Genomic DNA, 288,358 nt, shown 5'->3' on the forward strand with positions numbered 1-288,358 from the left:
TGACTTCATATTTGATCGCAGAAATTACAATTGTGTTTCTCTCTCATTTCACTGGGTTTGAGCGAACTGTTTTGGGTTGACTTTGACTCTTCTAGAAGGGTGAATTGGACTACTATTGATCGAGTTGCTTTTAGGACATTTTGATGTTGATTTGACCAACATTTACTTTTTGGTTAGGGCTATAGTTGACTGTTGTTGACTGCTGATTTTGACAGGGTTGTTTTATCTATGTATTGGGCAAGTGAAATTGATCTGTGTATTCTCTCTCTCTGCTGAAGTATTGAAGAATAATAAGAAGATTTGATCAAAGAGTTTTCCCCACATTGGGGTTTTCCCTGGCATCCGCCAAATCTTGTGTCCTTTTGTCTTGGCTTGTCTTCTATAGATGTTTTTATGTTCTATCGGCATTTACTGTCAATGTATTTACGTTGATGTGATTGCTACTTTTGGAAATTGTCATTGGGCTGATAAGGAACATTGAAGTAAATTGTGCTAAAGCATAGAACATACCATTGTTATCTAAAATTAACACCAATATCGATGACCACATTTTATTTAAAATTTTTGTTGAGATGAGTGACCTGTAACTTTATGAAATCCAATGATGGTAGAACATTAGGGATTTCCACTATATATGTGTTAGTCATAGGAGGGGTTGAAGGAGCCACATTAAAAGATTGTTTTAAGCTCCTCCGTAAAGGACATATATTTGGAAGTCGAAGCCACCTTGGAAGTAACCATCCATCCATGCATTCATACCCTCAAAATGAGGGTTGAATATTTGCCTATGTTCTACATAGATATATGATTTCGGTCTTTTTTGTCTGTTTGTTTGTCAAATGATTTGTGTTTATCCAAGCTTGCCCTGTGGCTTGAGAAATCGTGACCGAGGGGCATCTAAGACGTCAAAATCACCCGGGGATTGCACTTGACCTGGGCCAAACCAGCCCTAAGTTAACCGGATTTTACTGTGTCTCCTCCCCCTAGCATGGGCGCAACAACCTCCGTAAGGTTTGACCCTGGGTCACCTTGCTAACGAGGCCCATCATCAACTGGTTGTGCTAGTAGGACTTGACAAAACGATTTTAGTCCTTAAATGATCATAACTTCTAGCATTTTTTTTGATTAAAAAGGGTTGAAGGGAACAAACTACTTTTCAAATAAAGCAATATTGGTTCTCACAAAATCTTCATGGGAAGGTTTAGATTTGTGAAGAGCATTGTAAATTATATTATTTAGAGAAGAAATTTTGTGTGGGTTAGGATAAATAATGAAAGTAATAATAATTTTCAAGGAACCTTAATATCAATGATAAAAAATTGCAAATAAGAGTGAAGTTAGTGGAAATAATATTGAGTAAAACCTATTATATTATATTATATTATATAATATAATATGTTTTATCTAATACTTTCCCTACCGTGAATATCATCTTCAATATAATGTAATATGAGTAATCAATATTTGTTGTCACCCTCAGATATATATAATACATTTTTTAGAAACATAAAAATCAATAATTTTGAAACATGGAAAAATAATTATTAGATAAAGGTTACATTCAGTAGCATTCAATGTATTATCCAAATGAAGCATATTGAGAAAAACAAAAACGATAATATTCTTTTCAAAAAAGAAGAGAAATGTACTTGTGTTTATAATGTACATGATTTAAACATGTATTATAAGTGTACTTGTGTTTATTATACACATAATTTAAACAACACACATCATGTAAAATAGAAAATGGAATTAATAATGTATTTGTTTAATTAACTTGTATAATATAATTATAATAAGTGTTTTTCACCATCTCTATTATGAAATAGAAATGTGCAAAACATATATATTTTAAAGTTGTTAATGGAATTAAGAATTTATTTGTTTAATTAACTTGTATAATATAATTATAATAAATGTTTTTCACTATCTTTATTATGAAATAGAAATGTGCAAAATATATATATTTTAAAATAGTTGATAAATATAATTTTTTAAAAATAGTTAATAAATATAAATTTAAAATAGATTATTATTTTTTTAAAATTAAAAATTATTAAAAAATTAACAAAATAATTTTAATTAAACGAAGTCTTTTGGTAGAAATTACATGAGAGAATTTTTTGGTCGATACGTTTCGAACCAACATATTAATATTTTAATAAATTAATAAACTAATATCATTATTTAAATATTATTTTTCATAAACTAATATCATTATTTAAATATTATTTTTCAAGAACTTGTAATATTTGGTTCCAACATATTAATATTTTAATAAATTAATAAACTAATATCATTATTTAAATATTATTTTTCAAGAACTAGTAATATTTGGTTTTAATAGATTAATTTAAATATTATTTTTCAAAAACTAGTTGTTTAATATAGCCATTACCTATCAATATTTTTAATAAATTAATGAAATATTATCATTATTTAAATATTTTTTCAGAAACTAGCCGTTTAATATAGTTGTTAAATATTAATATTTTAATAAATTAATAAACTAGTATCATTATTTAAATATTATTTTTTCAAGAACTAGTAATATTTGATTTTAATAAGGGAAATCTACGAGGGAGAGGTCTGCAACTTGAACGCAGATCGAAGTTGACACTAGGGTTTTGCATTAGGGTTCCATGGCGGGACGCGCAGGGGGGAGCGCCGCTCCCTCCTACAGTTAGGTAGTCACAGAAGGAGGCAAGGAAGCAGGAGGGAAGCATTTCAAAAAACCGTCGGGAAAGATTTCAGAAGCAAGAGGCAAGGAGACAGTTGGAAGAAACGAATCCCAGGATTAGGAAGGGAATCAACAGGAAACAAGTAAAGAAAAGGAGAAGGGAGGCGGCAGCGGAAAAACAACTTCCACAAGAACTACGGGAGTTTGCAAACCCAAATCGAGCATCATTCCCCAGGTCATATTGAGTGATCCTGCGATTCAAGCGCACAGGGACCATATGAAAGAACATGCGATCATCTGCAAGTTCATGGGGTTATGGCCAACGGAGAGGGCTTTATACATCTGGATTAGGAGCCATTGGAAGCCAAAGGGAGAAATACATTTACATCTGGGTTCTAAGGGCTTCTTCACAGTGGTGTTTGCGAGCCTAGAGGACAAAGATAGAGTGTTTGAAGGGGGACCTTACTTTTACGCTGCGGCAGGACAATGAATTTTGTTCCGGAACGTGAAACATTAACTTCCGTACCGGTTTGGATCAGACTATACTCATTACCTCTGGACTACTAGCAACCAGAGTCCTTGAAAACCATAGGCAACAAGCTGGGGTACTTTCTGAAAATTTCGGAGGCAACTCTCAAAGGTAAATATACTTCCTTCGCTCGAATATGTGTGGAAATGGATCTATCTGGAGCTCTTCCGGAAGCCATAATCTTAGAGGTATATGATGAAGAATGGGTGCAAATGGTGGACTATGAGCACATACCATTCAGATGCCGCAAATGTCATGAACATGGCCATCTATTCAGACATTGCCCTATAAACAACTTGGAAAGCAAGGGGAAAACCTTTGTGGACAATGATCATGAGGGTTTTACCAAGGTGGGGGGCAAAGGGAAAGGGGGTAAACGATCACACATGAAAACAAGCGAAGACAAATAAACAAAACACAACAGTTTTAAGATCCTAAAGGAAGTGGAGGAGAGCGTGGAGACAACCCAGGTCAAGGAGAACGTCCTTAAAGAGCAGGATATGGAAGCTGAAATGGAGGATATCCCAGCGAAAAACTAGCATACAAAGGAGCTACAAAGCTGCATGGAGATCAGCAAGGACCATGATATGACTCCAAGTGAGGGAGGTACGGAGGACCACGAATTGCAGGAGATTCTATACAGGAAAAATCTAGATCTCGAGCAATTTCTGGAACAAGGAAAGAACAAAGGAGTGGACTCATTGCCAAAAGAAGATTATGATCGAATCCAACAACTCTATCTATGGACGGTACAATTGAAGGGAGCTGGTGTCAAAAGAAACCATGAAAGCCAAGAGCAGAGTGGAGTAAAAATGATGGAGAATCCAAAGACACCATCTTCAAAAAACCCCGGGAGGAAAAGAGGAAGGAAAAGACAGAGTGAACTGCTAAATGAATGTGGGAAACAACTGATTAACTCAGGTAAGATGAAAGATCTTACCAACTATTCTTTTACCAACCTTTCTTAATGAAGCTTACAACCTGGAATATTAGAGGTTTAGGTAGTAGAAGGAAACAGAGAAATCTCAGTAATAGAATAAAAGAAGAAAAACCAGACATGGTCTTTATTCAAGAGACAAAATGTTCAATGGAAAAAATAAGAGAAATTCATAACAAATGGTTAATCAAGTATGATTATTTAGAAGTTAAAGCTAATAACTCTGCAGGTGGGATTCTCACGCTGTGGAATCCACAGAATCTGGGAATCCTGGATGCTGAAGCGTCCAGGAACTATCTTTCTGTGGTTTGTAGTCCCGTAGGTGACCAGGAGACTTACATGATAACTAATGTATATGGCCCTCAACAGCAAGCAGATAAACTCAAGCTTCTTACCTCCTTGGAAGGTCTCAGAGCACGTTATCCCAATATACCCTGGATACTTGCAGGTGATTTCAATATGATAAGATCTCTCTCGGAAAAAAAGGAGGCACTAGATAGCTTGGCAGAGACTCTGAAGCCTTCCAAGATTTCCTCTTGAACATGGGACTAGTGGACACCGAGACTATAAATGGAACCTTCACTTGGAACAACAAAAGAGGAGGAGTTTCCCAAGTGGCGTCAAAACTGGATAGGTTTATCGTTTCTGAGGATCTCCTCCTTACAGGATCAACCATCACAACGTCCATTCTGCCCTTTGGTGGCTCGGATCATTGGCCAGTTCAGCTAGAAGCTTCCTTTATGGGCACTCCGAGAAATAGGCCTTTCAGATTCGAAAATGCCTGGCTCTCTCACCCCAAATTCACCAGTAACATTGCCAAATGGTGGAAGGAGGATTTGAATATTCAGGGTACTAAGATGTACATGCTCCAGCAGAGACTGAAACACATTAAATCCAAACTTAAGGATTGGAACAAAAAGGAATTTGGTGATATCATCAAGGCTAGAATGAGTACTGAGCAGAAACTCCAGGAAATCAATCAGATCAACATCACAGAGGGCTTCAATGAGGAAAGGCAAAAACTAACTGACTCTTTGCAGGAAGAATGGGAGGAGCGTTGCTTACAAGAGGAAACATTTTGGAGACAAATCCAGAATTCAATGGATAAAAGAGGGAGAAAGGGACACCAAGTTCTTCCACAAATCCACTATGGCCCACAGGGCACATAACAGAATCACAAAGCTAAAGGATTCTCAAGGTATTGAGCTTGTCGCTCACAAGGACATGGAATCAATCCTAGTACAACACTTCTCTAACATTGCAAAGGAGCCATTGGAAGACAGATCTAGGTTCATTGATAAGTTCACCCAACACATTCCCAAGTTAGTCACCAACGAGGACAACCACAATCTAAACAGGCCAGTCTCGGAAGAGGAGGTCAGTGAGGTGATCAAGGAAATGCAAAGTGGAAAAGCACTAGGCCCAGATGGTTTCAATGTTGATTTCTTCAAAGCCTACTAGGATACAGTCAAACAGGACATCCTCGAGGTTGTGGAAGATTCAAGACAACACAAAAAGGTTTTGAAAGCACTAAATGCGACCTTTATAGCTTTAATCCCCAAAAAGGAAAATGTTATGACCTTGGATGGGTTTAGGCCCATCACCTTATGTAATGTGGTGTATAAAATCATCTCCAAAGTGATAGCCAACAGACTCAAGCCACTGCTACGTTCTCTCATCTCATAAGAGCAAACAGGCTATGTGGAAGGAAGATGGATTCTAAACAACATCATCCAAGCACATGAGGTGGTACACTCTCCAAAAAGCAACAAGCAAGCAGGTATGATCATTCAATTGGACCTTGCAAAAGCCTATGACAAACTCAACTGGTCTTACATTAGAGCCATTCTAAAAGCTTATGGCTTTGACCAAAACTGGATAAGATGGGTTATGGCACTAGTCACCTCGACCAGTTTCTCCATTCTGCTTAATGGAGCTCCCTCTAATACTTTTACTCCTTCCAGAGGGCTCAGACAAGGCGACCCGCTCTCCCCCTTCCTCTTTGTCCTCATGATGGAAGGGCTTGGTAGGGCAATCAAATTGGCAAATGTTGAAGGTAGAATTCAGGGGATCAAGCTCACCCTGGATGGAGAGGCTAACACTCATCAACAATTTGTGGATGATACTATGCTGCAGGGTATACCCACAGTTAGGGAAGCAAAGGCAATCAAAGATATCTTAAACGATTTCACTATGGCAGCAGGCACAGAGGTAAGCCAAAACAAGTCTAAAGTTTTCTTCTTTAACACTAATATTGCTATACAGAGAAATATCACCAGGATTCTTGGTTTTCAAAGGGACCAGTTGCCTTCCAAATATCTTGGCATTCCTCTTACAGACAAACCTCTGTGTAAGCAAATATGGGAACCTATTTTAAACAAACTTCAGGACAAAATCAACAATTGGACTTGCAGAGCTTTAAACTTTGCAGGGCGACTTGTGCTCACTCAAGCGGTATTGCAGGCCATTCCCATTTTCATGTTTGCAGCTATCCCTGCTCCTCAAGGGATTAAGCAGCAAATAAGAAGCATTCAAAGAAACTTTCTGTGGGGCAGAGGGGAAGAGAAAAATAAGTGGGCTCTAGTTGCCTGGGACAAGCTCTGCAAGCCCAAAAGCCATGGTGGTTTGGGGCTGCATGATCCGGAAACGCTGAGTCAAGCTTCGGGAGCAAAGCTCTGGTGGCAATGGATCAAGGAGCCGAGAGCCCCCTGGGCCAAGCTTTGGACACAAAAGTACGCCAAGCACTGGCAGGAATAGGATCACATTAGAATGACAGGACAAATCAGGGGCTCACACATATGGAACCTTGCGTGGGAGAACAAAGGTATTGTTCAGCAACACTGTTTTTGGGAAATTCGAGCAGGGGACCGGGCTCGTTTCTGGGAGGACAGCTGGCAACAGGAACCCATCCTAAACAGGAATGAACTGGCAGCCCTCAAGAGAGACACAGATAGCAAAGGTCTTTTATTAGTAAAAGATTTCTGGGATCTGGGGATGGATAAGGAAAAATGGAGGAAATGGAAGGACCTAAGTTACAATGAAGAGAGCCCTCTGAAGGCCATGGCAGAAGTTCTTGCCATGGACTTAGAGCAAAGAAGGATTCTGGTTTCCTCCTCACCTGACCAATTAAGATGGGGAAAGAATAATGAAGGCAACTATAACCTCAAAAAGGCAAAACATGCAATCACAGGATTTAACTTTGTAAATGCTGAGAAAATCTGGCAGGAGTTGTGGCAAACTCCTCATTGGATGAAAATAAAATTATTTATTTGGCTAGTTCATCAAAGGAAAATCCTAACTTGTGAAAACCTTCTTAAGAAAGGTTTCATTGGCCCCTCTAGATGTCACCTTTGTGGCTCTCATGAGGAAACGATTGAACACCTTCTAAATCTTTGCTCCTTTTCTGCGAAAATTTGGGATTGGGTGGCCTCAAGCTTCAAGCAGACCGACAGGGACAGGCTTAGCATATCCAACACTTTAACAAAATGCTTGTAGCAGGCTTTGTCATTTGGAATATTTGGAAAGAACGCAATATGCAGATCTTCAAAAATAAAGCCAGAGAGCCCTTGCTTATAATCAATCAGATTTTAAAACAGCTCAAGGAAACAGTGAGGAGCATTCTGAGAACAACTCCCTCGAATCCTCCTCTGCCTCATGAGGAACACATTATTATTAATTTGGGTCTTCAATCCATCAACCCTCAAGGAATAAAGAAGGAAGTGAGAGCAATAAACTCTAGGGATAGGGGTTGGCAGCCCCCTCCACAGGGCTTCTTCAAAGTAAATATTGATGGAGCTTCTAAGGGCAATCCCGGGGAAGCTGGCTTCAGGGGTTGCCATCAGGGATCCTGAGGGGCACACAAAATACATTTTCCATGGCCACCTGGAAAAGGGTACCAATAACATGGCTGAACTTTTGGCTTTAGATCAATGTTTGGAGATCCTGGTGGAGGCAAATTTACAGAATGTTATCATTGAAGCAGATTCGGAATTGGTCATCAAAGCAGCCAAGAAGATTCAAAATGGAACCTCGCCAGACAAAGTGTCAAAGCACTGGAAGCTGCTGCAGGTTTTTCACCGTATCCACTCACACTTACAAATCCTTAAAACAATAAGATTTGTTCATGTTAGAAGGAAAGCAAATATGCTTGCAGATAGGTTGGCCAACGAAGGAGTGGCCAATAAGGACAGGGACTCTTGGCATCCATGGGAGTTGCTTCCTGCCGGAAAGCTGCGGGAGGATTGTTTCACGCTGGCAAATGCAGATTGGGATTCATGGATGGACAGTGTTGATCCAGAGGACAGGGGTGAGGATGACATCGCCTAATTCGTCTTCGTTTTCTGATCATGGTTACTCTTCATAACTTACATGGCTTTCGGATGACGGATGAAGGTTTCGAGTCAGGCAATAACACAAATTGGACTGCCGGTGTACAGTTGGCTCAACGGGTTTCTGTTGGCGACTCCAGGAGGATGGCTTGGAAAGGCCGGGCTTAGAAAGGCCGGTGGGATCGGACAGATGGTCTTCATTTGGCGATACCACGAACGCAAAACCACAAGTGGTATATCGCGCGGGCTTTGAATGGTATCTGGTTTAGTGGAAGAAGCATGCGATTCCACTTAGGGGGTTACACGTGGCGTCGGGATGAGAGAGGAAACCGCTCTCATCGCGCGGTTAACCTCCGTGCATCTCGGACGTGTGATATCTCCGTGGGGCGTTGGATCGGGCTGCTTCTTTCTATAGTTGGGATTAGTCGTGTGGGTTGCTCAAGGTTCCGGACCGATGGGCCACAGTGGGACCCTCTGTGGGCTCGGCTCTCCGCAAAACCAGATCCCACTTCCTTGAATGGTTTTCGCGTGGCACTATGTTGGTTTCTGGTTTTTTGGTTAATGCAAGCGATTCCAGTCAGGGGGTGACGCGTGGCAATGAGGGTAGAGAGGAAACCGCTCTCATCGCGCGCTAATCCCCGAGCATCTTGGCCATGCGATATCCGCGCTTGCCATTGGATCGGAACCTTGTCTTCAACGACGGGGATTGATCGAGCTAGTTGCTTGCTGACTGTTGGTTTGGGTTGTCGGTCTGTTGCGCATGGGTCTCGTACCCGTTTGCTCAATGGACTCTCCTTTTTGTTGTTGTTGAGTCATTCTGGGGGTTTCTTTGGCTTGGTTGTTTCGGTCCTGTAAGCTTCCTTGCCGCCCCTACTGTCTGGGGCACTCTGTATATTATGTAATTTACTTTGATTAATAGAAGGTTTGTCTCTTACTTATCAAAAAAGAAAATATTTGATTTTAATAAATTAATTTAAATATTATTTTTCAAAAGCTAGCCATTACCTATTAATATTTTTAATAAATTAATGAAATAATATCATTATTTAAATTTTTTTTTTTTTTTTTTTAAAACTAGCCGTTTAATATAGCCTTTACTTAATAATATTTGTTTTTAATATATTAATAAATTAATATTATAATTTAAACGTTATTGTTCAAATATAGCCGTCACTTGAAATTATGCCCCTAACATTGCTCTCTATTTAAGCCTTTGCCATGGTCTGCCTCTTCCTCTGGTCCTGATGATGAACCACACTTGTTGGTTCGAAACGGGTTAGCCAAAAAATTCTCTCATGTGATTTGTACCGAAAGACTTCATTTAATTCATTATGAATCACAAAAACTTGAATACAAAAAATAATTTTAAATTATAAAAATTAAATTTATAGAAAATATTTATATTTAATGATAAAATAAAATTAATGAAATATTATATGAATCATGATATTTAAAATTTAAATCTCCTCTAAATCAAACCAAAAAAATTAAATAAAATTCTTATTATTATTTTTAATATATTTATAATTTTATAAAAATAAATACATAGCATATATAAAAATAATCTGCTTCGTATTAGAAAGAAAGAAAGAAAGAAATTATTTTAACGTCCACGAGGCTAAAGATAGCCTATGGGACAGATTGCTTTTTCATCTGCTTCATGTATTCGTCCCTTTTTTTGTGAAGCTTCACAATAAATGCTCCCGTCTTCTCGACAAACCCCTCGTTAAGTAGATTATCCCAAGAGCTAGCTGCCAGCGTATCTGCATAATTTTCCCTGTTGTCTTTGAAGGCCTCACATTCTAAAATGAAATGTTTTTCTGTTTCCACTTTTCTGGAAGAACAAAAAATGCATACCCTTTCCTCCCACACTTCCTTTGGCCTTTTCCAGCGCCCTGTTTCACTACGGACTTGATGAGAATTAGTCCTTAACTGAGCAATAAGAATTTTGGCTCTCCAAGAGATATTGGCCTCTATGTATGCTTTTGGTTGATGATTATGAGTGGGATTAAACACTTCAATATAGTAATTTTTCTTTCTCCCTAGCTCCTTCTCCCAAGTACGTTTTTGGAACTTTTCCATAACAAAAGCTTTTATCTCTTTGCTGTTTATGGGGCACGCGTTCAAGCAAATATCCCATTTACTAAACCATTTGTTATTTTGTTGCATCCAAGTTTTTTTGCTCTTGCACAATCTATCATTAAATACAACCTTAGGCCATCTACCCTCTTCCATTTGCTCAATTTTTTTTAAATAACTTATGACTCGCACCATAGCGATTGCTTCAATAGGAGCAGCCCCTGTTTCACTTAACAAGATATCATAAGGCACTGCACTTTTAATCTTGAATTTGTTTGTAATCAAACGCTTCTGAATTTTGTCAATTTGTCTCCACTGCATGTCGGAAGCACTGCTAGCCCACAGTTCACAACCATATAGAATCACTGGAATCACTAGAAGCCCAAAAAGAGTTTGAGTGGTCTTCCAGTCCCATAACTCTACCTCTCTACACCTATTTTGAAAAGCATAAAATGCTTTCCAACCCCCCAAAGTTCTTTTCTTTCTACAACCATTCCAGCTTAGATTTTTGTTGAAGTCAACTCCGAGGTATTTGTATTCCGCAACTTCTTCCAGAATGTTGCCTTCAAAGTAGAACTTATGTTGGTTATGTTTTCTTTTCTTAGAGAAGACCACTACTTTCGTTTTGCTGATATTGACTTGCATCCACACACTTCTACAAAAATGCTCAAGGGATAGTAAGAGCTCTTGCAAACCAAGCGCCGATTTAGCAATCAGAATAAGGTCATCTGCATACAAAAGAAGCCTTATAACAAACTTGCACAAATAGATACCATCACCCCCTTGCGAAATTAACCACTCCTCAAGCTTGTCGATATATAAACCAAAAAGGGTAGGAGATAGTGGGCAACCTTGCTTGACCCCGATATCGCTTCTAAAACTTTCAGAAATGCCTGCCGAAGTTCTAATTTTGACTTTCACCTCTTCATACAGCATATGCACAGCTGCTCTCAAATGTTTAGGAACCCCAAGTTCCTCCATTCTTTGCCAAATTTTATCCCTAGGAACCGAGTCAAACGCTTTTCTGAAATCAACAAAGCAACAAAAGACTTCTTCCTTATTCTCCCAAACTTTTTCAATGATGTGCCTTAAAGTTATGCAATGATCAACTGTTGAATTCTTAGGTCTAAAACCTGCTTGCCCTTTAGCACGCTTATTTCTTTCTTCTGCCGACTTACTAATTTTGTTTTCTAGCATGCTTCCAAATAGCTTTGCAAACAAAGGGTTTATCATGATGGTCCTATAATTGGAGGGATTATTGATGTCACCGCTCTTGAAAAGAGGTATTGCAAGACTAGTTGTCCAATCTGTGGGGAGCCCTTGTTGTATGATGTTGTTGAAGATTTTTGTAATGTGAGGTGCAAGGATCTTTGAGCCCCACTTTAGATATTCTGCTTGGAGTTCAGCTAAGTCTTTTGCTTTTCCAACACCCAACTTTTTGATACCCATCTCTACCTCTTGTACCGTGAAGAGTTTAGTATCCGTGTTGACTAAGGGGGGAGGGTCAACCTTGGGAACCTGCTCATAGAGTTGTCTTGCATAGTCAAACCATTTAGAAGCTGTAATATTATTTCCAATTTGTATTTTTTTCGGTTGGAGCTCCTTCCAAAATAATTTGGGATTATTTTTGCCAAGGAAGATTAGTTCTTCCCTCCTTGAAACCATGAAATCAACGTTTTTCTTGCTTAGTAAATGCTTGTAAGATTTGAGCTTTATGTTGTCCTTGTTTGACTCTTTCTAGATTCTCCTTGCCTTTTTGCATTCCTCGTCAAACCAAGCATTAAACGGAAAGCAATTTGTTTCAGACTTCTTAATTTTTGTTCTTTTGCACTTTGCAAGTGCGCATTGAATTAAATGTGTTAATTCATGACTATGAAGGCTGTGAATTGTAATTTTCTCCTTCTCAAAGAGCCTCTTTAACGTCATTTTGAAGGTATTACAATTTTCTGGGGTCAAAAGAATTTTGCGCTGTGGGAGATTTTGTTGGACATGCTGAATTTTTGACTCTAATTGTTTCTTTCCAATCCAAGAGAAACATAAATAAATTGGCTTGTTATCTGATTTCAAATCCCACAGCTGATCTCCAACCAGAACTTCGTCCATTTTCTCACACAAACCATGCGAGGAAATTACATAATCTACCACACTTGCTCCATTGTAAGTATTGCAAGTGAAATTACCGGACTTCGCCCATCTAGTCAAGCCATTACAAATGACTAAATCAAAGACCCCACATGGAGTAAGCAATTGTTCACCAAAGAGATTGCAGTCCTTGTCCTCTGAAATTCTTTCCCACTGATGATTGCTTTCTTCTGTAAGCCAAATAGGGTCACAATCATCTTTACAACAAAGAATGCTAGCTTGCTCACTTGCAGTCCTAGCATTGAAATCACCCACTATAAGGACTTCACCTAGCTGAGAATATGTTGCAATATCTGCTTTTAAAGCTGCAAATGGGTCTTTGTGGTCAAGCCCTCTACCTTTGTAGATTTTTGAGACTTGTGGCGCAAAATAGCATGCTGCAATTCTGATGTGGTTTGCATTTTCTGATATTTTGAACCAAATGAATTGCTTATTTGAGTCTTCTTTTTCTAACTGAATGAGACGACCTTCTTTCTCCCTTACTAGAACCATGATACCCCCGTGCCCTTTGCCATTCCCTGCTGCCTTGTTCCACACTGCCATCTTCCAGTATCCTTCAAACAAAGGTGTCTTGCACCCTTCATGCTCATGTGTTTCAATGAGGCAAATTATGTCTCTATTTTCCGCAATAGGCCCTAACCCAGGTCCTCGTCTCGATGGGTAACCTCTGCAGTTCCAACAAACTAATCTCAAGGAAACCTGGGTATGACTTGATTGCTATTTATTTTGACGTGCAAGACTCACATTTGAGTCTTTGTCCCTGTTTTCCCGTACTGACCTTGCTTTCTGATTTCCTGTTGAAGAGTTTGTTGCCTCTTCTTTATTACCATCTTGCTGCTCTGTTTTGGAAGGAGGTCCAAATTGCGCTATCACAGCTTTGCCTTTATAAATCCATGCTCTCTTTCCTTCATCTCTTGCTGCCCTAACCTTTAAAATTTCCTCTCTTCTTTCCTCCTGTTGTTTGACAGTTAAATCTTTTTCTAGGAAAAAACGATAACCCCTCAAGAGATGCTTCTTGCTTAGAATAATATATTTATCACGTGAGCTAGGCATAATGACTTTTATGGGCCTGGCTCTCTCCCTGTTAAACTTACCCACCCTCCATGCTTGGTATATTTGTCCTTGCCATAGCAACTTGTCTTTCAAGAAGTCTTTTGCAAGGTCAAGAGTACATTCATTTTTCCCATAGTCTTTCACCCCTTTAATAATTATGTTTGCTGCCCTATTTTGTTTTTCCTTACCTTCACTATCTTGCATGTTGTCAACCTTATTAGCAGAATTACTAATAACTTGAGCCCAAGTTTTGGAAACTTTGGTGGAATCTTCTTTCATTTCTTCTCTTGCGTTCTAGTCATGGTTGTTTATTTGGACAATCATTTTCCCTTTATCCTGGGATGATTTCACATTCACCACCTCTGTACTTTCCACTACAGATTTCTTTACATTTTGCACATCCGCCTTCATGCATTGCCATTCTGTCTTCCCTATCAGGAGAGCTTGATGTAGCAATGCCACTTGTTCCTCTAAAATTTTATTGCTTTCTGCTAACGCCTTGTTCTCAGCCGTTATTATATGAATTTTATGATCTCTTTCCTGCCCTTTAGCTTCTAAAACCTCCAACCTTTGTTTTGCATTTAACAATTCTTTCACATAAAGATCAGATGACCATGTGAGAGGTGTGGATGTGGGACTATATAAGGCAAAATCATCAATGGTTTTTCCTTTGGGCTTCTTGTTGCCACGTGCTTGTGGAGGAGACTTGCTTGGGTGCTTTTTGCGAGGGAGTTTCTTCCTTGTTTGCTCCCATTTTAGACGAGCTATTCTTCGTTTTAGAATGCCCCGATATTGTTTGGCATTGACCCAAACCCACTTCCCAACTTTGGCGGATGATGCAATTCTCACTTGTCCTAAATCATTTGTCTCCACATGTTCTGAAATTTCTGGTTCTTTTGTCATGTTTGAATGCATTTGTTGTTGCTTGCTTGCTGCTCAATACTTCCGTTGCGTAAAAAACTCCCTGCTTTCACACTGCTCACTGTTTGCTGCTCGCTGCTCTTACTGCTGCCCAAATTGCTCTGCTCACTGTTCACTGCTCATACTGCTCACTGTTCGCTGTTCGCTGCTCTCACTGCTGCCCAAATTGCTCTGTTTAATGGGAAAAGCTTTTCTCTGTCAATTCTTTCTGTCACGCCCTTCCACCATACTTACTTACGCTCCCACTCCTCAAGTTGCAACAGCCTGACGCCGGCTTTATCAGAATCGCAAACTTTCTGTTCGCAATCAACCCTCGTGAGCTTCAAGTTCACAAAAAAAAAAGAATAACTGATGCAGGAGCATCAAGACCGTTTTTCCATTTGTAAATATGTGATTAGAGGGGGTGTGACAATTTTTAATATTTCATTAATTAATTTGTTATTTTTAATAAAATAGGAGAAAGTGAGGATTTTGTAAATATTCTTTTAATTAAAAGGAATATGAGAGAAAATAGAGTTAGATAGAAATTCTAGGAAGTGGAAATAGTATGTACGGGACTCACCTAAAATCTATTTAAATTAGATTTAGTTTCAATATTTTAGGGATAAAATCTAGATTGTAGGCGTGTTGAGATATTTGAGGACTTTGTTGAGTGATTAAAAGGATTTGAACCTAAATTGGTTCAATTCAATTTGTATAAATTTATGAGCCTCAAAGGCAAGGAAAAGAGGAGGAGAGGAGGAGAGCGTGAAGGAGTGAGTGTGAGCCTCAAAGGCAAGGAAAAGAGGAGGAGAGCGTGAAGGAGTGAGTGTGAGGTTCTCCTTGGGAGCTTTCGGCAGTTGTAAAAGGCCATCAGTATCGAATATCTGGCCAAAGATAAGTTGTAAGTAGTGTCCTTTTGTTTTATGTAAATAATGTTTGAGAGGTATATGTATATTATTGATTTAATGAGTAGACTTATTCAAGGCAAAACTGATGTGTGTTCATAATGAAATCCGCTGCCCTTGTATAGTGGTAAACTGCTTTGAGTTACAGTTATGCAGTGGTTCTAATTTTCTCGATGCGCCTTTGCTATATGGGTGATTATTGAATACGCATTAACCTTTGGGTTCAATGCGCAGTTGCTGTGCGGGTAAATTATGGATTTTCCTTTGATATATATGTCAACTCTGTGGCTGACAGGGTTTAGATTGTAATCCTTTTATATGGCGGATCTCGTGTCTTTTTCAACACGCAATTAATGGTAATTGTTAACTGTTATATGTGATTTCTGAGTGTCATATCATTGTTGAATGGCGTTGAGTGCAAGTGAAGAGGCGATTTGAGGCCGAGTTTTGGAATTTGGGAACGGTTTGATATAACTTGTAACATATATGGACCGTGGAGCAGTTGCTAGCCGAATAGCGAAAGCACGAAAGTATTAACAGTTGCATATGAGATCATCGGGTTAGTTGATGAAAGTCTTTGTTTGAATGTGTCGCTGTAGCTTATTCAAACTTCACCATATATTGTTTAAAGACGAGAGCAGACGTCTCTGTTGTCTGCGTATTGTGTGCACAACCATTGAAAATTCCTTAATTATATACTTGCTGTGTGTTGTGCAATCGTATTGGCGTTATTTGTTTGAGAAATTGCGTATAGATATATACAGACAGGCCGTAGACTTACGGAGCTGCTGTTGCCGAATATATAGCCGGTGTTGAGCAAGCGTGGAATTGATTTCCAGGCACACTGTTTAAAGTGTGGACGCAGTTTGAAAAGGCCGCATTACAAAACCTTATATGCAGGCGTATGGGGAAAAGGTGTATGTACATGTTGTAGGCCGTATCTACGGGCTGTAGGCTATGTGGGGTATATTCTATGTACTCCATATGTTGTTTCGGTTATGAAAGGACTCGTGGTGTAACCAGGGCCGAGAATGAATTACAAACCATAACTGTTATATATTTATGTATAGCCTCAGTTGCTGTGTGACATAAGTTGGACATAAATCATATGAGTTAGATTTGATATGCATGCCTGCGGCCACGGTAATTTACATTGTGTTATTTGCCAATTGAAATCTGGATTTAATATGCATATATATGCCTGCGTCCACAGTAAGATTATGTTTTGTTGATTGATATTTGAACTCTGATTAAAGGCGAACAGTAAGGCGCACTTCTTGATTGAATCCAGCGAATTGTTTATGGAACTAATGAGTGAGTTATGAATTGGATAATGGTTTTTATAAATTATCTTTAAGTGTACACTGGCGTGTGTTGAATGCATGATTTGTATGCATGGATGTGGTCAGAGATCCTGGTAGTTGTGGCCTGGGAGAGGCCTGGGTCATCAATAACTACCGAATCTATCAGACCCGGCAAAATGCGAACCCTATATAATTACCAACGCGTCAAATGTCAGGTAAACGTATCAAACCCCTGTAAGCTTTCAACACCGCAACGAAGGCTCGAAAGCCTTCAGCCAAATTACAGTATACCCACCAGACCAGACCACGCACTTCGTTTGACAGGTTTCCTGAACTGATTGCCGTCCCTGCTTGCCGTTCCTGAACTGATTGCCGTCCTCCCTGATTACCCCTTTTCTTGCTTCTGATGAAATGAGAACGCGTATTCCCTGATATATTTGTATTCTTTGTTGATTTCCAAAGAAACGAAAGTCCCAAAGCTGAAGCTTTCGCTCTTGGACTGCCCTCCTAAATCCCTTCGATGATACATAGTCAACTTTCTTGACTTTCTTGACATGGCATAAAGATTAATATCTCTCACGGATTTTAACATCATCAATATATAACAACTTAATTTCTAAAAATAAATAATCATTATCAATATATAACAACTTAATTTTTAAAAAAAGTAACATTATTAGTACATAAGAACTTAATTCAAAACATAAATAAATAGCAGCCAAATTTAATCAAGGTCCTCATCAAGATGGCTGAAAGATCAATATCTACCTACCCATTTAAAACTACCAATAGATAACAACTAAATAAAATAAAAACAAATTATTTAGCAATTTAATCAGGGTCATAGCACAAAGATTTGAAAGGTGCAGTTCCGCGTATGATTGCAACAATAAAAACAGATTACTTGTCAAATATAATCAGGGCCATAGCATAAAGATTTAAAAGGTGCAGAGACGCGTATGATTGCAACGGTTAGCCGCTTGTTTTGAAAAAATACGAAAATAATGATTAACAGAGATTTTATTTTACAGACAGGACGGACAAGTAGACAAGAAATGGTTCCCAGACCGAATGGTTTAGAATCTTTATCGATTGACAGCTGTACAGAACTAAACCAAGGTCGGGGTAACTAGGTAAGAGATGGTTACAGACCGAATGGTTAAGTCTCTTTATCGAATGACAGCTGTAGAGTGCCTGAGCTTTGTAAAATAACTGGCCCTTTAAGTGTTGTTCACACAAGTATCATTAAAGGAACTTCTTGTGAATATAGCCGGGGCCTCATTTTGTGGATTCGAATGAATGATTTTAATGACCTTCAACCGTGTAATGGACTAAGAGAATAATAATCTTAATTTATTTTTATATTTTTTTTATGTTTGGAATTTTTGTTATGAGTTTTGATAAGAAAATTAAGAATCTAATTGATTTTATTTTCATTAAATAAATAGTGCATGTTGTAAATTTTTAGATTGTTTTCATATTGATTGAGGATATTTTTATAGGCTGCACACTTCGTGACAATGTGTCACTCAGTCTGCACTACACTTTTATGACAGAAAATGTAAGTTTTCTTCCTAAATTTTTTTGGTAATCTTTCACCTACCAGTCTCACATCTAACCTGGTGTGACCTTATCCTTTGGTGCATGTGGTCAACCTTTAGATTGTCACATCTAAGGTGATGTGACCTTATTCTTTGGTGCATCTGGTCAACCTTTACATTGTCACATCTAACCTGATGTGACCTTATCCTTTGGTGCATGTGGTCAACCTTTAGATTGTTTTCATACTGATTGCATATATCTTCATAGGCTACACACTCCATGACAAAGTGCCATTCTGTCTCCACTATACTTTTATAGCAAAAAATTAAGAGTTTTCTGTTCCTAAACTTCCTTGAGAATCTTCTACCTACTTTGATAACATCTAAAATGATGTGACCTTATCCTCAACTATTTGAGTTTAGTCCAAGTGGGGTTAAGTACTTGCCTGTAACAATCACAACACACTCCATTACAAAGTAACATTCCGTATCCACAAAAAAAAAAATACAAATTCTCCCTTCATAAACTTCTTTTCTCACATCTAAGGTGATGTGACCTTATCGTAAGCCCATAAACTTAACACAGAATATCCACATGCTTTTTAAACTTTGGTCGGCGACTTTAGTTCAGGTGGGGTTCAGAACTTGGCTGCCGCCATCACAGCTCGTGCCGGGAAGCATCGTGGCAAGATGCGTGATCCGTTCCCCAGCCTGCCAACATTTTGGCGTCGCTGTCCTTTTAATTTATTTATTCTGATTATGGTCTCTGTTTTTTTATGATAATATCCTACCGTTTCTGTACTAACTGCGCCAGGAGTGCTCCAATGGAACTGTCGCTCAGTATTTGGATACCATAGCGTCCTGGAGTAGAAAATCGGTAGAAATCTGTAGAATAACGGTAATTGGGACAAGGGGCACCTATAATCAGTAAAAAAATACGTTGGAAATTTGGAAGGGCTTCCTCATCATTGCGATGCGAGGGACAGCGGATACAGTGGGCATCGTCTCTCAGCTCACGGGACTAAACGCCCTCGAACTAATCTCTATGATCGGGAAAGCGGCGGACAGTGCACGGACGCATAAAAGCAAGTGCGACAAGTTTGCCCAGTGGCTGACTTTAGTAGAGAGCACTGTGAGACCGCTACTGATGGATCCAGCGTTGATGGAAATTGGTGGAGCCAGAGACACTCTAGAGCAGCTGGAAGGTGCGTTGAGAAGGGCATGGGTTCTCGTGGATAGTTGCAAGGATAGAAGTTGTCTGTATTTGCTGCCGCTGGGATGTATTTTTGCAAGGCAATTGAAGCAATCGAAAGCAGAAATTGCGGACATGCTCATTCTCATTCCGATCGCCGCCATCCCAAGACATAACGCGATCACCTGCACAACCAAGGTTATCATATTCTCCGGTCCTTTTATGCTGTTTTATTTTGCGTGTCATGGTATTAATTTGATTATATATCTTGTGTTATCTATTCATTAATGCGTACGACAATATATTTTACTATTAGATTTTGTAATTGTTTAAATCTAACTACTCAACGAATCCAACCAGCAATTGTTTAAATCTAACTAGTCAACGAATCCAACCAGCAACGATAGCATTAACGAATGGATAACCCAGAATATATTAGTTGCCTTTCGTATGTGTTTCGTATCAACCTGAGTACTTCTTTTTATTTCTGCAGCGGCATTGATGTCCCACTGAATCTTTTTTATTTCGACAGTTTGATATTCTTCTCATGGTCTTTTTATTTTGACAGTTTGATATTCCTCGTCATGGTATTAATTTGGAACAGAATCTCCACCTTTCTATTTTGTGTGTGATAGTATTAATTTGATTCCCTCTCTTTCCTATCAGCCTCAGTACTTTTTAATTTGATTCCCTCCCTTTCGTATCAGCCTCTGTACTTTTTAATTTGATTCCCTCTCTTTCCAACGTTTTGTACTGCTTCATATACAACAATACAGCCGCAGAGGTAGACAGCTCTATTCATTATCATTCCCTTGGCTGTTTGAGACAATCAATGGAGTTTATCGATGGTTATTACCATGACTACCAATCGATATGAGCAGCACAGAAAAACTGCTTTTGAATTTCTTGCGGGGTTATCAGAGCACAGTAGCACGAGGGGTTTGAATCCGAACAGGGACTAAGAATAGCAGGAGAGGTACGCCAATACTCTGCAACGGCACGCCAATATTCGGTGATAGAATACTCTGCAGCGGCACGCCAATACAGAGACTGCGCGAGAACAGCAGCACAGAAAAACTGCTTTTGAATTTCTGCGGCGTGCTTGCGGGCTTATCAGAGCATTCGTCTTCCCTTGTGTGATGTATCTAAATTTGAACTTCCAAAGAGCTAGGTACTGCCGGGAAAGTCGTTCTTGTGGAAAAATAAACCGTGAAAAAGCGTAAGGCTCCGTATATTTCGTTTCTTGCTTGTAAATCCGAGAGAGCTAGGGCTCAAGACAAAATTTCTGGTGTATTTGAACCTACCATTTAACGGCATATTGTTTATGATGGTGAAATTGCTGGTGTATTTCAACCTATCATTAACGGCATAGAGTCGAGGTATTGCAGCAGAGTACACGTTGATCCCTCCACGACCTATCACAGATTTGAAATTTCAAGGGTAAAGGGTAACAGTTTCTTCGTCGTTGTTGTTGTTTAGATTCTTAAAAAGTCATCGCAGCTGGTTTTCAGACAAGTCTTAGGTTTTTTTTGTTACATCTTCAAATGGAAAACAAATCGATAGTAAATGTTAGAAATGGTAAAGAAATCCCAGGTTTTGTGGAAACAAATCATTTGGGTCAAGTCAAAATTGGGTCATCAAACAAAACATGAAAGTGGATTTGGGTAAATGCAAAGCAATATAGTGGTTCGACGTAGGATTGTTCGCCTTAAATGGGAACAAAGAAGAAGAAAATGGTTTTAGAGAAAGCCTTAAATGGGAACAAAGAAGAAGAAAATCGTTCAATAAATAAGAGCTAAAAAATAAAGAAGAATCAACCATTTATAATCTCACATCTACACCTCTTTCTTGGTCATCAGATTTCTATGTCAAAGAACTAACAAAGGCTAGGACAAGATTGAAGATTTTGGAAACCAAAGAACAAGAAAGGGACTGCAAAATTTCAAAGATCACAGCTGCAAATTGATATTTAGTGAAAGGTAATAGAATTTTAAAAGAACATGTAACAATGTTAGAAGAGGCTCTAGAGACAGGAAAACAAGAATGGCAAAGCTTGAAGACAGTGTGACAAACCATGAAATAATAAATAGCAACAGACAAGGATGTGATAATTTCGAAAGCAACTCGTGTAGATACACAAGTATCTCAGCAAACAGAGCTTTCGAAAGAGAAGGCAAAAAAGAATAATAGGAAAGACGGTCCAAAAGAAATCAAAGCTAAAGTTGAAGACGCTAATGGTTACATAAGGACAGAGGAAGAAGAAGATGCAAGTGCTCATAGAGCACATGAAAGAGAACACAAAGAAAGAAAGGACAGGGAAACAAACTTTCTTATCAGTGAAATAAGAGATTATGGGAAAAATGAAAATATTCTCAATTTGACAAGAGACTTTCTGAAAGAGAAACTACATTGGAAAGGGCAAATTTGCCAAGAAAAGAGGGTGGGGAAGATATGTGAAGAGAGGCCTCGACCCATAAAAGTCACCATGGCAAGCGTGCAAGACAAACACCAACTTTTGGGCAAAAAGAAACTCTTGAAAGGCTCACACTTCTTCCTAGATGAAGATTTAACCAACAAACAACAAGAGGAGAGAAGGGAAGAAGTGGAGAAAATTAGAGCAGCAGGAAATGAAGGAAAAATGGCATGGTTGTACATTGGTAAAGCAGTTATTGCAGTGTTTGGGCCTACGGGAAAAACAGGGTAGCAAACTGGCAGTAAAGAAAAAATAGAGAATTCGATAATAGGGAGGAAAACAAGATCAACATAGATGAAAAGGGCTAAAGACCCAAATATGAGTCTTATGTGCCAAACTTCGTAGTAGTCAAATCCTACCCAAGTCTACCTAAGTTTAGTTCGTTGGAATTGTAGACGTTACCCTTGGAGGAGGGGACTTGGGTTAGGGCCTATTGCAGAAGGTAGAGACACAATTTGTCTCATAGAAACTCGTGAACATGATGGTTGCAAAACTCCCATGTTTGACAGTGATTTGAAGTTAACAAATTGGAACAAGGTAGCAGAAAATAACAAAGGGTATGGGGGCATACTAGTTTTAGTGAAAGAAAAGGAAGGCCATCACTTTTAGTTAATTAAAAAGATGCAAATAAATAATATTTATGGTTCAAATTATTGGAGAATGAGAATCACATAAGAATTCTAGCATGCTATTTTGCCCCTCAAGTCTAAAAAACTTACAAAAATAGCAGGCTAGACAACAAGGATGCGTATGTAGCTGTAAAGCAAGATATCGTCTCGTACGCTCAGCAGGGTGAAGTTGTTTTAGTGGGAGATTTTAATGCTAGAACAAAAAATCATCAAGCTAGTATTCTTTGTTGCAAAGAGGATCACAATCCTATTTGGCTCATTGAAGAGGAGAATCCCCAATGTGTGAGGTGTTCAGAAGAAGACAAAGTTAGCAATCATTGTGGAGAGGAGTTGCTTACACTGTGAGGGGCTTTCAACTTAATTATTTGCAATGGTATAGATAGATGGAAAAGGTCTGGGAACTTCACTTGCAACACATACAATGGGTGAGTGTCGTTGACTATGTGATGTGTTTAGAGAAAGTTAAGATTGGAGAGCATATTTGGGAATTAAAACCACACCATAACCCAATTTATATAAAGTTATCATGGTTAGAAGAAATGCAACACAGAAGGAAAAGCCAATGTTCTCGGCAATCACTATCAAGTGGCAAAATTCTTCTAACACAAGAAAATTTTACTATCTTCAAGACAATGTTAGAGAGATTAATTCAGAAGGAGAAAACTGGTTTCAAAGCCTTCAATAGTCATGAGTTAACAAATATAATTCAAAGTGCACTTGAGAAGTGCAAAAGAGAAAAAAATAGGAAATCAGAATCAAATTGTTTTCCTACAAATGTTTGGTTTGATGAGAAATGCAAAATGGCAAGGAGAACCTTGAAAAAGGCAGGCAAGGAGAAGATGAATGTAACATTATATAAGCAGATATTAAAAAAGAAAAAAGATGAGTTCATGAAAACAAGGCGAGAAGAGTTAATATATCTAAGCAAGAATAACCCAAAGCTTTTCTAGCAGGTACTTCAACCAAGGAAGAAGCAAATTGAAAATAATATTACAGCCAATCAATGGTTTGAATATGGAAGACAACTTTATGAGAAAGAATCAGAGGCGAAGTGTTAAAATTGGCAACTAGGGCCAAACTCCACATGGGGCATACTATTTATGATAGCTTATATTTTTCTTGGATTCCTCTCTCTGAGAGGTGTAGGATTGACATAAATATCATCCGATTTAGACATGTAAAAATGAAGTTATGAATTTATTTTGATTATAGACAAATTGTCAAAGTCGGCCAGCGAACTTATGTAGGTTCAAAAGCCCAACAGTCATGTTTATTTATCCTCGACATTTGCTATAAATACATGATGCCTTAGCCTCATTTGGGCACACTCATCCTCACACATCTCTCTCTCTCCTCATTGATTGGGTATGCATTTCTGGTCAGCATTCTCACTCACACGTGCGAAGGAAGGGAGGACGAAATTTTGTTTTTTGGGCATTGACTGCATTGACCGAATTCTCAGACAATTTGACCATGTGTTGACCAACATTGTTGACTCCTTCGACTGTGTTTTTGTGAGGGTTATCTCTGTTTGGGCAAGCCACATTTCTGGGCACATAAATCAAGGCCAAACGTTGACTTTGACCAGCGTTGATTGCAGCTAGGGCTGACCACAGGTTCGTTGTTTGACCAGATTTCACTGGGCTGTTTTTGGATTGTTTTGAGGGTTGATTCATCTTACTATTTGGAGGTCGAAGTTGACTGAAGTTGACCAAATTTTTGAGAGTCAAATCTGTCGTATTGACTAGCGTTGACTTTTCTGGTTAGGGCTCTTTTGCTGCTGTTATAAATTATCAGATTTGTAAATTGTACTCTCTCTCTGCTGAACTATTGAAGACTATAAGAAGAATTTATTAAGGGTTTCCGCACATCTTGTGTCCTCTTGTCTTGACTTGTCTTTCACTGTTTTTGTTTATGTTCTATCTGCATTTTGTTATCATGTTGATGTGATTGCTAATCTGAATATTGATATTGGGCTAATATAGAAATTGATGCAAAATTGCTCTAAAGCATAGAACATACCATTGTTGCCTAAAATTAACATGGTATCAGAGCTGAGGGGAAGACAAAGCCAAAACAAGAGTGAAACAACAATCACCAAAGGCAGTTGGACAAGGAGAAAAGACGCTATGGGTTCCTCATCCTACTTCCTGGCTGAAGACAAGCTCCATGATAAATCTGACTATCATGGATGGAAGATGTCTCTTGATTTGACCTTGGAAGAAAAAGAAGTGATGGATTATGTGCACGGTAGAATCCCTAAGTCTCCTTCAAATGCACCAGCTGCTGCGACGACTAAGCACAATAGGGTTGAAGTCAAAGCGAAGAAGATTATCAGGGATTCCATTGACAAATATCTGGTGGCCTATATCTCTGAGTTGAAGACCTCCAAGGAGATCTATGACAAGTTGGTCGGCATCTTCAAGGTTAGTAATGCTAATTAAATTCTATTTCTCAAGAATAAGTTGAAGGATATTAAGAAGGGCAAGGATGAAGATATTCAATCCTATTTCTTGAGGATTACTAAGATCAAGAATGATCTACTCTCGATTGGAGAAGTCATTCCTGACAGGAAACTTACTCTCACCATGCTTGGATGACTCCCACTTGAGTGTATGTATTTAGAACCACTATACTCAACAATGATCGAATTCCAGGATTTGAAGAATTAATGTCGAGATGCATTCAAGAAGAAACAAGAATGGTGGAACAAGAAATGCCTTCTAATAGAAGCAACCCCACTGCATTCTCCCCTCATGCCAAGAGGAAGAACAATGCAGGTTCAAAGAATCAAAGTCAAGGAAGACCGAGATTCAAAAATGGAAGGAAGGGAAGATGCTTTATTTGCAATAAGTTTGGCCACTATGCAAGGGAGTGTCCAAATAGAAGGGACACATCGCATGATGATGATCACAATCATTCCAGGGGTAACTTCAACAACAACGATGAAAGGAATGGCAGGTCCAATGATAGAGGAAAAAGGAATGCGGGACATCAAGGAAATGATCGACCAGAAAATGATTGACCCTCCAAGAAATCAAGGAACTCCAGGTATGAAGAATCCAATGTTGTTAACAATAAGCAAAAATAGTACTATCTTATATCGGCCCTCTCCACCGCCTTTCCTCTGGACACTTTGGGAAAATGGCTGATTGATAGTGGTGCCTCAGGCACTTCACCAGATACAAGGAAACCCTCTCTAAGTCGATAGAAAAGGAGACAAACTTGGAGATGATGCCACCAATCCCGTGAAGGGATAGGGAATGTTACCTTTCAATTGAGTCAAGGTAACACTATTCATTCGCAAGAAGTAGTATATGTACCCGAGCTCAAGAAGAACCTGGTGTCCATTTCGGTAATGGAAGACAAAGGATTCAACGTGGCTTTTATCGATGGAAAGGTATGTGTTTGGAAAAGAAATTTTAAGATGATTTTACAATTGGGTTTAGGGTTGTCACTTTATATCAAGTTGGAGGAATTCCATTGGGAGCCATGTCTTGCGACACATCTCTACAATTTGAACTATGGCAATGGAGGTCCACCCATCTTCATTATAAAGCCCTACCCGATGTGAGACAATTGGTGACAAGTATGCCGGAGTTTAAAGTAGAGTATGAAGGTGTATGTCCGGGATGTGCCGAAGGAAAACTTACAAGGGGACCATTCCCCTGGAGTAATAACAAGACCACAAATATATTGCAATTGATCCACTTCGACATATCTGGTATGATGCCTGTAAACTCTTTGGGAGGATACTTATATTATCTCACCTTTACGGCTGATTATTATTGCAAGACCTGCATCTACTTCTTGAAGAAGAAGGATGAAGTGTTCACCTGGTTCCGACATATCAAAGCCTTGATCGAAAACCAATTCGAGAAGAAAATCAAGATATTGAAGACTGATAATGGAACGAGTATGAATCCAATGAATTCCAAGATTATTTCAAAGAAGCTGGCATTAAGAGGGAGACTACAATGCCATACACTCTTGAGCAGAATGGTGTGGCTGAAAGGAAGAATTGCTCTATTGTAGGAGTTGTTCGTGTCATGCTTCATGATCAAGGGCTTCCGAAGTTTCTATGGGCTGAAGCTATAAATACTGACGTGTATGTTCAAAACCGATGCCCTCATCAAGAACTGGACTCCAAGGCTTCCGAAGAAATGTTCAGTGGTAAGAAACCCGATGTCTCCAATTTTAGAATTTTTGGAAGTCCCGTATATTTTCATGTTCCAAAAGAGAAAAGAAGAAAATTGGGTGCATCTGGGAAGAAAGGAATCTTTGTGGGCTATAGTGAAAATTCTAAGGGATATAGAATTTATGTGGCTGGTCAAAAGGAAGTTGAGATAACTCATGATGTCACCTTCGACAAAGATATGACCCTAAGGAAGATCAACAACCTTCCTATCCTAAGGAAGGGCAAAGAAGCCGAAATAAAAAATCAGGGTGAAAAATAGGATGTAACGATGCTTGATGTTGATGAACCTATGGATCCTATAGATCCTCCTCTTCCAAAAGGAAATCCTCATGGCTTAGGAAGACTCTCGAAAATGCCAAGAGACACATTGCACCTAGCGGGACTTTCTGTGAAAGCAAGAAGCTGAACAGGTATCAAGGATATTTGACCGTGATGAGCATTATCATTCAAAATGAGCCTTCATCATTTGAAGAAGTCGTGAAGCAACGAGTATGGAAGCATGCTATGAATGAAGAATACGAGTCAATTATGAAGAATGATGTCTAGGATGTGGTCCCTAGAACTTAGGACAAATCAATTGTCAACTCCAAATGGCCCTTCAAAATCAAGCATAGAGCTAATGGAAGTGCAGAAAAGTTCAAGGCTCGCTTTGTTGCTTGAGGCTTCTCTCAAAAGGAAGGTGTAGATTACGATGATTTATTTGCACCCGTTGTCCAATACACCACCATCCGCTTGATCATATCCCTTGTTGCCTCGCAAGGATGGAACCTACATCAGATGGATGTCAAGACCACTTTCTTGCATGGTTCGATCAAAGAGGAAGTCTATGTGGAACAACTCGAGGGGTTTGAGGTTCATGATCAGGAATCTCATGTATGCAGGTTGAAGAAAGCTCTCTATGGGTTGAAGCAAGCACCTTCGGCTCGGTATGAGAGGATCGATAGATATCTGATGAGGCTGGGATTCACTAGAGGTGAAGCTGATCCGAACCTTTACTTTAAGGTTGAAAATGATAAACCTCTCATACTGGTAATTTATATGGACGACCTCTTTCTGACAGGTTCAGACCCTCTCATTCAGAAATGTAAGAGGGAGTTGGCTTTTGAATTTGAGATGAATGACCTAGGACCAATGCACTACTTCCTAGGGTTGGAGGTTTGAAAAAATCCAGGGGAAATTTTCCTATCTTAAGGAAAACATGTTGTGCAAATATTGGAAAGATTTGGGATGTTGGATTGCAACCCTGTGACTACCCCGATGAAACTTAACTTTAAGAAGTTATGTGGCAGTGCTGCTGGACCTGAATTGAGAAATTCTTCTGAGTATCGTCAACTCATAGGAGCACTGATGTTCTTGGTGAACTCCCATCCAGACATATGTTTTGTAGTTAACACATTGAGCCAATACATGGTTGAGCCTCATCATATACATTGGATTGCTCTTAAGAGATATTTTCGGGGCACAATTACTCATGGACTGAGATACATTGTCGGAAATGTGAGGTTGCATGGTTATTCTGATCTTGATTGGACTGGCAGTGTGGTGGATCGCAAGAGCACTTCTGGATGTTGTTTTTCTTTGGGTTTTGCTTTGATATCCTGGATGAGCAGGACGCAGAAATCGATTGCCTTGAGCACTGCTGAGGCCGAAAACATAGCTACTAGTATGGCCTCCTGTGAAGTTGTTTGGTTGAGGAAGCTCTTCAGTGAGCTATTTGGACATGTGCTGGATACCACCGTGATCCTTTGCGACACTCAGAGTGGGATCCGATTATTATAGAATCCCGTGTTTCATGATCGCTCCAAGCATATAGATATCAAGTACCACTCTTTTCGGGACATGGTACAACGAGGAGCAATAAGGCTCCATCACATTGGGACTAATGAGCAGGTCGCCGATATCTTGACGAAGCCCCTAGGGAAGGCCAATTTCTTGGCCTTCTGAGAATGACTTGGAGTCGTGGAGAGATCCTCTTATGAGGGTCATGTATGAGATGGACATTGAGCTCTGAGAGCTCCGGGGGGCTTGGGGTACTTCTTGGAGAAATGAACAACCATAGGGTGAGTGGTTCAACCTTCCGCTAGTGGTTTGTTCTATATAGGGTGATTGTTTCAGCCTTCCCCTAGTGGTTTTCTCTATACAGGGTGAGTGGTTCAGCCTTTCCCTGTGATACCCCTTGGTGACATGTAGGCAGAATGAGTGGTTCATCTTTCTCCTGCTGAGACACCCTACCCATGCAATCTGGGACTCATGGGAAGTACCTCTCATCTGGCCAATGAGTAGGTAAATGAGGACAGGGGCCATAGTACTACCGATAGATGCATTGTGTACTACCATACTACCTATGCCAGGATAGCTGATATTGATATGGGATCAATGGGAACTGACTTCGGGTCAATAAGAGTGGTATGCGACACTCTCTTTTATTTGGGACTGACTTCGGGTTAGTAGAGAATGGTATGATACATTCTCGATCAGTTATTCTTCTTCATAGTTTAGCAGAAAGAGCAGTGCAAAGGAGTGCATTGATGGCAGAGATAGTAGAGATTGGAAGATTGACTAGCAGATGGAGTTCTTCATAGTTGAGAGGGAGTGCTAAAATTGGAAACTAGGGCCAAACTGCACACGGGGCAGCTTATTTATGACAACTGATATTTTCTTGGATTCCTCTCTCCGAGAGGTGTAGGATTGATCTAAAGATCATCCAATTTCGACATGTACAAATGAAGTTATGAATTTATTTTGATTATGGACAAATTTTCAAAGTTGGCCAACAAACTTATGTAGGCTCAGAAGCCCAATATTCACGTCTATTCATCCTCATAGTTTGCTATAAATACATGATGCCTTAGCCTCATTTGGACACACTCATCCTCACACATCTCTCTCTGCTCATTGATTGGGTATGCATTTTTGGGCAACATTCTCTCTCACACGTGCGAAGGAAATGAGGACGAAATTTTTGTTTTTGGATGTTGATTGTGTTGACCGAATTTTGGGACAATTTCACCATGCATTGACCAACAACTTTGACTCCTTTGACTCGTTTTTTGTAAGGGCTATCTCTGGTTTGGAAGGCCGCATTTCTGGGCACAGAAATCAAGGCCAAATGTTGACTTTGACCAACGTTGACTGCAGCTAGGGCTGATCGCAGGTTGGTTGTTTGACCAGATTTGATTCGGTTGATTTTGGATTGTTTCGAGGGCTGATTCATCTTGCTTTTTGAAGGCCGGAGTTGAATGAATTTGACCAAATTATTGAGAGTCAAATCTACCCTGTTGACCAACATTGACTTTTCTGGTTAGGGATCTTTTCTTGCTGTTATAAATTATCAGATTTGTAAATTGTATTATCTCTCTCTCTCTGTTGAACTATTGAAGGCTATAACAAGAATTGATCAAGGGTTTCCCCACATTGGGGTTTGTCCCTAGCTGGTGCCGCATCTTCTATCCTCTTGTCTTGGCTTGTCTTCCACCGTTTATGTTTATGTTCTATCGACATTTTACTATCAAGTTGATGTGATTGCTAATCTGAATATTGATATTGGGCTAATAAACAAATTGAAGTAAAATTGCTCTAAAGCGTAGAACATACCATTGTTGCCTAAAATTAACACAAAGCCTCTCCATAGGATCAATATAACTACAAATTTCTTCACGTTATAGTAGGTCGAGATTGGAATTAAGAAGCTGAAAACGGGAAAGGCAAAGGAGTTGGCTGAATGTCAAGCTGAGTATCTAAAATGGGCATGAACGCTCTTGCACCGCACATCATGGACATATTCAACAACATCATTCAGCAAGGATTCCCAAAAGACTGGACAACTAGCCTAGCAAGGCCTTTTTTTAAATGTGGAGACATTAATAATCCTTCCAACTATAGAACCATTATGATCAATCCTTTGTTTGCAAAGGTTTTTGGTAGCATGGTGGAAAATAAAATCCATAGGTGGGCAGAAGTAAAAGAAAAGAGGGCAACATTGAGACACATTGTTGAAAAGCTTTTGGAGGACAAAGAAGAAGTATTCTGCTGCTTTGTTGACGTAAAAAAAGCATTTGACACAGTCCCTAGAGATAAGTTGTGGTGTAGAATGGAAGAACATGAAATTCCTTTGCATTATAGAGCCGTTGTCTATAGACTTTATGAAGAGGTGAAAGTCAAAATTAAAACCTCAACAGGTATTTCAGAACGCTTTAGAAGTGGCATTAGATTCAAGCAAGGTTGCCCTCTATCCCTTGCTCTTTTTGGTTTATATATTGATAATCTAGAAAAGTGGTTAAATTTGCAAGGTGGAGATGGTGTTCATTTAGAGGAGTTTGTGATAAATATTCATTTATATGCTGATGATCTTGTATTGATTTCTAAATCGACCCATGGATTGAAAATGTACCTATATGCCCTTGAGCATTTTTGTAGAGCAAGCGAGATGGGAGTCAATACTAGCAAGACCAAAATAATGATTTTCTCTAATAAAGGGAAGTAGAGCCAGCATACGTTCTTCTTTGAAGGAAACATTCTTGAAGAAGTAAGTGAGTACAAGTATCTCAGGATTTCTTTCAACAACAAACTTAATTGGGAGGACTGCAGAAAGAAGAGAATTTTAGGAGGGTGGAAATCATTATATGCTCTTCAAAACAGATGTAGAGAGGCAAAGTTATGGGATTGGAAAATTATTAAAGTGCTTTTTGGACTCTTAGTTTGTCCAGTGATGCTATATGGGTGTGAATTGTAGGCTAGCAGCACCCCCATTTCAAAATGGAAACAAATTGAGAAAATCCAAAAATGCTTGATCATGAACAAGTTCAAAATAAAAAGTTCGGTACCCTATGAGATAATGTTGAGTGAAACAAGAGCAATTCCCATCGAAGCATTGCTATGGTGCGGATATCTAAAAAGAATTGAGCAAATGGGAGTAGGTAGATGGCCTAACGTTATCTTCAATGAAGGCATGAGTGAAAGAAAGAAAACATGGATGAAACATAAATACACATGGATGCAAAAATGGAATATATACCTCAATGCCTATCCCACAAATAGCAAGAAGCTAAAGAATTTTGTTATGGAGAAGTTTCGTAAACGAGTATGGGGAAAAGAGTTGCATAGAAAGAAGAAGTACTACATTGAGGAATTCAACCCTATGTGTGATCTACAATAAAAAGAGTTCATTGGAGCTAGCATTCTGTTGAGGGAAAAGGTGCTTATTGCTCAATTAAGAACTAACTCGCATCAACTTCGGTGTGAAACAAGAAGGTGGAAAAGGCCTAAAGAATCTTGGGAAGAACGAGTGTGTACATTTTTCACGTCTGGGGCAATGGAATCGGAAAAACATTTCATTTTGGAATGTCATGCATTCAAATGCATCAAAGAAAGTTATGGGAATATGTTAGCATCGGTTTCTTGGCATTATCTTTTCAGTGAGGGGATTGTTGGAATGTTGGGCCAACTCATCATCAATTTGAATAAGAAAACGATGGAATTGCAAAAGGCGAAAAACAGGGAACTAATGGTCCCATAGGCTATTTTTAGTTTTGTGGATGTTAAAATGTAATTTCATTGATGCCCCATTGAATCTCTTTATTTCGACAGTTTGATATTCTTTGTCATAGTATTAATTTGGAGCAGAATCTCAACCCTTGTAGAGTCTTTAAATTTGAATCTTGGATTTCACATGTGCAATTCACATCTTCCTTTTTGTGTAGTGTGACATTTTCTTTTATTTCCTTTTATGGTAGTGCGCTCAACGCGCTTTGTGAGTTGGCCTCTACACATATTTCCTTTTTTAACCGTTGGCCCCACTCCTCATAGATATCACCCTCTCGCTTTGACTTTTCCACATTGCATGGAAGGATGAGTGAACTGCACTTTTACTATTCAAGGGTGGCCAAGTATACTAGCCACCTCCAACCCTTAGAAACTCATTCCACGTCACTAAAAACATTTTTTTGAACAAATATGCACTTAAGGGAAGAGGCGAGGAGTGTTATACTTGAGCCTACCTTTGGTTTCAAGATGTAGATGCATAAATGCTGCTAAACGAGTGATCGATCTGCTAGTCTCTGGAGGTGGTATCTTCCATGGAATGATGGAGGAAATGTAGGAGGCTAGTTTGACAGATGGAGAAACGGAATGTGGACCCCTTTCCTTCAATTGTTGTCCCCTTGACTGTGGTTGAAACCCTGCAAAAGAAAACTATTAGCAGAACTAATGTAAGGGCTCCCTTACCTCTGTGTGCTTCCTCCTTTTGTTTCATTTTTTTGATAGCTTTTTGATACATGCATACTCCCCAGGAAGAGGTTTTCAATCTGCAGGCCTGCCCTAGGCGCCTCAGAGGAGGTTTTCATCTGGGGATCTTTTCAATATATATATATATATATTATTTTATTAATTATTTTTTTTTTCTCTCTTGGGCTACTATCATGGAGGGTTTCAACCCTAGAGTTGGCCTTTGATGCCTGATAGACGATTTCACCTAGGCCCTTTATTTTCTTTTCTTCTTTTTCTAATCAGAAGCTGGATGAACTAAGGGCTGTGAAACCCCCAATTACATTCATCTCTTTGCTTATTGAACTAGTAAACTCCTCTTTTGACAGAGGCCTTTTGTATAACTTTAAGTAGTAACCATTAACCAATAAGGGAATGCCTTTCTCATTAATTGTTCTTAGTTGGATAGATCCATTCCCATAACATTTTCCCACTAGATAGGGGCCCTACCACCTTGTCCTTAACTTTCCTTTGAAATCCTTGAATCTTGAATCATATAAGAGGGCCAAATCACCCTCTTGAAAAGCTCTCTCCCTAAAGTGTTTATCGTGCCAGATCTTCCTCTCTAGTTTGAGTACCTCAGTGCGTAGGAGAGCCTTCAATCTGAACTCATCCAAGCCATTCAACTGAAACAACCTTTCTTGTTGTGTTGTATTGAGGTCCATATCCAACTGTGTTGCCATCCACAAGGTATTGTACTAGAATTTGATTGACAACAAGGCTTTTTTTTCATGGACCAACTTAAATGGGGTGAATCGAGTAGTGGTTTTCCAGGTGGTATTGTAGGCCCAAGTGGCCTCTACAAGTCGATTTGCCCAATCCGTTGTGCTATTGTTGACAGTTTTGGTCAAAATGTTCTCCAATTTTCTATTTGTGACCTCCACTTGCCCATTTTCCTGAGGATGATAGGTAGTGGATTTTATGTGCTTGATATGGTGTTGCTTCATGATGTCTCCAATCAAATTTGAGGTGAAATGTGCCCCTTTATTAGTGACCAACTCCCTTGGAAAAACAAACTTGTAGAAGATGTTCTCCCTTAGAAATTCAACCGCTTTTTGCGCAGTTACTTACTTTATTGCCTTTGCTTTAGCTCATTTGGTTAAGTAATTAGTGCACACAATGATGTACCTCTTCTTCCCTGTTGGGGGATCAATAGGTCTAATGAAGTGCATGCCCCATTTCTCAAATGGCTCCAGAGTCACTTGAGGTCGTAAGGGCATTTCATCCTTGGGTGTAGGCTTACCCATCCTTTGGCAATCATCACATATGCCAATGTACTTCTTTGCATCTTGATGTAGAGTAGGCTAGTAGTATCCAACTTGGAAAACCGTGAAGGTTGTCCTTCTAGCAACAAAATGGTCCCCACAGGGTCCATCATGGTAGGCTGAGAGGATGTCAAAGACACCCCTCTGTCTTACACATCTCCTCAAAATTTGATTTGGCCTTAACTTGAAGAGGTTTTCCCCAATCCTGGTGAAGGGGGGACTCTTCCTGGTGATCTTGCTCTTCTCCTTGGAGGATAGATTAGGAGGGAGTCTCCCAGCAACCAAGCAGTTCGCTATATCAGCATACCAAGGAGATAGCACCGAAATGGAAAAATGGTGTTCATCTGGAAGTTGATCATCTACCATCTCCTCATCTACAAGCAAGGTTAGTCTTCACAAAAATAAGCAATCACATTCTCTTTCCCAAGTTTGTCAACATTACTTAAATCAAATCACTGCAATAGTAACAACCATCTAATGATTCTAGCATTGACACGAAGTTTGTTCACTAAATACTTAATGGTTGCATGGTTAATGTGAAGAAATGTTTGATATCTAGTGATATATAACATAGGGCAGTTTGTCTTCCACTTGTCCTAAGGCTGCTCCCATAACTGTATCTGATGCATTTGTGTGGATATGGAAAGGAAATGCCTAATTGGGGCCCCTAATCATAGGTGTAGTAGTCATCTTCTCTTTCAGTACTTCAAAGGCCTCTTAACATCTATTTGTCCAACAAAAGTCCGAATCTTTAGCCAGTAATCCAAATAGGGGTGAAGCCAATTTACTAAATTCCTTAATGAACCTTCTATAATACCCAACCAATCCAAGGAAGCTTCTAACATCCCTTTGATTTTAGGGGTAGGGACCCTTTTAATGATGGAAACTTTGTTGGGGTGAAATTATATCCCTTTCTTCGATATGGAATGGTCCAAGATATTCCTTACATTCATCAAAAACTCACATTTCTCGGGACTTAATGAAAGATTCATCTCAATGCATTTCTTTAAGACTTTACGTAGATTAGAAAGATCTTCCTAGAAGTCACATCCATAAAGAGTAAAGCCATTTATGTATATCTCAAACGTGTCATGAACAAGGTCAACAAAGATACTCAAAACTTTCCTGTGGAAGGTAGCAGGGGTATTATACAAAACAAATGGAAGGACTCTATAGGCAAAGGTTCCCCAAGGACATGTGAATGTGGTCTTGTGTTATGCAACCAGCTCACAGAATAGAGAGGAGCTAGAACAATGAATTCAAAATAAGCGTCTTCAAGGGGGCAACCTCCTTTACATTATACAAATGAGCAATTATTGGATGATACAAATGACAAGACCTCCTTTCTATATATAGGAGTCTAAGGGGTCACAATATAATTAGAGTTGACATAACAATAATATTGTAAGGGCACAACAATAACAATACTTGGCTTCTATGGGGCACAATGATAACAATATGGGGACTGCATGGGCACAACAATACAATAAGGGGGTCGAACTAATAACAATAAGGGGCTACACTAGTAGTATAGTGACCTAACATGCTCCTCTCCTCCAAAAACCTGTTGTTCTCAACGCTTGAGTAGTTCTGGATGCTTCTGTATAAAGTTATCATCCTCCCATGTTGAATCTTTAGCAGGTAAGTTCTTCCACTTGATGAGATACTCTGAAATTGATTGATTTTTTAGCTGTTGGGTTCTTGTTTCTCTGACTGCTTCCAAGTTCCAATATGATTTTTCCTTATTTGTCAAGTTCAGACAATATTGTTTGAATTAGGAGCTTGTCACCTATAACCTTGTTTAAGCATGAAACATGGAGGATTGGGTGCACTCGGGAAGATGCAGGAAGCTCCAATTTGTATGCCATAGTACGAATATTTTATAACACCTTGTAAGGAGCATAGTACTTTGGTGATAATTTGTTATCCTTCTTAACTTGCTTGAGGGACATTTGTTTATATGGTTGTAGCCATAAAAATGCCCACTCACCTACTTCAAAACTTCTTTCGTTGCGATGTTTTTTTTTTCCCCCGGTGAAAATTCACAATTTTCCATTAATTTAGAAAATTACATGTAGTAGATGCCTGTACGGCATATGCAGTAAGGTTGGTCGTAACCATCAAAAAATACAAGTCTATACATAATTACCACGTAGGGTATACTGTAACTGTTCATAGAAAAAATGTTTACAATGTATAAATCAAGTACTGATAGGAATCACTGCTATATACTGCAAAAAATAGGGGCTGACAGCTCACTGGTAGAACTGATCTATATAAGGCCGATGATAATATTGGTAGTGCTTAGCTCCCTGTTGCTCCTGTATTATCCACAATCCTCTGGGCTGGACCGTGGTAGCCTTGGAAAGTTGGTCGACAACCATATTACGCTCCCTGTAAATATGTTGACAAGAGGTATAAGTAAATTGTGCTTTTAAGAGCATGGTTTCATCCAAAATGTTTCTGAGAGTGTGCATATGACATGCAGATGAGTTATTGAACCAGTTAATTATGATTTTAGAGTCGCCAAATATCTGGATATGTCTGCATTCATGTGCAAGAGCAAAATGGAGGAGATGTCTAAGAGAGATCAATTCAGCATATTTGTTTGTACCAATCCCCAAGCCCATATGGAGTCGAAAGTAATTATTTTCAGATTTATGCAATAGAATACCCCCCTCACATCCCTGTTCTTGAGAAGCACCATCAAAGTAAGCCCAAGAGAGATTATGATCAATGACCTCAGGTGTCACAACGCGACTAGTAGGTGTGGGATCATGTTCTAAAATATCATGATAGGCATTAATAATTTGTGCAAAAGACGCTGGCCAGGGAGTCACTCTGTCTCTGAATATGGACCGTTCCTATATAGCCAGATGGTCCAACATATTATTAGAGGAAGAATTTTTTTTTTTGGTTCGAGGACCCCTCCCTCCCTCGATTCCAGGCCTCCAAAAACTTTTGCCTGTGCCATCTGATGGAAATGGACAATGCTGTTAGAAATTGTTCCCAAATGTAGATCATCGAAGGGAAAAGTAGAAAGAGGTGGTGATTAGTTTCCTCTGCTTGTTGACAAAGTACACACCAAGTAGGACCGAAGAAGGATCGTTTCATCAAATTATCCTAGTTGGTGTCTTATTCATTAAGACGTTCCACATAAACAGTTTGGTTGATGGGGGAGCTTTAAGATTCCAAAGAGTGCACCACCAATCCATAAGCACAGGTGGCATATGGGCAGCATGTATGATGGTATATCCATCTTTGGGTGTATATGCACCATGCCCAGCAGGGGCCCAAATAAGTTCATCAACCCCCTCCTTAATGCGAACATGATATTCTGACAGCGTGTTGATATAGCCATCCCAAGCTTGCTGCCACTGTACAGGTATACCCAGTTGATCAGCTGATTTCCATGCTTGAGTGAATAGGGAGGTGTTCTCTAGATCAACAATGTTGGCGATCATCAAGATATCTCTGTTCTTGATCTGCTGCGATGTTGATCTTCTTGTTGTTTCATTCGATTTTGCACCAAAGGGAGGTTATACTTTAAGAGTTGGAGAAGTTGTTGTTGATGCTCGATGTGATCTTCCACTGCTTGAACCTTATAATGATTGTCCAAGACGTTTTGAAGATCATTAGAAATATATGATTTTTCTGTTTGAACCTCTAGTGAGCATAATTGTCCAATTATGCCCCATTGTTATTTCTTTATAATCTTTGTCATGCCATTAGAGATGATTATCTTCCCTGGTTTCCCTGCGATACCCTTAATTCGACTTTGTTTCCTACCAAAAAATATTTAAAGAAAAGTTCTTGAAAATTAAAAGCTATTGCACCCAAAGATTGTAACCTTTGGACTCCTAGTACAACATTAGTATCACCCATTGGAATGGAAATCATTGGACTATTCAATACATATTCTCCCATGGATAGCTTGATATTATGGCACTTTTTAGAGCATTTTATGATTCCTCCATTTGCAACCATCACTTGACACTCTGGTGCGGGATATAGGAAGTAATTCATTTCCTTGGCTATCTTACAATGAATAGAATTATGGGTACTACCCAAATCAATCAACACTATTACTTTTGTCTTCTTCATATGCCCTTCTATCTTGAGAGTTTGAGGAGTGGTAATTCCTGTCAATGCATTGCAAGATATGGTCAACTTCATTTCTTCTTTCTCTATGGTTAGTTCTTGGTGTGTATCCTCTTCTTTTGACGTTTCTTGTTCCTTTTCTTCTTCCTCTTCACAATCTATGTGAAATAATTTCTTCTCAGCACACTTATGACCTTTAGTGTATTTGCTATCACAACTGTAACAAATCCCTTTTGCTCTTTTTTCCTTCAACTCCTATGGTGTCAACCTTGTAGGTTGCGGATGGCTAAGAGCAAAAACACTTCCATCTTTATAGTTATGAGTGGTCGGCTTCCTTGTTGCCATAATTTTTGTTTCAATTTTTCTTGCGAACCTGAATGACTTCTCCAATGAATCAGGTTCTCAAAGGCGAACCTCGTGTTGGATGTTATCCTTTAAGGGCCCTATTAAGATTTCAATCCTATGCTTCTCTGGAATATCATTTACCATTATATTCAATTTTTGGAAGTCCTCAATGTGCTCTGCCATTGAATCCTTTTGGTTGATATTTATCAATTGGGTAAAGAAAGTGTTGCTCTTTGTATATACTCATAATGTGCTATCATTTCCTTCGTGAAAATTGACCAGGTAACAAGTGGTTTACGAGAACAAAGCCCTCTATACCATACACAGTGATTTGGTTCTAAATATAAAGATGCAATATGTACCTTTTGTAACGGTTGCACATCATGTAGACCAAAATATTGCTTCGTCTGTAGTATCCAAGCTATCGGATCCTTGCCATCAAACTTCCTCATATCTATCTTTGGAATATGGTGGGTCTTCAATTCAACGTTAGATTCTATGAAATCATGATTAATATTTATTTTTTTCTCATCATGAGTTTTCTCTAGTACCTTTTCGTCATTAGGAAGCCTTTCTTATAGCAAATTTGTCCAACCTTCCTTCAAACCTTCCTTGTCTTTTTTCAAATCTTCCATGTCGCCTTTCAATTTTTCTTCTATACCATCGATCTTAGCTTCCATGCCATAGATAAAACCATTAATCTTAGCTTCAATCACATTCTTCAAATCATCCATCCAATTTTGCTTACTAGGTGTTTCTATTTTCTTGATTCTAGTCATTCTTTTTCTTGTTTTTAGGAGCTTGATCTTGAAACAATTGTAATTCTATAATTGCGAATCTCCAAGTTCAGAAGTTTCGTCCTATGGCAGCCCTCAGAGTCCTCTTTCCAACCCCAAAATTTTGATTGATATTGGATTCTCTGGTAAAGAGTTATGCCCAATCTCCCACAATTACTTGATTATAGACTAGTTCAGTAGAGCGAACTTATACGAAGTGCCACATGTTACTATTTCTACTTTCGACCATGCAAATGATATCAAAACAACTACAGTCCATCATCTTTCTGTCACTTCTTACGAAATTTGAATCCGATGCTCAGAGAGAAAGTAAGGACAATTTTTCCAAGGTCAACTATTTGAGATGGAATTTGGGAGCTTGCAAAAACCCTAACTTCCTCGGTTCATATCTCTAAAGATATAGTGAGACAAGATCTGAAATTCGGACATGAGGCTCATCAAACATTAGAGAACTTTTGAGCTCTAAAATGGGCCTCCTAAGAAAAATTTACAACTAAAATAAACTTTATAAGAACCAATAGGATTCATGATGATGATGTCAACCATGGGGGATGATTCACCATTTTTGGGGTAAAAAAGTAAAAAGATTATAAAATAATAAAATAACAAAACTACTTTTTCAACTTGTATTTTCAACTCATCTCCCCAAAGGTTTTTTGAAACTTTGAGTGGGAGTTATCATTGGATGAAAAATTTAATTCCTCATCCAAGGAGTACCCATGTTGCATATTTTCGATCGACCCTGCTACACGAAAAATGAGAAATATATGAAAAATGTGATTGCAATAACATTTTTTCATGTATTTCTTATTTTTTGTGTAGTAGTGTCCATCAAAATTATGCAACATGTGTACTCCTTGGATGAGGAATCAAATTCTACATCCAACGAGTATTCTTGCTCGAAATTTGAGTAAACCCATAGGGAGATAAGTTGAAAAAATAGTTTTTTCTTTTTCCCCTCAAAAAATTGATGATGTAATGTAATCTTATTTTATTATTTCCACTATTATTTTATAATTTTTTTAGGAGGCCGATTTTAGACCTCAAAATTCCCCTAATAATTTCGTCTCAAATGGGTTTTAATTTCAACTTCTGAAGTTTCACAGAAAACAAGTTATAGTGAAAATGCCATGATAACCTCTTTGAAGTAGTGAAACCCTATAATCCAAAGCTCTGATACCAAATGTTATGCAACCAGCTCAGAAAATAGAAAAATAGATAGATCAATGACTTTAAAAAAGTCTCTTCGAGGGGGCAACCTCTTTTACATTACACAAATGAACAATTATTGGATGATACAAATGACAAGACCTCCTTTCTATATACAAGAGTCTAACGGGTCACAATATAATCAGAGCCAACATAATAATAATATTGTAAGGGCACAACAATAATAGTAGTGGGCTTCTATAGGGCACAATAATAACAATATGGGGACTACATGGATACAAGAATACAATAAGGTGGTTTTAACTAATAACAATAAGGGGCTACACTAGTAGTATAGGGACCTAACATCTTGTATTGGTCCTTAGGGATGATCTGTATTTGGTTATACCCACTAAATCGATCTAGGAAGTAAAATAATCTCTTCCCTGCAAGGCCATTTAGGACTTGGTCAATGAAAGTCAAAGGGAAATGGTCATTCTTTGTGGTCTTGTTAAGTTCTTTGTAGTCAACACAAATCCTCCACTTCCCATTCTTCTGGGGACTATGACAAGGGAGGACGCCCACTCATTGTCTGAAATGGGGCATATGAACCCTGCATCCAACAACTTTTGTAATTCTTCTTTTACAATGTCCTTAAGGGCAGGATTCATTCTCCTCTAGGGTTGATGCACAAGTTTGCATCCTTCCTTGATGTATATATGATTAGTGCAATTTGAGGGATGAACACATTTCATTTCCTTATAGTCCCAAGCAATAACATCAAGATGTTGCCTCAACATAGTGCATAATTGCTCTTCTTATTTGGATGAGAGAGATGGGTTGATCTTTAAAGTTATGAATGGGCTAATTTCCATAATCTTGGCATGATCTAGATCAGGGTCAACAGAGAAAAAATCAGTCCATGGATTGCCCTCATATTATTCCAAGGATTATTCCACCAATTCATTAATTGGCATGGCAGTGTGAAGTTGACTCTGTAAGAGATGGTCAATAAGGTCATCTTCATCAAGCTTCCTACCTCCTACAACAGTGTCTAGTGTACAGACTGGGTAGAGGGATGTTTGATAAAAGTCTTCTTCTTCCGCGTCCTCTATCCACAAGGGTAAGTCATGTTCAATAGAAGGTTGAGCAGGGTGATAGAATACAAGTTGCTTTGAGAGATGCCCTTTCTTGATGGACATGTTCCCAACCCTGAAACTAATGTAGGAATCAACAGTGGCTAACCAAGGTCTCCCTAGTATGAGAGGGTAACCATTAAACTTGGCTTTGGGCTGGAGTACAAGGAAATCTGTGGGATACTCTGAGGAGTTAATAGAGACCATCACATACTTAATAACTCCTTTAGCAGATACTGTGGACCTGTCTGCAAGTTGCAGTACTGTGGTGGCTTTCCTCAAATATCCTTGGAGGTTGAGCTTCAACATGGTCGCTTTGGTCATAACATTGATTGCAGTCCCAAGGTCAATCAAGGTATTAGAGACCACATTGCTATTAATGTACACCTCCACTACTGGGCTATCAGGATCCAAATACTTTGGGGAGATCACCCTCCCAAGCATTAAATCAGACAACTACCCAACAACATTGAAAGGGGGGTATCTTTTCTTCTTCTCCCGGGCCTTTTGAAACATTCTTCCTTGATAAGATTGTTGTAAATGGGGACATCTTTGATGGCCTGGAGAAAGGGTATATTAACACAAAAGTTCTTCAATTCTATCAGAATTTCAACCTCTTCCGGGGTGTGTTGTTGAGGTTGGACCAACCTTTTATGATAGGGAGGTGCATTGGCCTGAGGGTTAGTACATTCCTTCTCTTCTTCAAGATCTTTAGGTGGAGGAGGTGAGTGAGCATTTGGAAGTACCTTCCCAATCGAAGCTTGATCTTTTGGATTTCCACATTAGAAGCAGGATAAGATGTCTACTCACTGTAAACCTAATGTGCATGTTTATTGTTCAGGTTCAGATTAGTTTGGGCAGGTATTTGAGGTTGCTTAGGTGGGTTGTGCTGAGGGAGCTGTGGTTGAGGTTGAGGAGGAAGCATTAATGGAGGAGGTTGGGTTGCCTAAGGCCTCCATCCTTTTGAGGAGTTTCCCCATTGGGGAGGCTGAGATTGATAAGGTTGGAAAGGTGGGTTGATGAGATGGAGGGGATACTAAGGAGCATAGAACCAAGGAGAGGGCATGGACCAAGATGGATGACTTAGAGGGTACCAACGCTGGAAAGGTGCATTCTGGTTTGAAATGTAATAAGGATATTGTGCACCTAGCATGCCCTGTTGATAAGGTTGAGGACATTGGGGCCTCCTTTGGTTAATGAAACAAAGTTGCTCCAGGTCATTCTCACACCCTTGGTACACAACCTTTAGATCTGGAAGAGAGGGGAATTTGTCTGTTGCATGGTTCTCCTCATAGGCAAATCAAACCTCTATGGTGTTCAATGGGCACTCATTTTTGGGATCCCTCATAGTTCATATAGGGCAAAATATGGCTAGTGCCCTTTTCGCATCCCCTTGCTTCCTTTTGATCTGCATAATATTTATCTGCAAGGCAAAGGTATGAAACATTTCATTCTTAAAGTCTTCTAACATGCTTCCTATCTCATCTTTGATAGTTGATATGGAAGGAGAAGAGTTGACCATGCCTTGATTGGACCTACCTTTCTTCCTAGCAGACCTAGAATGGTTCTTGAATATTGTCTTGATGTCATTATAGGTCAACTGGTAAATATCTCATCTAGACAACATATTGAGGGTCTGCATTACATCCTCCCTAATCCCTCAGAGAAGTACAAGCCTTAGTGATTCAGGATCAAGGGTAAAGTTAACCCTCTGATAATTGAGTTGGATCCTTTTCTCATAGTCTTACAAGGACTCATCTGGCCCTAGGGTCATTCTAAATATTTCTTCTTTTGTCTCCTTAGACCTCCAATAGTCCCTGTACTTCTCATTAATGGCTTGTTGCATTTGCACCTAGGTGGTGATACTGCCTACAGGTAGACTCGTAAACAAATGCAACGCTGCATCATTGAGGGTGGAGGGAAATAACTTCAACTTTTGTTCCTCTTAGGCATAGTCATAGGTCCTACAAACTACAACAAACTCAAACATAAATGTGTCGGGGTCCTCAAAGGCTACGCATGGAAATGTGGAAGGGAAGTAGGGCTTATATTCTTCATCTTGGCCCCCCCATTGGTCTCACAGATAGGAAAGAACTCATTTTTCTTGTTTTCAATGATGTTTTGGGTAGGTGATATGGGCTCTTCCTCCCTTATGGGTTCCTCAAAAATTTCAAGTTTCTCTCCTAGAGGATTTTCTAACTCTCTTGTGGTGAGAGAGGGAAGTTCAGAGTCACCAATGAAGAAGGATGTTTATTGCTTGATGGGTTGGGGGTTTTTTGTAGAAATTTACCTTGATTATCCCTACTCCTACGAGGCATGAAATAATTAGTTTTGTTTTTCTGTAATTTTTTTCTTCTTCTGAAATCATCAATGCATGCAAAACAAATGATGAAAAAAGAAAGAAAGGTAACCTCAAGTAGAAATAACACCTACTTGTACACCTCCTTAGCAATGATGCCAAAAAGTCATGAGCCCCAGTATCACATCAAGATCGTTGAAACTCCCAAGGGTACCATCTTTAATTATTAATCTGAGGTTCTTACAAACTTAAGAGGTGATGGTGCCATATGCACAGAAAATCAACTTCTACTCATTCCATCTTCAAGCAGTGGACCAGATAAAGGCATACAAAGACCTCTCTTTTGGCTAGCTCAAGGAAGGGGATTGCATGAAAAAATAAAGTTATACTCTAACTACAGTAATGAAAAAAACAATTACTCTACTTGCAGAAATGGAAAGTACCATTCATCAAATGTAAAGTCTAGCACTATTTATAGGAACGTAAAGGCTATGCTAATTGAAGGAATGAAAAGTACCTGTCTATTTGCTGAATGTAAACGTTGTTCTACTTGCAACAATGTGAATCTTTAGTCTAATTGTAGAATGAAAAGTTGCTTTGAAAAGAAACTAATCCTATGCAAGAACAACACTTTTGTAATCGAAATCCTAAGAGCATGAATTCAAGAAATCGGTCTAATCTACTTTACATGAGAAAATCACCCTCTTAATCACTGTGTTCAAAGGGACTTGGCTAGAGTAACATAACTCATATGCATTTCATGAGAAAGTCATCATTATCATTCAAGTTAGAAATTTGTCATCTAATCCTAATTGCAGAATTATGCTTGCAGTGAGAGGAAGGTAGGTTCAAAGTGGTAGTGGGTCTTCCGCAATCATAGATTCAGATCCTAGGGGTCATTATTCAAGCCTAAGGGAAAAAAAACTAAGCTTTTGAAGCAAATTTGGTCAAGTTTAGGGAGTGCTACAGGATTGCTACAAGATTGCCCTATTTTGCTACAAGATTGATCTCGTGGGCACCCCAAGGGTGAAAAAGTTGGTTTGAAGGTGGGAAAGGGTAGGTAAGGGTATAAGAGGGTTGTGTAAGGCCTTTGACAAGCCTAGTGCCTCTCGGAGGCCCATATTGCACAAAAACAAATGCACATTGTGTCCCTCAAATAACCTAGAAATATGGACTCTGTGGCAGAATTTTGAGGCAGTGTGGGATGACAAGAAAGAGGTTGATGATGATCGGCGGAATGTAGGATGAGTGTGCTAATATTGCAAGCCACTGATAACACCTGCAGGACAACACTAATTCCTTTTCTTGCACTCAAAATGATAATCAAATTGCAACAAAATAAGCTTAAGAAAGAAAGGACGAGTCAATTTTTATGAAATTAAACAAAGGACTTTATTTCATTAAGAGCCAATTCACCTCACAACATGCATCTAACCTACATACATGAAAACTTGGAAAAGATGATTTTAACTCCTAGATTATAGGAACATAGTATGCAAGAGATAATGAACTAAAGCCTAGCAAATTACAAAGGGAAACAATCACATATTTTTGGCTTGCTGCTATAGACTCCTCAACCACACTTCCCATAAGGGAGGAAGGTGGTAATCAAGCATGCAACCAGAATTTTGTAGCAAGTAATCTTCTACCCAAACAGGGAAGGGAATGTTGCTAATAAAGAAATGCATAAACATGATACACAAAGAGGAACTGTAGCCTTTGGGTTGGGCCTTAACCCAAGGGGACTCATCCCTCTGCAACAAACTCAGATGTGAAGCAACAATAGAATTTTCATTAACATAAAATAGAGTTCCTATATATCATGCAATGAGCGACTCAAGCTCCTAGCTCTTGATAGCACTTTAGTACTCCAAAAATTCGAAGACTGTTGAGCCCTTAGGCCTATATATTTATGCAAAGAGATTGAGGGGAAACCTCCTTGAGAAGAGGACTTCCGTCCTCTAAAACTTCGAAAAAAGTGGATCTAGCTCCTTTAGATTCTCACATTCAGTTGAGTTCAATGGTTACCGGTATACCATGAGTTGTAGATGAGTGTAGATGAGTGATTCTAGGGATCACTTTGAGTTAAAGGAGAGTAAATTCAGGGGACAATCCTCCTACACTTCCTCTTGATGCCTCCAACGCGCCCCTTCATCATAAATGTACTAAAAAATGCTCTTTTTCTTGCACATTAACCACATTAGGCCAAAAAGCATGAAAATCATCCTTTAATCTTCCCATTAAACACATTATGTCCAAAAAGATGTTAATTAATGTCGGATAAGGAGAAATTATGGGATGGAGGTTGGAAATATGGCCTTATAATATACCTTTTGATGGTACGCATGAAAGACTTTGCATGAAGGATGTTCCCTTTGGCTCGAAAGACAATGTGGGAAAAGGGAAATTGTGACTGTTACCGCTCAAACTAACAGATGTCCTAGGAGGGGATCCTATAAAGAAACTACTAGGTCAAGGGTCAATGATGGAGAGATAGCCCACTGTCACCTCGTATCTCGTATCTCCATAGGAGCAACGAATACATTATTATATAGCCCACATATTTCTAATTTCATTATCCATTATCTGACTAATCTACTGTCCGTAATAAGTTGCTAAATGATCACTGAATACATCTATAAATTTGCTGTCCTAATTCTGATAGCTCAAAACACAAAATTTGCTGCCTAATTTGTCAGCAATTACATAGCTTTATTTTAAGCATTATCCTCAACACTCCCCCTTAATGATTAATGAGTTGATTCCAAGCATATTCCTTAAGTATTCGAACTTCCCTTTAGGTAGTGCTTTGGTAAATATCTCTGCAAGCTGTTCATTTATTGTACAAAACTTTATTTGAATTTCTCCTTGTGCCACATAGTCTCTTATGAAATGATATTTGATATCAATGTGTTTGGTGCGATTATGAAACACTGGATTTTTAGCTATGGCAATGGTAGACAAGTTATCAAAGTAAATAGTTATGGCATATTTTGGTTCTTGTTTTAGATCTATCAATACTTTCTTCAACCAAATTGATTCACATGTTGCTGTCGCCATCTCTTCATCCATTGATTTGCACCAAACTAACTCTTTTACTGCATCTTCAAAACATCTTGGTTCTGCTTCAATCTGAGATGTCAAAGCAAAATTAGTATAACCATAAATTTCATTTAAAGATTTTGTGCTTTTTGGAGGAGGACTTGGACTTGAAACATGACTTGAAGTAGCAGAAGATGATGGAGTGGATGTGGCCTCTGAAGTATTTTGATTACTGGATGGATTTGCAAAAACAAAAGATCCATATTCTTGTACAAAAATACTTGGAGTGCGTTGTTGCACATCACGATTCCATTGCCATTCTTCTTTCTGATCAAATAACACATCACGACTAATCATTAATTTTTCACTTTCTGGATTGTACAATCTATAACCTTTGGTTTCCTCACAATATCCAATAAAAATGCATTTCACACTTTTATCATCAAGCTTTCTTCTCTTTTCAGCAGGAACATGAGCATAGGCAATGCAACCAAAGACTCTTAAATGAGAAATATTGGGTTTTATTCCACACCATGCTTCATAAGGGGTAATATTTTGCACACTTCTTGTTGGGCATCTATTAAGTAGATAAACATATGTAGCTACAACTTCAGCCCAAAAAATGTTTGGAAGGTTTTTACCTTTCATCATGCTCCTAGCCATCTCAACAATTGTTCTATTCTTATGTTCTGCAATGCCATTCTGTTGTGGAGTATAACTAGCTATCAATTGCCTTTGAATGCCATTCATTTTACAATAAGAATCAAACTTATTAGACAATAACCACTTTGATTTTCCACAAGAGCTTTAAATTGTTGAAATATGGAAAATGCATCAGATTTTTCTTTAATGAAATATACCCATGTTCTTCTATTAAAATCATCCACAAAAATAATGAAATACTTGTTTTTGTTGAGAGACAAGGTTTGCATAGGACCACATATAGTTGCATGCACTAGTTCTAATGGTTTACTTGCTCTCCATGATTTTCCTACTGGAAATGAATCTCTATGTTGCTTACCAAGAATACACCCTTCACAGACTTTATTAGTAGAACTAATAAGTGGTAACCCTTTGACCATTTGCTTGTTATATAACAATTTCAAGCCTTTCATATTCAAATGTCCATACCTTATGTGCCATAGCCAGGAACTATCATCATAAGCAACATTTAATGTTGTACTTGCTTCACAAGGGAGATTGAAAGCAAAAATTCTGTTTTGCAGCATATTAGTCTTAGCAATAATTTTACTGTGATCATTTTTATCATATATTATGCATTGCTTGTCCTTGAAAACAATTAAATATCCCTTTTCAAGGAGCTGCCCCACACTCAACAAATTATGTGCTAGACTAGGAACATATAAAACATCATTAATGTGCTTTGGTTTTCCTTGTTTTGTCTTCACAACAATTGTTCCCTTACCTTTAGCTTCAACTGGCTTGTCATCTCCCAATAGTACATCAGATTTTGTATATTCATCTATCTGTACAAAGCCATCTTTGTTTCCTATCCTGTGATTGCTGCAACTAGTATCCATAAGCCACACCTCTTTGGAAATATTATTAGTTGAGTTAGAAGCCAAGAATAAAGTGTCAACCTCTTCTTTTTCTTCAGAAAAGTTAGCTTGTTGTGTTTGTTTTTTCCAACAATTTCTTTCATAATAACCAAATATTTTACAATAAAAATACTGAACTTGGGATTTATTAAATCTTTTACCTCCATCACTGTCATCATTACCTCTTCCTTTGTTGTATGCAGAAAAAAATCTTCCTCGACCTCTGCCTCCTCTGTATGTTTGTCCTCTTCCTCTTCTCTTCCAAAAGTGTTCTGGCTTTCCTCATGAGAGGAACCACTTTTGTCTTTGAAAATATTTCCTCTTGCTTGAAAAGCTTGCTCAATAGATTTTTCAGAAGATCTATTGATTATTTTCTCATGAGATTGAAGAGACCCCATTAGCTCATTCATAGACAACTGAGTTAGATCCTTAGACTCCTCAATAGCAACAACAACCCCATCAAATTTTGCAGGCAAACTTCTTAAAATCTTCTCAACAATTTTTTGATCTTTTAAATCTTCTCCATAAGACCTAATTTCATTCACTATACCCATAACTCTAGTGAGAAAATCTTGAATAAATTCAGAGTTTTTCATGCACAAGGTTTCAAATTCTCTTCTTAATGACTGCAACTTAACAATTTTTACCTTATCGCTTCCTTGATATGCTTGCTGCAAAGCATCCCATGCCTCCTTTGATTTTGTTACTCCAAATAGTCTCGGAAAAACAGAATCATGCACTGCTTGCTGGAATAGGAAGAGAGCCTTTGAATCTTTCTTACGATTTTCCTTTAGCTAGTTTCTTTGGTCTTCAGTCCAGCGGGCAAATGTGTGAGCATCTGGTTCTGTATATCCATTCTCTACGAAATCCCAGAAATCTTGTGAGAGAAACAAGGTTTTCATCTTAATGCTCCAAAAACCGAAGTTCTCACCTTTAAACATTGGTATTTGTGGTTGAGAAATATTCATATTGTTGGCCATTGTTGCTAACTTCTGAGCACTCCAACCAATAACTTAAATCTGCACAGGCTTAACAAAATTATGAAAACTCTTGCAAATGGCTTTCACAAACTTTTGAAACCTCCTGCCAACAACACACACTTTACATATAAATCAACTCTCTTAACCTAGCTCTGATACCATGTTAAATCTAGCAAGAGCATGCATATGAAAACATAAACAAAACTAATGAACAAAAATAAGAGAAGCCTGATTCTCAATCCATGAGCTAAACTCTCGTTGGAATCTCATATCTTCATAAGGGCAATGAATACATTATTATATAGCCCACATATTTCTAATTTCATTATCCATTATCTGACTAATCTATTGTTCCTAATAATTTGTTGAATGATCACTGACTACATCTATAAATTTGCTGTCCTAATTCTGATAGCTCAGAACACAAAATTTGCTGGCTAGTTTGTCAGCAATTACATAGCTTTATTTTAAGCATTGTCCTCAACATTTTGGCATCTACTAGTGTCTCCAAGCTCAATAGGGGGGTTAACCAAGGGCCCTATTAAATGGTTTCAACCTCTAAAGGGGGTGACATGTCAGTTGTACATTCCTCAAGTGATAGGTGTCAAATGATATAATAATGGAATGGAGTGGGCATCAAGGGAAACATCCAGATCACATGTCATGGTGCAAGGGTAGCTATAATGAGGGAAGCCCACACTTGGGTGTATAAGTGTAGGAGGGAGAAAATTGTGGAACATGAGTTTCTCTGACCTTTGTTCTTCCACCATTCTTCACATGCCTTTTGGCTTTAATTGATATTTATTCATAACTGCTCAGGGCTCCAAGGGATAAGAGCATGATGTCTAATGTGTAGTATCAGATACCACCTTTAGGTGGGGCAATTCATTGCCCACTATGGCTTGGGACAATCATGGGTTCTTTAATGATGGAGGGGGCTCATCTAGGGGCCATGGGAACGAGGGTGATGACAAAGGATAAGTGGTAGAACTCATGTTTAGCTTTTGCCCACATGCTAAATTTGTGTGTCTCGACCATCTTCTAGATTTTGTGGTACATTTCATGTGTAGAGTGGCCAAATTATTCTTTTTATTTTATTTTTCGCTGCATCAAGCTCTGGGGCATCATTTCAGGCCCGACTCAAAGTGTGGACAAGGGGAGGGGGGGAGGCTAACCCTATGTGGACCCAGTGGACACATGTGGACTCGGATGGGAAAAGAGATAAATGGGGCTAAAGTGAGTGGAAGGGGAGTAACATAGTGGTATTAGGGAGACTATGCAACCATGATCGAGATTTCCCATGTAGTGCCAACCCTAAAGCTAATGGCTAGTAAAAGAGATCCCACAAGACTAAGATACAAGGGTAACCACCAAATTGGGTAGTGGAGACAAGAATACAAACGTAACCCACTCTTTCTGCTGAATCCGCCCACCAATTCATGCCCAAAAGTACCCATGACAAGTAAGGAAAATTACTTGACTATACGAATGAAAGCCATACCTTTGGGGTTCGAAGGCCCACCTTCAAACATAAAATCATGAAACGTGGTTCAGGGACCACATGGGTGGCTTAGGTGGCAGAGACAATGGCACATTGAGCTGTCTGATGACAGCAAGGGGTTGCTAGTTGTTCGTTGAGGACCTTCTAGCAGAAAAATTTTCTCCTATATATACTACCCATAGGTGGTGGGTAACATTTGGCTAAAACTGCGACATGATCTCTCGGAGAGATGCATGAGGCTACTCGAATGGGAGGTCATGATAACTCCAACAATTTCTTGGTACCATAAACTTGTTACATGCATATATAAAGACTAAGCACACGGGGCAACATGTTTTTGTGGTATCTTATGATCACCCATGCTTAGTATAAGGCCATAAGAATGAATAAGAAAATAAAGTGCAAATTTAATTTAAATGCAACTAATCTATTATGAGAATATCATATGATGTCAGTTGTAATGAGAAAATTAGCATCCAATGCATCCTACTCTAACATGCATATATGGTACAAAGCTGAAACTAAGTGTAATCATGAAGCCAATGCAATGAACATATCATTACATCAATATAAATATGTCGGCCTATATGATTACTCGTGTAGAAAATCCCAAAGAGAATGCAGACATAATCACATGGAGGATGATGCGGGTTGGAGGTAGGAAAATATGATTTCCATGCGAGGTAAGAGGAAACCCTAAGAGGAGGAAAATAAGTAAATCTAGAATTGCGAGAATTTCCCTTTAAGTACACAATATTCGAACGAATGCTCACTCCCAAGAACTCCCCATCACAATCATTGCTCATAATATTATGCTTTGTGGATGTCGGAAGGTCATGATGAGAAGAGAAATAATCTGAAAATGGGGCTCTTAAGCTTCTTGCCTAACTTATAAGAACCTCTCCCACTCCCAAAGCTTTAAATATTCCCAAGTCTTAATGATTAACCATTGGGGAATTAACTATGTGCTTGAAAGTGTGGGTGTATGCTTGCATTTGTTTTCAATGATTACTTGCTTTGAAATCTGGTGTTTTAGCTGATATGTAAATGTGCTTGAACATAATATATAAATGCATATAGCAGTAAACAATGCAACAATAAACAGTCACACAGAAACAACAATTTAATTAGGAGTTCACCCACAACTTTTGGGCTACTTCTCCGTGAGCTCTAGTTAATTCAACTAGGCTCTATGGGATTGTGGTATAGGTCCTTTTTGCAAGCTCTTGGCTCAACTCTTGCTGTTTTTACACAGAAACAGTGGGTTCAGACACCATGCTATCCCCTGGCTCTTGGCTCTGGCTCTTGACTTTGACTCTGGCTCTTTGGCTCTTGGTTCTGGCTCTTGGCTCTAACTCTGGCTCTGGCTCTCTGGCTCTTCGCTTTGGCTTCTTTCTGCCTTCTATCAAGTTACAACCCTCTTGGCTTTTCACTTGGCTTCCAAGTGACTCCCTTCGTTGCTCTTTGCTTTCGCGCTGCCTCTTTGGCTTAGCTTCCTGCTTTCTCTTCCCCTTCAGTAGCAAAACCTCGAGGATCAACAATAGCACTCAACTACAACTCAGTAGCCCTTTGTCTTTGACATTCATGGCTTTTAAGCCAAATCGGTGCTGTTGATTCATCTTCCCTCTCGGGCTCTATATCTTCCAGCCACAGTTCGCTCAAATTCCTTCTCTAAGCGTTAGCCATCATTGCTAAACGCCCTCGGGGATGAATGCCACCTATTCTGTAACGGAATGAGCCACCAGCGCTTGAAATCCTTCAGAAACAGTCGTTCTCTGTTTACACAAAGAATGCTGTAAAACACGGGAAAATCCGCAGAGAACACTGTTCATCGGACTTCAATCCCTATGAATTCCACCCTAAACTCCTATCGGGTCCACCCATAATCACTATTGCAAGTCGCTTTGGCTCGGTTCCAGGATTTCCCTTTGTATTTCAAAAAGACATTAAAACATGGGAAAATCCCGCTTATCGGACTTGAAATTATATGCAACAGTATTAGTAACCCTTTCGGGTCCGTATTTCATCGCATCGCGCTTCCCCTTTGTATTTTGTTTAATAACGAAATATATGAAAATACATTAAAAAATGCCTTCAGCTGATCTCAAATCTTATGCAGTAGCGTTTATATTTGTTATTGCGTCCGGCCATCGCCGATACCGATTCGCCGATCCGATCATTGGCGATCGGCATATCGCATTGCATATATATAAGGTCTCGCTCCATTGTGTTCACCGATTGCGATCCGCCGATATCGGCGATCGCGGTGTTGCATCGACCCGGTTCGATAGCATGTTATGCCTCCGATTGCCTCCGATAGCCACTGTCGATTGCGATTGCTGATCGGATCTAGACCATTGATCGGCCAGATTCGACGACTCATATTCACTCACTGTTCAAGCCTCTGATAGGCTTGTTTTCGTTGTTTTCTCATGCTTTTTGGGTTCCAATAGTGTAATCCGAATTCTCTGAAACTTCCCCTTTTGCGATGGTTTTGGCTTTTTAGGAGATTTTGAGGACTTAGAGGGTTTTTAGGACCCATTAATAGGGGATTTTGCCTTTGGAAAAAGATCAGCTTCATTTTATGATAACTTTTGCATCCTAAGTCAGTTTTACCCCATTCAAGTTGCAGTAGATTCAGAATGAGATGATCTCTACAATGGGGCTAGTTCCAGGAACTTCCCTGGACTATCATTTTCCTCAATGAGGAACACCTAGGCTTAGGAGTCTATCCAAAATCCATTTTGGATCAAGAAAGGAGACTTGGAACATGGAAGGGGACAACATATTGGTTTCTTAATGTAGTGATTGCACCAACCATACTGAGGGTATGATGGGGAAGGAGGGATGCATCTTGTGGATGGTTCTTCCTTAAAATCATACCTACGAAGGTAAGAGGTTCCATGGTCACTGGAGATCATATGAAAAGGGGTCAATGAATCACTTGAGGAAGACTGAAGATGATGAACAAGAGGAAAAGGCAAAGGGGAGGGTGAAATATTATACTCAATGAGTTTTTCTTCCCCACAATCATAATCTAAAGGCTCAAGTGATTTGAATACAGAATCATAAGGAGGATAGGTAGGAGCCTTATCAATCTCCTCATTATTAGTATCAAAGATCGGGTCTCCCTTAAAAGGATAATCGATTACTTCGAATTGCCCCTCTTCATGCAAGGGAAAATAATAATTCTCCTTCCCAAGGGTTTCAATGGATATGTCGTCATAGATAATGCCCGAAAGAAAGAGAATACCAATCTCAGCCTCATCCTCCTTGTAAGTGTCATAAATGGGAACACGATCAACTGGGACCGATAATTTCCCATTTCTCCCTTTCAATGTGGAAGTAATCTCCAATGTCATCTTTCAAGGGGTTAATGGGATCACCTTAACCAAGGTTCTCAAAAGGAGAGTCATCAGGAGTAATATCCTCGAGAAAGGTAAGGTCAGCCTCAACTTTACTTTCCATAGATTCATCTTCCCCAACACATGTGTTCACAAAATCCTCCATTTCATCGTGTGGACCCAAGGATGACTCATCTTTTTGCTCATCATTTAGACTCCCAAGGTCCTCTCCGACTTCTTCATCATTGCTAGGGAATCGAGACTTCTCTTCATCCCTCTTCTCTTGGAGAACAATAGCTAAGGTGTTTGTTACATGAGCTTGATATAATGCTTCTAGGAAGAGGGCATTTGTAGGGTTCTCTTTATATTCACATCTCATTTTATAGAGCTTTTCCTCTTCTTGGTATAAATGCAAGAATACTTCCATAGCATTACATTCCCTTATTAACCCCCTATATGACTTACTGTATTCATCCACTCTCTCTTGCAGAGTCTAAAGGCTTTCAAGATCAAACTCTTTTTCGTCCTCAGAGGAGATGTTCCCCTCCTCGTCGCTATTTGTCTCCATTTCCATAACTGATGTTTGCTCATTATCCTCACTTTCTTGATCATCTTGGTCATCCACTTCCCATTCGGTAATGAGCCATATTTTTCTTTGCTTTTATGAGATATCGAATTGAATGCACTAGTATAATAAGCAAGCTCAGAGAAGAGATAATGTGTGGGATTTTCTTCATAATCCTCCCTTATGCTGTCGAGGTTTGACTTGCTCCTATTAGAAAATTTGAGTATGAAGTCCTCGTTCTCATGGATTATCAGATGATTACAAAGCTCATACCACACATCTAATCTTTCCCATAGGGCTTGTTATTCTTCAGGGCTAATGTCAAGGACACTTTCTTCATCGATTTTTCATGATCTTGCAGATAATGCCAAAATGGAGTCGCTAAGGTGAATTACCTTGATAGATGCTTGCAATAGAAACAATATCTAGGAACATTCACCCTTTCAGACATGATACATGAGATTATGCAACGCTACAAAAACTAAATTTCCACAATTTGGCATAAGAAAATAGTAAATTTCAGATCTAGTATAGTGAAAATCCCAACACCATCAATGTATTAACGAAAATAACAAAAATGGACATGAAAATATTACTTACATGTGTAAAGAGTATATCCAATCACTAAATTATGCCAATGATGAAGCTCCAAGAAAAGAGAGAGATATCCAAATATCAAAATTCATTTATTACATCCCAAATCCTCCTCCAAAAGGGATAGAGAAAATCTCGCAAGAGATAAGAACCCAATCCAAGTTATGATCATGAAAATGAATCATCTCACTTGTATTTATACACTCTCTAATGAATTTGATTAAGATAAATTGGCATAATTGAGCCCCTAAAGGAAGAGGATCAAAAAAAGAATCTTCTTTTGATGATTTAGTGATATCATCCTAATGAGGTTACTAGCCAATGGGAAACCAAGGGTAGTAATTGATTTTCAAGCTAAGCCCTGAAATATCTCGAGATCCCACAGTTAGAATTTCGTGAAATTTGGAGGGCCTCTAGAAGACACACCACCGCAGTTGTGGGCAAGAGATCAAATTCTTTGCATGGATAAATTGTGAGAAAAGTGATGCCGTAGGTGACCTATGGAGGCTAGTCCTAGAAGAAGGGGAAAGGTGAGATGAATTCTCTTTGAAAATGTTCACCTATGGAAGGATCATTGCCTTATCCTTTGTGGAAGATGGAGTCAGGATGAAATTTGTGATTAAGAGGAACTACACTTAATCAAGGAGCCTCCTAGACAACTTCACATGGCAATTAGGGCATGAGAGAAACTTCTAGAAGAATTTATACTTCAATTTTCATTAATTGATGACTTATGAAGATGTGTTCAATAGAAACACTATCTAGGAACATTCACCCTTTCACACATGATACATGAGATGATGCAATGCCACAAAGACTAAATTTCCACAATTTGGCACAAGAAAAGCAGTGAATTTCAGATCTAGTATAACAAAAATCCCAACACCGTCAATGTATTAAAGAAAATAACAAGAATGGACATGAAAATATTACTGACATGTGTAAAGAGTATATCCAATCACTAAATTATGCCAATAATGAAGCTCCAAGAAAAGAGAGAGATATCCAAACATCAAAATTCATCCATTACATCCCAAATCCTCCTCCAAAAGGGATAGTGAAAATCTCACAAGAGATAAGAACCCAATCCAAGTTATGATCATGAAAATGAATCATCTCACTTTTATTTATACACTCTAATGAATTTGGTTTAGATAAATTGGCTTAATTGAGCCCCCAAGGGAAGGGGATCAAAGAAAGAATCTTCTTTTGATTATTTAGTGATATCGTCCCAATGAGGTTACTAGCCAATGGGAAACCAAGGGTAAGAATTGATTTTCGAGCTAGGCCCTAAAATATCTCGAGATCCCACAGTGAGAATTTCGTGAAATTTGGAGGGCCTCTTGAAGACACACCAACGTAGTTGTGGGCATGCGATCAAATTCTTTGGATCGTTAATTGTGAGAAACGTGATTCCCTAGGTGACCTATGGAGGCTAGGCCTAGGAGAAGGGGAAACATGAGAGGAATTCTCTTTGAAAATGATCACCTATGGAAGGATCAGTACCTTATCCTTTGGGGAGATGGAGTTAGGATGAAATTTGTGATTAAGAGGAACTACAGTTAATGAAGGAGCCTCCTAGACAACTTCGCATGGAAATTAGGGCATGAAAGAAACTGCTAGCAGAATTTATACTCCAATTTTCATTAATTGATGACTTATGAAGATTTGTTATATAGAAACAATATCTAGGAACATTCACCCTTTCACACATGATACATGAGATGATGCAACACTACAAAGACTAAATTTCCACAATTTGGCATAAGAAAAGCATTAACTTTCAAAACTAGTATAGCGAAAATCCCAACACCATCAATGTATTAAAGCAAATAACAAGAACAGACATGAAAAGATTACTTACATGTGTAAGGAGTATATCCAATCACTAAATTATGCCAATAATGAAGCTCAAAAAAAGAGAGAGATATCCAAACATCAAAATTCATCCATTACATCCCAAATCCTCCTCCAAAAGGGATAGCGAAAATATCACAAGAGAGAAGAATCCAATCCAAGTCATGATCATGAAAATGAATAATCTCACTTGTATTTATACACTCTCTAATGAATTTGATTTATATAAATTGGCATAATTGAGCCCGCAAAATAAAGTGATGTGCACAATAACAATATTTTTGGTGAAAAACCCACCAAATAGCTCAATAATGTAAAGATAAGCCTCTTAAGAGGGTCGAATGATCAACAAAGTGAGTCGTTGGGCCTTTGAGGAGCCCTAATGAAGTCCAAGGGGTGCCATGATGTGGAAATGGACTCCAAACATAGTGAACCAGGGGTTGGCCTCTTGTTTTGAAACAAGAACCTATGGTACACCCAATTGGGTGTGGGGGCACAAGGACGTCGTCATTGGTCTCCAAATGGATCGAATATTCCTGTAGACCATCTGAAAGGGCTGAAGTAATGATGTAAGCCCTCCTTTTGTAGTGAGAGACATCCTTTGGACCTTGGAATATCGGCTATGTGTATGGTTCAACTATGGGTTCGGTTGGGCATGGTGAACTGAGTGCATCATCCTCATTCCAAAGGTGGAACACGAGCAATTGGTAAGTGCTTCTCGGGATCCATGAAGTAACTGCTGTGGTGGAAGCCCATGGCTCTCAATGCTCTCCCTACAAGTGCCAAGGTGGTCGTCTCAAGGGTTATGACCTCGTATAGGGAGACCAAGCCCCAAATGTAGACACACTTGCAATCCTGTATAAGATCAAATGCGTCACCTTGCCCTCCAATACAAAAAGTCATCAGAATAATCTAGTAATAAAGCCTTCAAGTCACAGAACTATTGGGGCACTTCATGGTGGCATGCCCTTCCATAGTGGGCTTTGGCATGTACAAGTGTCTCCAAGCTCAATAGGGGGGTTAACCAAGGGCGCTATTAGGTGGTTTCAACCTCTAAAGGGGTTGACATGTCCATGGTACATTCCTCAAGTGGTAGGTGGAAAATGATATAATAATGGAACAAAGTGGGGTTTAGGGTAAATATCCAAACCACATGTCATGGTTAAAGGGTAGGTATAATGAGGGAAGCCCACACCTAGGTATATGATTGCAGGAGGGAGAAAATAGTGGTACATGAGTTACATCGACCTTTGTTTTTCCACCCTTCTTCACATGCCTTTTGCCTTTAATTGATTTTTCTTCCTAACTACTCATGGCTCTAGGGGATGAGAGCATGATGTGTAATATGTAGCAGTGGGTTACCCCTTAAGGTGGGGAAATTCATGCCCACCAAGGGTTGGGACAATCATGGGTTCCTTAATGATGGAGGGGGCTCATGTAGGGCCAATAGAATAAGGGGTAGAGCTCATGTTTGGATTTTGCCCACATACTAAATTTGTGTGTCTTGACTATCTTTTGTATTTTGTGGTATATTTCCTGTTGGGAGTTGCCAAATTATGCTATTTATTTTCTTTTTAGCTACATCAACCTCCAGGGCATCGTTCCAGGCCTGACCCAAGGTGTGGACAAGGGGAGGGAGAGGTTAATCCTATGTGGACCTGGATGGGAAAAGAGATGAATGGGGCTAATGTGAGTGGAAGGGGTGTAATGTAGGTTGTAATGGGAAGCAGGACCACACAACCAAAATCTGGATTTCGCATGTATTTCCAACCCTAAAGCTAATGGCCAGTAAATGAGATCCCATGGGACTAGGATACAAGGGTAACCACGAAATTGGGTAGTGGATACAAGAATACAAACCTAACCCACTCTTTCCGCCGAATCCCCCCACCAATTCAGTCCCAAAAGTACCAATGACAAGTAAGGAAAATTACTCGACTATACCAAGGAAAGCCATACCTTTGGGGTTGAGAGGCCCAGCTTCAAACATACATTCATGACAAGTGGTTGAGGAATCACATGGCTGGCTTAGGTGGTAGAGACAATGGCACATTGAGCTATTTGGTGGCTACAAGGGGCTTCTGGCTGTCGACTGAGGATGATCTAGGAGAAAAAGTTTCTCCTATGTACACTAGCGACAGGTGGTGGGCAACAGTGACAATGAACGATGCTTGACTTAACTATTATCTTCTCTATCTCGCGTTTATATCTTTCGGTCAATAATGTTTTAATGGAAAATACAATCCTTTCGTGAGGAAAGCTTTGTGTAAAACCACAATACCTCTATATATTTCAGAAACCTCATTTCTAACCTCAGTGTTGTAATGTTTCAGTTTTTCGCATGCTGATCCAGTCAAGTAGAGAAGTAGAAGAAAAAAATCTTACTGAGAAAACTCATATAAGAGGTTTGATATATGCTCCTTTGAAGGAACAACCTCTTCTGCTGTCAATAACTCAGGATCCTTCTTCCACCCCATGAAATAAATAAGTGCCAAAGCACAATCCTATAAAAATAAATAAATAAAGGGTAAATGAAGAGAAAGGCTTCTTGTGCAGGGAGGTGAAGCAAGTAACTTCTTCAGGGTACTGTTTAGGCCTACTCGTAGTGGAGCAACACCAAAGATGAAAACTCATACTCTGAATATCTTAAGCTCGTGAATTACATTACCCTTCACCTGAATCGAAACATTGTGATATGTTTCCCTTATGAATGTTTTCAATCGAGAAATAGATGAAGGGGAGTATATATATATAACCGGGTTGAGTTGGGAAGCCAAAGTAGTGTACACGATGAATCAATACTTCTTGCAAAACTAGTCCCTGTGCATAAAGTTAGGCGAAGGAAGAGAACCTGGAGTTCTACCAGTTTGTCACTGTGAAAAACACCCTCCAAAATTTGGTCTACACTTAAATTTTTGAGCCTATTGTGGATCTTGCGATCGTTCATTCTATAGTCATTTTATGGTCGATTGATGCTTTGATAAGTGTTCTAGCCTTCTTCACAGATTATTAGTGTCAAAGTGGTTGAGTGCACATGCTCAGTTTGTAACAAGTTCATGAGCACATTCTTTTCTGTAAGCTCGAACATGCATAACACAAGTCCATGAAGACAGTGCTTATGCAATGTTCAACCTATGTCGATAGTCAGTATGCACTTTCATTGACAGTCTCTCACTTTTGGTTGCGATTTTATTTATATTTCAGTGAGTTTTCCAAGTTGTCTCTTTTGTGCATCTTTGCTTTCACAAGTGTCGCTTTCATGTTACACCTTTCACTTTTGCTTTTTTTCACTTTAATAGGTGTCATTTTCATGTTATCTTTGCTTTGGCATGTGTTGTTTTCAATGTCATTTGCATTTTTCAAGTTTCATTCGAAGTTTCCTGTTACTGTCACAAGTGTTGTCTTTTAGGCATGGGGAGTGTCACATGTCACATAAGCAGAGCTATGGTTTGTTTCAAGGGGTGGTATTGGTGCCAATGAGTTTTGCTTATCACATAGATATGTATCATACTCATTCCCAAAGTTTTGTGCATTGTCACACAAGTGTCGTCATTATCATTACAAAGTGTACCTTAAGTGTCGCACTCAAAGGAAGTTGTATTGACATCACATTGAGGGGATAATGTTGTTCTTGTCTTTTGAGCGATCCATCTTGTGTCATTGACTGTTCTAACTGTGTGATCATGTTTAAGTTTTATCCTTGCTTACTTGGACGTCACTGATCTCACAGTTAGCCAAATTTTGAAAATTCCCTGGTCACTTATCCTTCCTGAACTGCACATTGTGCAGACTCAGCTCTCAAGCTCAAACCTTACCTCTTGGAACTGCACAATGTGTGGTTCCTTCCTCCCAGAACTATGCACTACATAGTCTTAGTGCTCAACCCTGACCCTTGAGCTGGAGAACTGTGCAGATTAGCTTCCTAGTCAACTCCTTTTGTGCATTGTGCAGTCTCAAGCTTCAAGCTTCCATCTTGATTTCTTGAACTGCACAACTACGCAAGCCCTATGCCCCTCCCTCTCCAGAATTGCATAATGGGGAGCCTCAAGCTTGCCTCCTTGAGCCCCTCAACTGCACAGTCACCTTGCCCTGTCCTTCTTGGACTATGCATTGCATAATCTCAAGCCTCAGTCCTGACCCTTGACCTGTGGAACTGCGCACTGCGCCAGTCCCTTAGTCCAACACCTAGTTCCATCTTAGTCAGTGGTTCTCATGAAGCATGTTAGACTAGGAGTTTATCGGACTGGTGTCATCTCGTCATGAGTGTTTTCTAGTTGCAAGTGTAGTATCATTCCATGACAGGATGATGAAGAAGGAGAAGAAGAAAGAGATCATGCTAGAAGACACCGATGCAACTACAAAGATAGGTTAATCATTGACCGAGAGATGAGAGGGTATCAGATTGTGATAGTAGCTAAAGAATAAGATCATAGTGAAGACTCCCTACTTTGAAGCCTTATGGAGGAGGCAGAAGAAGAACTTGCACCATTTTCAAGAAGACACAATGACGGCAGCAAAAATAATGACTTGACATTGCCATATCATCATGCAGTCCATTTCATCATTGTCATGTTCTGTCTTGTTACGGTGTCATTTCAGGATGTATATGAGTAATCATTTTCCACATCATTTGTGGATTATGTAATTTTCAATATGCCAGAAATGTAATGTAAAGTGGAAGTCCAAGAGTCATCCATAGAATGTGAAAAGTCATGAAGGATTCAAAAGGTCATAGAAGTCAAACAACCATGAGGGTAGTCCAAGAGTTACAAGGGAGGTGAATTGTCACCCCATTTTTTATATATACACACTCATAGCTCATGCAAATGACTTTTCACCTTGGCTCCTTCTATGAGGGATTAGAGAGGAGGATAGTTATTTTGGAGGAGCAAGTGGTTTCTCTAATGCTCCACTATTGGAGCTGGTGGTGTTCAGTGTACTAATGTATCTTAGAACTTTTTCTTAATACTCGAAGCTCGTTGAGCTAACACACTTTCATGCGTATGCCGTAAATGTTGTAATATTACTCTTTGAATGTTTGAGATATACATTTTTTTCATCTGTGCTAAATAAATTGAACTATTTCGGTGGCTTTGGTGTGTATCTTGTTGAAGGTGTTGTGTATGTAATTTAACAATCGTTACTTTGTTGTGAACCATTTCGCTAGTTGATCAATGGTTCATTCATATATCTTCTCAGGTGTCTTTATTAGATCAATACTATTACTCCTCTTTAAGAGGCTCACTTTTATTTCGCTTCCGGTAGAAGAACATCGATACATTCTGGCACTGAAAATTCCACAAGGAATACTCACTTGTTCATCTGTAAGTACATGTTTATTGCTCTCTTGCATTGACCATCGTATCCAAGGAAAATATCTATGAACATATGGCAGTTGAAGTTTTGAACCTTATTTCCGAAAGGGCTACCACACTAAACAGTGTGAAGGCTGATCGGGAATTTTCATCGTGGAGACCCCCTTGGTTGACAGATTTCCAATACCATCAACACCTAGATTTATTAGGCTTGGATTGACTACCAAGTAGAATAAACTTATTGATTCAAATTGTATCAATATATTATTTTTCATCCATCTCAATGCTTTTAGAGTAAATAATTTAGACGAATTAGCTTGCAAGGTCATTTCTACTGTAGTCCTAGTTTGGAAAATTTTGTGTGCAAAACTTTAGGGGCCATTTTATGACCTTAAATGATCACAATTTCCAGTCCTGGCCTTACATAGATTCCATAATCTACACAATAATACCTCTCTAATGGCACAAGAATCACCTTAGTTAGAGATTGGATGAGAAAGTTACGAATTTCGGAAGCTTACCCATTGAACTTGAGAAACATAATTCAAGAGGATGCCACATCAACCCGCATTACTCATGCAAAAGGGGCTAGCTACGTGGGCACAATGAAGAAGACTTTATAAGGGTTAAGTCGTAACTCATATCAAGGGTCGAGGCTATTGAACTTTGTTATAACTCGACCAATAGGAGGAAAATGCATTGCATTCTATTCGAGTGCATTTTGTTCCATATATGAACTGAGTAGTTGAGAGTGGATAGGGACATAGAAAACAGAGAGGGTTTGTTTCCTATAGTAGACCATGGGCCATAGCTTTTACTCTGTTATACTTGTATTCATTGCAATTTAGAGAAAAAGAGAGTAGAACATCCTCACATTCTAGTTGGGTTTTCTCCTGAAAGGGTTTCCCAAGTCATATCTTGTGTTCAGCGTGGTTTGTCACTTTCATTTTGCTGCTATCTATTTTCCACGTATGTTATTTATTGCATGCATAAGTATAACACAATAATTAAAAAATCTAGAAATCTAAGTAGAAATCAGCCCTCACACTGTAGCTTTAATATTTTAAGTATAATTTTATCAAATATGTTGCGATGAACTATCTAGTGGAATATGCAAAATTGTTTACGGTTCACTTATATTGCACAAGTTTACTGACTGTAGTAATATTGACAACTTAAATATGAGTGTTTGGGACAATTAGGAGCTTTTGTTATCTCTGGAGGAAATGTGAAGTTAAGTGCAACAGTGTTATATATTAAAATTTTATGTAAACAACAATGTATCCAAATAATGACACACATGATGATAAAACTATAGTGAAAGATGTTGATATATATTATATTTCAATTTATAAGTTACTTGAAGGTACTCTTTATGGATGTCTAGATTACATTAATGGTACAAGAACACATGATATCGAAATTTTGTGAAACCTTAAACTGAGAATTGTAATTTAATGGAAATACTAGAATGCTTTGCCTCCTAGCAATTCCTAGACACTATTATTTACTTCAATCAAAATGTAGGGCATTCATGAACTATGTCGCCTCTTTGAACTGTTTTACCTCCTAGCAATGATTGAAATTTGAATAATTCAATTTGGAAGCCAATCTATGATATCTTTGCCTCGTACTATCTGCTAAAATTGATATATAGTTATATTGTAGTATATTAGGCATTATTACTTTAGTATTGATTTAGTGGTTCAACAAGCCATGAGTAAAAAAATTCAGCCATTGGTCTATATAATTAAGACATAGAAAATAATTTCATGTAAAATTTGGAAACCCAAATATCTACTGCAACAACTGATTAAGTATCTTCTATTTGTTAAATTACTGAACGAATTATTTATTGCATCCTACAATGAATGATGAAACTAATACACTGCAGCCTTCACCAATTAAATTAAATGCAGAAACAAGAAATTGAGCAAGAAAGAAATTTGCAACGCATGACACCGTTATTTTTGGACAAATGTCCCTAGAAAAACCCAATGTGGTAAAACCGATGCAACAATTAAGGGTTTGTATTATTAAGCAATAGTTTTCTAAATAAAATCTTTGGATGCCTTACTAGCTATCCAATATAGAAAATCTGAGTGGTAGAAGATTAGTGAGAAATACCTCACACTATCACTGGCAATCTGACACTGATCCAGAGCCTAGATGGCTGGCCACATGCTGGCTTTGCACAGCTACAGCGTTAGCCTACACAGTTTTGCGATCCAGTGAAAATGGGATCTATGTCATTTACATTAATCTTTGGATTTCCATGTAGCTTTCGAATTGTTTCCATAAATGCAATAGCAATTGTGGAAGCTTTAAAAGGATGAGGTAATGCACAAAAGTGTGTATATTTGGTAAGCCTATCAACTACCACCATGATGACACTCTTTCATTCGGACTTGGGTAAACTTGTGATAAAATCCATTGAGACCTCCTCCTAACGCTGACTTGAAATGACTAAAGGTTGTAACAGGCCTGGGGTCTTAATTACCTCAACTTTATTTTGGTGGAAAACCAAACATTCTGCCACAAAATTTTGAATATTAGTTTTAAGGCCATGCCAAAAAAATTCCTTCTTTACCATGTGGTAAGTTTTTAAAAATCCTGAGTGCCCTCCTAATGGGGAGGTGTGCAATTCCAAAAGAATATTTTCCTTGAGTTGGGAATTCTTATAAAGATATAAGTGATCTTTGTACTGTAATGAATAATTTCTCAGCTAAATGTATAAGATGTACTGGGATCTCGCTGCAACTCTTGAATGAGTGTCCACAACACTTCGTCATTCTTCCATTCCTCCCTTGCTTCGGTTATCCAATCAGGTTGGATAATAGAAATTGCATAAAGCAAAGCGTCAACATCATCATACTTTCTTGAGAATACATCTGCAACAACATTTTGCTTCCCTTTTTTGTACATGATTTCAAAGTCATAACCCAACATCTTTGTGACCCATTTTTGCTGTTCCTTTGAAGATAATCTTTGTTCCAAAAAGTATTTAAGACTGTCATGATCTGTTTTTTCTTTGAAATGTATTCCCATTAGGTAAGGTCTCAATTATTTTAGTGCATGTAGTATTTCCAACATTTCCTTCTTATAAATAGGTTTTTGGAAATACTTTCCTTTGATTGGACTACTTTCAAAAGCAATGGGTCTTCCTTCTTGCATTAAAACAACACCAATTCCATTTCTTGAGGCATCACATTCCACAATAAAGGTTTTTGAGAAGTTTGTCGTAGCTAAGACCAGTGCTTGGTACATTGCCTCTTTAAGATGTTCAAAGACCTTAGTTGCTTTTGGAGTGCAAGAAAATGCATCTTTGTTCAGTAATGTTGTTAGAGGTGTTGTCATTCTTCTATAATTCTTAACAAAATTGCGATAATATTGGGTCAACCTGAGAAATCCTCGAAGATTCTTTATGGTTGTGTGGATTTTCCATTCCTTAGTGGCTTTAATTTTGTTAGGGTCTACCTTAACACCCTCATGAGATATAATATGACGCAAATATTCCAACTCTTGTACTCCAAAGAAACATTCGGAGGTTTTCGCATATATTTTTTCTCTTCCAATAATCTGAGCACTCTGTCAGCATGTTGAATATGATCCTTCCAAGACTTGCTACAGATTAATATATCATCAAAAAATACTAACACCAATTTTCTAAGGGTGGGTTTGAAAATGGAATTCATCAAACCTTGAAATTTGTAAGGAGCACTAGTAAGGCCAAAAGGCATGACCAAAAATTGATAATGACCCTCATGAGTTCTGAATGTTGTTTTGACAATGTCTTCAGCCTTCATTCTAATTTGATGATATCTTGAATGAAGATCTAACTTGGTGCAGTAAATTTCTCCATGTGAATAATCCAACAATTATTTAATGACAGAAATGGGAAATTTATCTTTAATAGTGAGCTTGTTGAGCTCCCTATAATCTGGACCATACGCCATGATCCACCCTTCTTGTGCACTAATACGACTTCAACAGAGAAAGAACTTTGACTAGGTTGAATTATACGCACCTCTAGCATTTCTGCAACCATATGTTCAATTTCACTCTTTTGGGCATATGCATATTTGTAAGGTCTGATGTTTGGAATAAGACTTCCTAGGATGTAATGAATAGCATGATCATGATCACGAATAGGTGGGAGGTCTTTGGGAGTTTCAAAAACCTTGGGATGATTGTCCGGCTTTTTTATGATCTAGAGAAATAAATGATTTCAATGTTTGAAGCTCTAGTGAGCATAATTGTGCAATGAAACCCCATGTTCTCTCTTCAAAAGCTTTCCCTGCGATACCCCTTAATTCAACTTCCTTTCCTTCCCAAAAAAAATTTCAATAAAAGTTCCTGAAAATTAAACGCTATTGTCCCCAAAGATTGTACCCATTGGACTCTTAGTACAACATCAACACCACGCATTGGAATGGAAAGCATTTGACTATTCAGTACATATTCCCCCATGGTTAGCTTGATATTATGACACTTTCTAGAGAAATTTATAGTTCCTCCATTTGCAACCATCACTTGAGACTCTGGTGATAGATATAGAAAGCAATTCAATTCGTTGGCTATCTTACAATGAATAAAATTGTGGGTACTACCCGAATCAATCAGAATTACTACCTTTCTCTTCTTGATATATCCTTCTATCTCGAGAGTTTGGGGAGTGGTAATTTCTGCCAATGCATTACAAGATATCGTCGGATTCATTTCTTCTTTCTCTAGGCTTGGTTCTTGTTGCATATCCTCCTCTTTTGATGTTTTTTGTTCATTTTCTTCATCCTCTTCACAGTCTATGTAGAATTTTTTTTTTTTTTTTTTTTTTTCAGCACACTTATGACCTTTAGTGTATTTTCTATCATAAGCATAACAAAACCCTTTTGCTCTTTTTTCCTCCAATTGTTGTGGTGTCAACCTTGTAGGTTGTGGAAGACTAGGAGCAACAATACTTCCATCTTTATAGTTTTGAGTGGTAGGCTTCGTTGTTGCCATAATTTTGCTTCCAACTTTTCTGGCGACCCTGAATATCTTCTCCAAAGAATCATGCTCCCAAAGGCGAACCTCATGTTGGATTTTATGTTCAAAGTCCCTATCAAGACATCAATCCTATGCTCCTTTGAAATATCGGTTACCCTAATATTCAATTTTTGGAAGTTTTCAATGTGCTTCGTCATTGAACATTTTTTTTGAGATTTATCAATTGGCTAAAGAAGGTGTTGCTCTTTGTATAATCATAATGTGCTATCATTTTCTTCGTAAAAATTGGCCAGGTGACAAGTGGTTTACGATAGCAAAGCCATCTATACCATACAAACTGATTGGGTTCTAAATATAAAGATGCAATACGTACCTTTTGTGAGGGTTGCACATCTTGTAGATCAAAAGATTGCTCTATTTGTAGTATCCATGTTACCGTGTCCTTGCCATAAAACTTCCGCATATATATCTTTGGAATGTGGTGGTTATTAAACCCCACACTGGAGTCACTAAAATCATAATTCATATTCCTTTTTTCCTCATCGTGATTTTCATGGATTACCTTTGTTGTGACATTATTTGGTTTTGATAAGTTAGTATATTAGCCAAAAATAATTTTAAAATGTTAAGTTAGGATATGGATGCAAAATAAAGGAAAGTTAAAATGTTAGGCTAATTTAATGTTTTATAGGAATCCATATCAATAAAATGATAGGTGTTAGCTGTCCTATAGAGCCAAGGCAAAAAAAAAAAATGTTAGGGAAGCAAAAAAGAAAAGAATGGCTTCATTTCATATTTTTATAAATGCATAGGCTGCTAGTCAAAATGCGCCGCATTGGGAAATGTCAAATGTTATCTTCATATGCAAAACGAAAGGGCAAATCGGCAAAGGATTAAAGTTTTGTTCCAAGGATTTATGTCAATTAATTTTGGTGTATTAATCTCCTATTCCTAAGTTTTAAACCCCAAAATCACGCCTCCGCTCATATTTTCCTCCACCCAGTTATTCCTAAGTTTTATTACCTCCCCTTACATTGCAAATATTCCCAACTATGTAGTAAATTAATCCCTGCCGGCCCCACTGGGTGCCTTGTCATGTCACATTAACTCTCCACCACCTCTCACTCCATCTCCGCCCATCTCCTAAGATCTGATGGCCCACACGGAATTCCGCCCCCCCCCACCATCCGAAATTTACCGTCTAGGAGGGGGTGGTGGTGTCTGAAATGGGTGGTATTCGAAACCGCACCGTCCCCTACGTGTCAACACCACAATTTTTTGCACCCCCTCGGGCGAAATCGCTAACTGCTCCCCCCCCCCAAAAGTAGTTTCTCTGCCTCCCGGTACCACTCTCCTACTCGTTGCGCTCCCGCCACTCACCTTCCACCACGTCATTTTCCCGTTAACTCCACCAATTACGTCTGCTGCCTCCAAAATTAAGCCATTAAGCAATCAATTTGTTTAGCCATTAATCCAACGGACTTGTGCCACCTTCAACAGAAAAACCACACTGTTATATAAACCTCGCTTTCACTCATTAACTGGTTACTGAATTCATGCATTGTCACTGTTATTGCTCTGTTATAGGTTTGCTTGAATAAACTCCGACATTTTCACCTGCCAACGACACTGTCTGCTCTCTCGTTTTTAGCCTATTACCTCTGTTCTTGCCCCAAATCTTTGCTCCTCTCTATGTATTGAAGCCTCAAATCCAGTTTTCACTATTGTCCATAGCCTCATCCGAAGATGCCTCCAAAGGACAAGGGACTAGAAGAACCTTTCAATCTTTTGATCTATCCTCCCATTTATTTTCACCACATCCCTTTGGCTAATAGAGACCTTAAAATCCATGAGACTCTCTACAAATTCGACCTTTTTGAGATGTATTGTTGGATCAAGGACAAATACATTGACAAATCCAATGACATTTAGCTGTGGGAATCCAATTTACCCCACTATATTTTTCCTCGTACCCACAACACCCGAGAGTTTGTTAGGTAGTGTCATGTTTGTTATCTTCCAAGCCAAAGAGCCATCATTGCTCCCACTGGAGAAATTCTGTTTACTATCAGTCCTCAAGCCATAGACCAGATGATGAAAGCCTCCACAGTAGAGAATTCAACCCCTTTTTCCTATGAAGCACTTGTTGAATTGTACCAGAAATTGGACTTGGCCAAGAGGGCCAAAACCCTTGAACTTTTCTTGACAGAAGATGCCTCATTGCCAAAGAGAAATCCTCCCTAACCCTCCTCTATTTTCCCTGAGAGATCCAAGCATATTATCACAATCATATCTTACCTCCTCGGCTACTACTGATATCAGTGGATAGATGAGGCCATTATAGGATTTTTGTTCATTTTATCTGATGATTTTAAGCCCTCTACCATCTTTAACTTTAGCCAATTTCTTGCATATTCAATTCACGAGTAGTTTATTAAATTTCAGACTGAGGAGGTGTTCAAGTATGCCTCTGTGTTAGTCTATATGTTCTTATATTTTCAGGGAGATAACATCAAGCTTGCTTTACAAAAGTTGGATGCAGAAGGGAACCAACAGTCAGTCATCTTTTGGACTACTCTGGTGATGAAGGAACAAAAGGAATACACATACAAACAGTTCGTAGAGATGTTTGTGCATCCAACAATTAGTCTTTTAAGCAACAAAACAAAATCGAGGATCAGTGAGGAAATTAGAAAGGTGTTGCAGCTATCAGACCAAGTTTAGACAGGGGATTGGTACTTCTATCAAAACTATATAGAATTGAGAATATTTGGGTTTGAGCTTGCACCTTACAAACTGCCTCAGTTCCTCCCAATGAGGATTTTTGCTCTAGAGTACATAAGGCAAATGCTCAATATGGATGAGATTCACTTTGTAGCTGCCAAGAAGAAATAGTTCAAAATTAAGACACAGATTGGGCCTTTCATTTGCAACAACAGGGTAGTAGGGGAAGAAGCAAATAAGCTACTAAAAGAAACGCAGTTCACCCTCAGCTTCACCTGGTCATATGATCCATTAGGGATCATTTCTAAATTAAGAGTAGAAACCAAATCTATTGTTTACTTTCACACAACCAAACCAGAGATAAAGAAGTACAAAAACCAGCGAGAATGGGTTGAGAATACCCTACAAGAGGCAGAAGAGAAGCTGGTATCATCCTCTATAGTATAGACTCCTACTATGTAGGAGAAAACAACTAAGAGAAGCAGAGAAGAAGAGTCCCCTTTAGGGACTGAAATTTTCAGTCAAGGATTAAAAATTATGTATAGGAAGAAGGCCAAGCTTAGTTCCAAACTAAGCCTCAGCAAGGATTTAGAGCAGGAGAACATATCACCAGGGAAAATTTTAAGAACCACCCTAAATTTATATGTATAATAAATGGGCAAATCCCCATGATACATAGGAAAAATGGGAGGCGATTTTATTACTAATATATATATATATATATATATATGGTGAATCTCTCACCAGATTATATTATTTTGTAAAGTCATGGCGAATCTTTCACTGAATTATAAAATCTTGTAAGATCTTGGAAAATCTTTTACTGAATAATAAAACATTGTGAAGTCTTGGCGAATGTTTTGTTAAAGTATGAAACCATATATGATAATAATAAAACATATTCATTACACTGTAATATACTAACATACATGTTTGGAAAAAAGAAACACAATTTTCACTTCCTACAAACAATGTTGCAAGTTTTAGTGGCCATGTTTGTCATGGTAGGAGAGATTAATGTTTTCTCTACCACTTTTGTCAAGCTACCACTTTTTCCAAGCTATCAAATTTCTTTCCTATTCCATACACTCCAACTGCGAGATAAAAAAAAAAAAACACATCAAGTTTGTTTATCCCAACACGCCAACAAGTAGCAAGCCCCAACTATATAATATAATGAAGTAGTAGGTATCCCAAAGGCCTGAAGGGGATCTAATGGAAAGAAGTGACTGTTGTCAGAAGCCTTCCAATCAATATATAAATGTAGATTTATTATTATTTTAATTGGAAATCTTCAATTAAATAATAAAATTTAATTACATCTTTCCCAATATAAATTTCTTATTAGCATAATTCACTACCTTCATACCATTTTTAATAGCCTTGTAACATGTGGATTAACATTTTTTTTGGTGCACAATCTCCGCCTTTTAGGACAATATGGTGTAGTGACCTAACTCCTACAGATCATTACGACAAACTAAGAATAGCGGAGAAGAAGAAAGGTTGTACAAACCAGCATATTTTTCAGACAACTAATCCAAGATCAGTACCTTGACTTTTTCATGAAGATATCATATTGAGAGTGTTTGAAAAATGGTGGTAAATCACTATCTCTCTTCTGCGAGGGTGATGCAGAAAGAGTTAAGATTTCATTGTTTTGAAATTTTATTTATTTATATTTTTTTATTTAAATCAGAAAAACTAATATTAATGGAGATATCAGTATTTTTTACTAAATTTTGTGAAGTGACTAAATGTAGCTTTAACCATTCACCTTAAGATTTTTTTTTACAAATAATTTCCTAAGTCTATTTAATATCTTCATTATCATAAAACCCAACCTATATCCATCTTAACTCCACATCTACCACTCTTAGAGGGATGCAATCTATTTGTCCCTCCCAGCACTTGGTAGACCCGAAATCAAGATGGATCTAAGCTGAGATAATTTGCCCTTTAAATAGTCTATGCTCACATGAATACCATGGTATTACCATGGGTCAATACCATGGGTTAACATAAACCTGGAGCTTAAAAACTACTATTAGTAATTTATAAAAATTAATAAAATTAATAATTGATTTTTTTTTTTTTTTTTTAAATTTTAACCAAGTTAAAATGTTTAAGTCACATTAAATTACAAGATCCATTTTTACTTTTGCTCTGCCAAGCCCCGAGAGCGATCAAATATTTTTTCATTCTATGTTAGTTTGCATATCACGACATTTGATCAGAGTAAAGATGGATCTATGCTAGTTTAATTCCCCCCTTTAAACAGATTGCATTCCATGTGAATGCCATGGGTCAATACCATGTGCTATCTTTATTTTTATTAATACTAATATTAGGATTAATAATGTTTTTTTGCATGGTATTAATAATAATTTGGCCCATAGGCTTCACCTAAATATAACACATTTTTTGAGTGTACGTAAATATAAGGTGGCTTATGGAGTAAATATAAAAAATGTTTTATTTATTTACGATACCTCTCGTTTATTTATATTTTTATTAATTTACCATACCTCTTTTATAAATATGGTATTTGGCCCATAGGATTCAATTAAATAAACCTCTTTTTGAGCCTTCTTAAATAAAAAGAGGGTTATGGACTAAACATAGAAAGAGGTTTTATTTATTTACCATACCTAGAGTTTATTTATATTTTTATTTATTTACCATACCTTTGAAGTATAAAAAGAGGTTTTATTTATTTACCATATCTCCACTTTATTTATATTTTTATTTGTTTACACGCTTGCGTGTTCATAAATATAAGGTGACATATGGAGTAAATATTAAAATATGTTTTATTTATTTACCATACCTTTCGTTTATTTATATTTTTATTAATTTACCATACCTCTTTTATAAATATGGTATTTGGCCCATAAGATTCACTTAAATGAAACCTCGTTTTTGAGCCTTCTTAAATAGAAAGAGGGTTATGGATTAAATATAAAAAGAGGTTTTATTTATTTACCATACCTCTAGTTTATTTGTATTTTCATTTATTTACCATACCTTTGGAGTAAGTATAAAAAAATCTTTTATTTATTTACCATATCTCTTTATATTTTTATTTATAACTATCATAAATATATTTTGAAAATGAGGGCGAATGGAAGATTGTAACTCCTAATTTCAATGGCTAAATTTACTTTTTATACCCTCCCTTAAAATAAGGTGGGCTAACCTCCATACCTAATTTTTTTATAAAATAAATTTGAGGCGATTTGTAACAATATAGTATGATACAAAATATTTGCCCAATAAAAATATAAAACCCCTTAATTTAGCCCAAGGGCAAAAATTCGCCCCTAAAATTTTCCATGATTATCACCACTAATGAGCCACTTGTTTCCTCATTAGTGGGTGATCAGACCAGACTGTCTCCTACTACCTCCACATCTTCACAAGATCAACAGCAAATGCAGATCAACACATCTACTACATGGGAGACAAAGAAAAGTATAATGGACATTTTTAAGGAGATAAGTAAGGAATGAGGCCTTGAAGATTAACACCTAGAATCAGTTCTGGAAGCAGACTTCTAGTTCTCAAAGAAAGCTATTGTGAGCCTTTGATTCAGAGAAAGGTAGAATGGAAATGGCATTCCTCTAGGCATAGGTTCCCCAGTCCAAGGCATCACCAGACTACAAGAAGACAACATTTGAGTTTGATGTAAAATACATACATTCAATTGACCAAATGGAGATGCACAAGGAGACCGGGGAAATGATTTTCTCCATTGCCACTAACACTGCTATGAGTTTGTCTAAACTATAGGTTACATTAGCCAATGTTCAATCGCAACTGAAGATGGAGAAGGTCTCTGCACTTGCCAAAGACACCAGGATCAAAACTTTGGAGGACTTGGTGATTAAAGTGGGTTATGACCCTGTGAACATCAATGCTGCATAAGAGCTTGTAAAGAAAAAGAATTTAGACATAGCAGCATTAAGGAAGCAGTTGAAATTTACAGCTATAGAAGATCCTTTGGCCAAGGATATTGAAGAAACAGAGACATAAAAGGCAGACATGATGAAGTTCATCATGGAACAGAGTGCACAGTTGAAGCAAATGGAGACAGAGATGGAAAAGATGATTAAAGAAAAGGAGCAGGCTGCCAAAATGACTGTTGTCCTTTTGGAAGCACTGCCTATCACAGCCATTCCTACAGTGACATCTTCTACAACAAGCACAGAAGATGTTGTAGATCGGTTGGCTAGTGTAGTACAAAACATGTCTCTCTAGAGCTAAGAGATCAAAAGGTTGCAGGCTCAAGTCAAACTTCTACAGGATCATTAGACAAAGGCTGAGACTTTTCATACAACGGAGCGAGAGAGAGCTCAAAATCAGATAGTGGCATGGAAGAAGTCAACAACTAAGTCTTGTATTGGCTACACACTAGCCCATGTTAAAGAAATCATATGGAACAATATCATTGAAGAAATAGATGAAATTTGGCCATGTATCCATATTATATTCGAGCAGAAGGAATTTATGGAGAAAGCCAAGCAAACCATTTCCACTATCAACGTTGAATTGGGAGAAATGCCTGCTACAACCAACAGCATCATAAAGTTCCTCAATTCCAAAAACAGATATGAGCTGGATGATTTAGGAGTAGATGACAGAACAGAAACCATCCTGGAGGTAAAGAAAGTTCTAACAAAGAAGAACTTGGTTGTACAACTGACAGAGAAATGTCACACTTTGGAGATAGCAGTTAACTTGTTTTTCACTGGAATAGATGCATTGAACAAGAAACGTCTACCTTCTCTATTTGTGATCAATGACAAATTGATGACAAGGAAAGATTACAAGAAGAATCTTCAAGACATTGCGAAGGATAGAACCAAGTCTTCCAACATCAAAGGTTCTATGACAGGGAGAGCTTTTTACGAAGCTATTAGCAACATAAATTTTATCCAACACGAGATAAAACACTTTTTTGTAGCAAAACCGACTTTTGCTCGGTATACTGAGGTAGATGAGATCTACCGTAAAGTAACAAAGATTGCTATTCCAGATGAAGAGTGGAGGTATAAGTTGTGTGAATTCTAGGATTAAAAAAAAAGAAGCAGGCTAGCTTCACCAGCGCAACACCCAAATAGTGGCCACTGATCAACTGTTCTCCTCCAAAGTAGGGCTAGATGTTTAGATCACTTCACCATATTCATTCCTTTTGATCCCATTATTTCTTTTTTGTTAGTTCTAAGTTAATAATAGAATGTCGTGTCACTTGGGCATTAATTGTAATATTTTTGTAATTTTTGTATAAATACTTCATTCTGTCGAATTATTAAGGGTTGAACCCTTGAACAAGTTATCAAGTAGATTTGTACTAAGCTGGAGCGTTTTTGAGATAATAAAAGATTTTGGATTTGCCTCATATGGTCTGTCTCTCTGTGAGTTGTATTTCATCTTGTTTATTTATTATGTTTTTTTCATATAAATCAAGTCTTTTGCAGTTATCCGATTTGAAATTTAATTTAATTTTAGTTTCATTTTGGATCCTCTGTGAAGTTGTAATTTAAATAAGAGATAAATTTAGAGAACTATTTGTTATTGTAAATTCCTCTTTGAATATAAATTGCACTAGGTCTTTGCGATAGTCGTCTTATATTTTGTTGATTAAGAAAACAATGTTTTTTAATTTCTGCTTATACATGGTTAAATAGTATATATATACCTCTATCAACTAGTCATGTCATTATACTTCTCTGTGACCCTAAAATGGTTGGTAGCCTCCTTGTTGTGTGTGTAATCCTATTGTAACCAAAAGCTTGAAGAAATATATGTTATTTAGGGTATGAATTGTTTTCACTAGGCTTGTCTTTTATTAGGTATGTTGCATTAGCTTTAGATTTATTCCTGCTTTGATAAAATTCTGCTAGATTAGATTTGGTTCTAAGTGATCTTTGTTCTTCTTTATTTTTTCCTTTGATATCTTGTTCTTATCTTTTGAATTTTTATTCTTTAGGTGTTGTCTTTTTATCAATTGCACTCTTCTTTCATACCTTCATGTCCCATGATGTTTGAGACTCTTCTGATGATTAGCTTTTCGTGCCCTATTTCTTTTATGCCATGTTTTTCTAATGTCAGGATCTTTCTGGTGATGTTATTTCACAAGTGCTTATGCTATGCGTCCTCTATTGAAGTGTCTTCTTCCACCTTAGTACATTCCTGCCACTGCTTACTATTTTGTTCTCTATAAAAGTCCCTTTCCATTAGACTCTCTCTTATGATGTTCACCTCTTACCTTCTTAGCTTCTTTTGATAAAAACCTTGTTTGAAAGATTATCGTTTCTTGTCCATATATGTTGAATCTCCTAGATAGCTGAACATCTTTTATTATCGGAGCTTTTTTTGATGTTTCCCTTTAATTCCTAATCTTGATAGTCATGTATCATCCTAAAAGTGATCATGACCAACAGTCAAAATATTTTTGAATGATGTCTGTCATGCCCCATTGGATATTTTTATTTCCATAACATTATCATGCATTGTTTTAACCTTACATATTTGATACAAGTGCATCCTTGGCACAGTGAAGTATCCTGCACACCTCATTTTCTTTCATTAATTTAGGTATTATTTCCATTATATATTTAATTAATTTGATGTTGTTACTCTAATAATACCATGGAAGAAGAGAGAACCTCTCACAATTCTGTATATAATGAGAGAGGCTCCTATAGAAGGGGCTATAGAAGACGAGCTTAACTGTAAGAGAGATAATAATAATAATCTAGTGCAGATGGATTCATTAACAATGAGGATTTTTTTCTAGATTTGTTTATTGTTCTTTCAATCGGTGCAATTTTAGTGGCATGATATTATCATAAAGAACCTCTTTCCCTTTGGCCACAAGGGAAGCGATATATTATTTTAATAATAAAATAGTTGATAACACATCTAACAAAGTAAATATTGATTTTTTGTATGGGCGCATTGCTTACTCTTGAGAACATCACGAAGCATTTTAGAAGATGAAGGGCATGTTGAAAAAAGGAACATATTCATTGATACAATAGGTTGTTGGCAGTTCAAACATTTGGGCATTGTTTGAATTACAATCCCTATGCATAAAACTAGTTGCATATGATTAAACAAGAGAACTTTGGCCTTTGAGTAAGCTTTAGTAAATGGGTGCATTCGTGGATAGGTACATTGGCCATTGTAGTGATAATAATCCAGGGTTTAAATTTTTAGTCGGCTCTTGTGGTATATGAGGTTTGTGATTAGTGAGGGGGTGAGAAATTCAAAGTGTATTTTTATTACTAATAATTATAGTAAAGGTCATGTTCCCTTTCCTAAACTGATAAAGTTGACTCTTGGGCAAATGGATGGAAGAAGAGAAAAGGGACTATGATTACACTGTGACAACAATTATAGTAAAAGGCATAAAAGTAGTGAGAAGACATTATCCTACATAGACTTTGAAGAGGAAGAAGATCAAGAATTGGAAGAGTCACAAGATATGGAGCTAGAATAGACTACTCCAATGATATTCTGTCATGCTTTGGTTGGCATCAATACTCCACAGACCATCAAGATAGAAGGATATATAAAAAATAAAAAGGTAACAATGTTGATTGATTCAGGAAGTATCCGTAACTTCATTAGTTACGAATTAGAAAACTTCTCAATTGTTTCTTATATCCAACACTAGAGTTTCAAGTAATGATTGTAGATGGAGGCACCATAAATTGTTCATGGAAGTGGGCCCACAATATTAAGCTCAACGCGGGGGAGTATTTGTTGGAAAATCCTATGACTGCAATACAAATGGGTGGTGTTGATGTTGCATTAGGAGTTCAATGGTTACAATTATTGGGAACAATTACCTTTAATTTTCAAGATCTCTTCATAAGATTTATCTCAAAAGGAAAGGAAATTGAGCTTAGAGGTATACAAGGTAAGCCCTCTAAAGTGATAAGCTCTAATGGAATGACAAAATTACTCAGAAAAGCGCACTGGGTGTACTGACACAATTATGTTCATTAAATGTTCAAATATCTATATGATATACGTGAAGTGATCTCCGTAAAGTTGTCAAGAATCATCCCAAGGTATTCAGATTAATGCCTAAATGTCTTCCACCTAATCGAGATCATGATGATATTATTCTTTTGCATTTGGGAAGTGTACCAAGGATAAATAAAGAAATGAAAATCATACTAGAAGTAAAAACAATCCTGGAAACAAGGATTAAGCAATCGAGTCACCCAACAATTTTGGAGTACATCATCAAACAAAAGAACCTATTAGTGGAAGAGATGAAATGGGAAGATGACTTATTCTTGCATTATCACTAGCGTTAGTCAAGTGTTGAGGACAACACTTGTTCAAAACATAGGGGAATGTTAAGCCCTATATAAGTCCCATGTTAAGGCTAAAACCCCTTATTAAGCCATAAACGTTGAGTGATTACATTTCTATTGTTATATTATTATGTAGGCTAGAACCCCTTATGTTCCCATATTATTAGGGAAGCGCTTGAGATTGAAAAAAGGCCTTGCAATCTTAATAGAGACGATGGCTGGAAAGTTAGTAGATGTTGGGTCCCTGCTCTCTCTTCCTAGTTGGTTTCCGCCCTCCTCCTTAGGGTTAATTTCTTTTATTTATTATTTTTATTTATTTACTTTTTATTATTATTTATTTAATATTAATCTATTTATTTTAACTGATTTATGTTTTATTGATTTATTTTTTTATTGAGTCTTTCTATTTATTATTTTATTCTTATTTTTTTATTTATTCGTTCTATTATTACCATTTTTAACTAATTTTCTACCTAACCTAACCTTTAATTATTAATTTTATTTATTTATTTTGTTTTTATTTTATTTATTTATTCGTTTTATTTTCTATTAGACCTATTTTTAACTAACCTATTTTATTCTTATTATTTTAAACTAATTTTTTTTATTTCTATTTTATTTTGGCTTATTTTTCTAACTAACCTAACCTCTGTGGTTTTCTTCCATTTTATTATTAATTAATTGATAATTTTTAATAAATTTTATAGGCTTTTAATTTTTAGGTCCTTTGTTTTTTGATTTGATTATTTTATTTTTATTTATTGTGAGTATTTTATCTTTATTGTTATTTTATTTATTTATTATTTTATTATTATTATTTTTATGTTTTTCGTAGTAACTAATTTATTTATTGATTTATTTACTTATTTATTTTTAATTTAATTTTCATTTATCTATTTATTAGTTTTATTTTGAATATTTTAAACTAATTTTTTCCTAACTAACCTAACCTCGTTTTGACATTTGTTAGCTCTTTGATGCATCTATTTATTATTATTTTATAATTTTTAATAATATTTTTAAATAAGATTATTTTATATATTGCTTTTAGGGTCCATTATTTAACTAATTTCTAATTTTTATTAATATTTGTGAACTAAGTACCCTTCAATAATATGTTTTAGTCCTAATTCTTAGGACTAAGCTAATAAAATATTTTTGACCCCGGTCCTAGAGTCAAACTAGCCGTTGGTCAGGAGGCTCCGTTCTGCCTATTTAACTTGCTTAGCTGGATCTGTTTCTTCAACTTGTCCTGACGATGAACCACACTTGTTGGTTCGAAACGCGTCGACAAATGGTATTCCATGTGATTTTCGCTGAAAAATCTCTCTAAAAAAATGAAATTGACAAATCTAATTCAGTCAACTAGAATGAGACTCAGATTAAATGTGATCAAAGTCTAACTAATGATTGGTGGCAAGTCAAACTCTATTAATCCCAAGTATGACTTGAGAAAAACCAGAAAAATGGTTGGGGCAGATGTGATTGTCTTTGTGAATCATGAGTTTGATTTGCAATGCCGGTAACACCGAATGTACCGATGATGGTTACACTTATTGGATACACCATGATTATTTGTTATATTTAAAGAACTTCAATAATTATATTTTGAAAGTATTTATTTTGGTTGCTTTAAAAGATGATGGGCATCCAACCCATTTCGTAATATGTTGGCAATTCTCTGTAGTGTACCATTGGAGAACTCGATTTTTTTTTTCTTGCTGACATTTCGCCGAAGCATCATAAACTTAATGTGGTGCTCATTTGATGACGGTGAAGCTTATAAAGTTTTTTTTTTTTTTTTTTTTTTTTTTTTATTTGTATATATATATATATATTGTTGATGTACAGTTGAAATTATTCATTCTTGAAAAAACCCTCACATAAATTTTCTGTGAGCATGTAGCTGGTCAAGCAAAAGACTCTCTGGAAGTAGAAAAAATCTGAGAGTTTTCACATTGTTATTGAATATTGAAATATGTGTTTGATTGCTTTTATATTAAATTAATTATAATATAAGAATATTTCAATCACATATTAAATTAACTTTTTATATAACTAAATATTAACACAAATTCGCTACTACCATAATCTGTTCACAAATATTTTTACGTAATTAGATAGGAATAATTTATAATTCCTTCTTAATGCCTTTCAACAATTCATTATGTTCATTGCTGTAGGTTGATATCCATCGTTTCGCTAAGAAAAAAGTTTCAAATTTTGACTCTGCGGAGATTTAATGACGGTTTTTTTAATCGAAAAAGTGTCTCCTCTGTTATAACCACGATTTCCGTGACACCAAAACTCGCAGGTGTTAGTAAACAGACACATTGCTAGAGTTAACGGATCCACGAAACACACGGGAGCGTTGGATCAACACCGCCATTAACGGGGAGCGCAACAATCTCCCCCCTCAATGCGAGCCAGGTGTGTTTCGAACTCGAGACCTTTGGCTCTGATACCACTGGGTTTTTCGCCAAGTGAATGCCATTTTGACTATCACAATAGAACACATACTTGTCCTGCTTTATTCCTATCTCTCCTAGGAATCGCTGCATCCACAACATCTCTTTACAAGCTTCTGTTGCAGCGATGTACTCTGCTTCTGTTATAGAGAGGGCTACTATTCTTTGTAGCCTTGACACCCAAGATACTGTTGCACCTGCAAATGTATACAAATAACCTGTAGTGGACTTTCTGGTGTCCATATCCCCAGCCATATCCGCATCTATACATCCTTCAAGCACAGTCTCATCATGACCAAAACATAAACAATAATGACTAGTACCCTTGAGATACCTCAAAAACCATTTTACTGCTTGCCAATGTTGTTTGCCTGGATTGGCAAGGAACCTATTCACTACTCCCACTGAATATGCAATGTCTTGTCGTGTGCATACCATGGCATACATCAAACTTCCAACTGCTGAAGCATAAGGAATATTACTCATCTCTTCTTTCTCCTTGTCATCACTAGGACATAATTCAGTACTCAGCTTGAAGTGGGCTACAAGGGGTGTACCAACTGGCTTGGCATGTTGGCATTATGTTTCTGGTATGGCTCTATGATTCATGTGTTGTACTTGATGGCAACTCATACAGGTGGCAATGCTTTGATCAGGCTCTCAAAATGTTGGAAATTAAGAGGTACGCAGGAGAATAGTTCAAAAGGTGCGTACTCGCAGGTACGTCGGCCATGAAGTGCGTTCATACCCGCAGGTGACCCGTTCATGAGGTGCGTACCCCCAGTTCACTTACTTCAAGGCAGAGAAGCGCGCTCACGTGGGGTTTCTTATGTTTGGCCCGTGGGATCACACTTCATAGATTCACTTTCAACTTCACTTTTATATAGATCAAGATCTGGGCATCTGGCTATTTGTGGCACACTGGGGGATTGCCAATTCGGCCTTAACCAGAGGTACGCAGGTGATTAATAATGCAAGTGCGTGGGTACGCAGAGCAGAAGAAGGCGCACTGCGTGAGTACGCAGAGCTGAAGAAGGCGCAGTGCGTGGGTACGCAGCGCGTCAGAGGTTCAGGTGCGTAGGCACAGTGAAAGTACGCGGCGCTTCAGAAGCCGCAGGTGCGTAGGTACACAGCGCGATAACATCTGTGGGTGCGTGGCTACAGTAGCAGTACGCGGCGCGATAGCATCTGTGGGTGCGTGCCTACAGTAACAGTACGCGGCGTGATTGAAGAAACAGTGCGTGGGTACGCGGTGCAGCAGAAGGCTCTTTGCGGGTATACGCAGGGGAGAAGAAGGTGAAGTGCGGAGCCACGCAGGCCAGATAAAGAAAAACTGCGGATCTGTCTTAAGACCTTTTGTTGGCTAAATTTTTCTGTTGATAAGGTGTTCTGGGTTTAGTTTACTGTTACTGTTGATCTGGTTACTGTAGTTGACTGGGTGATTTACTTGTACTTGATGATCTCTTGATGTTTATTTATGAAAAATGGTCCTTGAAAGAAAAGAAGTAGGGGGTTGTAGCTCCCTTCCAGGAGAGACTGGAATACGAGAGAGAGAGTTGTAGCTCTCTGCAGGTTGTAGCCTGCGTACTTGTAAATGACTGCACCATTACAAAACCATTGTAAAAGGTGTTTCTAATTTGAAAGAAGATAGAGACATATTGCAGCAGGTGGTTTCACCCACATTGGGTTTCCACCTTACATCTGGTGTTCTTTGGTGTGACTATTTTCTTTGTTCATGCTCATTATTTTATGGTACTGACATGCAAAAATAATTCAAAGTATAAATAAGGAAGATTTATTAAAAGAACTTGATAATACTGATTCACCCGCCCTCTCAGTATTATTTCCAACATGGCATCCCTCATATTAAACCTGTCAAGCACTTTCTTAATATATTTTTCTTGTGACAGCCACAACCTTTTGTTTTTCCTGTCATGCATAATCTGCATGCCTAATATCTGTTGTGCTGGTCCAAAATCTTTCATTGCAAATTTGCTACCCAAATCTTTCTTCAACCTATTGATCTTATTCTTTTCATGCCCAACAATCAACATGTCATCCACATATAACAATAATATGATATACTTTCCTTCATCATACCTCTTGATATAGACACAATGGTGAGCTTCCAACCTCTGAAAACCATATTCCAACATGAATGAATCAAATTTCTTGTACCATTGTCGAGGTGCCTGTTTCAACCCATAGAGACTCTTCTTCAACTTACAAACAAGGGCTTCTTTGCTTTTTTCTATGAAGCCTTCTGGCTGGTCCTTATAAATTTCTTTCTCCAATTCACCATGAAGGAATGTAGTTTTTACATCTAACTGTTCACATTCTAGGTCTAAAGTAGCAACTAGACCAAAAATGACTCTAATGGATGACATTTTAACAATAGGTGAGAAAATTTCAGTGAAGTCAGTACCTTCTTTTTGGGCAAAACCTTTCACCACCGCCTTGCTTTATACCTCTCCTTCTTTTTCTCACTTTCATGCTTAATCCTGTACACGCATTTGTTTTGTAGAGCCTTTCTACCTTTTGGGAGGTTTACCAACTCCCAAGTTTTATTTTCCTGCAAAGAGTTCATTTCTTCTTCCATTTTTTACTGTGCTCGACTTTCCAAGCTTCTTGAAAGCAATTAGGTTCACCTTAATCAGTCAACAAAATATAGTTTGAAGGAGGATACGTTTGTGAAGGCTTATGAGGCCTAGAAGATCTGCGAACCAACTGTGGTGGTGCATTATCAAGTTGAATTTCCTGTAAAGGTTCCTGCAAGATTCCTTCTTCTTGTTGTTCATCATTTTCCACTTGTTGTTCTTGATGCTCTTGAATTTCCTGTTCATTTTCATGCATTGGTGGGATGCTTTCCTGCTGCTCTTCAAACCTGTCAATAACCTTCTTGACCTCCAACTCACCTATAGTCCTCTTGAACATTTCTGACTCATTAAATATAACATCCCTGCTTCTAATAATTTTATGTTTGACTGGATCCCATAGACGATAACTAAAATCTTCATCCGCATATCCCAAAAAGATGCATTTCATAGATTTATCATCTAGCTTAGTTCTATTTTCTTTGGGAATATGTACGAATGCTTCACATTCAAAGATTTTCAAGTGAGAATAATTCAAATTCTTACCAGTCCAAACTTCTTCAGGGATACCGCCATCCAAGGCTGTAGTTGGAGATCTATTTATGAGGTAGCAAGCGGTCCTGACTGCTTCAGCCCAAAAATTCGTCTCCAAACTGGAATTGGACAACATACTTTTCACCTTCTCCATAATGGTGCGATTCATCCTTTCTATGATACCATTATGTTGAGGAGTACCAGGCACAATCTTCTCATGCTTTATGCCAAACCTGTTACAATATCCCTTCAATGCATTTGAGCAATATTCCCCACCATTATCTGTTCTTAAACACTTCAGCAATTTGTTAGTCTCTCTTTCAACAACGACATGGAATTTTTGAAATATTCCAAGCACTTCACTTTTATTTTTCATAGGATATGCTCAAACCTTTCTTGATGCATCATTTATAAATGTTACAAAATATGATGCTCCTCTTAATGATTTGATGTTAACAGGCCCAAAGACATCTGAGTGTACGAATTCTAACACATTTTTATTTCTGTCATGGCCACTTCTAAGGAATGAAACCCTTTTTTGTCTACGATATATACAATGCTCACAAAGATCAAGATTGTAGGATTTCAAACCTAGCAATAAATTTTTATCAACAAGGATTTTTAAACCCTTCTTGCTCATGTGACCCAAACGCTTATGCCATAGATCTGCTGAATTTCCTTCTTTTGTGACAGCAGCCAAATCTGATTTTCCTATCAGTGTCTTCAATGTGTATGATGTTCCTGTCTTGGGTCCTTTGGCCACGACCAATGCACCTTTGCTAATTTTCTAGCCTCCTTTTCCAAAGTTTGTCGAATAGCCTTCATCATCCAGTCGTCCCATAGAGATTAAACTCATGCGCATTTCTGGGACATGCCTAACTTGTTTCAGCAATATATGTTTCCATCTTTTATCTTGATCTGGACATCTCCCACTCAAAAAATACTGCAAAAATGATTATTCCCTAAATGCACTCTACCGTAATCACCAGGATTATATGAAACAAAACTATCTTTGCATGGGGTTACATGGTGAAATACCTCAGAGTCAAGGATCCAATCAAAGCTACTGCTAGATGTATATACACATACATCCTCTACTGAAATAGTAAACAACGCATCACCATCTATGGCTATAGCAGTAGTCTCACCTTCATTTGTGCTGGATGACTTGTGATTTGTACTAGACGGTCTCTGATCCTTTTGTCCTTTCTTCTAGAATCGACATTCTTTCTTCATGTGCCCGGGTTTGCCACAATGAAAGAAGATGATCCTGCCTCTCCTTGATTTTGATCGACCTCGATCTTGAGCACCCTTGCCGGTCTTGATCCATTCTCCTACCACGATCAGCTAGAGCTAGAGCCTCTCCTCCCTGGTTTTCTGCAATTGACTTGCGTCACAGCTCCTCATTCATTAAACTGTTGCTGACATCATCAAACTTCAGGGTCCCTGTAGTTGCTGAAGTGCTCATAGCTACAATTAAATTTTCCCAACTGTCTGGCATAGAACACATCAGCAATATGGCTCTAATTTCATCATCTAAAATGATTTTAACATAGGCAAGTTGATTAGTAATAATATTAAATGCATTCAAGTGCTCAGTCACTGAAGCACCCTCCTTCATTTTGAGATTATAAAGCTTCTTCATCAAGAACACTTTGTTTGATGTTGTGTTCTTCTCATATAGATCATGGAGCTTCTTCCATAATCCTTCTGCCGTCTTTTCTCCAGACACATTGAAATAAACATTCTTTGCTAAATATTGGCGGATTGTTGCAATCACCTTTCTATCTAACTTATTCCACTCTTCATTTGTCATCGATGAGGGTTTCTTTGTTGTGCCCTCAATCGACAAATACTGATCCTTTAAAATCAGTATATCCTCAATTTGTGATTTCCATAGGGCAAAATTAGCCCCGATCAACTTCTCCATATCTATAACTGTTGTCTCCATTTTCTATCAAATTCACGCCCCAAAACACAAAAACTCCACTTAAAAATAAAAGTTTAATTATTACTCTTTAAAATTTAGTAATAATGACCTTCCTCCTTTTAAAATACCATTTTCAAAATTTATGCTCTTTTTAAAATATACTTTTTAAAATTCCAATATAAAAAACATATATAATTCTTTAACCTTTTCACATTTCACCCATACATATGTTGGTTTGAGAAAAAACTTGACGTATATGTGCAAGCTTGATGTAAAAAAAACTTACGAACACCACGTTTCAACTCCAATCTCCATGGATCTCCACTTTTCAAACTCCAGCAACACGTTTCAACATAGGTCCACGACCTTATTTTTCTTGCAGCAACTATTTTTTAGTTCCAACGTTCCTCAACTATTTCCTAGACAGATCCTTCAACAACTCCAGGGGTAACAACCAATGTTTTAACGAACACTGCCAGAGTAAGGTGATGGCACTAAGCGGCTTGCATAATGGATATTCGGCCCTAGCTCTGATACCAGTTGTTAGACCAGAGCATACATAACACGCATCAGATTTATACTCAGAGACTTAGACGACAATAACAAAGAATAATTCACAGAGACAGACAAATGGAGAAACAACAAGATTACTCAATCAGAAACAGCGGAATAGATAAAACAATCACTAGAGAACAAAAATCACTTTACATTACATAACAGGCTTGGGCCTTGGCTTGCTTGCTTTCCTTGGCGAAATAAATTACAAATTTATAGACGCAGAAGAAGGATCTAGAATCCTGTATGTGATTCAGATGGAGATCTCGAATGATCTAGAAACTAATGGCGGTGTAGAAAGATCTAGAAACTATTGGCGGTGTAGAAGAATCCAAAATCCTGCATGTGATTCTAGAAACTATTGGCAGTGTAAAAGGATCTAGAATCCTGCATGAATTTGGCTTCACACTTAACACCATCAAGACTGAGCTTTCAGTTTTAGCTTGTTGGTTGTGGTTTCTTCCCAAGAAGAAAAGAGATACATAATATATAAGCAAATATAGCAAGAGCTATAATAAGAAGAAGTTGCCTCAACACTAGGCCCATCTATTTCTCCTGTAAGGTTATTATCATAAGGTATGTAAGCCAAATCAGAAGGTTAAGTGTTAATGGATGTATTGTTTTGATGATTTTGATGCCCATATTACTGGATTTTCCTGCTTTAAGCCACAACTCAATCTGAGTTGTGGGCTGAGCTGAAAGATAAAAAGATATTACGAGAGACCCTTACACAAATTACCCTCTTTTAAGAACGGAAAATCTTAAATTGGATCTCTCTTTGTTGCCTCCCCGTTAATGGCAGTATAGAAGGATAATCCAATGCTCCCCATGTGTTTTGTGGCATGTGCTTAAGTGTAGCGATGTCTCTGTTTACTAATACCTGCGGGTTTTGGTGTAATGGCAATCGTGACTCCAACCCTCTGAAAATACTATCCAAAATGGTCCTAATTTTTGACTGAATATTCTACTTCTGCAAACAGCAGTTTAATTGACTCGTTTGTATATTCCTATGAAAAGCTATGCAAAATTTTTCCTATTATCTTATCACACTTCCTTGGGATTGCCTCAAAGGCCGAATTTATATGGACAATAACTATGGCATTTTGTTATAATTCCTATGAAATTTGAATCTGTGACATTCTGAAATAATTACTCTCAATGAGTTCAGCTGCACCTAATTCGGATCTTTCTGCCTGTAGTTGATGTCACTACCTATATCGATAAAAGCCCGTACGTTGACTTAAAACATTATTGCACTGCTGAAAAGTACTTATCCTATTGAGAGTACTGCTGAAAAGTAGTTATTGAGAAGATTCAGGTAAATTTGACAAACGTCTGAAGTTGTTGTGAGCATCTATACCGATGAAAACGTGTGTGTTCAAAATAAACGATGATTGCATTTCTGAAAACTACTTATCCTATTGAAAAACAGAACTAAAGCATTTTTCATGTATGATGGATCAGGAGGCTGCTATTGAGGGATTTAAGCAACTGTTGGAGGAAGCATCTCTGGTCAGTCACATGGATTTTGTTATCTACTGTTGGTGAAGATTCTAGAATGTTTATTTATGTGGTTATATATACCGTTGATTTCTATTTGTGAGTTATTGGGACGATTCTCCTGGACATTGATGCGTATTTTATTTCAGGATATAACTACTAAAACAAAGTATAAAAACTTTGCCAAAAAATGGGGCCATGATCAAAGATTTAGAGACCTAGACCGCAAAGGGCGGGAGCAATTGTTAAAAGAAAGGTACACGCATGGTTTTTTTTTTTCCAGAATAGAACTAATTGTCCAATGATATCAATTTATATATCGCAATTTAGACTTTTGTCCCGTTCTCCGTGGCCTTTCAGCGGATTATGATAAAGCATTTAGAACATTCCTGAGCGTTGTTGACGACTCCAGATTTGTCTATTCGTTTCAGTCATAGTCACGTCTACTTGCCAAATTTGTTTTTCGAAGATTCAGAAAATTGAATGGAAAATTAAAGGAGACAAATGCTCTCAAGTATAGCTGATGAACACACATGAATTTAGTTTTGATATTCTGATATCACTTTGAAGAAAGAGACAAGAAGTAGAGTACAGCAGTATACTCTCAAGAGAGAAAAGCACACACAATCTGAGGTAAACACACAGTCACATGAATGACATATATCCCATAAACTTAAACTTTTTCTTTATATATCTAAGTTGCACGAGTTTTTGGAACTTGGGAATGTTGGGAACTTGGGTAGTGGTGTCCGGAATGGCGAGAGGTTTCCCCAAATTTTCTAGGAAACCGCTAATTGGGAGTGGTAATATTATATAATAAGAAAATAATATATATATATATATATATATATATATATATATATATATATATATATATATCAAATATAAAAATCCATTTAAAATTTTAATTCATTATATGAATATCAAATTCAAAAATGAAAATTTGAAAATGCAAATGATTCAAGAGACACTTTTGAATTTAAGAAACATAGTGAAAATCAAAGAACTCATCATATTAATATTCATATTGCTAGCATGCCCAATGTAGTACATAGTAAAACAAAAATGACAAATGCCCAAAGTGGCAAAGTAATACATGGTCCAAAAATGCTCAATGGCCAAAACAGAACATTAAAGACTAAAGTTGAACATGATCATAAAGTGAAATCTTCAACATCAAGATTATCCATATAACCTTGAGCCTCGCTAGGCACTCCAACTTCATCATCACCATCATCAATATCAAGATCGCCTGCAATTCTACCCAAAGGTATGCCAACTAAACCTGCATCTGGTGAAGGATTATCCTCATCATCATCAATATGAGAAGCCCACTCAGCATCAACATCCCATCTTGTTGCAGGGCCATCTAAATATTTAGGTAGCTTCCTTGAGCAAAGTCGAAGACTACTATGCATATAAACCAATTGCTCTGCTCTCTTAGAGGTAAGCCTATTTCTCTTAACAGAGTGAATGAAACTATAAGTAGACCAATTCCTTTCAGCTGATGATGAACTAGAAACCTGAGATAGCAAGCGTGAGGCAATATTTCGAAGATCTTGGGCTTTGCCCCCATACATTCTCCACCATCCAATGGGATTCCTTTGTGCATAAATGTTGATGTCCACCCTTGCATCTTGAGAGAATTTGGAAGGGTTGAAGGTAGCAAAATCAATAAATTGTTCCCGCATTACAGTTGCTTCATTAAGTGTATAGATTTTGCATATGGCATCAAGAAAGCCTTGTTTCACTTCTTCATCATCAATGGGTAGAACTCTGTTTGGTCTCTCTATATACCACTTTGGATTAAGGGCATAAGCAACCATGTGAAGAGAGGTATTGAGTTTGATCCATCTCTTCCCTATTATCTTATGAATTTCATTGAAGAACTTCAAAGAGGGGTTTCTATCATGAATGATGTGCCTTATCTTGCCTACCATGCTATCAATACATTCATAAACTTCTCCAACGGTGGGGGAATCAGAATCTGCATACCTAATCAATTCCACAATTGGAGCTGTGAAAGAAACAACATATTTACAATCAGACCACCAATCATCATTGAGAAGCTGCTCTCTTATTTTCTTTGCCTGCATTGATTTAGATTCAGACGACACATTCCACTCTTGGGAAACAACGGTGCCTTGTAGGGATGCATGCACCTCAACCATACGTTGAAGAAGAATGAAGTATGTAGCATATCTTGTTTCTGCAGGTTTCAAAAACCTCTTCCTTGAGTACATCTTATAGATTGCTAAAGAGGCATGGTGGTTGCAAATGTACATTTGTGCATCTCTTGCATTTAAAATTAGTTTTGCAATCCAAAATATTTTGCCAATGTCTTTGAGGACATTATTCAAGGCATGTACACAACAAGGAGTCCAAAAGATATGCCTATATCGACTTTGAACCATCAAACCCGCTGCTTTGCAAACAGGCGCTGCATCTGTGATTACATGTACTACATTTAAAGGACCAAGCTCATCAATTGCTTCTTTCAATACTTCAAACATGAAAGTAGCATCCTTTAGTTTCCCACTACAATCAACTGCTCTTAAAAAATAAGGCCCACCGGGAGATGTAACAATAATATTCAACAATGGCCTTTGTTGAATGTCTCTCCAACCATCCATAACGATTGAACATCCTGAATAAATCCAAGATTGTTTAAGGGGGCCCATAAGCCCTTGCATTCTTGTCACCCCTTTATCTAACAATGATGTCCTCATTTTGTTGTAATTTGGAGGTGCATATCCTGGCCCAGCAGCTATGATTTTTCGCACCATTTCTTTGTAATGTGGAGAATGGGTAGCATTAAATGAAATTCCATTTGCCATAAAAAAATCAGCAATAGCATCATCAGCCTCATCCCTATGTACTACATTGTAGATTTTAGAAATTTTTTCCTGAGCAAAACTAGCGGGCCTCTTACTCCTCTCAGAAGTAGACCCCCCCACAGACTCAAATTGGTTTGATGCATTTTGATTAACTGAATCTTCCATATCATGGGAAGAAGATCTAGGTACTTTAAAATTACAATCATTGTCCAAGTTCATTACATTGGATCCTAGGGAAGCCATATGAAGCTTTGTCAACTCCATCATTTTCAAAATAGTACATGTACAACCCTTTACACCATCACTGGATAGGGATAGAAGATGATGCCACACCCTAGTGTAGCTTCCTTTAAACACATAGTTACACAATGTGCACATCCATTCTTCATGACTCTCCTAAAAATGTCCGCATCACTCAAACAAAATCTTGACTTGACATACTATGCTTTTTCTATCTTATGTTAATGCTTAGAGGGTGATATTAATGTTTTGATTTTCCAACAAGACTAAAAAATTAGACATTTCTCGTGGTGGCAAGAGGCCCAAGCATAAGCAATAGATAATAGATTTACTTGTCTTTTCTAGTTTCTAGTAGTTTTTATAACTATTGACTCTTTCATATTTATTATGATATTTTTTTAAACAATATATGACAATTTATGTTTGAAGTTGGCAATTATAACTCATTAGTAATGAATTATGAATATGATGCTTCATGAAAGTTGTTTCATTTCATTTCATTTTATAACATTTCATTTCATGTTAGATATTATTTGTTGTAATGGTTTCACTTAGCTTACAAGTACAACTTTGGTGATCAATGATGATAAATGTTATATATTGAATTTTGAAAGCTTGAAACTTTAAGATTGGTGAATCATGGGACTCAATATGTTGTATGTGTAGAAATTTTGAATAATTTAACACATATTCAACAGAGATTATCCTGATCATGTACTATTGCGGAATACATACACAATACATAAGCTCCTCTACGTTGATCATCAATATAGCAGCATCGATAACAATAAAACATCAAGAGCATTTACACATTAACACAGTATGTAACCCGGGGAAAGCATCTCGCTAAAAACCCCACACTATCTGTATATTAATGATTGAGACCATTTAACATTACAAAATACAATGCTTATCACAAGCAATCCAGTACCAGCTCCACCTGTTACACACAATACAGCTAAGATCTGATCTCCAAATCTATTCCACTGCTTGCCTGCCTCCACTGCTCAATACCTGCTCAAGAATGAATGAGAATGGTCTACCAAACTCGTATTTCACCTCCAAAGAATCACTCACAATGTGTAAGACGTGAGCAGAAGCTACAAACTGGGCAAATACATGAGCAAACTCATTGGCATACTCAATCCCTTGATTGTGCAAGATCTGATGCACAACTATAGTCACAACTGATAGCAATCTGATTCTCTAACACCTGCCCCTGCTGAACTGAACATGCAACTGAGTTAACTGATGTATTCTATAGTTGTATTATGAGTTAATAATTAGTTTAAGAACTCATCATTAGTCTATTTGCAGTTAGACTAACTACAACTAGTTTAACCAAGTCAAACTGAACACAACTCCATCCACTCCACAATCAACTCCACCAAACTCAACTGATTGAGTTCTAATTGAAGTCATGCATGCAACAACTCAATTGACTCATAAGAAATGCGTGCTTCCTTCTGACAGCTGCATGGGCCACATCTGTAGCTCAAACTGAAGTGCTCCAAGAGAATAAGATCAAGTTTATAGTCCAAATATTATTATGAGAAAATAATATTTGAATTTTCTATTTTTGACAGCTAGTCTAAAAATAGACTTTGATCACCGACACTGTGGTCACCCACATTTTGGTCACCCACATTGTGGTCACCCACACTTTGGTCACCCACATTGTGGTCATACACACTGTGATCACTCACACTGTGATAAAAAATAGAACTTGCGCCATAATTTGCCTGCGGGCCCACTTAGTGAAGGCGACTCTTTTCACTAAGCTCCATCATCTTGTTGCAATCTCAACACTCCCTCTCGACAAGATATGGATTATCAACAACCCCTATCCTGCCTCGGTGGTACTCGAATTTGCTCCTGGTGAGAGCCTTCGTCAGAATATCAGCATCCTGATCCTCCGTTGGAATGTATGAAAGCAACATGATCCTCCGCTGCACACAATCTCTGATATGATGGTACCTGATGTCAATATGCTTAGATCTATCATGAAATACAGGATTAGCCGAGAGTTTAATGCAACTCTGGTTATCACAGTAAATCACAGTAGGATCCAAATGAGAACCGAACAAACCAACCAGGATCTTCCTCATCCATATAGCCTCGCATGCAGCCAAACTTGCTGCCATATACTCGGCCTCCGCTGAACTGAGTGCCACGGATCTCTGCTTCTTGCTATACCAAGAAACTGCTGTCGATCCAATACTGAAGAACCCTCCTGATGTGCTCTTTCTGTCCGTTGGGCTCCCTGCCCAATCTGCATCCGTGAAGCCACATAGCTTCACCTCATCCTCCTGTCTGTACCACAAACCATATCCCGATGTGCCTCTCAAGTAGCGCAATACATGCTTGTCTGCCTTCCAGAAGAGCTTGGTAGGCTTAACCATAGCTTGTGAAAGCTGGTTAACTGCATAGCATATATCAGGTCGTGTATTGACCAAATACATCAGCGACCCCACCAACTGTCGATAAACAGTGGCATCCACTTCTTCACCCGAAGTGGCATCCTCCTTCCTCCAACCTCCAGGAAGAGGAGTATCAACAGGCTTGCAGCCATGCATGTTGAACTTCTCCAGTATCTCCCGAGCATACTTGCCCTGAGAAACAAACAATCCACCACTGCGCTGCCATATTTCCAATCCTAGGAAATAGTGAAGGAGGCCCAAGTCCTTCATCTCAAACTCTGTAGCAAGATCCTTCTTGCATGACAGTATCAACAGCTCATCACCCGTTAGAATCAAATCATCAACATACAGTACAATGATAAGCAACTTACCCTCCACCACAATCTGGTATAGGTTAGGATCCGCCTCGCTCTTGGAGAATCCCAGTGCTGTGAAATAGCTGTCTATCCGTGTGTACCAAGCACGTGGTGCTTGCTTCAACCCATACAACGCTCTCTTGAGCCTGCACACATGCGACTCGCTGCTGAAGACCTCAAAGCCTTCGGGCTGCTCAATGTACACCTCCTCCTCAATGACTCCATTGAGGAACGCAGTCTTCACATCCATCTGATGAATGTGCCATCCCATCTGCGCTGAGAGAGCAATAATCGTCCGTATGGAAGAATACCTTGCGACAAGTGCAAAGGTCTCCTCATAATCGATCCCCTCTATCTATGAAAAGCCTCGGGCAACAAATCTTGCCTTGTACTTCTCCACACTCTTGTCAGCTGCCTGCTTGACTTTGTAGATCCATCTCGAACCCACCACTGATTTCCCTTCCGGTCTAGGAACAATCTCCCATGCACTGTTTCTGACAATAGAATCATACTCTTCCACCATGGCGTCTACCCATGCGGGATCCTCCACAACTTCGTCGAAAGAGGATGGCTCAGTCACAACACACTTGCTCATTAGAGCCATGTATCCAGTGTACCGATCAAGTGACTGTCTCTGCCTGCGTTGGGCTGTAGGTGGTCCTACAACTTTCTCTGCATCTTGAGCCAGTCGCTCAGCTTCTGTCAAGCGCTTTCGCCCTCTGATGGTTGGCGCTGCATGAGTGGTCTCTTCCACTCCATGAACCTCGTCCTGTGGCTGATCCACGTCCTGAAGCTCATCCTTAGGAACTAATAGCTCCTCATCTGCATGCAAGTGTAGCTCCCTCTCAAGCGAACACTTCATGGCTTTCTCCTCCTGAAATTTTATATCCCGTCGCACAACAGTTTTACCACTGTTTGGCAAATACACACGATAGTTGTGGGGCGTATCAGTGTACCCCAAAAATATCCCAACCTCTGCGGTCGGCTCCAACTTCTTCTTAGCATTCTTCTTCACATGCATGTAAACGTTAGCACCAAAAATCCTCAAATGAGAAAGATCAGGATTCTTACCAGAATAAGTCTCCTCAGGTGTACTCATGCCAAGTATCTTATGAGGACAACTGTTCTACACATAAACTGTTGTATTGCATGCTTCCGCCCACAAGTGAAGGGGTAGGCCCTGATCATGCAACATTGGCCGTGCAACACCCACAATCGTTTTGTTCTTCCGCTCAGCTACCCCGTTCTGCTGTGGGTTATGGGGAGCTATGAGCTCTCTACGAATCCCTTCTGCCTTGCAGAAATCCTTGAACTCGTCTGAGATGTATTCACCACCATTATCGCTCCTAAGAGCCTTCACCTTCTTCACCGACTCCCTCTCGACCATTGCTTTGAATTCACAGAACTTTGAATATGTCTCGCTCTTCTTCTGCATGAAGAAGATCCAACACTTATGAGAGAAATTATCAACAAAAATTACGTAATACCTGTGTTTTGCTGTCGAAGCAACTGAGAAAGGTCCACACACGTCTGTGTGAATTCTCTCAAGGATCGTCGTGGCGCGACTATCCTTCTCGTGAAAGGTGGCTTTCACAAACTTCCCCAAAGTACACCCCTTGCACTGATCTGACTGTGCGAGTGTGCCTTTAGGAAGCCCTGTAGTGATCTGCTGCAGTATCTTCAAGGCTCCATGGTGAAGGTGACCCAATCTCCTGTGCCACAACTCGCCATCATCCCAGCTCACCAATCCTTCTGCCTTGCCCGCCATTGCTGCGCATCCATCTACATGCAACTGATAAAGGTTCCTCACTTGAACCCCTATCTTCCGAGTCTCACCAGTTGTCTTGCTGCGCAGGAAAGCCTTTCCTTCGCTGAAAACAACATCATACCCCTTGTCTTCTAACATCGCCACTGAGATGAGATTCTTCGTCAATCCTGGAACATGCATGACTTCCTTCAATACGAAGGGTTTACCAGACTCCCTCTCAAAGGAAATGGTACCGATACCGGTCGCACTGTATCTACCATCATCGCCCATCTCGATGTGCACTCCAAGATCTTTGTCCTCCAGATCAGAGAACAAATCTCTATATCCCGTCATGTGAAAAGACGCACCATTGTCCAAGAACCACACTGATCCCATCACACTTGAAACCAAGCATGCGATCAATGAAAAATCAAGCTCAAACTGTGAGGCTAGAACCTCTCCTGCTGAAGATCCAACAGCCTGCTTGTTCTTCTTCGTTTGCGGACAATTAGTGGCATAGTGTCCGTGCTGGTGACAGTGAAAACACTTCACCTTGGACATATCCTGCTTCTTGCCTTTCGCACCAGACTGAGAAGTTTTCTTGCTCTTCCCTTTCTTTGCTTTGGCAGCCAAAGCACAATTCTCTTCATCAGCTCCCTTTGACGAAGATCCGTCCCTGGTACTCCGCCTGATCTCCTCCTGCATAAGATCTAACCATAGTCTTTCCCATCCTGACAATTTCTCCCGACCATTGACAGAGTCCTGATAGGAATGCCAACTCTTCGGAAGACCAAGGAGAGCCAAGCTCACCAAGTCCTCATCATCGACAGTAACCCCCACACTTTCCAGCTCATCTCGACACTGAGTGAACTTCGTGAGATACTTGGGTATACTGTCACCCTTCTCGCATTTGATGTTTCTGAGTTTATCTTTGAGCGCCAGCTTCCTCTGATCGCTCTTGCTTTGGAATAATTCTGTTAATGATTTCCACATCAAATATGGAGTAGCCTTAACATGGAGGCTGGACACAATGTGATCCTTCACGCCCTCCAACAGAATCCTTCGACATTTTGCGGTCTTCTTTTGCCAAACTTCCGCCTCAACAGCATCAGTAGGCTTTGGGATATCCGTATCTATGAACTCCTTCAGCCCGTTATCATCCAATACTGCCTCCATCCTGTCCTTCCATGCAATATAGTTTGAGCTGCCCTCAAGAGCATACTCCAATCGCAATCCGTTGAAAGACATTGTTGCGTTGTCACCAAGAAAACACTGCTGCAAATTCGAATTCCACCAGCAACCAACTCAACCGCCTCGGATCTAAGATTCGTGAGAACACAATATTTGTCGTACAGAGATTGACTGTATGGGCATTCACCGGATATCTCACCTTCCAAAGGAAGGATGAATCCAGAGGCTACCTGGCCCGATTACAGACTCTGCCTGAAGAAATAGAATGTAAACACTTCCTGAATAGTAGATCTGATGATCAACAGCTCCGATACCATTTAGAAATTTTAAATAATTTAACACATATTCAACAGAGATTATCCTGATCATGTACTATTGCGGAATACATATACAATACATAAGCTCCTCTACGTTGATCATCAATATAGCAGCATCAATAACAATAAAACATCAAGAGCATTCACACATTAACACAGTATGTAACCCGGGGAAAGCATCTCGCTAAAAAGCCCACACTATCTGTATATTAATGATTGAGACCATTTAACATTACAAAGTACAATGCTTATCACAAGCAATCCAGTACCAGCTCCACCTGTTACACACAATACAGCTAAGATCTGATTTCCAAATCTATTCCACTGCTTGGCTGCCTCAACTGCTCAATACCTGCTCAAGAATGAATGAGAATGGTCTACCAAACTCGTATTTCACCTCCAAAGAATCACTCACAATGTGTAAGACGTGAGCAGAAGCTACAAAATGGGCAAATACATGAGAAAACTCATTGGCATACTCAATCCCTTGATTGTGCAAGATCTGATGCACAACTATAGTCACAACTGATAGCAATTTGATTCTCTAACACCTGTCCCTGTTGAACTGAACATGCACTGACATGCAACTGAGTTAACTGATGTATTCTATAGTTGTATTATGAGTTAATAATTAGTTTAACAACTCATCATTAGTCTATTTGCAGTTAGACTAATTACAACTAGTTTAACCAAGTCAAACTGAACACAACTCCAACTCCACAATCAACTCCACCAAACTCAACTGATTGAGTTCTAACTGAATTCATGGATGCAACAACTCAACTGACTCATAAGAAAAGCGTACTTCCTTCTGACAGCTGCATGGGCCACATCTGTAGCTCAAACTGAAGTGCTCTAAGAGAATAAGATCAAGTTTATAGTCCAAATATTATTATGAGAAAATAGTATTTGACTTTTCTATTTTTGACAGCCAGTCTAAAAATAGACTTTGATCACCGACACTGTGGTCACCCACATTTTGGTCACCCACATTGTGGTCACGCACACTTTGGTCACCCACATTGTGGTCACCCACACTGTGATCACTCACACTGTGATAAAAAATAGAACTTGCGCCATAATTTGCCTGCGGGCCCACTTAGTGAAGACGACTCTTTTCACTAAGCTCCATCATCTTGTTGCAATCTCAACAGTATGCTACTATGTTACTAACTTGTGGACGTGGTTGATGAAGATTATAACTTCTAGATGATTGTTGTTATATGGTTCAATTTATGTTTTTTAATGTATTTTAATGTATTTTTATATCTAATTCATAATTCTACATGTTTTTGTTGACATATATGTATCAAAATATAAAAAATATAAACATATATATATATATATATAAAAAATGCTTCGGGATTCGCTCCCAAACCGGGAGCTTTTGAAAATGTCGCTCTTGCACCCATTTTTGCTCCCGCTCCCGGGTAACACTGGTTTTACAAAAAAAATTAAAGATACAGTGACAATGGACAACCTATAACATACATGCTACATGTAATAAAAAAATTTAAATTTACAAAAAAGAAAAAGAAAAAAATACATTGTTAGCCGCACTCATTGTGGTCAGGCGGTGGACTCCATCACTCTATAGCTGTGAGTTGCGTTGGCAGCGATGGGCATCAACACAAATGTGGATTCTGGAATGAACAACGAACTCATGAAACTGCAACTCGCCAGCGGCTGTTAAATGAACTCGCGAAATCCACTGTCCAACAAATTGTCCAGCGGCTCATGAAGTTTGAACTCCAGCAACGATGGCGGCACGGTGCGATGGGCACAATGGAACACTGAACAATAGCTGGTTGAATGATGAATCTTGATGGCGAGCTTGATGGTTTGCAGCAGTGCCCAACAACGATGGTTGATGGCGGCTCGATGGTTTGTAGTGACACCCAACAACAATTGAATAAAAAGTAAAATGAAAACCTAAAGCCAAACCCAAATCATATAGTAATTACTAATTTTAAAATTTTTAAATTTAATTTAAAAAAATGATTTTTGGTAAAGGAAAAGACCCTAGGGTTCCCTGTGTGACACCATACGACCCTGTTTTATGGATTCGTCCCCGATTTTTAAGGAAATGATCCCTCCCAAGATTTCTCACGTACCCTTCCTTTTGGGAGCGTGGGGAAACTACCCCCTGTCGTGCCCAAGTCCCCGGAGCGCGAGGGAGCTCAGAAACTCGACCACTAGGCAAGGGGATGAGACCTTGTGGAACACTAACTGTACAAATGTCATTTTCGCCAGTTGGACTAGGAAGGAGTTCCAATTGTGTGTCTGGTGGGACTGGGGATGGCTGAGAAAGATAGCACCCCATATCAGTTTCAAGAAAGCAATTTCCAAAGATAAGATTTGTGAAAGCCATTGGCTTATTTTTTCCTTTGAAAAGAGTCGCTGTGTGTTTCATGTACCGCTCTGAGTTCACCTGGATTTTATTGTTCCTGCCCTTGTACGGAAGCCACAAATGTGACCAGTCTGTAGCAAAATACCCTTGTAACTCGTTGGACCAGTCTTTGTTCAACAATACATTGTATACTTTTGGAATGTCCACAATTACTATATTTATACATTGGTGAACTCATTGATTAGATGATAAGTAGATAAGCATATTTCTGAGTTCACAAATTGCATGGACAAGAGTCATGTCCGATTGAATGATCTGTGCATATGTTTTATCCCATTTTGCATTGATTTTCTTTGTTACCGATAAAGGCATTACGTTTACAGATGCACCAAAATCAGCTAAGCAATTGTGCACATTATAATTAATTTTTTTGAATGTTAATAGAAATGGACAGAAAAGTGTGTTTGCATCTAATGTTAAAGCATTAAGTACATATTCGAGGGAACCAGAGGGCATACTAGATCCCTTATGTGAAGAAGCACCGTTACCTGAGGCGCCCTTTTCGAGTGCGCGGAAAAGCATCTCTCATTGGCTCGCTATCTTTGTTAGCTCGAAGAGTGAAATATTCACGCGAGATTTCTTCATCTGATCAACTATGTTATAATCCAGTGCGGGAGACATTCCCGAAGTGTCTGGTGGAGTTGCTTTATCTACTACTTCCAGAGTGATGGGCTTACTTTTATTGTTTGCAGAAGTACTTTTCGTTGTATCCGCATTGCTAGACTTGCTCTGAGTGTTCTGGGATGACTTAACGGAGGGTGTGATCTTTCTGAACAAATGCCCTTTCAATTTCTGCTTTGTCAACTCCTGTGTGAAGGTCGGCCCTTAGCTTTTCAATTTTTATCAAGTGTTATGTTGTTGAGTCAGGGTCTCACTCAGTGGTTGTTCTTTGGCACTCTTCTTCTCAACTACGAAAACACAAGTGAGTGTGTTTACTATGTGTCCAACATTCGCAATTTCTTCGACTGTAACATTCTCTACCTTCTCTTCTGCAGGCTCAGTCTATTCATCTGGAAGCACTGTATCAATAATGTGCGTAGCAAGAGCATTCATGTTGTGGTTCCATTGCGGACATGTCTTCTCTAAATGATACTCTTAATGAAACGAATAACATTGATCCATGCCCATAGTTTCCACATTCAACACAACATTCGTGCTCTATGCACACTTGGCCGACTGGTTGTTGTTGCTGCCAAAGTTAGCAACCCTTCTCAGAATGTTGAATCTAGGAGGTTTGTACTCATGGTGATCTCACTTGACCTTTGTTTCAATTCTACCAGCTCATTGGATAGAGACTTGATGGTGCGGGTCAAGCGTTCAAGAGCAGTTGCTCCTTCTCCTTGGCCTTGCTTATGAAGGCTTGAGACCTTTTCCCGTGTATTTGGAGTCCTTCAGTTATTCGTCATCTGCGATGTATCCAATCATATACAAGTGTTTTTCAACTGTGATTGCTTCTTTGAAATTCTTAGCCAAAGCTGGCTTCACAGTTATTTTCACGAACTGCACAATGCATGTTTCCTTCTCCATCTTCTTCTTCATCATCTTGTCATTGTACAATAGAGTGTCTGCTTCTGCAATTCACTCATGACAAGACATTAGTCAGATAAAACCCTGAGTATAAGATGGCACATGTTGATCCATTGACTAAGATGAAACTAGGTTGTAAGATGGGAGAGAGGCTCAGTGACTATGCAATTGCATAGTTCAGGAGCTCAGGGGTTAAGCTTGAGCTCAAAGATTTCACAATACACATTGAAGGCCAAGTTGGAGGGCTGGATTGCGCAATTTTGGGGGCCAAGGTCTGGGCTTGAGCACTCGAACTGCGTTGTGCGCAGTCCTGGGAGGTAGGAACTACGCATTGCATAGTGGCAAGGGACAAGGCTACAACTAGAGGGATGGAATTGTGCAATGCGCAGTTGGGGAAGGCTGGATGAGGCTATGCTGCTGGGGAATTTTTGAAAATTAGCTAAATGTGGGGTCAGTGAAATGATGTGATTAGTGGCATGACTTCAATGTGACTACGGATTAGAACACTTGACTTACAACAAGTGCAACACCAAAGGTACACTTTGTGATGATCATGATGACACTTGTGCGAGAGTGCTTAAAACTTTGGGAATGATTGTGATAGATTTTTACATCATTAGATTAACTCATTCACACAAAGATAACCCCTTGAAACCACCGAAATGAGCTTCAAACACATTATGTGACAACCAACATGCAAAAAGACAACATTTTGCCTTTCTTGCGAAAGGGACCAAAACACTTAAAAAAACACATGGAATGTTCTTCAATGTTTGTGATGACAAAATGCAAGACCAAGGCAGGCTGCAAAATTTGGTGTAGGCCAAAATTTTGGAGAGTGTTGTAGCAACGACAATAGGTCCATAACCTTATGGAGTTACCTTGAGCTATCAAATAGTATTTTTTTTGGGTCAAAATCCTGTTAGCATGGCTTTCGCCCCTTTGACACTGTTGTACACTTCGAGACCTTTCCTACACTAAGAAAATCACCTCAATTAGAGCTCATGTATATGAAATTTATGCCAGCCACAAGTTAACTTACCTTGTTGACCACCATGGCATGAGTGGATGGCAAATCAACCCTCGTTATATACACATGTGGGCTATCTATATGTGGACTTTCAAGAAGATTCTAGAAGGTCCAAAACCTTCTCAATTGAGTGTTGAGGAAGTCAAAGACCTACCCCTAGATAGCTATAGGGTTATGTTAAATATTGGGCCACTAGGAGGAAAATGGTCCCATTCTTTTGCATTGTACTGGTTCCACAGTTGAGAAAAATATCTAAGAGTGGTATTTTAAACCGTAAATGTAGCAGTCATTCAAACCATAATGTAAAAAGTAACTCAATAAAAGTCCTCATTTGTTTGCATGTGTGTTTTTATGACTTAAGAAAAGAGAAAAAAAGATATGTCTCACCTTCTAGTTAGGTTTTTTCTTGTATTAAATTTCCAAAATAAATCCTCTGTATTTGTGTCGATGATGTATTTATATTCCAATTCTTTTTATTTCTTATTTTTATTATTTTATGAAATTCAATAAAAATTACCCAATAATTAATCTTAAAACTAAAGAATTAAATTTACAAAATCTAAAATTTTAAAATATTATTACATCCGTTATTGATAAATTAATCTATTACAATATCCACTCTAATTTATTGATAAGTCTTCTTTTAGTACAGTGAGACTTGTTATAATAGTGTACCGGGTTTAATAGTTCGTTCCCTAATAAATCTTGTCATAATAATATAGAGTCCAGGGATATTTGATGTGGGAGAGACATTTAATTTTAAATATTTTAAAATCAAATTTAAGTTCGAAAATATTTATTTGTTTTTCTTTAAATGCGTAAAAATATAAAGGAATTTTTTTCGTTGGAATTTCATATTTTGGTATTATTTGTGACCAATGTATAGCTACTCTTTCAACCCAAGTTGTTCCCAAACAAGTCATCGAATTTGCAGTACACATAGATCAGTTTAAAGCCTTTAGACAGGTGGAGATGACTTCTTGCAAGCCACATGGCATGGCTTCTGTCTATAAAGATTTATCCATCCTTTGTTAAATTTTCAGAATAAGCTTTATGCATTAACATTGATCATCGTATCAAGTGTCTGGTGATTGTGGCTTAGGTATCTGAATGACCACATTCTTATGTTTTGCTAACCTTTAAGCTTCACAGAAAGAAGTTGAAACCATAATAATAAATGTCAAATATTAATTTAGAAAGCATTGTGCAGACTGGTTACATTAAAGAAAGATCAGGAGAAGGAAGTGAAGGCCAAACATGCTGGTTCCGCTTCCAATTTTAAAACTATGCTGCTAAACAGAGGTGATATTAACTCGAGAAGCCACTGGTCAGAGGTATGTTGTATCCCTGAATATGCACGACAATTTTTGGCGCGCTGCTTTTATCTATTAAATTTATGTTATGCTATCTCAATTTCTTGTGGTCAATTTAGGTTCAGCAAAACTTGCGCAGCGATTCGAGATACAAAGAAGGGAAGAGGGGACGTAGAAAAGCTTTGTTCAATGAATATTTGGCTGAAATGAGAGCAACTGAGCAGGAGACGGAGTCGGCTGGTAAGGCAAAAACTGAAAATGAGGTAAATATAAAATTCATTTGATTAAAACTCATCTTTTAGATTTTTCGCAGAGTAACGTGCTGGTACAGAACGGAGTTTTGTCCCATCAACTTTGTGTTAAATTACGTGGAATGACTGAAAATATTCTGTCTAGGAAATTTGTACATATAAACCCATCGTACCGCCCCATGTCGAAAACGCTCCCTACCTTTGTAGTTTCTTTATCCCAATCTTAAAATGCACCAAACTTTGTACACCCAATGTTAAAATGCGCCGAACTCTTTACACCTTGTAAACCAGCAACTTAATCTTTTTCTTATTTCTTTTTTTCCCTAGCTAGGCTGAGCGTAGTAAGATGATATCAGGAAAATATAATGAAAAATAAAGAAATTATTTTAACTTTCATGAGGTTAAGATAGCTTATGTGATAGATTGCTTCTTCATCTACTTGATGTATTCAGCCATTTTTCTGTGAAGCTTCACAATAAATGCTCCTAGCTTCTCGAGAAACCCGCCGCGAAATAGATTATTCCAAGAGCTAGCTGTCAACATATATGTATAACTTGCCCTGTTGTCTTTGAAGGCTTCACATTTTAAAACGAAATACTTTTCTGTTTTCACTTTATCGGAAGAACAAAAAATGCATACTCTTTCCTCTCACACTTCTTTTGGCCTTTTCCAACGCTCTATTTCACAATGAAGTTCATGAGAATTAGTCCTTAACTGAGCAATAAGAATTTTGGCTCTCCAAGAAATATTGGCCTCTATGTATGCTTTTGGTTGATGACTATGAGTGGGATTAAGCACTTCAATATAGTATTTTTTTTTCTTCCTAGCTCCTTATCCCAAGTACGCTTGTGGAAATTATCCATAACAAAAGTTTTTATCTCTTTCTTGTTTATGGGACACATGTTCAAGAAAATACCCCATTTACTAAGCCATTTGCTATTTTGCTGCCTCCAAGTATTTTTTCTGTTGCACAATATATCATTAAAGACAACCTGAGGCCATCTACCCTCTTCCATTTGTCCATTTGCTCAATTTTATTTAAATACCTTATGAATCACACCCTAGCAATTGCTTCAATAAGAGCATTGTTTGCTTCACTTAACAAGATAGCATAAGGAACTGCACTTTTAATCTTGAATTTGTTTGTAATCAAACGCTTCTGTATTTTCTCATTTTGTTTCCACTGCATGTCAGATACACTGCTGACGCATAGTTCACAACCATAGAGAATCACCAAAATCACTAGAAGCCTAAAAAGAGTTTGAGTGGTTTTCCAATCCCCTAACTCTGCCTCTTTACACCTATTTTGAAAAACATAAAATGCTTTCCAATCCCCCAAAGTTCTTTTATTTCTACAACCATCCCAGCTTAGATTTCTGTTGAAGTCAATTCTGAGGTATTTGTAATCCACAACTTCTTCGAGAATGTTACCTTCAAAGTAGAACTTATGTTGGTTATGTTTTCTTTTTTTAGAGAAAACCAGTACTTTCGTTTTGCTAATATTGACTTGCATCCCCACATTTCTACAAAAATACAAGGATAGTAAGTGCTTAGGACAACCTAATGTGTTGTATACAAATTTTTTTTCTATTACTGAATTATGTTAAACTATGCTTTTTACGACAGTTCAACTTAGCTAAACCTCAACGGAATTGAATTACTTAGCAATTTCTTCATATCTACGATTTTCTCTTACACTAAGAAAAAAAATAAGCCCTAAAAGAAATCCGAAATCTATTAGGAGGAAAATGATTTAGTCAATGAATTTAAATGTGAGAGGCATAATATATTGATCAAATATTGATTTTGTCAATAAATGTAATGAGAGGCACAATATATTAACAAAGAGATTGAATGCTTATTTTCTGTATATGAAAGTGATATGATAATAAGATCTAAGACAATTATTAAGGTATTACAGACTCATGTGCATGGATTTGCCTATGTTACTTTATGCAATGGATCGATAAGATTGTGAAATACATAGACGATGAAGCAGTAAAGAAGCATAATAGGCAACACACATAAAGACAACAAGTTTAATATGGAGTTCACCCAAAACTCCTGGGCTATGTCTCCTGGTCCAGCCTTCAGTGGTGGCCTCTCTATTATGTCTTTAGAACAGAGTTTTACAAAGTATGATCTCAATTTGCGTCTCAACACACAACAAATACAACAATAAGAATTTTGCTTGATCCCCTCAAGCCTCTCTAAGTACACAGACTCTCTCTATCACTCTCTATCTTTGTCTTTGCTCTGTCTCAGCACTGCACTGCTTCTGTCTTCTGTTTTCTATGGCTTTAAAGCCAATCTGCTCTGCCTATTCATTTCCGCTTCTCGACTTTCTATCTCTCGACTTCTGTCCACTCAAATCCCTCTTCTAGCGTTAAACAATCATTGCGTAACACATTAAGGGGAGGTGGCCACCTATTCTGCAACGGATGAGTGCATTGGGCCTTTGAAATCCCTGAAACGACCGTTCTTTGTTAACACGGAGAAATGCATTCAAAACTGTGAAAATCCGCCAAAAACATTGTTCATTCAGACTTCAAATATTCATAAATGCATCCTATTCTCCTATCGGGTTTGCTTGTGAGTCGCAATCGCATGTCGCAAATGGCCTGTCCCTTTGTATTTTAGAAATACATTAAAATTGTGAAAATACTGCAAAAACGGCTTATGGCGGATTTCAAATATTATGTATTTTCATTCCCAAACCCTTCGGGTCCGGGCTTTATCGCATCGCGCATGTATATGTGTGTGTGTGTGTGTGTGTGTGTATGTGTGTGTATGCCTGCTTCTCTATGTAGCTCTCATTGCGATATCGTGATGCGATTGATCGCAATCGCATATCGCGATAACCCCAGGCCGTTCGGTGAGCCCTCTATCATGGTTTGCCGATGCGATGTCGCGATGCAACGTGGGCTGTCGATTTGCTGCTTGATCGATGGTCCTCGTTGGCCGCGCTGATCGCTATCGCAATACATATATGATATGCGCCGATATCCTCCAATAACCTTTGCTGATTGTGATTTACCGACCAGATCTGGACCGTTGATCGGCCAGATCTGACGACTATTGTGCATCCACTATTCAAGCCGCCGATAGCTCTATTTTCACTGTTTTCTTGTGTTTTTCGTCTCTCGATAGTGTTTTTCCACCATTTTGAAGGTTCTCCTTATGCGATAGTTTTGATCTTTTAACGATTTTTGAAGACTTTAGAGAGTAAATGGATCCATTTTAGGTCATGCCTTCCCAGTGAAAAAGCTTTTGGACCACCAAAAGTTGGTTTTTAAGCATCAATCAAGGGAGGATACAGCTTCCTCACTGGCCCAATCTCTATCCATTTTGCACTGCTTGGTTTTGAACCTTTGAGTCCAATTCTCAGGTACTCAACATCCCCACTGCACGTAGTTCTCACCTTCCTATCCAGAACTGTATCTTCCTGCAACTCATTGAGATATTCAGGCCAAAAATCATCAATAGAGGGCAACTGACTTTTCTCTTCGGGATATTCATTCAAAGAAGGTTGAAACAGTCTTAAATTTTTTGCATTTACCACTGAATAGATGTGCATGTAAGCTGGAAAATCAAGGCGAAAAGCATTCTCACCAATTTTCTCAAGTATCTTGAAAGGCCCATACATTATTGGCTTCAGCTTCTTTCCTTCACCTTGCATTCTATCTTTGCTGATGTACAACCAGACTTGATCACCAACTTGGAAGTTATGCTCAATTCGATGCTTATCATGCCTTGCCTTGTACTTGGCTTGGCTCTTTTCTAGCTGTTCCTGCACTGCCTGGTGAATTTCTTGGATCTGTTCAATGAACTTGGTTGCTTTGTCCACATCACTGTGTCCATCAACTGCTATGTCTTTACTAAAGAAAAAATCCAAGGGAGACCTTGGTAAAAAATCGAAACAAGTCTCAAAAGGAGATCTTTCTGTAGAAGAATGTTTAGCGCGGTTGTAAGCATGTTGCGCATAACATAAATGCTCAACCCAAAGCTTGGGATGCTTGCTGCAATAACCCTTGAGCAACTGGATCACTGCCTATTGACCACCTCTGTTTGGCCATCTATTTGTGGATGAAAGGTTGTGCTCTTCTTCAGTCTGGTGTCCATGAATTCCCACAAACTTGACCAAAACTTCCCAACAAATCGGGAGTCTCGATCAGATACTATGGAAATGGGTAACCCAAAATGCACCTAGACATGCTGAAAGAACAACTTCGTTGTTTGTTCAGCTGTAATCTGCTTGTTGCAAGGTATTAAAATACACATTTTGCTAAACCTGTCCACAATAACATATAAATAGTCATGACCTTTTCTAGATTTTGGCAATCTCCCAACAAAGTCCATGGAAACACTTTCCCAAAGATGAGAACGAACTGGAAGTGTAGTGTACAAGCCTAGTTTTCTATTGTTGGGCTTGCTACTAGCACATATGGTACACCCTTTAACATATCTAGAAACCGTTTCATGCATTTTTGGCCAATAGCAGAATCTTTGCAGCTGTGCAACTGTTTTACTTACACCAAAATGACCTGATATTAGAGAAGTGTGTGCTTCCCGGATTATATTCACTCTTTCAGTTTGAGGAATGCATAACTTTCCCAAATGGTACAAGAGTTGGTCCTTAACTTGATAATCCAATTCTTCTACCTGTTTTCCATGACTTAAAATTGCATATACATCTTTAAAATCTATATTTTGAGCATATTGTTTAATGTAGCTTTCATGCAACACTGAATTATGCTTAAGTATAGTAGATTCATTTATGATTGGTCTAGATAACATATTTGCAACTTTATTGTGTATGCCTTTCTTATATCTGATGACTAGATGAAACTGTTGTAGAAAACCCATCCACCTATAGTGTCCTGATTGCTCCAATTTAGTTTGTGAGTGTAAATATTGAAGTGGTTGATGCTTAGTATGTATAACGGTTTCTTTGCCCAATAGGTAATGTTTCCACTTTTTCACACTCTGCATTAATGCATACAATTCTTTATCATATGTGGGATAATTAACTACTGCAGAATTAAATGTCTCAGAATGGTAACATATGGCTTTACCATATTGCATCAACACTGCTCCCATGGCATAGTCACTGGCATTTGTTTCAATCTCAAATGGTCTTTGAAGATCTAGCAATACTAGTACTGGTGTTGTACTAATCTTTTCTTTCAAGGTGTCAAAGGCTTTCTGCTGTTTGCCTCCCCACTGAAACACCTTGTTCAATTCTATCAAAGCATGTAAGGGAGCTGCAATTAAGGAAAAATTAGCAATAAACTTTCTCCAATATTGTGCTACTCCTAGGAGGCTCGTAACTTTTGTAGCAGATTTGGGTTTAGGCCAGTTCACAATGACTTCGACCTTAGAGGGATCTATCTTCAATTCACCACCCCCTACGATATGACCCAAATAATTCAAAGATGTTTTACCAAATTCACATTTTGATAATTTAACATAGAGATTTTATTTTTTCAAAACATTTAGAGTCTGCTTTACATGCTTCAAATGTTCTTCCCATGTTTTACTGAATACAAGAATGTCATATAAATATACAATTACAAAATCATCAATAAAAGGCCTGAGTACATCATTCATTACTCTCATGAAAGTGGCAGGAGCATTAGTTAAGCCAAAAGGCATAACTAGCCATTCATACAACCCTTGCTTTGTTTTGAAAGAAGTCTTCCATGCATCTTCTTCTGCTACTCTGACCTGATGGTAGCCACTACGCAAGTCCAACTTGGAAAAGTAAACAACTTCTTTCAGATGATCCAATAGATCATCAATGTGAGGAAGGGGATAACAATTCTTGATCGTTATTTTATTCAGTGCTCTGTAATCAATGCACATCCTCCACGAACCATCTTTATTTCTTACCAACACGATTGGAGATCTGCATGGTGATGTGCTTGGCCTTATGAACCCTTTCTCGAGCAGCTCTTGTACCTGATTCTTGATCTATGCATTCTCTAAAGCGGATAACTTGTACATTCCAATATTAGGCAATGGAGCATCTTGTTGCAAATGAATATCATGTACAATTTCCTTTTTGGGTGGCAGACCTTTAGGTTCTTGAAATAAGATATCATATTCTGAAACAACTTTTTCTAAATCACCTTTTTGTTTAGCATCACAACCCTCAAATACATTGGTTTTATCAGGTTTCTTTTCCTTTACAACCATCAGTAAAAATTGCTTGCATGAATTTACAATTCTTTTTATCTACCTTGAGTTTATGAGAGTATAATTATTGTTGAGTTTATGAACTCTTACAATATATTCTATTCCATCTTTAACGAGTTGATACTTATTTTCAGCTCTATAGAAAATGGCTTTTCTATCATACAGGTACGGACTTCCTAAAACAATACCGCATATATCCAAGGGAAATATATTTAACTCAACCTCATCTACAAATGCTGACCCAAAAGCAAACTTAAGTTTACATTGTCTAGTCACTAGTAGCTTTGCTTTATCACATACCCAACCTAATGCATATGGCTTCTTGTGAGGTGTGGTTAGTAGTCCCAATTTCTTTACAATTGTTTCAGAAATCAACTTTACTTGTGAACCACTATCAAATAAAGTATCAATCTTTTGATGCTTGGAAATAACTCTAATATGGAAAAGCTCATGTCTTTTCCTCACATTTTCTTCATTATCATTATTTTGTGCAAAATTACTAGTAGATGCTTCATAATTTTTACCTTTTATACCTGTAGTTGTGACTGTTGTTTCATCACTTGAGTCTGATCCCAAATCTTTCTGAATAGCAACAACAATCTTCTTCTTCTTCCCATTTAACTTCTTGGGTTTCAGCTCTAGATGCAAAGACCAGCAATGCTCATCATCATGTTCAACCTTCTTGTATTGAGTGCATGAAGGTTTGTCTTTCTGTACAACATTTGTCTTCCTCTCTTTCCATTTCTGCTTCCTCTTTTCCTTGTTCTTGTTTGCAGTGGGTTTTGATGATCCCCCAATCTCTGGGTTCACATTCTTGCCTCTAGCCTCTAGATGTGTAGCCTAAATAGATACCTCATCTATGCTAGTAGGGTTAAACATGAGAATGGTGTGCCTCAAATAGATGCGTAGACCACCTATATACTTCAACAAAGTTTCAGGTGAGTCTAGGGAAATGCCTAGAATTAAAGCTCTTTTTCTAAATTGCTGGGTATAGCTTTGTACACTTTGCCCCTTTAACTGGTGAAGCGTTTGCCAACTCATCATGGCTTGCTGCATATAAGCTAGTGGATATAATTGTTTTTTAATCGCAGAAAAATTTTTACTCCAGGTAGAAAGAATTTTACCATGTTTCTTCAAATCAGCTTGGGTCCTTCCTTCCCACCATACCAGGGTAGTTCCTCCAAGGCGTAGGTTGGCTAGCTAAATATTTTTCCTTTCTAAATCGATGTTTTGCACCCTGCAATATACATCAATCTGTCTAATCCAGTTATCTAGCTTCTCTGCATTTAATTATCCATTATATATTGGCAAATCAAATTTTACATCTAATTTAATCAAAGGGCTAGAAGGAGGTGTTTTTAGAGGAGGTTCTTTTCCTTTCCCTTTGCCTTCAGAATGGCCATTTAGAAGAGGTTCTTCTATTCCTTTGTCTTGTTTGGAGGATGAAGAATCTTCACTTCGACCTTTCTTAAATTCTCTATACGTCTCTTCTACCATGGCTCTCATGGTCATGAAATTGTCCATGAACTGAGAGTCTGATTCCAAGGGAGTTTCTTCTGCCATTTTCCTCCTAAGATAGACTCTTCCAATTTCTGGGTTAGTCCCAACCAGTTCACCTTCTCCTAATTTGACCGTTGACCTAGTTAGCATTCAACAATACAATACAAGCTTGTCTAACCTTAGCAAACCTAAAGCTATGATACCACTTGATCTGATAATGAGATCTAAGACAATTATTAAGGTATTACAGACTCATGTGCATGGATTTTCCTATGTTACTTTATGCAATGGATCGATAAGATTGCAAAATATATAGACAATGAAGCAGTAAAGAAGCATCATAGGCAACGCACATAAATATAGCAAGCTTAATATGGAGTTCACCCAAAACTCCTAGGCTACGTCTTCTGGTCCAGCCTTCAGTGGTGGCCTCTCTAATATGTCTTCAGAACAGAGTTTTACAAAGTATGAGCTCAATTTGAGTCTCAACACACAACAGATACAACAGTAAGAGTTTTGCTTGATCCCCTCAAGCCTCTCTGTGTACACATACTCTCTCTATCACTCTCTGTCTCTGTCTTTCCTTTATCTCAACACTGCCCTGCTTCTGTCCTCTATTTTCTATGGCTTTAAATCCAATCTGCTCTGCCTGTTCATTTCCACTTCTCAGCTTTCTGTCTCCCGGCCTCTTTCCGCTTGAATCCCTCTTCTAGCATTAAACAATCATTGCATAACGCATTAAGGGGAGGTGGCCACCTATTCTGCAACGAATGAGTGCATTGGGCCTTTGCAATCCCTGAAACGACCATTCTATGTTAACACGGAGAAATGCATTCAAAACTGTGAAAATCCGCCAAAACAATTGTTCATCTGGACTTCGAATATTCATAAATGCGTCATATTCTCCTATTGGGTTTGCCTGTGAGTCGCAATCACATGTCGCAAATGGCTTGTCCCTTTGTATTTTAGAACTACATTAAAACTGTGAAAATATTGCAAAAATGGCTTATGACGGATTCCAAATATTATGTATTTTCATTCCCAAACCCCTTCGGGTCCGGTCTTTATCGCATCATGCATATATATATGTGTGTGTGTGTGTGCCCGCTCCTCTATGTAGCTCCAATTGCGATATCGCGATGCGATTGATTGCAATCGCATATAGTGATAACCCCGGTCCATTCGGTGAGTGCTTTATCGTGGTTTTCCGATGTGATGTCGCAATGCAACGTGGGTTGTCAAACTGCGTGCTTGATCGACAGTCCTCGTTGCCCCCACTGATTGCTATTGCAATACATATATGATATGCACCGATATCCTCCTATAGCCTTGCTGATTGTGATTTGCCGACCAGATCTAGACCGTTGATCGGCCAGATCTGATGGCTACTGACCATCCACTGTTCAAGCCGCCGATAGCTTTGTTTTCACTATTTTCTTGTGTTTTTCGCCTCATGATAGTGATTTTCCACCATTTTGAAAGTTCTCCTTGTGTGATAGTTTTGATCTTTTAACAATTTTTGAAGACTTTAGAGAGTAAATGGATCCATTTTGGATCAGAAAGTAATGGTTGCCTTATGTAAAAAGGAGGATCCGGGTGTCAGGCCCTTGGGTTTGATAGCACACGAAGGTGTGCCCCCAAGACAGCCGTGAAAATCCATGCGGACTTGAAGTGGTAAAAAATTGAAGTTAAGCGAAGTGAGGGGATGGCACACTTCCACAAAGGCGAGTGTGCCCCTATCACGACAACATTCGAAAGATGGTGATACTAGCATCCAACTGGGCACCCATGAGACCCTGTGATAAGTTAGAGGACGGGTGCAACACGTTGAAAAGTGCATTCGCCAATACAGATTATGGGCTAAGTAAATGCGAAATGAATTGAAGCATTTTTTATGACATCCACGAGACCAAAACAGTCTAAGGGACTGTTGAAGACTCGAAAATCGCTGCAACTACATGGGGAGACCACCTGGTCCGGACCTTGGTTAGCAACTCCTTATCCGTTTGGAATGGTGGTTCCGACTGGTTCAACTAGGTCTAGTTACCTTCTCTCAATCTCCAATGGCTTTTAAAATATGGCTTTCATTCACCAATGGAAAAGAGACATCAGTTCGTCCTTCTTGCTGATCAGGGAAGAAAGGGATGCTTACGTTGATTTAGGGCTCAGCCAATCCACTACTAAAGTTTGCCTCTTTGGAAAGAGGACTTAAAAGAATGAGGGAATTAATCTAAATGCAAACTTATGCTAAGATGCAAGCAAAAAGAATTATCTTAATTCCATCTTAATTAGGTAGATATAGATCTAACCTAACCAAGAGTAGGTATTTAAAGTATTGAGATTAAAATATGTCTTGTTTATAATGAATATCAAGTTAATGAAATAGTTCAATTAATTGACATTATGGATTGCAAAACACATCCTATTAAGTCCTCTTAACTGAAATAATCAATCAACAACACTCAGGAAATAGTTCACAAAATGGTATTGATCATTTAATCAGTAACTTGAATAATTAATCAATGATATGCGGAAGAAGTTCACAAAATATCACTTTCTATTCATCCAATATTAAAAGACAGATTTATGAGTAAATAGTTACTCAGAAATTAGAATTCAGCTCATAAGAGCAGAGATAAATAACAACAAAACAGAAGCAAATTACCCATACCGACAAAAGTGCACAAATATGTAAGCAAATTGACACCATTCCTGTTATCATAAACTGAAACCAGCATTTAAAACAATAGTATTCGAAATACCAGTTTATTAAATCCATTTCTCCAGCTCCGGTCTCTAATAGTCCTTTACAATGCCTGGGCTTTTGCGTTCAAAAGCAGAGCTACAATAGTGCAAACTCTGGTCATTATACATAACTCAGGATGTAAAAGAAAAACCTCAACAATCTCCAGATCTGAGATTCCACTCCTCCCACCTACAACTCTAAATCCCTATTACAAAAGTGCTTTTAGAATCCCAGAATTGCAGAGGAGAGTAGCCCCTATTACGTTCTGCAATCTGCTATTTATAACATCTGCAAAGGAATTCTTGAGAGTAAAGTTTGTTGAAGATAAATCTGTCCAATCCAATTTTATTCGCTCAAAATTTCAATCTTTAATTGTTGGAGCATTCTCATTGATTGGGATCTTTTTCTCCAAATTTCTTCTACTGTTTTCCCGCAAAAAGAATTCAAAAATAAATTAAAATGCAATCAATAAAAACAAAATATCAATTCTGCTATTTAAAACAAATCCAATCAAATTCTAATTAAATAATTGAAAATAAAATATAAGCTCTCTGCTGAAGCCTGGGATGGTTTAATTGGCCAAGGAAATGAGAATGCAGAAAATAACTCAGAAAGTTGATTTTGTTTTTAGAAATTCGGAGCTTGATCTTCTGCCTGATTTTCGACTTAATAAATGACCAAATCTGTTAGTGAAACCTCCTCAGAAATGTTCTCCTTGATTTTATCTTTCCAATGAGCTGTCTCGGGCCTCGTTTGGCCAAGTAAAACTCAATCCATGAGCCTCCAAAGTAGATGAGTCAAATCTGATATAAATCTGGAAATTCTGTTTAATTGAAAATCTAATCTTAAATTAGAATTCTAATTATTTAATAATTAATTCTAATTTAATTATTAATTATGAACTAAACTAATTAATTAAAAAACTATGTATTAATTAATATTAATCTGATTTAACTAACCTATTAAATATTTATAAACTAATTAACATTAATATAAATAATATTTAATTTTTAATTTAATTAAATATTATATATTAATTAATTTAATTAATATAATATATTAAATATTAAATATTTTAAACTATTAAAAACAAACTATCCTACCACTATAGTTTTAAACCAAAAAAGAACAAATGTATTATAACTTTAAACAAAAACAAATGCAAAGTTCGTTAAAAAAATAAGCCATCGCACATCGCAAGAAATGCACCATCGCATTTTTTGGAATGTCCTCATATAAAATCTGCGATGCGATAAATTTTGCGGTGTAGGAGTGTGGAATTAGTGTGAAGTCACGGGAGTTATAAGGAGTTAAAATTTCATTTATGTCTTAAGTCTTTTAGCCATCGCATCGCAAGAAACTTGGATCGGGTTTTTTAAGATTGGTATTTTATGAAAATTGCGATGGTTGCGATATGCGATCTAATTTTTATTTTTATTTTTATTTTTTATTTTTATATATTTTTTATTAATATTAAGTTTTATTTTAATTAAATTAATCATATTAATTCAATTAATTCAAAATTTAATATTAATTATCAATTTTTTATTTTTTGGTTTTATTTGAATGAAATTAGTTAGGAAATTATCTAAACTACAACCACTCCAAAAATAAATAAAAAGAATAAAAATAGCATTTTTATCTCAGACTAGATAAATGATGGGACTTTTAAAGGAGTACCATTTTCAAACCAGTTGACCAAATCGAGTGAAACAAACTTCAATAGGAAGCTTATAAAAAATTGATTCTAACAAAACAATCGAAACGAGAATCCAAAGAAAACGAAAAATTAAAAATTGCGTAAGACAATCAAATAAAATAAAAATGTTAAAAGGTGCTTAGCCAAATTTTTTTATAGAAAGGGTCCCCATTATTGAAGTGAAGACATCAATAATGGGGGGTTGTGTTTTTACCACAACAATGGCGACACACGAGAGAAGAACCAGTTATCTCTGTTTGATATGAATAAATTGTCCTAAAATTAAAGTAAAAATAATTAAAGAAGAGAGAATTATGCTTGACATGCTTGACTAGGTTCATTAGTCTGAATAAAAGCAAGAATCATCTAATTGTAATTTTTCTTAAATTTTCTCATAAATTAAAATATTTCAAAACTCTATATCAGTCTTTAATTAGTTGTAGAGATAAAGTAGGGGTCACTTTACAGCTTAACTTTTAAAATATACTCATTTGTCACAGGTAGGGCCACTGCTTCCAACAAACGTCTATAGTTTCGACAGGGTTACCTTTTAATCATCAATGATTCAGAATCCCATCCCTTTAAGACTTGTTGACCTAGAAATAAATCCATTTATATATGTTTATTTTTTATTTTTATTATAAATCTTAAAAGCCATTGTCCTGGTTTGGTAGTCAGATAGTTGACAATGCCATTCACTAGTTATAATTGGACTGAACAAACTGGCTCGTGATGAGACCCCTTGTCTTATAATTGTTTGCAATCATAAGCCATTACCCTGGTTTGTTTAGTAGTGTTGGTAATGTCAACCTATTTTCCCCCTATGATCATGGTAAGCAGGCTCATGATGAGACCTCTTATCTTTTAAGGTTAAATATATTTCTGGATTATGCTCTAGAAAAGTAAGACTCTTTGGGACGGGGAGAATCATTGACTCCTTAAGAGTTAAGCATGACAATTTCAGAGTTACAAGGTGCTTTGCTGTAAAGTGTCTTTACTTGGTTAAAAATAACTTTTCTTGACTGATAATATAACTTTGAAAGATCTTAATAAAATATTGAAATCTCAAAATGATTACAATTTTGATGAAAAATAAATTTCTCCAGTTTTTATGATAGTTTGCCAACTTCTTTAAATTGGTAATCTCTTCCTTAATTATGTCTACCTTTATAATAAGAAAATCAAACCTTACAAAGAGATTTAAGAAAAAGCTAATAGGTGACTATTAACAATTTTCCTCCATGTATGCTAATCATTGCTAGGTAACAAGTAGGCCTTCCATATAAATCATGACAAAGTCACCAAAATCAAAGCTGAAAACTGAAGGAAAAAAAATTCTTAAGCCAAAATGAAAAAGAAATCAGCGAACAAAAATGAAGAAATTGAAAAGTGAAAGGGAAATCCAAGTTTTTTGAAATACAAACTCCAACAAGAATGATTATACCATTGTCTCAACAATATGAAGAAAAAGAAAATAATCGTGTAATCAGTGCTTCTTATGTCGAGATTTTAGAAAAATCATACCTTGTAGGGTTGTAAGTGTTTTTTAGGCTTTTTGGATAACAGTGATGATTATTTCAGCCACAACGAAAATTTTCTGTCAGATATCAATCTTTTTGTTTCAAAGCATTAACTTAATTATTTTTTAATGAAATGAATGCTTAAAGAAACCAACTAAAGGTTCTGAAACTTCCTGTTGTAGCTGTTTTAATGAGGATTATCGCTGCTTCTTGAAATAAAGCCAGGAGAAGAGCAGGACTTCGAAAATATGATCTGGCAGAGGATTGAAGCTTTTATGAAGAGCTGCAAAATAGATTTATATATCAGAAAAACAAAACTGAAACTAAAGCAACGAAAGAGAAATTAATGAAAGTGGGTACATGAATCTTACCATTGGATAATGGCTTTTGATCTTACCTGAAAGGTATTAGTTTCTCCAAACTAGCTGACTTCTTAACATTAAAAACATGAAGAAGTCAAACTAACCAAAACCCTATAACCCAAAATCATTATTTATTTTATCCAAACTAAAGCAAGCAGTAAAATGTAAAAATGGAATGCTTAATGCTCAAGGGAATTGAAATTAAAACCAATGCGTCAGAAATGAGAATGAGAATTTGCAGTAATGACCTTTTCTCAAAATATTATAAGTTTCATATAAATTCCATGATTTTATAAATTGTCCAGAATCAAGACCAAATCCAAGATGATAAAATTTAAATATGAAGATAGAGAGGTCTTGATTTTCTTATTTAATTATGGAATTATATATTTAAAACTGAAATATATGATAAATCAAAATGATTTAAATATGCTGCAAATTGGTCATTAATTGCTATCTTACCATAATGGTTACCCAAGCTTGCTTTAAATTAACACATCGCCGTATTGGATAATTCACATCATATGTTTCTTTACCACGCTTCAAGTTTAATCAAGAAGCCTTCACTTTTGTTGCTATGCCATATATCGATTAAACGTTAACGGCTTAGAGGTATGCATTGGAAACTATCGCATCGGAGATTGCGATGGCATTTTGCCGATAAGAATAGGCGATGAGAACATGTGCAATGAAATGAAGTGATCGCATCATTAAAGATATATCGTATTGGGGATCGTGGAATATTTAAATTGTGCTTCGCACATCGCACATCGCACATCGCAGAATTGGAAATGTGATGTGAACATAAATATAAATGCGATGAAGCGATTGCGATATCGGCAATGCGATGGGTGACATCACTAATCGGCAATCGACAATTTTAAGCATCCGATATGACATAATATGATTCCTGCGATGCCGATATGCGATAAATAACGTGGCTAATCGGCGATCGAGGTCGGCAATCTTAAGCGCACAATGTAACAATTCTCAATACGTCGATATGCGATGAAGAGCGAACGCGATATTTTTATGAATTTGATTTGAATTTCATATCGGATCCGAAATTATGTGGTCATCGCAATATTGGTAAAGTCATTTATCGGAGATCAGCGATTCATGATAATGGAAGTATACTTCAGTTGCAAACCTTCGATATGCGAAATGCGATATGGATGATGTGATTGACGAAGACGAGCGGGCTGAGAATATTGCAAACATTTTCACTGAAATATCAGTAATACGAAAATCAAGTTGAATGCTATGATATTGCTTGACATTTCAATTGGGTTTTCTGATGGTTGAAAACAAAGTTAAAAATGTTCAAATTCTAATGAATCAAAAATAAAATTTCCCTGAACCTGTTGCAAATTTAAAATGGGTTTGCTGCTTACTTCAAGTTTTGAGAAAACAAAATGAAAATCCGTAAGAATAAAAAAATAAACTAAGGAAAAGAGAAACTTAATAAAAGATGAAAACGAACTTGTAAATGCATACCTTGAAGGAAATTGTCCGCAGATCTTACCTCACAAATCTTCAAATCTTTCCTTGGTTTTATTAAAATTCTGACTTCGTTCAACATCATTTTATTATTTATTCTAAATCGGAATGTGCGGTTAGCCTAAATAAAATCTGTTTATTCATGTTCAGGAAATCTGAAATCTACCAGAATTAAATATGAAAATAGTCTTCCCTTTTGAATTAAAACAACAATTTATTACCTCTGCTCATTCCGAATTAATTGTTATAGTGACTGTTCAAATAATGCCTTTAGTAAATAAATATGATGCGTTTTACAACATCAGATAATAAACTAAAGGACCGAATGGGATAAAGCCACTAATTGTGATGAATATCAACACAGATTTAGATGTGTGCCAGGTGCATATTCTGTTAATAAATTATTCGAAATAGGCAGAGATGTATTCACGGGTAGAGGTATTGCTGCAAGAGATTTTGAAAAATGGGAAGGAAGAATTAGAAATTTTCTGATGACAGGCAAATATTTCCTTGAACATGTATATGATATGGGAAGGGCTAATTGCTTCCTTTATTTTGAATCTGCAGAACTATTAAAAATAAATTAACTACATAAAACAAACAAACTAAATTAATTCTACTCCTATTCTAACCATATACATGAAAATGATTAGGTATAGTCATATTTCTAGTGTAATCATTCTCTCATTTTTATTCCTGCATATATGTACAGTTTAACTGTTAGTAAAAGAATATAAATTTTATTGAACTGAAAAAATTAAATCTGTAAGTAGAATGCACAGTTATTGTTAGCAATTTAATGAAAATCTCTTTCTCTTGAAATTTCCTTTCCAATTGAGTACCAATTGGATCATAGAAATCTGGATGGATTTCTATTAATAATTGGGAAATGTTCAAAGGAAGAGATGACAAGCCAGATTGTGGATATGAGCTTTTAAATTTAAAGGCCTGGAAGAAACTGTTAGTGTTATGTGTAAATGTGAAGCTATTAACAATCTTCCATGAAGGAAAATTTTCCAAATATTTTTCAAATGAATTAATGAAAAATGGATGGAAATCTTTCAAATGAAATGGAAAATTATTAATTAAATTAGATTGCTGACAGATTTCTAAAAATACATTCTCTTGTTGATATTGCCTTTGAGAAGATAAAAGTTTTTGATAAAACATTAGCATTGATTGAAATTGAAATTGAAATAGCTTTTGATACTTTTGATTACAATATAAAATTTCAATCTTCCAACAGGGCAATGCATCAATTGAATGTTTGATAGTAAAGTGCTCAATATGCCAGCGTAATGTATCAAAAATCTGAAAAATAAAATCTGAAAATAAATTTGATTTTATACAAAATAAGTGAGGAAACAAAAATAAAATGAAATCACTATTCGTACAACTAATGTTACAGCACGATTGGGATCTTTTTGAAATAATTTCTCTTTCACAAGGATTGGCCAGAATTATGGAATTTGAGTAATTTCGAATTCCAACTTGTGAACTAGAAAGAGAATTATGATTATGAACAGGAATGAAGGCTTGATCATTGCAAATTTCAGATTCCAGATCATTCCTTTGTGTGCTTATGCTCTTTTGAAGAAGATTGCTTTGCTGCTCTGAGTTTGGTACTTGTTCATCATGGAAAGATTCAGAAATTTGCACAACTGTTTGCATTTGCTGATTTCCAATTTGATTTTTTGAATTTACCTCAAAGTAGCTTCCAGATTTCAAGGCGGTTCTTTCTCCAAAATTGCTGCTATTGTCTTCTTGTATTTGATCAGAAATATTTTCCAAGCTTTGTTAAACATTTTCATCACAATTTATTTCCTCATCCGAATTGGATTTCTCATTTATATTGGAAGGGGATGGAACAAAGCTTGAACTAATTTCATGTGGATCGGGAATAAGAGGACTAGAATAATTATGTTCAAACCAACCTAGTGATTCTTCTTTCATAGGTTCATCTTTGACATTAAATTTTAAACAATTCAAATGAAATCGAATATTAAAATCTCTAACAGACTCATTTTCATTTCGTAGATATTCAATTTCATCACATACCTGATCATAATCATAATGGTCAAATTTACAAATGAAAATTGTAACAAATTGATCCCAGCTGTGAATTGAGGCAACCGGAAGAGTTCTACACCAGTTCTTAGCTTCTGCCGCAAATGTGAGAGTAAAAATTCTGCATAAGATGCCTTCATCAATTCCTTGAAAATCATAATTTGAAACATTTTGAATAAATTGAAGGACATGATTAAAAGCAGAAGAATTTCTCTCACCATTAAATTTTACCTGAGACAAGAGTCTTACCACTTCGGGTGGAGTATTGGAAGATGCACGTCCATGGATACAACTCCAAATTGGAAGTTTAAGAGGAGCCATTTTAATTAAATAAAATGTTAAAATTGAAAAGATTCCAACAGACAACAAGTTTCAGGCCCTCCTTCTAGCGCCATTATGTTGAAGCCTCGAAAATCGCTGCAACAACATGGGGAGACCACCCGGTCCGGACCTTGGTTAGCAGCTCCTTATCCATTTGGAATGGTGGTTTCGACTAGTTCAACTAGGTCCAGTTACCTTCTCTCAATCTCCAATGGCTTTTAAAATATGACTTTCATTCACCAATGGAAAAGAGACATCAGATCGTCCTTCTTGTTGATCAGGTAAGAAAGGGATCCTTAAGCTGATTTAGGGCTCAGCCAATCCACTACTAAAGTTTGCCTCTTTGGAAAGAGGACTTAAAAGAATGAAGGAATTAATCTGAATGCAAACTTATGCTAAGATGCAAGCAAAAGGAATTATCTTAATTCTATCTTAATTAGGCAGATATAGATCTAACCTAACCAAGAGAAAATATTTAAAATATTGAGATTAAAATATGTCTTGTTTATAATGAATATCAAGTTAATGAAATAGTTAAATTAATTGACATTATGGATTGCAAAACACATCCTATTAAGACCTTTTAACTTAAATAATCAATCAACAACACTCAGGAAATAGTTCACAAAATGGTATTGATCATTTAATCAATAACTTGAATAATTAATCAATGATATGCGGAAGAAGTTCACAACATATCACTATCTATTCATCCAATATTAAAAGACAGATTTATGAGTAAATAGTTACTCAGAAATCAGAATTCAGCTCATAAGAGCAGAGATAAATAACAACAAAAACAGAAGCAAATTACCCATACCGACAAAAGTGCACAAATATGTAAGCAAATTGACACCATTCCTGTTATCATAAACTGAAACCAGCATTTAAAACAATAGTATTCGAAATACCAGTTTATTAAATCCATTTCTCCAGCTCCGGTCTCTAATAGTCCTTTACAATGCCTGGGCTTCTGCTTTCAAAAGCAGAGCTACAATAGTGCAAACTCTGTTCATTATACATAACTTAGGATGTAAAAGAAAAACCTCAACAATCTCCAGATCTGAGATTCCACTCCTCCCACCTACAACTCTAAATCCCTATTACAAAAGTGCTTTTAGAATCCCAGAATTGCAGAGGAGAGCAGCCCCTATTACGTTCTGCAATCTGCTATTTATAACATTTGCAAAGGAATTCTTGAGAGTAAAGTTTGTTGAAGAGAAATCTGTCCAATCCAATTTTATTCGCTCAAAATTTCAATCTTTAATTGCTGGAGCATTCTCATTGATTGGGATATTTTTCTCCAAATTTCTTCTACTGTTTTCCTGCAAAAAGAATTCAAAAATAAATTAAAATGCAATCAATAAAAACAAAATATCAATTCTGCCATTTAAAACAAATCCAATCAAATTCTAATTAAATAATTGAAAATAAAATATAAGCTTTCTGCTGATGCCTGTGATGGTTTAATTGGCCAATGAAATGATAATGCAGAAAATAACTGAGAAAATTGATTTTGTTTTTAGAAATTCGGAGCTTGATCTTCTGCCTGATTTTCGACTCAATAAATGACCAAATCTTTTAGTGAAACCTCCTCAGAAATGTTCTCCTTGATTTTATCTTTCCAATGAGCTGTCCTGGGCCTCGTTTGGCCAAGTAAAACTCAATCCATGAACTCCAAAGTAGATGAGTCAAATATGATATAAATCTGGAAATTCTGTTGCTGGGCTAAAAATCAATCTTTTAATTGAAAATCTAATCCTAAATTAGAATTCTAATTATTTAATAATTAATTATGAACTAAACTAATTAATTAATAAACTATGTATTAATTAATATTAATCTGATTTAACTAATCTATTAAATATTTATAAACTAATTAATATTAATATAAATAATATTTAATTTTTAATTTAATTAAATATTATATATTAATTAATTTAATTAATATAATATATTAAATATTTTAAACTATTAAAAACAAACTAACCTACGACTATCCTATTTTACTCACGTATGAGTGTATGAGTGAAAGTTTAAACCAAAAAAGAACAAATGTATTATAACTTTAAACAAAAAGAAATGCAAAGTTCGTTTAAAAAATAAGCCAACGCACATCGGAAAAAAGAAATGCAAAGTTCGTTTAAAAAATAAGCCATCGCACATCGCAAGAAATGCACCATCGCATTTTTTGGAATGTCCTCATATAAAATCTGCGATGTGATAAATTTTGTGGTGTAGGGGTGTCGAATTAGTGTGAAGTCATGGGAGTTATAATGAGTTAAAACTTCATTCATGATTTAAGTTTTTTAGCCATCGTATCACAGGAAACTTGGATCGAGTTTTTTAAGATTGGTATTTTATGAAAATTGCGATGGTTGCCATTTGCGATCTAATTTTTTTTTTTTATGTTTATTTTTTTTTTTTATATATATTTTTATTAATATTAAGTTTTATTTTAATTAAATTAATCACATTAATTCAATTAATTCAAAATTTAATATTAATTATCAATTTTTTATTTTTTATTTTTTGGTTTTATTTGAATGAAATTAGTTAGATAATTATCTAAATTACAGCCACTCTAAAAATAAATAAAAAGAATAAAAATAGCATTTTTATCTCAGACTAGATAAAAGATGGGACTTTCAAAGGAGTACCATTTTCAAACCAGTTGACCAAATCGAGTGAAACAAACGTCAATAGGAAGCTTATAAAAAATTGATTCTAACAAAACAATCAAAACGAGAATCCAAAGAAAACGAAAAATTAACAATCGCGTAGGACAATCAAATAAAATAAAAATGTTAAAAGGTGCTTAGCCAAAATTTTTTATAGAAAGGGTCTCCATTATATTGAAGTGAAGACATCAATAATGGGGGTTGTGTTTTTACCACAACAGGGACCTAGATATTCAATCAACAAAACATCATAAAATCAAGTTTCTCTCCATAACAACCTTCTTGGCTTAGGATCATGATCATAACAAATAGCTCACATAGACTCTCCACTTTCAGGTCGCTTTCAAATTGCCTGTGAATGTCCTTATAGGCAAGACACTCCATGATGAAGTGTCATTCTGTTTCAACTGCACCCTCCTGACAGAAGAACAAGTTCTTTCTTCCCACTCTTCCTTGGGAACTGCCCATCTACCTATTTCGCATCTAAGATGATGGGATCCGGTCCTTAGTTGTGCTATTAAAATCTTAGCCTTTCCGTTGATTGAGACACTCAAATAGGTCTTTTCATTATGCGACCATGTAGGGTTGAAATTATTAACATATATCATTTTTTGACGGCCAACCTATTTTTTCTAGATGGCAGTCCTGAATTTTTCAAGTACCCACTTTTTTATTTCCACTTTATAATTAGGACAATCCCGCCAATTGATTCCCCATTTTCCCATCCACTTGTTATTCTTCTTCCTACAAATTTTTCTTCCTACGCTTTAACGCTTCCACCACAATCAACTTAGGCCATCGGTGTTCATCCATGCCATCTACCTTTTTTAAATACGTTGACAAACAAATGTTTGCTAAAGCTTCCATAGGAAACAAACCGACCTCCGCTAGAAAGATCTCTGGGACAGTTGATTTGACTTTAAGATTGCTAGTGATTAGGTGTTTTTGAATTCTTTCTACCTGTCTCCATTTGTTGTTAGACATGCTGCTCCCCAAAAATTCACACCCATACAGGAAAACCGAGGTAACTAACAATCCAAAAAGAGTTTTCTTGTTTTTCGAGTCTCATATTTCTACTTTCCTGCATGTATTCTGAATAAGGTAGGAAGCTTCTATCCACCTTGAATCCTTTCAATTCTGCATGTCTCCCAACTGAGCCTATTGTGAAAAACAAATCCTAGGTACTTGTCCCTGTTGTGAAATGAAGTAGAAGTGGTCCGTTGGATCTTGCGTTGGGCACAATACAAAAGATGTATGCACCCTAGGCATGCCTGTACAAAGGCAGGGCACCCACGTGTTGGTGAGGAAGTTTGTTTAGCGTGCACGAAAGGTAATGAGTGAGGAAGTTCAGACATATAGGCACGACAGGCATGTGGAGTAGTCAGGTGTGACGAGCGAGGGCGATATGTGCGGTAGTCGGAGCAAAGACAGTGGGTGTGGCATTCATCGCATGGTAGCACGGGCGTTCACACCCTAGGCGTACTTGTATGATAGTGAGGCACCCAAAGGGGTGTCATTGTCATGCATACAAGGCACCCAACAAGGGGTACGCTTGTAAGACACATGATGGGTCAACTCGGCACAATGAACTAGCGTCGGCCCAAGTAAATGATCAGGTAAGAGAGCCTATAAATAGAGGAGGTGCGCATGAGCTAAGGGATCAAAGAGGTTCGCAAGGTAAGAACATAGAGCAAGGAAGAAGTTGCAAAATTGTTGTTAAACAAAGGCAACAAGATTGTAGAAAGGAGGGCACATGAGGCTCGCCTAGTTGACTTAAGAGTTTGCACAAAGTTTTTGGGCAAGTTGGTTTCTAAGAACTGGTTTTGGGCTAACTGTGCAGGTCATTGGACTGCTACGCGACTTTGGTTTTCTGTGGGTCTTGGTTGGTCAAGGTGCTACCCTTAAGGCTGGGCACGACCTTGTAAATTTGAAGAGTTTTGGGTAGCGCATCGATTAAGCCACGATTGGCCCATCCATTGTAAAATCTGTTGTACATTATATTTTGAAGTTGAAGTTAATATTAAAAGGGGAAATTTTTTGTTTGGGAGTTCCCCCTCCTACTATACATGTTCATACATGTTGAAGTGTGTAGTTTTATGTTGTCTTTTATAATTGAAGTTTGTTGTTGTTGTTTTGTTAATGGTACATTTTAAAGAAGTAAATGAATTGTTGAAGGTTAATTGAAGAATTGATTAAGTGTTGGAAAGACTAAGTGTTTGGCTATTGTGTTGAAGTTACTTGAAAACTTAATTTCATAAAGTTAATGGTGGCTTCACTATAAAACACATAGGCTAGAGTCATAGTTCGGGAGAAAATAGTTGAGTGCCTTGATACGAAATCTCGTCGGTGTTGCACATTCACAGTGGTGTGACCATCGTTTGGTCGTAATAGGTGGTATCAGAGCTAGATTTTGGTGAAAGTGAGATTTGACTAAAGTCACTATTATAGGCAGAGATACATTTTCCTACTTCGTGAGCAGATGGTTTCAAAGGCACATTTGGCTGAGGGAAGATTGAAGGTTGAAGAGAGTTGTTTGAGCAAATTCATTTTTTTGAAGCAGTCATGGTTGAGGACGAAGGCAGTGGCATAGGGATCACCACCATGACATGTTTTTTGTTAGAATTAATGGAGAATAGGCTATTGTTGTTACGTAGTTGTGCATTTTACTTTCTATAGTTATTCGATTCCTATTCTCTTGGGATATGATTTGTTGTCCCTAACAAATTGTATCTATTTAATATTGAAGATTAATGTGAAGCTAGAGTGGCGGTTTGCTTGAGGTAGCTCCTGGTGATCCACACTTGTAAGCTGCTCTTGTGTTGGTTTTTCATTTCTTGTCTTAACTGTGCTACTCTTGACATGGTATCAGAGTTGCAGAGCTGTTAATCCTGTATGCTGAGTGAAGGGTGCGACTGAGGTGAAATCGTCGCGCAGTTTGGGTGGAAAGACACGACGATCAGATTGTAGCACTTCACTCGGGGTTCAATTTAAAAACTCGGCGCGACATTGCGACTCCGTGCTGAATAGCTGCGAAGACCTTCGCGACTCCCTGGTGGATAAGGGTGCTGATCATGGAAACAAAAAAAAGTGCTGCGTATTTTTTTTTTCTCTTGTGGTGAGTTGCATGTTTAAGGATGTCTTACTACCTGACGGTGAGAAGACTGCCGTGTATGCGTGCCGCCAAGGAGGAGTCGGTGGTGTGGTGGCTGTTGGATGCCGAGGTGACACGAGGAGGTGTGGATCGCCAAGCGAAAAAACAACTGTTGAGATCGCCCGGTGAGGTTGAGATTGCCCAAATTTCATGCACCTGAGACTTGAGCAACAGTCATCATCATTACAGTGGAAGGTGTGAGGCTCGAAGGCAAGGCAAATAACAAAAATTGTGTGTTGCTTTTGGAGCTCTGCTGTCTGAGTGGAGGAGGCTGCGAGGAGGGTTGCGTGAGATCCACGCAACAGAAATAAGATCCAGGCCTGCGCGATCTGAGAAAATCCATGGAGTGCTGCTGCTGCCTCATCGTGGAGGACACTGCGTGAGAAGGCTTGTGCTTTTGGATTTGGCATGAGAACTACTCCCGGATTAAAACACTCTTTGTTTTTTTGATTTAGCGTGGACATGTGAACCTTCTGATTTTCTCCCTATCGCGGTAAGGGAAGAAACATAAGCCAAATTCAGTGAGATCTGAAGGCAGCGGATTTAGTGAGCGTGAATTCCGTGGAGGCGTGCAGAGGACGTGAGAATTGAATGTTCGTTGCTAGTGAGAGGGCGTGAGAACAAGATCCTCGTCTATCTAGTCAACCCGATGTGAATTAGAGTGATCTGGCGTTTTTTAATATATGTTGAGGTGGCCCCTTGCATAATTAAAGTTTCTTTTAAATCTTTAATTAAAAAAATGGAGTTTCTTTAAATTGAAGAACTCTGCATTATTTTTTGAAGGGATTATTACCTGATATAAAGGGGGCATTTAAAAAAAAAAAGGAATTTGGGGTTAGTTTTTTTTTAAAGAAGATCTGGGGTTTGTTTAAGTTATTGAAGTTTTTTTTATTCATCCAAAATAAATAATCAAATTGTTGAAGCTTATCTCAATGAGAGTAATAAGCTTGATGGTTCCAATTACACCAATTGGAAGTTCAAGCTCCAGACTCTGCTTGAGGGACAAAATGCCTATGGCATTGCCACCGGTGATGAGGTCAAGCTGACTACTACAACTGGTGGATCAAATACTGCAATTCAAGACTGGGAGAAAAGGGAGATGAAGGCAAAGGTTCTTCTCAAGTTATTAGTCAAATATTGCATCATCCCTCACATTCAGGAGTGCAAGACAGCGAATGATATATGGACAATTCTCAAAGAAATGTATGAGATCAAGAACACCAGTCGAACTTTGTACCGTTGGGAACAAGATTCTCTCCATCAAGATGGAGAAAAATGGGTCTGTTTCTTCATTCATATCCTGGATAAAGGACGTTAAAGATAAACTAACTGATATCAATTAGACTGTGGTGAATGATGATCTAGTGACGATTACCATGAACGGCATGACAGATGATTATCAAGTGTTTATAATAGGATTGAATGCAAGAGAAAAGGCTCCAGGCTTTGAAGAGCTTACGTGGATCCTGCTACAAGAAGAGGAAAGGAGGTTGTCTCTCAAACCTCAAAATCCAGATCTTGCATCGATGACCAAGTTCAAGCCGAAGGGGAAAGCAGTGGCTTATCACAGGAAAGGCAATGTATCACGACAAAGAACACCACAAGGTATGACCTTGAATAAACATGATTCTGCTCCTAAATGTTTTTATTGTGGTAAGATATGCCAGATTGCTAATTTTTTCCATAAGAAAAAGGCAGATGGGGAGAGGTACAAGCAGACAAGACATGCAGGTCATCTCGCTGATGTAGATTACAACCAGGATGTTAGATTATTTATGGCTAAAACTGCACAAGCCACTGAGGAGGATGAATCAGATATTTGGTTCATAGATTCTGGAGCCTCCTCACATATGATAGGTAAAAAGCAATGGTTCAGAAATTTTAGAGAATCAAACAATGGAGTAAAAATATACCTTGGAGATGATAGAAGGTACGAGATCAAGGGACATGGAGATGTCCTTGTCACTCTGCCTGATGGAAACATCAAGAATATATCTGATGTGTGGTATGTACCTGGTATTAAGAAGAACCTGATTTCTGTATCAAAGATTACAAATCAGGATCTCAAGGTAGAATTCTTTAAATCTTATTGTATCATTAAAGACTTGTTGGACTAGATGAAGCCTATTGCTACAGGTGTTCATATAGGAGGACTCTACAAACTGGATGTGAAGAGTACACCACCACAAGCATTGATGTCATTAGATAAGTCTGCTGAAAACTTGTGGCATCAGCGACTTGGGCACATCAATTTCAATGATCTTCTACTGTTGCAGAACAAAGGTATGGTGAATGGTCTTCCTGTTTTGAAAAAGTTGCATATTGATTGTGAAGCATGTGCATTCGGTAAACAACATAGAGATGAATTTCCTGCTGTTAAAGATAGGAAACAGAGGGATACACTCGAACTTGTACACACTGATTTATGTGGGCCTATGCAGACAAGATCGTTAGGTGGGGCCTACTATTTTCTAATCTTTGTTGATGATTGTACAAGATTCACATGGGTGTATTTTCTTAGACTGAAGAGTCATGCCTTTGAGTATTTCAAGTAGTTCAGGAACATGATCGAAAAGCAGACAGGAAAGTTCATCAGGTTTCTTCGATCAGATCAAGGCGGAGAATTCAAGAAAGGGGATTTCATCAAATACTACAAAGAGCATGGGATACAATAACAGTTTACAACACCTTACACTCCTCAGCAAAATGGAGTAGCTGAGAGGAAAAACAGAACACTGGTGGAGTGTGCTCGCAGTATGTTGAAAGGTAAGAATCTAACTAATGGTTTTTGGGCAGAAGTTGTCCATACTGCAGTGTATTTGAAGAATAGGAGTCCCACTAAAAGTCTTGATTATAAAACTCCTTTTGAAGCGTTGTTTGGATTCAAGCCTGCAGTAAGTCATCTTAGAGTATTTGGTTGTAAAGCTTTTGCACATGTTCCTAAAGAAAACAGGAAGAAGTTAGATTCAAAGGCCATTAAATGTACCTTCATTGGATACTGCAGTGAGTATAAGGCTTACAAATTGTTTGATACTTCTACTCACAAGGTGTTTGTTAGTAGAGACGTAGTATTCCATGAATAGATTGATGATGGAAATCCTGTTCGAGATAATGAAGAATGCCATGTACCCTTACTTTCAAATGAGGATGTTGAAACAGGGATCAATAAACAACAACAACAACAAGAACAACAAGAACAACAACAAGAACAACAATAGCAACAACAGCAGCAGCAGCAACAAGATAAAGAGGACATTGAGTTCAATCCACAAAGAGAATAACAGAGCAGAATAGTTGACACACCACCACTCATGAGATCTAGCTGGCCGAAACAGTTACCAGCTCGATATAGGGATTATGTGTTCATGACGAGTATGTTCATGAAGCTAGTAATAGTTCTGAATGGAAGGAAGTAATGAAAGAGGAATATGAATCTATTATTAGGAATAATACTTGGGATCTAGTAAATCTTCCTCATGGTAAACAACCCATAGGTTGCAGATGGTTATTTAAGTTGAAATTTAAAGAAGATGGGTCTATTGATAAGTATAAAGCAAGGTTGGTTGCAAAGGGGTATTCCCAGAAAGAAGGTATTGACTTTGAGGAAACATTTGCCCCTGTTGCAAAATTAAATACTATTAGATTGATTATTGCTTTAGCCACTAAGCATCATTGGAAAATACATCAATTAGATGTTAAATTTGCTTTCTTAAATGGTGATTTAAAAGAAGAAGTATACTTAATGTAGCCTGAGGGGTTTGTTAAGAAGGGAGAAGAGCAGTTAGTTTGTAGACTAAAGAAAGATTTATATGGTTTAAAACAGGCTCCTAGATCCTGGTACAACAAAATTGATTCATTTTTCCTCATGCATGGTTATAAACGGAGCAAAATGATCCTAATTTGTATACTGTGTTTAATGATGAGGGGTAGATAGTGTTGATTTCTTTATATGTAGATGATCTGATCATGACAGGGATGCAGACAACCTCATTGAAGAAATCAAGCAGCAGTTATCACAGAAATTTGAGATGAAGGACCTTGGAGAAATGCATTACTGTTTGGGTTTAGATGTTTGTAGAGATTCAAGCCAAATTTTCTTGTCCCAGGGTAAGTATGCTAAGAATTTGTTGAGTAAATTCAAAATGGATGAGTGCAAGGCTGCATTTGTGCCTTTACAGTAGAACAACAAACTTTAGGTGAATGATGGTTCGAAATATATAGATGAAAAATTGTACAGACACTTGGTTGGTAGTCTTATCTATTTGACTACAACGAGACCAGATCTAGCTTATGCAGTGAGTGTTTTGAGTCAGTTCATGACTCAACCTCATGAGAACCATTGGCTTGCAGCGAAAGGAGTACTGAGGTATCTGCAAGGAACTTCGGACTTTGGTTTTTTTTATTCTGACTCATTTGATGTTAGCTTGACAGGTTATACAGACTCTGATTGGGTCGGAAATTTAGATGATAGAAGATCAATTACAGATTCCGCCTTTAGCATTGGATCCGGGGTCATCTCTTGGTGCAAAAAGAAGCAACATACTGTAGCATTATCCTTAGCAGAAGCAAAATATCAAGATATGTGTGCAGCAGCATGTGAGGCAGTTTGGTTGTGCAGACTTCTCCAAGATGCAGGGAAGAACAGACAGAAGCTACGGTTATCAATTACGATAATCAAAGTTCCATCAAAGTGGCTTACAATCCTATGTTTCATAAAAACACTAAGCACATAGACACTCAATTTCATTTTGTTAGGGAAAAGGTGCAGTCCAAAGAGATTTGTGTTGAATATTGTAATTCTTGTGATAATATGGCTGATATATTTACTAAGCCTTTGGGAAGACTGAAGTTTGAGCTGTTTAGGGACATATTAGGTGTGCTTAAGAACCCTTTATGCATTAAGGGGGAGTGTTAGAATTAATGGAGAATAAGCTATTGTTGTTACGTAGTTGTGCATTTTACTTTCTATAGTTATTCATTTCCTAATCTCCTTCCATATGATTTGCTGTCCCTAACAAATTGTATTTATTTAATATTGAAGATTAATGTGAAGCTAGAGTGGCGTTTTGCTTGAGGTAGCTCCTGGTGATCTGCACTTGTGAGCTCCTCTTGTGTTGGTTTGTCATTTCATGTCTTCCCTATGCTACTCTTGACATTTTTCTGAGCACATTGAAGGCTTGTTAAAGGATGGCATGAACACTGCTCAATAGGGCACAGAGATAGTAAGGGTTGTTGATACTTGGATACCTTAATGGCAGCAGTGCCGAGATGAAATCATGCAACTCATAGTAGACATGGGTCACCTTGAAGGCAAGTTGGTGAGATTGCGATAATTTTACATTATAAAGAAGTAAATGAACTGTTGAAGGTTAATTAAAGAATTGACTAAGTGTTGGAAAGACGAAGTGTTTGGCTATTGTGTTGAAGTTACTTGAAAACTTAATTTTGAAAAGTTAATCGTTGTTATAGATCTAACCCGGAAATATTATAGATCTGATATAGAAATATAAGTCAATGCAAATAAACCTAGAAATAATATGAAATGATTCTTTATTGATCAAACCCTTAAGGTAGGGCAACACCATACATTCACTCCTTAAGGAAGGAGAACACTCCACAAGCCATATGCTTGTTCATACAATAATCCTTCACAATATTCCTTGACATGGAGTCTCTAGCCTCTATATAAGCCTCATACATACAATACCATGGGTCATTACCATGGTTCCCTCATACCATCAACTAATACCATGGGCCCATTACATTATTACTAACTACTTGTGGTCCCTTACATGATATGGGTTAACCACCTTATTTATTACTATGGCCCATCCCATTATTACATTATTACCTTGGGTACCTCCCTTGGTACCCCATATTATCCCCCCTAGGTATATAACATTCCACCCCCCTTAGCATGTTTCGTCCCCGAAACATGGGAAGAACACAAATAATAAGATCTACTCAAAAGAGTAGTGCACTGGTACCATGCACGTGCATCTAGCCATCCAAGAGAAAGGTGAACCCTTGATGTCGCTGGTGCCTCGCTCGCTTGAGATGGAAGTTGACCATGGCAGCTCTTCTGTATTGATGTGTAGTAGGTGGATCTTCGCTCCTCGCTATCCGTCATACGGGGGTTGTTGTCCTTGTGGCTAATTGGTTGCCATCTTGTTGGTTGTTTTCTTGCGGTGTCTTTTTCTTTAATTCACCCTGCTGTGGTGCTTGTTGTGGTGTCTTCTTTTCCAATATGACTTCAACCACTGAGCCCTCATCTGATGTACCTGTAACCTTTTCTGCTTCAGCCTCTGTTTGCGTTTGATTGTCGATCATCAAAGGCTCATCATCTGATATGTCAGTCCCTAGAACATCTTCTACTTCAGCCTCCATGTACTCTACCTGTTTATTGATGGAAATGTCCTGTAATGTAATTTTCTTCTTTTTATACCAGAGCTTCAGGAATTTCTTCTGCACATTAATATTGATAGTACCCGCAGATTCCATCCAAGGATATCCCAAAACAACATCCATATTATCCATCTCTGAAGTATAAAAATCACCATGCAACACATACTTATCCATAGAAATCTTCAAATCCTTATAAATTTGAACATCCTCATCATCAACCTGTGTATTTTCAATTTGTTTTGCTGGAACTTGCAATTTTTTTGCCAAATTAACATTGATGAAATTATGCTTGCAATATAAAAATATAAGACAATGCAAATAAACCCAAGAAATAACAAGATCTGAATATAGATAGAAATGATTCACTTTATTGATCAAACCCTTAAGGTAGGGCAACACCATATATTCACTCTTTAAGGAAGGAGAACACTCCACAAGCCATATGCCTGTTCATACAATAATCCTTCACCATATTCCTTGACAATCTTCCTTGACATGGAGTCTCTAGTCTCTATATAGGCCTCATACATACAATACCATGGCTCATTACCATGGTTCCCTCATACCATCAAATTAATACCATGGGCCCATTACATTATTACTAACTACTTGTGGTCCCTTACATGATATGGGTTAACCACCTTATTTATTACTATGGCCCATCCCATTATTACATTATTACCTTGGGTACCTCCCTTGGTACCCCATATTATCCCCCCTAGGTATATAACATTCCACCCCCCTTAGCATGTTTCGTCCCCGAAACATGGGAAGAACACAAATAATAAGATCTACTCAAAAGAGTAGTGCACTGGTACCATGCACGTGCATCTAGCCATCCAAGAGAAAGGTGAACCCTTGATGTCGCTGGTGCCTCGCTCGCTTGAGATGGAAGTTTACCATGGCAGCTCTTCTGTGTTGATGTGTAGTAGGTGGATCTTCGCTCCTCGCCATCCGTCATACGGGGGTTGTTGTCCTTGTGGCTAATTGGTTGCCATCTTGTTGGTTGTTTTCTTGCGGGGTGATGTGGGTGATGATATGTTGAAGTTTTAACCCACGGTGTCTTTTTCTTTAATTCACCCTGCTGTGGTGCTTGTTGTGGTGTCTTCTTTTCCAATATGACTTCAACCACTGAGCCCTCATCTGATGTACCTGTAACCTTTTCTGCTTCAGCCTCTGTTTGTGTTTGATTGTCGATCATCAAAGGCTCATCATCTGATATGTCAGTCCCTAAAACATCTTCTACTTCAGCCTCCATGTACTCTACCTGTTTATTGATGGAAATGTCCTGTAATGTAATTTTCTTCTTTTTATACCAGAGCTTTAGGAATTTCTTCTGCACATTAATATTGATAGTACCCGCAGATTCCATCCAAGGATATCCCAAAACAACATCCATATTATCCATCTCTGAAGTATAAAAATCACCATGCAACACATACTTATCCATAGAAATCTTCAAATCCTAATAATTTTGAACATCCTCATCATCAACCTGTGTATTTTCAATTTGTTTTGCTGGAACTTGCAATTTTTTTGCCAAATTAACATTGATGAAATTATGCTTGCAATATGAAAATATAAAACAATGCAAATAAACCCAAGAAATAACAAGATCTGAATATAGATAGAAATGATTCACTTTATTGATCAAACCCTTAAGGTAGGGCAACACCATATATTCACTCCTTAAGGAAGGAGAACACTCCACAAGCCATATGCCTGTTCATACAATAATCCTTCACCATATTCCTTGACAATCTTCCTTGACATGGAGTCTCTAGTCTCTATATAGGTCTCATACATACAATACCATGGCTCATTACCATGGTTCCCTCATACCATCAAACTAATACCATGGGCCCATTACATTATTACTAACTACTTGTGGTCCCTTACATGATATGGGTTAACCACCTTATTTATTACTATGGCCCATCCCATTATTACATTAATACCTTGGGTACCTCCCTTGGTACCCCATATTATCCCCCCTAGGTATATAACATTCCACCCCCCTTAGCATGTTTCGTCCCCGAAACATGGGAAGAACACAAATAATAAGATCTACGCAAAAGAGTAGTGCACTGGTACCATGCACGTGCATCTAGCCATCCAAGAGAAAGGTGAACCCTTGATGTCGCTGGTGCCTCGCTCGCTTGAGATGGAAGTTGACCATGGCAACTCTTCTGTGTTGATGTGTAGTAGGTGGATCTTCGCTCCTCGCTATCCGTCATACAGGGGTTGTTGTCCTTGTGGCTAATTGGTTGCCATCTTGTTGGTTGTTTTCTTGCGGGGTGATGTGGGTGATGATATGTTGAAGTTTTAACCCACGGTGTCTTTTTCTTTAATTCACCCTGCTGTGGTGCTTGTTGTGGTGTCTTCTTTTCCAATATGACTTCAACCACTGAGCCCTCATCTGATGTATCTGTAACCTTTTCTGCTTCAGCCTCTGTTTGTGTTTGATTGTCGATCATCAAAGGCTCATCATCTGATATGTCAGTCCCTAGAACATCTTCTACTTCAGCCTCCATGTACTCTACCTGTTTATTGATGGAAATGTCCTGTAATGTAATTTTCTTCTTTTTATACCAGAGCTTCAGGAATTTCTTCTGCACATTAATATTGATAGTACTCGCAGATTCCATCCAAGGATATCCCAAAACAACATCCATATTATCCATCTCTGAAGTATAAAAATCACCATGCAACACATACTTATCCATAGAAATCTTTAAATCCTTATAAATTTGAACATCCTCATCATCAACCTGTGTATTTTCAATTTGTTTTGCTGGAACTTGCAATTTTTTTGCCAAATTAACATTGATGAAATTATGCTTGCAATATGAAAATATAAGACAATGCAAATAAACCCAAGAAATAACAAGATCTGAATATAGATAGAAATGATTCACTTTATTGATCAAACCCTTAAGGTAGGGCAACACCATATATTCACTCCTTAAGGAAGGAGAACACTCCACAAGCCATATGCATGTTCATACAATAATCCTTCACCATATTCCTTGACAATCTTCCTTGACATGGAGTCTCTAGTCTCTATATAGGCCTCATACATACAATACCATGGCTCATTATACCATGGTTCCCTCATACCATCAAACTAATACCATGGGCCCATTACATTATTACTAACTACTTGTGGTCCCTTACATGATATGGGTTAACCACCTTATTTATTACTATGGCCCATCCCATTATTACATTATTACCTTGGGTACCTCCCTTGGTACCCCATATTATCCCCTCTAGGTATATAACAATCGTAGCTTCATTATAGAACACATAGGCTAGAGGCATAGTCCAGGAAGAAGTAGTTGAGTGGCTTGATATGAAATCTTGTCGGTGCCACATGCCCATGATGGTGCGACCACCATGCGATTGTGACAAATGGTATCAAAGCGAGGTTTGGGGAAAGTGGAATGTCACTGAAGTGATTGTTGCATACATAGATACATCTTCCCACTTTGTGAGAAAATGGTTTCAAAGCCACATATAGCTGAGTGAATATTGAAGGTTGAAGAGAGTTGTTTTGGCAAAGCCATTTTTTAAAGCAGTCTTGGTTGAGGACGAAGGCAGTGGCATGACAACCACCACCGTGATAGGTTCTGCCAAGCACATTGAAGGCTTGTTGAAGGCAAGCATGGAGACTGCTCAACAAGGTGCATAGATAATAAAGGTAGTCGACACTTCGATATCGCGATGGTAGAAGCATCAAGATTAAGTCATCCAACTCATGGTAGATGTGGGTCACCTTGAAGGTAGGTTGGCAAGATTGCGAGAAGTTTTCCAAGGAAAAGAAGATGACCCTTGCAGAGTTGAAAGGAAGCAAACATGTAAGAGTTCGACAACATTTTTGAATAACCAAGCTTATATGGAAGAAGAGAAGGTTGAACTTTGGGAAAAGATTGATTCTCTTCGAGGAAGGTTCAAAGAGGCGAACCTTGACGATGACGATGACTATCCGAAGGTAAAGGATGAGCTTAACCAAGTTCAAAAATGAAGGGAAGTGTGGTCGAACCTTGGATGAAGAAAGGTAAACAATGGCCTCATTAATGAAAACTGAGGGATTCGAATGTCGTTTAGGGACAATGAGGCAATAATCGAAGGAGGTAATCTGTGGTGGAATGAAGTCTGTCAAAGCTGAACCAGGTTTGATTTGTTCAAATGTGTCGAATGGTGAAGTGAAGTATCTCAACAGGACAATAACCTTGAAGCTGAGACGTGATGAAGGTAGAGCGTCGCTTGAAGAAACGATGAAGAAGGTCATGAAATTAAGGCACAAGATGAAACCTTTATAGGATGAAGGTGCATTGAGATTAAGTTTTATGCACGTGATCATTTGTCGAAGGAATTTTGCTACGTTGGTTGATTCGAGATCTACGAACAGTTTCCTTAGTAAGAATATATTGAAATCCTTGAAGCAGAAGACTGGAATGGTGAGAGAGTTAAGTGATTTTAAAGTTGTTAACTCAAGATTGAAGGTTGTCGCAAGGGTTCTTAAGGATGCACAGGTGAAGGTGGATTCATGGTTTGGAAGGTTGGACCTGAGGGTGGCTGAGATGGATGATCATGCTATGGTGTTGGTGTTGGATTTCTTGACAATAGCGCAAGTCGTGCGAATGGTGGACCTAAATAATGCTATTGATCCTAGCCAATGGGAAGATCGTGACTGTGTTGATTACACATAAGAGTCACTTGGGGTATTGTCCAAGGATCTCCTCCATGATATGGTATGAGAAGGACCCAAATGTGAAGCATGAAGATGTGCACTAGCAAAAATTTGCAAGCTTAACTCAAGAAGTGAAGGAGAAGAAGTTGAAGAACTTCGTTATGCAGGCCATGAAGAAGAAGAAGGAAGAATTGAACTCTACCATAAGTCTTCATGTAGAGAGTACCGTAGAGAGAAGAGGCATGAGTGCTTCTTTGAAGTTGAATGAAGTAAGGAATCAAGTAGATATCTGGTTAACATAATGGATTTTTTCAAATATGCTATGGGCATATATGATTTTGATCTAATCGAGGAGAGATTTGCGAAGTTGGGATGTACGAAGGAAGAGATTGATGGAGTGTGGAAGTACTTGAGGACGCAACATTAGTCTAATATGATGGTAGTCGAGAGTCAAGGAGGCAACTTCCTCGCCCTTATCACGCACTAAACACTTAGGGATGGGTGAGTGTGGTGCCTCGCCGAAGTAAGAGGAATTGCACCACTGAGACAAAGGGGCCTTTAAGGAAGAGGCCATGCAGCATCAAGGAGTGGTGCTTGAAGGAGAATCACATGGGAGGATTTCTTTAAAGTGAAAATGTGACAAAGTGTTGGAGAAATGATCAATGAAGGAATGGGGAGGTGCATTCTCATGGTCCCCATTCTCATGGGTTGGACTGCTCACCCAATTAGTTCGAGCCATGGGGGCCTGTAATGCGCTAAGTTATGTTGAAGTATGGCAGCAAGAGTTCACAGGGTGGAGGTTTTGAAGGATCTTTTCTATATGAATTCATGAGCCTTGACGAAGTTTTTTGTGAAGAAGGCAAAGATTTCATACAAACGGACGACGAGAGATGGACAGTTCTTCCTAGACGTTGTAGTTGGTGGTACTTTGGGACAGTTTGGACTGGACAAAGAAGTTTGTTAGGTGGAGATGTTGTCAAGGACAACAACCATATTTAGAGTGGGGGAGGATGTCAGCCCTTAGGTTTGATTGCACACGAAGGCACGCCCCAAGATGGTCATGACAAACCATGCCAACTTGAAGTGGCGAAAAACTGAGGTTAGACGAACTGATTGGATGAGAGTCCTGCACGAAGGCGAGTGTGCCCAATCGAGATGACATCTGAAAGATGGTGAGATGAGCACCCAATCGGGTGCCCATGAGATTCATTGATGAGTTGGAGGTTGTGCATGCCCAAGTCACATGAAGGCAATGGGCATGGAGCACGGGCACGACATGACAGTAATTGCACACACCAATCAGATGGTGGGCGAAGTAAATGAAATGAAGTAGAAGTGGTTCGTCAAATGTTGTGTTGGGCACACGACACGATACTTATGTGCCCTGGGCACGCTTGCACAATGGCATGGTGCATGGGTGCCCAAAGGGGCGTCGCGCACGACAAAGTGCTCGTCAAGGGGCGCACCAACATGACACACGACGAGTCAACTCAACACAATGAACAGGCATTGGCCCAGGTAAATGATCAAGCAAGAGCACTTATAAATAGAGGAGGTGTGCACAAGATAAGGCACCAATGAAGTTCGCAAGGCAAGAACACAGAGCGAAGAAGAAGTTGCAAAAACACAACTAAAGGAAGGCAACAAGATCGCAAAGAGGAGGGCGGATGAGGCCCGCCTAGTCGAGACAAGAGTTTGCACAAAGTTTCTAGGCAAGTTGGTTTCTAAGCATTGGAATTGGCTAAGTGTGTAGGTCATTGGATTTCCACTCGACTTTGGTTTTCTATGGGTTTTTATTAGTCAAGTTACTAGCCTTAAGGCTAGGCACGACCTTGTAAATCAGGCAACGTGTTGGTTAAGCCACAACTAGCCCATCCATTGTAAAATATGTTGTACATTATATATTTTGAAGTTGAAGTTAATATAAAAAGGGGAAAGTTTTTATTTGGGAGTTCCCCCTCCTACTATAGATTTTCATACTTGTTGAAGTGTATTGTTTTATGGTGTCATTTGTTGTCGTTGTTCTGTTTATTGTACATTGTAAAGAAGCAAATGAATTGTTGAAGGTTAATTGAAGAATTGACTAAGTGTTGAAAAGATGAAGTGCTTGACTATTGTGTTGAAGTTACTTGAAAACTTAATTCTTATAGAACACATAGGCTAGAGGTGTACTCTCGGGGAAAGTTGTTGAGTGCCTTGATACGAAATCTTGCTCGTAGCGCACGCCAAGTGACAGGGGGCAAGCCATGTAATGCAATAAAGTCCCTGCCTTAAGCTATATAAAATTGTCAAACGAGCATCAAGAAATAACAGTTCTAAGTTAATCAAATGCTCTATATTGTTGGTTTTCCTCCCTTTACCAACAAAATAATTCTTCATAATTCTGGCGAGGAAAGATGACAGAATCGACACTTCTAGTTGAAATATTCCAAGTTAAATCTCTTCCCTTCATAACTACCAGAACAAAGAAAATAAATGACGAGAGCTTAGAATATAGCTCTCAAAAATGGGAATGTGGAATCAACGAGCCAACGACTAAAGCAGTAGGTGATTTCGTTGAACCAGAACCGACCCACCCAAGCTTCTCAAAGAGATCGGTAATACAGGTATGGGAACAAAAAGTTTAAAAAGTCAAATTGCAGACAAGTAGTTGGACTTGTGTGCACAGAGTAGTAGCATGAATGAATCTTTCAACCTCTTTCACATCATACTCATTTCCCAATGCACAGTACGCAAGATCAAGGATCTTGTTCTCTTCAAGCAACTGGTAAGCCTGTCATAAGTATAAACTTGTTAAAAAGCCTAGAAACAATATTATTTGTGTCAAGAAATAAATGAGAATATTGAGCTCACCCAATGCAATAATATATCGCTCTTCTGTGGGTATGATTATTTCTTTTTCTCTACTATATTAGACCACTTGTGTATAGTTTGTATCGATATCTCTGACCAAGTAGCAAGAGATTTTAATTGTCTTTCTTGAAAGGTTGACACGACACAAAATTTTGGGTCTGGGGTGCCCTGTTCTGTTTTTTCGGTGGCATGGGTGGCATGGGATTTTATATATGAATGAATGAAATTTTAATATCCACGAGACTAGATATAGTCTATGGGACCACTAGCTTCCCTGCTTTTTGCCTTTTGCAATTCAAACCTCTTGTTATTCAAATTAATGATGAGATAACCCAACCTTCTAACAGTCCCCTCACTGAAAAGACAATGCCAAGGAACCATTGTTAACATACTGTTGTAACTGTCTCTGATGTCTCTAAAAGCATCACATTCCAAAATGAAATGTTTTTCTGATTCCACTGCCCTAGAAGTGCAAAAAGTACACACCCGCTCTTCCCAAGCTTCTTTAGGCCTTTTCCACCGACTTGTTTTGCACCGTAGTTGATGTGAGTTAGTCCTTAATTGAGCAATACGAATCTTTTCTCTCCGTGGAATGCTAGCTCCAATGTACTTTTTTGGTTGGAGATTACACGTGGGGTTGAATTCTTGAACATAGCACTTCTTCTTTCTACCCAACTCTTGTCCCCATATATTCTTACGAAACTTATCCATAACATAACTCTTTAAATCCTTGCTATTTGTGGGACATGCATTGAGGTAAATATTCCTTTTTTGCATCCATTTGTCGTTTTGTCTCATCCATGATTTCTTTCTTTCACTCATTCCTTCATTGAAATAACTTTAGGCCATCTACCTTCTCCCATTTGCTCAATTCTCTGAAGATAGCTTATGAGACACACCATAGCAATTGCTTCGTTGGAATTTGCTCCTGTTTCGCTCAACATTATCTCATAAGACACCAAACATTTTCTTTTAAATTTGCTCATGATCAAACATTTTTGGATTTTCTCAATTTGCTTCCATTTTGAGACAGGGATGCTGCTAGCCCACAATTCACACCCATATAATATCACTGGACAAACTAGGAGTGCAAAAAGCACTTTAATTGTTTTCCAATCCCATAACTCTGTCTCTCTACATCTGTTTTAAAGAGCATATAATGCTTTCCACCCTCCTAAAATTCTCTTTTTTCTGCAGTGCTCCCAATTAAGCTTGTTGTTGAAATCAATGTTGAAACATGGCAACAAAAATATTCCACTTTAATTTGTCCTTGAATTAAATTGTGAATTAAAATCGAATTTAGTCTTACAGTTACTTGGAAATAATTAATTAATTAATTTTAAATTAATTAGTTAGAGAAATTCAAGTTAGAAGTCTTTTTGAAGTCATGCAAGAGTTATCCCTTAAATTAATGAGATAAGATTGAGCTATATTTGACTTGTAATAATTAATTAATTAATTTTAAATTAATTAGTTGGAGAAATTCAAGTTAGAAGTCTTTTTGAAGTCATGCAAGAGTTATCCCTTAAATTAGTGAGATAAGATTGAGTTATATTTGAGTTGTAATTAGTTAACTTAGTTTACTGAGTTAAGTCCAGTTAAATTAGTTCCAAACTGTTTGAGGAACTAATAGTGAGTTAACAGTCAATTGATGCATTAATGCACTCAACTAGTGCTACTCCAGTTAGCTGAAGATTCCCTCATCAGAAACTCATGCATGTCTATTCTGAGAAAGACCCAGTTGAGATTAATGTTCAAGGATAGTGTACTATCAGTTGCATGTGTTTTATCATGGAGAAAACTCATGCATGCATTCAAGGATTCATCCTTGAGGATTGCACAGTTTTGAAGGTTTGTTTTTCCACTTGGTAATAGGCTAATCACCCACAAGGAACAACGCAGGGAAATAGGAGCTTGGAGGGCGGAGAGGAAGGCTGGAGAGAAGCCAAGATTGCATGTGAGCATTTTTGAGGATTGTATTGAGAGCTGGCTAGCTGTGAGAGCTAAGGCTTTGTATAATTCCTATGTATTTCCACCATGTATGATAATACAATAATGTGGGGTTTTTATTTGAGACTTTCCCCAAAGTATTTTCATGTGTATTGTGCCATTGATTCTTCTTCTTCTAGTTATATTGTTCAACTCGATCTTTAAGCTTCCACAAATTGATAGTAGAAGTAGGTTATAGTATTCTATTTTGATTTATATTGCATTATCGTGTTAACCTATCACATATGTTCTACAATCAATCCTGAGGTACTTGTATTCATTTACTTCTTCAAGAATGTTGCCTTCAAAGAAGAACACATGTTGGCTCTGCTTCTTTTTATTTGAGAAAATCATTATTTTGGTCTTGCTGAAATTGACTTACATCCTCACTGCTTTACAAAAATGTTCAAGGGCATAAAGGTGCATCTACAATCCTTAGGCATCAGAACAAACTTCCCAATCGAACACCATCCCCACCTTGTGATTTAGCCATTCTTCCAATTTATCAATATATAAACCAAAAAGAGTAGAGGATAAAGGGCAGCCTTGCTTGACTCCGATGTCACTCCTAAAGCTTTCTGAAATGCCTATTGAAGTTCTAATTTTGACTTTGACCTCTTCATAAATCCTATGAACAACAACTCTATAATGCAAAGGAATTTCAATTTCTTCCATTCTACTCCACAACTTATCTCTAGGGACGTGTCAAATGTCTTTTCGAAGTCAACAAAGAAGCAAAATACATCTTCTTTTCCCTCCCAAACCTTTTCAATAATGTGTCTCAACGTGATACCATGATCTACTGTAGAATGGTTTGGCCTAAAACCTGCCTGCCATTTTGCCCTCTTTTCTTTGACTTCCACCCACTTACTGATTCTATATTCCGCCATGATGCTGAAGAGCTTTGCAAACAAAGAATTGATCATAATGGTTCTATAGTTGGAAGGGTTATTAATGTCTCCACTTTTAAAAAGGGGTATTGCTAGACTAGTTGTCCAATCTCTTGGGAATCCTTGCCGAATGACATTGTTGAATGTTTTCATGATGTGCAGTCGAAGAGTGTTCATTCCCCACTTTAGATATTCTACTTGAAGTTCAACCAAGTGCTTTGCCTTTCCTATTTTCAACTTCTTAATTCCTGTCTCTACTTCCTATAATTTGAAAAGCTTTGTAGTTGTGTTAATCTTGGGAGGAGGCTCCTCCCTTGATTCTTTCTCATAGAGTTGTCTTGCATAGTCAAGCCATTGGTTGGTTGTAATATTATTTTCAATTTGCTTCTTCCTTGGTTGAAGTTCCTACCAAAAACGTTTGGGTGATTCTCGCTTAGATATATTAACTCTTGTCACCTTGTTTGCATGAACTCAACTTTTTTCTTTTTTAAATATGCTTATACAACTTTACATTCAGCTTCTCCTTGCCTGCCATTTTCAAGGTTTTTCTTGCCATTTTGCACTCCTCATCAAACCAAGCATTTACAAGAAAACAATTTGATTCAGATTTCCTATTTTTTGCTCTTTTGCACTTCTCAAGTGCACTCTGAATTATATTTGTTAAATCATGATTATTGAGGCTTTGGGAACCACTCTTCCACTTCTGAATTGATCTCTCCAACATTGTTTTGAAGATGGTGCAATTTTCTTGTGTTAGAAGAATTTTTCCCCGTGATATTAATTGTCTAGAACATTGGGTTTTCTTCCTATGCTGTCTTTCTTCTAACCAAGATAACTTGATATAAATTGGGCTATGGTCTGATTTTAAGTCCCACATATGCTCTCCAATCTTAACTTCATCTATCCTTTCTATCAAGCTTTGTGAACAAATAACATAGTCAACAACACTTGCCGCATTGTATGTGTTGCATGTGAACTTCCCAGAAATTTTCCATTTATCAAAACCATTGCAGATGATTAAGTTGAAAGCACCACACAACGTGAGCAAATCCTCTCCAAAATGATTGCTAAATTTGTCATCTTCTAAACATCTCAATCATTGGGGATTCTCCTCTTCAATGAGCCAGATAGGATTGTGATCTTCTTTGCAACAAAAAAAATAGCTTGTTGATTTGTTGTTCTAGCATTGAAATCTCCCACTAAAATAACTTCTCCCTACTGAGAATATATAGCAATATCTTTCTTTAAAGCTGCATATGGGTCGTTGCTATCTAGCCCCTTATTTTTGTAAGTTTTTGAGGCTTGAGGTGCAAAATAGCATGCTGCAATTCTTATGTGTTTCTAATTCTCTATTATTTTGAACCATAAATATTGCTTATTTGTACCTTCTTTCACAAATTGTATATGATGACCTTCTTTTTCTTTCACTAAAACCAGTATTCCTCCATACCCTTTGCCATTTTCTGCTGCCTCATTCCAAACTGCTAATTTCAAATAACCATCAAACATAGGAGTTTTACAACCATCATGTTCATGAGTTTCCGTGAGACAGATTATGTCTCTACCTTCTACAATAGGCCCTATCCTAGGTCCCCTCCTCCAAGGGTAACCTCTACAGTTCCAACATACTAGACTTAGGTAGACCTAGGTAGGATTTGATTGCTACGCGGCTTGGCACACAAGACTCAAATTTGAGTCTTCACCCCTTTTCATCCATGTTGATCCCGTTGTTTTCCTCCTTATAATAGAATTAACTGGTTTTTATTCACTACCAAATTGTTGCCCTGATTTGCCATGAGGCCCAAACATTGCAATAACTGCTTTACCATTTTACAACCATGCTCTTTTCCCTTCGTTTCTTGCTGCTCTATTTTTCTCCACTTCTTCTCTTCTCACCTGTTGTTGTTTGATAGTTAGATCTTCATCTAAGAAGAAGTGTGAGCCTTTAAAAAGTTTTTTTTTGCTTAAGAGATAGTGTTTGTCTTGCACAATCGCCATGATGACTTTTATGGGTCGAAGCATCTCTTCTTTCTTCATCCTTATGTAACTTTTAGTGCCCTCAGCTTTGGTTTTGATTTCTTTTGGAATGCTTGTCCTCTTGATCTCTTTTTCCTTTTTTTTCGGAAATGACTACTTGCTGAGATATTTGTGTGTCCACCTAAGTTGCTTTAGAAATTATCACTTCCTTATTTGCTGCCATTGATTCTTTCATGGCTTTCCATGTTTCCTTCATGTTTTCCTATCTCTAAAGGCTCCTGTAGCATTGTTAGTTTCTCTTTTAGGATCCTATTAGCTTCCATTAAAAATCGATTTGCAAGTGTAATCTCCAAGATTTTGTGGTCCCTTTCCTGTTCTTTGGCTTCCAAAATTTCCAGCCTTGCCCTAGCCTTCATCAGTTCCTGGACATAGAGATTTGACGACCAAGTAAGAGGTGTAGATGTGGGACTGTAAATGGTTGACTCTTCTTTATTTTTGTTGCTCTTATTTTTGTTGATTTTATTTGATTTCTTTTTCTGGGACTGTTTTCTTCTTCTTTGTTCCCATTTAAAGCGAGCAAGTCTGTGCTTTAAAATGCCCCGATATTGTTTTGCATTTACCCAAATCCACTTCCCTGTTTTGTTTGTTGAAGCAATTTTGACTTGGCCTAAGTGATTTGTTTCCACAAAATCTGAGATTTCCTTGCCATTGTTTTCCATTTTGGGATGAGGCCTCTGTATATGTTTAGCACACCCACTGTAACCTGTCTCTGTGTGTCGTGAAAAGTGTAACGCAAGTCTTTGTATATGCATAACGCAACAGAAAATGACAGTAACGCACAAAATACCAAAATGCTAAATGAAAGAGACCCTATCTGTCCATCTAATCACTGGATGGGGGAGTTCTGAGCATTGGTCCTTGTTGAACATGAATTGAAATATTAACAACCAAAGTAGAAAGTGGATAGATGGGTACCTCATAGAACGTTCTGTGAAATGGCTTTTGTGCTCACATATCACACAGGTCGAATAGGGGATGGGTCCGAATTCCGGAAAACAAGCCCCATTCTTCTCTGTGGACGTCCTCGTAACCACTAAATCCACAATGCTTTTGTAATATTTTAAGGTTCTCTCACATTGAAACTTAACCAATGAATCTGCAATGCTTTTGTGATATTTTAAGGTTCTCCATATCAAAACATAACCACTGAATCTGCAATGCTTTTGTGAGAATAGGTAAAACAGTCATGAACCCGAATCTATGAATTGAGACAAAGGAGCTGTTGTATTTATTTTTCTTCAAAGGAAATTTGTTGAAGTGTGTCAGCAATGCAGCACACCTTCCCCTCAAGTTGCAACAACTTGATGCCGACTTTATCATAATTGCAAATTTTTCGTTCGCAGAAACCCTCGTATCATATCGCATGAAACCTATCTGTTAGAAAAATAAATTTACAGGGAGGCAAAGGAGAGGAGTCTCACTCAGAATTTGGTTGCAGCAAGGAAATCACAAACTAATATTATGTTGCGGTTTGGAAATCACAACTACACAAACGCTTAATAGAACACATAATTCATTCACGACAAAACAGAGTAAAACAGAAAAGGTTGCGGTAAATCTACTTGTGAAATATTAATACCATAATGCAACAAGCCACACTTTATATTATATGCCAAAACATAAGGAAATACATTCACGTGATAAATGGAGGTTGCAGCTCCAAGTGAAAAACACAACAAACTTACTGCGATTTAGGCATCACTCGGTTGCAGAGTAAACGTCTGTAAAACTCCATAAAACTGGTTTTCACACGCCCACCAATATTTCCTCCACGATTTTCTCCTCACTACCTCACAGAGTCTTGCTCTCTAACTTGCCCAACTATACAAATGACTTTTACATCCATATTTATCTCAACATACAAATTTGACATTAATACATGACAGAGCAAATAATTAATACGCAACATGGGCGATTTTACATAGTAAATGGTTTTTTGAACTTGCAGGTGTTGTGGAGTGTGGGGCAACAGTGGTGGAGTAAATGTTTGCCCATATCTATTTACCAAAATTTATTAAATGTCTTAAACTCTCTGTTGTGTTGCAGAATGGTCAGTGTTGTACTTCTGCTCTGACTTCAGTCCTTTTGCCTACAAACAAAATCATAACTGTGCAGTGGTTGACTGGGAAAGCATGGTGTTTGTTAGTGTGTTTAAGGCGGTGGTTGGGAATATATTTTCCACTCCCCCTTAATCACAACTTTTGCCATTGACAATTCCCAAACACTCTCTGAGATAAACAAAAATTTCACATTCCAATGGCTTTGTGAAAATATTAGCGAACTGTTCGTGTGACTTGCAGTGCTGCAACACAATTTCATCATTGTTAATCAACTCTATGATAAAATGATATTTAACATCAATATGCTTGGTCCTCTTGTGAAAGACCAAATTCTTTGACAATGGAATTGTGGATGTGTTGTCGCAGAAAATAGTTGTTGTTCCCTCTTGGTCGTGGCGAAGATCCCTCAACATCCTTCTCATCCAAACTGTCTGACATGTTGTTGCTGTTGTGGCAACATATTCAGCTTCTGCTGTTGACAATGAAACTATTGGTTGCTTCTTGGATTCCCATGAAATGGCTCCGGAACTCAAATGAAAAACATTTCCTGACGTGCTCTTTCTGTCATCGACACTTCCTGCCCAATCACTGTCAGTGTAACCTACCAGTCTGAAATCACTTGTTGTGGTGTCTCCATGAACCTCCACACCAAACTCACTGCATACATTATATCCGGCATAGTGGCAGTCAAATACATCAAGTTGCATATCATACTTTTGTATAATGTCGGATTGACATTGCTGCTGCAATATTCTTTGCTCAACTTTAAACCCATGACATTTGGAGTTGGTGTGGGCTTGTTGTTTTGCATATTAAATCTCTCCAGAAAGTCTGCTACATACTTTGCTTGAGAAATAAAAATGCCTTTTTCTGTTTTCTTTACTTATATGCCCAAAAAATATCTTAACAACCTCAAGTCAGTCATTTCAAATTCATTCTTCATGACTTGTTTGAAATCAACGATGAGGAAATCATCATTGCCCGTAAAAATCAAATCACCTACATATAAGATGACAATAAGAATCTTACCATTGCTCTCTTTCATGTAGAGAGTAGGCTCACCATCACATTTGTCGAAACCATTGTCCAACAAGTAGGCATCTATCCTGCTGTACCATGCACGCTGTGCTTGCTTCAACCCATAAACAACTTTCCTCAACCAATACACTTTGTCTTCTTTGCCTTCTACCTCATAACTAGGTGGTTGTGCAACATACACTTCCTCTTTCAGTACTCCATTCAAGAACATTGATTTTACGTCCATTTGATACACTTTCCACTTATGTTGCACAGTAATCGCCACAACCGTGCGCACTGTCTCCATCCTCGCAACTGGCGCGAATGTCTCTGCATAATCTCTTCCATGTTGTTGCTTGTATCCTTTGAAAACTAACTTCTCTTTATGCCTTTCAATCTTACCGTCGACATTGCTCTTGGTCTTATAGACCCACTTCACTCCAATGACTTGTTTTCCTTGCGGCAAGTCCACTAGCTCCCATGTGTGATTCTTTTCTATTGTTTCTATTTCTTCCTCCATTTCCGCAACCCATTTTTATTCTTTGGCTGCATCCTCGAAATGGATTGGGTCATCTACATGACAAAACAAAGCAAATAAGGAATTCAGACCAACGTTGCTATCAACCTCATCTTTCACATAAATTTCATTTAAATTTTTGAATTTTGGTCTTCTTGCAGTTGCTGAAGATGGGCTTGACAAGTCACTTGGTGTTGTGCTTTGCGGCGTGCTTGGAGAAGCACTTGCTTGACTGTGTGACGTTGTCCTATTATTTGTTGATGGTGTTCCTTGCTGTCTGCTTTGTTGCGCTTGAATAGGACTAGAGGGAGTCACTGTTGAGGAATTGTTTGCTACTGTCAATTCCTATTTATCCTCATGTGGTATACATGCTTTCACATTGACTGTCTTCTCCAAACTTCCATCCCATGCTTCCTCTTCTATGAACTGAACATCTCTACTGATTATGACCTTCTTGGTTGATGGATTGTAGAGCTTGTATGCTTTGGATTCATCATTGTATCCAACAAATATACATTTCTCCCCCTTGTTGTCCAACTTCTTCCTCAACTCATCCAGGACATGTGAATATGCCACACAACCAAAGACTCTCATGTGAGTGACACTATGCTTTCTTCCACTCCATGCCTCTTTAGGAACTACGTTCTGGACGCTTTTGGTTGGACATCTACTCAAGATATATGTTGCACATGCGACAGATTCAACCTAATAATCATATGGCAAATGTTTTTCCTTCAACATACTCCTTGCCATCTCCATAATGGTCCTATTCTTCCTTTCTGCTACACCATTTTGCTGAGGTGTATACCTTGTTGTAAATTGCTTGTGAATTTCATGCTCCCTGCAAAATCGAAGGTAATCATTTGAGATGTATTCGCCACCTTTGTCAGTCTTGATGACTTTGATGTGGTGTTCACTTTGCTTCTCAAAAAGAACCTTGTATTGGAAAAAGCGCTCAAACACTTCATTTTTCTATTTTAGGAGATAGACCCATATCTTCCTTGTGTAGTCATCTATGAAGGTCAATACATAGTGACTACCACCAATTGATGGTGTTTGCATTGGTCCACATAAATTTGAGTGGACAATCTCGAAAGGTGCCTTTGCCCTTATTGACTTTCCTACTGGAAATGTCTCTCTATGTTGCTTGCCCAAGATACATCCTTCACATAATCTGTCCAGTTGTTCTATGAGTAGTAATCCCTTCACCATGCCTTTCCTATGCAGCAAATTCAAACCTCCAAAGTTGAGATGACGAAATCTCAAATGCCATAACCAATTTTCATCTTTAACTTCTGCTTGAAAGTTCACTTGTGTGACAACTGCCTCTTTTCTTCCATCCTCTTGTGAGTTCATTGATAGTTGTGCTTGTGCACCTTCTTCTTTCAAATCTGATCTTATCTTTAGGGGAAACATTCTATTGTTTGTCATCTACACCTTTGCAATCAGTTGTCTACTTGGATGCCTAAGCAAAATTGTGCACACATCATTCTTGAAAAAGACATTGTAGCCCTTTTGCATGAGTTGTCCAATGCTTATGAGGTTATGCTTCAGACTGGGGACAAAGTAAACATCTGAGATGTACTTCTTCTCCTCCTTCTTTGTTAGGATATTGACTCTTCATTTTCCCATGACAGAGACTTTGCTATCAGTCCTTAATGTCACTTTAGATTTCACACTTTCATCTAGATTGGAAAACATTTCTATGTTCCTTGACATGTGGTTGTTACACCCTTGATCTAGATACCTTATATCACTTTGTTTTTCTTGTGCTACATTACAAGTTAAAAACATGCTATCATGGTTCTGATTTTCTTTTGTGAAATTTACACTTGGTTTGTTACTAATGTCATATTGCTTCTTTCTACATTCATTTGCATAATGACCACAATTCTTACACTAATGACATTGGATTTGAGATTTATCATACCTATGACCTTGTGCTTGATTTTGGCTTGGGCCTTGACTTGGATTTTGATTGCTGCCCCTTTCACTTGAGCTTGAAGGGCTACTTCTTCTACCTCTATGTGGGCTTCTTCCTCTTCCTCTAGCATATGGTCTTCCTCTGCCTTGACCTTGACCAAAGGAAACTTGTGTCTTGAAGGCATGCTCCAATGAGGAGCTTGTTTCTCTATTCAGTCTATGTTCATGAGAAATCAGTGATGCATGAAGTTCATCCAATGAGAATTGTCGGAGATCCTTTGTCTCTTCTATGGCCACAAAAATGGCACCAAATCTTGCTAGCAGGCTTCTCAAAACTTTCTCAACTATTCTCCTTTCTTCAAGTGTTTCACCATGAGACTTGGTTTGAGTAACCAACCCAATTACATGTGAAAAAAATGATTCTACATTCTTAGACTCTTTCATACAAAGTTTTTTAAAATCTCTTCTCAATATTTATAGTTTTACTGTCTTGACTTTTGTCATTCCTTGGTAGGCTATCTGGAGGGTGCCTCATCCTTGCTTGGACTTCGTTGTTGTTGCAACCCTTGGGAAAATACTTTCATGAACTGTTTGAAAAATGTATAATAGGACTTTTGAATCCTTCTTCTTGTTGTCCCTTAACAAATCCCTTTTTGCTTGAGATAAGGCATTGTATGTTGCTACATCTGCTGGTTCTGGAAAACCATTCTCCACCAAAACCCAAATGTCTTGAGATGAAAACAGGGCCTTCATTGTAATAGCCCAATAATCATAATTTTTTCCTTTAAACTGAGGTATCTGAGGATTAGCGAAGCTTGTTCTTGATGTTGCCATTTCTGAGTGTGAAAAAAAAAATTCTACCTTCTGGTAAATATGCTAAAAAAGACAATTTGCCTTCAAAGCAATTTTAACTACTAGCAAAAACACTTGTTTTTACACTAACAGAGTTTAGCCCGCTCTGATACCATGTTAGAAAAATAAATTTACAGAGAGGCAGAGGAGAGGAGTGTCACTCAGAATTCGGTTGCGGGAAGGAAATCGCAACTACACAGAGGCTTAATAAAACATATAATTCATTCACGGCAAAACAGAGTAAAATAGAAAAGGTTGAGGTAAATCTACTTGTGAAAGATTAATACCATAACGCAACAAGGCACACTTTATATTATATGCCAAAACATAAAAAAATACATTCACGTGATAAATGGAGGCTGCAACTCCAAGTGAAAAACACAGCAAACTTACAAAGATTTAGGCATCACTGGGTTGGAGAGTAAACCTCTGTAAAACTCCGTAAAATTGGTTTTCACGTGTCCACCAACATTTCCTCCACGATTTTCTCCTCACTACCTCACTGACTCTCGCTCTCTAACTTGCCCAACTATACAAATGACTTTTACATCCATATTTATCTCAACATACAAATTTGACATTAATACATGACAGAGCAAATAATTAATACGCAACATGGACGATTTTACATAGTAAATGGTTTTCTAAACTTGCAGGTGTTGTGGAGTGTTGGAAACAATGGCGGAGTAGATTTTTGCCCATATCTATTTACCAAAATCTAATAAATCCCTTAAACTCTCTGTTGTGTTGCAGAATGGTCAGCGTTGTACTTGTGCTCCGACTTAGTCCTTTTGCCTGCAAACAAAATCGAAACCAGGCAATAGTTGACTGGGCAAGCATGGTATTTGTCAGTTTGTTTAAGGCGGTGGTTGGGATTATTATTTCCAACACTATCGTATTGTATCCAAGAAAAGACAACGATAAAGTAAGCTTCTCAGCCTTAGTTTGCGAGCTCCCCATCTGATGAAGCTGAACAATAGTTTGAACTATGCAGTCCAGCTAAACAATAGCTTGAACCGTTCACAGGAGTTCAGGGCCGCCACAACTATGCCTTTAGATTTTCAACATAAATATTTAATGTTATGAAAAAATGTTAACATCAAAATAATATTAATCTGCCTAAAAAGTGATAAGATGAATAAGTAAATTGATCGGTTGCGATATAGGATTATATTTATAACCTTATAAACACATTGATTAATCTCTAAAAGGAAAAAAATTATAGTAACCTGATTTTCATAATCCCTCCTTACCTCAGCTAGAGACTAATAAAGCTCCAATTTCACAAACAAATTGAGGTATAGACTAAAACAAACAAATTTAACAAATGATAGGTGAAAATCATTTTCAAAGATGAGACCTCTAAGCGCAAACAGAGTTTACAAATCAAATGGAGGTATCATCATTTCAACAGGTATTGACAATACTCTGTTCCAAATGTCATCTCCAAGAATAAACTAAATAATGATTATAATTCATTAGTCTTAACCACACTCAGGAAAAGAGTGATGGTATAATGGTTCCTTATTTAAAATAGTCATCCACGCATGTTTCACTGCTTCGACACTATAGAAGAACAATTATCACTATACGTTGTTAAGTGTGGAAAATCGTGCGGTTTAGGTAAGCTCCATTAACGATACATTGCGCGGAATAAGAATCATCGAGAGATTTTGTTAATGGATAATTCATCATTTGTAACATGTCTTACCTGCCACTTAGTAAATGAAGGGTCTTCACAATTATTTAAGTCATAGTTTTTCACATTTAGCAGTCATTTTATTCAATTTATCAGTATTTTCCACGACCTTATTACAAGACCATTTTACTTTTTTTTTATTCTGTTATCTGAAAGACACCCTACACCGTCTTATTAGAAAGCGTCCACTTCTTTTCCCTTTCTATTTCAAGTTGATGGCCGTGAGGCCGTCACTGAAGTGGACTCGTTGGTGGTGTTGTTGTTAGTGTCGTTTCCTGGTTTTGTTACCGTAAAATTGTAGTTGTGGTTTTGTTACCATAAAATTATAGTTGAACATATTGGATTTACCTAGAAAATAATGAACAATATTTGGAATGAAAGAAGAAAGAAAATTGATAGAAGATATAATTAATGAGTTCTATTCATACACAATTTTTAAATGAGAGAATAAATTCAATACAATATATTAAATTTGGCTGAACTAATAAATAGTTGCGAGTCTAATAGTGAATCTAGAGAGATTGTAACATGCACAAAGGAAAATTGACACGTAGTCCTAGTTAAGTGGCCAAGTAGTGATAAGTTATGTTAGGGTTGTTTAAGTAAACTTGACTGGGTTAAGTTACTCATGGTTTTTGGCTCCAAATATATGGGCAACCATGGTTTTTCCATGGTATTCATGTTAATGTACCCTATTAATAGGCCAAAAACTCCATGATTATTTGTTCTGCTAGCTAGTGGGATCAAGCAAACAGTGTCTTTAGAGACCACCACTTATCTCGGTGCTATGTGATCCTAACATCTGATATCAGAGCCGAATGCAATGACAACATGCCTGAGATGAGTAATGCGATGGTATGCAGAGTAGTTTGTGGAAGAAGTCAAAGTGGTGCAATGGTGATTTCTCATAAGGCTCGGCGTCGTGATGGTACGATGAGAATCTACTGTAGAATGAAGGTGATGTCGAAGACAAAATTTGCAAATGAAAGCATTGACATGGATGAGGTCAAGCCTCATGCTCCAACAGATGACATTAGAAAACTTTTGAGGTAAAAAATAATTTCCAAACAAAAATGTACAATCAAAAACAATTTTATAAGAACCAATAGGATTCAAGAAGATGATGTCAACCATGGAAATGATTCACCATTTTTGGAGTAAAAATATTTAAAAATAAAAAAAAACTACTCTTTCAACTCGTATTATCAACTTATCTCCCTACGTTTTACTCAAATTTTGAGTGGGAGCACTCGTTGGATGCAGAATTTAATTCCTCATCTAAGGAGTACCCATGTTGTATACTTTTGATGCAATCACATTTTTCACGTATTTCTCATTTTTCGCACTGCAAGGTCCATAAAAAATATGCAACATGGGTACTCTTTAGATGATGAATTAAATTTTGTGTCCAACGAGTACTCCCACTTGAAATTTGAGTAAAACCATATGGAGAAAAGTTGAAAAGGTAGGTTTTTTTTTTTTTTTTTTTTTTAGCTCTAAAATTTTATGATGTAATCTAACATTATTTCATTATTTCCACTATTATTTTATAATATTCCTTAGGAGGCCCATTTTAGACCTCAAAATTTGTCTAATGGCAGATGCCTAGTGATGGAGAACAAGGTTTTCTTAATCTTGAGGAACAAAGAAAGTGAGGTTGGGGAAGAGTACGAGAAAGAAGCCAACATCTGCATAAAATAGTGGCCTAGAAGGTAGAGTTGTGGAGAGCTCGGGGTTTGTGGTAAGAAAAAGAAAAAAAAATCTTCTCACGACCATGGAGATCAGGACTACAAATAACCCAAATCAATGCGATACAAATTAGCTGAAGTAGCTATGGACAGTCTATTTTTAAACACGTATCGACAATCATCAAACAATTCCTGTCATTTTTTTAAAATTTGAGGTAAATATGAAAGCCTAGTATCACAGAAATCATATGATGCCCAAAGCGTGAAAGTTACGGAGAGATTAAAAGAGGATGCGACAAGAGAGATTAAAAGAAGATGCCACTAGGAAAAGAGGAAGGACCCTGGCTTATGATGTGGCATCAAGTGATGTTACTTCTTGTGTGGTGGTAAAATTTTTAAGTGGACTCATGTAGAGAAAATGTTTGCATAGTTGGAGTCAGGTAATCTAGATATTGACAATGATGAAGTGAAGGTGCATGGAGAAAGAGGTGTGCCAAAGGTGGCGCCCAAAGATGAGGGACCCGCGCTGACGATGCTCAACCTTCACGATCACGTGCTGAAGGAATGTATAATGATAAGAGACATCCAATTAACATGAGGATGAGGCGGTGGCAGAGGAGTCGAGCATATAGAAAAAAGAAGGAAACAAATGGGACAATATCGCTGGAAATACGGACACAATGAATCATTGTCAAGCAAAATAGAGTAGGGAGGCAAATGTGCAACAATTTCAAGAGTAGTGAAAAGGTAGGTATGGATCAATATGGATTGAGCTAGATATGGAAGCCAAGAGAGTGGTCATATGGATGAAAAGAATGGAGATGGAGTCAATAGTGTTGAAGGTTAATGAAGGAGTCAGTGTGTAATGTGTGAACAGCCTAAGGGTTTTGGTCCAAGGAATTTCCCTAGGAAATTGTAAGAACTAATGTTTAGGAAGACATGTTGCGCAAAAACACACATAGTTGTAAGGCCTTAAGAGCTTTCTCGGGCATACATATAATACAATGGTGCATGGAGTCATCAAGTTGTGGAATGGACCACTTAAAAAGGTACTAGGGTGGCAGGTGTACTAGTATCATGACTTGAGGGGGGGAATGTGAAAACTTAGATGAGATGGTTGATAAATGGGACTGGGTCAATCTATTGGAGTCAAATTTAATGGAGGGATTGTTAGGGTAGTTCAAGTAAACTTGAATTGGTCAAGTTACTACAGGTTTTCAGCTCCAGGATTATGGGAACCCATGGTTTTGACCATGGAATTCATGTTTAATGTAACCTATTTATAGGCTAAAGACTCCATGATTATTCATCCTACTTTTCAGTGGGATCAAGAAATGGTGTCTTTAGACACCACCACTTCTCCCAGTGCTCTATGATACTAACAAGTTAATTGTCTCAGTCAAGTGGAGATTAGTTGAACTTATGCATGCACTTGTGGAGTGTCCTGTTGGTGATAATAATGGGATTGCCATGCATTAATCCACTCACTAGTATAACTGAAGTATAATTAATTGTATGTTATCTCCGATACCCCTTGAAGCACTACTTGAGCAAACAAAATGAATGGGTCCCGACAAGAAGCCATGTAAGGTACCAATTTTCAATGCTTATAAGTAACATAAAACAACTACAAGAAGAGGAAATAGGGAAAACCACAAGAGAGAATACTCCCCCTCAAAATACAATAATGAAAAAGAAATACAATTGCTAGGCAGTTGTGTCCTTCACGTGAAAGCAATTCTATAGAAAGTGAAACTTCTGTTAAGTGAAATTCCTTATGAAGATGTTGGCAGTCTACTAAAAAGTGAGATAGGGAGAGTATTGTATGTCGACGACCCCATCATGTACCAAATCTTGGATGTAGTGCAAGTGGTTCTCAATGTGTTTGTTCGTTGTCTCTACACTAGATCTCTACAAAACTCTAGTGTGCTTTGATTGTTGCACCAAATGATAGTCAAATGATGAAATATGATACCAAGCTCAGTGAGGAAGTTCTGCAACCAAATGGCCTGAATGGCAATGTTGATTGTACCTCTGTATTTAGCTTTTTTTTTTATGATAAAGCAACCTCATATTGGTTTCTTTTGGACCAACAGATGGGGTCGAAGCCCAAACTAAGAACATGTCCTAAAGTGGACTTGCGTTCAGTGTTATCTCCAACCTAATTTGAATAAATGCGGCCAATGAGATCCAAAGTACATGTTGCTGCATAATGAATCCCATAGTTGATGGTTCCCTCGAAATATTTAAGTATGCACTTTGTAGCCTTCCAATGTAGCTCACGTGGCTCTTGCATGTATCTGGAAACTGCACCTACCGCATAATAGAGATTTGGACGATATTGACTAAGATAGAAGAGACTCCCCACAATTTGTTTGTACATGGTGAAATCAACCAATAGTGTATCGTTTCTATCCTCAAGGTGTATCTTCGATAAGAAAAGTGTAGTTGGTGGCTTGCAGTCGATCATGTGAAAGCAAGTTAAGAGATCTTTCATGTACTTGGACTAATCAATTTTGAACCCTTAATCATTCTGGTTGATTTCTAGTCCAAGAAAGAAGTGTACCAGACTATTAGTGTCACCACAAACCTGTCATACAAAGCAGTTTTGATTACAACGATGGCAGATGCTAAACTAAGTATGATTAACAGATCATCTACATAGAGCACTATGATTAAAAGACCTTTATGTTCTTAGCATATAAACATTTGTATCATATTTACATCAAACGAAATGTTGAGAGAGTAAAGAGAAATCCATTTTAGTATGCCATTCTTGATTCGACAAACTAAAGATGAATTCTTTATGTATTGTTGTGGCTATTCCATGTACATTTCTTCTTTGAGATCACCGTGAAGAAATGCATTCTTCACATCCATGTGATGAACCTCCAACCTTCTTACGACTACAATGGTAAGAGTTAGCTGAATAGAGCTCATTTTAATCACTAGAGCAAAGATTTCATCATAATCGACGCCATCAACTTGCTGAAAACCTTTGGCCACCAACCATGTTTTGTAGAATGTTGACTAGAAATCAAGAGAAAAGAAATTTGAAGTAGGAGATTGTAAGATACCCTCGCAGATATCTCAGTTTGTGCCACTAAAATTTCTTAATTTCACTGAGCTTGTCTTTTATGTGTTTTTTCAAACTGTTCGAGGACATATAGTTGTAGGTGTGCTTTTCAACATATATCTCAGATAAAATGAACACATAACCATAACAACTTCATGGAATTATTTCAACTCAACAAATCTATCTTGTATTAAACTTATAAAATAGCACATACCACTAATATGAGTTCACAACAACAAGAAAACAGGAATAAGTGTTGGAAATACTTGGACGAGGGTCGGGGGGGTGAATCAGTGTTTCCTTTTAATTGTTCTTTTTGTCACCAAAAAACATTTATATAAGGAACATATAAATAGATAGCTGAAATAAATGCTTTTATTAATATAATCAGTGCAATGAAATAAGTACAATATACAAGTGGTTGCATTCAGTTGCCAAGCACCAACTTGGACTTTTGTGAGGCTTCAACCTCCAGAGCACCAACTCTGTTCTGCCAAGGCAATAGTCCTGGACTTAGGAGCACCAAATCCCAAGGACTCCAATCCTTTTAATTTTGAGGCTCCAACTCCGTGGGCTCCAACCCTTTACTATAAACTGTTAGAGTATGCTTTTCTGTTGTTCTCAGCTCCCAAGCCTGCTGAGCTTATGCTTCACTTCTGTTCTCCTGCTTCTCCCACCTCTGCCTAAACTATGGCTTCCTCTCACTCTGATTATACACACACACACACCTTTCCTTGTTTTTCCTGTTTTATGTTTCTTGATGCCTCTGACTGTTCATTTCCGCTTTCCACTGGCTCTTCGGCTTCTTCAACGCTCACTTCAGCTTCCTCTGAGCTGACTTGTCCTTTGGCTTCCCTCTTCTTCATTGCTTTGGCTTTCCGGTTTCCTCTGCGCTGGCTTTCCCTTAGGCTTCCTGGCTTTTCGGTCGCTGTAGCTTTCTCTGTCTCTTCGTGCTTACCAACACTTCTGGGACACGTCGATTCAACGACGAGGACCAAATACATACAGAAAAACTGTTGCCTGTTAAAACTGTAACAGAGCCCCTTTTTCAATGATAATAGGCATACACAGGACTTTATTGCTTAACAGATAGGCTGTACCAATCAGGACGGACCCACATGCCATGTCCCAATCGCAATCACAATCGGCTTTTGTTCAGGCCTCCTGAACTATCGGGAGCTTTTCTTATGCATTTTTGGCCTTCAAACCCTGCGCAATACAAATATTCAAATACACAGGAATATATGAAAAACAACCGGTCGAAACGTTAAAGGGCAGACTTCAAATTTATTACACCCGGGTATCTATGACTACATCGATTCCGCAGTGTAATTGCAATTGGCAGTTGCAGCTTATCGCGCCATCCCTTTATAACTTGCAATGGATCACTTCCGACATGGTGGATGTGATATAGCTTAGTCAATTGTAATGTTGCATTGGGTCCGCAACATACATCGCAATCGACACTTTCAAGGCGGCAAGGCCTTAAGCACTTGCGATATGTTGGATGCAACATAACAATAGACCAAACTGCAATGTTGCATCAGGTCTGCAACATTCATCGCAGTCGGGGGTTTCGGGTGATGGCACATAACCGAACCCGCCAATTACAATATCACCAATCTATGCATATTTCTTCGCTCCGATAGTGTATTACTCTATATGTACATGTTTTTGCCTCCAATAGTGTATATAGCCGATATATATACGTTTTTGCCTCCGATAGTGTATATAGCCTATATATATGTTTGTGCCTCTGATAGTGTATTTGCATGCATATGCTCCCGATAGTGCATTCTTTGACATACTTTGCTCTGAAAGCTCCCGATAGTATATTCTTCAGCATCCATTGCTCTGATAGTGTATTCTTTGGCATCTATTGCTCAGATAGCTTTGTTTGCTTCCTCCGATTTCTCCTCCGATGGCTCTATTTGCTTCCTCTGGCTCCTCGAATATTGCCATATTGACATCAATGACAATCTATGTCAACAATCTCCCCCTTTGTTATTGATGGCAATATTCTTTTGCTCTCCCCCTTTGACATCAATGGCAAAGGAATGCATACAGACTTCCCCTCTCGAACTGCTCCCCTTGTGGAACTACTCCCCCTGTCCTACAACATATTTATGAATGAGCTTGAGTGATGCTAAAGAGATAACCCCCATCTTTTGACGTAGATGTTCAAATGCCTCTCAAGGAAGAGGTTTTGTGAAGATATCAGCTATCTGTTCCTTGGTATTGATATATTCCAAGATGATGTTTTGTTCAACTACTTGTTCACGAAGGAAATGATACTTGATTGGTATATGTTTGGTCTTCGAGTGCATCATTGGATTTTTGCTGAGGTTGATAGCACTTGTGCTATCACAATAGATGATAATTGGTTGATCTGTACCTATGTCGACATCTTTTAGAGCTTCCTTCATCCATAGTATTTGAGTACAACAATCTGTTGCAGCTATATACTCGGCTTCGGCTGTGGATAATGATATGGATGTCTGTTTTTTGCTGAGCCAAGATACTAAATAGTCTCCCAAGAAGAATTCATTTCCACTAGTACTTTTTCAATCATCTACACTTCCGGCCCAATCAACATCGGTGTATGCAGTTACAGTCAGAGTTGAGTTCTTAGGGTACCAAAGACCGAAATTAGGAGTTCCTTTCAGGTACTTGAGAATTATTTTTACAGCCAACAAATGGGATTGTTTGGGAGTTGATTGAAATCTTCCCACCATTCCTGCTACCTGCATTATATCGGGTCTTGTAGCAGTTAAGTACAGAAGAGCTCCAATTATTGACCTGTAATGAGTTGCATCTACTGGTGGGGAGTCATCATTTTTGCTCAATTTGCAGTTTGTGGTCATAGGTGTGCTCATGGGTGCACAGAGTTCCATTCCATATCTTTTAAGCATGTCTTTTAGATATTTGGCTTGAGATATAAACAATCCTGCTCTGGTTTGAGATACTTGTAGTCCAAGGAAGTGAGATAACTGTCCTATCATTGACATCTCGAACTCTTTTGACATGTTTTGAGAAAATTCATGGCTCATCTCATCATTATTGCTAGCAAAAATCAGATCATCAACATAAACAAGAGTAACTAGTAACTTACCTTCATCTGTCTTTATGTAGAGATCACTCCCTGCCACTCCCTTTTTGAAGCCTTCTTGTTGTAAATAGTGATACAATCTTTCATACCAAGCTCTAGGAGCTTGTTTCAACCCATATAAAGCCTTTTTCAACTTACAGACAAAGTCCTTTCCTTCTGTTAGATCAAACCCTTCTTGTTGCTCCATGTAGACTTCCTCCTTGAGTTCCCCATTTAGAAATGCTGATTTTACGTCCATTTCATAGATTTTGAATCCATTTGAGCAAGCAAATGCCAAGAATATCCTGATAGCTTCCACACGAGCTACTGGTGGAAACGTTTCTTCAAAGTCAATTCCTTCAATTTGTGAATAGCCTTTACAAACAATCCTTGCCTTGTTTCTGATGACTTGTCCCTCTACATTCATTTTGTTTTTGAATACCCACTTGGTTCCTATAATGTTTTTGTCCTTTGGACGAGGTACCGACTCCCATGTCTTATTCTTCTCAATTTGGAACATTTCTTCTTCCATGGCTTTTACCCAATGAGGATCCTTACTTGCTTGTGCATATGTTTCTGGTTCTATCATGGATAGAAGAGGAATATCGTTTTTGTTTGGTGTACTTATCATCCTTCTTCGGGTTTGCATCCCCCTTCATCTTTATTGCCAATAATATGCTCTTCTGGATGATATTTCTGGAGAAAATTCATCTTTGAGGGTGTGTGAGGTGGTTCTTCTTCTTCCTTGGCTTCTTCTTCTTGATCTGTTTCTTCTTTTTCAGATTCTTCTTCTTCAATGAGAGTATCAACTTCGTGTTCTTCAATTTCTTTTTCTGGAAGGTCTTCACCAATATTTACATCAATGATTTCCACTATTTTCCTTAGCCGAATATTGTAGCACTTGTAGGCTTTGCTCCATGTAGAATATCCAAGGAATATCCCTTCATCAACCCGAGAATCAAACTTTCCTCGTGAGCCATCATTGATTTTTATGAAGCACTTGCTTCCAAAGATCTTGAAGTATTTTACTGAAGCAGGTCTTCCTTTCCATAATTCATAAGGAGTTTTTTCACACTTTGCTCTTAATTGAGTTCAGTTCAAGGTATAGACAGCTGTCTCGACTGCTTCTCTCCAGAATTTTGTCTGCAAGTCTGCTGCTAATAACATGTTCTTGCCATTTCTTGAACTGTTCTGTTTCTTCCTTCAACTACCCCATTTTGCTGGGGTGTTTTGGCAGCAGAGAATTTTCCTTTAATTCCATGTATGTTACAGAACTCATTAAATTCTTTTGATGTGAATTCTCCCCCTCTATCTGTTCTGAGGCACTTAATTTTTGAGTCCTTTTCATTTTCTACAAGAGCTTTTAAATTCTTAAAACACTCAAATGCTTCAGATTTATATTTTATAAAATATATCCACATCATTCTAGTATAGTCATCAACAAATAAAACAAAGTACCTTTCTCCTTGGAGCGCTTGATTTCTAGTTGGTCCACATAAATCCGCATGGATGATATCCAAGGGCTTTGATGTAGAGAACTCCTTGGTCTTGTGTCTGGTTCTGGTTTGCTTTCCATGTTGACATGGACCACATACTCCTTGATTTGGTTTGAATAGCTTTGGGATGTCTCGTAGAGCTTTAATCTTGCTGATATTGATCAGATTCTCAAAGCTTGTATGTCCAAGTCGCTTGTGCCACAACCAACATTCATCTGTCTGACTCAGGTAGCATTTATTTTCTTGAACCTTCTTCAGAATGTATATGTTGTCTGGTGTTCTAACTCCTTTCGCCACAAGTTCCCCTGAGGAAGAGTGCCTTATTTCACAGCCTTTGGTCCTAAAGACAACATTATGTCCTTCATCACAGATTTCGCTGACACTCAGGAGGTTGTGTTTGAGGTCGTCCACTGGCAGAGCGTTTTGAGCTTTTCCTTTTCCATTGATAAGAGTAGCAGTTCCTTTTCCCACAATTCTAGCAGATCCACTTCCAAAGGATACATTTCCTTCCTTTTTGCTCAATGAGACAAACTTCCTTTTGTCCCCAGTCATGTGTCTGGAGCACCTGCTATCCACAAACCAATGATTTTCATTATTTTGAGCATATAGAGCCAGACCACATTTATCCATGTTGGGATTCTCACTACTTGATTTTCTTCTTTTAAGTGGGCAGTTATGTTCATAGTGTCCATTATTGTAGCATAATGAGCAAATCAGATCAAATTTGGTCAAGGGATCAAACAAATTGAAGGTTCTGATTTTTCCCTGCCTTTTGGGGCCATATGGTTTGATTATTTGATCCTTTAGCTTTGGTGTTTCACTCTTGCGAGCCATGCAATGTCTAGCCTGATGACCAAAGTTTTTACAATGAAAACAATGTCCAAGAAAGATAGTTTTGTACCTATTGTAGTAGTCACATTTTGAGTCAACTTCCTTCCTTGGAATTACTCCTGCTTCATTTTTTGGATTTGAGATGGGCCTTTGATTGAATACTAGTTTGTATTTGTTGTAATATCCATGATTCGAATCCACATTCTTCTTTGGAGTTATTCTCTCTTCATTCTTTGGATCTGGGATGCGCCTTTGATGACATACTTTTTCTTCTTTTGGGTTGCTGGAAAGTGCATCAGCATAGCTTTTCACACTATTCTTAGTGCTTTATGATTCTCCTTTGAAACCTATTCCAGACTTGTCATGTTGAGGTTTTTGACTTTTTAGGATGGTCTCAAGTATTTGAGAGCGTTTCCAACCCTTTTTAACTTGCTCCAATTCCTTCCTCAGAGATAGTATTTCAGCTTCACGTTCTTTGAAAGTCTCTTCTTTTTCTTTTAGCTTTGTTTCCAAGAGATCTTCTCTTCTTCTTGTTTCCTCGTTTTCTACCTTGAGAGAAATGATTTTATTCTGTAGTTTCTCATTTTCTTCAATGGCACTTATTAACAGTTCATCTACATTTCCTTCTAGCCCTGAGTCATCATCATTTGTGAATGCCATGAATAATGTTTCTTGGATTTCATCATGGTCACTTTCCTCATCTGATTTCTTTTTGATGACTACAAATTCATCCTCATCAGACTCATCTTGCTTAGAGAAGAAGTTCTTCTTATTGAACCCTTTCTTCTTGTATACCATTCTTTTAGAATTTCCTTCATCATCACTATCATGTTTATGAGGACATTTTGCAGCATAATGACCTATTTTGCCACATTTGAAACAGATAAGAGGGTACTTACCTTTTAGCTTTGATCCTTTCTTCAGCTTTCATACAAATTGAGCCAATTTGGACTCCACATCGGATTCATCACTATAGTCATTCCTTTATTTTCCCTTCCTTGATTTTGAAGCCTTGAATACTGCATCTTTGGTGCTTGGGCCACCTTTCCTCATCTCATAGGTAGTGAGCATTCCATGGAGTTCATCCATCTTGAGAGTATCTAGATCCTTTATTTCTTCTATGGCACTTATTTTGGAGTCAAATCTGTATGGAAGAGATCTCAAGACCTTTTGAATAATGGTACTCTCTTCAATGTTTTCATCCAATCATTTAAGAAAGTTGACCACTTCAGCTACTCGGAGAAAGTATGCTGCAATATCTTCTTCATCTTCCATTTTCATACTTTCAAATTACCTTCTATGAGTTTGAAGCTTTTCCTTCTTTACTTTTGAGTCCCCATCGTATAAGCCAATTAGCTTATCCCACATTTCTTTGGCAGGGTTACAGTGCATGACTTTTGTAAACTCGGAATCAGTGATTCCACTAGTGATGGAGTTCAAGGCTTTTGCATTTGCAATGTAGACTTTCCTCTCATCTTGATCTGTTGGAAGAGTGGAAGGAATTGGATACACTTTTAGAACTAAATGCCAGAATTCAAGTCCAAGGGACATTAAGTAGTAGGCCATTCTCTTTTTCCAGGAACCAAAATTAGTGCCATCGAACAGAGGAGGTCTTCCTGATGCTTCGTGATTTCTCATCATGGCTACGAATCCTTCTTCAAGCTGTTAGGCTAATATGAAGAAGCCAGTTCTGATACCAATTGTTGGAAATACTGAGAGGGGGGAGTGAATCAGTATTTCTTTTTAATTGTTCTTTTTGTCACCAAAAAACATTTATATAAGGAACACAAAGATAGATAGCTGAAATAAATGCTTTTATTAATATAATCAGTGCAATGAAATAAGTACAATATATAAGTGGTTGCATTCAGTTGCCAAGCACCAACTTGGACTTTTGTGACGCTTCAACCTCCAGAGCACCAACTCTGTTCTGCCAAGGCAACAATCCTGGACTTAGGAGCACCAACTCCCAAAGACTCCAATCCTTTTAATTCTGAGGCTCCAACCCTGTGGGCTCCAACCCTTTACTATAAACTGTTAGAGTATGCTTTTCTATTGTTCTCAGCTCCTAAGCCTGCTGAGCTTATGCTTCACTTCTGTTCTCCTGCTTCTCTCGCCTTTGCCTGAACTATGGCTTCCTCTCACTCTGATTATACGCACACACACCTTTCCTTGTTTTTCCTGTTTTATGTGTTCCTGATGCCTCTAATTGTTCATTTCCGCTTTCCACTAGCTCTTCGGCTTCTTCAATGCTTGCTTCAGCTTCCTCTGCACTAGCTTGTGCTTTGGCTTCCCTCTTCTTCATTGGTTTGGCTTTTCGTTTTCCTCTGTGCTTGCTTTCCCTTCGGCTTCTTGGCTTTTCGGCTGTTGTAGCTTCCTTTGTCTCTTCGTGCTCACCAACACTCCTGGGACACGTCGATTCAACGATGAGGACCAAATACATAGAGAAAAACTGCTACCTGTTAAAACTGTAATAGAGCCCCTTTTTTCAATGATAATAGGCATACACAGGAATTTATTGTTTAACGGAGAGGCTGTACCAATTAGGACGGACCCACATGCCACGTCCCAGTCGCAATCGCAATCGGCTTTCGTTCAGGCCTCCTGAACTATCGGGAGCTTTTCTTATGCATTTTGGGCCTTCAAACCCTTCGGAATACAAATATTCAAATACACAGGAATATATGAAAAACAACCGGCCGAAACGTTGAATGGCAGACTTCAAATTTATTACATCCGTATCTATGCCTGCATCGGGTCTGTAGTGTAATCGCAATCGGCAGTCGCAGCTTATCGCGCCATCCCTTTATAACTTGCAATGGATCACTTCCGACATGGCGGACGCAATATAGATTTAAGTCAATTGTAATGTTGCATCGGGTCCACAACATACATCGCAATCGATGCTTTTAGGGCAACAAGGCCTTAAGCACTTGTGATATGTCGGATGTGACATAACAATAGACCAAACTGCAATGTTGCATCGGGTCCGCAACATTCATCGCAGTCGGGGGTTTGGGGTGATGGCACATAACTGAACCCGCCGATTACAATATCGCTGATCTATGCATATTTCTTTGCTCCGATAGTGTATTCTTCTATATGTACATGTTTTTGCCTCTGATAGTGTATATAGCCTATATATATATAGATATATATATCTATATATATCTATATCTATCTATCTATCTATATATATATATATATATATATATATATATATATATATATATATATATATATCTGTGTGTGTGTGTTTGCGCATCCAATAGTGTATTCTTCGGCATCCATTGCTCCGATAGCTCTATTTGCTTCCTCCGATGGCTCTGTTTTGCTCCTCCGATGGCTTTGTTTGCTTCCTCTGGCTTCTCGAATATTTCCATATTGACATCAATGACAATCTATGTCAACAATAAGACCACAAGTACCAATAGACCGTATAATAATGATAATATTGAATGATAATATTCAGAGGACAAAGCCTAGTTGAATATATATGAACATTTCTAGTCTTCAATCACGTCCTCAACAAAGTGATGATTAGTATATTTTATGGCACAAATAGGCTCCCACAGAATGAACATGTCTCACTTTGAAAAACGGACTCAACCTCCAAGAAAGTCTGATATTCAACAATCCCACTGAAATAATGTTTGTGCTCAGATATGTGATACACATCCAACAAAAAAGGGTGACTTTGACCTTTGTTTTGACCACAAATATCTGCGGAAAAACTTGTCCTAGACTTTTAGAGAATACAAAGATGATACGACCCCTTTCTACAACACTTCAACCTTGAGATTAGGAATAGAACTCGACCCTCTATTAACTTGAATATGCGCCAATAGAAAGAGTGATTTCAGCTAACAATGGAGAGAGAGGGTAGTTGGACTTCTCTTTAAGTATTTAACTTGGTCCCTTGGCCTGCAAACTCGTTCCTCAGCAGAGATAAACTCAACCACTTCAGCAATGGGAACTCGATCCTCTTTTCTCAAAAATTCGACGCCGAACTTGACTTGCCAACTCCACCTGAAAGAGATTCAGTGTACACAAAATTATAGCTTAAAATCCACTGATAACACTTTGAAGGCTTACACTAGCTCAACCTTACTTTCTCCTTTGAAGCATAATGATGAAATTTGAGTGTTCTTGCTCTCAAACTAGCTAGGGTGTATGGTTTCAACACTAAAACTAGCAACGGACAATGAGGGTTTCCAAAAAACTTAGACTCTTCCTCAAGATATCTCTAATTTTCTTTTTCTAAATTGGGAAAATGCGAGAATGAGGAGAGACTCCTCATTTTCCATCTTTTATAACTCGTTCACCACTTTTTCCACCATTTTACCGTCTTATTTTAATAAATTCACTTTAGTGGGCTTTATCACTTTATATTTTTAAAGTGGCTTTTTATTAGCCTAGGACACATGTCCCATTTTCACCACTTTAGTTTTTTTAATGTTTCTCCTAGGCGAATACTGTTCCCTTGATTAATTTCCCCATTGTAGCCTACGGGAACTTTATTAGGTTGGCATATTCCCTTCATTATGACTCCTAAGTGGATGGGGACATTACAGTCCGCCCCGCCCAAGATTGTTTGTCGTTAATCAACTTTAGTCCCGGATGTTGGAGCACCTATTCCCCTTCCCATGTGGCATCTTCAACTAGAAAATCTTTCCATTTCACCAGGTACTCCTTTATAGTCATGTTCCTCAGCTTTCACTCCCTTACCTCCATAATTTCTTTTGGAACTAGAATCATCTCCCCTTCCTCGTCCAATGGTGGAAGCTCAGTAGAAGTGACTACATGTTATCCCATAGCCTTTTTGAGGCTAGAGACATGGAAAACATTGTGAATCTTACACTGCTCTGAAAGCTCTAACTCATAGGTCACCTCCCCAATATGCCTCACAATCCTGTAGTGCCTATAATATTCAGGTTTCAACTTCTCATCCCCTTTCATTTTTAGTGATGATTTCCTATAGGGTTGTAGACGAAGATACACCAAGTCCCCAACCTCAAAGCTATGCTCTACCAGATGTTTGTCTGCATAGATATTTTGTTGGTTTTGAGCTATCTACAAGTTTTCTTTGAGGATCTGCAATATGTCATGGCTCTCTTGAATCCAATCCTTAGCCATAAGAGCTCAGCTATCCCCAAATACTTAAACTAATTGACATGTGGTAAATGGTGTTATAACAATGTTCTAGCAGGTGTAACCACCTTACCCATGCTTTCTATTGGTTAGATACATAGTTTATGAGATAGCCCTCCAGTCATTTATTGACTATTTCAATTTTTCCATCCATTTGTGGGTGTTAGTTACTACTAAGTGTTAGCTTCATCCTAACCAATCTAAACAAATCCTGTGAAAATCCTCCCAACAACATGTTATTCATGTCGCTTAAAATGGTTTTCAGTAGTCCATGCAATCAGAACACCTTTTTGAAGAACCACTCTGCCACCTGTGCCCTGAATATTTGGAAGGTATGACAAAGATGTGTTCAAACTTCCTAAGCCTATCCACCACCATATAAACATATTCCTTCCCCTACACCGGGGGAAATTGCATGATGAAATCCATGGAAATGCTTTCGCTTTTTTTCCTATAAGATGGGAAGCGGCTGAAGCAACCCTTTCGGGTGAGCATGCTCTTTTTTCTCTACCAGACATTGCATTCTGTTACAAATATTGGCACATCTCTCTTGAGGCCCTTCCATGTGAACCTCTCCCTGATCTATCTATAGGTCTTCAAGTACCTAGGGTGGCTTGCTAGGGGTGAGTTGTGTGTTTCCTGCATAATCTTCTCCTTCAATTGAGACTCCAATACTAGATAAATTTGATTTTCTAATAGATAATGTCATCAACAACACGGTACCTATCATCCTAGATCAGCACATCGAGGATCTCGCAAGAAAATTTTGTTTTAGAATACTCCACCGATAGGATGCATTTCCAGTCACCTGAAATATCCATAAGAGAGAGGGTAGATGGCATTATGGAAAGGACATTTGCTACCACATTGTTCTTTCCCTTCATATACTCAATCTCAAAATTGTATCCCTGGAGCTTGTTGATCCACGTCTCCTGCCTTTCACTCAACTCCTTAGACTCCATGAGGAACTATAGGCTGTTATGATTAGTCTTTACTTTAAACTTTTTCCCCACTAGGTATTGTTTGAATTTGGCCAGTGTGTGTATAATGGCTAGCATGTCTTTATCATAAATAGAATAAGGTTTCTTATAATCCTTGAGTTTGCGTCTCTCAAACATAATGGGGTGGTGATTCTACATTAGCAAGGCTTTGATCCCTGCCCTCGAAGCGTCACACTCAAGCATGAATGATTGAGTGAAATATGGTAGTTCTAGCATAAGGTATGGACTCATTACCTACTTTATTTTCTCAAAGGTCACTTGTGCCTTATCAAACCAATTGAAAGCCCATTTTTTGTGAGGTATGTATAAGGTCTTGTCAAGTGTGATAACCTCTTAACAAAATTCTTGTAATATGTGCAAAATCCCAAGAATCTCTTCAGTTCAGTCACAATCTTTGGGATAGGTGACTCAATGATTTCCCTAATCTTCTCCTGGTGCACCTGAACCCTATTCTCCCGATCACATGCCCGAAATAGAGCATCTTAGTCATACCGAGTTCACACTTGGACTCTTTTGCATAGAACTCTTGTTCCTCCAAAATCCTCAACACTTCATCTGAATGCTTGAGGTGATCCTCCCAAGTTTTGTTATAGATGAGAATGCCATCAAAGAAAACCAACAAATACTTCCGCAACTATTTGTTGAACACATGGTTCATGTAATATTGAAATGTTGTTGGGAAATTGGTTAGCCCAAATGACATAAGCATAAACTCATAGTGCCCATAGTGGCACTTGAAAGCAGTCTTTGGGATATCTTGCTCTCGTACTCGGATCCGTTGATAGCGCAAGCAAAGATCTATCTTCGAAAAATACTTTGATCCCCTTAGATCATCAATCCTTAGAATGGGGTACTAGTTATTTTTTTGTTCTTTTATTGAGTGCCTGGTAATCAATACACACCCTCAAGGTTCCAAACTTCTTCTTAGCCATCACCACTGAAGAAGAAAAATGGATAGAACTACGATGAATGTGGCCCAATGTTAGTAGCTCTTTTATAATCATCTCAATTTCATCCTTATAAACCTTGGGATGATGATAGAGACTAGTTATAACAACCTGCACCCCCTCTTCCAACTCTATCACATGCTCAAATCCCTTATCTAGAGGTCTACCTAGAGGAATGTGAACAAAAAAATTCTAATATGTGCTGATTAATACCTGAATTTCCTTTGTATACTGTCAAGGTTGCTCCCACTGTCTTTTATCTGAAATGTAGCACTCTACTGCCCATTCTATGTCTTCGTGCCACAACACTACTTCCATACTCTGACATGATACTATCTTGGGTGGATACTGATGCATGGCCCTCAAAACTACCTTTTTGTCATCCTGATCTGTAAACTCCATCTCCATCCTCCTTTGATCAGTAGTGTATCGCTCGATGGAGTAAAGCCATTGAACACTGAGTACCACATTGGTATCCAGTATGTCCACAATGAAGAAATCCTATGTCAATGTGTAGTTCCCCATGGTTATTTTTAGTTTGGGGACCCATCTAGTGCACTCCATTTGATGACCACCCGGTATGACCACCGTGAATCCATCAAAATCTTCTGTTGGAATATCCCTCTAATCCACCAAAGTTGCATCTATAAAGTTGTGGGATGCCCCACCATCAATTAACACTGTCACCTTCTGCCCAACATGACCCCCCTGACTCTGAACACATGATACCTGGGAAGTCCTGACATAGATGCAATAATTGGGCCTTTAGCCCTGGCCTAAGATGACTCCTCTCTAACAGTAATATGTTTCTTCTCTTGTATCTATCCTTGCCCTGACTCCTGATCCGCCTAATCATTGTCATTGTCTAAGTAGACCTCAATGTAGTATGCTTTGCCTAGCTTGTCGTTTCCTGCACATCTATGTCTTGGAACCCAAGGTTCCTAACAACTGAAATAAAGCTTCTTCTTTCTCAACTCTTTCCAGGTCTCCTCATCCAACTTTGATTTCCTGGTGTACTCCCTTTGAAAGGGTTTGGCATCTTTACCCTTTTGAGGGAAGGATGGTTTGGAAGGAAATCTTTTCTTAGGAATAACATCTTGCATATCTTTGGTTCTATTAATTGCATCTCATAGAGTGGCGGGTTGATAACCCTTAACCCAACCACGTAGAGGCTCAGATAGACCCTCCACAAATAACATCACCAACCATGTCTCAAATATCTTTGCAACCATAACTGCCAATCCTTGAAACTCCAAGATATATGCTTCCACACTGTTAGTCCACTTCAGTTGTTCTAGCTCTCTAAAATGAATCTCTGGATCCTTCCTATCAAAGCGCTCTATGAGTGTCTGAGTAAACTCATAATATGAGGTGATGCTGGCATGATCCAAGGTCACTAACCCATGATACCACCACTCATGGGCTTCCTTGTCCAGATGTAATATAGCCAACTTAATGGATTCAACCTTGGTCATCTGATGTATCTTGAAGTAGGTGTCTAGTGTTTGAACCCATGATGTAGCTATGCACTTTGATGACCCATCAAAACACGAAATAAACAATTTCCCTAGTGTCTTCTAAATCTCATTGTTCTGCCTCATTGCGTTTTGAACACCTTTGGGTTGGTTTTTCATGCGAAGGTTGCAAAAATCTATGAAGCTCTTGGAATCTTGGAAGTCACGCCCTAACCTCCTATACTACACCAAATTATTCCTAAAAGGAATATCTTGGTCATTCTACTCCACTTGTTCAGTTGCTGCCTCATCAAGAAATTGTGGCATGGTAGGTCTTGATGACTTGCTAGATATATGTGGGGATGACTATGCACAACTTGTGCATGCATGAATGGCTTCTCTACTATTAGATCCCTCACCATTAATGGGATCCTTATTATGCTTCTCCCCCATTAGGGATCTGTTGTAACCCCCCTTGCCATCGAAGTTTCTCAGCAACTCCACCATCTCCTTTTGGCCCTTAGAAAAATCATTTAGGACGCTAAGCAAGTTGTTAAGGTCCTGATTTTCCTTATCCCCCATGATTATTTCTTCTTTTTCAGAGGGTACTTCTTCCTTCCACTTGTTAGGAATTTATTCCTCTTCTTCCCAGAGTGGATTGGGTTCTCTAACTTGATAACCTTTGCTATAAGTAACCCCCCTGTAATGGTGTTCTTCGTGACTCATCAAACCTCTACTAAAATATTCCCCTCAAACCATGCAAATTTCGAAGACCATGCTCTAATGCCACTGTAAGATGCCCTCCCGAAATATCTTAGTTTGTCCTACTAAAATTTCTGAATTGCACTGGATTTGTCTTTAATGTGTTTTGTCAAACAGTTTGAAGACATATGGTTGTAGGTGTGCTTTTCAACATATATCTCAAATAAAATGAACATAGAACCATAGCAACTTGATGAACTTATTTGAACTTAGCAAATATAACTTGTATTAAACTCATAAAATAGCACCTACCACTGATATGAATTCACAAGAAGAAGAAAAGAGGAATAAGACCACAAGTACCAAAAAACTGTACAATAATGATAATGCTGAAAGATAATATTCAGAGGACAAATCTAGGCTAAATATATATGAATATTTCTAGTCTTCAAGCACATCCTTAGCAAAGAAACGATTAGTATATTTGATGGCATGAATAATCTCCCACAGGATGAACACGCCCCACTTTTAAACACTAATTGGGCCTCCAAAAAAGAGTGATTTCAGCCACCATTGGAGAGAGAGGGTAGCTTGACTTCTCTTTAAGTAGTGAACTTGGTGCCTTGGCCAACAAACTCATCTCTCTACAGAGATAAACTCAGCCACTTCAACAATGGGAACTCAACCCTCTTTTCTCAACAACTTGGCCCCAAACATGACTTGGAAACTCCACCTGAAAGAGGTTCATACAGTACACAAAATCAGAGCTTAAATCAACTGATAACACTTTGAAGACTTACTCCAGTTTTGTTGTCCTTTCTCCTTTGAAGTACAATGGCGAAATCTGAGTCATCTCATCTCAAACTAGCTGGGGTGTGTGGTTTCAACACAAAAATTAGCAACTAACAATGAAGGTTTCCGAAAACCGTAGACTCTTCCTCAAGAGCTCTCCAAATTTCTTTTTCTCAAATGGGAAAATGCAAGAATGAGAAGAGACTCCTCATTTTCCCTCTTTTGTAACTCATTTTCCACTTTTGCCACCATTTTAGCCTTTTATTTTAATGAAGTCACTTTAGTGGGTTTTCTCACTTTATATTTTAAAAGTGACCTTTCATTAGCTTTTGGGACCCAGGAATTTTTTTACTTCTTTTTTGGCACTGTAGGATTACGTAGTAGGAATAGGGAGCATGGAAAGGATAAGGTAGAATGTAGCAGAGGGCTAGTGCAGGAAGCAGGAGCACACTGAAGGGTTGACGCAATGGGTGGGACGCAGTGAAGGTAGACGCCACGCAGTAGGAGGTTAATGGCAAGTGGAAGAAGAGGGTTCATGTAGAGGATATCGACATTTAGGATTCTACAGGAGAAGGAACTGACCAAGGAGGTCATGGCTAACAAGCGGTTGGAGATATTTTGAGATAGGAAGCACTAGGCGGAGTGGATCCAAAATTGGTTGAGGATATTTTGGACAGCTACTCCACACATGGGACAACTCAACAAGAACCAAGGGAAATATCTCAACGACATACGGGATAGTTGGGTCGAATGGGAGGGAAGGAGGGTGTATTCAAGAGAAATCTCGATGGTTATAAAATAGTTGGACGAAAGCAAAATGAGGGTTAGTTTTTAGTTGCTAGTCATTGGACTATGGTCGACTATTAAGAGTGTTCTACAAGCTAAGTTAGAGTCAGTGTTTGTAATGAGTTATAGTTATTTAATATATCTATGTTCTTTTAGATGGTTATAATGGGGTTTCTGTCCTATTTTAATGGTATGGGAAGATGGCAAGGGATCCTGGTAGTCTAATAAATGTAGCTCTGTGTATTTGTTGTACGTTTTTGTGATTATGGACTATTGTTGTAAAAACCTTGGGCTTCTTTTCTTTTATTGCATAGTTGTTTTAGCAGATGGATGAATCTCGTAGCTAAGTGAATGTCAAATCTATTAAGCAAGGGTTTTACATGTTTTCCATTATGGGATTATACTGTCATTAAAGGTTTATAGTTTTGTTAATTAGTCCTAATGCGATGGTATGTTTTGTTGTGGTAGCCTATACTGATGATTTGGTTTTGTATGGTCCTATAGCAGTGTGGTTATTAAACCTGGTCGAGGAAGCACAAGTGTTATTGGCCTGTTATAGTCAAAAGTGTCAGTCGGTATTACATGTCGGTGACGACTGTGTAACAGTCGCGGACCTGTCAACAAGCTTAAGGATTGACTGGGTTTTGTCACGCTGCCCATGGTCATGGCCGGTTTGTGCAGTAAATAGATGAACTAATGCCTGGCACTTTGCGTAGCGTGCAGTAGTAGCGGGGTATTGTAGTATGTGTAGGTTAGGAACTGCATGTCATAACCTCAACACAATCTTGTTAGACTATGGAAACCTAGTTCTCACAGTCACCCATTAGCTTCTCGAGTGAGACTTCACTCACTCTGTGGGTGTTGCCGAAGGGGCTAATGATAAGCGGGTTTTTGTTGGCCACCGTGTCACGATTCCCGTGTCTATAAGTATCCCGTGTGCCAACAAATGGTTCCATTCCCAGGACTGGGATGGTTGCATGATGGGATTGTCTTTTAAGGATGTGGAAGCCATGGAATCCTGACAGAAAGGAGATCACTTGTTGGCTTAAGCAAAAGGAGCATGAGTTTGCTGCGAAAGAAATAGGAGACAAGGGTTAGAGCATGGAGAAATGGTTGTAAAAGTACATGTATACTAATTTTCATGAAGTCTTCTTTTCAGAATTTCCTAATATTTTGACGAAGTGGGTCCAATGTTGAATTTAATAATCCGATACATCGCATGATTGGCCAAGGAGATGGACGTCGGAAGATGTATGTGGAGCGGTAAGCAATAAGATTTCATGTGCTTTTGATTTTTGGTTTGAGAGTGTGCTAGAAGGATATATTGTGGAGTTCGCAGTAGAATCGACGATGTCCTATACTACAGCGGGGCGAAAGTTCCTTAAGGGGCATAGAGTTAGATTTATATGATCATTGCCATTGTTGATTAAAATGTTGTTGTATGACCATGATGTTTTATCACTCAATTCTGATACCATGAGCAGCTAAGTAGCCCGTGCAGACGGGGAAGTGAGGGAGACCCAAGAGGTGGTCTGAGGAGCGAAGAAAGGAAAGGAGGAAGCATATGGTTGTGAAAGTTGTTACTGGGTCCTAAATTACACATAACAAATTAAGGGAAGAGCGACAGAGCGGGAGAGCGACGAGAATGGCACATTGAGGAGTGGCAAAGGATATTGACAGTTTGACGTGGGAGGAGGCCGGTCAGTGTTGGTACCTGCCAAAAGAAGAAGCCCAGAAGGGGAGGGCTAGGAGAAGTCATCGCAGGACGCGGAGTAATGGCATTAACTAGAGTTATGAAAGGATGTGTTAGCAGTCCGTAGTTTTCTTCGGGCTGAAAAGAGAAGACTCAGAGGTAACTACAGACCTCTTTTGGTTGAATGACTATTCTTCAACATGAGGGAGCTCCCTCACTAAGAAGACTCAGAGATAAAACTTTTGAATATGATTTTTTGACAGAGATCAGTTCTGAAAATGTTTGATTTTTGGTATGGGGGTAGTAGAGGGTTCTAGGAAAAAACTAGTGATGTGATCATAACCTTCCTGGTCCAACATGTTGATGTATCTCCAACCAATTTCATGTACAGAGGCTCAATTAATATGGCTTTTGGATTGAACGACAAATTGTAGTATAGTGAAGATGGGATATCAAGACATTCATTGAAAATAGCAAAATAACTAACAGTTCATTACTGCAACTTATATATATGACTATCAATAAGGAAACACAAAACTGCCAAAGACATACATATTCCATATGTAAATTGAAATATTTGGCATAGCTAGACATGAGAATATGAAATGAATTCAAGTGTAAATGTTCCATACACCTTCAAATCAATTCAATAAGATGACACAATAAGGAGAGTACATAACTAAGAAGAAACAATATCCGAAACATCCATACCATAAGCATCCCTGTAAATCCACTGGAATCTCTTCAACATTCAAGCACATGCATTAACACAGATCACAACAAACTGCAATAGTTTTCCCAGCAATAATGAAACCATCAACAACCGTTTTCATCTTCATTAACCAAAAATATAGTTCATACATAGGATAACATTATGTCTAAATTCAATGCACATTTGATCCAATAGAGGATCGATCTGAAAAATGATAGGAGGAAAAATGTTGTTTTTCCAAATACTTTTCCTCAAAAGCATAAAACATAAAAGTGTTTTTTTATCTCTATAAACAAACTTTTTCTAAATGGAAAACCAACATATCTAAACATGATCAGCATGAAGTAAAATAGTAAAAAGCACAAAGCTGCTTTCTAAGTGTGAAAAAGGTTGCGTAGCAACTGCGCAACATCCAAAACTTTTGGCTTCTGAAATTGGCACGTGGCTGCCACATATACTCCATGTCATTCTCTTGAAAACTTGACAAGTGGCTTCCCTCCAGCGTGCGTGTAGTAGTGTGAGCATGGACTGCGTAGCGCCTGTGTAGCAAATTTTCAATGAGCCATATCTCCCAAAAAATAATACATTGTAAAAACGAAAGGAGGTTATTGTAGATGATAATCTTTTGAAGATAAACCTCTCTCAGTTTCTCTAAATTCTTTCCCATCTTCCCAAAAAATACTCTGCAAAACAATGACTTAAAACAGAGTATTTGTGCAGTTCGAAAAATGGGCTTTGAAGATGCAATCAAATCTCCCAATACGTGACACCTGTGTATAAAATCGAAGAGGTTATTGTTCTTTGACCTGTGCTTGATAAACAACTCTTTTAGTTTCTCTAAATTCGGCTCCACTTGGTCGGAAACCGTTCTCCAAAATGGTGACAAAAACAGAGCTTGCGCAGAAAATTCCCATAGAGAGTGTGACCTCAATTTCTCATCAACTGTCAGCTAGCAATCGATCTGTGTTATCCTATAGGGATGCTATGTGCTCTGATTAGGCAAAGTGTGCATGATTGTACAATGGCATGAGAATAAGGTGTCATAAAAATTTGAATCACCCCCGTCTTTTGTCTTGTAGTGCACTAAAGATTTGAACTTATTAGTTAGAGTGCTCCACTTGATTTAGCATGAGCATAAAGCATGGGAAATCATTAAAATGTTGGGAGTATAATGTATCTTAGGTAATGGGGGAGAGGGGGGGGGGGTTTGCATGTTATACATGAGGATTGTACATGTGATGAGTATAAGGAGGTGGTAGTGGTGTCATGGGGAAATAGGGTAGGAAATAGAGAAACATGGGGTAGATAGGAATAGGGGATAAGAATTTAAAATACATTTAATGACCAGACCTCATGACTATCAGAACTTTAGACTGACACAACTTCATTTCAGATGGTTCTAATCGATGAACAATTGACACATAACCCCTTTTGACTCTGACTGATGGTATAAACATGTGAGACCTATGGCTCCCACTCATTAAGACCCTTCACAACTCCAATGATGCCAGGCAATAACTTTGAGGCCATGACAACAACAGTGGTCATAGGGTGAACTACTGCTCAAAAACTGAAAATGAATGAATAAGTCAAATACATTTGACGTGAAAAATCATTGTACCCTAACAGGATGGAGTTTGGTATGCCACAAACAGAGGTAGGAGAAAGAGAACAACTAATCCCACACACTACAGAGGATTTAGAATCGGAGTAGCAAGACCATATCATCACCGATAATGAGCCCACTACCCAATGCACATCTACAAGCCAAGAGGTAAGCACTCAACACACTATTTCAACTAGTGTAGGAGGTCATCATAGTCAAGCGGGAGGAAATAATAATAATAGAGGAGTTGGCCCTGTTGGGCTCTTAATTTGTCATTATTATTACCACTTCTTAACATTCATTTCATCTATTTCCACTATTCTTTTATCACATTATTTACCATAATTTATTATATAATTCCATTTCATAATCATTTATGCTCTTGTGGATAAATAATATCTGATCTCATTTATTTTTAATAATTAATGATTATTATGCATAATTTTGGTTTATTCATTCGTTATAACCTCACTCATGATTTTAGCCTCCAATATCTCTTCTAGATTTCAGATTTGGTCTTCAACAGAAAATTAGATATTCCAACTCAGGAATTCGTTGGCATAAGAAGTGACAGTTTTGTGTTGGACGTTTTGGGCAAATGAAAGTGAATCTGGAAAATCCGAGACATGGGTTTTGTTTAGAATGGACCAAATCAATTTTTAAATGAGAAGTTTTCAGAAATTCGGTTTGTATTGAGAGAAAAGAAATGTTTTTCGAAGGACATATTTGCAGATTTCTGTTGCGGTCGTTTTTCAGAATTACCCAATTGTAATAACCAAATTCGACTTGTTCCAGCTGAATCATGATGGACAAATCTCTCAGATCTCATCTTGAATATTGAGATCAGTTTGTTGTAAGTTTCCTTTGGATGTTTGTATATTTAAAAGACACAATTCGGAGAGACTGGGGAGCTAGCTGATGTAAGAATTGAGCCTTGTAACACGGGAACTTTTGTTAATAAAATTTCCAGCCTTCTGATATTTTTCTCAATATGTGAGTTAAGCACAGCCCTGACCAGGGAATTGGGCCCACTGTTCTAATTAGGTGTTGTGCTTGTGTCATTTTTATGTATATTGTTTTACTACTTGTATTTTCTTTATTGTTGTTACAGATTTCCATAGATTGTTGCGAATGCTTTTCTTTTTGCAATTTAATTTTCATTACTGTTACAGCGATGCTTTAATTTCTTAGTCACGAACCCTGGTCAATGAAAGATTGTAACCTTGCTCCTGCATATACCTTGTGTGTTACCTTGAAAAGTGTACGCACCCATATTGATGAATTAATGTAGGAAATGGGATTGAATAATTTGTTCATACTCAGACACCAACATTTTGGCGTCGTTGCCGGGGAAGGCTAACAAGGTGCAAGACACGATCTGTATCGACCAGAGGGTCAATCTCTTGTCCTGGGGAGAGAAGGAGTTTTCTCACTCTGCTCTAGGTCCTGAGCGTAGTCATTTCTTTGTTTTGTTGTTTCTCTTTAGTTTTTTTTTCCTGTTTTTATCTTTAGGCCCAATCTCTCGTCTTGGGGAGGGAATGGTCTTTTGACGCCCTGCTCCAGGTCCTGAGCTTAAATTTTTTTCTTTCATTTTTGTTTGTTTTGATTTTGGAAAAACTAATCTCTCGTCTTGGGGAGGGAATGGTCCTTTGACGGCCTGCTCCAGGTCCTGAGCTTTAGATTTCCTTGTGTGCATTCTTTTCTTGATTGGTTTCTTGTTCTGTGGAGGGAAGGGTCTTTTGACAACCTGCTGTAGGTCTTGAGCTTTAGATTTCCTTTCAAATTGTTTTTTTTCTTCAATAACTAGGAAGAAAAAGGTAGAAATTTGAAGACATTACTATGGGAAATCAAGAAAGTAAACGATATATTGAAGATTGGTTTCACTCCATCAGTTGTTTGCAGCGTCACTCCATACTTCAGCGATTTTCGACACCATATTTTCAAGGGAAGTTGGTGTCTCATACCCTAGTATTTATTGACAGAGATTTTTCAAATTCGTGTGTGTATACACTTGAGGACTTATTTCTAAAATGGCTCCATTGGAAGTACTCTTATACGTAAGTATGTTTTACTTTTCAAGGTAGAATAGGTTAGTTTAGAAAATAGAATAAATAAGTATATAAATAATTTTTGTTATATGTAGAACAAGTTGTGTTTGCTGCAACTTGCTGAGTATACCAATATCAATAGTAAATATTTGAATTTAACTGTGTATGTAGATGTATTATATTGAAAAACAGATTTCTACAAACACTCATCATCATTTTGAAAAGAAAAAAATTTATTATATCTTAGGGCGTGTGGGCTTGATAAAACCACTGAAATCACAGTCGGTATAGTCATGTTTTGATGAACAAAATCGGCATATTTTCTATTTATATCCTAAGTAGTTCTTTATTTCTATTTTCTGATCCAATTTGAATCACTCAATTTGGATTTGAAATGAAAACGTTAGGACCAAAACATTGACAGTATGTCGAGTAGGAAGCTCAGGAGCAGAGTTGGGATAGTCCGTTTTTGGAGGCCTAAATGATCAAATTTTTGAAACCTGTTTCTATGGTATATCACCCTATTAATCTAGTTTACAATGAAATTTGAATCACCTGATTACGATATCGTATGAGAAAGTTAGGACCAAAATACTGATTGTATATCGTAAATTAGCACCTTTAAAACTCTGTTTTTTCGACTGTTCCTGCGCACATTTGACCCATCAATTCTTCATGATTTCAAACACTTTTTCTATTGGATATAATTACATGAATCTAATTTAATCTCCAATTTGAATCGGTTCAATCTGTTTTCAAACGAAAACGTTATGCTTAAAATATCAGCTGTTGGTCTAAGTTGGGAAATCGAAAATGACTCTGTTATGCAGGTTGTTCTAAGTAAATTTGACATATCATATCATAGAATTTTTGAAACCTGTTTCAACTGGAAATATCCTTATTAATTCACTTTCATTTGGCTTTCGAATCACGCAAATCGGAAAAAAAATAGAGAAGTTATGATTAAAACATTGTTGGTTAGTATGGTTGGCTAGCGCTTTCTCGTAGGTAATAAATTAACTCTACTTTGTTATTTGTTTCCATGGATTTGTTTTACAGAGTAATTACTTGTTAATTTTTTTCATATTTATTGGATTTAGAGAGTCCGATCACCTCTCTTCTTCCATGATTACATGTTTTACTACAGGTAGACGCTCCTTTTTTGCAAGTCTGAGGAGAATAAAGGAGGTCAATTTGTTTTTGAACAGGTGATTATTGAAGACAATGATAATGAAATAATAGATTTTCATCTCAACATCTATTAAAAAATCTAATATCATAACATTGTGATTCTTTTGAGGTGCCGTGGAAATTGATCATAAGAGTTTGTTACAGATTATTCCTGTTATTTCTCACCAACAACATGAAGACTTTTTCATTACCTAATGAATTCATAATAGGAGAAATGGAGAATTGATTCCCATTTGAAGATCTAAGTTATTTCCGCCAAAACATTTTTCCATTCATTTACTATTGATAGATTGTTGTTTCTGGAAACAGATTGATATTCCCTTAGGAAACAACATTGCTGCAGTCAAAATCATAGTCGTTGCAACTTAAGTTATTTATTTATTTATTGTTTTTCAATAAAATTGTTGTTTCTTTTCTGATTCTTCTTATGTTTTTTTATGTGTTCAAAGTCACAAATTTTGTTCCTTCATCAAAATAAAAGGAAGCTCTCAAGTTTCATGATGTTGCTCCATATTTAACCATTTGTTCCTGAGTCTTATCAGTATATGGTTTCCTCACATCCATCGGGTGTTGGTACTCTTCCACTGTTGTTACTCTCGAAAATTTTCTAAGTGTCGGATGCTGTTACACTTTGGATGTTGTTACTCCTTGGGTGTTGTTATTCCGTCGTTGCTGTTACTCTTGAAAACTTTCTAACTGTCGGATGTTGTTACTCCTTGGATGCTTTTACTGCACCAAAGCTGTTACTCCTTGGGTGCTGTTACTCCCGAAAATTTTATAAGTGTCGGATGCTATTACTCCTTGGATGCTGTTACTTTGCCAGTGTTGTTACTCCATTGGTGCTGTTACTCCCGCAGTGTTGTTACTCCATCAGTGCTATTACTCCATGACTGTTGTTACTCCGCTGGTGCTGTTACTCTGCCAATGTTGTTACTCCACTAGTGTTGTTACTCTGCCAGTGTTGTTACTCCGCCAGTGTTGTTACTCCGTCGGTGGTATTACTCCATGACTGTTGTTACTCCGCCAGCGCTGTTACTCTGTTGGTACTATTACTTCGCCGACGCTGTTACTCTGCTCGTGCTGTTACTCCTTTGGTGCTGTTACTCCTTTGGTGCTGTTACTCCATCACTGTTGCTACTCCACTGGTGCTGTTATTCTGCCAGTGTTGTTACTCCATTACTGCTGTTACTCCGTCGGTGTTGTTACTCCATCACTGTTGTTACTCCGCCGGTGTTGTTACTCTACGAGTGTTGTTACTCTGCCGATGCTGTTACTTTGCCAGTGCTACTACTCCACCGCTGTTGTTACTCCGCCGGTGCTGTTACTCAGCCAGTGTTGTTACTCCACTGGTGCTGTTACTCCGTCGATACTGTTACTCTTGAAATTTTTCTGAGTACCTGGTGTTGTTATTCCTTCGTTGTTATCACTGCTTCAATGATGTTACTCCTCCGGTGCTGCTACTCCATGGTGAGAATTTTTTCTAAGTACCTAGTGTTGTTACTCTACACATGTTGATACTCCGCTAAGGTAAGTCTTCAAGTACGTCCCTAATCAACTCTGTTGGGGGAAGGTGTTGCATTTGATAGAAAATGTATTATATTTAATATCAATGATGTTTGTCATCATTGTTATTAAAATTTCACGTCAACTCATACATATTACGATTATTAACACCATAATCCATAACAATCCATAACTCCCACTTATCCACACGTTGGAACTTGAATCATGCACGAGGACATTAACTTGGTGAATGGGGAAATACATTTAATTGTCTAGGTCTTCTTTGACATAATGATTGGGTAGTCAATTTGTCTTTGCTTATTTATAAACATAATTTTATTTTTTAAGGAATAATTATGAAAAGATGATTTCATCATGGCAACTTTCAACTTTCCTAATTTGTCAAGTCCCTGATCTTGTAAAATTTATGATGATGACCAAAAAATTGTACTTAAATCTTTCCATCACTATCTAATGAATTATTTCTCAAACCCCAACCTTAACAAAGCAAAATATATTTATCAACAGTCATTTGAAGGTTATTAGTATTTGAGAAGCAAAATTACCCGAGTTGAAAATAGTTACTACAAAACATTTTACGCCATCCCTAGCTCTTAAGGAGCTGGCTTGCCACCCCATCTATTAAGTGATCTTTTGTTGATTAACAATAACCATAGTTAAATTTTAAACATAAATAGTGAATTGGAGGATAGGAGGTCTCATCACGCGCCGACCTTCCATGATCATAGGTCCTAATAGAGTGACATTACCACTACTGGTCACCAAGTCGGGGTAATGGCCTTCGGTCATAAAACTGAAGGACAAGAGGTCTCATCATGAGCCAACTTGTTCACTTTTGTTAGTTCCCGTGAATGGCATTCTTATTAACTGGTTAGCAAGCCAGAACAATGATCTTCAGTAGACATCTAAGTAAATTGAAATGCTTTTGTAACTATGTACTTATAGATGGGACACTGGCATCTCAATGGGTTAAAAAGGCATCCCTGTCAAGGTTATGGATGCCTGCTAGCAGCAGTGGCCATCCCTATGGTATAGAAGTTAATTCAATACTATGATCTACTTGGTTACCTTGTTTTCTCAAAACTAACTGCTGATAAAGCCACTGTTGCATATATAAAGTTTGCTAAAACTCATGGTTCATGGGGTAATATTTAATCAGTTCTTAGATAATGGTGGTTATGGTTTATATCTATTATTGAGTTATAAATATTTTCTTTACATGTTAGGGATGAAACTGTTAGGATATTTGATATTTGACATTTTGTATAATCTAATCTATCATTCCTTTATTCTACAAGTTTCATATCTTTAATCAAAGATAGTTGCTTTACCCAATCAATCTCTATTTAATCTTAGCTTAACAACACTACTATTATTTTGGGAAAGGATGAAAAGACCTAATTCTAATTTTGAATCCTGATGAATTACTGATTGAGGATACTCATGAGATGTGTTATAGAAATCTTGATGACAAGGAAACTAATCAATTTGGGAGAAGGAAATCCTGCTACACTTTTTGATTACTTTATTTGAGCTTGCATGGCTTCCACCTTCCGCATCACTTACACAAGCTCAACCTACCTTAGCTTCAACAAATGTTAATCCATAGATGTCATTCCACGCTATTTTGTTGAAAGTAACAATTGAGATGAAATAACATGAGTGTTTGATTTATTAAAAGTTTGATTTATTTCCCCTACTTTATACAGAGGCATTGGGTTGCACATGGGCATGCAATATATTTAGTTTGTGGGAATATTGGGCTCTTAATTTGTCATTATTATTACCACTTCTTAACATTCATTTCATCTATTTCCACTATTCTTTTATCTCATTATTTACCATAATTTATTATATAATTCCATTTCATAATCATTTATGCTCTTGTGGATAAATAATATCTGATCTCATTTATTTTTAATAATTTATGATTATTATGCATAATTTTGGTTTATTCATTCGTTATAACCTCACTCATGATTTTAGCCTCCAAGATCTCTTCCAGATTGTAGATTTGGTTTTCAACAGAAAATTAGATATTCCAACTCAGGAATTCGTTGGCATAACAAGTGATAGTTTTGCATTGGACGTTTTGGGCAAATGAAAGCGAATCTGGAAAATCCGAGACATGGGTTTTGTTCAGAACGGACCAAATCATTTTTTAATGAGCAGATTTCAGAAATTCGGTTTGTATTGGGAGAAAAGCAAGGTTCCTCGAAGCACATATTTGCAAATTTGCTGTTGCGGCCATTTTCCAGAATTACCCAATTGTAATAACCAAATTCGACTTGTTCCAGCGGAATCATGATGGACAAATCTCTCAGAGCTCATCTTGAATATTGAGATCAGTTTGTTGTAAGTTTCTTTTGGATGTTTGTATATTTAAAAGACACAATTCAAAGAGAAAGGGGAGCTCGCTGATGTAAGAATCGAGCCTTGTAACAGGGGAACTCTAGTTAATGAAATTTCCAGCCTTCTGATATTTTTCTCAATATGTGAGTTAAGCACAGCCTTGACCATGGAGTTGGGCCCACTCTTCTGATCAAGTGTTGTGTGTGTGTCTTTGTTATGTATATTGTTTTACTTGTTGTATTTTCTTTATTGTTGTTATAGATTTCCCTAGATTGTTGTAAATACTTTTCTTTCTGTAATTTAATTTTCATTACTATTACAATGATGCTTTAATTTCTTAGTCACGAACCCTTGGTCAATGTAAGATTGTAACCTTGATTCTGCATATACCTTGCATGTTACCTTGAAAAGTGTACGCACCCGGTTTGATGAATTAATGTAGGAAACAGGATTGAATAATTTGTTCATACTTAGACACCAACAGGCCCGTTCTAGGGGGAACGACAGAAATTAGTCACATTCAGAGTGGTGTGCAAACAAGCACATAGATTTCTAGTAGTACAACAAGCGTGGAGGGGAGTACTTCATCCAAAAGTTCCCCACATACCACTATGGCGGTCGTAGATTTGAGGATTCCCATGTTTCACGGTGTTGGGACCGAGGACCTAGAACAACACCTATTTGTTTGCGAAGCTCTTTGGAGACCTACGAGGATGGCACATTGAGTGGCAAAAGATATCGATGGGGTGACGTGCGAGGAGGCTGGTTTGTGTTGGTACCTACTGAAAGAAGAAGCCCAAAGGAAGGTGCTAGGAGAGGTCATCGTAGGACATAGAGTAGTGCGATTAACCAGAGTTATGAAGGGATGTAGTTTGGAAAGCCACATACAGAGGCACGAGAATGAAAACAACTAAGCCCACACACTAGAAAGAATTTGGAATCAGAATAGAAAGACCATATCATCACCGAGATTGAGCCCACTACCCCGCGCACATATACAGGCTAGGAGCTATGCACACAACACACTAAGTCAACTAGTGTAGGAGGTCATCATAGTCAAGGGGGAGGAAATAATAGTAATAGAGGATTTGACCCGATTGTAGGGGAAACGACACAAATTAGTCATATTCAGAGTGGTGTGCAAACAAGCGCACAAATTTCTAGTAGTATAGCAAGCGCGGAGGGGAGTACTTCATCCGCAAGTACCCCACATACCACTATGGTGATTGTAGATCTGAGGATGCCCATGTTTCACGGTGTTGGGACCGAGGACCCATAACACCACTTGTTTCTATGCGAAGCTATTTGGACAGCTAAGCAGGTCCATGATGAGGCTAACAAGATTTTGTAGCTAGAATCCATGTTCAAGGTTCATGGGTTGACATGGTACATGAAGTTTAAGAGTGCGACGCCAACTTGGCAGAACAAAACTCTAGTGGACATTAAGCAAGTGGTCATTAGAGAATTTTAGAGGCCCAAGTTAGAGTCCCAATACATCATGTAACTCAAATAGATTAAGAAAAGTCTAGGAGAATTAGTATGGGACTTTGACCATTGGTTTAAGGAGAAGGATAGGTTGACATTCAAAATTTCGAACACACATCACAAAGAATAGTTTATCACTAGGCTACTACGAGATATCAAAATACCCTTGATGCAATAGGGGATTGGCACGTAGTGAGAGGCTTTTGCGCTGGCACTGAAGTTAGAAGCCTCATCAGCAAGAGGAAGTGAGAGTAACTGGATGGCATAGGTGCACTCCCAGCTGGTTGCGCTACCCTCACAGCTCCAAGACTTATCGAAGGGGAAGGAAAAGTGAGAATTATGGTGTAAAATTTTCCAGAAGGAGGGTCACCATAGGAAGGAATGCAAACTGTTGACTAATTATATGGAAACTAGAGCAACAAACCCCCTTGCGTGGGGCAGGGAATGTGGTGTGAAATCTACAAGGTATGGGGTCATATACCCTCTAGTTGTCCGATGATGCAAAAATATGAGGCCACAACGCAGACTTTGTTTTACAACTTCTGCAAGTTAGTTGGGCACAATATTAACCACTGTCATGCACTGGAGATAATGCACGAATGGACCTTCGATTCCTTTAGATTGCAGGGACCTGAAGGGGTAGAAGCCACAGAAAATGGGCTTAATAAATTAAGGTACCCTCAAGGTGGACAGTATAATCAACAAGATCGAGGACGTGGTATGGCAGCCAGAGAACCTAGTAGGGGGATAGGAGGATTTGGCCGAGGGCAGAGTACTATAATCTTTTATAATTATGGACAATAGGGACATTTGGCTCGAGATTGCACCAATCCATGTTGTACATGTATTTGTTTCAAGTCTTTAGACCATCTAACGAAGAATTGCCCTCAACTAATTGCGAAGACGAAAGAAAAGAAGGGGCCCAATATCTAGATGATAGCTATCGAGTTGTGCATAACTCAATAGCGGGTCAATGTGATAACACTGTAAGGTACTAAGATGTGAGCCGACATTGCAAAGTCTTGGGTACAACAACCTCAATGGGTAAGTAAATCTCCTGAACCGCCTCCAAAGTTTGATCCCATTAAAGATAAGACCATGTACAAGGAGGATCGAAGGGAAATAGTCGCAAAAGATTGGGAGAGGTCGGAGACATGACGCAAAGTGACTATGCCAGAGATATTTGATGCCACTACAGGCAGGGAGCGGAGGAACACAATAGACCCAGTCCAAAGCCTCTACAAAGCTTCCCAAAGTTAGTTAAAAATCCTGCACATTAGAAAAGTTTAGAAGATTGGTAGAACAATGTACCAGGATAGCGGAGGAGACTACTGAGCAACCTTCACCAAGGGTCGTGAATCAAGTTGCTCGCAGAAAAGGGACTAGCAAAGAATTTCAATTAGTGCACAAATTAGTCAGTACGAGATGGATAATATCATTCTGGATTTAGGATCAGATGTAAATATCTTACCAAAAAGTACCTGGAAAAGTGATGCGGAGGCTAAAGTTGACGTGGGCTCCAATTCAGCTAAGATTGGCCAATGAACATCAGATTTTTTTGATTGGCCAATTGTCAGGGGTGATTGTGGACATTGATGGGGTGTCAATCATGGTTGAGTTCGAGGTCGTCAATGTCATGGACAATATTGATCCCTATCTAGCTCTTCTAGGGATCGACTAGGCCTTCGATAACCAAGTAACTATCAGCTTGAAAAGAAGGTAGATGATTATCAAAGGAGGAGATATTCGGGTCGCTACACTGTTGGATCTGTGGGAGGGGGATCGCTATGTAGAGCCTATGAAGGGTGAGCTTAGTCAAGAGGATCTAGATAATATTTATAATGGTATGACTCGATAGGATGATTATGTAAACCCAATAATTGACGAATTACTAAGTTGGCACAACATCGGATCTTTTGCATCCGATGCAAAGGAGGCTTTGGAGAATTGGAAAAATCGACTTCATGAGGTTAGTACCAGGCGATGCGCCCATGTTACAAGAATGGTGTGTTGGATCGGGACTGAGGTTAACGATCCACCTCATTTTGATGAGTTGTCTGAGGTAGATATTTTTGTACGGGAATATAAAGAACAAGTGCCAGGTTGTCACTTTTTTTGTGTTGGACATTACACTACGTGCTCTACACCAGCCAAGTCAGGTGGTGGGCTATGCACAGGGAGTGAGTTGCAAGGTGGCGACAATGTAAAGAATTGTTGAAAGTCAAGTTTGGACGCAACTCTAAGGTCCTGGGGGAAAAATACTCAAGGATGGAGTGCCCTAGAACTCACTTGAAGTGGTGCATCAAAACCTGGACGAAGAGAGGAGTACCTCGGCAAAAGTGGGTACACTGCTTTATCCACACCTTGGATGTCATTCCAGCGAATTGGTATATTGAACTAGAGGTGCACAGAGGAACCCGAGGGTGGGATGAGTTGGAGCAAAAATTTCAAGAAACATTCAGTTTTCAAGCAGAAGAACCAACGCTGGAGGAGGATCTAAAGGTGTTGCAAAGGAAAATATTTGTATAGGTTGATCCAATTTTAATTAGGGATAGACCATTAGGCAATGCATCTCACCACTCGAAACAGATATAGGACTTTTTGGAATGTTACAATGCAGCAGAAAATGGGTGAGATGATGAGGAGGATCCTCAAAACATGCAGATTCTAGAAATGGAAGGAGAGTGCATGGTGGAGGGACCACCATTGCAGATTAAGGAATATGTGCAGCCGAACAATACAAAGAAGGTTAATATCACGACTGACAAACAACCTAAGATGGCTACCATCGAAGATTACTAGGATTCAGATACTGTTGAAAAGGTTGTGGACTTGTTGCTCAAGTACCATGATTTGTTCCTCAATACTTTTGAAGAAATGAGGGGAATTGCGGAGGAATTAGGAGAAATGAAGATCCCTCTCAAGTCGGATGCAAAGCCAGTAAAGGAGAGGCCATATTGGTTGAATCCCATTTATAAGGAAACATTCAAGTAAGAATTGGAGAAGACGTTGCATGCAGGAATCATTGAGCCGATGGATGAATCAGAGTGGGCAACTCTAATGGTGGTTCAAAATAAGAAATTGGGGGAAATCAAAATTTGTGTCGATATGTGGAATTTGAACAATGCCTGCGTGCCTGATCCCTTCCCTACCTCGTTCACAAATGATATTTTGGAGAATGTAGGGGGACAAGATGCGTACTCCTTCACCAATGGATTTTATAGGTATCACCAGGTGCAGATCGCCAAAGAGGATCGACATAAACTACATTCGCAACAGAGTGGGGTTGTTTTCTGTACATAGTGATGTCGTTTGGTCTGAAGAATGCACCGACCATTTTCTCCAGGATAGTGGTAACGACATTCAAGGAATACATGCACAAATTTTTGGAAGTTTATTTAGATGACTCGACAATGTTTAGTTTGCTAAAGAAGCATATTAAAGTGTTGCGACTGATGTTAGACAGGTGTAGGCAATTGTAAATTTCTCTAAATCTTAAGAAATTTATCTTTTTTGCTCCTTTTTGTATCCTGTTGGGACGTCATATGTAAACAAGGGTTACTAGTAGACCCAACAAAAATGACCATCATTGTGGATCTGCCCCACCCTACTACAGTGCGACAGTTAAGATCCACCTTAGGCCACACCGAATACTATCGAAAATTTATACAAGGATATGCAAAGATCACAATGCCCATGGAAAGACTGTTAAAGAAAGGAGTAGAGTTTCAATGGACCGAGTGTCAGCGAGCGTTCGACACGTTGAAAGAAAAGATGGTTTCGATACTTATTTTAGTCTTCCCGGATTGGACCAAGGAGTTCCATGTGCATGTTGATATGTATTTGATCGCGTTAGGGGCAATTTTAGCTCAGCTAGGAGAAGGACAAGTCGACCAACCAATTTCCTTTGCTAGTCGCAAGTTGTCAACAACCGAACATAACCATACTATGACTAAAACAGAGTGGCTAGTGATGGTATACTCCCTCCAAAATTTTCAGCATTACCTATTGGGCAAAAAACTTAAGCTATACACATATCATTTAGCCTTAAAGTACTTGGTGAACAACCCTGTGTTGGGGTGAAGAATCTACAGATGGTTTCTATACTTCCAAGAGTATGATTTTCAGATAATAGTCAAACCAAAGAGATTGAATTTGGGGCCTAACCACCTAGCATGTCTGACCTCAAGCGAGGAAGCACAAAACTTGGAGGACAATTTGTTAGACACGCCACTGTTTGTAGTAACTATGGTAGACAATTACTTTGCAGATATTGTGTAGTTTCTGAGTACCATAATGGTGTCGCAAGGCTATACGATGGTGCAAAAGAAGCGGCACGTGGTCAAGGTAAAAAACTATCAGTTGGTTGTAGGGGCATTGTATAAATTGGGAGCTGATGGGATCTTAAAGAGGTATGTTATGGAACACGAGTGAGCTATGATTCTGGCTGAAGCTCACGTCAAAGTCCCAAGGGATCATTATGCAGGTCAGGCTACAATGCAAAAGATTTTATGGGATGGGTTGTGGTGGCCCACCATACATGTTGGTGCCAATGAATACTATAGGGTTCGTGACATATGTCAAAGTGTGGAAACACCCTCTCGATGAGAGGAAATGCTTTTAAACCCCCAACTCACTTTGTAGTTATTCGATAAGTGGGCTATTGATTTTATTAGGCAAATTGATCCCCCGACTAAGGGGACCAACGCGCGGTATATTATTACCGCTACAAATTATCTAATAAGGTGGGTTAAGGCCGCGCTGGTGAATGACTGTAGCGTAGTGACCTCTCGGCGAGACCTGTTTGACCAAGTGGTAACTAGATTTGGGTGTCCCATAATTTTGATGAGTGATAAGGGGACACATTTCTTTGATTAAACCGTAGTAGCACTAACGGAAGAATTTGATATTTACCATCAAAATAGCACCCCATGCCATCCCCAAGCTAATGTAACGACGGAGGCTTTCAACAATATTTTGGAGACAACACTGACCAAGGTATGTAATATACAACGCGATGAATGGGACCTGAGAATCCCTACAGTCTTGTTGGCTTATCGCACCACGTGCAAAAGGTTAAATGGGCAAACCCCATTCCAGGTGGTATATTGAATGGAAGTTATCATGCCAATGGAGTTTTTGGTGTCAAGTCTATGCATTGCACTAGCCACCCAGATGACAATATCAGACTCTGAGGAGTAGTGGCTACAGGATTTTCTACAATTGGAGAGAGATTGAGCATTAGCAAGCTTCCACCATGAAGTATAGAGAGCACAAGATAAGGCATGGCATGACTAAATGATTAAGCATAAAAATTTTCAAGAGGGAGACGTGGTGTTGTTATATGATAGCAAGTTTTTTTGAAACATCCGGGCAAGTTTCGAATGCACTGGTTGGGACCGTGCATCGTTTAGCATGCGATTGATGGTGGCGCAGTGCAGCTCAGGAATATGGATGGCACACGATGCGAAGGTTACGTGAATGGGAGTAGGTTGAAGCTTTATAGGGGCAGCCAAGCTCCCACGCACCATGGATAGAGGGAGGGAGAGCCCTACTCTACCAGTTGTATAAAAATAAGGTAGATTAGAGTAAAATGTAGGGAATTAGAAGAGGAGAGACGTTATGCTGAAAGATATTTGGTTACCTTAGGGTCAGGTCATTGTGAACGCAGGAATGCAAATCGAGCAATGCACCGTGTTAGGGGCGCTCATACCCAGAATAAGTCATTGAGGAAGTTGATATGATCTGGTGGTGGAATTAGAATTAGGGTTAGGAGGGGGTCTGATCGTGGCAATTCAATTATGGAGGATAGAAGATGATGGGTAAGGACAAGGTGGACAGGAAGACATGACAGCTAGTTATTGAATGTACTACAGGTAAGTGATTGAAAATTATGGAGAAAATTGGGGCGTACGGGGGAGTTTCCATTAGAATATTTGACATTATGACAGGAAAAGATAGTCGTCCTACTCACCAATCATGGGCGGGTAACCATTATGATGTTAGTGTATGTCAACTAGTGGTTTCAGAGGGACAAGGCGCCTTGAGTGAAGGGACAAACAAATGGGTGAAGTGTATATGATTTGATGGCGCCAACAACTAATTTGAAAACCACAAACAAAGGGCGAAAAGAAAAGCTCTGCATTGCTAAGAAATCTAAGGGGAAGAAGAGAGTCGAGAGGAAGAAAAAAACTAAGTGAAGGAAATAGGCAAGGCAACATGAAGGAAGAGATCCCATCAACAAAGGAGCGGAAGGTGCACGTAAAGTGTCGCCAATCCCCGTGAGAAGACCAGAAAAAGGTCGTAAAGGGTAAGGCAAACCCAAAGAAGGAGACGTCGGAACCAATTTCATAAGACGCGAGCCTGAACCCGAGCACAGAGGTGGTGAATTTATCGACAATAGTAGGCTGTAGATACAAGACTGAATGCATGCCACCATTTTCAGGACCTCTAGTAGAGATGGCTATTATCACTCAAACTAACAGGGACCTACAGGGAAAATTTTTGACCAAGGGCAACAAACATAGACTTATCCCATTGTCACCTGAGGTAAGGCTCCCTATTATTTACGGGATTTCACCGATGTGAGGAGACCCGATATATTATGGAGTCACCAATGAGGGATAAATCAATAAGTGAATGTGGAGTGACCCAAATGATCCCTCTCTAGAAGATGTTGAAGGATAGAACTTTCTTTCTTTCTAAGAAAGGTACAACGTCTTCTAGGAGAAGGAGGGGAGGATTTGAGGGTTAGGTTTATGGAATATGGCTTGTAAAGGAGCTTCCCAAACCCTAAATTCATTATTCAAATTGGTATCCTGGATGGTTCTTGAAGAATTGTCTTTTCAAAGGAATGGGACCACATGGGACCAAGTGGACCCAATCTAGGTTAGGAGGAAAGATTTTAGCAACCAATGATGTCGTTAGCCTAGACAAGATGGGGGAAAGGATCAAAGAAAGAATATTCACTTAAAGGTGTTGAATTGATCCAGTAAGGTACTAGGCTTGGGGATGTTAGGGCAAAGTTTGATCTCGATGAAAGGGCTTGGCTTTTCTCACAAATCCACTGTCGAAATGGCCTCAAATTTGGAGGAGGTCTTAGGGAAACAACAATGCAGGAGAGGCTAGGATATCAAACTTTTTGGAGGGCTAGTTCACCAGGAAAATGATGCCCTAGGTGTCCTAACTGGCTAGACCTAGGAAAATGTGAAAGAAGTTGATTTAACGCGACCACCTTTTGGTAGATCACTTCCTTAATCTTGGGAGAATGGATTTTATGATGAATATGAGTAACTTTGGTTCTTGTTCAAGGAGTCCTCAAGATTGCTTCGCTAGCCTTCTAGGTCAAAGAGAAGCAATCTTGCAACTTTTATACTTCGATGTGCAAAGGTGATGGCTTATCAAGATAAATTCGTTGATAGAATTAAGTTTACCTCTAGGAGATTTAATTCGCATTACATGGCCCATATGTTGAGAGATGCTATATAGAGACAAAATTACGCAATTTTAAGCAGTAAATGCATGCAGCAATTAGCGCTAAAAATAGCGAAAATCCTAGTCCAATGTATATGACAAAGTAAAACAAGAATAGCATTAAAATCATGTACTTACATGTAATAGAACATATCCAGACATTCACAATTTGACAATAGAGAAGCTCCAATATGGGATAGACCAAATCCACACATCAAAATTCATCCATAAAAGTCCCATTCATCCCCTAAGCTAAAGTGCGAAATTCTCAAGAGAGAGAAGAGATCCAATCCAAAGTGATGATGAAAAAATGAACTCATCTCAATTGTATTTATACACTAATGAGAAGTTCGAATTAGTCTCCTTGGCCTATATAAGCCCCCAAAATAAAATAATGTGCTAATAATTTAACTTTTGGTGACAAGCCCACCAAACTAGCTCACAAATGAAAGAATAAGCCTCTTAAGAGGTCAGATGATGAATAATACATGTTGTAGGGCCATCTAAGTGGCCTAATGAGGTTCATGGGTGCCATAATAAAGAATAGGACCTTTAAAAGTGATGGACAAGGGCTTGGCCCTTTGTTCTCCAAATGATAAACCTATGGTGCTCCCAATGGGTGTGGGGTCACAATAATAAACTCATGGATCTCCAAATGAATCAAAGATGGTTGTAGATCATCTGCAAGGGCTCTAATGATGGTGTTCTGGATGCCACATCATCCTAGAAGCTCTAGGTCAGCTGCAGAGTGCATGATACATCTGTGGGGTTGCTTGGGCAAAGGTGAACCAAGTGCATCTTCCTTGCCCAATAAGAGTATCTAAAGTGTCTCGGACCATCCTCGGGGATCCATGAAACATTGTCTACTCTTGTGGAGGCCCATGGCTCTCGACAAACACCCTATATGTGCCAATATAGCCTTCTAGAGGATTATGACCCCATATAGGGAGACCAAACCCAAGATGGAGACCATCTGCAATCTTGTATAAGATCCAATGCGTCCCCTAGCCTTCCAGTACAACAAGTCATTAGAGAAATCAAGTAAATGAGCTTACCAACCATGGACCACAAGTGGGGACTTCATAATGGCCCACCCTTCCATAATGGGCTTCGGTATGTGCCAATGTCTCCTCATATCAAATGGGGTTAACTAAGTATCATATTAGGTATCTTTTGCTTCTAAAGAGGAGAATATGTCCAAGGTGCATCCTTCAAAAGGTGGTGGCATGTGACAGATAGGTGAATGAAGTAGGGGATAAGAAGGGACAACCTAGGGCCACATGCTACAGTACAAGGGTAGCTAATGAAAGGGAAGCCCACACTTGGGTCTATAATGTATAGGAGGGAGCAATCATGGTACATGAGGTGCGCCTACCTTGATTTTTCCACCCTTCTTTATATGTCTTTTTCCTTTTTATGATTTTCTTTGATTCGCTGGTCGGGGCTCAAGGGGTAAGAGCATGATGCATAAGATAAAGTAGTGAATACCCATTTTTAGGGTAGAGTGGTTCATTGCCCACTAGGGGTTGGGACAATCATGGCTTCCTATATGATGAAGGAGGCTCATAGAACTTGTAGGAACCAGGGTGATGGGCATGATGATGGGGTAGGGCACATGTATTGTCTTTTTCCCACGTGCTAAATGTGTTTGTCCCAGCCATCTTTTGCATTTTGTGGTACATCTTCCTGTTGAATGTGGCCAAATATGTTTTTCTCTTTCTTTTTAGCTGCATCAACCTTCGGGCATCATTGCAAGCCTGACCCAAGGTTTGGGCAAGGGTAAGGGGTGAGTTAACCCTATGTGGACCTTGTGTTGGAATGTGGACCCAAGTGTGAGAGATGATGAATCGGGTTATAATGCGTGGAAAGGTGATAATATAAGCAGATAAGAGAGCGAGACTATGTAAGCAAAATGGGGGCTAGTATCCAAGGTTAATATCCAAAAGGGGGATTCGACGGAAAGAATGGGTTAATATCCCACGGGACTAGTATCCAAGGTTAATATCTAAAAGGGGCTGAGGGGACGAGAGGACAAACCTAACCCATTCTTTCCATCGAATCCCCCCATTAATCCATTTCCATAAGTGTACATCATAAGCAAACTACAATGCTCAATTAACAAATGACAATACATACCTTTAGTTTCGCGAGGCCCACCTTCAAATGCACTGGTTGGGACCGTGCATCGTTTAGCATGCGATTGATGGTGGCGCAGTGCAGCTCAGGAATATGGATGGCACACGATGCGAAGGTTACGTGAATGGGAGTAGGTTGAAGCTTTATAGGGGCAGCCAAGCTCCCACGCACCATGGATAGAGGGAGGGAGAGCCCTACTCTACCAGTTGTATAAAAATAAGGTAGATTAGAGTAAAATGTAGGGAATTAGAAGAGGAGAGACGTTATGCTGAAAGATATTTGGTTACCTTAGGGTCAGGTCATTGTGAACGCAGGAATGCAAATCGAGCAATGCACCGTGTTAGGGGCGCTCATACCCAGAATAAGTCATTGAGGAAGTTGATATGATCTGGTGGTGGAATTAGAATTAGGGTTAGGAGGGGGTCTGATCGTGGCAATTCAATTATGGAGGATAGAAGATGATGGGTAAGGACAAGGTGGACAGGAAGACATGACAGCTAGTTATTGAATGTACTACAGGTAAGTGATTGAAAATTATGGAGAAAATTGGGGCGTACGGGGGAGTTTCCATTAGAATATTTGACATTATGACAGGAAAAGATAGTCGTCCTACTCACCAATCATGGGCGGGTAACCATTATGATGTTAGTGTATGTCAACTAGTGGTTTCAGAGGGACAAGGCGCCTTGAGTGAAGGGACAAACAAATGGGTGAAGTGTATATGATTTGATGGCGCCAACAACTAATTTGAAAACCACAAACAAAGGGCGAAAAGAAAAGCTCTGCATTGCTAAGAAATCTAAGGGGAAGAAGAGAGTCGAGAGGAAGAAAAAAACTAAGTGAAGGAAATAGGCAAGGCAACATGAAGGAAGAGATCCCATCAACAAAGGAGCGGAAGGTGCACGTAAAGTGTCGCCAATCCCCGTGAGAAGACCAGAAAAAGGTCGTAAAGGGTAAGGCAAACCCAAAGAAGGAGACGTCGGAACCAATTTCATAAGACGCGAGCCTGAACCCGAGCACAGAGGTGGTGAATTTATCGACAATAGTAGGCTGTAGATACAAGACTGAATGCATGCCACCATTTTCAGGACCTCTAGTAGAGATGGCTATTATCACTCAAACTAACAGGGACCTACAGGGAAAATTTTTGACCAAGGGCAACAAACATAGACTTATCCCATTGTCACCTGAGGTAAGGCTCCCTATTATTTACGGGATTTCACCGATGTGAGGAGACCCGGTATATTATGGAGTCACCAATGAGGGATAAATCAATAAGTGAATGTGGAGTGACCCAAATGATCCCTCTCTAGAAGATGTTGAAGGATAGAACTTTCTTTCTTTCTAAGAAAGGTACAACGTCTTCTAGGAGAAGGAGGGGAGGATTTGAGGGTTAGGTTTATGGAATATGGCTTGTAAAGGAGCTTCCCAAACCCTAAATTCATTATTCAAATTGGTATCCTGGATGGTTCTTGAAGAATTGTCTTTTCAAAGGAATGGGACCACATGGGACCAAGTGGACCCAATCTAGGTTAGGAGGAAAGATTTTAGCAACCAATGATGTCGTTAGCCTAGACAAGATGGGGGAAAGGATCAAAGAAAGAATATTCACTTAAAGGTGTTGAATTGATCCAGTAAGGTACTAGGCTTGGGGATGTTAGGGCAAAGTTTGATCTCGATGAAAGGGCTTGGCTTTTCTCACAAATCCACTGTCGAAATGGCCTCAAATTTGGAGGAGGTCTTAGGGAAACAACAATGCAGGAGAGGCTAGGATATCAAACTTTTTGGAGGGCTAGTTCACCAGGAAAATGATGCCCTAGGTGTCCTAACTGGCTAGACCTAGGAAAATGTGAAAGAAGTTGATTTAACGCGACCACCTTTTGGTAGATCACTTCCTTAATCTTGGGAGAATGGATTTTATGATGAATATGAGTAACTTTGGTTCTTGTTCAAGGAGTCCTCAAGACTGCTTCGCTAGCCTTCTAGGTCAAAGAGAAGCAATCTTGCAACTTTTATACTTCGATGTGCAAAGGTGATGGCTTATCAAGATAAATTCGTTGATAGAATTAAGTTTACCTCTAGGAGATTTAATTCGCATTACATGGCCCATATGTTGAGAGATGCTATATAGAGACAAAATTACGCAATTTTAAGCAGTAAATGCATGCAGCAATTAGCGCTAAAAATAGCGAAAATCCTAGTCCAATGTATATGACAAAGTAAAACAAGAATAGCATTAAAATCATGTACTTACATGTAATAGAACATATCCAGACATTCACAATTTGACAATAGAGAAGCTCCAATATGGGATAGACCAAATCCACACATCAAAATTCATCCATAAAAGTCCCATTCATCCCCTAAGCTAAAGTGCGAAATTCTCAAGAGAGAGAAGAGATCCAATCCAAAGTGATGATGAAAAAATGAACTCATCTCAATTGTATTTATACACTAATGAGAAGTTCGAATTAGTCTCCTTGGCCTATATAAGCCCCCAAAATAAAATAATGTGCTAATAATTTAACTTTTGGTGACAAGCCCACCAAACTAGCTCACAAATGAAAGAATAAGCCTCTTAAGAGGTCAGATGATGAATAATACATGTTGTAGGGCCATCTAAGTGGCCTAATGAGGTTCATGGTTGCCATAATGAAGAATAGGACCTTTAAAAGTGATGGACAAGGGCTTGGCCCTTTGTTCTCCAAATGATAAACCTATGGTGCTCCCAATGGGTGTGGGGTCACAATAATAAACTCATGGATCTCCAAATGAATCAAAGATGGTTGTAGATCATCTGAAAGGGATCTAATGATGGTGTTCTGTATGCCACATCATCCTAGAAGCTCTAGGTCAGCTGCAAAGTGCATGATACATCTGTGGGGTTGCTTGGGCAAAGGTGAACCAAGTGCATCTTCCTTGCCCAATAAGAGTATCTCAAGTGTCTCGGACCATCCTCGGGGATCCATGAAACATTGTCTACTCTTGTGGAGGCCCATGGCTCTCGACAAACACCCTATATGTGCCAATATAGCCTTCTAGAGGATTAAGACCCCATATAGGGAGACCAAACCCAAGATGGAGACCATCTGCAATCTTGTATAAGATCCAATGCGTCCCTAGCCTTCCAGTACAACAAGTCATTAGAGAAATCAAGTAAATGAGCTTACCAACCATGGACCACAAGTGGGGACTTCATAATGGCCCACCCTTCCATAATGGGCTTCGGTATGTGCCAATGTCTCCTCATATCAAATGGGGTTAACTAAGTATCCTATTAGGTATCTTTTGCTTCTAAAGAGGAGAATATGTCCAAGGTGCATCCTTCAAAAGGTGGTGGCATGTGACAGATAGGTGAATGAAGTAGGGGATAAGAAGGGACAACCTAGGGCCACATGCTACAGTACAAGGGTAGCTAATGAAAGGGAAGCCCACACTTGGGTCTATAATGTATAGGAGGGAGCAATCATGGTACATGAGGTGCGCCTACCTTGATTTTTCCACCCTTCTTTATATGTCTTTTTCCTTTTTATGATTTTCTTTGATTCGCTGGTCGGGGCTCAAGGGGTAAGAGCATGATGCATAAGATAAAGTAGTGAATACCCATTTTTAGGGTAGAGTGGTTCATTGCCCACTAGGGGTTGGGACAATCATGGCTTCCTATATGATGAAGGAGGCTCATAGAACTTGTAGGAACCAGGGTGATGGGCATGATGATGGGGTAGGGCACATGTATTGTCTTTTTCCCACGTGCTAAATGTGTTTGTCCCAGCCATCTTTTGCATTTTGTGGTACATCTTCCTGTTGAATGTGGCCAAATATGTTTTTCTCTTTCTTTTTAGCTGCATCAACCTTCGGGCATCATTGCAAGCCTGACCCAAGGTTTGGGCAAGGGTAAGGGGTGAGTTAACCCTATGTGGACCTTGTGTTGGAATGTGGACCCAAGTGTGAGAGATGATGAATCGGGTTATAATGCGTGGAAAGGTGATAATATAAGCAGATAAGAGAGCGAGACTATGTAAGCAAAATGGGGGCTAGTATCCAAGGTTAATATCCAAAAGGGGGATTCGACGGAAAGAATGGGTTAATATCCCACGGGACTAGTATCCAAGGTTAATATCCAAAAGGGGCTGAGGGGACGAGAGGACAGACCTAACCCATTCTTTCCATCGAATCCCCCCATTAATCCATTTCCATAAGTGTACATCATAAGCAAACTACAATGCTCAATTAACAAATGACAATACATACCTTTAGTTTCGCGAGGCCCACCTTCAAACATACGATCATGTTAGATGGGCAAGGGACTACATGGTTGGCTTAGGTGGTGGAGAAATGGCACAATGAGCTAGATGGTGACTGCAAGGGGTTGTTGGCTTTTGGTTGACAACAACTTTGGAGAAAAAGAATTCCACCTAGGGATATCGCCGACAAAATGGTGGGTAACATCTGGCTCCAAGTGGGTGAAGATACTTGAATTGGAGGTCATGAGAAGTCTAACAATCTCTTGGTTACCGTAGACCCATCAACTTCACTTATAATAGATGGAAAAACATGGGGCAACATGCTTTTGCAGCGTCTCATGATCGAAGATGCTATATGTTAGGCCACAAAATCAACAAAAAATAAAATATGCAAACATGCATCTATCTACTATGAGAAATATCATATGACATTAATTCTAATGTGAAAATGAGCATGCAATGCATCCTACCCTAACATGCATATGGCGAAGCATTTATTAAGTGTAATCATAAATCCAATGCAACCAACATATCATGAAGTCAATATAAATATGCCTGCCTATATGATTACCTATACAACAAATTCCAAAGCGAAGGCAAACCCAAACATATGGAGCATGTTGTGGACGGGAGGTGGGAAAATATGATGCCCACACATGGATGATTATGTGAGAAGAGGTAAGAAAAGAATGTAATCTAGTCCACGAGATCTTGTCTTGCAACCAAAATATAAATATGTTAATAACCAAGCTCATAAACTTTTAATGGATGGCTTATGGCCCTCATCGAGTTATGATTAGTAGGAAAGGGAGGCCAATGAAATGGAGAAACACAAGTAGGTTGCGAATGATGATTATACTTGAGAGGGGAGACTATAGAGTGATCAAAACCCTAAGGGTGCATCCAAGGATGAAAAGTATAATCAATGAAGGGATTTTCCTTGACACTATACTTGGGAATGGGGAAGGGATCATAGTTACTTGAAATCATATGACCAGGGGTGAGAGAATCACTTGATTAAGACTCAAGATGATGACCAATAGGAAAAAGGAAGAAATAAGTATTGTATTCAATGGGTTGTGCTTTCCCAAAATCATAATCTAAAGGTTAAAGTGATTTGAACATAGAATAACACTGAGGAGAAGTGGGAGCCTTATCAATTTCCTTAGTATCATATATTGGGTCCCTCCTGAAAGGAAAATTAATCACTTCCAACTGCCCCTCTTTATGCAAATGAATATCCTTCTTCCCAAGGGTATCAATGGGTGTGTCATCATAAATAGTGCCTAAGGGGAAAGGAAGACTAATTTCACCCTCATCCTCCTTATCGTTGTCGTAAATGGGATCACATTTAAATTGAGGACCAAAAATTTTCCATTTTTCCTTTTCAATGTGGAAATAATCTTCAATATCATCTTCCAAGGGGCTAATGGGATCATCTTTCTCAAGTTTTTCAAAAGAGGATTCATCGGGAGTAATATCCTCGAGAAAGGCAAGGTTGGCCTCAATTTCCATAAACTCATTATTCCCAGCACATGTGTCCTCAAAATCATCAGTTTCATCAGTTTCATCTTGCTCATTACCTAGATTCTTAATGTCTTGATGATGCTTGATGAAGGCTTCCTCTTGGATGCTTAATGTAGGGTGTACTTGAAAATGTCTAAGAAAGACATCAACAAACTCTTCAATTGATGAAATGCTCCTAGGTTCATGATCATGCAACCATGAGTTATGACCACCAAGAGATCCCATGAACAATAACATAAGGACATCTTGGTGGAAAACTTTTTCTCTTGAAGCATGTTCATTAGATCTTTCTATGTGGTCAATTGCAGAGAGTGAATCATCATCAAACATGGGCAATCCATGTACCATCCTTCCTGTGACATGATTAGGATGGCCAGGGATGCTAGCAATGTTAGAAGTGGGAAATTTATCAAATAAAGACAACTTATTTGAGGTGTACATGAAAAATATGTAGGAGCCGCCAGGGTGAAATTAAAGATGCCTAAAAGTTTGCCTCACCCTTCAAGCGTCAACCTTAAAGTTCAATGAAGAACTAGGGCTTCGTTCTTCCAATGGAGTCGCCAATAATGATATGTCAATATGTCGTATGGGGAGCAAAACACACATTTCGTGTCCCTGTCACAGTTGCTCAAATTAGCAGGGGACCTAAAGGGGATCTCTAAAGGGCAAATGCTAGACCAAGGGCAACAAATGGAGAGCTAGCCCACTGTCACCTCAACTAAAGCTCCCTACTATTTACAGACTTTCATAGATGGGAGGAGATATGATATATTATTGAGTCACCAATGAAGGATAAATCAATAAGCGGATGTGGAGTGACCCAAATGATCCCTCTCTAGAAGAGGTTGAAGGATAGAACTTAATTGCTTTCTAAGCAAGGTACAATGTCTTCTAGGAGAAGGAAGTGAGGATTTGAAGGTTAGGTTTATGGGATATGGCTTGTGAAGGAGTTTCCCATTCCCTAAAATCCTTGTTGAAATTGGTATCCCAGATGGTTCTTGAAAAATTGTATTTTCAAAGGAACGAGACCACACGAGACCAAGTGGACCCAGTCTAGGTTAGGAGGAAAGATTTTAGCAACCAATGATGTCCTTATCCTAGACAAGGTGGGGGAGATGATGAAAGAAAGAATATTCACTTAAAGGTGTTGAATTGATCCAGTGAGGTACTAGCCTTGGGATGTTAGGGCAAAGTTTGATCTCAGAGCTAGGGCTTGGCTTTTCTCACAACTCCATAGTCAGAATGGCTTCAAATTTGGAGGAGGTCTTGAGAAAACACCAGCGCAAGAGAGGCTAGGAGATCGAACTTTTTGGAGGGATAGTTCACCAGGAAAATGATGCCCTAGGTGACCCAACTTGTCTAGACCTAGGAAAAGGTGAAAGAAGTTGATTTAAGTTGACCACCTTTCGGTAGATCAGTGCCTTAATCTTGGGAGAATGGATTCTATGATTAATATGAGTGAGCACATTTGGTTCTTGGTCAAGGAGACCTCAATACTACTTCGCTAGCCTTCTAGGTCAAAGAGAAGCAATCTTTCAACGTTTATACTTCGATGTGCAAAGGTCATGGCTTATCAAGATAAATTTGTCGATAGAATTACCCCTAGGAGATTTCATTCACATTACATTGCCCATACATTGGAAGATGCTATATAGAGACAAAATTCCACAATTTTAAGTCGTAAATGCATGCAACAATTAGCCCTAAAAAAAGAAAAAATCCCAGTCCAATGTATATGACAAAGTAAAACAAGAATATAATTAAAATAATGTACTTACATGTAATAGAACATATCCAACCATTAAGAATTTGACAATAGAGAATCTCCAAGATCAGATAGACCAAATCCACACATAAAAATTCTTCCATAAAGCTCCAATTCATCCTCTAAGAAGAATTGCGAAATTCTCAAGAGAGAGAAGAGGTCCAATCCAAAGTGATGATGAGAAAATGAGCTCATGTCACTTGTATTTATACACTAATGAGGAGTTCGAATTAGCTTCCTTGGCCTACATAAGTCCCAAAAATAAAATAACATGATAATAATCTAACATTTGGTGACAAGCCCACCAAACTATTTCGCAAATGAAAGAATAAGCCTCTTAATTAAGAGGTCAGATGATGAATAATACATGTCATAGGGCCCTCTAAGAGGCCTGATGAGGTTCATGGGTTCCATAATGAAGAATAGGACCCCCAAAAGTGATGGACAAGGGATTGGCCCCTTGTTCTTCAAACAATAAACTTGTGGTGCTCCCAATGGGTGTGGGGGCACAATAATAACCTCATGGGTCTATAGATGAATCAAAGTTTCTTATAGATTGTCTACAATGGATGTAATGATGGTGTAGGGGAAGCCACATCATCCTATAAGCCCTAGGTTAGCTTCCAAGTGCATGGTACATTTGTGGGATCGGTTGGGAAAAGGTGAACCAAGTGCATCTTCCTCGTCTAATAAGAGTATCTTGAGCGTCTCTGACCATGCTCAGGGATCCATGAAATGTTTTCTACTACTGTGGAGGCCCTTGTCTCTCGACACACACCCTATATGTGCCAATGTATCCCTTTGGAGGATTAGGACCCAGTATAGGGAGACCAAACCCAAGGTGGAGACCATCTGCAATCCTGCATAAGATCCAATGCATCCCCTAACCTTCAAGTACAAGTTCAACAACGAGAGGAAATGGCTCAACAAAGGAAGGAGCAATTGGCTACATATGAAAGGAAGTGTCAGGAGGTGGTCAAGCAAAGCGACCAACTGTAGAATAAGTTATATGAGATACCAGTAGTATAGAGAGTTGCTGAAAAGATCAAGGCAGCAGATGACCAGCTCTGTCAAATCGACCAAAGAGTGGCAAAGATGAAACTTTCTGATAAAAGGCAAGCCATCCATGATAAGGCAGAACTTAGGGAGTTTGTGATCAAGCTCTGCAAGGAGTAAAAACCCTAGATAGATCTCCAAGATTGAGTCATGGTGATTGTGGATTAGTTGAATGAATTGTTGAAGTTCATGTAGACTTTAAACACTTAGGACATCGACACAGTCATTGGGGAACCGACTGCCGAAACAGAGCACATAATAGCCAAGGTCGAAGCACAGGAAGAAACATGGCAAAAAATATTGCCTTGGTGAGGGACTGAGTGGCTCGAGGACAAGCCACATTTTTGTGTTGGGGGCCTGTTGGGACCTAGATTTTTTTTTTTTGGCATAGTAGGATCATGCAATAAGAATAGGGAGCGCGGAAATGATAAGGGAGAGTGCAACATAGGGTTGGTGTAGGAAGAAGGAACATAGAAAAGGGTTGGCGCAATGGATGGGGCATAGCGAAGTTGGATGCCACGCAGTAGGAGGTCAATGGCAAGTGGAATAAGAAGGCGCGTGCAAAGGATATCGGTTGTTAGGATTCTACAAGAGAAGGAGACAACCAAGGAGGTTGTGGCTAACGAGTGGCTAGAGATATTTTGAAACAGGATTCCCTAGGCAGAGTGGAGTGGAACCTTGTAGAAGATATTTTGGACAGCTTCACCACACCTGGGACAACTCAATAGGAACCAAGGGAAATATCTCAACGGCCTACAGGATAGTTGGGTCGAATGGGTAGTAAGGAGGGAGAATTCGACAAAACTCTCGATGGTTATAAAAAATCTAGAAGAAATCCAAAGGAGGGTTGGTTGTTGGTTGCTAGCCGTTGGACGATGGTCGATTATTCAGAGTGTTCTGCAAGCTAAGTTAGAGTCAGTCTCTATAATGTGGGAACCATGGTTGAGTCTATCAATGCTCACTAACGTCGTTGTAATGAGTTATAGTTATTGAATATATATGTGTTGTAGATTGTTATAATGGGGTAGTTAACCTATTCTAATGGTAGGGTAAGATGGCCAGAGAGCCTGATAGTCTTATGCATGTAACTCTGGGTATTTTTGCCTCTTTTGCTAATATAAATATGAACTAGTGTTGGAGAAATCATTGTACTCTTTTGTGATTATGGATTGTTGTTGGAAAAGCCTTGTATTCCTTTTCTTCTATTACATAGTTGTTTGAGAAGATGGATGAATCTCATAACTAAGTGAATGTTATATCTACTAAGCAAAGCTTTTACATGTTTTCCATTATGGGATTATACTGTCATTAAAGGTTTATAGTTCTGTTAATTAGTCCTAATGCCCTTCTTGATGGTATGTTTCATTGTGGTAGTTTATAGTGATGATTTGGTTATGTATGGTCTTATAATAGTGTGATTACTAAACCTGGTCGAGTAAGCATAAGTGTTATTGCACTGTTACAATCAAAGTGTCGGTCGGTATTACATGTACGGCTGCGTAATAGTGGCAGACGTGTCATTGGGATTAAGGATTGACTAGGTTTTGTCGTACTGCGGATGGTGATGACAGGTTTGCATAGTAAATAGATGAATTGATGTCTGGCACTATGTGCAACATGCAGTAGCATCGGGGTATTGTAATATGTGTAGGTTGGGAACTACATGTCATAACCTCAAGACAATCTTGTCAGACTGTGAAAACCTGGTTCTGACAATCACCCATTAGTGTCTTAGGTGAGACTTCACTCACTTTGTGGGTGTTGCGGAAAGGGTCGATGCTAAGCAGGTCTTTGTAGGCCACTGTGTCAAAAATCTTGGATTTGTCAGTGTTTTGTGTAGCAATATTAGCCTAGGACCCATGCCCCCTTTTTCACCACTTCAGCTTTTTTAATGTTTTCTCCTAGGCGAATCATGTTCGCTTGATTAATTTTCCCCACCCTAGCCTATAGGAACATTATTATGTTAGTAGATCCCCTTCATTATGACTCTTAAATGGATGGTTACAATATAGAGATATTGTACTCATGTGAGATAAGGGAAGGGAAAAGTCAGATATGCATAAGATGCTTTATAGTCTATGGCATGGTCCTTACAAGATTGTGAGGAAGTCTAGGATTAACTCCCTCTATTTAGCTAACCTTGATGGAGAGAAGTTTCCATTACCTATTAATGGGTTACTTCTCAAACTATACTACACCAAAGGAACTTAACTCCTCAGCTAGCTTATAGTAGCACAATTGTAGGTCATGTTGTGTGTGCATGAAAATATGTAGGTGGTGAAGGACTTAGGTGTGATATAAGGAGTCACATAAACACTCCCTCTCCTTTGACAACTACTTATTTGGGTCACTACTATTGTTAACATGGTGTTAGAATATTTGTTGCCTCCTACTTGAAGCCAAAGTCCACAGTCTATATACTCTCACATTGTTGAATCAGGTGAAATCTTCTCCAAGATCAAGTTCAAGACCCTAATTTAAGTTTTACTTAAATGTTTTACAGTTTTTGTTTATTCAAGGCCAATATGTAAAGAAGTGTGTACAAACTATGGAGGAGAAAGACTCTTATATCTTTTAATATTATTATGTCTATCTTGCATGGAGTTTTGTTAGTTATGGATCTTAGAAACACATTTTGTTGTTTAAAAGCTTAAAAGTTGAAAATTCAAATGACACCATTTTTTGATTTAGGAACTATTTTTGTGTTTTTTCTTTGCACTTTTGCTCACAGTTAAGGCTACGAGTTCAATTAATTTGTAATTTTAAATATGAAATAAAAGTGATTTGAGAGTCATTTTGGTCCATTTTCAAGGCTTTTCGTAGTAATGATATTTGTCTTTTATCAGTTTTTAACGTCATGGTTGAAAAATATTGTAATTTTAACTTTATAAAGAATGATTCCATTTGTAGCACCATTCTTGATTTGGCATTTGATTTGCAAAAATATGGGTTTTAAAGTATACAATTCTCATTTTGATGCCACTATATAATCTAGGTTTGACTTAATACTTCTTCATGTGCACTTTTAAAGATACTCTAAAACTTTCCCTTTTAATTACGTTTCTTACTATATACATGGCAATTAACTTTACCCACTGACAACTATGAAATCTTTGTTTGACTTATACTTCCTCACATGTGTTTAAGAAAATATTTGGATAACTTTATTTTTTAATTATATTTTTGTGCCATGTATGTGGAAATTAATTTTACTCATTGCAAAATATGACATCTTTGTTTGACTTATACTTCTTCATGTGCACTTTAAAAATAGTGTACTTAAACATAGGCATGTGGAAAATAACAAGTTTGATACTAAATGGAGATCCTCTTCGTCACTACACTTGGACATATTTTAACAATGACAAATCTATATATTATTCAAGGAATAGATAATTATTATTAATTATTAATTGACATGTTCTTGAGATATAATGCTTGAGGATATAAATACACTATAAGGGTGATGAGTCATGTTCTTGGCACTATATTACATGATAATTGTCTCATGAGAGATATTATATGATATTTACTTATTACATAAAATAATATTTTGTAATATACCTTATGTATAGTACAGTTTGCATCTAGGGTGTAATATGAAAACTATAGCTCTAGATTTTAAACGTCTTGTTAGGGGAATTTTGAGGTCTACAATGGGCCTCCTAACGAAATTATAAAATAATAGTGGAAATAATAAAATAAGATTAGATTATATAATCAAATTTTAGAGGGAAAAAAGAAAAAAACTATTTTTCAACTTATCTCCCTATAGGTTTACTCAAATTTTGAGTGGCAACACTTATTGGAAGCAAAATTTGATTTCTCATCCAATGAGTACCCATGTTGCATACTTTCGATGGACCCTACTACACGAAAAATGAGAAATACATGAAAAACGTGATTGCAATTACATTTTTTCATGTATTTCTAATTTTTCGTGTAACAAGGTCCTTCGAAAGTATGCAACTTGGGTACTCCTTGGATGAGGAATTAAATTGTGCATCTAACGAGTACTCCCGCTCGAAAATTGAGTAAAATCTTAGGGAGGTTAATTGAAAATATGAGTTGTAAAAGTAGTTTTATTATTTTATTATTTTTTACTCCAAAAACGCTGAATCATCCCCGATGGTTGACATCATCATCTTGAATGCTATTGGTTCTTATAAAGTTTATTTTGGTTGCACATTTTTCTTAGGAGGCCCATTTTAGACCTCAAAATTCCCATAATGGTGGTTTTCTTTTGGAGAAAGATGGTTTGGATGATGATGGATCCCCTTTGGGATTCGAAACGTCGACAAGATTCGTCTATTACTGTGGAAAATCCGAACCATCTTTCTCCAACTATAGTTCTAACTCAAAGGGAGTGAGGCAGTGTGTGATGCAATAATGGCTAGGTATCTGAAGATTGATCAGATCTTGAAAGAAATAACTATATTTGGTGATTTGATCCTTTAAATTGCTTGACCTTCTCCTTTAAGTTTATTCTTTTCAAGCTCCTCCTTCCTCTATTTCTCCTTTTGAAGTTTCTCTATACCTTTCCATTGTTATTCTTCATGCCTTGCAAGTTGTTTTTTGCTGCTCCTTTTCTACCCTTTTTCTTTCTCTTGCAAGAATTAGAGGTGTTGCAAAATAACATACAAGAATGACCCTTGATCTAATGGGAAGGAAGTGGGGAGGTGTGCAATGGATCATTGGTTAGGTATATGAATATTTATCAAACCTTAAGAGAAATAGCTATATTTTGTTATTTGATTCTCTAAATTGCTTAACCTTATTATTTTCAAGCTTATTCTTATCAAGCTCCTCCTTCCCCTCTCTCTCTCTCTCTCTCTCTCTTTTTTAGGTAATAAATTTTATGTCTAGAGGAATCAACCACTGGGTTGATCTCGTACTCGTGTGAGAGGGTCGATTCCGACCTCTACCAGTATAACCCCTAGGTGAACCACGCCGCCCCCCAACGCACAACCATGGGTAAGCAACCAATGATTTGAACATGGAAGATTTGTACTTACATTTAACTTACATTTTCTCAGACTTGCCAAGTGAGCTTCCCAAGGGGACGGACACGTTGGTGGGCTTTGATCCACATATGTGTGCACGGGTGATGAGACCATGTTTAATATAGTTTCTTTAGGTGCAACCATATGTGTGACCACTAACTCAAGGTGACCACATGGCTTCAAGGTTAATCCCTCACCAGAATTGAACCTTACCTAACAGTGAAAAACTCCTCACTATACACCATTGGATTCAAACCTCTTAGGCAATTCCTCCTTCCTCTATTACTTCTTTATACCTTTCCATTGTTCATTTTCATTCCTTGCAAGTTGTTATTTTTTTTCTCTTTTTCTATCCTCTTCCTTTCCCTTTGAATCCTTTCTCACTTTTGTTATTCATTTGCAATACGTTTTACACCCCTATTTTCATTTGCAATATCCTTCTTATTTTTCTTTAATTCCAACATCTCCTTTTTATTTTGTTTTTCCTCAACAAAGTGTCTATTATAATCTTCCAAAACTAGCAACTAGGAACTCCTACTTAATTGAAGAAATTATTTTGGTCCTATCCTAAATATTTTTACCACTCTCTCCACTGGAAACCTTAGGAATTGTGACAAATATGGAATATTACTTATTGGATTATGAGGATTCTCTAGAGTTTGTTATTCTTCTTTGTCAACTCCAACACAATATTTTTCTTCCACACCTCCAACATCCACAAAATAGTGGACAACATCATATTTATTTATATTTGTAGGAAATGAAGGCATGTTGAGGGTTCTTCATTATTGTTTGTAATAATATTTGCATTCACATTCATTATGGCTTCCACTTACCACATAGGTAGGTTCACTTGGCTTGGCAATGTCAATTCTTCATTGGCACTTCTAATCATTTAACCACTTTTGATCATATTCAATTTCATGATGTCATTTTGATTGTTGGTTGCACAACATGTATGTGGTTCATATGGTGCAATAGATTTTGATATTCATTGGAATTTATCCGTCATCTTATTGAGTAGCGCTCAAACATTCATCAACGGGGGGCTTCGCTGGGGGATCAATATCATACCATGTGCGTTCATATTGGGGGATATATATTAAGGGAAAAATGGCATAATATATTGAACGCATAATAGTGTGTAAAGGGTTTTTATATTGGGTTTGTATTGCTAGGGGGTTAAATAATGTGATTTTTAGAGGTATTTTCCAAAATGTAGTCAAATTAGGAATATTGTTTAGTATGTTACAAACGCACATGGTATGTCAAAAGCTCATTGAGTAAAGCCCTTGTGTGTTCATCATCATCACCTATTGAATCGCAATGTCCATAATAGAGAGTGAACATGTTTACTACAACATTTGTGATTTTTTCACCATTTATCTCAAAAGTTTTACTAAAATCCATGTAATTTCTACAAGCATCATAATTAAGTGGTCAAATTCTAGTTTACCTAAATCCAATCTTTATATTGGATGATGTAAAGTCTATTTGAAAGCCTCCAATGACAAGTTTCACTCATTCAAACTTTTTTTTAACTCTATCCCTAGATTGCTTTCCATCCAATTTGTTTTGTTGACATAAATCATGTTGATGTTTTATATAGTGACAAAAGGTATCTCCTTCTAGACAACAATGTATAATATATATTATATTATGTACAACAATATATATGTTTATAAATGATATATAATATATAAAGATAAATAATCAATAATTAATTAATAATGAAAAGACATGTTTATTAATGAAAAGACACCATGACTATGTATATTGGGGACCTCAATTGTAATTAGACATTAATCAATATCTTATATATCTTATATCAATTTAATAATGTTTACTCAATCATAAAAACAAAGTTAAGGTTGTGAATTTTTCAATTGTGTAATTATTGATCGTGAGGCGATAACTACCAAGATCTGAAAATAGGAAAGAAATTCAACATGGTATGAAAGCCAAGTTAAGAGCCCATGGTATTTTCCAAAACAACTTTGTAAAAATAATTTGTTACTGATCCGTAAAATTTATTTTAATGGATCAAAAATAAATTACGTATCATTTCGTAATTTTTTTACAGTTGGTGGTTTATAGGTCGATGGTTTTGGTAAACCATTGGCCTATGGTATTTCCTACCATATAAAACAAAACAAAAGTCTTTCTTAATGTGAAGTGCATGTTAAGACAAATGCTACTCCATAGTTGAATAAGTTAATTTAATTTTCCATTTACAAGATGGTGTCCAATCTTAGAGTAGAAGATAGGCTAGATAGAGTAGACAATTTAAAATCATAGAAGCATAGAATATTTCTCATCTTAGAAGAGAATGGGCTTTTGGATTATGTCAAAAAAGACCTCCTAGAACCAGAAGAGGAAGAGGCCAAGGGAAATTTGTAACGCCACCTCCCACATTTACCCACTTTCGTCGGTCTGTTAGGGGAAACATGAGCAGAGAGCTACTATGACATGACTCAACTCCCTAAGTGCATTTAAGGAAGTGGAATCAACCGACCAAAACTTTATTGACCTTCCTCAGGAGCTATAGGACCCACAAGAGCTAAACAACCACTCCAAGTGCCCAAACCTTGAGTGAACTTTCTTTTGAGTGATCCGGACTCCCAGTGATTTGCATAACAAAAAAAGACAATAACTGTAACTCTCCAGTTTCATGGTTAACCCTACCTCTCGACGACTCCAATTTAGAATTCCCAGTTCTGTGCATGCAAACCCAAAATATGAGCCATTTTTTCAGGGCTAGGATCTAGACCTCTGGCCAGAAATTGATAGAACTTTCATAAATGATAAATGACACAATGAAAAAGCCTTTAACACAAAACTTAGACAAGGACTTGACCTAACCAGGTCTAACCATGATAGTCATTTTGTCAAACCCATAGTGAACATGCAATCCACAGGTCATGAATGCATATCTGAACATAGAGATCTGAAACTTATCTGAGAATCGTCAATAATGTCTTTTTTCCTCTCATAATAGTTGTAATAACATCTATTAGGTCATGCATTCAATAACCATTCATATACTAATCATGCATAATAAGATCCGTAACTTGAATTTGTCATAAAACCATGCTTATAACCAACATATAACCTGAATAATAACAATGATAGAATAACCATTAAAGCCACATCTTAACAAGTACTTTACTCATAAAATACAAGTGGAAATTAACTTTTATTAACATATGCAAAAGCCAACCAAGTCAAGGACTTCCACATACTACCCGACCATAGAATGGGCTGAACCAAATCTTTCTTTCAGCCAATCAACCCCGTACCATATTCCAAGCACGAATGTGGGATCTCATGGGATAAACCAATCCATAAACAACCAAGGGAATCCAAAGGTTAAACCACCTCCACCCTCACCCTATCATGATCTCACCGAAACCGGTCCCGAGATCACAAGACCAAATCAAGCTTGGATGCCTTAGTATTCTTTCACCATCCCTTGAGGAATTTCCCTTGTCTCCACACACCTATTGAGAGCTTCTCAAAGAAAACCATCTCCATTCCCAACCCTTGGGATTTTCCTGAGACCACCTCACCTGGATACAAAACCTTCCGGCAATCCAAAGCTCAACCAAGAATGAATCCCATCACACCATGACTATCCGGAAATAGAAAGGAAAGGCTTAAACCACTATCAAACCTAGAAAAACCCATGCCAATGACAACAAATGAACCAAATACACACATTCATGTGCAAGGTATGCCAAAACCAATTAGGAAATCGTACATGCAACATTTTATCTGCAAGTATTTCCACTAAAGCCGCTTGATCCAACTCTTCCTTGCTTGATCCTTGATTTCCTTGCCCTTGCTTGCTTGCTTTCTCCTCTTGGTGCTCTTATCCTCTCTGAAACCAATTCCAAAAATGAATTGACAAAAGATGTGAACTGATCCTCATAAGCATTTTTATTATTGAGACCTCTATTTTCTTCATGTTCCTTCTATTTTCCTTCAATTTCCTCCTCACATGCAACCTGTGACCTTTCACCTCCCTTTTCTCCTATTTTCATTTATTTTCATAAATAGAATGCCAATAATGTCTTTTTGCCTTTTCAAAGCCTTTTGCCAATGTCTTTGCCAATTTCTCAGTGGCCATAATAAACAAGTGATGCACACAAGGATGCTTTGCCCAACATTCAATTTGGAATACGTGTCCCATGACCTTGGTCTTATTTTTCCTTTATTAACTTTATTACATGAACTTTTAACCCGATGTTGTTACAAAAACATAAGAAGATTGTGATCAAGGCCAAGAGGATCTTGTCAGATTCAATCAAAGATCACTTAATTCCTCATGTATCAGAATTGTAGACACCAAAGGAAATGTTTGATATCTTATCATGAATATATAAAAGTAGGAAGCTAACTCTAAGGCATCATCTAAAAAATGTAATGATGAATAAATGAGATTCAGTTTCTACCTACTTCATGAGGATTTCTCAAATCAAGGATTAGATAGTAGCTATTAGAGATTTAGTGGACGATGCAAAGATTGTGACTACAACTCTAAATGGTTTTCCTTCTTCTTGGGATGCATTTGTTCAAGGAATTTGTGCAAGAAAGAAATTACCTAAATTTGACAAGCTATGAACAGATTGTGCTCAAGAAGAATCAAGACCGATATTCAAGTCACAGAAGACCAATGATGAAGAAAATCAAGCTCCTGTTGCTTATGTGAAGAAAGGAAAAGAAAGACAAAGCAAAAATCCAAAAAAAATAGAAGATCAGTTCCATATCACAAGAAGGATGTATCTATGATTATGTGTAATAACTGTCAAAACTTGTGACACTTTTCTTACTTGTGTTCTCAAGGAAAAGAAAAAGAAAACATCATGCACATGAAACAGATATGGAGGAGTCTACATCTCAGTAAAAGAAAAGGGAGAGAAAAGATGAAGAATATGTCTTTGTCTTAGCTCTCACATGCACCCTCACTCAAGGCAATATTTGGCTAGTAGATAGTGGTGCTTCCAAGCACATCACTGAGTTCTGAAATTCTCTTACAAATTTGACAGAAAGGAATTCGTCCCTTCAGGTGGAACTAGGAGATGATTCAAAGCATGCGGTAAGAGTAGGAGAAACATCCCATCAACTTGATTTAGTTAACTCCATTTCAATAAAATATGTATTTCTTGTACAAGATTTAAAGAAGAATCTTCTCTCTATCTCTACTTTAGAATATTGAGGCTTCATAGTAGCTTTTGTTGATGGCCAAGTCCTTTTATGGCCTAAGGGTTCCAGTATAGATTCAACCGATATGATTGGTGTTTGAGAGGGAGGATTGTACAAATTAAAGGGACACCCAGCACAAGCTATTGTAAACAATAGTATTAGCTCCAATGAGCTATGGCACTAAATACTTACTCACCTCAACTACAGAGCCTTGTCAGTTTTGAGCCAAATGGTCTCAGGTCTACTAAATATGCAAGTGGAGCATGATGGAGTATGCAAGGTTGTGCACTATGAAATAATGTTAAGGGAATTTTCCAAGCAGTGACAATAGATCCGATCTCGGACATTATACATTCAAATATGCATTTTTCAATAAGTTTCAAGAACTCAAGGATTTAAAAGAAAATCTCTTTGGAAAAAAGATTAAATTTTTGACATCAAATAATGGAGGTGAATACACGTCAAATGAGTTCAAGGACTTCTGCAGAGAAGAAGGGATTAAAAGTGAGCTGACAACTCCCTACAACCGCCAAAAAATGGGGTTGCAAAAAGAAAGAATAGATCAATTGTAGAAGCAGTGGAAGCAATGTTCCATAACCAAAACTTAACCATTTATATATGGGAAAAAGCATCAAAAACAGTTGTGTATGTTTAGAACAAAAGTCCTCATAAGATATTGGGAACAAGACACCATAAGAAGTATTTACCACAAAAAACTAGAAGTCAACCACTTAAGGATATTTGGTTGTCCAACTTTAAATTAATGTCATCACAATTTCATATCATTTGCATATTATATGGATGTTCTTTATATGCTTTAGTCAAATTGTTTGATACATTGGTCACAACTGTAGGGTGTAAATTCATAGCTTTGTCTCTATCTATGCTTTGGATATTCATAATATAAGCTTTGTATGCTTCTTCTTGAACCCACTCACTGTGATTTTCTAGGATCTTTATCTTTGATTGGATTCAACCTTGAATAGCATATTTGGCCTTCAGCGATATCTATTCCAAGTGATGGTGATTTTAGCCATCTACTTAAACCAAACAATTGTTTCTTCTTCTTCTTGTTCAATGAAAATATAATAAAAATGCAACATGCCCTTTCCACTCCATATGTATAAACCATGTATACAACAATGCAACAATGTTGGTGTAATTACATATTGTTCAGTGAAAATAAAAATAAAAATGTAATAGGCACTTTCCACTTCATATGTCAGAAACCATATAGACAATAATGCAACAATGTTAGCGTAATTACACATTTTCTTCCACCTACTCTTATCAAATATCCACTGAATTCAACATCATCAATTGCCTTCGTCATGTCCTCTTTTGTCCAATGCTTGATAACATTGATTTTGTTGCCTGAATTTGCACCACCAATTGTACATGATGGAGGAGCACTACAACATCTACATTGGTATCCTCCTAGCCAATGATGCAACAATGTTGTCATAATTACATTTTTTCTTGCCACTTCTATAACCATCTGTTGGATTCAACATCATCATTTTCTAACATCATGTCCTATTTTTTCTAGTATTTGATAACACTATTGTTCTTGATTGTACTTGCACAATGTTTGTACTTGATAGAGAAACATTCATTAGGCTAATTTTACCATGGAAAATGGGCATCAAAACAAAATATATACTAACAAAATCAACTTAAAAAAAATAATAAAACAAAAAATATACCAACAAAATCAACTTTAAAAAAAATAATAAAATTCAAGATGATGATGTCATCCCCATGGGTAAATATTTATGGAGGGAAAAGGAAAAAACTATTTTTTTTTTAAAACATGTCTTTTTTTTTTAATGCATTTTCAAATTTTTTTTATGTGTGGGTCTACTCACAAGTATACAGAGTTAGATGCAAAATTTAGTTGTACATCCAAGGGGTGACTACACTTGACATTTGAGTAAACTTATTTTCAATTTTTTTTCATGTGGGTCTACTGACAAGTATAATTAGATGACTACACTTGACATTTGAGTAAACAGATAAAGAGATATACTGAAAATACAATTAAAAATAATAGATTTTTTCCCTTTAAAAATTCATAATTATTATTTTATTATTCCCCTAATGATCATTAGCATCATTATACTCTTTAATATCTACATAATTTTATTTAACCTAATTTAACTCTCTCAATTAAAATGCAGTAATTGTAGTTTTCTTACTTTCGGTGTTGCCTGTTGTCACTATTAAAAAAATACTAATGATTGCATGGTTGAATTTCATAGTAAATACCAGGCTGAATATACACAATGAAAGAGTGTGTAAGTTGCTTGTATGAAAGAGTGTATAAGTTGCTGTTTGGAATAGTGTTGTTCATTGAGTTGCATAAATGGCACTTCTTAGATTATATTTATAGCACTCTACTAAACGATTTGATTGGTAATATTGATTCGGTTTTAATTCTAAGGAGATGAGTTATTCTTAACTAATCTTGATGCTTATTCTCAAATATTTGATGGTCCTAACAGATTGAACTGCTTAAAATGGTTTATTTTAATAAAATTTAATGTTTCATGGTTCTCTTTTGCTTTATGCTTATTCTTAAATATTTAATGTTCTTAACAGATTGAACTGCTTAAAATGGTCTATTTTAATAAAATTTAATGTTTCATGGTCCTCTTTTGCATTATAGATTGCAAGTTAGCAGTGGGTGAATGAACTTTGTAAGGTGAAGCGGACCTTAACTACCCATTAAATGTGCAGGTGGAAAGCAGCACAGGAGTCCATCTGCAGAAGGTGTTACGCATAATGGCATGCCCATTACAGAAAATCTTCAATTGTCAACCTGCGTGTGTAAGAGATGGTAATCAATGTGCACATCAAAATTGATGAAAGACGGAGAATGAGTTTGGACAGTTCTCAAAAAAATAATAATAATATTTTACATATTTCGAGAATTTCTGAGAAACTTGAACATGTCTAAGTTGCAGAGTCGTAGTAATATGCATATTGCATATCTTGTTCATTATCCCGATTGGGACTTGAATCTTGATTGGAAGACAGTTTCCCGAAAAAGGCATTTACATTAGTAGGGAGCAAACCCTAGCAAATATCATTGGCATTGATAGGGAAGGAAGACCAGATTGGAAACTGTTTCCCCCTTGTCACCAAATTGATCATGGTTTTATTGGGTGCTACTTTAAGCCTTACTCTGGCAAATGATTTTTATTACTGTTTCTGTGATTAATGAGAACCTTTTGCATTATTTTAAGGTGATCTGCTTGCTTCTGAATCAGTTGTATGTAATATACCCACTTGCAGGGTTATAAAGCCGCATCTAATTCCTAAGTTTTTAGAACTAAATATTTTAAAAAATTAATGAATGTAAAGAATAATTAATATTAAAATTGATTATTATTGAATATATATAAATAGGTACTAAATTCATTAATTCCTCAATTATATAAATTGTGTTTTTGTTTAAAAAAAGCATTTCTCTTTCATTTATCTTCTGTTATTTATAATTATAAACGAAAACAATTATTTAAAGTGCAAGACAACTAGATAGCCTGAACCTTGCCATAAAACCTAATCAGCCATTTGTGATTCTAGTAGAGCCGTCCTTTCACTTTCTTGGTACGTTTGAATCGACCTAGCAACTATATCATCAGCTACCTCATCAATGCACATAAACCCTGTAGATCGACCACATGCATCTCAACCCTAAGGAGCAAACCCGCGGAAAATATTTGACTTGGCATTTTACCCGAGACATTTTTGTGTTAGTCTAAGAGAATAACCCTGAGCATTTGTACCTTTTGTAACCGTGCAGGAAGTGAACACTGTGATCGGACCTCATTCCCAGATTGAAACAAGTATTTTCATCCATACGTGAGTCACAGCCAGGTATAGCGTACCTAAACCAACCTGGTGTGCCAGCAAAGAGATCTAATAAAAACACCTACTTTTTATTTTCTTGGCCATGGGGAAGCATCGATGTGCATAGTGGGAGATGAAATTTAGGCAATGAAGTGAAAATTAATGCTATAAATTCAACGGTGATGTGTACGCATAATTACAAAGAAAGGGTTTCAAGGTTGTGTTTACAGGCCAATCTTGAAACCTCCAGACTAGAATCAACCCTGCATCTAATATAGGGGTACCGTTCTTGAGCGAAGCAGATAAATCATTGTGTGGCTCCAAGATTTTCAGGTTGAGTCCTGAAAATGTTACAACAGCCTTGAATTGCACAAAAAGCCCAAGAGCCACAGATAAACCATTGTGTGGCTCCCAAGATTTTCAGGTAGAGTCCTGAATATGTTATAACAGTCTTGAATGGTACAAAATGCCTAAGGACCACGCTGGCCGTTGATATCTTGGATAGTAATTTGCTTTTCACATGCACTGGACAAAGTAACCCTACTATCCGAATTTGCATACAATGATTACCCAACCAAGAAAAGCACGGATAACGTCAATACCCAGGCATATCTAGTCATTAGTTGTCCTTGGAGACCCAGGCATATCCTGTCATCCTTACCGAGACATATATCAATCATTTTTATCTAAATTATAGATTTTTGGGAGTATTTCAAAATCTGATAAACACAAATAAATTATAAATTTTAGAGATATTCTAAAATCTCATAAACAAAATTTACATCCTCCACGTTACTTCTATTTATCAATTCCAAAATATTTTCAAAATAAACAATCACATCCTTTTTCAAAATCTACAATAAAATAAACAATGACATCCTTCCTCTCCTTCGTGCCCAGCTTTAACCTGTAGAAAACTCGGAATGAAACCTATTTTAAAGCACCTCCGTGCAAAGCAAATAACCATGGGTGGAGTAACGGACCGAAGCCGTGGAAGGCCAAGCCAGCCTCTGAAGCAATCATTTTTAAATCAAACATGGACCCAAGGTCTGCATTTTGCTGGTTGAGGCATGAAATTCACATCCACCACCCTAGGCCCTTAGCTAGCTATGCAACCTGTGACTTCGGCAAAGCAACAGCTGTACCAAATAGGAAAAGATAGCCTGGATCAACGGTAAATGGTGTGGGAACCGTAAAAAACTCAACGGTCACCTTGACACGTGGTCAGAACCCGAAATCAAAGTTGAGAGATGGTTAATAGCTAACTTAGTAGTCCTACAGTCTGCCTAGATGGTTAAAAAACGAAACTTACCAACTTGATGACGGTTTTTCTGTACCCAAAAAGAGAACCGCAGGTTACCAGCAAAAAGGGACTTGCAGGTTATCGGTAATAGTAGAAGATAAGTTAAGTGTATTGAGTGGACAATTCGATTGGGAATCATGGAAAACTTGTGCCACTGTGGCTTACTTCAATTCTTTGTCCCTGTTGTCTCGCTGGTTAAATTAGATTTGACAGACCCAGCCCGTGTTTTTGCTAACATCGAGATAAAGATGAATCGTTCTTCTACCCATGTTACGTGGTGAGTTTGCGGTCGACCGAAAATGCCAAAAAAAAAAGAGAGCAACCCGTGATACGACCCATGCAACCTTCTCGTTATCATTGTAGACGAATCAAGATGATGTTTAGATCTGAATTGTATGTGAATATGTTTTGTACTTATAGGTAGTTAGTTAATGTTAAGTTTAAAATATGTGTATCTATAATGAATAAGTGTGAGGGTATACTAATTTTAGGTATAGAAATATAAATTTTTGTGTGGGTAGCATTTATAATTTAACTCTTCTTTTTTTTTTGGCTTATGTTATGGTATTTCTTTCGCTGTAGAATTCACAAGTAAGGTTAAAATTATTAAGTAAAATTAATTATAATATTTGAAAAATGATTTCATAATTATTACAATATAGTTTAGTATAAAATATTTATATTTGTTTAGAATAAATTTGTTTTGTTTCATGTGTGTGTCTATTTTGCTTTAACTTTGACACAATATTTTGTGGTGTGATTTTTTTTTTAGATTTGAATAATAACAATACAAGGGTAAGTAAAAGAAGGGTAGGTGCAAGTTAATGATGATTTCTTATTACATGTTAATAGTCTTGCAAATATGTTAAAACTGCAGTATGTTAACTTGGAGGAATGATTGGAGATACTTCCACAATGAATTTAAATATGGTGTGAAAAATGAAATGTAAGAAAATGAATTAACTTTCCTAATATATTTTTATTTGTAATTTTTTTGGATATGTGAAATTTGAGTTTTCCTAAGAGTAACATGTTATTTTTCATGCAAAATATGTGTATGTTTCCATTAGCTCCAACTTTGAGAACCTTGATGAAGTAATTTCCCTAAAAAAATTGTAAAATTGTAAACACATTATTTTTGTGCACAACTATTTTCTTTGCTATTTTTGACCTATTTCTTGTTAATTCCTTCTTTAGAAAATTCTAACTTTCTTTGGACTATTGTAAAACATAATCTCAATTTCCAAAGTAATTATGGAACTTGCCATATAAAAATTCATTCTTACATTCTTCAACCCATGTAATGTAGAGTGAATTTGAATATTTATAAAAATGGCGATGATTTCCTATTGTGGCCAAATTATCTAATAAGACAATCCACCAACAAAATTAATACTTAGATCAAACAATTTAGAAATAATAATGTTTTATTGACTAGAAATGTTGTGAGAATTTACTAATATAATGTTCAAGACTTTAATCTTATTTTATATATTCATATACTTTTTTTTTTTGTAAGCTACGATATTTCTATTATCTACATTAAATTTAAAAGTACAAACTTAGGAACCTCAATCTGCCCAACTGGGAAACCGGATCTGTTGGCTCCTTTTCATCAGACGTTCAATAATGTTTTTCATGCTAAATACTGTCAAAAAACTTTGCAGGACATTAAGCCTTATCTCGCCAGGTTTTTCCAAAAAACTATTCTTTCTAAGATCTACTAACAGACCCAACTTTACTACTACTGCTATGACATGCAAACTAATATTCAAAAAACCAGAGCAATATCATCTAAATTCAAAAAGAATCTAAATTCAAAAAGAAGACAGTTAACAGGCCTCTCAATTCTCCGCATTTCCTCTTCTGGTTTCATTGCTGTCGTTGGTCTTCCCCAGCTCCTTCAGCATCTCTCGAATTTCCTTGAGTTGTTCGTTCTGTTGACGGAGCAACCCTTCAACTTTCGCCACCTCCTTCTTCGCTGCCATCGTTTCCTGAGCCATTTCCACCATCTCTGCCACTACTTGCTCCATGGCCTTTGCCAAGAGATGCTTCAGCACCCAGTATGTGTGAAGAGCGCGACGGTAAAGGGTTAATCTGCCTCGAGTGTTGCCTGGGTACGGTAGCTGAGAAGTCCATTCTTCCATCTCCGGGTCGGATGGTTCCTCCAATACTCTGTCCTCCATAACATCAATAATTTTCCTTATGTCTACATTTGTCTCCAGATTGTATGCCTGCTCTGCTTCGTGCACCACCATGCGGATCGATTTCTTCCCTCTTTTTCATCTTCTCTGCGTCTGATTACCCTCCTTGGTTGGTTGTTGGGGTCTACCTCTGCCTCTCTGTTCATGCGCCTTCCTTCTTCCTTCCTTTCTGCCCCGCTTAGTTCCTTTGCTGCTTTGCCCTGTTTCAAAATTTTTGCTCCTGAAACCTTCCCCCTGGTTATACTCCATTTCATCTGAGCTTTTGATTTCGATTTTTACTCTACCCCGTTCGAAATGCCTGTCGCCTACTGCCTCCGTCTCTGTCTGGACTGTCTTATCCCATTTCTCAGCGATTTTGGTACGATTGAGGCGTTGATTTTGGTTCCTCTGCCAAATCTCACTTTGTCTCGCCACCTTCTTCGACTTCTTGCTGTCTGTCATCCTTCTCCTGTTCCACCTTATAGAATTCTCGCCACCTTTTCGCTTATGATGGGTTTGCTCTCCACTTCCTTTCTCCCTTGCACCTGTGACACTTAAATTAACTCTTTTTCCCAAAAATAAAAAATTTATATAAATTTTATTATAAAATTAAAATAAAATTATTTGAATATCCTCTCCCTAAAATGATTGAAGCCTTACTCCACAAAAATCAAATTATTCAAGCATGTAATTATTTAGTTACTATTACCATAATACATTACATTTAATAATAAACTAATATATTTATTAGAATAATAAATTTCATGTTAATACCATATTATTATTAATAATAAAACTTATTACGCAAAACCCCATTTTGAATATAATTTTCTACTTTTTCCTCCAAAATATTTTCTGGATCTTCCACCAAACCTTTGATATTTACCGATCATGTAAATATGAAGTCAAATATTAGTTTACTATCTTCTTTTCGACCCTATCTTTGGCATTATGAATGGGCTCATTCTTGCACATTACCTTACTTCCACATAGACTTAATCATTTGCATTACTTTACTTCCGCATATGCTCAATCCTCCGCATTATTTTACTCTCATAGACTTGCTCCTCCACATAGACCTAGTCTTCCACATTCTTTTATTTTCGCATAGATCTAGTTCTTTGCATTCTATTTTATATGGATTGAACCCTTTGCATTGTTTTACTTTCATATAAGGTCACTCTTATATATCCCGAATGGAATTAATATTCCCTTGTTTTACCTCGTAGCATATTCTCATCGGAATTGAGATATAACATACTTTCTAGAAAACAAAAAGTTTCATTCATAAAACATTAATGATTAATGAATGGTAGTGCATGAGTTACTAAGATTATTGTTTTGTAAGACATAATATCTTGTTTTGTTGCGTTAAATATTTTGATTTAGTGAAATTATAAAAAAATACAAGGGAAATAAAATTTAAAAAGTTTTTAATCTAGATATTATACTTTTTGACATTTTAACATAGCAAAATTACAGAAAAACAAAATAAAATTAATATTTAATAAGCAAAATTAAATTAAAAACTAATGATTATAATTATTAATAAATAAATAAAATACTTGGTATAATTATATAAATATAACATAGCAGCAACTCCCTTTGATACAAGAGCATATTGAGGAGGCCTCTATCTCCATGGAGGATTTCCAAAGAAAAGTGGATACTTTTGAGAAATTTCACTCTCTTCTTAAGGAGGAGGATTATTGGAGAATTAAATCTAGAAGCACATGGATTGAGACTGGTGATCGAAATGCCAAATTTTTCAATAAGCATGCTCGGTATAAAGGAAATAAAATAACATCTCACAGATCCAGTATGAGGGGCAGGCTATCTCAAAGTTTTATTCTAGGATATTCTCCATTATCTTCAACGCTCCCCCTTAATGGAGAATGGGTTCACATATATGCCTAACATCTCCCTAAACTTTTGAAACTTAACTCTTCCAAGAGGCTTAGTGAAAATTTCCGCAACATTATCACATGTATTACAATATTCCAAATGGATTTCTTTGGATTGCACTTTCTCCCTTACAAAGTGGAATTGAGTATCAATACGTTTAATGTTCTTGTGAAACACCAGATTATTGGCCAGTTTGATTGAACTCTGATTGTCGCATCTGATTGTTGTTGCGACTATCTGTTCTTCCCCAACATCCTGGAGAAGTCTCCGCAACCAAACTACCTCACATGTTGCTGCACACATGGCTTGATACTTTGCTTCTACTGAAGACAAGGAGACTGTGTTCTGCTTCTTGCTGCTCCATGTGATCACGTCGGATCCAAGACTGAATGCATAACCTGTTATAGATCTGCGATCATCTACATTTCCTGCCCAATCTGAATCTACAAATCCTGCCAATCTAACATCAGAAGAGTTAGTGTAAATAATTTCATAATCTACAGTACCTTGTAGATACCTCAAAACACTCTTCGCTGCATTCTAGTGGCTTTCAAGTAGCTTAGACATAAATTGGTTTAGCATACTGACTGCATAAGCCAAATCAGGTCTAGTGGTGGTTAGGTAGATCAGACTCCCAACCAGCGGTCTGTAAAGTGTTGCATCCGCCACTTTTGAGCCATCCTCACACTGCAATTTGATGTTCTGCTGCAATGGTATCGGTGTGGGCTTACACTGATCTATTCTAAACTTTTCTAATAGGCCTTTGACATACTTTGCTTGAGACAGAAATGTTTGACCTGAATCTCTCCAGATTTCAAGACCTAAACAATATCTGAGTTCACCAAGGTGCTTCATCTCAAACATCTGTGACATCTGTTGCTTGATTTCATCAATGATATATGTAGCATCACCTGTAATTATCAAATCGTCTACATATAATGAAATCAACACTACGAACACTTGTTCATTTTTCATGGTGTAAAGATTAGGGTCATTCATACTTCTATTGTAGCCAGCTTGTAGAACAAATAAATCAATTTTCTCAGACCATGACCTGGGAGCTTGTTTTAGTCCATAAAGTGCTTTCTTCAATCTATAGACTAAATGTTTTTTTCCTTTCTGGACAAACCCTTCTGGTTGCTCTAGATAAACCTCTTTTTTTAGTTCTCCATTCAAAAATGCAGACTTTACATCTAGATGGTGCATCATCCAATGTTTCTTAGTAGCTAAAGCGATTAACATTCTGATGGTGTTCAATTTAGCTACAAGGGCGAAGGTTTCCTCATAATCTATCCCTTCTTTTTGTGTGTACCCCTTTGCAACCAACCTAGCTTTCAGTTTTCTATAGTTCCATCTGCATTAATTTTCGGTTTATATAACCATTTACAACCTACAGTCTGTTTTCCTCTAGGAAGTTCAACCAATTCCCAAGTGTTATTTTTTATTATTGAATCATATTCTTGTTCCATGGCTATTTTCCATTCACTACTTTCATTTGCTTCTTTATAACTAGACGATTCAACCACATTCATCATACTAGTTATAAAAGCATTTTCCCTATATCTTGCAAGCATTTGAGCTTTCCTACCTAATCTCCTGAGTGGTGGGGTAGTGGTTTCAAACCTTATTTGATCATCATTTACTTTTTCTTCCTGTTGTTGCTGCTGCTCATCCTCTGCATTTGTTTGCTGCTGACCCTGATTGTTCTCTACTTCTTCTTCCTCAAAGTACAGAATGTCCCATCCATCATAGTGCTCATCAGGTTCTTCATTATCCTGCTCATGGAATTTAACATCTCTACTAACAAAGATCTTGTGAGTAGAGGGATTAAATAATTTGTATGCTTTATATGATGAACAATACCCTATAAAAGTACATCTGATGGCTTTTGAGTCTAATTTTCTTCTATCTTCCTTTGGTATGTGGGCAAATGCTTTACATCCAAATATTCTTAAGTGTTTTACTGTAGGCTTATATCCATATAGTACCTCAAAAGGAGTTTTAGACTCCAAACTTCTTGTAGGACTCCTATTTTTTAAATAAACTGCAATATTCACTGCTTCAGTCCAAAAACCATTTGAAATATTCTTACCTTTAAGCATACCTCTAGCACGTTCCACTAGAGTTTTGTTTTTCCTTTCTGTTACTCCATTCTACTGTGGAGTATAGGGTATTGTAAACTGCTACAAAATTCCATGGCCTTCACAATATCTTATGAGTTCATCCTTCCTATATTCTCCCCCTTGATCAGAGCGAAGAATTTTTATCTATTTCCCTGTTTGTCTTTCAATCATATTTTTAAACTGCTTAAAGTATTCGAATGTATGACTCTTCTTACTTAATAAATACACCCAATAAAACTTCGTATAGTCATCAATAAATAGTAGGAAATACAGTGCACCTCCTAATGATTTTGTCTGCATAGGACCACAAAGGTCTGTGTGCACTAACTCCAGTATATCCCTCTGTTCTTTTCTACTCTAACAGGGAATTCTTCTCTATGCATTTTTCCTAAAGTACATGCATCACAATCATTATGTACTTGCTTTAGCATAGGAAGATCTCTTACCATTTCTTTCCTCTGTAGTAACAGTAAATCATTGTAGTTGATGTGGCCAAATCTCTGATGCCAAAGCTCTTTTGTAGTCAGGCTTGCTGCTGTCAATGCTCGAGCCCGTGCAGGTCTCACATCCAACTTGTATATACCTCCTGTTCGGATCCCTGTAGCAATTGTCTTCATGCCATCTAGCAGATCTCTAATGTAGCAGTTAGATTTTAAAATTTCGACTTTCAAATCTTGATCTGTAATCATAAATATAGAAATCAAGTTCTTTGTTATACCAGCCACATACATTACATTATAAATTTGTTTGATATTACCATCAGGTAGAATAACAGAAACTTTCCCACTCCCTTTGATTTGATGGCTTCTGTCATCAGCTAGGTAGATCTGTGCACCTGCATTGATCTCTTTCAAATCCTCCAGCCAGTGCTTATTCCCTGTCATGTGTGTTGACGCTCCTGAATCTACATACCAGATGTCTACATCAACATTTTCATCACGATCTGCCATGAACAACCTCAAATTCTGCACCTAATCACTATTCGCGAGATGACCTGCATGTCTCTTTGGCTTCTGTTGTTCTTCATGATACTTCTTTTTCCTACATTCCCTGACAATATGACCTAATTTTCCACAATAAAAACATTTAGTTTTAGAGTAGTTTTTATTCGGGTGTATACCTTGAGTCAGATTTGGCTGTTTATGTGAACTTGCTCTGTTTTTCTATTGTGGACCTCCTTTCCCTTTGTAGAAGTTCTTCTTCGCCATCAATACAAGATCGACACTCTGGGGCTTCAGAGTCAATATCCTCTCTTCTTCCTGCATTAGTATACCTGTCAGCTCTTCAAAGTGCGGGATCTTCTCTCTGGCATTGATCCCAATGATGAACATCTGATAATCATCAGTAACACCATTCATTGTAATGGTGACAAGATCTGTATCATCCATTGTATGACCAATGTCTGATAGTCTGGTTTTCAGATCCTTGATCCTTGTTACGAATGAAGCAATTATTTCATTCTCCTCCATATTTATGGATAGGATCTTACTCTTAAGGAACAAAAGATGATTTGAATTCCTGATTTTGTATAGTTCCTTCAAAATTCTGCGGATCTCGTTAGCTGACTTACCTTCTCTGATGTGCAGTATAATGCAGTGTTTCACTGACATCGTTAACATTGTCCTTGCTCCGCTTTCTCGTTTCTCCCAATTTGGACAGTTGTTGATCCAGCCGTGGGTTTCGGTTCATCCCCATTCACATTCGTCCAAGCACTTTGCGCTTCTAGCAGAGTTTGCATCTTGAACTTCCAATTTGCGAAATTGGAACCATCGAGCTTGTTATCCTCGTTCATGCATACTTCAAAAATATTGTTATTCATCTTGGCGATTTAGAGAAAAAAAATCGACAGGTAAAAGATGTTAACTTTACCCCAGATCTGTGACAGAGACAGATCACTGCTCTTCAATGTTGTTTGATCTCGTAGCACATGCACAGATCATCGTGGCTTCCTTCTCAGCCTCCATAAAACCTCCTGTTGTTAGCTACAGCCTTGTTATTGGCTTCCCCACGCAGCTTCTCTGACAACTTCAGCCTTGTTCTTAGCTTCCTCATGCAACCACAACCTTGTTATTGGCTTTCCTTTATCGTCGCAGAAGTCCCTGTTTGTTCTGCGACGTCGTCGCAGAGGTACACTCATAACCAGCAATGATTTTGGAATCATCATAGTTATCTTCCTTACAACTGCGATGATCTTGGTTCAAAGAACCACCCACCAGCCAGCGTACAGGTTTCTCATCCCTGACGCTCTGATACCATGATAAAAATGGTAATGTTTATATTAATAAAAATAAAACCCACTGGTTAGCTCTACGAAAGAGAGTCTGAACTAGGAGAGTTTGGCTCTACAGAACGCTCTACATTGTTCATGCACATTACACATTAAATAGAATACATAGTTTTAGGGAAGTTAGAACAACATCTTAAGAAATAGAAACTAATTCCTATCCTGAGGTTACGTGAACCAAATCTACCTATTCTAGGATATTCTCCATTATCTTCAACAATTTTCATTCATAAAACATTAATGATTAATGAATGGTAGTGCATGAGGTAATAAGATTATTGTTTTGAGAGACACTCTCTAGTTTAGGACATAAGAGATGTAATATCTTGTCTTGTTGTGTTAAATATTGTGATTTAGTCAAATTATAAAAAAATAAAAGTGAAATAAAATTTAAAAAGTTTCCAATCTAGTATGCTAGAGATATTATACTTTTTGACATTTTAACTTAGCCAAATTACACAAAAACAAAATAAAATTAATATCTAATAAACAAAATTAAATGAAAAAACTAATGATTATAATTATTAATAAATAAATAAAATACTTGGTATAAGTATATAAAAATAACATAGCAGCAACTCCCTTCGATACAAGAGCATATTGAGGAGGCCTCTATCTCCATGGTGGATTTCCAAAGAGAAGTGGATACTTTCAAGAAATTTCACTCTCTTCTTAAGGAGGAGGATTATTGGAGAATTAAATCTAGAAGCACATGGATTCAGACTGGTGATCAAAATGCCAAATTTCTCAATAATTAGGCTCGGTATAGAGAAAATAAAAATAACATCTCACAGATCCAATATGAGGGGCAAGCTATCTCAGAGTTTGAAGGCATTAAAGAAGTTGGTGTCCAACACTTCCAAGCTCTATATCAGGACGATATGCAGAGGGACCAAGAGTATGAGAACTACATGTTAGAACATGTGCCCTCCCTAATCTCTGAGGAAATGAACTCTCATCTCTTTGCTCCTCCCACCTCCGATGATATTAAGAATGTTGTCTTTTCTTTCCTCCCAAACAAAGCTCTTGGCCAGGATGGTTTCTCGACTATTTTTTACCAACTCTTCTAGGAGTTAATAAATAAGGATATGTGAAAAATGATAGGGTACTCTCTTAAGCGCCTTTGTATAGGAGGAGGAATAAATTCCTCTTTCCTGGCCTTAATCCCTAAAGAATCTAACCCTTCCTCCTTCTCAAGATTCTTCCTAATTTCTCTCTGAAATGTCTCTTATAAGATCATGTCAAAGTTGTCGGCCTCCAGATTCAAGCGGGTTCTTCCCAATCTGATTTTGGGCAATCAAGGAGGCTTTGTTCTTGGTAGGAAAATCTTTGACAATATCATTCTAATCGAGGAAGTTGTGGACTCCAGTTGGAAAACAGGAGATCAAGGGATGGTAATCAAGCTTGATATGGAAGATGCTTTTGACAGGGTAAGGCATGAGTTTTTATTTAAGGTAATGCAGAAAATTGGGATTGCTTCAACCTTTATCGAATGGGTGGCCCTTTATTCAAGGGGAGAGTAACAGGTTTCTTCAAAGCATCTAGAGGGTTGCAACATGGATGCCCCCTTTCTCCCTTTTTTTACATTATAATGACTAACTCATTCAACATTAGACTCGAATTTGGAAGAGAAATATCTAACATACTAGGCATTGGATTCAAACCGGGGATCAAGAGCATTAATGATGGGAATTTTGCTGATGACACCATCCTGTTCATGGGAGATTCAATTTTAATGGCTAGGAGATTCAAAACCACCCTGGGAAAATTCTTAAAATCCTATGGGGTGCAACAAATGACAACAAAAGCCACATATTCACCTAGAACACTACTGTGCAGAAAGATAAGAAGATAGAAGACACACTGAGGTTTAGGCTCGTCAGGGACTGGAAGAAATTTAAGTATCTAGGTATCCCAATATACTTAAAGCAAACTTCCCCAAAAACATGGCAAGGAATTTTGGACAAAATCAAAACTAAGCTTTTGAATTAGGGGTTGTCTTGGCTCAATAATGTGGGAAGGACCATCTTGGTGAAGGTTATCCTATCAACCATCCCTTTGTATTAGTTCTTTGTGTTATTGGCCCCTAAATATTTTATGCATAAGCTTGGAGTCTATATAAGAAAATTCTTTTGGGAAGGGGGGAAGCAGGAAACAAAAAAAAAATCATTTGGTGAATTGGAACATTGTCAGAGCTTCGAAGCAACATGAGGGGCTGGGAATTCGAGACCCCTCTCTAGTTAATACATCAATGGGTGTCAAGCTCTTTTAGAAATACAAGACTCAGTCAGATCAATGGTGGGTACATATCTTGCAGGCTAAATACTAGCAACAAAATATCCGGGGAGTTGCCAACTCTTCAACACAAGGATCTCCCATTTGGAAGCTCCTTCAATCCTCTTCTTCCCTTATACTGAACAACTTATGCAAAGTCCCTGGAAATGACAGTTCAATTAACCTCTGGACTAACTCCATTCTGGTTCACCCACCTTTGGGGTTAGTTTCCTCTATCTCTTCTCTCAAGGAACACCTCCTCCAGGCTAGTGTTGTCTTCTTGGGCCAGATCTCGGATTGGGATGGAAAGGGAAATTGGAATGGGTTAAAGTTTGAATATATCTCGGCTCACTCATCATAGATGTTGGACATTATGAAAAATCACTTGAATGGATGTGCTCCTCTTAGGAAATCTGCATCAGATCGTTGGGGGTGGAGGAACTCTTCCTACATTATGAAGGATGGATATTCCCTTCTCTTTAATCTTCAGATCCCTCCAAAATCATCGATCTAGAGTAAGCTTTGGAAGTCAAATGTTATCCCCATGGTAAACTTCTTTTGTTGGTTACTTCTCCATAATAAAATCCTCATTGTTGAGAATTTGAAGAAAATGGGAATAGCAGGTCCATCAAGATGCCCTCTTTGTGAGCAATCAGAAGAAAGCATACCCTACATTTTTCTCTCTTGTCCCTACACCTAGGTAGTATGGTCCTCAGCCTTGGATCCTCTCTCCTCTAAAACTTACTGGCCTTCTGATAAAACCTCATCGTTCACCTCTTAGATGAAGCATTATTCGGGCTCCCTTCAGACCAAAATTTTTCTCAAAGAATCATAGGTGGCACTACCAAAATACAATTTTTGGTGAATTTGGTTGTCCATAAATAAAACAGTTTTTAAATCCTCTCAGCCTCTTGTCAAGATCTCTACAATTGAAACGCTCTCTTTCTACTTTGAGCTCAATCACACCTCTTTGGATCCCTCCTTAGACCCAGAGAAGAAGCGATGGTTGGGGCCTCGGTCCTTGCCCTGACCTCCTCCTCCCATTCATGCCCATCCAAAATCTCGTCCTGATTGGCTTCTTCAAGTGCCCCATGATAAATTTGCTTACCAGAAATTGACAACTCAATCCTAGATTCTCCATTTTGATGGTGCCTCAAAAAGAAACTCAGGGGTGGCATGAGGGGGAGAGATTATCTACAATCCCAAAGGAATAATAGTGGATAAGTACACCTAGGGTCTAGGTAAAAGGACCAATAATCAAGTTGAGGTTTATGGCTTGTATATGGGGCTCCTCCTAGCCCAGAAGAGGGAAGCTAACAACATTACAATTTTGGGAGACTCCTTCCTTGTAATAAAAAATTTAAGAACCTCCCTTGCTCAAGAAAGTCATTTAAACCAGACTCTCCAACGTGATCAAAGTATTCTCCTCACCTTTGAAAGTATTCTCCTCTCCTTCATCTAATCCCATGTCGTGATCACATGAGCTCCCAAGCTCATAAATCATCTTAATGCATTCCCTTTTAATGTTGCTGGAAACAACTTCAATTTCTGAGCAGGATTAACATAATCATAGCTTCTACACAATATATCAAATTCAAAAAGAAACTCATCAGGGTCTTTAGAAGATAAACCATGGAAATTGGGTAATGCTGAAAGTGGGATATTCTTCATAGGAGTTGTTCCTCTGGGGAGTTCCCCAATAGGGAATTCCAGGGTGGAGAGAGAATTCTCTCCCCTTCCTTCTCCTCTACGACCTCCACTGAAGATTCCTTCATTGTTATCCTCCATTGGTTGTTTCCCTGATGCGCTTGCCCGGTCTTCAGTGCTTTCTGTTGGACTCTCAATGTCCTGAACTGGTTCCTCAACTTCAGTATCTTCTATTGGCTCTTCAATATTTTCTACTGGTCCTTCGACTTCCTCCACTGGTTCCTCAGTGTATTCTGGTGTTTCTATAACCCTTTCAGGTCCCACTACTTCCTCCGTTTGATAGTCTATTTGGAAAGAGTGCTGGGTCTGTGGCCTTCGAGAGCTTAACCTCTGGGATGTCTCAGCTTTTGAAATAATATCATCGATGAAAGTTTTCCTTCCTCCTCTTCCTTTGCCCTTGCCACCTCTAGGATTAGTTTTCTTGCGTCCTCTCATGCATTATGCATATCTAGAGAAAAATCATCAGTACTTTTAAAATATATAATTGCCTTCCCCGACAACGGCACCAAAATGTTGGTCACTTTAATTGCTTATTAAATTAAACAACAAAGTGCGACATTAATTGTCAACCCAGGGAAGTCTTGTTATTTCAAAGGCAACTGCGTACTATATGTACTCAATTTTAAAAGCAACAGAAGTTATAGTATAAACAAATCACGCCTTAAATTAACAAACTGAAGCTCCACTTTGCATTACAGCAACTACACTCTGTTGCAGATGGCTATCAGAAAAATGCTTAATTCTAATAAAGGAATGGAAAGAATCAATCTGCAAAAGAAAACAATGGTTGTGCTGTAACAGAGAGTCAGGACCCTATTCCCCAGAGCGGGAATCTCCAGCACCTGCCTCTGATTAATTCAGCTTGCCAATTCACTCTGTAACTTAATCACCGGTGAAACACTCATATAACAATTAACAGAAACAGAGTTTCAGCAAAGGTAAACAATGTTCAGCAAACAGTACTGTTAACAAGGCATGAATAAAAAGCACACTTAACACACTGCAGAAATGTCATGGGTGAATCTTGTGATGAAGGTGGGCCCAGTCCTTCTCACAAGATTCCCCAGGAAACAAGAACTAGAAAAAGATGTTCAGAACAAAACTTTATTCATCCATCAATATGTCATATTACAGAAAAGAGTTCCAGTCATGTTTCTTCAGCTAAGCCCTTTTTCCACAGTCTGTTCATCCCCCTCTAATGTAGATGTCTCCTCTTTATATAGAGGAGACATCTATTACAAAAGATTTACATCGTTCTAACCCATTATACAAAAATAGGGAAGTCAATTCCCTGTCAATGAAATGTTGTTACAATAATGCTGTCTTTAGATATAAGCGTTACATCCAGTGTAACAGCTTCTTTGGTGATCAGTCCTGATTCCTTTGCTGCTGTCATATTTAGAATGCGGATCTCAACTGTTTCAGCATCGTGATCCGCGTGCCGTTTCTGCTGTTTCAGCAACTACAAAAATAGTCTTCTGGTTGTTTTAGCATCATAGACTGCACATCATCCTTTAACTGTTTACCACTTAATAATTCAAAGATTAACTATGAAGATGTCGTGATTATATGCTAAATAGTTAAACATATAGTGATGAGAAGAATCATTACATACCTTCGGGATAATTGAGTTAAAATACTAACAAAGGCTTTTAAGTATAAGTTGAAAGGGATGGTATCATAGCAAAATATATGGTCAAAAAGGGACAATATGAGGTCCTAACATCCCCCCCAACTGAAGCAGTTGCATGTCCCCATGCAACATCTACTCTGAATCTGAATCGGAATACTGGGATGTACAGTGCAAATTACTTATACAGTAAGTATAAAAGGTGCTATCAGTCGAATCTCTAAAACCTTGGACACTCTGTAATCTCTGCCATGCTGCAAGCTCCTCCTTTTTGGACACCTTGAAGTCGGCCTTATATTGCTGTACTGGCAACCAGATAAGGGGGAAGTGAAAATGATAACCCAACCATTTGTTACCACATCGCTGAACACATTTAACATAATTAGGCACACGTGAAATTGCTGCATGAAGATTGAGAGGGTTAAAAGGATGGTATTCCCTTCTCTCCTTAGGGCAATGTTCCCAGAACAAATTGTTTGCCTGCATGGCAAGAGATCCTTTCTTCTTGATATACTACTGACATTCTTCTAACACTGCTACCTGTAATTCCCTGATATGCTCAGTCATTCCTGGTTCTTTTATAATCCTATGATGTTCAGCAATGAAAATAGCAGCATTCTGTGGTTCAGCTCGAATCCACAGAAGGCGATTTTCTTCGTTATGTTTTGCTGAAAGAAAAGCGTTTTGCCATGTGAGCTGATTGGCCATAAAGGAAACCAAGGCTCTAATCTGAATGTCACCAGCTACAGGAATCAAATTAAACTTCCTATCTTTCGGCATGGCCTCATTATGGAGATAAAGTTCACATAAGAGATTCTGTTCACTGACTGACGTTGCTACAAAAGTTTCAATAAACTATTGTGGTGTAGTCACTTTATGTGGTCGTCCATCTTTGACTGCTTTTATCTGAAGGAATGCTAGGTGTTCTGCTAGGAACACAGAATAATTAAAAGATGGCTTCCTAGTGGCCAGAAGTCTTTGAACTAATTCAAAGATAAGAGACAGTCTGTTTTTTAACTTTTTATTTTCCTTCTGCTGCGCGTGTAACTGTTCCAAGACTTTCCAATTCCTATATGCATGGTTCTACCATACTGATTTTTGTGCCTGAAATGCCCATTCTTGTGACAAGGCATACTCTTTCTTCCATATAGCACTGAGTTCTTGAATTCTTAAAGTTTGAGTAAAAACAGTCTCTGCACAAAGAGGCTCAGTCTGGGTAAATACCGTCTTTGCAGACTTTGGTGCAGGATTCTCAATTTTGACAACTGGGTAAGTCCGAGGTACTTGCGGTTTTTCTTCTTCTTCAGAAATATTTGAAGGCCCTGCTGGTTCTAGTGTAACAGCAAGGCGTTCCTTTTTAACTACAACAGGAGTAACTGCAGGAGTAGGTCCAGACAATGGAACTTCAACTATCTTATAACCAGCTCAAGAATAAAGATCACCACATTGGCTACACATGTATTTTTCATACCGATCCTTATCCGTACTTCTCTCTGCTGCAGATGCTACTTGGGCCAAAGTATACAGATTAAGTTCACTTTTGTAAGCTTCCCTTGCTATTATTAACTCCTGCTTATAAGCCTCAATCTTGGCTTTCAGAAACTCATTCTCCTGTTGAAGGGAAGCTATCGTGACTGGGCCTTCTGTAGCAGTTGCAGTCTCCGTGGTTGGTTCAAGTGGATGGGAGGATGGTTGTTTGGTGGCAGCTTCATCATTTATTTCTCCAGCAGGTGGTTCTTGTGTGACAACTGCTGGATCATCGGCTGGTTTTGTAACAGCTATATCTTCCTGAACATGCAAATTCTGCATACTGAGCAACTGAGTGACTAGTTCTTCCGTAGCAGTAGTATCCTGGGTATCAACACTTTGCTCATTAGCAGGTGGCTCTTGTGTATCAGCTGTTGAGTCAATAACAGCTAAGTCTTGTTCAGTTTCCTGTTCCTGGTCATTAGCAAGTGGTTCTTGTGTGACACTTGCTGAGACAGTGGTTGATTCAGCTGTATGTTGATTATGTGTTTCCTGTTTATCAGCAGGTGGTTCTTGTGTAACACCTGCTGAATCATTCGCTGCTATGTCCTGATGTGTTTCCAGATCATGGTCGTCAACAAGTGGTTCTTGTGTAACACCTGCTGGACTAGTAGCTGGTTCTTTTGTAACAGCTACGTCTAGGCTGTCTATTTTTGGCTCCTCAACAAGTGGTTCTTGTGTAGCACCTATTGAGTCGGTAGCTGGTTCTTGTGTAACAGCTACATGTAGTACATCGTCCTGGGTATCTACTTTTGATAAGTTAGCAACTGGTTCTTGTGGAGCAGCTGCGTCTTGTGAGAGGAATGATGTCACAAAATCTTGGACGTTTTGAATTTCGGTACCCGAGGGTGAGGAAGGTAGGGATTCAGGGTTTGGTGGGGTATGGGGTTTTAGAATAATGGGTGGGGCATCTAGGATAGGGGTCTCTATTTCTGTTGTGAGAGACGTCCTCCTTCGTCTTCGAGGTAAGGAGGCAGAAAAAACGGAGGTTTTTCTTTTATGGATGGCCTTTTCTGGGGTAGGAGGAACACTCGAAATACTAGCTTGTTTCATTGAGGCCCTTGTTCGTCTTTTTATTGAAGGGACAAGCGTTTCTTGCGTTTTTATTTTCCTTTTCAGCCTAGCCAGGGGGATGTCATCGTCTGAATCACCACTGGGAATATGGACAGTGGGAATGGATGATTCAGGTAAATTATGGGACGGGGTTGATACACTGGCGGGGTCAATTGGACTGGCTGTTGTGGATGGCTGAGGAATTTCTTCCTGTTCTTGGGAAGTCTCAGCTGCTGCCTGAGAAGTTTTAGCAATTTCTTGGGGGATTGCAACAGCTTCCTGGGATGGGTTATTAAGGGGGAGAGGGTTCTACAGGGCAAAGCCCCTAAGGATTAAGAGTTGAACCAGGCGATGGTGAGTAATGGAGAGGAGTGGGTACCTTGCATCCTTGGAATAATGCGACATATTCTTTAGACACCCAAGTAGATAGTACGACATATTCAATAAGCGACCATGTCTTCAATGATTCAATAGTACCAATTCATGCCGGTACAGTACTTGGTAATGTCCTTCACAGGTAAGATAATGCTTGACAAACTCTACAACCTTTTGCCATGGAGGTGGTAATGAACGCAGTTCAACACCTCTGCCTTTAGGTTCGACCTGCTCCCCAGGTAGAAGAAAATATTGCTGATCATTCAGAATTAAGTGTTTTCGGCTGAACCAACAGATGCCATTGGTCGGTAATCCTGAAACCTGTGCTATATCCTCCTCTGTTACCGGAACTCGCACTTCACAAACAGTAGAATAGTCTTCCTTTAAATTAAGTGAGAATTCCAAGACTTGCTGAGAGTCAAATTCCTGGAGTCTTCGAAGTAATCCATCCAGCCTGCTTGCAGAAAAATTTGATATGCTTTTGCGTAGAGCTCCAATAAAGCCGTTGAACCAGGTTCATTTCAGACAGCGTTACCTCCCATAGTTACTGGTTCGGTAAAATGCACAATACAGAGCCGAGTTACCGCAGCTGAGACAGAGTAAGATATTTCAAATGGGGTTATAACAAGATAAAACCGGGATGGGGTGACAAGACTCAATCGTGTTAAAAAAACGACGGTGATTGGCATATCGGGTAGTTATTGCAAAACTTTGATATTCCCCCTCAACTACGACTAAAATGATGAGTTTTTAGTGTACGACGATTTCGACAATCATATGGTGATCTTCTCATTAACTATAGTTTAATATTTACACATAAACATGCATACCTCACGTTTTACCTTTGATTGATGCGCTGAAAGTCCATTTTTGTCGTTTAGTGGATCACTAAGGGTTATTAGAACAGGTTATAAGATATGAGGGTATTTATATAAAAGGCTTTATTTCATGCACAGGAGGTGATGGCGAAGGAACTCAATTATCAAGATAAATGGTTGATTCCTCAATTACGGGAAAAATGGGAAAATTGACGCTTTTTCGGAAAAATGAGGAAAAATTGGTGTTTTAGCGATGGGGAAATGGGGAAAAGTTTGTGTTTCAGCAACGGGGAAAAATGGGGGAAGATTGGTGTTTCAGCAACAGGGAAAAATGGGGGAAGAGATGTTGTCATTAACGAGGATAGGAAAATGTGGCTGATGGATAATGAATTGAAATGGAATGGCCATGTTTCCCAAACTGAAACCTGATCCTGCTTGTAATGCAATTACTCCTTCAACCAGCCTCCAGATTAAGTCCTGCAAAATAAATTGTAATATGGCAGCCCTTGACAGGGATTATTAGTTAAGTAATCTAATCTAATACTAATAAAAATAATGCAGAAATTAAGTGCAATGAGGGGCAAGAGTCTCCCCCAAAAGGATGTAGTGTGAATCTGCCATGCAGGTGGCCTTAAAATCCTCCTTAGAAATTGGTTGCTGGTACGGACGAAGCCGATACCCATTTACTAGCAATGGAGTTCTAGAACCATCAATTGTTAGGAGCCTTACTGTTCCATTGGGAAAAACAGTATCTATTTCGTAAGGTCCCAGCCACCTTGTTCGTAGTTTTCCTTGAAAATTTTCAAACCTGGAATCATATAGTAAAGCCCAATTACCTTTTTGGAACTGCTTATGTTTAATAGCTTTGTCATGCCACCTGGTTCTTTGCTGCTGAATCATAGTTGTTTGATGGATGGCATCCAACCTTTTTTCATCCAATTCCTACAGCTGCTGCAACCTAGCTGTCTGTGCATCAGTTAAATCAAGGTTAATAGCTAAAGCAGTTCTTAAAGTTTTAATTTCAAATTCCACAGGGAAAACAACACTTTTATCGTAAACCAATTCATAGGGTGAAAAACCTTTAGTGTTTCTCCAAGTAGTTCTATAAGCCCATAATGCCTCAGGCAGTCTTTGAGACCAATCTTTCCTATTCTCTTTCACAGATTTTGTTAAATAGCTTCTATGACTTTATTTGTACTTTCCACCTGACCATTAGCTTGGGGGTGGTAAGGTGTAGTCATTTTATGATTGATATGATATTTTTGAAGCATATCTTTGAAACCATGTGAATTGAAAGGAGGTCCTCCATTTGTGACTAATTCTCTAGGCACCCCAAATCTAACGAAGATTTATTCAAATAAAAAGGTTAAAACAGATTCTTCATTAGCTTTGATTAGTGCCTTAGCTTCCACCCATTTAGTCATATAATCTATACAAACCAATATATAAACCTTTGGTTGGATGGAGGGTTGATGGGCCCTACAAAATCTAGAGCCCATCTTTCAAAGGGTTTAAGTATTACCTGAGGGTTCAGTGGCATTTCATCTCTATGGTTGGGTTGGCCCATTCTCTGACATCTGTCACAGGCCCTGACATATTTCTTTGCATCCTTGAAGAGTGAGGGCCAATAAATAACCCATCCAGAGAATTTTATGTGATGTTCTCTTATCAGCGAAATTCCCACCAGAAGGGCCATCATGACAAGCCTTCAATATGTCATAAACCTCATCTTCTCTAATGCACCTTTGGATCTCCTAATCAAGTCCTGTATGAAAAAGACACCCATTTATCCAGCTGTACCTAGCACTTTGTTGAATGATCCTTCTTTTCTCCCTATGTGATAGGTGTGATGGTAACTTCCCTGCAACCAAATAATTGGCAATGTCTGCATACCATGGTGAGTGAGCAGATACTGCAAATAAATATTCATCAGGAAAGGAATCATGTACTAGAGTATTATCATCAGTTTTTATCCAAGAAAGGAAATCAACAACCACATTTTCTTTACCTGGTCGATCCACAATTGTAATATCAAATTCTTGTAGTAACAATAACCACCTGGTAACTCGAGCATTTGTAACAGATTTATTCATTAAATACTTAATAGTTGAGTGGTCAGTGTGAACAAAAGTAGGATAACCAGTAATATAATGTTGAAATTTATTAATAACATAAATAACTGCTAAAAATTCTTTCTCGGTAACTGTGTAATTAAGTTCAGCAGGGGTCATATTCTTACTAATGAAGTAGATAGCATAAGGAAGATTGTTTTCTTCTTGACCCAAGACCGCTCCAATTGCAGTGTCCGAAGCATCAGAGGATATATGAAAGGGAAGTGCCCAATCAGGTCCCCTCAGAATAGGAACTATAAAAAACTGATGCTTAAGTTCATCAAATGCTTTCTGACAGGCATCAGTCCACTTAAATTCAACATTTTTCATAAGTAACACAAACAAAGGGGAAGTTATTTTAGAGAAAATTTTGATAAATCTTATGTAATATCCAGCATGTCCTAAAAAGCTTCTTACATCAGTTTGTATTTTAGGAATAGGAAGGGTCTGTATTACCTGTACTTTGGATGGATCCACCTGAATCCCAAGAAATTAAATGAAGTGCCCTAGTACAATTCCTTCGTTCATCATCATATGACATTTTTCAGTACTTAAAGAAAGATTAGCTTGTATGCATCGTTTAAGTACTTTCTCAAGGTTTTGTAGCACAACTTCAAAAGTCACACCATAGGGGGTGAAATCATCCATAAATATCTCCAAAGAATCATTAAGCATATCAGAAAAAATTCCTATTACTGCTCTTTGAAATGTTGCTGGAGCATTACATAGTCCAAATGGGAGAACTCTATAGGCAAAAGTTCCCCAAGGACTAGTAAAGGTGGTCTTGTCCTAATCTTGAGGTGCAATTCTGATTTGGTTATATCCACTAAAACCATCTAAAAAGGAAAAGAATTTCTTCCCTGACAAACTGTCCAACACCTGATCAATAAAGGGCAAAGGGAAATGATCTTTGTGGGTGGCTTTGTTTAGGGCTCTATAATCCACACACACTCTCCATTTCCCATTTTTGTTAGGCACTATCACTAATGGAGAAACCCATTCACTGTCAGATATGGGATATATAAACCCTGCATCAAGAAAATTTCGAAGCTCCTCCTTAACAATTTCTCTTAGGTTGGGATTCATTCGTCGCTGGGGTTGACAGACTGGTCGGGCTCCCTCCTTAATATAAATATGATGAGTACATAATTCAGGAGAGATCCCCTTCATGTCTGTGTAATCCCAGGCGAATGCTTCTTTTTTTTCACGGAGCAACCTCATTAGCTGTTGTGTTTCAGCATCTGATAAATTGGGGTTTATGTTTAATGTTTTGCCAGGTTCAATTTCTACTGTTATGCTTTTAGAGGAGATAGCAGTTGATGTTTGAGGTAAATCTTCAGATTTAAGCTTTTGCTGTGTTTCAGGATCTAGAATTGCAGTTAACTGATTATGTGCTTCAGAAGTAACTGAGGAAGGTTCAGAAATAAAATTACTAATTACTTCGTCTTCTGTGGTATCTTTAAGAGTTAAGGCCTGTCCAATGGTCAAGATGGGTTGGGTATCATTATCCTCATAATCTAACCATACAGAATCATCATTATTAATCATAGGTGTAGCATGAGGGTACAACGTAAGCTGCTTAGTTTCACAGCCATTAGAAATTGTCATTGAACCTGATCTACAGCTGATAAAAGCATCTGTTGTAGCTAGCCAGGGTCTCCCCAAAATCAGAGGATGCCCCCCCAACTTTGCTTTAGTCTGTAACACCACAAAGTCAGCTGGGTAATTCCAGGATTCAACTGAAATAATCAGGTCTTCAATAATCCCTTCTGGTTTGATTGTGGAACGATAAGCTAATTCCAGTATAGTTGGTGTTTCTCTAATTACATTTTTCAATTGTAACAGTTTTGCAGTTTCAAGGGTCATGATATTTATAGCATCATCTAGGTCTACCAGAATTCGCGAAACAATAGTTTTTCCAACCTATACTGTGACCGTAGGGTGACCAGGGTCACCATATTTTATAGGAGGGGCTTTTCCTGTCATTAAAGCAGCTAGATCTCCCATCACATGAACTGTAAGGGGGTCTTTAGCCTTCCTACCAGGTTTCTTAATGCAAATGTCTCTAACAATTCTGGCATAGATTGGTACATCTTTGAGTGCTTGTAAAAGTGGAATTTTAACATACAGATTCTGAAATTCTCCTAAAAGGTTAAAAGCAGGCGGCTCAGTCGTCTTAGTGAGATCCAAGCGCTTAGGGAATGGTGGTTCTGCTATTTCAGCAGTTCCATTAGAGGATGGCTTGATTGTTTCAGCAGTTTTATTAGAGGGTGGTTTGACTGTTTCCATGTCCTTATTAGATGATTTACTCTGTTCTGCTTCCTCTTTCTCAAATTCTGAAGAGGTAATATCATCTACATTTGGCTCGACTACTCTCCCAGATCGTAAATGAATATCATTGCATTGCATAGGAGATGTAGGCAGGTTTTGAATGTCGATAACTTGCACAACTTTATTGTTATTTGGGTTAGGGTTCGGTTGTACAGGCAACTGAGGCTTCATGGTTTGATTATTCGGCGGGGTACCTGCCGGAAGGGAAAGGTGTTGGTGGAACTGAGGAAATTGATTTGAGAATGGAGTCTATTGAGCTCTCCAGTTTGGGTTCCATTGGTTAAAATAGGATTGCTGTAGAAGCCAGGGAGTCCACATTGTAGGGTCTACAAAGGGAGGGTTTGTTTTCTGCATGGGTGGGAAATTCATTTGATTAAAGGGTGGGTATTGCATTTGGTTAAAGGGGGGGTAATTTTCTTGATTAAATGAAGGATAATTATTGCAGCGATTAAATGGCATACTAGAATTCGTACCTTGTCCTCGTGGTTGCCATTGCCTCCTTTGTGTCAACAGATAAATTGCTTCAGCTTCTTCCTCCGTTGGTTGTAATGATGCCTTTATCCCTGGTAAAGAGGGGCATTGTTGAGTTTCATGGTCCTTTTCACAAATGGTACAGATTGGCACCTTGTCCAGTGGGCATTCCCTCAATGGATGTTTTTCCCTGCATTTAGAGCAGAAGATGGCCAAAGCAGCTTCTGCCTCTGCCTGCTTCTTTTTAACCTGCAAGGTATCAATCTGTGAAGCAAAAGAACTTAACATTTCAGTTTTGAATTCCTCAAGTAAATTACCTATTTCAGCCCTTGTTGCTCCACCACTAGCTGATTTCTGGACCCTTGAATAAGTACTATCCCTGCTCTTTGATTTATTTGCAGCTCCTCTTGAACACCTCTTGCAGAGGTTAATAATTTCGTCATACGATTCTTTAGATATATCTCCTTTACCAAGCATATTTAACATATCTAAACAATCATCTCTTACCCCTTTCAATAATATTGTTTTGAGAATATCTTTACTTACATCAGGGTGCTTAGATCTCTGCAGATTATACTGGAGTCTTTCCACAAAGTCCTCCAGATTTTCATCCTCCTTTTGAACCATCTTGAATAATTCCTCCCTTTTTTCTCTTGTCCGGCAATAGTCTTGGTATTTGGCCAGAAATTTCTCCTTCATCTGATCCCATGTCGTGATCACATAAGCTCCCAAGCTCATAAACCATCTTAGTGCATTCTCTTTTAATGTTGCCAGAAACAACTTCAATTTCTGAGCAGGATTAACATAATCATAGCTTCCACACAATATATCAAATTCAAAAAGAAACTCATCAGGGTCTTCAGAAGATAGACCATGGAAATTGGGTAATACTGAAAGTGGGATATTCTTCATAGGATTTGTTCCTCTGGGGAGTTCCCCAATAGGGAATTCCAGGGTGGAGAGAGAATTCTCTCCCCTTCCTTCTCCTCTACGACCTCCACCGAAGATTCCTTCATTGTTATCCTCCATTGTTTGTTTCCCTGACGCGCTTGCCTGGTCTTCAGTGCTTTCTGTTGGACTCTCAATGTCCTAAACTGGTTCCTCAACTTCAGTATCTTTTATTGGCTCTTCAACATTTTCTACTGGTCCATCGACTGCCTCCACTGGTTCCTCGGTGTATTTTGGTGTTTCTATAACCCTTTCGGGTCCCACTACTTCCTCCGTTTGATAGTCTATTTGGAAAGAGTGCTGGGTCTGTGGCCTTCGAGAGCTTAACCTCTGGGATGTCTCAGCGTTTAAAATAATATCATCGATGAAAGTTTTCCTTCCTCCTCTTCCTTTGCCCTTGCCACCTCTAGGATTAGTTTTCTTGCGTCCTCTCATGCATTCTACATATCTAGAGAAAAATCATCAGTACTTTTAAAATCTATAATTGCCTTCCCCGGCAACGGCGCCAAAATGTTGGTCACTTTAATTGCTTATTAAATTAAACAACGAAGTGTGACATTAATTGTCAACCCAGGGAAGTCTTGTTATTTCAAAGGCAACTATGTACTATATGTACTCAATTTTAAAAGCAACAGAAGTTATAGTATAAAAAAATCAAACCTTAAATTAACAAACTGAAGCTCCACTTTGCATTACAACAATTACACTCTGTTGCAGATGACTATCAGAAAAATGCTTAATTCTAATAAAGGAATGGAAAGAATCAATCTGCAAAAGAAAACAATGGTTGTGCTGTAACAGAGAGTCAGGACCCTATTCCCCAGAGCGGGAATCTCTAGCACCTGCCTCTGATTAATTCAGCTTGCGAATTCACTCTGTAACTTAATCACCAGTGAAACACTCATATAACAATTAATAAAAACAGAGTTTCAGCAAAGGTAAACAATGTTCAGCAAACAGTACTGTTAACAAGGCATGAATAAAAAGCACACTTAACACACTGCAGAAATGTAATGGGTGAATCTTGTGATGAAGGTGGGCCCGGTCCTTCTCACAAGATTCCCCAGGAAACAAGAACTAGAAAAAGATGTTCAGAACAAAACTTTATTCATCCATCAATATGTCATATTACATAAAAGAGTTCCAGTCATGTTCCTTCAGCTAAGCCCTTTTTCCACAGTCTGTTCATCCCCCTCTAATGTAGATGTCTCCTCTTTATATAGAGGAGACATCTATTACAAAAGATTTACATCGTTCTAACCCATTATACAAAAATAGGGAAGTCAATTCCCTGTCAATGAAATGCTGTTACAATAATGCTGTCTTTAGATATAAGCGTTACATCCAGTGTAACAGCTTCTTTGGTGATCAGTCCCGGTTCCTTTGCTACTGTCATATTTAGAACGCATATCTCAACTGTTTCAACATTGTGATCCGCGTGCCGTTTTTTCTGTTTCAGCAACTACAAAAATAGTCTTCCAGCTGTTTCAGTATCACAGACTGCACATCATCCTTTAACTGTTTAGCACTTAATAATTCAAATATTAACTATGAAGATGTCGTGATTATATGCTAAATAGTTAAACGTATAGTGATGAGAAGAATCATTACATACCTTCGGGATAATTGAGTTAAAATACTAACAAAGGCTTTTAAGTATAAGTTGAAAGGGATGGTATCATAGCAAAATATATGGTCAAAAAGGGACAATATGAGGTCCTAAAAATGAAGTACTTCCTCTCTCTCCTGAAGCGTGCCCTTCATTCTCCCCTCCACGTGACATTACCTGGGTTCTATCTGAAATTAAGTGTGGAGGTCTTCTTGTCTAGTTCTTTGTTAAAATATTATCACAGGAATTTGAAGTTGTTCACCATGCTAGCCTTCTCATCCTTTGTGTTGCATTTACTCCTCTCAGCTCAGACTAGACAGTCCAACTGCTCAAGCTCCTGGCTACAAGTAATGGAAGCTCTCTTTCCTCTCAAGGAAACGATGGTGTCGCATTGGTATCCTAGAGGCTCTGATTCATCTCTGCTCCATCACATGAGGTATTTGCATGGAAACTTCTTTAAATTTTATTTGGGTTGTCAGCAATTTCCCATTCTTCTTGTCGTTTGCAGTTCGGGTAGGATTGGGTTTCATCGGCTAGGTGAGAAGAACCAAGGAGAGTCTTAGAGGTGAGTGTATGCAACTTTCCTTTTAGATTGTGTCTCCCAACTTGGCTGCTCTAGCTTTCCCCAACGGGCTCTGTGGGTTTCAATATAGGACAAGCTACATCGTGATTTGAATTTCCTCGGCCCTGCCTTCTGTGTTCACTTTGCATTACAGTGATGCTTTGAGAGGATGGCTACAAGAACCTGGGGCAATCGATGGGCACGTTTAGGCCGGGTGGTGGAAAATGATGTGAATAATCTAGAAATGGACCGATAGTAGCATATCTCGGTCCCCCCGACTCCTTGCGGTATGTGTCCAACGTTCACAGGAGCTCACAAAGATTAAAGTAGAGCTCTTCGACCTTAAGGTTTTGCTGCACCGACAAAATGTTGTGGCTTGTGAAAGCTCTTATGTAATAGAATCCAAATGCAAGCATGTTGTCAGTCTTGAGGATGAGGTCGGAGCATTGCGTAGCATGATCAAGGATCTCTAGCGCCAGGTGGCCAAGTCGGGTCCTCTCCTAGAAGAACAGAGCACCCCTTCATAATTCTAGAACTCGGGCATTGATTTTAATCACCCTGCTAATTTTAATGCTTATACTACAATTATAATGATTGTTTTTTTTTGTTTTTTCCTTCTGTCTCAATTTTCTCGAGTATCCCTTAGTAGAATAAACAATATTATTGTACGTTTTTGTAGTGAACAGGTACAATTGGGCATGGATTATCCATTTGTAAATGATAAAATTGAAGCCCATGGATGTAGATGAATTGTAAATCACCTGTGTATTTTGTCGTGATCAGGCGCGGAATTAATACAACAAGTACTCATTATTGTTTATATATATATATATATATATATATATAGATATATAACAAAACAAGAAATAATAATAAAAAAATAGAATTATTTAATTAAAATAAAATATTCAATTTACACTTTATGAAACATTTGGACTCATAGTCTTCACAACCCATGTGCCAAATTTGAATCTCTCTATGTGAGAGCTATATATAGACACAAAGGGATTAGTACCTCGAGTTGTCAATCTCATAGGTGGCTATTATTGGTAAAGGTAAACCTTCCCTCGCTAAACACCATATAAATTTTAAAAACAAAATAGGGAGTTTTTTTATAAAACATTTTCATCATAATTTCTTAAATAAAAATCAAATAAATAAAAGAGTTGTTTTCTCTTTGTTTTTATTTTTTTTAAATATATTTTATATGTTTTATAAAAGATTTGTGTAAATAAAAGAAAATTCTCAGACGAAAAATCCTTTATTTTTGTATTGGGATGTCTTACAGGCAAAGTTAAAAAATAAATAAATTAGGGAATCTCGTTTTAATGATTTTGTTTATGTATATATAGTCTTTATGTCTGAAAAAATAGCCTTTACTTTTGTATAATTATTGTTTTCCTCCAGCATGTGAGTGTCTTATAGGTGAAGTTTTAAAAAAAATTAAGGAAAATTTTGATAAAACATTTTCATTATAATTTTTTAATTTAAAATTAAAATAAAAAGAAGAGTTATCTTTTCTATATATCATTTCCATTATGTTGATTCAAGTATCTATAATCTTTATGTATGAAAAAATAGGCTATTGAAAAATAAATAAAATAAAAGAGTTATTTTTTCTTTATCCCTTTTCCATGATTTTGATTCGTGTATCTATAGTCATTAAGTGTGAAAGAATAAGCTTTATTTTTGTATCAGTGTATTATAGGTAAAGTTTAAAAAAAAATAGGCAATCTTGTTTCAGTGATTTTGATATATGTATCTCTATTCCTTATGTCTGAAAATTTAGGCTTTGATTTTGTATAATTATTGTTGCCACATGACAGTGTTTTATAAGAAACCAAGTGTCAATTGGTTATGCCAAATTTGATATTTGAATCCTTTTATGTGAGAGCTATGTATAGACACAGAAGATTCATGAAGTGATTCAGGGATTACTACCTTACGTTTTCAATCTCACAGGTGGTTATTATTGGTAAAGGTAAGCATTCCCTTGTAGAACACCAAATTAGGTTTTTTCTAAAATCACACTGTCTTATAAGAAAAGTTTTTAATAGCGCAAAAGAATGATAACTTTTTTTTGTTATAATTTCTTAATTTAAAAATAAAAGTAAAAACAAGAGTTATTTTCTCTTTATTTTTCTTTTTAAATTATATTTCAAATCTTTTTCCAATGGTTTGTGTAAATAAAAGAAAATTCTCAGACCAAAAATATCTCTATTTATTGTTGTCCTCCGGCATGAGAGTGATTTTATGAAAGTGTATTAACTTCTTCTTTTAAAGCTTTTTGTCCATCAAAATGCATTGAGCATTGCATAGTTTCAGTAGTTACAAGTGTGATGTATTTTCAATAGTTACAAGTGCGACATCACACTTTGACAATGGAAAAGGTGCGATGAGGGTTGAAATTAGGGTTTTTATTAATGTAATCTAGGATTCTTGTAGTTCTTAGAATGGCTCTTCTTCCATCTTTGTAGGGGAATGTTAAAAAGGGTTCATTAGGTAGCGAGAGATCCGGATTTAGGGTCTTTTACCTCAATGTGACAAAATGACGTATAACAAAAGGTTATTTCTTCTATAAGTTAGACTTTTTTCAAGAAAGAAGAGGGATCAAATCTCTCTAGGTTTGCACCTTGAGGGATTTAATCCATCTCAGTGTTTGATAAATCCAATATTAGAAGAACAGAGAGAGTCGAGAGAGATTGCACATACTAAACAAAACCACATTATTGTATTCATTTAAAAAATGATACATATATAAGAATATAAATCACAGACTTCCACAAATCTAGATCCTAATAAAGTGGATATATGACTGGGACATGACACAACTACAATTCATACACATAGGAAACAACAACTTCTAGATTGACAACTTGGGACTCATGATCAAAAACTGTAAGTCACATGACACACATGACATACATGGAAGCATTACTTCCAACACCCTCCCTTCATGCTTACATGCAACAAATATTGAAAACACACATTACAACAATAAATTAATCTCTGTCACATTCGTCTAATATGGTCATCAATAGCACTCGCATCCACTCTGAAATCTCATAGTTTATGCTCTTTTCTTCACCACATTTTTCAAGCTCCCCACTTGATCCATTTAATACATGATCGCTTCTGACCATCATTGACGTACTTTGCAAAATTGACGCTTCTCAACCTCCCAAAGGACAATCTCGATACTAAACCATCCTATGGAACTGCCACCATCTGTTGAATCCATGGCCCTCCACAGTATTCATTAATTATATAAGATAGCATTATGGGTACAAAATGTGAGCAAAAAATGAAAGTGAAGTTTTCATTGATTAGTTTGCAAGTTATTTTATATCCTTTTAGGAAATCGATCAAAATTTCAAAAGTACACAAACATAGGTTAAATTGCAAAAATTTTACAAAAAATGGGAGGTAAAAAATGTAGCATAAAGAAAGAGCAAATTGATAACACAGTTCACCCATCTTGGGCAACGTCTCTAGGTCTAGATTCCAATTTTGACCGCTTCATTAAAATTCTCAAATCTTCATTACATTAGTTTACAAGCTTCAAATTGACAATATGACACTTCAACATTGCTTAGAACACTCAAAAACCCCCATCTAGGTTCTTCTTGAGCTCAAAAGGTTAAAAATTGAGTAAAACACCCCCTTTTACCAAAGTGGTCTGCAACTGAAACTCAATAGGTCTCGAACCTACTAACTTTTGCAAGCCCAATTGGTTAGGCATTTAGGTTGGTACTCCGTGGGTCAGGGGTTTGATCCTCCCCACCCTTCATTCGTTGCATTGTTTGTTTTATAACATGGCAGGGTTCGTTTGACTGACCCCGCCTTTTTGGGCTACCCGTCAACAATAGTAATGAGAGGAAGAGTGTGGTGGTGGTTTAACAAACCATGTACCACCCATTGTGATTAGCACATGACCACTTAATAACTTGGGTCGGGTCAGTCTGAGGTTCAACCCACCGTCCTGCCACTGTTGGGTACAGTTTTTTATCATATTTTAGACACCTCTTTCCCTATTGTTTATCATTTTCTCTCTTTCAACCTATGAACTTTATGTCACAAATGCCACTTTCCCTAGGTTATAAGAGAAATCCTTTCTCCAACATATTATTTTGCCATTTTCTGTTAAATATCAAATGAAGTGATGTCTTTTTGGGATGACTAACCAGGGTAAATGTGTAAGAGGTCTTCTGGTTATTTTTCTTTCAGCTGTTGCCCATATACAAGGACTAATGGATGAACAACTATTGTTGTTACTTGTTGTTACAATCTGAAGATTTTCTATTACATTTCGAAGTTTTGATGTTACACCTCGAAGTTTTTGTTGCACCGTGAGGATGTTGTTACACCACAACTACCAAGGACCGTGGTTGCTGTCTTAAAAGACAGTTGTTGAGAATCATGAAATTATCTATAGTCAATTAAAGGATCTGAGTGGTTATGATTGTAGAATATGGTGTAACTTTTATAGGTCTTTTATTTGGAAACTATTTGTAATGATTTCTATTTTACTCTTAATATTGATCAACATGAGAATCATGAGATTCTCATGACTAATTTGTTCCCTATTTTTTGGGGATTGTAAAACTTTATAAAAGGGGTTTTGGTTCCATGAAAGTGGACGTCAACACAGGAACAATATTGACATTTTGATGTTGTAACTTTCAATCATTTCTAATACAGAACAAATCTGGTGATGTTTACACAAATCTCGTGTTGAGTTTTTAATTAGTTCTCATTCTATCCCTGCACCCTGCTAGGGAGGAAGGGTCCTCCTCTTTAGTAGGATTGCAGCAGTAGTAGATTAATTTCTTTTATTTCTGTTAAGTGTGGATTTATTAATGTCGTTGTATAAATTGTAGTACAGATGCACTTTTGTTTTCGGATTCATTATATGCTGTTACACAGGATTTAATAGAACTACAATATTTAATCAGCTGATACATTTTCAATAATAATGTGTGGCGCACCTGTTCTTTGAGAAAAACATGAAGTGTAATGAGTGTATTCCATTCTTGTAGAATGTCTTTTTAATTTATGCATGAATGATTTAAGTTTTGAAATTGTGTTCAACGACATTTCCTTCATTTCTTTCTCTCTCTGTTATGTATCAGCACAGACAGCGCAGACACCTTTGAAATAAAAAGACTTACCCTAGTTGACAATTAAATGAATACGATCCAGTCAAATGAAAAAGTGATTAAACTGTCTGAACATTTTGATGTTGTTGTCGAGTAAGGCTGTAACAATACAATTAGCTAGCACTTTTCTTTTGAGTTTTTTTGTGTTCCTAAATTTGCAGGTGTTGGGTGGTAAGACGAGAGGTAAGAACATGCACATTGCTCTAATATACCGGAATAGGCTCACCCCTATAATAATTAGGAAACTTAGGGTGTGTTGGCCACTACCTTGGAAATTATCTTGTAAACTACATTGCATAAGACGATGGGCCTATACCTCTCTGGCATTTGAGCATTATCCTGTTTTAGAATTAGGGCGATGAAGGAGGTATTGAGAGCTTTCAAAATAGTTTTGTTCAGCCTGGAATCTTCCACTACCCTTACAATATCCTTTTTGACAATGTTCCAACAAACTTTGAAGAAATCCACATTGAATCCATCCGGACCTGGGGCCTTGCCATTTTTCATTTCCTTGAGAACCACACTGACCTCCTTTTCAGTTACAGGTCTGTTGAGATTACAGTTGTCCTCTCTGGATACCAACTTAGGGATGTGTTTAGTGAAATCTTTGATGAAAGGTTCCCTTACTAAAATGTCTTCCTGGGCAATACCTCGGAAGTGTTTTACTAAAACTGCTTCTATTTCCTCATGGGATTGATGGATTTGCCCTTCCTCGTCCTTGATTGAAGAGATCCTGTTGTGAGTCATATTAGCAATGGTGGATCTATGGAAAAATGTGGTGTTGTGCTCGCCTTCCTTTAGCCATTGAACTCTTGATTTTTGTTTCCAAAAAATTTCCTCTTGTTTACACAACTTTTCCCATTCTAGATGATATTTCTCTACCTGATCATTTTTGTTCTTATCAAATCCTTCCTTGATCAAAGCTTGGTTGAGCTCCAGAATTCTATTTTCAACAGATTTCTTACCTACAAAAGTATTTCCAAATTCATTCTTGTTCCAAGCTTTTAGCTTCATCTTGATATGCTTTAATCTTTTGTGTAGTAGGAACATTAATGAACCCTGAATCTGCAAATATTCCGCCCACCATTTTCCAATGTTGCTAATGAAATTTGGGTGTGAAAGCCAAATATTTTCAAATCTGAAAGGTCGATTTCTTGGGGTGCCTATGCCCTTAATCTCCATTTGAACCAGCCAGTGATCTGAGCCTCCAAAAGGGAGAATTCCTGCAATTATTTCCTTGTCTAAAAGTATGAGATCCTTAGAGATCGTGAATCTATCTAACTTGGAGGCTACCTGCGAATCCCCTCCTCTTTTATTATTCCATGTGCAGAGGCCCTTGTTTGTCTCAATGTCAACAAGCTTCATGCTTTCTGAAAAGTTTTGGAAGGTTGAGGAATCTTTGTTTAGAGCTCTTGTACCCCCTTTTTTCTTCGAGAGAGATCTGATCATATTGAAGTCTCCTCCTATGACCCAAGGTAATCCTACATGCCTGACCCGGAGATCCACCAAGGAGTCTATAAACCTGATTTTGTCATCCAACCTTTGAGGGTCATAAATGTTCGTGACTAGATAAGTGTCCCTGTCTCCTACAGGCTGCATGACCACTGATAAATAATTCCTTGATGCCTCCGCATCGATTATTCCAACCTTTTGGGGATTCCAGAGAGTGAGGATACCCACTGCTGTGTTTTCAGCTTTAACTTCTAGAAACTCAAATCTGCCTAGCCATTTACTATGGATTTTCCTTAACTTTTGAAAAGAGCATTTTGTTTCTTGGACAAAAATTATATCTGGAGCTGCTTGCTTCATTCTATTATTTAGCATTCTCTGTTTTCTCTTGCTGCCTAGACCTCTAATATTCCATGTTGTGAACTTCATAATTAAAGATTGGTAAAGGAGTAACTGGTTAGATCTTTCATCTTACCTGAGTCTACCATGAGCTTTCCACATTCCATCAGTAGCTCGTTCTGCTTTTTCTTGCCTCTTTTTTTTCCTGGATATCTCGGTGCTAGCCCCAGAGTCATTTTTACTGCTTTCACTCCTTCATTACTTTGTCTTTCAATGTTGTTTACTTCCTCCAAACCCTTTGCCTGAGTTTTCCATAGGAATAACTGCTGTATTCTATTGATCTCTTCTTGTGGTAGTGATTCTACCTCGCCCGTAGTTCCCTGATTCAAGAACCCTTCTAGATCTAGTTTTTCTCTGTCAAGAATCTCCTGTAGCTCATTGTCCTCCATTTCCATCTCACTCTGGTTCATTTCCTGATCCATTTTCTGTTCTGAATCACTCATCATGTTTCCTTTCTATTTTTCATTTTCCTGTGTCTGGTAGAGAATAAAATCTTACCCAAACCGGGACTGAAGTAAATGTTTCCCTCTTCGGAACGAAATTCATCATCCATGGCCTCATATAGAGCCCTGTTGCTGCATAGAAGTAGGGCCCGCCTTCAAACACTCTGTCTTTATCCTCAATGTTGGTGAACACCACAGTGAAGAAACCCTTGGACCCCAAATGAAGATCAATGCTCCCTTTGGGCTTCTAGTGGTATCTGATCCAAGTTTGTAAATATTTTTCAGTGGGCCATAACTCCATGAATTTTCATATGATTTCATAAGTCTGCATGTGCTCCCTGTGTGCCTACAGAGCTGGATTATTTAATACTACTCTAGTAGTGATTTCAGTCTTGGGTTTGCATGGTCCCCTCTGATTTTTGTCTTTTTTTCTTTGTTTTTTGTCATTTTCCTCCTTTTCTTTTGTGCCATCATTCTCCTCCGGTTTGGAACCTTCTATTTCCTCTTCCCTGTTTCTCCTTCCTTCCTCAGCCTTACCTCTGCCTTTATCCGGAGGTATCTTGCTCTTGTTGGCTACCGCTTACTTGTAGGAGGGAGTGAAGCTCCCTCCTATGCGCCCATCCATGGGGAAGGTTTCCACCGTAACCTAAAACCCTGGTCGCTCCCGTTTCATTCCCGTGTTCGTTCGTCGAGCGCTAGTCTACTCCGGAAGAATTTATTCCAGCGTGCTCATGATTGTTGATCGAATACATATCTTAATGGAGATAAAGTTGATTGTTTTGTTTTTTATTAAAGTTTAGATCTCTCGAAAATTAATAATTTCACTTCCTATATATGATCTCAACCATACAAATACTATCAAATTTAACATATTAGATACCACGCCAATATTACATGTATAATTTTAGTTCAAAAATTAAATGTAATACAATAGAAGTATTGATATCAAAATAATTCATTTTTTTTTGTCTATATGGTTTCTAATTAATTAAGATTAAAAAGTTTAGAGTATAGGATTTATTGTTAGGTAAAAATTGATTTAGTGAAAAAGTTAAATTTTTCTCAGTCAAAAAGTAATGGTTTTGGGCATATGGTTTTCATTGCTTATGGTTTTGTTCCCTTGTATTACATGTAATGAAGAATTTAAAAGGTTTGAGAATACTTCATTATAATGTGTAAGGGAAGTGAGTTTTGAAGGATCACTTGTAGAATTAGTCAGCTTTTGGTCAAGGGATTAATAGAATTTTGTTAGTTGTCTTTTCCCCATATAGGGGTTTTCGACGATAAATTTTGTGTTTATGTGTATTTTTATTGTTGGTAAATTTATCTCTCTTAGTTAATTTCTCTCGATAATTTTAACATCGTATCAAATCCGATTTAACCTAGCCTGTCTAAGTAAAGTGGTTCAATGCAAGGAGCTAAGAAGAGTTTGTTAGGCATGTGATATTCATCGACAATTTTTGAGGTGCTATGAAATTTCATAAAAAAGTAGATTCACCTACACAACGAGTGCAATGAGGATCTATGATTCGTAAAGTTGTGAGGAGAATAGTTGTGTGAATTTGTGGTATCATTGGTCGATAAAATATTTTTTAAGAGGCCATGAAATGGAAGATCTGCCCTCCCTAGTGGATGATTCCATGATAGTTAGCTTAGCAAGCCATACGAAAGGAAGCATATGGCCAGTTAATTTATTCCAATGATGCATGCAAATCCTTTGAAGAAATGCTTCAATGAGGTGATTTATCATGGATTCACAGAATGTGGTTTTACACGAGTGTGCAAAGTTAAGAGGTAGGCGACATAATTGTCTGAATAGAAACAATAAAAAAAGAAAATAAAAATAAATTATAAAGGAACCAAAAAAAATTAATTGCATGTAAATGGTCATAGGACTCTAAGACTTAGTAAGGCAGTGTACCCATGAGAAATTAGTACCAATAAAGTCTAGAGTTAGACCTAGGTGATAGGGGAGCATGCCAAGTTACCAAATATGCTCGATATAAACTTTGAGAGGGGTAGGTGTGGATGTGAGTTGTTATAGTTCACTTTGCTCACTTGTTTTAGGTAATACTTGACTTGATGAAAGAGTCAAATTTTCTCGGTCAAACAATAGTGGTTTTGGTTACATGGTTGTGGTTACCCATGGTTTTTTGCCTATGGATTGCATGTAATGAAGCCTTTAAAAGGCCTAGGAATACTTCATTGTAATGCCTAGGGAGATTAGCAGTGAAGGCCTTTTTGGCTAGCTTAATCAAGTTTTGGCCAAGGGACTAATAGAATTCTATTAACTTGTTTTTATCTAGATTAGACTTTTCTAGGATAAACATTGTGTTTATGTGTGGTTTTTGTTGTTGGTAAAATTATATCTCTTAATTAATCGGGCCGTCTTCTAAAGAGAACTACTAAGCAGTTTTTAAATTTAAAAAAAATGGTGATGCTATAGTAAAAACACTGTATCAGTGTAGTACCTGTAGTGAAATGCCCCATGGCATCTCAAGAAAAGCACCCTGATATTTTATTTAGAAAACAAAGTGGTGCTTTGGGATATATCCTACACCGGTTTGTTTGGAAAACACACTAGAGGAGGGTTAAATAAAAAAAACCCTCTCGACCATAATTTTCATTTTTACAATATACAGTACACGAGAGCTCTAAAGCACCAATGCCACTCTTTCAACGTGCAAGTTCCCTGACTTCAATACTTCTCTTTCTCACCATCCTTCCGTATCGTGCTCACTTTTTGAGTTTTCAATTTTTTCAAACCGTCCTAAAGTTTGTTTTTCTCCATTACGCGTCCACAATGCCTCCCTGGCAACAAAATGTCCTGGTAATGTCTATGTTTCTTTGTAATTTATTTTTTTAGTGGATTAGAATTGTAAATTAGGCTAAATTCTCCACTATTTTTCAATTTTTTTTTCACAACACAGTGCGTTTGATACATTTGGCTAGCACCGATAGTAGTTTTCCCTGTAAATTTATAGGGTGCACCACAATTCGATGCGTGAACATAACACACTGTTATTGTTGTGGTGCATTTTTTAAACTAAAAAATGCACCAGGATTGATTGACAGATTGTACGTTGGTGTGTCATGCCCAGTGTGTTTATATTTACCAAACGAAACACAAACTTAATATTTAAAAATATAGCCATAGCTCGATGTGTTTGATAACTTGAATGTTCCATACTAGTGAAAAAAGTTTATATGTGCACACTAGTGCACAAGTTTTCTGCAACGCTATCAAAAGTTAAAATTGTGAACCAACAATGGTGCATCATACTTATGTGCGCACTGATACTGGTGAAAATTTAGTTGAACACGCACTAATGCCAGTGCGTGACTGTGTTTTGTGTGCACCGATAATTTTTTTTTTTAATTGAAAGTTATGTTTACATATTTATACATATATGTTTCATTTAATAAAAAAAAAAATTGTATTTTATGTACGACGCTGATGTATTTTTATGTAAATCATGAAGCAGAGACTTCAGTAGAGGAAGCAACAACAGGAGTAGGAGCAGCAGGCAGGCCCATACAATATGATTTGAACTTGGCAGGTGAGAGAGAGGGAGAGAGATTTATACCCTCACCCTATTACTGTAGTGAGCTAAGCGCTCTTGATGAATGTAGGCCTCCTCAAGTACTATGAGGAGGCTACATCCCTAAAGGTGCACTCTATATTTTTGGCACATCTGATCCATCGATGGAATGTCCAGGAGTTGGTTTTCTGTGTCAGTCCTAGGGCATGGTATAGGCCCATAGAGGAGGACATATACTTTATCACTGACCTATCCATGAGAGGGGATGATTTTCCCCAGTTCCCTAATGTCCCCCATAGGGTTGTAGTTGATAATCATCTTGCGTACACTTTGAGATATGTCGGGCCTCATGCGATCAATCCACCATCTTTTCAAGTCTATGGTGGACAACTACGTATTTATTCTTTTGCTGCAAAGCAGGTTAGGTGCCTCTATTTATTAGTCACCACTATTTCACATTCTAGTAGTTATGGGAAACACATTAGTTTCCCTCTTTCTTATTATGTTGATTCTTTGATTTAGGTGCCACATTGCATAAGATGATCTGCCATTTTTTTGACATAATTTTGCATGGCTTTGGATAGATGTCATGTATTTGAGACATTGGAGGGAGACCTTCCCTTTTACTTCCGATATTTTTTGTTTATTTTTTTAGAGGTTTCTAGAGACGAGGTCTACATTTGTCCATCAACCTCCTAGGCCAATCAATAAAGTATGAATGCACATGTTTTGGTAGATGATGCCTAAGAGGGGCCTATTGGAGTTTCTGATCAGGATTTCTGGCGAGGCACTAGCACTACTAGCCAATGAGGATGACCATGCGTTTTTCATATTGGCATTTTCGTACACGAGGATTAATTGGAGAGGGTGTCCCAGCATCCTCTTCGTAGCGGTTGAGCCTCTAGATGATAGAGGTAATATTAGTGTTTTCTTTAAATTAATCAGCTAGTTTCATTTTCTTGTTTTAATGAATTAGAATAAAATTTATTCTAACACAAGATTTAACTTGTTTTATTAAATTGTTTAATGAAATTGTCTAATTATTTATCTGTATTATTTAGTTTGTAGATATTAACACATTCGATGGGGGTGTTCCTCCTCCCTCACCAGATGTCAGAGGAGATGAGGATATGGGTGAGGCCCAAAAGGGTGAGGCACATCCTCAGGGGGGCTTGGGCGTCCGAGGTTGTAAGCTTAGTTTGGGAGTTCGGATTGACTACTGCAACAACTTGGCCAGAGTTTTGTTTGATGTAGGAGTCCTCCCTGCGCGGCCTCAAGATATCACTACAGATCCTAGTTTTGTGGGTCTGTCTAGGGACTATCCACGCGAGATGATGTCTCTTATGTGACATATTAGTGGAGCTAGTATGGTACTAACACTGAGGAGGGATGCAGGCCAGCATCATGCTGTGACAAATACATTAGATGAGGGTGGTGATGATGATGATCAGGGTGATGATTATGAGGGTGGCGATCATCATGCTTTTGGTAGTACCACCCCATCGGATGATGGTCATTAAGGTGTCATTGATCCATATGGAAGTACACCTCCTTAGTCGCTTGATGACAAGATGTCAAAGCTAGAGGATGTGCCTCATATTTCTTCTGGCAGAGAAGACCGTCGACATCCTCCTCCACCTCAGATTTTGCTAAGCCATGTTGAGGGCACAGACATAGTTGACCATCCATTGTCTTCTACTGCAGACGAGCCTGGCACTACATCTATTTTATCGAATATTTGATTGCACTTATTTGACTTGTTCATGTCTATGTAATTAATTAATATGTTGGTGTTGATGTGTATATTTTTAGGTCATGTTAGATATGTTCATTTAATGTTCTTGCATATATATGTATATCTGATAACAGTTATTTGACATGAGATTTATATTAATTTGAGGATTTGTGTGGTGATGATGTTAGATTATAATGTTTTTGTTCTATTAGATGTGATCACGATGATGATGCCATGTTATATTATTAGATTTGTGTGCTAGCGAATGATGTTTATATGTGCTAGAGGTGTATATAATTAGATGATGGTAGTGAATTCGAATGTGTATCTTAGATTATGTTTATGATTGTTAGACGGTTATCATCATGATGTTTATTTTTATGAAATAATATTTATTATATATTATGTATTGGTGAACTTATATTAAACTTTTATAAATGAAATTGCATGCAAAACGACTTACTTTTAAAAAAATGCAAAGAAATTTTTATAATTTACAAAGTTTAGTATGGTTGAAACTATGATTGTAAAATTAGGCTGATATAAAGGGTTGATATGGTTTTAGGCTGGTATAATATATATGAGTTGGAATTGAAATATTTTATTTATAATTCACGTTATCCACATTAAAATGTTAAATATGTCCTCTCATAATATTTTCTTGTATGTATACATTTAATTTTTTATTATTAATATTTTGTAAATTATTACATATCAAATCCATATTAAACATTGCAAATTTTACAAATATCCCTCATACATTGAATTAGAAAGAAACTCTTAATGGAATAAGAATTCTCTCAATCTTTCTCACTAAAGTGAAAATATGAGAAATTTTTTAATTTAAATTACTTTACTTTTCTCTATATAAAGTATCTATAAAATTATGCTATTTAATATGGACATTGAAATATTTTACTTATGGTTGTCATTAAAATAGTTTTTGTTATAAATATATATAATTTTAAATATCACATGTAAATGGAACATAGAATGGAACCCCTCTGCCATAGACCCCTCGGGTTTTTCCCTTTGTCGAACAAAACCTTTCAATTTCTTCATGTACCTCTCTAAGAAGAACATCCAATGACAAGAAACGATCTCAACTAATTCAACCTCATCTACTAGGTGAATTAGAAGATGAACCTACAAGACCATGAAACTTGTCGGCATCTCCTTCTCAAACATACAAACAATCTCAGCTATCTCTTGACGCCATCATGGAATGCTAGACATATTAATCTCCTTTGATGTGATCCAATGTACAAATGCAGATAATTTAGATATGGAACATCATAGGTCTAGGGGGAGTCATGGTTCACACACCCACACATGAGTAGAGGATAATGACACTGCACGGTAAATTCTACATTATACAAAAATTAATTATAAAATATCCCATTACATATAAAATAAAATAAAATAAAAAAATCATGTTTTTGACATGCGTACTCTTAGAAGGTTCAAATGTTCATGCAATTTCAACCCCAACAAATGATATTTGTTATGCAACTAGCTCACAAAATAAAATAAAAGATAGATTAACGACTTCAAAATCAACCTCTTTGAGGCAGCAACCTCCTTTACATTACACAAATGAACAATTCTTGGATGATACAAATGACAAAACCTCCTTTCTATATATAGGAGTCTAACGTGTCACAATATAATCAAAGTTGACATAACTATAACAATATAAGGGCACAACAATAACAATAGTGGGCTTTTATGGGGCACAATAGGGGCATAACAGTAACAATAAGGGCTACAATGACAATAGTAAAGTGGGAATCACTAGTATTATAGGGACCTAAGACGCCCCTCTCCTTCACAAAAGTGTTGTCCTAAACGCTTGAGTAGTTCTAGATGTTTCTGTATAAAATTCTCATGCTCCCATGTGGAATCTTCAGCGGGTAAGTTCTTCCACTTGATGAGATACTCCAGAATTGATCAATTTCGTAGCTATCGAGTTCTTATTTTTTTGCCTGCTTTAGGTTCCAATATGATTTTTCCTTCCTCGTCAAGTTCCGACAATATTGCTTGAACTGGGAGCTTGTCACCTATAACCTTCTTTAAGCATGAAGCATGGAAAACTGGGTGCACTCGAGAAGCTGCAGGAACCTCCAATTTGTATGCCATAGTACCAATATTTTACAACACCTTGAACGAACCATAATACTTTGGTGATAATTTATTATCCTTCTTAGCTTGCTTGAGGGACATTTTTTTATATGGTTGTAGCCGTAAAAATACCCAATCACTTACATCAAAAATTCTTTCACTGCGATGTTGATCTGCTTGTTGTTTCATTCTATTCTGCGTCAAAGTGAGGTTATCCTTTAAGAGTTGGAGAACATGTTGTTGATGTGTGATGTGATCTTCCACTACTTGAACCTTAGAATTTTCTCTTAAATATGATGTGATGGATGGTGGATGATGGATGTGGGGATTTTCCATTCCTTAATGGATTTAAGTTTGCCAAGGTCTATCTAAACACCTTCATGAGATACAATATGACCTTGATATTCCACCTCTTGTACTCCAAAGAAACATTTAGAGCTTTTTACATATAATTGTTTCTCCTCCAATAGTTTGAGCACCCTATCAACATGTTGAACATGATCCTTCCAATACTTGTTGTAGATTAGTATATCAACAAAAAATACTAACACAAATTTTCTAAGGAAGGGTTTGAAAATGGAATTCATCAAACCTTGAAATGTAGAAGGTGCATTGGTAAGGCCAAAAGGCATGAACAAAAATTCATAATGACCCTCATGAGTTCGAAATGTTGTTTTTGGAATGTATTTAGTATTCATTCTGATTTGATGATATCTTGAATGAAGATCCAACTTGGTGAAGTAGATTTATCCATGCAATTCATCCAATAATTCATCAATGATAGGAATGGGAAATTTATCTTTAATAGTGAGCTTGTTGAGCTCCCTATAATCCAGACACATGTGCCATGATCCATCCTTCTTGTGCACCAATGCTACTGGAGCAAAGAAAGAACATTGACTAGGTTGAATTATACCAGCCTCTAGCATTTCTGCAACCATACGTTCAATTTCACTCTTTTGGGCATAGGGATATCTGTAAGGCTTCATGTTTGGAGGAACACTTCCTGGAATCAAATGAATAGCATGATCATGATCGCGAATAGGTGGGAGTCATGTGGGAGTCTCAAATACCTTGGAATGATTGTCTAAGACTTTTTGGAGATCTGGAGAAATAGATGATTTCGATGTGGGAACCTCTAGCGAACATAATTGTGCAATTACGCCTCATTTTTCTTTCTTTAGAAGCTTTGTCATTCTATTAGAGTTGATTATATTTCCCATTTTTCCTGTGATACCCCTTAATTCAACTTCCTTTCCTTCCAAAAAAAATCATGAAAAGTTCTTGAAAATTAAAATCTATCGTACCCAAAGATTGTAGCCATTGGACTCCTAGTACAACATCAACACCACCCATTGGAATGGAAAGCATTGGGCTATTCAATACATATTCTCCCATGGATAGCTTGATATTATAGCACTTTCCAGAGAAACTTATGTTCCCTCGACTTGCAACCATCACTTGACACTATGGTGTTGGATATAGGAAGCAATTCAATTCCTTGGCTATCTTACAATGAATAAAATTATGGGTACTGCTCGAATCAATCAAAACTATTACCCTTTTCTTCTTGATATGCCATTCTATATTGATAGTTTTAGGAGTGGTAATTCTAGGAAATGCATTACAAGATATGGTTGGATTCATTTCTTCTTTATTTAGGGTTTTTTCCTATTGTATATCCTCTTCTTTTGATGTTTCTTGTTCCTTTTCTTCCTCCTCTTCACAATCTATGTAAAATAATTTCTTCTCAGCGCACTTATGACCTTTAGTGTATTTGTTGTCACAACTATAACAAAGCCCTTTTGCTATTTTTTCTTCCAATTGTTGTGGTGTCAACCTTGTAGATTGTTGAAGGCTAGGGGAAACAACACTTCCATCTTTATAGTTGTGAGTGATAGGCTTCCTTGTTGCCATAATTTTGCTTTCCATTTTTCTTTCCAACCTGAATGCCTTCTCCAATGAATCAGGTTCCCAAAGAAAAACCTCATGTTGGATGTTATCCCTTAAAGTCCCTATGAACACATCAATACTATGCTCCTCTAGAATATCTTTTACCCTTATATTCAATTTTTGGAAGTCCTCAATGTGCTCCATCATTGAACCCTTTTGTTTGAGATTTATCAATTAGCTAAAAAATGTGTTTCCTTTTGTATCCTCATAATGTGCTATCATTTCTTCCGTAAAAATTTCCCAAGTGACAATTTGTTCACGAGAGTAAAGCCATCGATACCATACAAACTGATTTGGTTCCAAATATAAAGTTGCAATGCATACCTTCTGTGTGTTTTGAAAATTATGGAGATCGAAATATTGCTCCATCTGTAGCATCCATGCTACAGGATCCTTGCCATCAAACTTCCTCATATCGATCTTTGGAACATGGTGGGTCTTCAATCCAACATTAGATTCTATGAAACCATGATTAACATTTCTTTTGTTCTCATTATGAGTTTCGTCTACTACCTTTTCACCATTAGGAATCATTTCTTTTAGCAACTTTGCCAAACCTCCTTTCAAACCTTCCATGTCTTTCTTCAAATCCTCAATGTTTACTTCTAAACCATCCATCTTAGTTTCCATTCCTTTTTTTAAACCATCCATCTTAGCTTCCACGCCTTTCTTTAAGCCATCTATCTTAGCTTCCACACCATCCATATTAGCTTCCACACCATCCATATTAGCTTCCACATATTTCTTTAAACCATCCATCTTAGCTTCTGTTACTTTTTGTGAGAGTGAATTTTGTTGCACTTGGTCTCGTAATTTTGATATATCATGTTGCATTTCTTCCTCTTCTTCATGAGTCATGTTAGAGCTTTCAGGTTTCTTACAAGTTGTTTCCATTTTATTTCTTCGAGGCATTAATTAATGATAATTATGCTTCACTATGCCTTTTTAATTCCTTCAAACTAATTTTTCAAACCAAACTTAAGCAAAATTTAAAAAAAACTACACACTTTTTTTTTCACTTTGTAGGATCTTGATATTGAATCTGGTGTATCTCTGCAATTGTGGATCTCCAAGGTCTGAAATTTTGTCCTATGGTATCCCTTTGAGTCCTCTTTCCAACAGCACAAGTATGATCAAGATTGGATTCTCTAAGGAAGAGTTATGCCAAACCTCCCACTATGACCTGATTATAGACTAGTTCAGTAGAGAGAACTTGTACGAAGTACTACGTGTCATTTTTTCGACCTTAGGTATGGAAAATGATATACAAAAAACTAAAGTCCATCCTCTTTTTGTAACGTGTTACGAAATTTTAGTCTAATGCTCAGACAGAAAGTTATGACGATTTTCCCCAGGTCACCTATTTGAGATATAATTCGGAAGCTTGCAAAAGCCCTAACTTCCTTGGATCATATCTCCTACAATATAGCGAGACAAGATTTGAAATTCATATACGAGGTTCATAAAGATTTCGGTTGAAATGGGTTTTAATGTTAGCTTCTGAAATATTGTAGACAAAACTGTATAGTGGCAATTCCATGATGACCCGTTTGAAGCAGCAAAACCCTAGAATCCAAAGCTCTCATACCAATTGTTATGCAACTAGCTCACAAAATATAAGAAAAGATAGATTAACGACTTCAAAATCAGCCTCTTAGAGGGTGAAACCTCCTTTACATCACACAAATGAACAATTCTTGGATGATACAAATGAAAAAACCTTCTTTCTATATATAGGAGTCTAACGGGTCACAAGATAATCAAAGTTGACATAACAATAACAATATAAGGGCACAACAATAACAATAGTGGGCTTCTATGGGGCACAATAATAACAATATGGGGACAATAGGGGCACAAAAATAAAAATAAGGGATACAATGACAATAGTAATGGGGGAATCAGTAGTATTATAGGGACCTAACAATACTCCACAGTGAAGCAGTGTCATAGTGAAGACCCATATAAAGAAGGCACCCTCACACCCATTATAACATACTTTGCCAAAGAAACATAATCTTTATTTAAAATCCATGGGACATCACCTTCTTTGAAAGACTAAGAGGGACCAACCTCTCCTCTAGTTTCTTGTCTTGGCCAATGTTTCTTGTTGGTTTTTGAAGAAGCAAGATCTCTCCTAATAGTTAATGTGTCACTTTATTTTGATGATATGTACCTCCATAAAGAAGATGAAACTTAAAATATGCATGGGATCTAGTAAGTGGGAAATCTGAATATGCTCACAATATGGGAGCTCATAAAAAACAGATTTCCTTTTCATCCCAATGGGAAATTTCTCAACATAGGTGTCGAAGAATTCTGGATCATCGAACATACGAACCCCATTGGAATCTAACATTTCTGTAAACTCCTTATTCTCTCTCTCATATGCTCTAATCCATTCAAATGGTGTCATTATAGCAAGCCTTTGGGTTCTCTCTAGTTTACCATTGAAAGTCAACGTTTCTCTTCTGTAAGGGTGTTGTTCTGGGAGGAATGCATTGGCGCAATCATACACTAGATTTACATCCATGATACCCTTTTGTTACAAGACTTGCAAAATTATTGTATACATGCCAACACGTTAGCAACCATGAACATTTGGAAAATTGCAGCGAATTAAATTTATATGCAAAAAATTATTGTTACTAAACATATCAATAAGAATGTAATTTACCAAAGTAAACTCTTAAGCCTCGATAATCATGTATGGTGTAAGAATATATGCCATACAACATGAAAATACTCTCTGTTGGGATGGGTCTTGATATATCATACACATGTATCCCTTCCCATAATTCCTTCATTTCATCTACCTATGGTTGTAAGTAAACATCCATATTCTTCACTTGTCTTCTACCAGGGACTATGAGAGCCAGCATATGATGTTAATTCTTCATGGACAACCATGGGGGAATATTATTATTTATCACTACTACAAACCAAATAGAATAATCGGTGTTTTGGAGGGAATATGGGTTGATATCATCCATGGTTATGTTGAGTCATAAACTGCGTACTTCATCCTTGAATTTTTCAGGCCTTGTATCCTCTATATGCTTCATGGTTATTGAACATGTTGGGATTCGCATAAATCTTGACTCACTTTTGTGTGAGGCATGTTATCCCTACAACATAGCTAATTCTTTGCCACGAAAGAATCTTTAAATCCTTAGGATTATAGGCATGTGCCTCAATATCTTATGAGGACCATGTGATTTATCCTTTTTTTTTAAATTATGGTACCTATCATGCCCACGTTTCAGAAATATCTCTTTGTCTACATATTCTCCTCTATATAGAATACAATCATTTGAACGTGCATGATATGATATTTCCTCAACACCCAACATTTTCAACAATTGATTTGCCTCTTTGAAACTACTCAACAAGACATTATCACTCAGAAGAACCTTATATTTGAATATTTTGTAGTTGGTGGGGAATATAATTGTACAATGTCAATATATAACATTCATAAAATCAACCATTTTTAAATTTTATTGTGTGACAAAATATAAGGAACTCGATCGATTATGCAAGTCAATTACCTCAATAATGTTGAGAAACATGCATTCGACATGCCAAACTTTTCTTTCATGTTTTACGACAACATCGTTGTCCCTAGATGAGTATATTTTGACTTGCGGCCAGGTCCAAAGAGACGGGTGGTGGAAGCAAGTTTCAGGCTTTCGAATAAGGTATCAGCGATATGAGCATCATCCCCTAGCTATCATTTTGGAATGCATCTAACAACATTGCATCCATGGCAGTTGTATCCCATAAGTAATCATACATACCAACCTCCATTTTTTCTCCTGCATTAGAAACTTGTGATGAAGAACTACTATTGTTGTAGTCATTCTTAATTGGTGAATCTAGACATAGTGGGAATTGAATAGGTGGTTGATTCAACCATTCTTTGTATGCTTCCTCTCGATTCTTTCTCTTAATGCAACCTTCTCTCGAGTTAACATTGTAGTAAGGTTCTCTGGAAGATGGTATGTGGGTTTCTCATCATCACTAGAATCCTAATTTCAAAAAATATTGAACATCATTAATAAAATATCAATCATATTAATAAGCATGCCAATGCAATTGGTTTGTTGAAATTACATTATACTAAACAATTATTACCATCGTTTATCCAGGATCACGGTTGGAAGATGCCATGTTCCAATTGGCAGGGTGAAGAGGTTGTCCATTTTCATCTACCAACTGCTTGTGATACGATGCTCCTGATAAGAGCTTCTGACATTTTTGAAAATAATATCGAGTAATATTTTCTACATCAAAACTCAATTCTGACTCAGGTTCCAGCAAAATTGGATACATTTTTATTCAAATTAACATGGATTAACAAAAAAAAATCAATTAGATAATCAAAATATAAATAAACTCTGAAATTATTGGAGATGGAAAGGGAGAACTTTGTGAAGGACTTTGATCAGCAATATGGAGCGAGTTGGAATTTGAAGAATTGACCATTTGAAGATATTATTGAGATTTTGTCCTTGCATTTGAGAAAAATCAGAAATAAAAATTTGTGTGCATATCTAAAATTAATCTTGAGAACCATATAGCCACAATTTGAATTTCAATATAGTTCTCAAACAATTTTTCAAGAATAAGGCAACTTTAATTAGAAACTGTATACTATGAACTATTGTAATTCATGCGGATGCATCGTAAAGGATAATTTGAGATTAATATGCCATTTTATGTGAAAATAAAATTTCAAATAGTTTTTAAACCAGACCGATACACTTATCAGAACAAAATGCATCGATATGTTTAAATAATACCAGAATTTAGGTGTTTAAATAATAACCGCATTGGTTTCTGAAATTCCGAAAAAAATATGTTATCATATCAGTGCTCTTCTGCAAAAACACACCAATGTGTTTAAAAAAACAACACTACTACACACATGTTTCCCAAATTAAAAAAATAAAAATGAATTCAACCAACTTAGTGCTCTTATAAAAATTAGAGCATTGATGCTTTTAAACAAAAACTACATCATTGTGTTAAAAAATTAACCGTACCATTTTGGGATTTCAAAAATAATAAAAAATTGTGTCATGTTGGTGTGTTGAAAAATTGTTTCCTTGACAATGTTATTGCATTTTTTTATCAATGCATTGATGCACTTGATTATTGAATGCACCGATGTGCGGAGAAATAAAAAATAAAAATGCGATTTTTTTTCTTTTTGAAAATTCAAAATGAGCAGTAATTTATTTTTCGAAATCTAATTTCATAAAATGTTTTAAATAATAAAAATTTATTCACCGTTTCATTATTTTACCGAAAATTTCAAGTGAGTGATTTGCAAAAGAGACCTACTATGAGCATTGTGCAACAACAGAGTAATTTGGAGTAGCGGAACTATTCATAAGATCAAAAGCTGAAAGGTATGGTGATTCAATCAAAATCCTGCATAATACAAATTTTAAATTTTATTGTTTATTTTACTAATAAATTTTCTTACAATTTCTGTTAGGGTTTAATTAAAAGAGAGTTCATTTGCAAGAGAGACATACTAAGAGCATTGTGGAGCTACAAAATATTTTGGACCCACCAAAAGATCAGAAGTTGAAAGGTATGGTAATTTACTCAAAACCCTAGATAGAAAAAATCTTAAAATTTTATTGTTATATATTTTACAATTTATGTTCGATTTATTCACAGTTCAATTTTTTTTAAAAACGTTATATAATAAAAAGTTTACTATATATTTTACTAGTAATTTTTTTTACGATTTGTTTTTCTACTTAAATTTAATTAAAATTCAAAGAAAAAATAAAAAAATAAAAACAATATTTACCTTAAACCCTTGCTTCTTTCTGAAAAAAAATCACCTTAGGGTTTAACTTCCTCTACCACTTCACATTTAGGGGTTTTTCAATTTAAAGATTTTAAATTTAATGGGTTTGCATACTTACTATATATAGTGTGTTTGAAATGTAAAGTAGGGGAATCAATTATTGGATTAGATCCAAACCCTATTGGCCATCTCTGTTTTGTTTTAAAACAACTATATGTTCCATGGTGCACCCTCTATGATATGACACATCGGTGCTCCTTGTGTAATACAATGCACTAGCATATTAAAACATTCTCAATTATGTCAAATCTGTTAATCATTGCTCCAAGTATAATATAGTGCACTGACACACCTCTTCCAAATAGTACCGTTAAATCATTTGGGTGCGCTTATCCTTACAAATTGCACCGTAATAATTTAAAATTAATTTTCCATGATGGTGCGCTTGAACAATTAAACGTCCGGTGTGTTTAATGTTCTAAACACACCGGTGCATTTGTTTAGATAAACGCAATGTTCTAAACCCTATTGGCCATCTCTGTTTTGTTTTAAAACAACTATATGTTCCATGGTGCACCCTCTATGATATGACACATCAGTGCTCCTTGTGTAATACAACGCACGGGCATATTAAAACATTCTCGATTGTGTCAAATCTGTTAATCATTGCTCCAAGTATAATATAGTGCACTGACATACCTCTTCCAAATAGCACTGTTAAATCATTTGGGTGCGCTTATCCTTACAAATTGCATCGTAATAATTTAAAATTAATTTTCCATGATGGTGTGCTTGAAAAATTAAATGTCCGGTGTGTTTAATGTTCTAAACACACCGGTGCATTTGTTTAGATAAACACACTGGTTACTAGAGTTTTTTTGGCTGAAAATTATTTGATGTATTTGTAAAATATATTTAATGACTTGTATATTGAATGCTACAGGTTATATATTTATAAAAAATATATCAAAAGGTCTCAAGTAATAAAAATATTGATCAACGTGGTGATAACACAAAAAAAAACAGAGAAGGCAAGTTCTTTATAAATTCTTCACAAAATTAATATGTTTGAGTTATATGTAAGTCTAACTAATATGTATTGGTTGGTGTGTGTCATGCAGAACTGCAAAATGAACAAGGTCAATAAGATTATTTCTAATCTATGTGCAAAAGAGCATAAAAGTCTGATAGAAAAATTGCAGAATGATGAATCAGGTGAATGAAAAAATAATATTCAATCCAAGTTTTTTTTCTAATAATATACTTAAGAATATTAGATAACATGTTTCAAAAAATCTATTAATTCATATATGTTTAATGTTCTACAGGGAGAAACAGCGAAGGAAAAAATCAATGTCCTTCTGAGAAAAGAAAAATTATAAAACATGTAAATGAAAATGAATTGGTCCTCAGCTCATCTGGAGTGGTGTTGGAGGTTAATGGGGGGGGGGGAATTTTTTACAGAACTATGAGGGATCTAATGGAACATACGTATAGGTGTGCTTTCCACTTACAATACAAAAATCAATCTAGTGATTCCGATAACCAAATTATATCTAAACTATAGGAAGCGTTTCCAAATAAATGGTCAATGAGAAATGTCATACTTGCAATAGCAAAAAAATACAACAACAAAAACAAAAGAATCATTCAAAAGGTAATATTCCTAATTGTATAAAATGACTTTCTAGAATTATATGTATATATTACTACAAACCATTAATTTATTAATATCGATTTTGTTATATTCAGTTTTTCATATATCACTATAAATAGTTTGTTACTTTTTTTCAAGAAGATTATGAAAATCCCAACGATCTACGCACTGATATGCGAAACATGGCAGTAGGAATGTCCAAAAAAGTGTATAAGGAGATGGTCAAAGAAATGGACTTAATTGCATCACATGAGCAGCCATCTCAACAACAACATGCTTCAAATGTATGTAATCATGATTGACTTTGTGTGTGTGTGTGTATATATATATATATATATATATATATATATATATATAACATTAAATATTAATTGTCAAGTATTTTCTTGCAGAAAAGAAAACAAGATGGAATTCATTCATCACATAAAACAGGACAACAAGGAAGAAAAGGGTTAATTTCAAAGTTTGTTATTAATTGTTAGTATTTCCTTATAAGAACTCAAGGTTTCATTTTTTGTATATTTTAAGTTGTTTTACAACAACCATCCTCGAATGTTTTCAAATATGTGCTAACATACAAAGAAGAGCCATCGGAAGAATTGATTGACATTGGGTTAAATAACAGTTGAGTATATGTTGGCATATCAAAAATTAATTATGGAATTTGGAAGTATCTATGTTGTTTTAATTCTCAAAGTTTAATTAATAGAACAAAAAAAATATTTATATTAAATATATGATTTATTATGGGGTATAAAACTTGTAGGAAACAAAGTATGGAACTACACCAACATAAGAGTTGTTGAAAGAAAGAATGAGATTTGGTTTTCAAAAAATGTGTATAATTCACGAGTCACTTCTTTCTATGGTACATTGCTTTTCGATTTACATTGATGTATATTATTTATTTCAATTTTTATTACTCTCACCAATGTAGATACACTCATTACACTTTATTTGTATGTTTGCATATGGAATTGCAAGATCATGAAGATGAAAACAATCGATGCAATAAAGAAAACATTCCTCCAAATAACCCAAGTCATGGAAGTAGCGAGAGCACTGATAGCATTTCCAATGAAGAATGATGATCGATTTAGATATTAATGCAACCTGTTGTAGTTTTTGAAATAATTATCTATGAAAATAAGACATTTTGTTTAATGTAATGGACATAATGTCTCAATTGAGAGACAAGAGGTTACCAATAACAAGCCCATTTTATATGACAAAGCGTCTCTTATTTATATATAATAAAATAAATTTTAATTTATTCTATTGTGTTATCCAGTGTCGCCATAAAATCTTACATCAGTAATTAAATATATGGATGATTAAATATTATAATGAAGAGATGCGAAATCTAATAATATAAAAAATAATCCAAACATCATATATACAAATGCACTAATCATATTTTAATTTATATGAATATTGTTCTAAGATATATATCGATTTTTCGATGAATAATGGATTTTAAAAATTACAATAATTACACTGTCATAGGTCGATCTTTCCAAAAAAGAGAAAATTTCATTCAAAAAACTAGAGCGTCTATAACATATAAAAGCAGTGGTGCATTGTTTTATATAAAAGCATCGTGAAGACATCTTTTTGAATGCTCGGTGCCTTTTAAGAAACAAGAGAACTGGTGCATTTATCCCTTCAAGCATCGATCCTGTTTGAAATTAATGCCCCAGTGCATTGTAATTCTTAACACACCAGTGTTTTCATATAACTAACTTCCTGGTCCTACAAAAGATTATTTCTAGTCCGATGCTTTAAGAGAATGAACAACATTAGTTCTTTTGTATAACCAATGCATCGAGGTCTTTGTACTAACGATACGCATCAGTGTTGCAAGATTAAAAAAATCACCAAGACAACAATTCTTTTGTGTGCCCAAGTGACATTCCTTAGAATAAATTACAAAGGATTTTATATCTCTTAACATCGGTGTGGTATATATTACACACTGGTATTCTTTATATTCAATGCCTTGGTTCTTTTAGTTATGTATGTTTCCTGGTGCTTTTATGCATGTAAGGCACCAATGCTACTTGTTCCATTAAGCACACTAAAAAAAAAAAAACACCTCAGGTTTCCCTGATGTTTTCAGTTGTAATGAAGATTCGTTAAAACCTCCACTAAAACCTCTTCTATCCCAAACAAATGTTTTAGTTGATGGTTTCTTGACAATTTTTATCAATTTTATAACACTAAAATCCTTCGTTATAACCTCTGCTAGAAGGTCTTTTCCTTGTAGTGTTATGTTATCAATGAAATTTACCTTGCCATCAAGTCACTTCTCCCATCTAGATAGCAGAGGCATATGAATGTCCAAATTGATCTCATTAACCCTCCAACTTCCCCCTTCTTCCCCTCCTAATGAACTCCAAAATATATAAATTTTTTCCCCTTCATTATATTACTATGGTGGGATTCCATTCGTTCCTTTTCAATTATGATTAGCTCTAGAGACATGTTGTAGCGGCTACAACCACCCTCCAAAATTTTGCCTTAGCTTCATTTTGGAGCCTCCCTACCAACCATCCTAACAGCATGTCTTGCACTGTCAAGTACATAAGCTTCATTGGTTTCTCAGTAGCTTGTCAACCTGTGCATGTTAGTTTTCTTCTCTCCCCTCATAGCTTGCCATTCCGAATTTGGGATAGTTGCTGGGTGAGGATCTCCCTCAGAAATTACATAATTCTAGAGGGTAAATAACCTTGCCTCCAAAAATTGCACAAATCTGCTGGCCAGCTTGCTGGGTTTAGAAATTGCGCAATACAGTCAGACAGTCTTCCTTGGGAAAATTGCGCAATCTAGCCCATCATTACACAATAGCATAGAAATTGCGCAATTCTAGGCATCAGTCACCTGCTCCTCCTAGAAATTGTGCAATCCCTCTAGGATAGCCAGGCCAGCTCCTCCCAAAAATTGCGCAATTATGGGCAGTAGTCACTTGCTCCTCCCAAAAATTGCACAATTTTGGGCAGCAGTCACCTGCTCCTCCTAGAAATTGCAAATCACTCTGGGATAGCCAACCTAGCTCCTCCTAGAAATTGCGCAAATCCCTGTATTAGTCAAGCAGGTTGTCGCATGTGCCTTCATGTTGAATAGTTCCCTCCGAGACCGAGAAAAACTGATTTGCATGCATGGGCGACTCTTCCGAAATAGCAAAAGGAAGCATGCAAAAGGAACCCCTAGATCTAGGGATCTATTCTTAGTAGCTGGAGGTTACATGCAAAGCTCATTTTAGAAACATCTCGCCAAGTGTTGTTTTTTACTAGATTTGTGGCATGGATGTCATAACCTCGATCTTGTCAAAAATTATGAACCAGACTCTACAGAGCTCATTCATCACATCGATCTTGTAGCTCTGACATCCCACATTGCATCAAGAGTCTTCGGCACTTTCAGCTTAGCTGTTCCAGGTTAAGTCTACTTTTAATGTCTTGCGCTACATTTATGTCGCTTTTTGTGTTTTGCTTTGTGTGAGTGATGTTTGCTTGATTTCAATGAGTGCTTGTTGTTGTTTTGATGAAGGCTAGCTTGTAGAAGCATTGTTTCAGTTTTCATTCGCTTCTCGCTGTTATCGCATGCATGACGTTGTTTTTGCACTGACAGTTGCTGTTGAGGTGACTCGCTTCACACACATGCATGCTTTCCCATTTTTTGGATCCTTCACTTATTATTTGCGTGCATGATCATTCACTCTTGTTTACACTTTGTATCACCATGCATTCAGAATTCTCATGTTTTCAGTCATCTGTCGGCAGTTCTGGGCTACCTTAACTCGGACCTTGCCTTGCCCAGCTAGCATTGCGCATTTCTAGAAGTGAAGGCTCTGCCTTCCCTCTAGAAATTGTGCAAGTCTAGCCAAAAACTGATCCAGGTGGATATTGGTGGCCACCTGCCAAGTCCACTTGGACCCCCACCATTGTTTCTTTCATCTTTTCAGTCTCCTTAATTGTAGCATAGTTTCGGGTTTCTGCGAGATTTATTCTTGATCTGCTTGCATCACGGAGTGATTAGATCATTCTTAAGAGTTTATAGAACTCAAAACCAAAAAATAAGAATGAAACTTAGATAACAGCACATAATACTTGCTCAGAGCAATTCTTCATTAATTTTCAGATGCCATTTACAATGCAAGGCCCAGCAATATATAGCCTTAGAACCAGTGATCCGGTCATAATTTTTACTAGAAACAGGAAAACAAAGGAATCTACTTTCGGCTAGACTATCATGCAAGTATCATAGTTTGAATGTAGAAGTACAATAATGAGATGTACATAAAGCAAGAACTAACTAAAGAAATGTACTAAAAGTAAAGATTCGGGCAAGTGGGGACAACCACTTGTTATCTCGTCCCTTAGAGGCTAGGCCATATGGGGACCGAATCTTGACACACAGAAAACAAATCTTGTCAACGGAGTGGCCGAAATCTAGGACATCGGCTCTTTTACAAATGTATTTACACAGTGGAGATTTTTTAACTGGACTAAACCCCACAGAAACCAAAAGCAATTATTCCATATCAATACAGGTGAATTGCAAAGATTTCATTAGAGTGATCTACTGCAATCAGTGAATGTTTGCTCTTTCTTCATGATCATGTTGATGATGAGGATCCCTTTCTTGATAGTAATCTTCTAAGACATTTAGCTCAGGAGCAAAACTTCATTTGGAATGTATAGCCATGGGGGATCATGTTCTCTGAAACAACAATAAAATGGGAATGAATACAGATTTTGAGGTCTGTATTGTTCATCGACAGAAATCCTACCTTGGAAACTTACAAAGAGACTAAACGATTTGTATCCCTTATTTGCAACTACCATTGAATCCTGATGAACTAATGTAAACTCTATGACATAATCATTCTGAGCAGCTATATGCAATGCCCACATTAGAGTACTAAGGGTACACTTAGTATCATGTTCTAACATCCAATTGACCCTTGGCACATACTTGACCAAAAATATTTTGAACCAAGGACTCCGCCAATTGACAACACTATCTATATTTACAGCAAAAAATATGACTCTGACAGACCCATGTATCATGGCTTTCTGATGAATGGTAAAGTAGTCATGCCATGTCCAGTCAGTGTTCTGGATAAATGCAAAATACGAAGGCTCTACTTCTCTAGTCAAAGTTAATAAACTCTCCAAGGTCTCTCTCTACATGGTAACTCTCTTGCATATGACCACATGCTATCTTCAGAATCAAACCATTTCTGCAGAACTAGTTCCCTAAGACTTATCGGTAAATACTCAAACCTTTTTACAAAACAATCCCAACAAAATTGGTAATGACACTGACTACAAACTATTACTTGACTGACTCTTCTAGACTGGACTGAACTTGAAGCTTCATCTTGTTGCAATGGCCTGAACATTTTGATTTCTTTGATTTCTTGTGAACCTTCTCTTGTGAGCATATCAAAAAGGTAATTTTCAGCACCGGACTTATAGACTATATCAAAATCAAAACCATCAAGCCATAATGCCCATCTCAATAGCTTGGTACTTCCTTGCTCAAGCAGTCTTTTGTTTGCCAAAATGCTCTTCATATGTTTCAAATCTGTTCTGACTAAGAATATGACACATTTTAGGAACAAATGAAACCTTTTTATTCCTCTTTTAACAACTAGTATCTCCTTATGGGAAGAAGGATACTTTCTTTCAGTATCATCAAATGTACCTGAGGAATACGCACATACCGGTTCTTTTCTTCCATGCTTGTGCAATAATACTGCAGCCCAAGTATGATCTGAAGCATCTGTCTCAAGAATAAATGGAAGATTAGTATCTGGTAGCTTAAGTTTTGGCAAATCTGTAATTTTTCTTTTAATGCTTCTGACTGCATTGGTCATCTCTTTTGTCCATCCCACTGCTTGCTTCTTTAATCTTTTCTGAAGGACTTTTGTATCATCTGCTTGTTTCTCATAAAATTGTCTTATATAATTCAAGCAACCAAGAAATCTCTGCAATGTTCTAATATCTGGAATAACATCAGGAACTTTCAACAAATGGGTTAGAACATGAGGTTGCAGATTTACATGTCCTTGTTCTATATGCAGTCCCAAATAATCTATTCTGACTTTACCAATCTGAAATTTTTCTTCTGAATCTGAAAGAAAGAGACCATGCTTATAAACCAGTTCATAAAACTTCTCTAAATACAGCTTGTGACTATTTACATCTCTGCTAAAAATAAGCAAATCATCTATATAAACTATTATGTACTCCTCCCCACCAAAAATGTCTTCCATCCTTTTTTGAAATTCTGATGGAGCATTTTTCAAACCAAAAGGCATTACAATCCATTGATATTGGCCATGAGGGACTGTAAAAGTAGTCTTGTATCTATCGTCAGGAAGAATGCCTATCTACCAAAAACCACTTTTTAAGTCAAATCTGCTAAAAACACTGGCATTAGTAATTTTGGCAAGTAATAGCTCTTTGTTGGGTAAAGGATACCGGATTGGCAACAAGGCATCATTCAGAGCTTTATAGTTGATGACGAGCCGCTTCTTACCTCTTTTCTGCTCACTGTGTTTATTCACATAAAATGTAGGACAAGCCCAAGGAATTTTACAGGGCTCTATCAGTTTCTGCTCTAATAACTGTGCTATCTCTTGTCGACATAAATCTTGTTCTAAGGGGCTCATATGATTAGCACTGGATTTTTGTGGCTTTGGAACATAATTTTCTTTATAAGGAAGGGCCACAAAATACTTTTCACAGGTACAGAATGCATCAGGTCTAGAGGCAGTGCAATCTTTCTGAAGCTTGTCTGATATTTTTTCCAAACTTTTAGGACCATGAAGTTCTGCATTCTTGACAATCTTGTTGATCTTGGTCAGATCTTGGAGGCTGTGATAGACCAAATCTTGGTCTGTCGGCTATACTTTTATTTGATAATCACTAGATGAGGGCAAGCAGACTGGACCTTCAGAAGTGCTGAAGGTGACTGTGCCTTTACCAAAAGTGATAGGCAATACATCATTAAAAAATTCTTGTCCTAGAAGAAAGTCAGAACCCGTATCAAAACTGTACAATGTAACTTTCACGTAGACATCATTCAAATAAATTAGAAAACCAGGAGCTATGTGATTGATTTCCATCAAATCTTTTGTAATAGCTCAAAATTGCAATTTAGTAGGTTGCCAATAATAAGAAGGGATTGCACCATACTTGTAACAACTACTCCTGGCTCCAGAATCAATTTGAGCATCTAGAGTGTAATCTTTTGTTTTTGGCAATTTGATTTTTATGGGGATTACCACTCTATCTCCAATTCCCATTAATCTGACTACTTCTACACTGGTATCTTTCTGAGGGAATTCTTTTGAAACATTCTTAAGCAATAAACCGGATAATTTGGAATTACAATCATCATAATCTGAGATAAGCATTTGGAGTTTGGATGATAATTGAATCATCTCTGATCTAGTATGATGAATTGAAGATTCTAATTGTTCTATCTTTTTCTTTAAAGAACTAATTTTGTCCATACCTGAATCTGATGACGAACTTTCTTTTATCTGGAGAGGCTTGAACAGGGAATCAAATTATTTTTCTATGAACTCTTCATCTATGAACTTTTCTTTATTCCTCTTCCCAGAAGGTAGTTGTTTTTATAGACTTTCAAGTTTTTCTGTCAATCTTCTTCTTGCAGTGAACTGGACTGGGTCAAGCTGGGCCAATTCAGCTTTGGTTGCTGCAATCTTCATCTATAAATTGTCAGAAGAACTATAAAACATCTTCATGTCAGGAATAAAAGTTTCTTAGAACTAAATCAGAGGAACTGTCATCCAGATATATTCTTCTTATATCAGGGATATCTTCTTCAGTATCAGATGAATAAGAACTAGAAACCTCAAAATATTCACCTTCAGAATGAGATATAAGATCCCATTCTTTCGGATCATGAATTGTAGAGAAAATATCCATAATTTTCATCTGTTTCTTATCTTTCTTCTCTCTACAATTATTTGCATAGTGACCTTCCTTCCCACAAATAAAGCAAGTAAATTTCTTTGAAGGTCTTGATCTCTTCTTAAATACCACCCTTCTTTTGTTGAAAGTTTTTCTGGAAGGATAATATTTCTTTTCTTTAGGAAAATATTTCTCAGGCTTACATGAACAAGTAGCCTTAGATTTCTTTAGTGCTTTGTTCTTGGATTTTCTTGTTTGAGATTTCACTTTTACTGTGCCTGGTTTGCAGTGTGGTGTGGGTTTTCACCTGTGGACGATGTCTCGGCCTGTTCTGTGCTCAGCTTCGAGACCTGGGTGTGAAACCCTCGGTATTGGTTTCTGTTGTCAACTTTTGCTCGGCTATACTTGTATTCTTAGTTGCAGCTTTTGTTTATTTGTCTCCCCTCCATGCTGGCTTCACAGGTGATTATTTGTCTGGTTTTGTCTCAGGTTGCGGCCATGGAGTAGCTCGGCTTCCAGCTTCCACTCGGAAGTCAACCGAAGGTAGCCCTCTTTCTATGCTAGTCACTTTTACTTTATTTTTGTTAGGCACTGACAGCCTTTACTCCTCGTGGTAGCGAGCAACTTGCTGGATGCGACCTCAACTCTGTGGCTTCTCTATCGGTTTACACAGGCTCGACTCTTCCCTTGTAAGTTCTCACAACTCAAACCTCTGTTCTGGTTATAGTCTATTAACGTAGCTGTAGTTTTCTTGTGCTTCGTTGATGATGGCCTGGTTGTTGGCCAACGCAGGTGAGCGAAGGTCTGCTCATGGTCCTCATGCAGGGTTTCTCCTTGGTGTCTTTCTGTTGTTTGACTGAGGGTTCACTGTTCATAGGGTTTTATGAGTCTTAGTTGTAGTTTGGCTTGGCTCTGCGGTCTCTTGTCACTGTGCCTGTGGCTCCATTTCAACTCTGCTGTTTGTGGTCACATATGTATTTAAACGGTCCTGCAATGACCTCGCGGGGGTTTGTAGTTCGGTCGACTCTATTCTATTTATTGGTTGTTTGAACTATGCACTGTAGTGCTCGGCTTTTGACAAATATATATATGTATTTATGTTGTAAATTCGATTGTTTAAATTTTGCAAATGAAAATGGGAATGTGGTCATTTCTGTACCTGAAAACTTGTCTCTGTGGATAATGGCTTGCTCGTCCCTTCGTATATTTGTTCTGTTTGCACTATAGCTTGTCCGGGAGCTCTCCTCGCTTTGGTGCTTACTGTTCACCTGTGTAATTGCTTTGCTTATGGAAAAGGAAATAATTTAACAGTATTCTGTAGGAATAATTCTAGAGTTGTAACATGAATGGATTCAGATGTTTGTCTTCAGAAAATATTTCTGTGCTTTCTCTTCATTCAATTCTATGATGGCAAAATATTACATTAGTTGTTTTCTCCTTTCGTTTTGTAGAGAACACTGGACAGTTAGCAAACTGCCAGTAGTTACAATATGTGGTTACATTAAATGGTTTCTGAATAACTGTCTTTTCTTGCTTTGTAAATTAAAAACAAATTTTAAATAAAACTAAAAAAAAAAAGTAAAATAAATACGTAAGAAAACATTAACATTGGCTGAGACAGCCACTCCTAGAAAATGAAAACTAATGCAACTCAAACTATTTGAAAGAGACAAACTTCCAGCCATGTCCTCCCTGAGCTGGATGCTCCTGCATCACACCATCATGATTGTGATTGTGTCTGAGATGCTTGGCAATTTCTTCTTGCCACTTGGTATTTTTTTCTTGTTAAGCTCAGTTTCTCTTATTTTTTGGACCTGTACTTTTCAGTTTGAATGTTTGACATGTGTGTAATGGTTTTTGGGTTCAGCGTTATAATGTAAAGACCTATAGTTGTTGCATGAGTATCTGTTATCACAATGAAGGATACAGTTGTTGGACACTTTTCTATATTTATTCACTATTATGTTGGGTTGGGATTTATGCCATGCAGATAATATGCTAGCAATGAATTCATTGACCAAAGTGATAGGCTTTGCTAGCAAAGGGCCCTAGAAGCATTCCATCTTGACAACAATACATGGGGTGTTAATTTTCAACCATTATCTTGATCCTCGACTAATTTTGTTGTTTATACAACTCTCCTCCAACCACATCATTGCATTATGGTGTGCATGGTTCTGAACTACAAACCTCCTTTGATATGATTATCATTCCTATTTGGGCATGTAACATGTGAAAAATTTCTTTGCAATGTTTAGGGTTTGGAATTACCACATGGAGGGCATCTGTCTCATGGATTCATGACAACAAAAAAGTAAGTATCTGCTACATCAATTTACTTTGAATCAATGCCATATCATCTAGATGAGTCCATAGGTGAGCTCACATTTCTAGTCTAATAATAGTTAGAAGGGAAACAGTTCCGTGATTGACAAATATTGAACCAATATTTTGGGAAAGTGTTCAAAGTGTTAATGGTTGGGTTTATTTTCTTGTGTTATAGGATTCATTGACTATGATATGCTTGAGAAGAATGCCACCATTTTTAGGATCAAGCTTATCATTGCTGGTGCTAGCACATATCCCCGAGATATTGATTACCCTCGCATGAGGAAGGTATTGAAGTTGGGTATATCTACAGATCTTATAATGGTAGTCCCTTCAAAATTTCTCTTTCCAACAACGTTTATTCTAGCAAATTTTATAAATATGTTCTTATAGTATGTAATGTTGGATTTTTTATGATTTTTAGTACTAAAAAAATTGTGGTTTGGGAAGATTTCCAATATAGATGGGGCATACTTAATGATGGAAATGGCACACATAAGTGGTCTCATCATTTCTTCTATAATGGCCAGTGATGTAGTAACAACTACAACGCACAAGGTGAGTAGATGCTATTAATTTTCTATGAACTTCACCCTTTCGATTAAAAATATGACTATGTTAGATGGATCTTTTTTTGGACCTATCTTAATGCTATCTATTTGTTTCATTCCCCCCTTGTAGAAGAAAAAGAATCCCATTAATGTTCAAGAAATGGAAAAGAACTAAAACAAATATCCCATTCCCATCATAGGAGGAGTGATTATAGAGTTAAGAGGAGTAGATTTTCCTTTTGATTCTCTTACATGTTCTTTAATTCAGTTTCCTGTTTTCATTTTTTTATGTTCTTTCTGTTTCTTATAACTACTAGATCAAATCTTCGATGAAACTCATTACGTTCCTTGAATTGTTTGTAAATTGTTTCACTTTTTTTCCTTTCATTTTTATCTTTTTGATATTTTTCATTCTTAAATATTTTTGGATTGGAGGGTTGTGATTTTTAGTCTTTACGAGGTCCTTGGGGAGGCATGATATTCTTCAGGAAGGAACCAGTATTGGGGGTCGAACTAGAGACAACAATCAATAATGTCATTTTTCCGGGGCTACAGGTCAATCTGAGTTCTCCTTCGTTTCCTCCATCATCCATATTGTTCTCCTGCTCACTAATATCATAATATTGGATATATCGATTTTTTATATCATTTTGTTTCTAAGAGATACATGAAATATTTTGTGGCTTTCTAGGGAGGACAACATAACCATACCATAGGAGGGTTGGTTGTTTGTTTAAAACAAGTTGTAACTGCAGAGTTCAAGGCTTATCAAGTACAGGTGTAGCACTCTCACATGTCTAAGCTTCTGTAAAATTCATGCATCTGAATTATTTTTTGAATGGATTTTGTTTCTTATCAAAGGTAAAATAGTTTTAGTAATTTGTAGCAAATTGTCGAGCCCTTGCAAAGAGCCTAATGGATTTGGGTTACAATTTGGTGTCTGGTGGTAGTGAAAATCACCTTGTTCTAGTTTATTTGAGGCCCTTGGTAAGGATCCTCTGTTCATATGCTGGAGTACACATTCTACTTATATATTGATTTCTATTGGATTTATCTGGTTGAATGTAACATGGTATATATTGATGGGCTTGGACAGGGCATTGATGGTGCAAGAGTAGAGGACATTTTGGATGTTGCTTCTATCACACGGAACAAGAATTTTGTACCAGGTTACATGAATTTTTTCTTCATCTATTTATATTTAAGGGATTCATTGATTTTCCTTTCTCCATGGGATGATATAGCTTACTCTCATACCTTACATTTTCAGGTGATAAAAGTGTTATGGTTCCTGGTGGTATACACATAGGGGATCCTGCATTAACCACCCATGGGCTTCTTGATGATGACTTTATTAATGTTGCAGATTTTATCCATGAGGGGGTGCAGATATCCATTAAGGCTAAGGGCTTCGTGAAAAGTACAAAATTAAAAGATTTTATAGAACTTATTAAGTCAGACAATTTCCCGCTACGAAATAGCATTTTTGATCTCAAAAAGCAGGTTGAATAATTTGCTAGCCAATTTCCATTGTCTGGTGTTGGCATTGAAAATCTTAGTTAGAGATATGACATGCTCACAAGCTCAGAAGTGTCATTTATTAACTTTTATGTTGGGCTTGAATGACGATAACTAGATTTATAAGATTTGGTTCCATGTGTATATTATAGTGATGAATAATGTTTTAAGCTTAATTTTTTCTGAATTTATGTGCTTTCCCAACATTGGCATTAACAAATTCTATTACGATGTGTTGGATGTTGAGTTTGCCATTTTATTTATTGGAAATTATGTATGACTCTCTTTTTGTTCATCACAAGAATTTTGGGTTCAAAAATATTGATAACTTTTATGGAAGCTATTATAGAACTTATTTATGTGGTGTGACTATGGATATTTTATATAGCCTGGAAAGCAATATTCCATACTTCTCAAGGGCCCAGGTATTGGGCCAATTACACAGTTTCATAAAGTGTGTTCACTAAGATACTTCTACACATGCACAGATTTCATGTATACATGACACACTTGCAATAAATTGGCCTTCTAACATTGTATTGTTACATTAGCAATAAATTGGGCTTCTAACATTTTATTGTTACATTCATCATCTCACATAGACTGGCAAGAATTGGTCCCATTTGTAGATTATAGCAATGAACCATGTTGAGATCTATATTTTGCTTGAATTTATGGGCTTTCCCATTATAAACATACAAAAAAAAATTTGGTGTGATGGATGTTGAGTTTTCTATTTTATATTTATTGGCAAAAAAAGTTTATATAATTTGTATGGTATGCACTTTCAATCCTTCATTTTCCTGAGCAGTTATTTAGACTCTCTTCTATTTGTTAGGACTAATTAATAGGAATGGTAGGCATAAAGACTTAGGTAGGAATAAATAGAAAGAAGTGTTATTGTTACATTTATTGTACACACCCTTTATAGAATGAATTTACCACCCTATCTATGGTTTATATATAGAATTGACGTAGCTTGAGTAGGTATTTAAATAGGGTTTGATTACTTAATTTACCACTTTACACACTCTTTTTGTGTTTCATTTGACTGGTTGACTACTCTTACTGTTTTGAATTATATTAATATTAGTCAATATATTAGATCGATTGGGACTTACACTATTAGGAATATACTTCCTAAGTTTATTGAGTCTATAGAATCAAGCTCTCATTTAGTCTATAGGACAAAGGAATGCAAAGTATATATAGCAAAATTTGAGAGCCAAAAACACAAAAAATAAGTGGACTATTGGATCCAATTACTATTGGATTCACTTATTCCAAACAAGAGTATAGATAATTTGTTATGGAGTTTTATGGGGTGAAGAAACAAATGCAAGGATTGTAGGATTAAGGCTTAATCGGACCTTGTGCATCTCCATTAGGGTCACCTATTGTGTTGGTACCTAAGAAGGTTGGAGCCCAAATAATGTGCATTGACTTTTCTTGAACAATGTTATGTTTAAGAATAGCCATCCATTTCCCGGCATAGATTATTGTCTTGAAATATACAAGAATGAAAGAGAAAGAGATATGGAAAAGAACCTTTAAGACCAAGAAAGATCTTTATGAGTGGCTAGTTATGCCATTTTTTTTAACCAATGCACCTGCTACATTCCTAAGGCCCATGAATGATGTGCTCAAACCTTGATTGGATGAGTGAGTGTTAGTATTCTTGAATTATGGTTTGGTTTTTAGTATAACATGGGGAGAGAATATGAAATATTGGAATTTTTTGTTCTTATTACTATAAACAATTAGTTCAATTTAACTTTGAGTTTTCAAAAGGTTTTCTAATTAATCTAGCTTGTTAATCAAACATAAAATCAAAGATACTTTCTATAAGGAGACATTCCTAATATCTATAAAGAAACTTGAAATCTCCTAAAGCTACTCTTTATCTCCATACCATATTTCCCAAAGCATACTTAACTACTCCTTTTAGTATATCTCCTAAGCTACTGACTAGTTCCTCCTCTCCTGTTGGTCGAGTCATTCCTCCGTTCCTCCTTTATTTCTTCCCAAGCTACTGACTAGTTCCTCCTCTCCTGTTGGTCGAGTCATTCCTCCGTTCCTCCTTTCTTTCTTCCCAAGCTACTTTATAGCTCCTAAAGACACTTTAATACAAAATAAACTTACTAGTTCTTAATTTCACTCTACTACAACTAGTAATAGAAGTCAAGCTCCTACACTTACGATTCAATACATAAACCCTACTAATAAAGCTTCCTACTATTACTTATTACTCTTCAATATATATAAGATGCCTATAATTTAAGTTCTAACTCTCACTACTATGCATACTGAATACAACTCCTAATACTTTCTCTTTCATAAGCTACATTCTATTTCCTACACATTAAACTATAAATACATAATATTTCTAATTACTAATAATACTACTCATACTTCTAAACCTTCTTATAAATAACGTCATATTCATTTATCATTCTATGAAGATCATCTTATAAATAAAATACCTCCCCCTGAGTATTTGAATTTTGTAAAAATCAAGGCTATGTTCAAGAATATTTAAAAGTTTTGGCCCTTCCTCTATTTTGTTTGTTTTTTTTCCAAATATATATGACTTAATCTTCTTCATTCTTCACTAGATGAAGAACATCATCTTACAGATTATATATACCTATTTCTTGAATTTTGTATAGATGGATAAGTAAGAGGCTTGCATATCCACAAAACCAGTATGGAATTCATTATTTATGAGAAATATATTTAGGAGTGGGCTATTGTAAGGAAGGAACAAAGCTGAGGTGACAACTCCCCCAGTGTCGACAACCCGATCCCAGTGACCCATCCTCCTCCAGTCACCCAATGGGTGCCACCGAACGCCACTGCCTCCTCCTCTGCCACCGTCCTCCCCTGCCCACACCGTCTGCCACCCTCCCCTACCCACACCATCTGCCATCCTCCCCTACCATGTTCTACATTAATTGTCTGAAACCAAATATTTTGAACATCGTGAATTTGTTGTTTGCGTGCACAGGGGACCATTACACTTTCCCTAACCTACCAAATACAAAAGGTATTCCATCATGGTTTCATAGAGAATTAACCTCTAGAAATTATAGATGCATGCAATCTTACAACAACAACATGTCAGCATATTTTGATGTGAAAATTTATTCATTAACTTCAAGGATCGACATAGAATTACAAATGAGGATTTATACTTACAAGCATCTTCAAGGACAATATTTGAACAATTTGAACCTGGCAACTGTGCAAAGTACTTATTTTACAATTTTAATTCTATGTTTTCTCTTACAGGCACATATACATTGGTTCCTAGAATAGCCTCAACAACCAATTCTAAATATTTCCAAACAAATGACAACGTGCATGTAATAATTGCTTGCATTAAAATTGCAATAGAAAATTTCATAAAGAAATTTCACCTCTGTTACAGATTTAATGAGAAGAGCACAAGAGTTGCTTTATCTTGTTGCAATAGACTTTAGAAGGCACTCCATGAACATAGTTATGGTTCATTTTCCATTTTTTATTTTTTCCAAAGAAATATTCATTTCCAGGCGAAACTTTGGTACTTTTGTGGGCTATAACCATTTCTTTGGTGACGGAGATACTAGCTTTTCAAATTACATCAGCTCTTCAAAACTTGTAATTTTTTTGTCAAGAAAGTCACC

At 37.6% G+C, this 288,358-nt stretch overlaps 2 protein-coding genes across 2 annotated transcripts; both read left to right on the top strand.

Moving 5' to 3' along the window:
• Nucleotides 1-19,052: 19,052 nt before the first annotated feature.
• On the top strand, nucleotides 19,053-220,252 carry LOC149156978 (uncharacterized). The gene is made up of 6 exons (XM_089445479.1): nucleotides 19,053-19,791; nucleotides 88,595-88,642; nucleotides 88,780-88,886; nucleotides 103,916-104,039; nucleotides 104,138-104,281; nucleotides 219,724-220,252. Exons 1-6 carry the CDS (start codon nucleotides 19,375-19,377, stop codon nucleotides 219,847-219,849), a joined length of 966 nt encoding a protein of 321 aa, XP_089301605.1. The 5' UTR covers nucleotides 19,053-19,374; the 3' UTR covers nucleotides 219,850-220,252.
• A 58,924-nt stretch (nucleotides 220,253-279,176) lies between these two features.
• LOC149156979 (serine hydroxymethyltransferase 3, chloroplastic-like) lies at nucleotides 279,177-284,684 on the top strand. The gene is made up of 7 exons (XM_089444931.1): nucleotides 279,177-279,248; nucleotides 280,583-280,661; nucleotides 280,783-280,836; nucleotides 282,797-282,909; nucleotides 283,072-283,179; nucleotides 284,269-284,341; nucleotides 284,443-284,684. Exons 1-7 carry the CDS (start codon nucleotides 279,177-279,179, stop codon nucleotides 284,682-284,684), a joined length of 741 nt encoding a protein of 246 aa, XP_089301057.1.
• Nucleotides 284,685-288,358: the final 3,674 nt, after the last annotated feature.

The sequence above is a fragment of the Pinus tabuliformis genome, chromosome 9 (assembly GCF_031772625.1).
Source record: "Pinus tabuliformis cultivar Carrire ecotype Pingquan chromosome 9, CPIR1, whole genome shotgun sequence".
Classification (NCBI taxonomy): Eukaryota; Viridiplantae; Streptophyta; class Pinopsida; order Pinales; family Pinaceae; genus Pinus; species Pinus tabuliformis.

Excerpts from the sequence above, each read along its gene's own strand:
- LOC149156978 (XM_089445479.1), top strand. The coding sequence starts at position 19,375 with ATGCGAGGGACAGCGGATACAGTGGGCATCGTCTCTCAGCTCACGGGA. Across the intron at positions 88,887-103,915 it reads GAGCAATTGTTAAAAGAAAG|ACTGGTTACATTAAAGAAAG; the intron begins GTACACGCATGG and ends AGCATTGTGCAG. Across the intron at positions 104,282-219,723 it reads AGGCAAAAACTGAAAATGAG|GTGGAAAGCAGCACAGGAGT; the intron begins GTAAATATAAAA and ends TTAAATGTGCAG.
- LOC149156979 (XM_089444931.1), top strand. The coding sequence starts at position 279,177 with ATGAAGTTCTGCATTCTTGACAATCTTGTTGATCTTGGTCAGATCTTG. Across the intron at positions 280,662-280,782 it reads ACCTGGGTGTGAAACCCTCG|GTTGCGGCCATGGAGTAGCT; the intron begins GTATTGGTTTCT and ends GTTTTGTCTCAG. Across the intron at positions 282,910-283,071 it reads ATTACCCTCGCATGAGGAAG|ATTTCCAATATAGATGGGGC; the intron begins GTATTGAAGTTG and ends TGGTTTGGGAAG.